The sequence below is a fragment of the Phacochoerus africanus genome, chromosome 7 (assembly GCF_016906955.1).
Source record: "Phacochoerus africanus isolate WHEZ1 chromosome 7, ROS_Pafr_v1, whole genome shotgun sequence".
Lineage (NCBI taxonomy): Eukaryota > Metazoa > Chordata > Mammalia > Artiodactyla > Suidae > Phacochoerus > Phacochoerus africanus.
In genome coordinates this window covers 60,525,941-60,770,533 of record NC_062550.1, presented here as the reverse complement: position 1 = coordinate 60,770,533, position 244,593 = coordinate 60,525,941, and the positions used below count along the sequence as shown (strand labels likewise).

General features: G+C 38.1%; 1 protein-coding gene across 3 annotated transcripts; it reads right to left on the bottom strand.

Annotated features, from left to right (window-relative positions):
• Window positions 1–10,827: 10,827 nt before the first annotated feature.
• EPS8 (epidermal growth factor receptor pathway substrate 8) lies at window positions 10,828–198,271 on the bottom strand. Of its 3 annotated transcripts, none has more exons than XM_047787478.1 (21): window positions 198,156–198,271; window positions 82,310–82,389; window positions 79,714–79,787; window positions 68,955–69,022; window positions 67,671–67,832; window positions 64,036–64,185; window positions 61,270–61,352; window positions 60,587–60,723; window positions 57,134–57,207; window positions 55,686–55,812; window positions 53,393–53,481; window positions 52,948–53,022; window positions 46,668–46,816; window positions 43,229–43,412; window positions 37,741–37,874; window positions 33,301–33,400; window positions 32,318–32,461; window positions 22,091–22,313; window positions 15,145–15,325; window positions 13,795–13,924; window positions 10,828–12,085 (listed from the first exon to the last, which is right to left on the bottom strand). In XM_047787478.1, the coding sequence occupies exons 2-21, from the start codon at window positions 82,366–82,368 to the stop codon at window positions 11,972–11,974; spliced, it is 2,457 nt and encodes an 818-aa protein (XP_047643434.1). In that variant the 5' UTR covers window positions 82,369–82,389; window positions 198,156–198,271; the 3' UTR covers window positions 10,828–11,971. The 3 variants fall into 3 exon arrangements, with proteins under 3 accessions (XP_047643434.1, XP_047643433.1, XP_047643435.1); XM_047787477.1 differs by lacking the exon at window positions 198,156–198,271 and adding an exon at window positions 116,413–116,490; XM_047787479.1 differs by lacking the exon at window positions 198,156–198,271 and adding an exon at window positions 116,417–116,482.
• Window positions 198,272–244,593: the final 46,322 nt, after the last annotated feature.

The following is a 244,593-nucleotide window of genomic DNA, read 5'->3' as shown; positions in this document are numbered from 1 at the left end:
GTATCCGTGAGGATGCAGACTCAATCCCTGGCCTCGCTCTGTGGGTTAAGGATCCTGTGTTGCTGTGGCTGTGGTGCAGGCTGGCAGCTGCAGCTCCGGTTGGACCCTTAGCCTGGGGACTTCCATATGCCGTGGGTGCGACATAAATAAATAAATGTCTATGGATATATTTTACTCCTCTCCAGAAGTGGTTTTCCTCCAAGTTAGATCTCTCCTTTTTTTTTTTTTTTGTTGTTGTTGTTGTTGTTGTTGTCCCTTTACCAACCCCATAACAAGACGATTGCTTAGGAAGCCCGCTCAAATTTTTGAACTATATGCAAAGCTCTGAAAGTGAGTCCTGGGTTCCAATGATAAACAGGCCCCAGAGTGGTCCCATGTCAGTGAAAGCTCATACGGATGGGGGCCCTTGAGACTTGGTCTGTGAGGAGAAGCTGAGACTGGGTGTCATGGTGAGTCTAGAGCAGTGGAGAGGAGTTCAAAGCCAGCTGACACAGCGTGCTTTTGTTCAGTTCTACGGACTCCAAAAAGTCCAAAAGGGCTGTTTCAAGTGGGAAAGGTTAACTGCAACCACAACTGCTTGTACAAACACAAACAACAGAATGGTCTTGGAGGATTCTTTCATGTTCAAAACCAACTAATCACATCCTCCCTTAACGTGTGAACTTGAGAAGCAGGACAGCACAGAACCCAGCAGTATAGCAGATGGAAGGGTTTAGACCAAGAGACTGTGGATGGGAGAGAGACTCGAGCGAAGACTCTGCACCTGACTGTGATTCAGTGTTCTCATCTGTGAAATGGACGCAGTGATGGGAGCTTTCTCACGGGGTTTCAGGAAAGTAATGAAGATAATGTATAAGGGGCTAATAACAGTACCTGGAATAATTTAGTATATTACATGGCTCTCCAGGACAAGAAAACCTCCCATCATCTTCGAAGCCCATCTTAGAATTCTGGAATACATTTCACACGAGCATCTGAAGCTGGTGCCTGCACTGGGCTGGCTCCGTTTCTCTAGGGTGACAGCTGAACACTCTCTCCCACCCCACCCCCCAATAGTCAAGGATCTTGGGATAGAAAAGAGGTGCAGTCTGTGACCCAAGGAGGACCTTCATGTCATTGGCACATGGTGCCAAAGCAGGTGCTGATCCTCCAGATAAGAGTCCTGGACGGCCCACACCTGGCTTTCAACTTGGATTTTCCACTATCGAGTGCATCAGCAATGTGTCCAGGGAACCAAAGCCACACTAGCAGGTTTCCCAGCAAAGTGATGCCAGGGCCTGGTCCACCTTCAGTGACAATGTCTTGCAACAGTGCAGGCCATCTGTGCACATTTGTGGCAATAAAACTCTGTCTCAAAAGCTGGCTAACTTCTTCTAGAACAAAAAAGCCAATGTGTCCAAACGGTAATATGTACGACCCGTAATATGTAAGTACACCTGGGTAGAGTCAAGAGTAGAGGCTTGAAGTGAGCAGGTGATGCTTGTGAACCAGCTGCCTTGTTCATGAGTGGGAATAGGATGAGCTTCCTCCACAGGCTTGCGCTGAGGGCTCCTAGGTATGATGCCTGGTGGTTTGGGGCTGCAAAGTGTCATGCGTGAAAGAGTTACAGTCTTTTGAGTCACAGCAGCCTGTGCTCTGATGCCCAGCAGCCTTGGGAAGTCACCTACTATCTCTGAGCCTCAGCACACCCACGAAAGCCAAAGCACTACTTTGTGGAGCTGCGGTAAAACTCAGAGCTGGTTGTGTACAGCACTAGCTGAGGGCCTGGCAGAGTCAGCATGGAATAGATGCTTACTTCTTCCCCAGCTCTCGATCTCTCTCTCTGCATATTTGGACCACCAAACCCTCCTACTATCCCAGTACCCAGACAGGTGCCAAGTGAGCATGTCCAGCTGATTCCTCGACCACCCTGGGCACGCTGACCAGGAGACTGAATCCACCAGGCCTGCTCCCCACAGCATTGTAACAACCCTCTGTGCTAAGTGTGTGAGAGAGCTCTGCACACATGTTGTGGGAACTCAGTCTGACAAATGCTAAAGAAGTGGGGAGCATCCAGGCAAACCCAGAGAGATGTTTTAATTTACGTGAGGTAAAGAAGTGGGGAGCATCCAGGCAAACCCAGAGAGATGTTTTAATTTACTGTGCATTCACTGGGGCATAAAATAGCAATAGTTGTTCCATTTTTTATCCACAGCAGATAAAAGTTCTCAGGCCAGGGATCAAACTCACATCATAGCAGTGACCTGCACCACAGCAGGGCCAGTGCCAGATCCTTAACCCACTGAGCCACCAGGGAACTCCTCTTTTTTTTTTTTCCAAGACAAATGAAATGCTTTACCCAAAGTCTACATTCTTCCCTCACAAAGACTAGTTTTAAAGAAGAGGCACTAAACTAACTTTCCTGTTAGTTCCTAGTAAACTGTGTCCTGTATCCTGTGAGGCTGCAGGATACTGGGTGGCTACATGTTACTAATGTGCTAGACCTTCTTGCCACACTAAGTGCTACATTTTGTAAGCCAGACAGCAGGTCATGGCAGTTGAGAGAGCCTTCATGGAGGAGGGATTCTAAGGGACCCTCGGGGACCCTCCCCAGAGTATTGGCTTCTTCAGCATGTTTTCTGTCCTCAACCTGCAAACAGAAAGGAACAAAGAGGCCAGGATTTCCAATGAAGCTCCAGGCCTCCTCTTTGCAGCTTCAATGAGAGAAACTGCTTTTTTCTATTTTATATGGTGTGATCCTATATAAAACTTCACGTTTTAAAAAAATGCGTTTTTTCTGCTTAAAAAAATTATTGGAGTTCCTGTTGTGGTGCAGAAGAAAGAAATATGACTAGTATCCAGGGGGATGCAGGTTCAATTCCTGGCTTTGCTCAGTGGGTCGAGGATCCGGCATTTCCATGAGATGTGTTATAGGTTGCAGATGTGGTTCAGATCCTGCATTGCTGTGGCTATGGAGTAAGATGGCAGCTACAGCTTTGATTCAACCCCTAGCCTGGGAACTTCCATATGCTGCGGGTGCAGCCCTAAAAAGCAAAAAGCAAAAAAAAAATCTCATATCCTGATCTGTGATATCTGAGAGAAAAGAAGATTAGCAAGCTGTACAGAAGTCACAGAGAGTTGGTTCACATAGTAAGTCGTTCCACTTACTGTGTGACAAGCTGCTTAACTTTTATCTGAGTTTCAATTTCCTCATCTGTAAAGTGATACATGACAAAGTTTTCAGCACATGTGAGTTCAGTTCATTTTTTTTTCTTTTATCTTTTCTTTCTATGGCTGCACCTGCAGCATATGGAAGTTCCTGGGCTAGGGGTCGAATTGGAACTGCAGCTGCCCACCTACACCACAGCCACACCAACACAGGATCTGAGCCACATTTGTGACCTACACTGCAGCTTGTGGCAATGCTGGATCCTTAACCCACTGAGTGAGGCCAGGGATTGAACCTGCGTCCTCACGGACATTATGTTGGGTTCTTATGTTGGGTTCATTATGTGGTTCCACTGAACCACAACGGGAACTTCCCCTGTTTTCCTTTCTTTAAAAATAGATGGGAGGGAAGAAAGCCTTACTGTATGATTCCAACTCAGAGTAAGAAACCATAAAATAGGACTGTGTGTATGTGTGTGTGTGTGTGTGTCTGTGTTTTATTCCCATATTTTCCATCACTGAAAGAGATTGTGTATTCATTTGGGGAGATAACAGGAATGATTGAAGCTGCAGAAATTATATACGACTCCATAGCCATACTTGAGTGACAAGACTGACTGCTTCAGGATTGTCCCAGGTAGGGCAGACCAGAAAAGCAGCAGGAATTGGGCCAAGTGCCTGGGACCTCAGTCAGGAAGGAAAGAGCCCAAGCGACCAGCTTGGACCAGGACCATCTGGGCCCGGCAGGAGCCCTGGTTCACTGCCCACTTCATCCCAGCACCAAACTAAATGCAATATGCCTAAGGCTCATCAGGAAGCATCTTAGCTGTTAAAATATCCCCATTGATACAGAAATCAAGATTCAGGACCTCACTTCCCTTGGAACACCTGATAAATGCATCTGACCCCAATTCAGTTTAGAGTTAAAAAGTAGATGGTTCTCAGTAATCACTTTTATCTTAGAGTTTTACTAGCTTTTTATTTGATAGCCTTTCATTCACAAACATGATGTGATAAATCTGAACATTTGGGTACTCGAAAATATTTTTTTTCCTTGGTTACTACGGACACCTCGATCCAAAAACTAAGGATTTCTCATAAAACTGAGCTCAGAGCACTGGCTTCTTCAGCTTCTTTTCCAACCAAAACTTGCAAACAGAAAGGAACAAAGAAGCCAGGAAAGGAGGTTGTGAGGTGGTGTGGGCGTAGGTCCTAGAGGGGCCTGGGGAAAAGAAGGGATTAAGGAACCAAGATGGTGGAAAGACAATGGGTTTGGTTGGTGGGGGAAAGATGGGGGTACAAACTAAAATTCCTGTCTGCCACCTAGAATTCCTGGAAACAGAACCCTTCTCTGGAAATTGCCTACAGCAACGGCAGCTTTTTGAGCATGTTATATTTTGTTTTAAATAAGGAAAAGAAGATCCATGGGAAGGATGGTAGGATGGTAACTATCTTCCCCTCCTGATTCATTCCCAGGGGCCCTTTGCACAATCCTACACAGATCTCTGAGTGGAAGCTCAAAAGCTATGCCTTTTGGGAAAAAACAAAAAAACAAAAAAACCCTAAATGTCAGAAGTATAAAATCACAGCCTCTTGGAAGTCAGCACTGCAGTTTTAGGGTGTAATTTTGCCCCAGGAGACCAATAAGACTATCACCAGGGATAAATACAGCAAGCTGCAAACAGTTCTTTAGATTATAGGCTCCCCTAATGGCAGAGGCTATATCCAGGATTCTCTTTAAATATTCAATTCTTAAAGAAGACACCTACAAAATGTTTACTTTTCTTACTTGGAAGCAACCAATCTTTACTTTTAAAAAATCCCTTTAGTGAGTCTGCACAACTTTCTGACATTGTTCCACCCTCTGTATATGAGCATTGAGAAGTGCGAGAGAAGAACAGCCTAGGAGCATCTCCATCTAGCAGCAATTTTTTTTTCTTTCTTGGTGACCCGGCAGCATATGAAGTTCTCAGGCTAGAGATGAGATCCAAGCCACAGGTGCAACCTATGCCACATTTGCAGCAATGCCAGATCCTTAACCCATTGTGCTAAGCTGGGAATCGAACCTGTGTCCTGGAGCTCCAGAGACACTGCTGATCCCATTGTGTCATAACAGGAACTCCAGCAATTTTTAATTTTAGAAAGCAAGTGAATCTGAAACTTTCTTATAAATTTTCCTAGAGAAAAGTAGGAGAGGAAGAGTTTTAAGTGACTAGAGCCTCTCTCACATTAGCTTCTCATGATCCTGTGCCTCTTGAAGGCAGGGGAGAGAAAGAGACAAAATTTACTAGTTATCTTTTATAAGCAGTACAAGAGTACAATCCTTGGGATAAGGAAATTCACTGGTTCTTGACGTGAGGATAATTCCCCAAAGGTAGTGTAGCCATTAGGATCCAAAAAGGGCGAGTTAGTCCTGCTGAGCTGAGGAGGAAAAGATAAGAGTTCAGGGCACAGGAAGTGGCTGGAAATTCTGAAAAGGAGCACCATAGTAGAAGCATTTTTGCAGAGAGCAGCTGCAGAAATCTGTAAGTGAATCTACCCAGCTCATATAGGGCAGCATCACCCAGTGCTTACTAGGGTGGCTGCTGCAAGGTTAAGAGTGGAATAGGGCTATCGGAGGTCACTGTGCTGGGAAATATTAAAGGGTCAGCCCAGCAAAAGTGAAGAGACCTGTTTCATAACTTTTAAGACCTGGGGTATCCAGTTGAGATACAAAATAACCTGGGAATTCATCCAAAAAAAGGGGGCATGTCTAGTAAGGACTCCACTACTTGACTACTCTTGATAGGTACAGACAAAGCCTGAAATCAAGTCCTGACAAGATTTGCAGAGGATGGTTTATAGATTGAATCTCATCACATTAGAAGGAAGATCTTGGAAAACACACTGAATGTGCCATAATTCATCCTGGCAAAGCATAAAACAAACAAAAGCTACATAAGTTCAAAGTGACCAGCCAATACAGAATTGCCTGCTAGAACAAGAATAAACATTCTTCCAAGGAAGACAACATATTCTAAAATATCTAAAACATTGTCTATAATATCAAGAGTATATAATAAATAATTACTACACATGTAAATAGGACCTATAGTGGGGGAGGAAAAAGGCAGTCAATAGAAACTGAACCTAGATGGCCCAAATGTTGTATTTAGCAGATAAAGAAGTCTTTATGTGTTATGGAAATAAAAGAAAGTTGCTCAAAGAATTTAAGGGAAAAATTATTTTAATGAGGGAACAGACAGTCTCAGTAGAGAAATGCAAGCTATATAAAACAACTAAATGTAAATTCTAGAACTGATAAAATGTAGTAACTAAAAAGAAAAATTATTTGGATTGACTCAACACATATTGGAAGACAGGTCATAAAGAAAGAGTTGGTGAACCCAAATACCTATTGACAGAAAATTTCCAATCTTGAAAATAGGGAAAAAGGATTTTAAAAATATTAACAGAGATTTAGGGACTGTTGGGGTAGTATCAAGTGGCCTAACATATAGGTAATAGAAGAATAAGGAAAAGAAAAGAAAAAAGGAGAAAAAATATTGTAAGGAATAAGGGCTTCTCATCATGGAAAAACACTGACTTAAAAAATCCAGAAACTCATTGAACCCACATAGAATAAACACCAAGAGAACTACCTTTATCCACTTTACAGTCAAGCTGCTGAAGATGAAAGATATAGAAAAGAATCCTAAAGGCAGCTAAAGGGCAAAATAAGAATGATGACTTATTTATCATCAGGAACTATCAATGGAATGACACTTTTAGTTCTAGAATAAAAAGTGGAAACCCATACTTATATATATAGTAAAAAAAATATATACTTTAAAAAGCAAGGTGACTCCAAAAACCAGGATGGAGTCAGAGAGACTGAACTTACTTTCTAGCCTGAAACAATTTAAACACACACACACACATATATATATGTATACAGAAATACACATATACATGAACAGTTTTCAAAATATTAAACATTGGACAATGAAAGATGAAAAAAAAAAGTGGAAAAGTTCCCATGGTGGCTCAGTAGGTCAAGGACCCAATTTTGACTCTGTGAGGATGTGGGTTTGATTCCTGGCCTCGCTCAGTGGGTTAAGATTCTGGCATTGCCACAAGCTGCAGTACAGATTGTAGATGTGACTTGGATCTGGTGCGGCTGTGGCTGTGGCTGTGGCATAGGCCTGCAGCTGCAGTTGCAATTTGACCCTAGCCCAGGAAATTCCATATGCTACAGGTGCAGTTGTAAAAAGAAAAAAAAATGTGGAAAACTCTACAACTGCTCCAGTTTTCCAAGTGATTGCTTTCAAGCTTCAGTGCAGGGAGAGGAAACTCATGTGGAGTTCAGAAGATTCCTTGAACTGAGGGGACAAAGCTTGAAATGTGGCAAGGGCAAGGGAACTAAAATTCAAGCACAGAGTAATAGAGAGGAGAAGGTTGCATGAAGAGCGAGCTCTGGAGATATGCAGAGGGTCTCCACTGAGACCTACACTGAAGATGGATCACTGCATGCATATGAGAAAACTGCTCAAGCCTGAGGAAAGAACCACTCGAAAGGAATGGGGAAATATTTCTCAAGGCTCCCACAGAATGATGAATAGTCCTTATTACTACCTGCTATGGTGGAAAACATAATTCATGGAATAATAGGATGAGGATTCAGAAGAGATTTGCCTTAATAGTGAGATAATTAAAATACTGCTTTTGTTCCACCTAACAAAGCTTAAAGACAAGATCAGAAAGGATCAAACACTTACCAAGCAACTTAACAGCATCCCCAAACAAAGCACAATAATATTCATAGGTATACAAAAGTACCCAGCACCTAGCAGGTAAAATTCACAATATTTGGCATTATATTTGAATTTACATTAGAAATGAAAGATATAGGAAATAATCTTGAAAGTATCCAGAGCTATTAAAATTACCAAACATTCAAAGAAGCAAGAAAAAAGACCAATAATATGGAAAAATCAATCATAACCAATCTAAAGTTATAAAGATAAAATTAATAAACAGGAACATTAAGACATATTTTACTGTCTTCCACATGATTTATAAAGTTGAAGAAATATTGAGCAAGTTAAGTGGAGACACAGAAGCTAATTTTTTTTAAGGTAAAACTTTTAAAGATGAAAACTCTAATATCTGGAATGAAAAATACAAAGAGCAAAATAAAAGCAGATTAGAAACTGCAGAAGAAAAGATTAGTGAACTTGAAGATTGAAATAGAAACTATCCAGAATGAAACAGAGAAAAAAGTCTGATTAAAAACGTGACAGAGTATCAGAGACTTTCAGGAAACTTCAAATAGCTTAGAGAATGTGAAATTAAGAGTCTCCTAAGGAAAGAAGGCAGGAGGGACAGGGGGGAAAAAAGGAATGATGATTGAAACTTTACCAAATTTAATAAAAACTATAATCCCACAGTTCCCAAGATCTCAATGAACATCAAGAATAAGAAACAAGAAGTGAACTAGGCAAAGGCTACACCATCAGCTTAATGCTAGTAATGAGATCTCCACTTTGGCAGCAGCAGTTGATTCCAGTAGCAATAGATGATTCTAGTTTCTGGTTTTTTCCCCTCCTCCATTTTCAGAACCAACATTACTGCACCCCCTCAGAGACAGTGGCATAAACTGTCCAGAGTTTTCTCTCTTTACAAGGGTCTCAGTTCCATATCTACAGGGGATCTCTCCTCTGTGCTCTTTGAGGCATCAGCACCAACACTAGACAGAACCTCTTATTCAAGGGTCTGTGTCCAAGTTCCCAGGGTCTTTCTCCAGGCTTCTAAATGCTGATACACCCAATCCCTTCCTTGTGCAACCCTGGCCCAAGGGGCAGGGACTGCTTCCTATTATTACCACTTCTGGGATGTTGCAATATTTTCTTTTTTTCCTGCTAAACCAGTTCCTTAGGTTAAATATTGTTTAAGTAACAGAGAAGGATGTTTCTATCTAGGGTGAAAGTATAAACCTTTTAAAATCATTTTATAGAGCTTCAAAGATGTATAGAAGAGAATGAATATAAGCTAAATAGCCAGAATTGAAACAGGTTGGTTATTGGGCTGTTCTCTCAGTTTCCAGTCTACCCCTTTAGTCTCATCTTTGTGATGTGGGGCTTTGCCAGGTGGGTGACCAATAGATTCTGTCCAAAAAAAAAAAAATGTGCTAAAGGGACAAAGGAAGCTAGAGGGGGAACAAGGGATTGGCTTCCTTCTGTTTTACTTTCTATTCCTATCAACATCACCCTAATAATAATTCTTTGCTACTATTAATCAAGTAGCAATTGATTCCCAGTAGTTTCCAGTGGTCCCCACACTCCCAGAAGGTAGTACCTCTCTCTCAAGCTTTTAAATTCCATTAATCTGGACTCTCTGTCTCCACATCTCTGAGAGAGGTAACTACTTTCTGCAAATACTGCCTCTGTGATTATTTTCCTTTGGGATTTTTAAAAAAATTTTTATTTTTCTAAATTTATTTATTTATTTTAGGGCTGCACCCATGGCACATGGAAGTTCCCAGGCTAGGCGTTGAATCAGAGCTGAAGCTGCCAGCCTACGCCACAGCCACAGCAAAGTGGGATCCGAGTCCTGTCTTCAGTCTATACTACAGCTCACTGCAACACCAGATCCCCAACCCACTGGGCACTGAGTGAGGCCAGGAACTGAATCTGCATCCTCATGGATACTAGTTGGAATTGTTTCTGCTGCACCACAATGGGAACCCCCTCTTTGGAATTTTATGGCACAAAGACAGACATATAAATGGTACCAATTATTTTAATATCTGATATGCTACATTACACACATGTGATTTTAACTTTTCTATCTTAACTTCTTTTGTCTTATCTCTACATTTTCAGAGATTTTCTATCAGTGTGTCTAAATGTGTATCAGTGTTTAGGAAATGGGAAAGATTAACAATGATTCTTTATTAATCTCATGTTTGCTTCACTTTGCTGGATGGGCCACATTATGGAGAGGCTGAGACATGGAAGACAAAAGACTCCTGTATTCCTCATGATTTGGAGAAAATTAGCCCCTGATAAACTAGGCCTCCTCATCTATAAAATACAATTCACAGATTTATTGTAGATACTTAACAAAGCATTTATGTGGATGCATTTCGCAATCACAAGTGCTGAATATACGTTTTTTTTTCTTTTTTTCTTTTTTAGGGCTGTACCAGCAGCATATGGAAGTTTCCCCACTAGGGGTCGAATCAGAGCTGCATTTGCCAGCCTACACCACAGCTACAGCAACTCGAGATCTAAGCCAAGTCTTTGACCTATACCGCAGCTTGTGGCAATGCTGGATCCTTAACCCACTGAGCAAGGCCAAAGATAGAACCCGCATCCTCATGGATACTAGTTGGGTTCATTACCACTGAGCCACAATGGAAACACCCTGTATAAGTTTTTTTTTTTTTTTTTTTTTATTACTGGGACCAACTGTGACTAGATGGTGGAAGAAAAGATGATGAAATAAGAGAGGGAGAAAGAAGAGAAACAATGAAGGAATGTACTCCAAAGTGGTTTCTACCCACTCAGAACTCCACAGGAGATCAGGGGAAAAAAAAAAAAAAAAAGGAGTAGGCCTCTGTTTTTCATATTCCATTCAACACTGATCTCCAGTCTCCACGCCAAAGGTCCCTGTTGCCAATGAGACAGGAGTCATTTATTAACATACAGCAAATACTGTTTATTGCAGACTTTCCAGCTGACTCATGTGAAAAAGGCACTATGAAAATTAATGAATCTAGATAATCTCTCTAAATGGAATTATGTTAAAATATACAACATTCTTACATAACATCTGTTTTATATATGTGAAATAATATAACATTTAATGACAAAAATCATGTTTCCAAAAATAACATTTGTTGAAGGTTAAGTCTTCTTGCTTTTCTCTACCTAGAATCTTTCACAGGATTAAAATATGTGTAAAATTACTTCTTATTACCAGAAAAACTTGACACAGATAAACACATACAATGGCCCCAATTTGCTTGTAACTACTTATAGCAATATTCAGCATTGAGGCCTTCTTTAAGCAAAATACTGTAACACACACCAATGCAGGCTATTTCCTGTGACAGATTTTAAATGTGTATGACCTCTTTTACACTTGTGCTTTCTCATATATAAGAACACAGTACAGATAAGCAGAATATAAACTAAATCAAAATACAAGCTATACAAGGAATTGTGATTAACAGAGCCATGACCAATAAAATATCCTGGGAATGCTCCATAGGTTTCTATCTGCATGTCCAAGACCTTATTGTATTTTACAGCTCATTAAATGTTTTAAATTTTTTAAACTGTTGGCATTAAGAACTTAAATAAATCTAAATATTCTACCATTATGTCAAAGAAGAAACCTAAGTAAGCAGAGGCTAGACTAAAGTAAGCTATATCCTGAATGACACACACCACAGTCACAGGCAGAACTGAAATTGTTTAGATTTTGAATCATGGGTAACCTCTCTGTTTTGTTGCAATAAATAAATTCACCACTGTCAAAAAAAAAAGAGTCTGCTTATGCCTTGAGGTGGGGATGAAATAATTAATCCAAAAAAAGAAACCTCCCCTTGGTGAAGTACGCAAAATATTTCCCAAGGTCAAAAATTCTGTTAAAAATTTTTTAGTTTGAAAAAAAATAATGGGCCAGAGGCAAGTCCTCTGCTTGCTTAATGTTTGCATTGTTTCTTTATGGCGATAAATTATGTATACCAAGAAATAAGAATCTGACATTCCCTTCATGGCTTCTTAAAACAAAGCACGCTGGAATAATGCCAAGAATAATGGAGTTTAAAAACAAATTAGTGACTGCTTCCCTCATCGAAAGATTCCACTCCTGAATCACTAGCGGCAGCACTGATTTTTTCCTGTCGTCTTCGCATGATTTCTTGCAACTCAGAACTGCCGTTGTTATCCTGAAAAACAAACATGGGGCAGACAAGATGGTTACTGGTTTGTGAGGCTGCAAATCATGTAATGAAATGGCTCAGGCTAAAAGTCCATGTTTTTCTTCTCATGTTTCTGGGGGAAAACTGGAGGCTGCCTTCATATAAGTGATGATTCTGGACTTTACTCACATCGCATTAATAATTTTTTTCATTTATAGTGTCTTAAGGCAACTCATTCATCATGCCTCTCACTTGAACATGTTAAAGATAAATCAATAATGCATGTGGAATGCTCTAGATTCCCTGGGAGAAAGAAGAGATTGAACGATAAGCACAAAAAGATGGTAAATTATCAAAGAAATGCTCTGTAGGTCAAGCATGATACTCATCTGCCTTTAAGGGACTCTAAATCAGACCCAAAGGCTAGGCTAAGAATATACTGAGTTTTCTCATATCAAAGGGTTCTGACCCTCTGACATCATGTTGGCTTTTCTCCTTTCCAAACCCTGCCTACAATCCCTATGCATCTTCTGTAATCCTCTCATCTATGGAAGTCTTGAACGAGATGCAAGAGAAGGGCATGACGGGAAGGTGGCTGGGGAAGAGGAAAACTCTCGAGTAGTCAGTCTCTGCCTCAATACACATCCAGGAGGATCCAGAGGAACAGGAGCAAGAGCCCAGGAGGATGTGGGCAGTGAGGGCAAATGACAGCACTAAGAAGTCTGGAATTCAGAAATGTTAGGAATATGGAACTTTCTATCATAACCCTTAAAGAGTAATTTATTCATTCTCAATAAAATTAAAATGTATAATGGTAATTAAAATGTATAATGGTAATAAAACTGCCTCAGAAAAGATATAATCCTGATTCATATTCAATATACAGAAAGCCTGATGTAGCATCAACCAAGATCCATGTTGTAGAAAAAAATTCCAAGGGAAATGTGATTTCTCCTGACTGGGAATTGTTGTACAGTTATGTAACTGTTGAATTTATACAATATACCTGCTAAGGATAATTATGCATTGATTTCATGTCAAAGCCTATATCCTTTCATTTGAGCCCAAGTTTAATTTTCATGAAAGCTATTAAGAGCTTCAAGATGTAACAGTTAGAAACTACTATCCTTATATAGCCCATTTTAAGTAGAGTAGCATATTGGAAGCGTCAGTGTATCCAATCTAGAAAACATTTACTCTTCTGCTTTCATAGAAACTGCTATAGGGAAACAATTACTCTTCAGGACTCTCTATTTTCAATGATCCCTACCTAATATTTTCCCTCTGATTATTTATATGTTTAAGTAGGCTTCAGGCACACAGACACAGTTTTAATACTTTATAATCTCTAGCCTACTAGAATCTCTAGAGTAAACACTAAGGACAGGCCTCTTAAATCATTACTCACCCAAAGTGAAGGAGTAGATAAAATTCCTACAGAAACAGTTAGTGTATATAAAATGAGAACATTAGGCTTTTCATTAGATGTCCAAAAGTATTTGAAGCTCAAGCTTCATGTTACATGAGCACTTAACAACAAATTAGTCTCCCTGACAATGGTCACTGATGGTCTCCAGTGACAGATTGCTAGAGCCAAATCAAGTTTAATTCAGCTCTGTATGAAAGGCAAAGAGAGTGACCAATATGGACATAAATATTGTTTCCAGTGTTTTCAAACTATAGCCCACATGCTTGACTAAAGCAGAAAAATACCATCTTAGGTTGATGAGTCGTACCTCTAATGCGGCTTTCTGTACAGTGATTTGGCTAAAGACTCTGGCCCCTTCAGGGCAGACTGTTCTTAGTTCATCTTTATTGAGAGAGAAAAGTTGTGCACCATTTAATACTCCAAGACTATTGACGGTCCTGAAAATAATAAAAGAAGGAAATAGAGCATTAAAAATACTGTCTGAAAAAAAAAAAGAAAAGAAAAATTGCTGGTCTCGCTACCACCTCTCTTCTTTAAGTGTTCCATACACTGGAACTCATAAAATGGTATTAGGATGCTCAGGGCAATGACAAGGAACTGTCATAACGATGACCCTGAGGCTATATAAGATCACTGATTATGAAGTATCAAAAAAAGAGCCAACTGAGTTTAGTATTCTTATTGTGTAGCACCAGTTCCTTTAAAATTGGTGTTTCTGCAGTTCCCTTCAGGGCTCAGTGGTTAACAAACCCAACTAGATTCATGCAGGTTTGACCCCTGGCCTCACTCAGTGGGTTAAGGATCCTGTGTTGCCGTGAACTGTGGTGTAGGTCACAGACACGGCTCAAATCCCATATTGCTGTGGCTATGATGTAGGCCAGCAGCTGTAGCTCCGATTTGACCCTTAGCCTGGGAACCTCCATATGCCGTGAGTTTGGCCCTAAAAAGCAAAAAAATAAAAAATAAAATAAAATTGGTGTTTCATATAAGGAACAGATAACTTTCTAGTAGCCAGGCAATTGACTAACTAGTGTACCTCATTTTTTTCAGTCACATTGGGTAAATGGGTTTATAATGTGTCAAGTTCTCTTGGATATGTATTAGTCAAATAGTTCAAACACACATATTCAAATATGTGTATCAAATACACACAAAATATTTACAAATTTTTAATGACAGAAAAACAGAAACTTCATCATGGGTTTACTAAAGGAAATGTCCTATTAGATTATCACCTACAATAAGTGATGTAATTTATTTTTGTCTGCCTGGAATCTGTATGCTGCAGCAGAAGGAAAGACTATATGTCCTCTGTGGTCTGGGAAGTCTAGGTAAGACCAGAGTCCTACCCTGTATGACCTTCAGAGGGAGAAAGACATCTACCAGCCTCAAAACCACCAGGAGACTGCTTAAGGGACCAACGATGAAAAAACACCACCACCTAGAAGATGGGGTGCCATTAAATGATAGTTATTTCTGTTTCCTCTAATTCTTTTTTTTTTAAACTATAAATGGCTATATAGTCATTTTCTGAGCATGGAAACAGATGCAGTTTGGGCTCCCCATTCTATGAGTCCCTTGTGACCTCTTAGTGATCAAATTGAAAACAGTTCATGTTTCATACACACAACAGCAAAGGATCCCCAGGGAGACTTACACAGGGTTGAACCCCTTTGACTGCAACCAAGTCTTCACATCCTCTGGGGTGGAATCGTAAGTGATATTGACAACTGGCACATTCTGCCGTGGCACGTGGAACTTCTTCTGGGCGGCACTCCGACCAATGGTCAGTCTGTGAATGAGCTCATCCTGAACTTCCTCCATCTGAGATTTCCTACCTGGATACCAACAAAGAGTGGGTTATTTCTGAAAGCCCCTAACAAGTGTCACTCTCTCTAGGACCCCAATGCCAAGAATCCTTTGACCCCAACAGGATTTATGATCTAGAATTCCCACCATCTTTCCTTTCATCCGCACCAAGTGTAAATTCCTCAATTAATTATTAAAATCACTCCCTATCTCTTCTCTCTTCATTGTATTCATTTGGCAAAATCTCAACCTTTGTTAAATCTAACTTTCCGCCTATTCTGTGCTACACCTGCACACCGATTACAAAACAACAATGCTGAATGATCTCATGTTAAATTCATGATCATGAACCAATCATGAACCAGCACTAGGCTGTCAATGCTCCTTGATAACCATACTCCATTTCCTGAGTAAGTCAGTGGTTTTCAAGTGGGGGAAATTTTGACCCCAGGGGACATCTGGCAATGGCTAGAGACACTTTCAGATCTTGCAAATGGGGAACAGGGGAAAGGAAGCTACCATCATGAAAAACATTTTGCACGGCACACAGGTCAGTCTCCTCCAACAGAGAATCGTCCAGCCTCAAAGGTCAACAGGGCTTTCTAACCCTAACCCTAACCCTAACCCTAACCCTAACCCTGCCCCAGACCATAAAATTGCTCCCCTTAGACGTATTTCCTATCTTCTTCCCCTGGGAACCTCCAACACTCAGAGCCCAGTCCTTACCCTGAGCCGATGATTTAACTTTTACAATTTTTGAGTGAAATAAGGAACTTAAAAGAAAACCTAAGTTCCCCTAGCAGCCCTTTCACCTACCAGCCCTTTCCTTGTGCATTGTCTGCCTCCCTTCCTTTTAACATTACCGATGAACTGTTTCCACGCTCCTCAAGCCAACCCTTGATCCCATGTCCTCATTTAAATACTCTGACAGTAATTTCTCCCTACTTCTCCTATGTTATCAATTTTCCTCTTTTTCTCCCTCTTTTCTTTTTTTTAAAATTGAAGTATAGCTGATTTACAATATTGTGTGAGTGATTCAGTTATATATACACATACATATACCTTCCTTTCCTTAGATTCTTTTCCATTATAAGTTATTACAGGATATTAAGTATAGTTCCCTCTGCTAAATGTAAGTCTTTGTTGTTTATCTATTTTTTCTTTTCCTTTGTTATAAATTTTATGGGAGTACAGCTGACTTACAAAGTCATGTTAGTTTCAGGTGTACAGCCAAATCAGTTATACATAGACATACGGCCATTCCTTTTCAGATTGTTTTCCCATATAAGTTACCAGACAGTATTGAATAGATTACCCCGTGATATACAGTAGGTCCTTGTTATCAATTTTCCTCTTTTACTGAATCATCTCATCAGCATACAAACATGCTATTTCTTGTTACTTCTCTTGCTTGTAAGTAAACTCTCGTCTTAATTTCATGCCCCTTCCCAGCTACCACCCATTTCTCCCTTCCCCTTTCATCAAAACTCCATGAAAAGCTGTCTATATTAGTTGATTCCAATTCCCATCCTCCAGTTTCCTCTTAAATTCATTGCAATTAGGCTTTCGGCCCCATCCCTTCACTCCCTATTGCTAAAATCCAATGGTTGATTCCCAGTCATTTCCTCTTTGAATCAATCAGTAACATTTGAAGAAGCTGAAATACTTTCTTCTTGTGGCCTTCAGGACACCACTCTGATTTTCCTCTTGTCTCACCAGTCTCTCCTCAGCATCCTTTTCTCAGAATCTTCTCATTTCCCCAACTCTCCAGGGCATAGTCCTTGGATCTCTTTTCTGCACACATTCCATCAATGACAATTGTGCCTAGTCTCACGGCTTTAAATGTCAGGGTTTTTTTTGGGGGGGGGGGGGCTGCACCCACAGCATATGGAAGTTCCCAGACCAGGGATTGAATCTGAGCCACAGTTGCAACCTATGACACAACTGTGGCAACAGTGGATCCTTAACACTGTGCCAGGCTGGGGATCAAACCTGTCTCACAGCAGCGACCCAAGCCACTATAGAGACAACATCAGAAACTTAACCCAGTGCATCACTGTGGGAAACCCTTAAATGCTATTTAAAAGCTGATAACCACCCAAATGATTTTGCCAGTCCAGACTTGCCCTCAAAACTCTAGAGCCAGGTGTGCCAACCATCTACTTGACATGTTCATTGGGATGTCTACCACTTCCCTCAAACATAATACGTCAAATGAATTACTAATCTTCTGATCTGGATCTGAATTAGTTCAGATTACTCATCTTCTTCCTGAAGTTTGCTTTTATGCTAGACTTTTCAACAAGTTGGTAATTCTGTTTTTCCAGTTCCTCCAGCAAAATGCCATGGAGTTACACCTGATTCTCTTTTGCCCTAGATTACGTGCAATCCATCAGCAAATCCTGTTGGTCCTGCCATTAAAATAGACCACACAGCCAACCACTTCACTCCATTTTTTTTCTGTTTCCATCTTGGTCTGAGCTACCAGTCTGTTCACAGGTCTTTCTGCTTCTAATTTCCACCACCCCATGCTTTGCTCCTCATTCTTTTCTCAGCTAAATTAATCCTTTTCAAATATGAGTCTCTCTCACACACACACGTACACACATGCACAAACATAGAAATATTATTTGTATATCACCTTCAAGGATTAAGTACAAAGAACTGATATAGTAATCCAATTAACTAACTTGGCAAGTGACAATGACCTGGTCACTAAGGGAGCTTTTGTGACCATTGTTCTGATTTTTTTTTTTTTTTTAGGGAGAATGTTTTAGCAAGTGTTTGGTGTCCCAGGGAAATAAGTGAAAGTGTGAAATAAACAGATTGTGTCATTTCAGTCTAATTTTTTTTTTAATGCCCCAAGTATTCAGGATACCTTTTGAAGAAGAAGTCAAAAGAAAGAGAAATAGGAGAAAAGAAGGAAAGGAAGGAGGGGGGGGTGAAGGGTGAGAGGGACTATTATTGATTGTTATATTTAAGAAATACATGACAAGCATTTCATCAGTTAACGCTTAAATCACTGTGATTTAGTCATACTGCCATACAGTCCAGGAAGACATCTCAAAGAAATACAAAAGCATCACCACACTAAAAGGTTTACTGTCTTATCTGCGGACATAGCCACTGCAGGATCATCTCTAGTGCACAATATAACCTCTTTCCAGGGAATATAAAAACCACCTCTAATGTGTTCCTGCTTTGGTTTCCATTTGCAAGGTTCTAGCACACAACACACCAGACTAACTTTATGCCTCTTTCTAAAACAAGACTTCTGATTCCAAAAGATTAAACTCAGACAAAAGGACTAGCATTTCAGAGGAAATGGAAGAAATGCACAACAACTAAAGCACTGCTATCTTCAAAAGTGGTGAGAACTTTTTGAATCCTGTGACAAGAAAAATTGAATAGTTTCCATGATACAGGGCTCCCGGCAGCTAATTTGAATCAGTGCAAGTTACACTTCAGAAGAGGAGGCTGGCCCTTGATACTTGCTACATTTTTAAAAACAGGCCTGTGGACTTCTTTTCCTTCTTTATGGCTGCTGGGTAGCATTTTTCTGGGTGAGTATGATTTACTGCTCCTTGAATTTTATTCTTATCAGATGTCTAGGCCATAAGCAGATAATGTAGGTAGCATAAAAGGTATCTTTTGAAAGAAACCTGGCTACCAAAAAAGAAGCATGTCTATTTGGTTCTAAAAGACCATTGAGAAGCCCTAACATTCATTCAAAAGAAATGCTATCCAAAAAGATACTTGAGAAAAAACTATCAAGAAAATGGTTATTTTATGGGAGTCCCCACAGCGCTGCAGCAGAAATGAATCCAACTGGGAACCATGAGGTTGTGGGTTCGATCCCTGGCCTCGCTCAGCAGGTCCAGGATCTGGCGTTGCCATGGCCTGTGGTGTAGGTCACAGATGTGGCTCAGATCTGGCGTTGCTGTGGCTGTGGCATAGGCCGGCAGCTGCAGCTCCAATTAGCCCCCTAGCCTGGGAACCTCCCTATGCTGTGGGTGCGGCCCTAAAAAGACAAAAAGACAAAAAAAAAATAAAATAAAATAGTTGTTTTATAAAAAGAATTCTCCTTATTTTTAATGCTAAACTACACTTTTGGCCCGTCTTTAAAAGGAACACTATATAAATACATGCAAAATTTTATTATTTTAAGGAAACAAGTACACGTGTTAATTTTGGGAGAGAGGTTTATGTTTTACATACCAATGTCATTCTTTTACTTATGAAAAACAGACTTGAAACGAATGAGTCACAATTATCAGGAGAGTTCTCTATCTTTAAAGCATTCTAACCATGCTTCTTTCCCATTAGGTTATTCTTAGTTTCTTAGACTAGGACACAGAACAAACTGTCCCAGCACACAGACTGTTCCAAAATTGGGCCTGGATGCCTTTGACCCTGATCCTAGGCCTGGAAAAAGAGCACCACAGTGTCAAAGATTACCATGCTGACGTATCAAAGGAGGGAGATGTTATAAACTTGCGATAAGAATGAAGAAAGCCTCTGAGAGGAAACTTTCCCTTAGGGACATCAATAAAAACATTTATAGTTTTCTCATCTCAAAACTATGTCTTTAGTGTCCGAAAAAAAAAAAGCATCCTTTTAAAAAACATAAGCAAAAATATTTTAAAATTTGATAGCAAATTATATTTATACACACAGACACACAAACACACACACAGCTGTTTTGCTGCCCAGAAAGAGTGAATCATTTTTCTATTAGTTCTTTGGTAAGATTAACATATAGATAAGGTGGTTAGAAATGGCTACATCTCAGTTGAGGAAGCAATGTCTAAAAATAGTTTGTGCTTATGGCGTTTAACCAGAATTTCCAGAACAATTAAAGAGTAATAATTTGTGTCTTCTTTTTTTTAAAAAAATGTATCCAGAATGACCGCAAGTGAACAGATGAGGCTATGATCTACTGAGATAAGAAAAACAATAGGGTAAAAATGGGAGTGAATGATTCAAAAATTTGATTTTGAACTTGAATCTCAAACATCCAATCTCCGCTATAAAGTTAATAGTTCAAAACATGTATCTGGATGTCAGATATAAGATTTGATATGAAGACAAATTTATGAGTCATTCCTTTTCCAATAGTAGAGACTGTATTGAAAGAAGTGAAAACAGAGTGATCATCTACAGTAAAGGCATGTTTATAAGCAAAGAACCCAGAACTGAGCCTGGAAGAGGCTATTTGAGAGAATGAAAGATGTCCTTTACACACACACAGACACACACAAATACACAGATACACACAGACACACACACACACACACACACACACACACACATACCCTTTATATGCTTTTATCATATTGAGGAAGTATTTTCCCAGCCCTAGTTTTCCAAGAATTTTTATATTTCAAGTATAGATAAAGCAATTTTATAATACTTATAAACACAATCTGAAGATTGAACAGACAAGCCACATACTATAAGATGAAACAAAATAAAAATTATCTTAGAATTATCTTCAGTTTTCCAATTATTTACACTGGTATTCCCAAGTAATAACAAGGAAAATCTAAAGTTGGCCAAAGTATCTTTTAGTATTTAAATCTAGTTTTCATAGAAACCATTCATATGGGAGTTCCCGCTGTGGCACAGAGGGAAGGAATCCGACTAGTATCCATGAGGATGTGGGTTTGATCCTTGGCTTCACTCAGTGGGTCAGGGATCTGGTGTTGCCTTGGGCTAAGGTGTAGGTGCTGATCTTGCATTGCTGTGCTGTGGCTTAGGCCAGCAGCTATAACTCTATGTGACCCCTAGCTCTCCATATGCCACAGGTGCAGCCCTAAAAAGCAAAAAAGAAAGAAAGAAAGAGAGAGAGAGAGAGAGAGAGAAAGCAAGCAAGCAAGCAAGCAAGCATTCACGTGAAAAATAAAATCTAAATTTATAAGAATTGAAGTTGAAATCTAAATCTGAATTTGGAGGGCAAATTTGAAACTGCTATTGGCAGGTTGATTATATTAAGCTACTGTGATTGTGCATATATGTGTGTCTATACATACACATTATGTATATGAGGTAGAGAAGCAAAAAAACTATGATGGTAATACTGATGATGATAACAGCAAAAATTTACTAACTGCTTATAATGTGTAACATCAATTGGGATTTTTGAGCCTCAGTATCACTGACATTTTGGGTTAGGTTGTGTGTGGTGGGAGAGGAGCTGGCCTATTCATCTTAGGATGTTAACTACATCCCTAACTTCTACCTATTAGATGCCAGCCACATCCACCCAATTTTGACCAAAATATGAATCCAGGACAAATACCAAATGTCCTGGGGAAAAATAACCTCTGGCTGAGAAGGACTGCTTTGAATGCTTTATATATGCATTATTTCATTAAATCTTCAAAATTATCCTATGAAGCAAATATCATTATTACTGTTAAGATATTAAAATATAGAGAGGATTATTAAATTGTTGAAGGTCTCATGGCCAGCAAGTGATGTTTCACTATACAAACTCACTCTACAAGCATGTCTGCCTTCAGAGTCTATATTCAACCACCACAACATACTGGAGTATGTGTAGAAATACACACATTAGAGAGCAGAGAGATTTCGTGTTTCTCAGAATTACTTGGAGGATGAGAAACTAGGTGAAAATCTTTGCAATCTATAAGCACCATGCAAGTATAAAGACCTGTTATTTATATTTGATAATATTTGTTATCAAGCAGAACCAATGATAAATAATTTTAACTTAATGTTTTTAATTCACAGGAAAAACTGTAATTTTTTTGCCTCCCTGGGAGACTTACGGTCCACAGGGATTTGTTTCTGCCGCTGGCTGTCTCGCACAATACTGCCACCACTGTCACTGGAGCTGCTGTTCTGACGGGTTACATTTGCCGGGACCTTTGACACAGGAACAGGTGCTGGAGCAGAAGGTGGAAGGGGGACAGGAACAGGAGCTGGTGTTGGAGGAGGTGATGGAGCAGAGGGAATATCAGTTGGTCTTGGACCATACTCCATCCTTTGTTTCTACAAAAAGACCAGAAATGATTTCAAAATGGTGAAAATATAAACCTAGACTAGGAAAACAAATTATACTTTGATAGGACATTGCTGGCTATTTATTTGCAAACTTACCTGCAAATCTATAGCAAATTCATGTGTGTGTTTGTGTGTGTGTGCATACATACAACCCTCCAATCCTACATGGTATAATAATTATTAAAACTTATTTTTTAAATATTCCACATATGTGTTCAAAATCAAAATGTAAATTAAGGAATCAAAAGGATACACCAACAACAAACAGCAGTACTAATAATGCTCAAGAAAATTAATAATAAGTAAATGTCAAGAAAATTAAATTTGAACTCGGAATCACACAAGGTCAGAGTAGGTCAAAATATTTCTGATTATGTTATAATTTCTGTTAATAATAGCTTCTAACTACACTGGAAATCTAAAAGTCAACAACAATAAAACATTACTTACTCACTTTAAATCCATGTTACTTTCACAAGTACTTAATTCTGCTATTTCCAAGTAATTTAAGAAGGGAGACAATATTCTAGTAGATAAAATGACTATGCTTTAAAATAAATAAGCAATTTTTTTAAAGTGTTAATTTTTTCAAGTCATAACCCTTTCTGCAATCATCTGAGAGCGGATTTATTAAATTCAGAAATTTTCCTTGTTGAATTAGGAATATGGTGATAGTAATTGTATGGTCTCTAAATGTTTATGATAACATCTCAAAAGCATATTACTAGAAAAAAGTCCATGTGGGGATTTGTATCTTTTTTATTTTATTTCCTCTGTTTTGCCTTTCTAGGGCTGCAGGTGCAGCATACGGAAGTTCCCACCCCAGGGGTCAAACTGGAACTGTAGCCATGGGCCTACACCACAGCCACACCAACACCAGACAGATCCGAACTGTGCCTATGACCTGCACCACAGCTTGTGGCAACGCTGGTTCCTTAACCCACTGAGCAAAGCCAGGGATCGAACCTGAGTCCTCAGGGATACTAGTCGGGTTTATTACTGCTGAGCCACGAACGGAACCCCCTGGATTTGTATTTTTAAAAGGTAGATGTGACCATGCTGTACAGTAAAATAATAATAATAATAATGTATTGGGGAAATAAAAATAAATAAATAAATGTTTCATCACTGTAAAAATAAATAAAAAGGTGGATGTTATAGAATATATAATAGCTCTCAATAATTTTTAAATCGTGATCTAGGCTATTATAAAACAGTATTTGTATATATTCCCTATTAAACTACACACAATAGTTATAACTTTAAACAAAATAACATTACTAGATAACTGAATTCAAGTAAGTTCCAAATTCTCAAAAGGCAACATTTTTGGACAGAATCAGATATACAGAACAATGACTTATGATTTAGGTGAAGTTTTGATACTGCATTGGCAGAAGTTTAATTACTCTAAAATTCAGGATTGGCACATGAAATGCAAAAAGCAGGCCTTTTGGTAATCTGGTTCTTTGGTTAGAACACTATTTACTTTTAATTTCTAAATTGGCCCAAATATAAGGTGATATTTATTTTTAAAAGAGGCCTTCCCAATTTCCACAGAGATCAAAGACATAAAAATACACACCACACACACATCATTTTTTTAATTCTCACTTAAAAATCAACACACCACCCTCCTAGGCACCTTCACAGAAAATGAACAAAAACCTGTGGAAACCAGTGGGGGCAGCAGCTCTGCTTCTCTGCTGTCTCTTTAAAAGTTGCCACTCACCAGCCAATGGGGTGGGGAAGGTGGGAGTGTATGAAGCCAGGATGGGAGGAGAACTGAAAGAAGCGTTTGTTATGCTGCTATTTCTTGGAGGGGGATGGAAGGGAAAAGGAGGGAGGGAGGAGGAAGGGAAGGAGTCAGGGTTAAATTCACAGAGCAAGCCACGGAATTACATGGGAGAGAAACAGACATTGCTGACCCCTCAGCATTCAAGGCCTGGCAACGTTTCTAATTTTTCAATGAAAGAGTGTATTATATTATTATCATCCACAAAACAATGTTCCTATATTTGGGCCAATAAAATACTTCAAGCAATCAAAATACAGCAAACATCACCGAAATATAATACTTAGCACACACCAAAGTCATCTGATTAGTGTATATGCAATATTCCCTTGACAAGAATGTCCTCTACACATCATTTCTTGAAGGGTTGGTGAATTCTCACATTAGGATTTCAAAAGTGTCAGCGTTTAAATGATCACTTTTAGAGCTTAAACAAGCCCCCAAATGCTATTGATACTGAATTCCATGTTAAAATTCACATTTTCTGCTTTCAGAAAAACAAGAACAGCTAGTATTTTGCATCCATCACATAATACTGTGAAAAACTAAATACCTATTGTCACAATCAAGCCTGCAGACAGGCTCACCAAATCTTCTGTGCCTAATTTCCTTCATCTGTCATTGCTATATAATGCAATGTTATCAGAATCACAGGCTTAAATACATATATAAAATATATATATATAATATAAATAAAACCCATATGAATATTTTTTATAAATTCTGCCATAAATTTTATTTACTTGCATATTTTCCCCTTTTCCTGGGGCTCCTTCCTGCCTCATTCTTCCAACCCCTGGAACGAAAAAGGGGCAAGGTACCTTCCTCAAATCATTATAACCTCTTCTGAAATGGAAACCAAGGCCGCTTTTCCATGAAAACTGATAAGTTGTCCTCTGTGTGGAGGAAACAGGATCAATACTGACACTTGAAACCACTTTTCATCATGCCTCTCTATCTTCTCCACCCCCTTGACTTACCATCCAATTACTGCTCTCCCCTTCACTATTACTCTTGTTTACTTTTGGTCACTATGTCTCTTGGTTACCTTTGCTTGACCCCTGAACTTATGCCAAGTCTTGGAGAGCAGAAATCTACCCTGAACTTTCTTCTCTTGAACCAAGGCTGCTGAATCTCCAAATCCAGAAAGAACTCGTGACCAACTATTCCCAGTTTGCCTGGAACTCTCCCAGTGTTAGCACTGGAAGTCCCACATCCCTACCAACCCCTCAGGTGTGGGCAACCTGGGATGATGGGTCATCCTCGTGTGAACTTACTTTGGTCCCATCACTGTCACTTCCTAACCCTTGCCTTTTGGCTCCCACACATTTATTTGAAGTTCTGTTTAAAACAAAAAATTTCTCTTTGTCGTGTCCTCTTTCTCTGGTAGAAGTCAGAATTACTAGAGCTGAAGGAAAATGTACTTTTCTATTCATAATTAAACCCAAATGAGTCACTTTTCTTAACTACTAAGACTGAGTAGAAATTCTCAAGGATTAAAGAAAGTCATCTAGAGATAAGCTCCTGATTCAAGCAAGCTACTGCTTCAGAGGGGAAATTATGCAAGCAACCCCAACAAAGCCAGTAAAATTGAACTGTGCTTAAAAATGTAACCTACACATTTTTTTTTCTCCTCTAAATTTAGTCTCTTTGGAATTCTGCAGTGAAAACTAGGCACAGCTGGAACATTTGGAGGGTGTTAAGTCCAGAGATTGAATCCAAAAAATTACATTAAAAAGAAGTGCCTTGAGGAAACAAATGTGGGTTACCTCTGACAGCTCGCCCAGTAATTGCTATTAGGAAAATGGAGCAAATCACATCAAATGAGAAAATTTAACACAGGAGATGGAACTAAAATAATATCAATTATACTTCACATCGAATGTCAGAAAACGTGAGCCAATCAGTTTTTTGATAGTAAAATTACCTGCCTACAAATCAACCAGGGAAGGTGCTTGTAAACATATAATTCATTCCCACCACTATCTAGCCATGGGAAACTGTAGAGAGTGTTTCAATAATTATTTGTGCATCCAAGTATTGTGTTCTAAAATATTTAGATGAAGGTTCATCTTATAGGTTAAGAAGAATACAATTTGAATACATTAATGTAAGATAAATTCTTCTTATAAGTTGATTTACAAAAGGAAGTATATATCATGTGTTTTAGTGAGCTTTAGTTGAACTTGTATGCAGTTAAACAGAAAATTTTATAATTCTGTATATATGCATGTTGGGCAGTAGTTTATATATATATAATATATGGAGAGAGAGAGAATAGGTATTACTAAAATTATTACAAGAAATATTTGAGAAAATGTCAACATGTGAAACAGAATAAAAAGTAATCATCCCTGGAGTTCCCGTCGTGGTGCAGTGGAAACAAATCTGACTAGTATCCATGAGGATGCAGGTTCAATCCCTGGCCTCGCTCAGTGGATTGAGGATCTGGCATTGCCGTGAGCTGCAGTGTAGGTTGCAGATGTGGCTTGGATCCAGCATTGCTGTGGCTGTGGCGTAGGGCAGCAGCTGTAAGCTCCAATTCGACCCCTAGCCTGGGAACTTCCATGTGCCACAAGTGCGCCCCTCAGCCCACTCCCCAAAAATGTAACCATCACTGTCTAAAGACCATGTCTCTAATTAATAGTTGAATAGAGAGCTCTGAGATTAATTTTTTTTAAAATTTAAGAACTGAATATTATCAGGAAGTTAGTCTGCTGGAATGAATGTAAAGAAATGTTGAGTAAAATGGTGACTCTCTGTCCAGCAGTTAACTGAGTATCTGGATTGAGCTTGAAAAATAAAGTGTTCATAACACCAGCTGAAATTAGAAGTGCTAGTAGTGTAGTATTCACCTGTAGAAAATATTTTCAGTTTTTTTTTTTTGTCTTTTTGCTATTTCTTTGGGCCGCTCCCGCAGCATATGGAGGTTCCCAGGCTAGGGATCGAATCGGAGCAGTAGCCACCGGCCTATGCCAGAGCCACAGCAACGCGGGATCTGAGCTGCGTCTGCGACCTACACCACAGCTCACGGCAACGCCGGATCCTTTAACCCACTGAGCAAGGGCAGGGGATGAACCCGCAACCTCATGGTTCTTAGTCGGATTCGTTAACCACTGGGCCACGACGGGGACTCCTATTTCCAGTTTTAATTTAGGACTACCTGAACATGTACATAGACAACAAAATGGTATATCTAGACTGGATTATGGAGTTCATGAAACTTGGTCCCTTCTATTTTACAGCTTAGCAAGTTGGAACAGAGAAAAATAAGCTATTTTCTTTAAGGTCATACAGCTGGCCAGTGGCAAAGCCAGGACTAGAATCCTTTCCCAGCAGGACCTAGGTTGGGGCTGTTTCCACAACATCATAATATCTCTTGCTAGAAAACAGAGCATATGAGAAATTTTCTGTTGAATTTATAAGATCCCAATGACCAGACATTCACAATTATTTGCATTTTGTTAGAGTAAAAATATCTGTAATAATAAGCACATAGACTTAAGAATTATAATAAATAGGGCATTCCCATTGTGGATCAGTGGTAATGACTCCAACTAGTAACCATGAGGATGTGGGTTCTATCCCTGGCCTCACTCAGTGGATTTTGGATTCAGCATTGCTGTGAGCTGCAGTGTAGGTTACAGATGTAGCTTGGATCTGGCATTGATGTGGCTACGGCGTAGGCTGGCAGCTGTAGCTCCAATTTGACCTCTAGCCTAGGAACTTCCATATGCCATGGGTGCAGCCCTAAAAGACAAAAAAAAAAAAAATTATAAAAAATAAAAGAGTTCTTTAGTCAAGACTCTGAGGATACTGGAAATAATGGGGGGTGGGGTTGGCTCCTGCTCTTGGCGTGGGACCTGAGGATCCGTATCAGCAAATGGGCCATCCTGGTAGATGAAGAGTCAAAGTGCTAGAGGTCAGGGGATGGAGTCAAAAGACATTATCAGGAAACGTGATGTGGCGAGTAGATTCCAGGTGAGGAGGAAAGAAACACCTGGATGTCCATTTGCTGCCCCAGAAAAGTACTCGAAAGCCCTGGAATGCTCTACGACAGAATTTTCATCAAAAGATACATCATTTATTTTCATTTCTCCAGCCTCTCTCATAAACATTTACTTCCTTGTCCCTGTGGTTTCAGCCAACCCTTTTTTATGTTCCACATCTTTCATAAATTCTTTATTACCTCCCTCCTCTTTGTTTTTAAAACTTTGCTGAAGCCATGGGGGAAAATACATTTGGTGGGAATGGCTGTCTTTACTGAGCTGTTAAAAATCACTCCAAATGTGTGGATATTAAACAGCCTGAACTCGCAGGGACATCAGGTAGCAATTCAACACCTTTTTGCAGCTGATGCCAGGTATGAATATCCCTGCTGTCAGCACAGAATCTCTAACCCAAGTGTGTGAACCTCAGGCAAGGGCTGCTCTCGTGCCCTTCACCCTGGAATGGCCCTTTTTTATATACACTTATTTACAGGAAACCTAAGCGCATGAAAAGGATAGTTCTAATAATTCTATGCCTTTTCAAAATATTTGGTGACTTGTGGATGCCACGTGGAAATAGTTTATATCTAATTCCCTTATGCCCACCATTGAAAAAAATGTCTCCTTTCTAAGGGAATTACATAGTTTGGATTATTTTCCTAGATGATTTTTAAAATGGAGAGAATGAATGAAATCCAAGGAATGGATGTGTCAAGCAAAAAATCCAATTCCAAGGGTGGTGACTGATCAGATCAACAGAGTACAATGCATGGTAAACCTATTCTGGGAAAATGTCACCTTAAGCATTTACACAGTGAAAAACTACAGGTCTACACAAAATGGGATATTAATCTTTTCTAAGCACTTTTCTTCCTGAGAGTCAAGTATATCAGATCATAGGTTCTGAGTCAGAGTCCTGAGGCCCCATCCTCGCTGCTGCGTAACTGTGGGCAAGTTACTTCTCTATATCTAAGTTCCCTCATCTATAAAATGTACTTCCTTCACAAGGCTGTGATAGGTATTAACTGTACCAGTATTTGTGATGTTTTTAAAGGGTCTGGCAGACAGCCTGAGCATCTTTCTGTAGTATGGTACAGAGATCTAAAATGTCTTTGTAAGAAGTTTCTTTAAACTTCAAAATGTTGATATCAGAATTCCCACTGTGGCTCAATGTAAATGAATCTGACTAGCATCCATGAGTACACAGGTTTGATCCCCGGCCTTGCTCTGTGGGTTAAGGATCCAGTGTTGCTATGAGCTGTAGTGTAGGTTGCAGATGCGCCTCGGATCCTGCGTTGCTGTGGCTGTGGTGTAGGCTGGCAGCTATAGATCTGATTGGACCCCTAGCCTGCGAACCTCCATATGCTGCAGGTGCGGCCCTAAAAGGACAAAGAAGACAAAAAATAAATAAATAAAATAAAATGTTAATATCATTGGATGGCTGAACAGGGGAAAAGTGTCAGCCATTTCCAAAGAGAGAGAGGGTGACTGCTCCTGATACACAAGCACAAAGGGAGGAGCAAGACCAGGGCGGATGGCCTGGAAATTTCACTCGGGGCAGCAGGCTTTTATGGACGATCTGCTCAGTGCTAGGATTTCTGTCTTTCCTCTCATCAAGTGTGAGAGGTTTTCAATAAATATTTGTGGGTGTGAATGAATGAAAAGATGAATAAGACATAGAATTGCTTTTGATATGTTGGTCACCTGGTGGAGTTCTGTAAGTTAAGGGTGTTAGGGTGACTGGAATCTACAGAAATACGGTGGTATCTTTATTGTTATCCTGAAATAAGCTGCAGGATTTTTCTTTAGATGGTGTATTTTAGGTTAAAGTGTCCGGTAACACTGTTGTAGAGATATAAAATAACTGGCATATATTTCTGAGAATGTTTTTCTTTTCTATCTTACTCTAGTCTTTTTTTTTCCTGTGTGTGTTATAAATGCTTTGAGAATAGGAATCCTTTCGAAGTCCTAGTTATGCCAGATAGCAACCTGTCAAGCTTGCTTATTAAAATTTTACAAGATTTTGGTGTTCTGTTGGGCTCAGGCCGTTTTTCAGGAGGTGTTAAAAAATAGGTTGCTTTTAACATCTTTAAAAAGTCCTGTTCAACCTAAACACATATACACACACACACGTAAGCAGGCACACACACAGAGAGAGCTTCTATACACAGTTCTATGTGCATCACTGCGTTCTGAGCCACATCCAGAAAATTTCAGTAGACAGTCAGATAGTGTTGAAAAGTTTAAAAGGAAACACTCCAAACAAGCAACCCCCACAAGTTTCTATTTACATAAAGTAGCCAAACTAACTCATGAAACTTGTGAGTGCTTAAAACATTTCTTGGTTTGGCCAACGTTGACAAAAATACAAGGTTAGGCTCTGTTCGAGAAAGGAGAAATAGATTTTATGTTCTCAAGTTGAACTCTACCTATGGTACATATTAATAGCTTTGGCTCAGTTTTAGACAGAAGCAATCTTTAAACAGAAAAGTCAACTTATGGCCCAAGCCAGGAATCCATGTTGAAGAAAAAGACAAGACTGAACAGTAAGCAGGAAAAGGTAAGAGAGGTCACACTCCCTAGGAAATCTCAGGTGGGGGAAAAATACTTAGTATTTACAGTAGTATTTGCAAGTTTTATTTATCATATTTCATTGGGGTTTATCCATTCCTAGCAACCATGCACATAAGTGAAAACAAACTTGGCTGAGTGTTTCTAGCACTTTACACATAAACTTTAGGCTTTTGCACACATAGTGCAACTAGTGATGTCCTTTGCAAATAATGTTTCTTACTGTTTATCCAGAGTTAAATATTAAAAACAGTCCATAGAGCTCAAAGGGTATACACCTGGTCAAAACCTCTCTGAGAAAGAACATGAAGAACTTGCATTTATAAACCAAAGAGAAGCCTCTATTACATCAGGTAACCACATCACAAAATCAGAAAAGTAAGAACTTTTAGAAAAGAAAAAGATGTTGAAACTAAGTTAGAAAATTCATTTCAAAAATCCATGGGTAGTGGAGTAGACAGTACCTTGAATAACTCAAACTCCTTCTTTGGCATCAATAGCTAATGACAAATGATGAACATAAAATAAGTACATAATATATGTGCATATCAAGCCAGCCCAAACATAAGTATAGCAGACAGAATTCCCATTGTCATTGCTTTCAGTTATCAAGATATATAAACTGTACATCAATTCTTTATTTTAGACGTTGTCTTGATTCTTGGATTCTAATAAGGCCAAAGGTCTCTCTGGATACATGCAGGTCCTACACTAGGCTTGTACGCCACAAGAAGCCAGAAGTACTTACATGAATGGTCATGACAGCATATAACCACATTTCTATGTTTAGACAATGTGTATTTTCCTAAGTCTTGACACAGTGCTAGCTATTGCACTGCACATTCTATATAGTTTCAGCTTCTACTCAAGTTTGTGCCATTATAAGGGGGTCATATGTGATCCTTTGCTCAAGATTCTCAATTTTCCTGGGTGTATGAAAAAGTAGCCACCCCAGGCTGAGAGGCTATGCATGGGATAGTCCATCCAGGTCTGACTCTAGAGATCCTGCCACAGGTCAGACAGCACATAGTGGCTGCCATAGTCTTGTGTGATTTCCACACCTGAAGAAAGGTAATGGCACTGAAAAATAGGATGGAGGGCCTACCATGTGATGGTAGTTTTAAAAAAGGGATTAAGATTCGAGAGTTGGAAAGCTGAAAGCAAACAGGCTATAGTCGTCTATAAAGAGAATGAGAGCAAGAATCTTCAATCTTGAAGATGAAGCAAGAGTCTTCACCTTATGGTGAAGATAAGCTGGTAGACACTCCAACCACTGTCTCAGTGCCATCTTCTACTAGGACCCTTGGATAGGTGGGCTCTGAGTAAGTGTGGAAAGGCTATTTAAGTACTATTTCTCCAAACATCAGAAATATTACAAGGTAGGAAAAAAATTGCATTCAGAGAAACAGTCACTGACATACATATTTTGAGCAATTTCCTGAAGAAGTTAATCAAAAAACATAATTCTTCCCTATGTCTCTGGTCACTGTTCCCCGATAGCTCTGGGAAAAATTACATAAACTATACAACCAATTAAGTCTCAAATGACTAATACATAAAAGGTGTTTAAGTCCTGTCTAGAAATGATGAATATGAAAATCGGTAAATGTTTAATTTTGCTCAAAAATTGTAATTACCTGTATGGTATGTGTGTAAGGTGGATCAGCACGCCCTAATCCAGATTCTGGGGGTCTCACAATATCCAAAATGTTATTTGGCACAAATCCAGAGTCTCCACTTGCATTTCGAACTTTCCACCATTGCTTCCTATCATCAAGAATCTGTTATCAGAGAAGAAAGTAAAGGTGTCATTTCTATACCAAAACCAATCTATGAAGGAAGTTCAATTTTTAGTTTTGGATCAAGAAAATATTTTCACTTTTAATAGGCTGACTCAGCATCAACATACTGTGGGATAAATGATTCTCAGGAATTACATTAAGCATTACAATTATTAGTCTAGAACAGGTATGGCCTCACTCTACCCAAGGTCGGTGTTACCTCCCAAGAATGCTTAGCTATTTGCAGTATCTGAAGGACTTAAGATGAGTCACTTGGAAAAGATCTATTGTCTCCACCCTTAGAATAGAGATAAAAAGTATAAAAAGTAGTTTTTTCACAAAAACTATGTGACTATGCCATATCATATTTTAAAGAAGGTGAAATCTCAGTTATAACCAAAAAAAGAGACTGAGTTATAGATTATTCCACAAACCATCAGCATAGTCACTGCTGCGTACATTTGTGCAAGGGTACTAGGATAGGACGAAAGACATGTTTTCTCTCATTAAAATATTATGGTGCATCTACATCTGAAGTGATAACCAGCCTTGATGCCAGGGTGAATTCTTCGATGAAGAAAGGCCAGAAGAAGGATGAGGGCAAAGTAAGGCAAGAAATCCAATCCCATACCCCCAACAAACAAAAAAGAGGTAAAGCAGTTACCCCTCCTAAGCAGATACAGAATCTATAATATGCTGTCTCCTTGGTCAAATAAAGTAATACTGAAGAAAAATTTCTTGACCTCAGCATTTCTTTGAAGACGATTTAGATATATACCAGAAGAGGAATACAATAAATCCATTTCATTAAGAGAATAAAAAAGATAAAATTCCATTACCTCTAAAATATCATCCTTCTGAACTGAGAGCTCACTGCTGTTCCTTGCCACAAAGTCATACTTGGATTTGGCATATTTCTTGGGTTGTAGATCATAATTTCTACAAAAAAAAAAAAAAAGATTCTCACTCTGCTAGCTTTTTCTAAAGGCTTGAAAACAGAAGTGAAACACAAAGGCAAGCCAATTCCTACCAGAAACTGTTCAAATTATTTAGAGAGTGGTATAGTTTTAATATATTTTGTAAAATACATGAAGGAAAAGAAACTTTGGGGATTTTACCACTAAAATGAACAAACTATGGCTAGGACAAAAAGAAATAATGCAAAACCACAAAGCTAGTTAGTGCTAAGCCAAATCTAGAATGCAAATTTATGAATTCCTTCTCCATTAAACCCAATATCCAAAATACTAGATGTGGCTTTGTTATCTAGCATTTCTACCAGGACAGAACCAGGATAATGATCAATGTTAACATTTTTCATAAAATTAAAGGAATCTGAAGATACTAGGTACTAGGTGAAGATGAAGGTACAGATTAAGCACAAGACCAATGATACTTCTTAATAAATTTGTTAATTATTTTTAAGAGTAAGAGCAGGTCTGTATTTTTTTAAAAGGAAAATTATCCTAAAAAACCAAATACTTCTTTTAATCATTAAGTGACTACTAATAGATTTAACAACAAATTTTAAAATTCCTTTTTATATATAATAAAACCTGATATATCAATATATTAGTATTTTCATTTCAATAATAAAAGAAGCTTTTTAAAATATTAATTTTAAGTCCCTAATCTTTTCTTCCATTTACATTCCCACATTTCCTCATATATCTCTGTAAGAGAAACGTCAGAAAGGAACTAGGAGTTCCCATCGTAGCTCAGTGAAAACAAATCTGACTAGCATCCGTGAGAATACAGGTTTGAAACCTGGCCTTGCTCAGTGAGTTAAGGATCCACCATTGCCGTGAGGTCTCAGACATGACTCGGATCTGGCATTGCTGGGCTGTGGCATAGGCCAGCAGCTGCATTTCTGATTTGACCCCTGGCCTGGCAACATCCATATGCCCGTGGGTGTGGCCCTAAAAAGACTAAAAAAGAAAGGAACTAAAGATGGGTGGTCATCCTTCCCTATCAAGTGGCCATTCTATTTGCTGCCCACCAAGGTCCACTGGAACAATGAGTCACAGCGGAGCCTGCAAGACAGCTCTGGACACAATGTATCCTGTCATCAGAGGTAATATGCTACCTCTTAGATACTAGCTCCAGAAGAGAAACAGGAACAAATGAAAATCATAACCTGTAAGCATACTGACAACTTTTCATATATTGAGAAACCTTAGTTTCACTTAACAAAGTGAAATGATGGCAAAATAATTATTATTTATTATTAATAATAATAAAGTTTAAACTGTTCCATGGATTTCCCAACCCATCTCTAGTTCATACAATCATATTCTATTAAAATTTCATTTGAAGGGGATAAAAGTGTTTCAATCACTCTAAAAGTGAGCAAAACAGAAGTAACTCCAGTGTTCTTTCTCTCCTCCCTCATGTCCTTCTCTTCTATGATCTGGAAAATAATCGCTGCTAATTAATAGAGAGTTGAGTGTACTATATAACAAAGTGATAAGTAGCTCTCTGCCACAGTGTATATGAATTGATGGGTTGATTAAATGTTTGCTGCTGTTTTCTCTGAAGTCTTTGCTATCTTGCATGTCTCAGAAGTGACTGCCCAGCATGTACTTATACTTTAGAACTGATGAATCTGCATGGTTTATTTTGTCTCTCTAGATTAAATGTGGATATAATACTGACCATAGTTATCAACCTGAAAATCACACTTTGTAATTTTTCGGAGCTACCAAAGTTTCTTAAGAGATCTAGAATGTGTCAAAATGTCTGGTCTCTGTTTCTGATGTGGAAGAAGAGAGACATCCACCCCATATAGTCATGGAGACAGCAATGATCTGAGACTTTTCTGAAACACAAATTGCTTTTGAAGAGCAATTGACTATAATCCCTCAAAGGTGAGGGCTCTAAATGCAGCAAGTGGTCTCCCTAATGACACTGTGATTTCACTGAAGAATGAATATACTTCATATGGTATTTAGTGCACTCCTGGCATGTAACAGACTTTAAGATTAATAATAATTATTTTAAAAACCAATTCCAAACCTCTGTATTCCACATTAGACCAGAACTTTCAGATAGCTTTTGCAATAATGGGACAAATTTTCTTGGTAACATCAATGATCCAAGTGTCCAGCAACCATTCAGCTCCTATTATAAGAGCCCAGCTGAGAGATGGACCCACAAAGATGGCTGAGATACAGAATTTATCTACCACCTAACATATTTGAAAAAATTCTTTCCCTGGCTAAATATCAACAGTCCTAAGAGCTATATACTTGAATATCCCTTCATGAAATTTCTTTCACTATATTCCATTTAAATTTCTTATTTATCAAAGGTTACTAAAATAAACCTTACAAAATTCACCACAGTGTTCTCTGAATTAGGAAAAACACATAATATCTTTAAAAATAAAGTCTCTTACATGATCCTCACACTGTACGTAACATTCCATGAGACAAATATTTCTGAGGAAGAGCCAGAAATCTCAAAGATAAATTTGAAATTCAATCACAGTATCAACCTATAATTTAAAAATCTTCATTCTTATCCTCACTCTTGATTTCTCAATTTTGTATCTTATTTCATTACTTATTTTTAAATGTTACATTATTTTAACAGCATATAATTTAAGTGAGCTGCCTAAATCCATTTTTGAGGTAGATGGGGTACAGAGATACAATTAAATTAATACATGAAAGGTGAATGTCTCCTTGATCTATAAAGGTCAAGGTAAACTTTTAAAAGACTTTGTGGTAAGCTGTACAAAATAAACAGCAAAGGTTTTTCCTATCAGTAACACTATAACCTTACAGATTCCCAAGTGAAGAACAAAGAAGTTGTGATGCTAAAATGTTGCATACACTATCACATAACTATTCAGTCATTCAAAACATCAAACAAACACATCTACAAACACTTCTTGAGTGGCCACAATGTGCCAGATGTGATCTTAACATGAAACATGAAAAACATTTTCTAGTATCCATAGGTGCTATAACTCTGAACCCACATGACACATGTACTCAAATGGTTTTCCAGTCACTTAGCCATGAAAAACCATCCCAATTTACAGTGGTTTTGGAACAAAAAGAAAAGGTAAGAATTACTATCCTGAAATAATTTGTAGAATATTGACATCTGAGACAGAAAAAAAGGGTAAAGAAAATACTAGGATAAGGGATGAGATCCTCAGAAAAATTTCACTGAAATAATTTTTAAACTTCAAAACTGTTTTTCACCTGTATCTATTAAAAAACTGAATCTATAATTAAAACTTGTTTCATATGTTGGCATTTTCAAAATGTATTATTCATTACTGACTTTTCTTTGTACTCAATTGAGTATGTTACTGGTGTCCTTAGAATAATAACTATATCATTTCGACATCATTTTGCTTAAGTGTTACTTCTGTCATCATTCCTGACAAAAAACAAAAATTTTAAATCCCATCTTCTCTAGATTTTATTTTTAGAAAGAATATACCGAGAAGAAACAAAGGGCATGAGACACTCATACTAAGAGAGGATCTGAGGTAGGAAAGTATTAGGACAAACTCTCTGCCCCACTTCATCTCCCATATTCTCGTTACCAATATTTCACCTTCTTTTCTTTCTCTTATGAATATGGCTTGGCATCTATGTAAGCCTTCTATGAAGTTTATACTGGAAACAAGACTGAAAAATGAACCTATTTCAATTCCTTTATTTCTTCCCCATCTCAATTCTCCATTTTTGCCTAGATTGAATTTTTAAGAGAGAAAATATGGGAAACTAAATGAAATGTAAAACTGGAAAGTGAAAATAAAATATAATAAGATGAAATGGCAAAAATAGCAAATAAGACATTGATTCTATTAAATTCTCAGTTTATATATAGTTTAAGTACTTCTATCTAAGGGAAAAATTGATTTGTTTTTGTTGGGGGATATAAAGATGGAAACTATTTCCTTTAAAAGTTATAGAGCTGGGAAGATCCTCAGAGACCATGTGGTACAAAGTAGTGGAGCGTTTCAAAACAATTCTTCTTAATTCAGAGCTTTGGTCAGAAGCATCTTATAAAAAAGAGAAAGTCATCCAACAGCATTTGCACTGTTAGAATTAGAGACCGGCGGTCCTCCACTAGAAACAGACTAGAGACCCCATTCATCGAAGCCAGCTTTATAAAGGAACAACTGAAACTTTATCAAACTATTAACAGATGAAAAGCTTAAAGAGGTAGTGAACAATACAGACACTGGAACTTCTATCTGCACTAAACAGAGACAAGTATCCACAGCTCTCTAAATGATGCCCATTAAATGTTACCTATCTACATGGCGATGAGGAGTTGGCTTAAAAGCAACAGCGGCTTCCCCTTGGTCCAGATGGTGCCCTCTTCCATAAACGTTATTGAATGCTGCATACCCATCAGCTGGGGAATACTCTGACCCACTGGAATGCTGAAAGACAGAGAAGAAAAGATTAAGGAATCGCCAATACCATCTGAATGAGCACTAATGTTAGTCCATAGGAACCCTCCACTATATTGGGATGTTTCATTTTCAAGTGATTGACCATTATATGTGAATCAATCATAAAATGGGGGGGGTGATATGTTTTTGTCAAAGACCTACTTATGACAAGAAATGTGATTAGTGCAAAGACTAAACCTTAATTCTGGAAATAATTAGGTATAAAAGCAACACATTCTTGCCTTGGGGAACTTCAGGAATGGGTGATTTTGATATTAGGCAGAGTCTAACAGCTTGTATACAATAAAACTGGCTTAAAAATAATAACAATAAAACCCTTAACCTTTGCTTTCTATGTTTAAGAAATTTATTTTACTACCATCCTAGCAAAATAAATACTATCACGTGAAAATCATCTGACCTCAATGCATTAAAATTATACCATTCTCTCATTGATTGCATTTGTTAAATGTACAGAAATACTATTTTTTTATTGCAGTTCTATTATCAGATTTGCTGTTATGGGAAACACAGAAAGGCAAAAAACACATTGATCTTGACAGTCAACAGTCCAGAATAAGACAATTCTGGAGGCATTTTTTTTTGCAGTGAACACCATGTAGCCATGAGACTCCCAGGCTACCAAGAGGGAGAACCCAGTTCTATGGGTCCCCCTGAGCAGCATGGCTTTAAAGCTATGGGGCAGAACCAAAGAAACAACCCCAAAAATTCATATAAGGATTTTGTGTTGTTCCTTCTTGTAAAATGATATATGGTGGATGCACAACAGACCCTAAAGAGTTGGAATTCCTTGGCTATTTCAATTGTTTATGGATTCACTGGGACGAATACCTGGAATTGGAAATGTTTTTAAAAAGTTCTGAACACATGTTTACTATAGTTAATTCTAATGACAAACTTGGTAGGAGTAGGGCTGAGTTTATCCACAGAGTAGGTGAGGTGTCTCCAGTGGACCACTTTTATGTTAAAATACTCACATTATATTACTTCTGTGGAATATATATCGGGATACTGCACTAACACACAAATACAGATAAACAATCTTTACCATTTAAATACCTTAGCTTACACCATCAACAAAATGAAAAGGCAGTCTATGGAATGGGAGAAAGTATACATCTGATCATATATTTGATAAGGGGTTAATATCCAAAATATATAAAGAACTTGTACAACTCAATAGCAGAAGGCAAACAATCGAATTAAGAAATGGGCAGACAAACTGACTAGACATTTTCCCAAGGAAAACACACAAATGGTCAACAGGTACATGTGAAGGTACATTACATCACTAATCATCAGGTAAATTCAAATGAAAACTACACTGAGATATCACTTCACACCTTTTAATAACTATTGTCAAAAAGACAAGAGATAACAAGCATTGCTAAGGACATGGAGAAAAGGGACCTCTTGTGCCTAGATGGTGGAAATGTAAATTGGTGCTATGGAAAACAGTATGGGAGTTTCTCAAAAAATTAAAAATATAACTACCATATGATTCAGCAGTCCCACTACTGAATATAATACTGAAGAAAATGAAATTAAGATCTCAAAGAGAATTTTTGAACCCCAAGGTTCACTGCAGCATTATTCACAACAGCCAAGATTTGGAGACACCTCAAGTGCCCATCATGGATGAGTGGATAAGGAAGATGTAGTATGTATGCATATACAATGGAATATTATTCAGCCACGAGAAGGAAGAAAATCCTGCCATTTGTGATAACATGGATGGACCCTGAGGACATGACGCTAAGTGAAATAAGCCAGACAGAGAAAGAAAAACATCTAGTGGTATTACTTATATGTAGAATGAAAAAAAAAAAAAAAGTCAAACTCACAGAAACAGTGAATAGAAAAGTGGTTGCCAGGGGCTGGGGTGGAAAGTAAGGAGAGGTAAAAGAATACAGACTTTCAGCTCTAAATGAATAATATCTTAGGATCTAATAAAAAACATGGTGACTATAGTTGATTACATTGTTTAGTATAACTAACATTTGGTAAGAAAGTAGAACTTCAATGTTCTCAACAACAGATAAGTATGTGAGGTAATGGAGAGATGAGGGAATCCTTTCACAATGTAGACATGTATCAAATCACTACAATATACACTTGAAATAGCTGACATTTTTGTTTGTCAAGTACACTTCCAGAAAGCTGGAATTAAAAATGAAATAAAGAATAGCGAGTTCCTGTTGTGGCTCAGTGGTAACGAACCCAACGAACATCCATGAGGATGCGGGTTCGGCTCCTGGCCTCATTCATTGGGATAAGAATCCCGAGTTGCTGTGAGCGGTGTGTAGGTCAAAGACAGGGCTCAGATTGGGTGTTGTTGAGGCTTTGCTGTAGGCCAGCAGCTGTAGCTCTGATACGACCCCTAGCCTAGGAAGTTCCATATGCCATGGGTGAGGCTCTAAAAAAGATAAAGAAAAAAAGCATAAATGGCTTAATTAATTCAGTGTATCACAATGGAATACTACTCAGCCATAAAAAAGAATGACATAATGCCATTTGCAGCAACATGGATGGAACTAGAGAATCTCATACTGAGTGAAATGAGCCAGAAAGACAAAGACAAATACCATATGATATCACTTATAACTGGAATCTAATATCCAGCACAAATGAACATCTCCTTAGAAAAGAAAATCATGGACTTGGAGAAGAGACTTGTGGCTGCCTGATGGGAGGGGGAGGGAGTGGGAGGGATCGGGAGCTTGGGCTTATCAGACACAACTTACAAGGAGATCCTGCTGAATAGCATTGAGAACTTTGTCTAGATACTCATGTTGCAACAGAAGAAAGGGTGGGGGAAAAATGCAATTGTAATGTATACATGTAAGGATAACCTGACCCCCTTGCTGTACAGTGGGAAAAAATTAAAAAAAAAAAAATTCAGTGTATCATTTCCTTAGGAGAGGGCAGAGGCACTAGATGATTAAGCTCTTTTTAATTAAACACTGTTATAAAGGGAGGAGTGCAGGAAATGGTAGAATGACCTCCACCTTCTGCCTAGCAATGAACGAAATAGGGAGGGAGAGGGTGAAATCACTAGGTGCTGAGAGGGACTGGGAACCTTAGAAGGGAGGAAAGAAATGAAGACAGATGACTAACTGATGACTACCCAACCTTGCTCAGGGTGGCTGCTGGTTCCGAGGAAGGGAAGAAGTTGAGAAGTGCCACCCATGTTTGTCATTCCTTGTCACCTAAGCCTTTCGATTCGAAAGAGAACCACCAGATCCTGAATCACCCAAGTCTTGTTCTGAATGCATTTACCGTAGTTGCAATAAAGTATAATAAAATCTCTCTTCTGGAGATGATTGCATTTTATGCATTTTAAATCACTATAACTTTGACCTCTTTTCCAACAAAATCTTAAGGCATAAAACCCCCTAGAACTGCCAGCAGGTGCTTTTCATTTCATTTTTTTTCAAACCTCTGAATAAGTGTGTCGGCCATAAAATGGAAAACAGTCTCCAACAGGAAAATGATAACTCATTACAAGGAAGAGTTCTCAATAATTCTTCTTTTAAAGTTACTTATTCACTGAGAGTAGATAAACTTTTACATTGGAAGCCAGAACTCATTACTCTCTATTTAAATACACAACTTGAAAAAGAACTCACAAAAGCGAATTTCTGAGGCACATATTATAAAGTAGATATATTGTCTTATTTAAGATATGAGGACTGTAAGTAAGAAATTTCTATGATTTGAAAACACTGTTGTCACCATAGCAACAGCAAGAGTATCATAATTTCATGTATGATTACATTTTTCCCTCTAGGAAAGTTGCCCTTTACAAGGAAAGAAAATCCAGTGTGATGAGGTCTGGACTATAAAATACAGCTCAGGAAGTATGTCTGCTAACCAGCGCCCAGAGCAGTGGGGCCAGCTTAATCATTCAATTAGAGGGAAGGGCAGTTATGGAATCCATCTCTACCATTACATGCAACCAGAGGAAAAAACAATTACAGAAGGAAAACATTACTTTCAGAGGAGTATATTTGCTTCACTTTTATTTATTTTTTAACTTGGACTTCTTTTGTTATGTTTTGTTTTTCTCTTTTTAAGGCCACACCTGAGGCACATGAAAGTTCCCAGGCTAGGGGCTGCAGCTGCAAGCCTACACCACAGCCACAAATAGATCTGAGCATCTGCAACCTACACCACAGTTTGTAGCAATGCCAGATCCTTGACCCACTGACCAAGGCCGGGGATCGAACCCACATCCTCACAAACCTTATGTCGGGTTCTTATACCACTGAGCCATAAGAGGAATTCTTGCTTTACTTTTAAGATTTCGGAATTTAACCCATCTTCTACACCACTCTGGTTACTGTCCAAAGAAACAATTTTAAGAAATTTAATTTATAGAAATGTTTCTCCCTAAAAGAGAATATCTACTCTGGTTTGCTAATTCATTACTTGATATCATATTTGTCACACTGTAAATACCCCTAGTGATATGAGAAAATTAGTCTAAGGAGTTAAATAAAGGAAATGAACAGGACTTCAAGGAGGATCTAGTTATTGTTTTCTGTTTTTTGTTTCTTTTTTTCAAACTAGACCTCGTGTGTCTAAATCCTCAGGTTCTGATCATTCTACTGTTTGGTTCAGCTTTAAGCAGTGTTTAATTTTCTTTTCTGTCAGAACACGAGTCACAAAAAATCATTTTTAAGGAATGTGAAGAGATAACACGCAATTGCAATACCTCAACTTGCTCCTCCAAAAGTTTATGCAGTAAAGCTTACTAAATATACGTAAAAGATACATTTTATGATCCGTTCTCGGTATAATAGCATTATAAATAATCATTTGTACCTGGGACTAGAATCTAGAAGAAGCTCTGGCTTTCTAGCCAGGCTGACAGGACTTTGGAGGCTTAGAATGAGGCAAAAGAATGGAAGGGAGGGAGGCAGAAGGAAGGAAGGAAGGAAGGAGGCATTCAGGAAAAAGCTGCTTGGAACCAGCTTAAAGGACCTGGGTTCAGGGAAGTGTCTCGAGGGTCTGATGATGGGATTAGAAAACAGAATATGCCAACCAGCAATGGGGCAATTTCCTGACGAGGAGAGAAAGTACACAGACAAAGAAACAGGGTCACAGGGCTGGAGAGCACTGGCACAAGGGGCAGGGAGGAGAGCTGGCAGGCTGTGGGGTGTGACTTGGGCTGGGGTTGGGCTTCCCAGGGAGACAGAGCAGTGACTGATTGATTCGAGAACCATCTTTGGATCTATAAAGGGAGAAATCCCAATCTCAATGACAAGAGAAGACACAGATTCTTGCACTTCCTTCCAAAAATGATATTGAAAAACTACCTCTGTGGATAATCTTTTTGTTTCCTGCTTGCGAAGATGTTCTGCTGCATTTGCCACAGGCTCCGTCAGTGGATAGAGGTCTGGCTCCACTGCTGTTCCCATGAAGTTCAGCAGCGGAGGCTCCCACCCACTGCGGAACCGTGGGACGTAGGGTGGGATAAACTGCTCTTTTGGCCACTCTGTTCTGCAGAAGAACATGAAGACAACGAACAATACAATTAGGAAGCATCCCCATGCTTAAAAAAGTATCTTCAGAAAGGCTGGCCACAAAAAAAAAAAAAAAAAAGAAAGAAAGAAAGAAAAGAAAAAAGAAGAGAAAACAAATAACAATTCATACTTAACCTGCTCTCTTTCTACCCAGAAAGAGAAAATAAACAGGATGAGGCTAGTGTTTAATGTTCACGAAATGAAAGGAAGATTGAATTCTGCTTCATAATCTACTTTCCCTACATTGCCTCAATTTTCCATGAAGTCACCTTTTTAACATGAATATAGGTTTTCAGAAATTTGGGAAATGAATGTGAAGCTGAAAGTGTCATATGTACTTAAGACATAAGCTTCTTTTTGTTAAGATTCTTTTTCTATTATAGTTGGTTTACAATGTTCTGGCAATTTCTGCTGTACAATAAAGTGACCCAGTCATACACACACACACACACACACACACACACACACACACACACACTCTGTCTCTCTAAGGATCTAAAGTAATTTCTGATTTTCATCTTTCCCTTTATTGCCCTCCCATCATTATGTAGCCTCCTGATACTAGACATATTTTTCAAAGGAAAAACAGCTGACAATATTCTTAAGGCTTATGATTTTTTGAGTTATGAAGTCCTCTAAAATGAAGCAGATTACCAATTTTATAAATTAATAGTATCAGCTATATTTTCATCAGTAAAATCTATTTAGAACTAATCTGTAATGTAATCATGACCCTTTCATTACTTAATAACTTTGGGACTTACTTCTACAAACTCCTAATCACTCATGAACTGCAAAAATAACTAGGAGAGACATTATTAAATTTTGCTAAAATATGTTGTTTCATCTTTCACACACGATTTAATTATTCAGGTTATATTTCAACTATGATGAAATGAGTCATTATTCAGATGATTATGTACCCCTATGATTCTTTTTTATATTTATGAGTTTTTAAATTGGCATATTCATTTTCTAATCCTCTCAGATAATCAGGTTCTGAAATGACCACTTTCTCACACCAATGGCTAACAATACGATTTCCTTTTAATGTAGTATTTCTAATGGTAATTAATTTTCTCATTTTGAGGCAGGTGTCAAGACAAAGAAATTAAAAAGCATGAACTATTTTAGTACTATGAGGTCTGATAGATTTAATAAGATTTATAGGAAAAAAATGAAAAGATCCCACACTAGGCTTATCATAAAATCAAAACCTATATAAATCTAATAGATTTTAAAATCTATTTAACAAGTTTTTGTTAATTTTTTAATTTACTTTTTTATGGCCTATGAAAGGTGTTAGGCCAGAGATCGACTTCGAGCCACAGCTGCAACCTACACCACAGCTTCAGCAATGTAGGATCCTTAATCCACTGTGTCAGGCTGTGGATCTGGCCCTCGTAGCTGCAGTCAGATCCTTAACCCACTGCTCCACAGAGGGAACTCCTATTTTAACCAGTTTTTACAGAGTATGATATATAAATAGTATGATACAGTATGTTATACTAATGTATAAATAATATAAATAAATTTAGATAACATTTTCAATATGAAATAAATAACTGCAATGCTTTTAAAGAATTTCCTGCTTGATAAACTATTCCAGCTGTAAACCATATCCCAACACAAACAGTTGCCAAAGTCTAGAATATAAGTGGGAATGGTTTACATGTGTTTCAATAGAAAAAGAGGAGGACAGAAATATGAACGGGTCCATTACTTTCAGGCTAGCCTAAAAGCATTAGGAAGACAAACTTTTGAGTGACCATACTTAATGATTTACTCTATGCAGTGAGAGGAAAAGATGTGGATAGAAGAGGAAAGCAGAGATTATTTAATCACACATGATGAAATGAGAGATATTTTTAGAACTTGCTTGGCTCAGCATACTTGAATCCTGCAATTGTGAACACTTTGTTTTCCACAGTCACCTTCCTGACAAGATACAATTCTTAAAATTATCCCCTCCTCTTTTCCATTCCTGTTACTACATTCTAGTTCCAGAAAACCCTGATGAATAAGGAACCTCTACTATTGTACTATCATCCCGAGGGGCCTCCTTGCATCCTGTTGCTTTTGTCCATGTCCTCACTAAACTCAACGACTAAGTTGATCATTCTAAAGTGTGGGTGTGTCACACCCCTATTCACAAAGTTCCTGGTCCTTTGCAGCCTGTGGCTCCTTAGCATGGCACTGGGAGCCTTTGGACCCAGCCCTGCTTCTCTCCGTGTGCCTCATTCATCACGTTCCTCTACTCCCCATTTTCCACAACCACCCACTAACTACCCACAGTCCATACTCCATTCTCTTGACTTCTGGCTTCATGCCTTCCTTCACTTGTGCTTCTCTCTCTTACTGGGAAGTCCCTTCCTCTGCAATGTATTTGTGGAAATCCTGTTCATCCTGCTGAAAGGCAGCTAAGCAAAATAATTATAAACATCTATAATTGTGATGCTTATAATTTGAACCCAGCATGCCTGGGTTCAAATCCCAGCTCTGTCCCTTACAAGTTGTATGGCTTTGGGCAAAATACTTAACCTCTCTTTCCCTCAGTTTCCTCACCTATAAGATAGAAATAACAATACCTAGGTAAAGTGCATGAAAAAGTGCCTAGCAAGCACTGTAAGTTTATACACCTATACCTACCAGTATTATTATCCTTTGATTTGAAATGCCAGCTCTTCTTTGAAAACTAACTGCCTTCCTCACCAAACCCGCTTCCTAATGGCTCCATCTTGCCAAGCGACAGCAGTTTTTTCTGAGTCACTCCTGATACCTTACATTGCACACTTCTAACTTCTCCACTAGACTTTTGGCTTTTTTTTTTTTTTCCTTTTTATGTCTGTACCCATGGCATATGTTAAGTTTCCAGGCTAAGTGTTGAATCTGAGCTGCAGCTGAGGCCTACACCACAGCCACAGCAACACAGGATCCAAGCTATACCTGCGACCTATGCCATAGCTTACGGCAACGCTGGATCCTTAACCCTCTGGACGGGGACAGGGATCCAACCTACATCCTCACAGAGACAATGTCTGGGCCTTAACTCTCTGAGCCACAACGGGAATTCCAGGACTTTCAGCTTTTTAAGGGGTTAGCTTTTTCATCTACCATACCTACTCCTTTATATATCGAAGGTTAAATAAATATCTCCCTAGATTCATGTACCAAACCAAGAACAACACTTCAAGTATTACAGGTATTGAATGCTAAACTCATGTGTGTTTACCTGGGTTTCATCCAAGAGTCGCCCAGTGACATCCACAGCTGCCTTTCATCAGCATTGACAGTGTAATTTAAGAAATCAATTGTGTCCTTAGTCAGCAGGGGGCTGAGTACTGAACTGGCTAATTCAGGACCTCCTGTTGCCTGCACCACCTGGAATGGCAACACATCATTTTTTAGCAAGAAGATGATGATGATTTGTACATTTTCAAAATGTGTAGACAAAAAAAACGCATGACAAAAATAGTTTTTATATATTCAAATAAAATCTTTTTTTTTTTTTCTTGCTTTTTAGGACCACACATGCAGCATATAGAAGTTCCCAGGCTAGGGGTCCAATCAGAACTGTAGCCGCTGGCCTACGCCACAGCCACAACAATGCAGGATCCGAGCCACATCTGAGCAACACCACAGCTCACGGCAATGCTGGATCCTTAACCCACTGGGTGAGGCCAGGGATCAAACCTGCATCCTCAGGGATATTAGTTGGATTCATTAGTAATGAGCCACGATGGAAACTCCCAAATTAAATCCTGATCCAGATCAATTTGTCCAGTCCAGTGGTGTCTAACAATCTCAGATGAAAAGTTAAGAGTTTAACAACTTTCACAGAAATTGTCTATTGGCTGCCTTTGACTGTACTTTCCCTGGAAAATGATAATGACTATCCAGAGAATTCTAAGTCAGGTGGTTTAACTATCTCTGTCTTTTAAAAATTGTATGTATCTCTGCTGGAAAATCTATTATGCCAAACTTGAAAAATATGGCTAGAAACAAATAATTCAGGGAGAAACAAGGCTCAAGTTAACAGTCGATGGCTGTGCCTATAAAAAAATATTAAAAAATAAGAGGGAATTCCCATTGTGGCGCAGCGGAAACAATCCGACTAGGAACCATGAGGTTGTAGGTTCAATCCCTGGCCTCACTCAGTGGGTTAAGGATCCAGCATTGCCGTGAGCTGTGGTATAGGTCACAGATGCAGCTAGGATCTGGCATTACGATTAGACCCCTAGCCTGGGAACCTCCATATGCCGTGGGTGCGGCCCTAAAAAGACAAAAGACAAAAGACAAAAAAAAAAAAAGTTGAGAGAAGGATGAGAACTGGTCCTCTGATTCCATGGTATTTCTTCTCAGAATGTAACTCTAGGAAATTTCCCTAATTTAAAATGTAATGATTAGCAAAAACAAACAGGTGCGACTCTCTGACAAACAAAATGATAAGCAGATGTCTGAAACCTGCTCTAATTTTACCTCTCAGGGGCTATCTCCTAGCTTAAAGAAAGGTAATCTCCTAGAGCAGAAAACAGAGCCCTTTTATAAAAATCTCACCTTCCCAGAGATAGAGCACAAGAATAAAGGGATTTTTTTTGGAATGGCTCCAGACCAAGAGTCAACTTCTCTTCAGTCACCCAGGTGTTCTGAGCCTGCTGCGCTGTTTTGTGCCTTTGCATATGCTGCTGCCCACCCTCCCCGGGGGGCCCTCATCATCACTGCAGAACTCTCCTTGGGTACCACCTCTTCTGAAAAGCCCTTCCTAGGCCCACAGCATGATGCACCTTGGGGTCCTCAAGCATGCATATCAGTTACACATTCCATTGTACTCGGCCCTTAATTTTCGGTTCTCCTCCCTCACAGACTTGGATCAAAACTTATCTGACTCTGAACCACAGAAGATAGAGTGTTAAGGGAATGAATGAGAATAAATGAAAGAAGAGATGAAGGACAAGGGAGGTGGGCAGACTCTCATATGAGAACAAAATCTACCCTGACAGCCTAGCACAGTGATTTTATTTTTACTTCCAAGCCTTTAAGCTCTAGCAATAAATAGGTAGGAGTGACTAAGAGGGAAAAGTAGGGGAATAAAGAAATACTAAAATCTTTGGCTTAATACTGGGAAGAGGGAATGTAATGACAGAAGGGTAAATAAAAGGCTATGTGCCATAGTTCCCTCTGAAGAATATGAGCAGGCACGTGTACACATGCGTACACCATGGGCACAAGTGCATGTAGATGCTGAGGGTAAACTCACAAAGTTTAAAGCCACTAAATTTTGTTTGGCCACTGGCAGGTCCTAAATCAATGTTCCTTTTCATCTCTCTTGTCCAAGTAAAATATCTGTGACTCTGCAGGCAGAACATTAAATGGAGCAATAGAAGTATTGTATTTGGGAGACCACTATTAAGGAGTCATTTTGGAGAAAATTAAATATAAACTTGGAAGTTCCCACCGTGGCTCAGCAAGTTACAAACCCAACTAGTATCCATGAGGATGTAGGTTCGATCCCTGGCCTCACTCAGTGGGTTAAGGATCTGGCATTGCCCCAACCTGTGGTGTAGGTCACAGATATGGCTATGATCCTGCACTGCTGTGGCTGTGGCATAGGGCAGCAGCTACAGCTCTGATTTGACCCCTAGCCTGAGAACCTCCATATGCCGCAGGTGCGCCCCCCCCAAAAAAGGCAAGAAAATAAAAATAAAAATAAAAACAAACCAGTGTTTTCAGATACACAGCCTGATCACAAAGACTAATTTTCGTATGTGAGGGAAACCAGTCTCATTATTTTAAAAGTTCTACTCTGTGTATTGTCTAGATATCTTACGATCTGTGAAAAGATGGGGAAAGAATGACAGGAGGTGGCAAAAACTGCTCTATAAACAATACCTCCTAACACTCAAACTAAGACAGTATCAAATGTGTTAAAGTATAAAGAATAAAAACTTAGTTGATGTGCTAGTTTCGGTTTCTTTGCATAAGGATGGCCTCGATCTAACTTTTTAAAAAGTTTAAAAAGCAAGACTTATTCAACAATAACTAGACAAGTAGAAATCAGATGCTCTGTTTATAGCAACACCATACAGAAGCATCCATCAATTATTGATACAGACTCGGACTCTTCCTCTTCTAATCTCATTGCCCAGGTCTGACATTTGTGCTGATAATGTTACTTACTTTCCTATGTTTGTAAAGCAATATTCATTTCATATTCAATATTCATTTCATATTCTACTTCAAGTCTTGTCTAGTTACCCTCCGGGAAAGAAGGATAAGACTTCTCCCTTTTTGTTACTTGGATTCTGTCATTTTTTTTCTGATAGTCAAGCAAAACCTATGAGAAATGCCTGCATTTGCTCCATTCTTGTTAAAGATTAAAGAACTTCAATGACCATGGTCTTCACATGCTCTAATCAAATTAGTGGAATTTATCTGCTTCGTAGTTACCATTCTTACTCTTAAAAAAAAAAATCAGAGAAATAATACACATAGAAATCACACCCTACTAACAGTTTTCATTACTGTTATTATTATTCAATAAAGCTTTCATTTGCTCTTTTGACAGATGAAGCAATCTAAACCACTCCACACACCCCTATCTTAGCCCTTAAAATGGGAAACTCTGTCCTGCTGGAAGCATTTAAAGGAAAGAGATTCTGGAGTTCCCATTGTGGCTCAGCAGTTAACAAACCCGAGAACCCGACTAGCATCCATGAGAACGCGGGTTCGATCCCTAGCCTCGCTCAGTGGGTTAAGGATCTGGCGTTGCTGTGAGCTGTGGTGTAGGTCACAGATGTGGCTTGGATCCTGCATTGCTGTGGCTGTGGTGTAGGCTGGTGGCTACAGCTCCAATTCAACCCCTAGCCTGGGAACCTCCATATGCCGTGGGTGTGGCCCTAAAAAGACAAAAAAATGAAAATTAAAAAATAAATAAATAAAAGAGATTCAGCCTTCTTTCTAACTCCTCTCTCACTTGCCCTTCCCACACCAGGAGGAATGACCTATCACATTTTTGGTCTTGTGGATTTGTAGAAAAGGGGGATGTGTAGCCCAGTGTCTTCTAGGATTTGTCTGCGTGTAAGGACAACAATGATTGCACCTGCTTTCTGTTGCCATGTTTTTCCCAAACTCCAGCACTTTTCTTTGTGCACTCAAATATTATTCCAGAAAATTTTTCCAGCTGTCTTATAGGACAGGATGGTGGCACAAATCAGCTTGGAAAAATCGCTATTACACTGTTTGCAAATGTAAGAAATAAAAAATGGGAAGGAAATTATATTACTATGCCTATTTCATTCAGTGTATAAGGAAAGAGCATATCTGGATACTGAAAATCTAGAAAATGAAGATGTGTATCTTGGATCCTGGCCTTTGACTCAAGTGGTGTAACTTTCTGATGGATAAACTTATAGAAACATCTGCCTTCTTCACAAAAGGAATTGTTCCCAAAACACCATTTTGTTAGCTTCAAAAATTATACCTTATGTAAAAATACACATATACAAGAAGGGAGTTTTCTAGGGGGAAAACTGTACTATGTATATATCACTATTCCTAGTATATAGTGGGCATGCCAAAGCCTGCTAATTGTCCACTAGTGTCCATTCTCTTCTTTCTTCTAGAAAGAGAAGTCCTTACATTGTAGATGGACATATAGCCACTCCATTGGCGACAACGTGCCTTTGGTGTTAGGTATGGCCAGGTGAGGAAGTTCAAGCCAACTATTCGATGGCAGAAATGGTCTGTTTGAGTCCCCTCTTTGAAGACAAAGCTTTCTCTGCCTTTGTACAGCTGTTACAAAGACATGGAGGTAAGTCAACTTCCACCATTGAAATGCCTGACAGAGTATCTCAACTGTTCCTCTTAGAAACACTTTCTTCACTTGGCGCCCAGAAAACCTACCACAATATTCCTGTTTTTCTTCCCTGACTTACTGCTTCTCACTCTCTTCTTCTGGCTCTTCCCATCACTAAATCTACCTAAGGTTCAACTGGCGTGCTGGTCCTTCTTTATTTATAATCACTCCCTTGGTGATATCACCCAATTTCATGGTTTCCATATGCAGAGGATCCTCAAATGTCTATCTGTAGGCTTGACTCCTCTGCCAAACTCCAAATTCATACATTCAATCAACTACCAATTCAAATTTCTCCATCTGGATACAACTCAATTTTGACATCGCCTAAAGTGAACCCCTCCTCTTCTGTCAAAAACCTGTTTTACCCGCTGTTTCCCCATCTTAGTTAATTAGTCTATCCTTCTAGTCTCAGGCCAAAACTTTGGAGACATCTTGGCCTCTTACACATCCAATCTACCAGCAATTCTTACTATCTGTTTAATAACCAGAGTCAGACTAGTTCTCATCACCTCCAATGTTACCTGGTCCCAACGCCATAATCTTGAATCTGAATTATTTCAGTAACTACTTCAGTCTCTTCTTCCCTCAAATGTCTAAACATTGCAGCCAGAGCAATCTTTCTGTTAAAAGCCCTCCAAGAGTGTCAAAGGTTTCATAACCATCTATAAGGACCAACAAGACACGTCCTCCTTTTATTTTGCTGACCTCATCTCCTTCTCTGTGAGATCTTCCCCCTCATTCTACTCAAGTCATAATACCTTTTTATTCCAAGAACATGATTTGCATGTTACCATCTCAGGCCATCTACATTAGCTGTTCTCTGTCTAGAAGCTTCTTTCTTTAGAAATCCACATAAGTCATTCCTCGTTTATTTGCTCATATGGTACCTTCTCAGTGAGTCGCTCCATTAACCAACCCTATCCTAAAAGTGTAATACTCTACAACACATACACACACACACCCACTTGGAGCAGTCCCTGTTCACTTTCCCTGCTATATTTTTCCACATAGCAGTTCTTTTAGGTGAACCATATTATTTATACATTTATCTAGGTTATTGGCTGCCCCTCCACACTCCAACATAAGTTCTAAGGGCATAAAAATTTATGTCTTTTGTTCTTGATGAACTGCTAACAATGCCAAGCATGTAGCAGGCTCTCAATATTTTTTGAATAAATAAATGAACAAGTGATTGAATCAGTGACAGCTCAGGAGATGGAAGAACACCTCACTGAAAAAAACTGGGGTCTCTGAATAACTTCATGGAACAAAGCCATCCATCCAACTCTGGACTCCTCATGCCTAGCCTACTTTGTGAGAAAGAGAAAATGTTCTATATTGTTCAAGCCATTTATATTATATACTAGTATATATGAAACACTAGTATCTAATAAATCTTTATTTCTTTTCATTTCCCTAGCTCTATCAGTGACATCAGTTTCCTCAGCTATAAAATAAGGTGTTTGGACTAGAGGATTCTTAAGGTTCTTTAGACTCTCAAATTTCACATCCTCAAAGTTCATAAGAGATGGTAAAAGAAATAGTATCCAAGCAAGGCAACAAAGAAAAACTGTCCAGATAATCTAGACAGACACTTGGGGCTGAAAAAAAAAAATACTAGGAATGTTTATTTTCAAAATTAACAAAACCTTACCATATTTAATGGAGTAAACAAAAAATGAACCAAATCTGCAGCACTAGGATTTTGGATGTGCGACTTCAATTTCGCCTGTAACATGAAGAAAACAGACAAACATGTTACTATGATATAATGGAGCAAAAGTCAGACATTCAAAACGGTTCAACTTGGACTCAGAGGAGAAGGTTTTTGCTACTAGTTTCACTTCTAGTATCTTAATTAGCATGTGTGAATTAGATTAGGAAAATTCTGTTTTAAAGTATTGGAGTCGTTCTTTTTTGATCAAGTCTCTTAGTTATATAGGTTTTACACTCTGCTGTTTTAGTTAAAAGGCCAATCAAAATACACATACAAAAAAAACCTCCAATAACAAGTTTATCTCTTAATTGAATCAGGAGCAGCCTGGCTAAACTTTGATCTTTTCCATTTGTTTAATTCTATATAAATAAATTTCACTTACCAGAAGGTTAAATCCATGTTTAAATTTCTGCAAACAGTCAACAAATGAATCAGGAGGTGGGGGTTTTGCCCGCAGGGTTAAAACACCCTCTAAAGGAATAAATGGGAGGAAGGGAAGATGAGAGCAAAGTTCTAAAAAACCCTATTCAATAAAAAAATTTAAAAAAACACACATTTATGTTTTGACAGTTTGATGATCACATCAGATATCATGCTACCTGGTTACTCTACCATCTCATAATCTGACTAGAACAAATTAAGATAATCCAACATTTGAAATCTACCCTTAGGCACTACCAGATTATCCATCAATTCCATAAATTTATAGCTCTTCTATGTGCCAATCATCGTGCTTATCACTATGAAGCCTACAAAAATGTGTATGTTAGAAGCCCTGATCTTAAGGGTCTTAAAATCTAATAGAAGACATGAACTAGGTAAGTCTCAGAGACATGTCAACTGAGTGCTACTGAAGGAGACTACACTTGGTTGGGAGATGGGGAAATGTATATTTAAAGACATTTCCAAAAGTAGCTTTTAAGATGGGATTTGAAACGTCTGTTCCAGGGCAATTTAGTAAGGAAAACATCATGGTTGGATCAAAAACAGCATACGCAAAAACATGGAAAAGGGAAACTGCATGTACGTGAAACAATAAACACCAAAGCAAAGAAACGTGAGAACGGAAAAGTAGGCCAAGGTCAGACTGTGAATGACCTTGAGAGCCAGGGTGAGGGGTCAGGCTCACACCAGTAGGACATGGGCTTAACATGCTTTTCAGCAGAAGAATGAAATGACTGCCTTAGAGCTTTAAGAAGACTATTTTCACAGGATGGAAGACAGGAGGCTTGATTGCTGGCTTAGGAAGCTGGGTAAAAAATAAGATAGCTTGAAGCAATTGCTGGTGAAAATGAAAAGAGGAAAAACTGGGTATAAGAGACACTGAACGCAAACTACTGCTTTTGGAATGGATTAACGATGAGATCCTGCTGTGTAGCACTGAGAACTATGTGTAGATACTTACAACAGAGCATGACAATGGGAGAAAAAACTATGTATACATGTGTGTGTAACTGGGTCCCTATGCTGTACAGTGTGGGAAAAAAATGTGTTGGGGAAATAACAATTAAAAAAAATAAAATTAAAAAAAAGAGACACAAACTAAAATCGATGTTGGTTGTAAGTTAGAGAATGGAGTCATAGAAATATCTGTGGTTTTTGAATCTGGCTGACCAAGTAGATAGTATACCTTCTGTAAAGAGTACAGCAGGAGAAGTGGTTTGAGACATCAGAAAGGAGTAACACTTAATTTCAAACTACATGGAGGTGAGGTGTACGCACATATATGCTTCTAGAAGACAACTATAGGTCATATGATTTGATGTAGACAGAGCTAGAGACTGATTTGAAGTCATGTGTAATGAAAGGGACATTTACTATTTCTTTATATATTTCAATCTATACCATTTTACACCATAACTATAATTTTATACATCTTGAGACCATTTTATTTATTTATTTATTTTGTCTTTTTATGGCCACATTCGTGGCATGTGGAGGTTCTCAGGCTAGGGGTCTAATCAGAGCTATAGACGTCAGCCTACGCCAGAGCCACAGTGACATGGGATCTGAGCCTCATCTGCGACCTACACCACAGCTCCTGGCAACATCAGATCCTTAACCCACTGAGCAAGGCCAGGGATCAAACCCACCATCTCCTGGTTCCTAGTCGGATTGGCTAACAACTGAGCCACGACGGGAACTCCTTGAGACCATTTTAAATAGCTGACCTACAGCATACTTAAAAACTGCTTGTAGGTGACCAGAATGTCCTCTTTGGAATTCTGTGATAAGAAATTAAAATCCACTGACATTTTAAACTATTTTAATGAGAAAAGTCAGTCTTTTTATTTAGCAAAATAATGAGGTCTTCTATTTACAACAAAATTGGTTCACATATGGGAAGAATGGCGCTATGACTTTCTTTAACAGACCTTAGTCCTACAATGACTGCTGAAAACAATGAGCAATTGGTCACTACTGAATCTGAGTCTCTCTGTAATATAGGTAAAATGTCCTTGAGTCTTTCTTTACTGTAGCCAACTTAGGACCAGATGGACTCTTCTCCTGGCTCATCTTAGTCTCTGTCTACTTTCCTAGAGGTATCTCAGAGCCAGAAAAATGACCTTGGTCTCCACTCCATGGAGCCCTGTTGAACAGCTCTGAAGGGCAGAAACTCTGCCTCACCTGGGCATTCTGAATGGTCTTTGGAAATTTAAGAAAATCCAACTTACCTCCTGGTCCTTTCTTTTTACCCTTCTTAGCTTTCTTCCTTTTAGAAAGCTCAGAAAATGCTTCAGCCGCTTTTTGGAGTTTTGTGATAAAAAATTCAATGTCATCCAAAATGTGGTTTAAAATTTGCTGGAATTAGAAATTACAGAATAAAATGCAGAGCAGAAGAAAACTACTTCTGCCTCAGCTGTACACCATAAAGGAAAATCGGAAAGTGAAAAAAAAGGCAGAGAAATGAACACCTTCCCAAGGGGAAATTTCAAGTTTATCATTAATTCTAAGAAGAAATATTGAACTAAATTTATCTATGGCTAAAGTCTACCATTTACATTTTTCTTTAGCTTAATTTTGTTCTATTTTCAATACCATAGAGTATTGACAATATCTATTCATATTAGTGATTATTTTAAATCACTCTAATTTTCTCATTGAGTTGTCCCACATAAAGTCAGGGGGGAAATTCTGAAAAACAGTTTGTTAGAACAGCACTGAGCATTTCTGTTCTTCTAATAAATGTCCCAATAAAGTACAGACAATATTATTTTGTGGAATTAAAGGGCTATAGAATATTGTGATAACCTTATAAACACATAGATAATCTTCAATAATAGGCATTACTAAAAATTTCTACAGAGTAAAATAGAATTAATGATGCACTATGCTGTCAAGGATCAGAGGATCAACTTTGATTATATTATACTATGTATCATATTATATTATACACAGTATATTATACATACTATAGTCTTAGCTGACTTTCTCTTCTATGTGTAAAACGACATTCTCTTAATTAAAGACTGAAAACAGGATAAACAAATTTTTAAGTATTAAACTTTTAACAAGTAATACAGTGATGTAAATTAAATTCCAAATTTCGCATTCATCTAAGTATTTGTTTCCAAATAAGCTGAGAACATGAGTATGGTACCAAAAGTAATTAGACTGACATCATATTTTATAATTATGTCACAGGGCATTGTTATTCTGTATGGAAATTACTTATGAAGAAACAAAAATAAATACTGCCTTGTCCTCTACAAAGCATTAAAATGTACTTTTCTACCCTTTGAAAATGCCACATAACTTTTACCTTTCAGGCATTATAAACTATTTTAAAATAAATGCCAGGAAGAAACATGAAAAAGGTATTTTATTTATGGATTGCAAACCATGAGAAAAGAAAAATCCCTCAAATCTGATATTCAGCTTAAATTCCTTTGCAAACCAGTTAAAAGTCTACTTCTATCACAGTTTTGTCTACTGACTAAATATTGGCATAAAGGTAAAATAGTTAAGAAGAAAAATAATTCAAAGGACATAACTACTGCTGGAAAGAAAAAAATACAATTTGTACGAAACGTCTTTATTTAAATGAGCTTCATTTTCCCTGTTAATATTTTTTCCTATTTAAATAAAAAGCCAGTGATGCAAAGATGACTATTTCACTTACCACATCTCTGTCAATGCGGGCTGCCATCATCTCAGGTGTTTCTTCCTGCTCATAATAATGCCTCTGTTTCTCAACTAAAGAAAAGACAATTATACACCTTTCAACCTGTTGCTTAAGTGATACCAATACAGATAATTAAACATGAAAACTGACTAGAAAAGAGCATCATCTGCAAAAGGAAACACTTCCACTGGATATAAAATCAAAGCTGTGCTCATCATCTCTGACATGCACCCTCGCCACCACACTTGGCAGAGCTGAAATACCGGCCCTACACTTGTATGGTATTGATTTACCGTGTAATTTCCCCTCTCTTCTCTCTCTTCCTGATGTCAGCTGCCTGCAGAGCCAACTAACTTAATACCCTTTAATTCCTACACAAGAAAAAATTTTAAACCCACATTAAGCACTTACTTCTTAAAAGAGGCGAAGTTCTAATGAAACAAAGCTCCTAATTTTTACACCTTCGAACTTCTTGCTAACAGTAAAGCTTTGGGGATTCTGATAGTGAAGTGCTTCTAAAATTCTAATTGTGGGAGTACCCTTTATGGTACAGCGGAAATTATTCCGACTAGTATATATGAGGATGCAGGTTCGATCCCTGGCCTCACTCAGTGGCTCGGGGATCTGGCATTGCTGTGAGCTGTGGTGTAGGCTGCAGATGCTGCTTGGATCCCACGTTTCTGTGGCTGTGGTGTAGGCCTGCAGCTGTAGCTCCTATTTGACCCCTAGCCTGGGAACCTCCATATGCCGAGAGTGTGGCCCTAAAAAGTTTAAAAAAAAAAATCCAGTTGTGATTAAGCTTAAAACCCTTAATGTTGGGCTCATGATAATTTGAAGCCATATGCTTTAAAAGTAGAAATACCTAAATGCATCTGCAAATTAAGAACAAAAGTCTCAAGATACTACGTTAGCTCAGTTGGCTAAGGCATGATGTTAATCAGGATCATTATCATGAATTCCTACCTGGTACAAATCAGTTAACACTTTCACTAAACACAGATACTCATGCAAAGATGTCACAGCAGATGCATGAAAAGAAGAATGGATGGATGGATCAGGAGAACTGTGATCACCACTAATGGAGACACAACTCATGACACATCATCATGACTCATGATGTTCAATACAGAGAACTACAAAAAAACATTGAAAATGGCTATGCCTAAGCTTACCCATAAATGCAATACTTGCCAAAAAAAAAAAAAAAGAAGCAATCACTGAGTCTGAATGAAACTTAATCAGCGAAATTTCTACACGTGAAATCTTGCCAGTTAGCTCTACTTTACATGTGGTTGGAGGCTGTCTTGGTTATAGTGTACTACAGAGAGCAGTAAGACAGCTATAAGGAAGGAACTCCAGCAGGTCCCAAAATATCATTTGGAGGGCAAGGTGAGACAGATGTGGTATTTCGCAGCAGTTTTCGTCACTACCAGGAACACCACTGCCAATGTCACTGTTCTGCAGGTCACTTCTGGAGTCAGGGGTAAGAGTCAAAAAGCCAAAGAAGGAGCTACCCAGTTCTGCATCAGCCAGCGCCTTCAGAGGGACCAGAGAGAACCTCTCCCATTGGCTTTCCAACTACAAACTGACCTGAATCCAGACAGAAGGTCACATACTATGTGGTGTTCTGTCTGACCTAGTAGTAGACCAAAAGTTCTGAAAACCTTATCTACTGTAGGTTAAATAGATTGGTATATTTTAGACAAAAATCTAATGAGGGCTCAGAACCTCCTGAGACTGAATTTTTTTTTCTTTGTTGTAAGTTATATTTGGTTTTACAGATGGTTTAGAGGTCTATTCAGAATGTCTGTTAACTTAAGACATCTGCTATCTTAAGTTCAAGGAAGGCCATTTTGACTCCTCTCCAAATAAAACCCACATCCCTCCCACCAAAATACTAACAACAGCAGAAGTACTGTAAGTACACAAGAAGTAGGAAGCACTATAAACTCCCACTTAGTTTTTTAAACACAAAATTTTAAATACGAAGTGGATCTATAGAAATGTATATAATTACTCCAAACAGAAACAGTTATAACGTTAAAGTAGTAATTCTGTTACTTTATTTTTGAAAAATGGATGCTTCAAAGATTTCTTTGTTTCATCTGTTTGGTAGCTGGGCTTACACGTAAACATCTGCAAATAACTTTTAGGATTGAAAGGCAATGGAAAGAAACTGATAAAGTCAAACTCAAATCTGGCAAAAATGAATGTATACTACACTGTTTCAGGTACTGTTGTAGATATGATTTGCTTTCGGATTCACAGCAACAGACATTATTATCCCCATTCTGCAAGTAAGGCGGAAGCACAGAGATAACCCCAAGGTCACACCAGTGGATTCCATTCTTGCTCCAGAGCCCAAATTTTGACTCTCCAGACTCAAGGTACAGTCCAGTATCACTCATTTTGACAATCGAGTTCTGCTGGTTAACTACACTGCTAGATATCCTCATGAATAAAACCAATTATTAGATAAAAGATAAGTGACGTAAGAAGGCTCGTTGAACTAGGATCACAACTTATTCACCCTTAAAATTAAGAGACTAGACCAAACATATTTTGAGTCATTTTCCAGTTATAAAAATTTCAGACTAAGTAAAACATGCTGACATACAAAAATTACACCATGTTCTTTGCTATAATTGAATACTTGTCTGATGGTATAGACATAGGGCCCCCTGGACAAGTTTACTCGATGGTGAATGCATTTTACCTCTTTTCCACTGCCTTACCACTGTCCTGACACCCTGCCCATGTGACCACAAGCAGTATGTCCAAAGAGGACATTGGTAAGATAATAATAATAATAGAATTTGTAGTATTATCTTTATTTTTTGTCACTTTATTTATTATTATTATTATTATTATTTGTCTTTTTCTAGGGCCATATCCACAGCATATGGAGGTTCCCAGGCTAGGGGTCTAATCGGAGCTGAAGCTGATGGCCTAGGCCAGAGCCACAGCAATGCCAGATCCAAGCCACATCTGCAACCTACACCACAGCTCACGGTGACACCAGATCCTTAACCTACTGAGCAAGGCCAGGGATTGAACCTGCAACCTCATGGTTCCTTGTTGGATTTGTTAACCACTGAGCCATGACGGGAACTCCTGTAGTATAATTTAAAAAAAAAAAAATGATAGTCTCCAATTTGGTATATATTCTATCACCATCCTTCTAATTGTTAGTTGAGTTAAATTTCCTCTCTTAGACTGCTTTCAAAAGAAATGTCTCTGCTCCTAACACCATGTTTATCAAATGACTGCTCTGAACTCTCAGAGACAATAACATGACAGTGTAAAATTAACTTTTCTTTACCTAAAATTTACTTTTACAAAACTAACCTTAAGCTCAGCTTGGAAATCAGAAACAGAATTTGAAAGCTAGACGTACGCCACAACCTCAAAGGAAATGTTCAGTAAGTACCAATTCCTAGAAATACTCACAGTCCCCTTGGTCAGCTGCCAGTGCAGACCAGGCTGCCACCCGACTTCGAACATCCACTTGGGTCACAGTCCCAGGGGGCACAGGGGCGGGGGCTCTGGGTGGAGGTGGTATGCCAGGGTCTGCTTTGGAAATCATCCTAAAAAAGGTGAAAACAAACTGAATTTTTACCATCCTTGTTTCTCTTAACACATCAATTCTCTCAATTTTATGGTATTAGTTCTTCAACCTCAGGAAGAACTATGTCAAGGGGTAGAAAAAAACAAGAATTTCTTAACCACTCCATAATAAAAGCATGTAAAATATTAAAACATAGACCATTGGCAATTCAGCTAAAAACAGGTCACCTGTGATTTGCAATGGCTGTTAACCAACTAGTATCCTAATATCTATTTGTATTCCCTTAGGCCACCTTCTCTTAAAATGCCACTCATCATTCATGCGTTTCTATGACAACACAAGTGAGAAGAGCCATATCCGAGAAAGACTAGAATCACATGGAGAGAAAAGATACACACACATGTACTGACAAACTTGGGAAAGCAAATGAGCTGAGATTACAGGTTGTAACCTGCAAAATATAACAATAATACACCTTCACTGAAAATATATTTTTAATCTTTAGAGGAGAAAATGGCTTAAAAACCAACCAATTCTAGCCCTTAATTTCTTTTAATGTTTTTACCTCAGGACATCAGGCCGCCGCTTCTGTTTGCCTCCTTTACTGTCGCTGATTGCACTTTCAATATCTTCACTAATTAGGTTTGCCTGCAATGAAAGACAAGTTACCTAGGAGGTTATGGATTTTTTTTTTTTGTCATGATATATAGGTTAAAACAGAAAAAAGGTTTATGTTCCTTGTCTGAATCAATAAACGTCTTGATGTAAAAGAAAAGTGTTGAGTTTTGTTTTTTTTAATCTATTTTTAAAACATTACTCTTGCAGTTTTTTTAAGTGAACTTTGTAATAACAGGATTGGAAAACTGAAGGAATTTTCAAAGATTATTTAATACAGATTCTTTTAATTTAAAAAAAAAAGCTATACTTGCATGAAGGCAAAGAGAAAAAGGGATCTGCAAGTGCTGAAAGTATAATCACATGCTAAAAATGTAACTGGGTTAATACCTCTGCTTGAGAAGCCATGAAGGAATCAGAAGTACCTGCACATGGAGTGGCATTGTTCCTCCCTTGCTCATCCTTGTCATCCACTGGGCACCCACAAACCCAGGGGAACACGTCACCCACTTCCAGCTGCCCACCTCTCACTTGAAGACAAACCCCCACCATCATGGGAGGAATCCCAACACTCAAATGGTAGCTTTTCTGAAAACCCCTTTATTTTATCATTTCAGGTTAATAAAAATTAACTTGCAGAATTCCCTTGTGGTGCAGGAGTTAAGGATCAGCCTTGTCACTGAAGTGGCTTAGGTCACTGCTGTGGCATGGGTTTGATCCCTGGCCCAGGAATTTTCAAAGGCTTCAGGCAAGGCCCAAAAAAAAAAAAAATTAACTTTCTCTGATACTTTTGCAACAAGAACATTTGATTTGGTTTTTTTGGGAATCAATGTGAGATGAGCAGCTAAGAAGTTTGTGTAGTTTGCTTCTGAAGTTTATTTATAGCCAGTGATTATTACTGTATATCAGATTCTTGCTGGGATGTATTTATCTTCTATTTTTGTGCCTGCTTGTTCTCTGTAATCATGTATGTTTTTCTCAAAAAAAATTATATATATACATATATACTCTTTAACCATAAGCACAAGTAATCATAAAATTTTAGAACTGAGAGGACACTTAATGATCATCTAATCTGTTCTTGTTTTAATTAATGAAACTGTGGAATATTTATACGACAACTTGGCCTAGATCACATGGCTAGGTAAATGAAAGTACAAATGTATCCTAGTCCAGCTTCACTTCCATAACAACATCCTAGTTTCGGGAAGAATTACAAACATCATGTCAAAGGTTTTCTATTCTGTGGGAGAACAAAAGTGAAGATGCCTAGGAATCCTGAATTTCCTATGTGGGGGGCCCGGGTGGCTATAATTTAAGAAAAAATTGACCACAGAGTGGGCAGGAGCATTGCGTAAAGTCCCATGATAAAGAAACTTTAAAACTCAAAAGCAATGTTGCAAGATGGTCCATGTAAAAGAAACTACATACATTTTCAGAGCTAAATATTCACCTTAATACTTCCTGATTTAATAAATCTAACTTTGTAAAACTCTTAATACACTTTATGACTTTCAAAAGGCACTACAGGAGTTCCGGATGTAGCTCAGCAGAAACAGAACCCGACTATCCATGAGGATGCAGGTTTGATCCTTAGCCTTGCTCAGTGGGTTAAGGAACCAGCGTTGCCACAAGCTATGGTGTAGGTCGCAGACGCAGTTCAGATCTGGAATTGCTGTGGCTGTGGCACAGGCCAGCAGCTGCAGCTCCGATTAGACCCTAGTCTAGAAACTTCTATATGCTGCACCTGTGCCCCCCCCAAAAGGCACTACATAAAAGTCTGATGAATATTACATCAACAGGTTATCTACTGCTATGTTCTTTTCAAGTAAGATTTTTAGAATGTCATTTATTATATAAACTGAAATAAAAATTATAAAACACACTATTTACAGTCAATCTTAATTTATCAATCATATTCTAATGGCAAAGAATTACAGGAAAGATTAAGTGACACTTTATGTTCATCCCCAAGCCTTTCCTTACAAAATAAAAACTGCGTTTTTTATAAGACATGATCACAGTGATAAATCACTGCTTTGGCAAAGAGCCAATCGATTCAACCAAAAATGATTTCCCTTTTAGAGGAATCAACTCACGAAATAAAGATATTTAAGATTGAAGATAAATTCTAATGTCCAATAAAGCATCACGAATTATAATCATTTGAAAATTACAGTGTACTTTGAAATACAAATCTTCAGGATATGGCATATTATTACTGGTAATTAAATTGCACTCAACTATTTTCACATTATCACCTGGGGATTACATATCTTAAGCAATTATTCAAGTCACAAAATTAAGCAGTGACCCTTAAATTGATATCATGGAAAATGTCTAAGTGTTTCATCGTAATAATCCAAGCTCTGTGATCAGTGCAGAATAAAACAGGGTGGCATGATTATTTATTGTTTATGAAGCATGATTTTTGAAGACAATCTTTAATTATGTCTAAGTCCCTCAATGAAAAACTTAATACATTATCCACACCTTTTCACATAAAAAGAATGCATCTTATATTTTAAAATACTAGTCTACCTCCTCTTTATTTACTTAGCCTAGAAACACTAAGGATGACAGCGAGGTATTTGTTTCCCTCACAAAATCTTAAGAAACTACAAACCTAGTACCTACCAGTCATATGGTTGAAGTAGATAATCAAAAGCTGCCAGAATAACTACTTAAAGGGAAAGAAAAGTCACAATTCTTTTACCTTAATCTCATCACACTGGAAAAGATGAAGATCTGGCTTGTTCTGAGTTGGCTCTTTGCACACCAGGGCAAGGATTGAATCATAGTTACAGCAGTGCATCACAGCTTGGCAGTGCTGGATTGTGTTTAAAGGAAAATTCTCCAGTTCATTCTATAAAGTAAAAAAGGACTTGCCTTATTTTTCATTGTATATATAAAATCTATCCCACAAAGAGCTCTGGGCATTGTACCAATAACTTTTAAAGTGTGCAAATCACATTGAAAATGAATATCAATAAAATACAGTAAATAAATATGGAGGATGAATAGGTACAAGGAGGAAGCAAAGACACAAACCTGGGCTAACTGGTGGCTGGGAGAAAGAGAAACAAAAATGGAGATATTTAACAAAGGGATGTGGTTATGCTCTTAATAAACAGAAGAAACACTGAACTTAGCATTACTAATTTCCTAAGATTATGGGGTAGAGATGATGCCTTTAGAGCAAAAGAAGCAAAATGTCCACCAACAAAGGAATGGATAAGGAAGATGTGGAATATATACAATGGAATATTACTCAGCCATAAAAGAATGAAATAATGCCATTTGTAGCAACATGGGTGGACCTAGAGATTATCATACTAAGTGAAGTAAACCAGACAAATATCATATGACATCATTTATATGTAGAATCTAAAAAAATGATACAAATGAACTTACGTAGAAAACGGAAACAGACTCACAGACTTTGAAAACAAACCTATGGTTACCAAAGGGGAAGGGCTGGGGAGAAGGGAGGATTGGAAGCTTGGGATGGCACACGCACGCTACGGTATATGGAATGGATGGTCAATGGGGTCCTGCTGTATAGCACAGGGAACTCTACTCAAGATTCAGTGATAACCTATATGGGAATGGATAGGTATATACGCATAATTGAATCACTTTACGGCAGAAATTAAGACAACTTTGTATCAACTATAGTTTAATGAAAAAATTTTTAAAAAGAGCAAAATAGGTAAACTGAGGCTTCTTTCCAAAATTATTCACCATCTTACCTGGTATTCTTTTCCCTGTGGCTATGTAGCCTAGGACTTTTTTTCACTTTATTATAGAGTCATATGCTTAGTTTCTACCTTCAGTTAATCACAAACATTAGGCTAAGAATAATACATCATTTGTATACTTTTTATTTCAGTGAATCTCTCAAGTGAAAAAATTCATTATATAAAATTTTCTAAAGGATGCCCACTCTCATGACTTTTATTAAACACAGTATGGGAAGTCCTAGCTACAGCAATAAGACAAACAAAAGAAATAAAAGGTATCCAAATTGGAAGAGAAGAGGTAAAATTGTCACTGTATGCAGATGACATGATACTACATAGAAAACCCTAAGGACTCAACCCAAAAAGTACTCAAACTGATCAACGAATTCAGCAAAGTAGCTGGATACAAGATTAACATTCAGAAATCAGTCGCATTTCTGTATACTAACAATGAAATTCTTCAAAATGATTAAGATACTTGGTTTATGAAAGTGAATACTCTTGGAGTTCCCTTCGTGGCTCAGAGGTTAATGAACCCGACTAGTACCATGAGGATGCAGGTTCGATCCCTGGCCTCGCCCAGTGGGTTAAGGACCTGGTGTTGGCGAGATGTGGTATAGGATGTGGCTCAGATCCCATGCTGCTATGGCTGTGGCACAGCAGTTGTAGCTCCAATTGGACCCCTAGCCTGGGAAATTCCATATGCCTCATGTGTGGCCCTAAAAAACAAAACAAAACAAAAAAACAAAAAAAGAGAAAGTGAATACTCTCTAACCTATAAAGGGTCATGTAAATAAGATACAGATAGATTACATAGTTACTTCTTAAACAAAGGAAATTTCTGTTCATAATAATAAAGAATTCTTTATTTAATGAGATATATTTAAGGTGCTTATCCTAATACTAATGGCTTTGTACAAATAGCAAGGGGTGTCATGATGTAATTGATGGGAGAAAATATAGATTCTTTTAAAGTAAACAAAATACAATATCCTTGAAACTGGGGCATAAAAAACAATAACTTTTATTACATATAGCATATAAATATATATGTGTGTCTATATGTGTGTATATATATGTTAATTCTAAGTCCTGATTCCCTGGGACCCAACACTGTAAGTTAATTCTAAGTCCTGATTCCCTGGGACCCAACAAAGATAATTTAAAAGTGCAGGTCCCCTATACACAGAAATTGGCATGATACTGTAAATCAACTATATTTTAATTAAAAATTTTTTAAATGCAGCTTCTATTAACATAGAATATAATTTCTGAGCCATATCAGAGAGATAATAAATTTTCTTTCTTTGCAAAAGTCAAATCTCCCTTCTCTATAATTTCCTGAAACTATGGGCATTAGAGAAACTCTCAGTTGCTATCCTCTCACAGAATACAATGAATGAGACAAAAGAAAGGGGAAATTTTACTCCGACTCCTATCAGAATACTTTAATATGACAACAGCTGTTTTCTATCTTAGCAACTCAAAGGCTTATGAGATGATGGGGCTCAGAAAAGTCATCTTTTAAGACTTCTAGCATCTTACCTGCCGGTGGCTTGAGAAAGAAAGGTGCCCGGTGTTGGCCTGGTGGAAAGTTAATGCACATACAGACCCCTTCATCCCAGTTCAGTCACTGGGATTCAGATTCTATCACTCGGATATGGTTTGCCCTAGCTTATAATTCAAGCATGTCATAAAGAATAGTGCCCCACTGGGGCCTTATTTTAGCACTATGTATTTTTTCCCTCACTTCTTCCATCTCATCATGTAGTATTTTTTTTAAAAATCACATCCTTCTATCTCTAGTTTATAAAAACATGATTTTGCATGCATAAAGCATATACAGTATGTTGTTTTTTCCTTCAAAATCACAGACAAGAATATTTTACTTTGTTAAATTTTCACCCATTGGGAGCTCCCTTCATGGCTCAGCAGTTAACGAATCCAACTGGGATCCATGAGGATGAGGGTTCAATCCCTGGCCTTGTTCAGTGGGTTAAGGATCTGGCATTGCCATGAGCTGTGGTGTAGGTTGCAGATGTGGCTCGGATCTGGCGTTGCTGTGGCTGTGGCATAGGCTGGCAGCTACATCTCTGATTTAACCCCTAGCCTGGGAACCTCCATATGCCACAGGTGAGGCCCTAAAAAGCAAAAAAAAGAACAAAAAAATTCACCCGTTTTCAAAAAATCTGACCTAACTGTAAACATAGGCATTTGCAGAACTTTCTTGAAAATAAAACCGTACAAATATTTTTATTATTTTTTAAATAGTTATTTCCCCAATACAATTTTTTTTCCTACTGTACAGCATGGTGACCCAGTTACACATCATGTACACATTCTATTTTCGCCCATTATCATGCTCCATCATAAGTGACTAGACACAGTTCCCAGTGCTACAAAGCAGGATCTCATTGCTAATCCATTCCAACGGCAATAGTTGTATCTATTAACCCTAAGCTCCCCAACCACCCCACTCCCTCCCCCTCCCCCTTGGCAACCACAAGTCTATTCTGCAAGTCCATGATTTTCTTTTCTGTGGAAAGGTACATTTGTGTCTTATATTAGATTCCACACATACGTGATAGCATAATTTTTTCAAACTTGCCTTTGATTCTAAATCAATCAGGCTCACAGCTCGCTCGTCCACTTGAATAATCATATCTTGAGTCCATACTTTGCCCTTGGCGTCAAGCAATTTCAGCTTCCTTATTCCATCATCAACAGTTATCATAGCATCTTTCCGATCCAGAACAAAGGTGGTCAAGTGCTTGGGATTGGCGAAAAGAAAAAATATTCATAACATACACAGTCTCTCAGGAAACATTTTCCTCAAAACAGCCAAGTTAACCTAACTGAAGTCAGCTAATAGAGAGGGGAGAGACAAATACAAGGTGCTCTAGAACCTTGTGGTTTTCTTACTGGGATGATAACATTAAACAATGCCTGGAATCATAAAATACCTAAATCTATTTAATACTGAGCCCTCTGGAACTACATCAACATGACAAAAAACCAAACTCTAAACAGCTTAAATAACATTCCCTTTAATCCATTTCATTCCATTTTGGTTATTTAAAGGCTAAACAATAGAAGGCAATCGACATGGCAGCTTGAAAACTACAGACATTGCTAATTGAGAGCAGCAACAGCAATTCCAGTTTGTAACAACTGTCAGACTTTTCACTCTACTGAATCAAAACTGGTTAAATTTAATTAAGCATGCTTGAGGAGGTAGAAAACTGAAAATAAGAACAATTTTAAAACTACTCCCTACTTAAATATTTTCTATTGTAAGCAAAGGTCACCTAAATCGACTCCAATTAAGAGCAAATATCAGAAGAGAGAGCAATAGAGGAAAAGCCTCTGTCCTGTTGTTAACCAAAATAAGGCTAACAATGATAAATGAGTGGTTTGATTTATTCTCTATCAAAAGATTGATACTTTTACGCTTAACATCTATTTTTATTTTTAAAAAATTTATTTATTTATTTATTTATTTTTGGCTTTTTTGCTTTCTAGGGCTGTGCCCGAGGCATATGGAGGTTCCCAGGCTAGGGGTCCAATCAGAGCTATAGCCGCTGGCCTACGCCACAGGCCACAGCAACACAGGATCCGAGCTGTGTCTTCGACCTACACCACAGCTCAAGGCAACACTATATCCTTAACCCACTGAGCGAGGCCAGAGATTGAACCCGCAGCCCCACTTATTAGTCAGATTCATTTCCGCTGAGCCACAACAGGAACTCCGCATAAAAAAGATTTAAAAGAAAAAGGTCAGCACAGCTTACAACACCATAGAAATGAACCAAAACATAATTTTGATTTTACTACCAATTTTTATGTCCCTCAAACATCACTGTAAATTTGAGCAAACATCAAAGCATCTTACTTCAACACGGTACTGGGATATATCTGACACACTGCTGACACTGTCCCGTGCATAATTCTTCCTCTGTTCTGAAAAAGAAGTTTAAAAAGCCATTATTTACCCACTACTAGGCTGAAGTTCATACACCAGTGTTCTGTGCCATCTCTAAAACTAGTCTATCTCATATATAAGTACAGTAGCCAAGTCACCATTGCATGATGTATCTGAGAATACTCATTATTCATATTAAATGAAAAAGCCATGAGAAAGCTGAAATGATATGTGAGAATACTGTGACCCAAAATAAATGTTTAGAATCCCAAAGATTAAGATGATGATTAACGTCAGAAAGAAATTTGTCTAAAGATTTTATTAATCAGGAGTTCCCATCGTGGCACAGTGGTTAACGAATCCGACTAGGAACCATGAGGTTGAGGGTTCGATCCCCGCCCTCGCTCAGTGGGTTAACGATCCGGCGTTGCCGTGAGCTGTGGTGTAGGTTGCAGACGCGGCTCGGATCCCACGTTGCTGTGGCTCTGGCATAGGCTGGTGGCTACAGCTCCAATTCGACCCCTAGCCTGGGAACCTCCACATGCCGTGGGAGCGGCCCAAGAAATAGCAAAAAGACAAAAAAAAAAAAAAAGATTTTATTAATCAGGTACCTCTCGTTTGGCAAAAAAAAAAAAAAGTAAAAACTGGCTAATAAATTTCATCTTTTTAATGCACTGAAAACCAAATGGAACTGTGGAATCTGTCACAGATACTGTATATGAGTTAGACTACGTTATTAAAGTAATAGACACTGCGAGGAACATCTTTCACCACATCCACACTATGGAGAATGTTAGAGAAGATTCAAACTCATTGCCATTAAACTTTAACAACTTTCACACTTCTATGGAACACACACATGTGATACTCAGAATTGCAGATATTAGCTGTTAGAAAAAAATAAGAAAGTTAGGTAGAAAGTCACTGCATCAAACTGTTTAAAAAGCAAAAAGCAACCTTGTTCTTCTTTTGTAAAATGCTGCAAAACCAAAATAAAATATGAAATACGTGAAGGTAATAATATTTGAGATCTGTTACATTTGTAAATTTGTAGGTGCCCTATTTTTTTTCTAAAGCAGAATGCTATGGTGAAAAGAACTCTGAGACCCAGAAGGGCTTTGATTCTAGCTTTGGCTCTGTCACTAAGTAGGGTACTGAATTTTGCAAACTCTGGGTCTCAGTACCCTTATTGTAAGATAAAAGGGTTAAATACATCAAACTTCAAGAGTCCTACAGTACTAAAATTCTCTGTCTCAGTATCTCTCTGTGTGTCTCTGCCTCTGTCTCTCTGTCTCTCTTGCATGCACACTTTAGTTTTCCAAATAACCGACTTTTTGCCTAATGCAAACCTATTTCTTTAAGGTAACAGAGAAACTTTTAGATCTTCCTATGACAACAGAAGTTGAAAAGCTCTGCTGAACATAAAAGCAAAACAAGGACAAATATAAAAAGCACACATACAAACTCAGAATGTTAACACAGAATTTTTTAAAATTTTGACAAAATTTTGTTTCACGATATCTATGAAAGTTGTGATCTTTTTATTTACATTTATCTTAAAGCTTCAGAGAAAATATAAATATGCCTGATATTACATCACTCTGATATTATTCCAGTATATTCTATTTTTGCTTTTGCAGCATTAAAGTTACTTAATAAAAACAGACACACTACAGAGTTCAGTATCTGCTACCTTTCTTTTTTTGTTTCGATGATGATCTGAAGAAGTATGATCCATCTGGTCCTACCAAGACAATGTGATCAAAAAGAAATATCTAGTTTCACCTTAAATTTTCTACTCTAATATGACAAAACATAAACCTTAATTTACTTTTAAAAAGTGAACAAGCATATTTTTTTCTGATTATTAGCTGAAGATCAGTCAATGTGAGATACCAACAAATGGATAATTAGTCTTGGAAAAACCATTATAACTTTTAAAATATAAGACATAACTCAGGGACATCCTTGAGAAAAGCACTTTTAGAACTAATCAATATTTCAGAATCACTGGTTCATTATACTCTAACATAATTTTCCAGGGATGACTCGGAACATGAGGGTAGTTCTGTTTCCTTTGGTCTGGCCTGAAGATAGTAAAAGAAATGACAGTGGTTGCCATGGTTTCCAGTTCTGACATGATAACGACAGGATGCTCAAATGCTTGACTGAATCTTTCAGATAACTGATTGGCAAACGCTGTTGAGGGTCAAGAATATTGTATGTTTTGTAATTAAATATTCTCATCATGAATTAGTAAGGCTTTGTTTCCCTAAATTTCCTAACACATTTCCTAAGTTTCTCAACCCCACAGAAATATAATTTACAGAAGTAGAAAAACACTATTTGATAGTATTCATAAACAGTATGATGTCCACTGATTACTCTGTTTGCCTAAAAGATAGGCTACCATTTCTAATGCTCCAAATTAAGAATCCATTTCAGGAATTCCTAAGCTCTTTCTCTCTGATGTTACACAATGAATGAGATGTATGGGTTACGAAAACTTGCCTTTTAAAGATATCAAAAATACAGGAGTTCCCATGGTGGCTCAGTGGTTAAGGAACCTGACTAGCATCCATGAAGACATAGGTTCTATCCCTGGCCTCGATCAGGGGGGCAAGGATCCAGTGTTGCCGTGAGCTGTAGTGCAGGTCGCAGACGCGGCCGGATCTGGGCTTTGCTGTGACCCTAGTATAGGCCAGAGGCTACAGCTCTGATTGGACCCCTAGCCTGGGAACTTTTTATGCTGCAGGTGCTGCCCTAAAAAGACAAAAGACGAAAAAAAAATCTGAAAAATATAAAAATGCCATAAAATAAATAAACTAATAGTTCCAGTGATTTAAGTCAATGACTAAATAAAGATTAATATTAACATTGTAATAGGAAATTTTGAAAGAGGACTCCTCAAAAGACATGTATAGTACATTTATTTTTTAAGAAAATCATATGTACTGTCAAGTACACCTGTAAATAGTAGTTATGCTCCTAAGCCTAAAAAATCTCACCAAAGCCTTTAAATATGTGAAAAGCCTAAATAAAATAGTCTCCATGATATTTAAGATAAAGTCTCTCCTGACCTTCACCACTTTCTTGAACAATGAAAACCTTTCTACAACCTTCGCCACACATTAGAATGCACTATAAAAATGACTGCCCTTCCCCCCCCCCCGCCACACATTTTAATGTAATTGGTCTAGGATGCAGTCTGGGCATTGGGATTTGTAAAAGCTCCCCAGGCAAATCTAATGTGCAGCCAAGGCTGGAAACTACTGTTCCAAAATCTCTGCAAATGCCAACTCACTTACCACATCTTATCTCTTTAAATTGAAATTTTCTTCTTTCCAGATTAAGAGGGTAAATCATGGTCAAAGAGTCTGTCTCTCTCAGTCAATTAGAGCTAGGAACAAACTTTATGTGACTGTAGTACCACTGATTGTATTTCCCTGTTTTTCTTAGTAACTTTCATCCCATGGATCAGAACCATACAAACCCAAAGAGACAGATTTAGGTGAATTCAGTAGCCAAAGATGAAAATCCTTTACACATCATTTTAGCATTACGAATTGATATGCTGCTGCAAAAACTGATATTTTACTTCTTGATCAGGAACATAAACTTAGGTTGCAAATGAACTTTGGGTGGTTATGATATATCAGTGTAAGTTCATCAACTGTAACAGAAGTGGTGGGGGCTGTTGATAGCGGAGGAGGCTAGGCTGTGGGGCTATATGGGAAATCTTTGTACCTTCTCCTCAGTTTTGCTGTGTGCTAAAACCGATCCCCTGAAAAGTCTCAAATTTTTAAAATTAGGTTCCATTTAACTCTCCAAGGAGTCCAGTGACAACTATAACAACATGCAAGTCTCAGTATTTAAACCTAATTCCTGTTTGCCTATATTGCCACTTATGCATAAGAGAACAAACTTTGAAACAGCTAATATTCAGAAAATTGTTATTTTTTTCTTTCTCTGAAAACAAAGCATTGCTTAGAAAGTTAAGGATTTGGTTACTTTAAAAATGTGGAGTTGCTATTGTGGCTCAGTGGGTTAAGAACCCAACACAGTGTCCGTGAGGATGCAGGTTTGAACCCAGGCCTTGCTCAGCAAGCGGCAGTGTAGGTTGTAGATACAGCTTGGATCCAGTCTTGCTGTGGCTGTGGTGTAGGCTGGCAGATGCAGCTCCAGTTCAACCCCTAGCCTGGGAACTTCCATATGCCACAGGTGTGGTCCTAAAAAGAAAGAAAGAAAAAAAAAAGTAACATAAAAGCAGCTGCCAGGTATTCCTCTCTCTAAATAAAACAATGGGCTACAGTTCAGATTACTGCACACTTAAAAAAACTTTCAACCACAGTAAAAGACAATTCTTTTCCCACTATTTTAGTGTATAATTTCCATGGAGGAGAGGTGGATTAGTGGGAATTAGTGAGAAGCACTGAGTAATAATTACAAGCTCTCATTTTCTAGGTAACTATAATCACAGATTGACAAATCAGTATCTGAACAAGATAACTTTCTAAAAACAAGTCATTTTTACAAAGCTATATTATTTAAGAATCACTTTTCCTGGCTAACCCAATAATCCATTAAAATAGTTTATCCCCTGAGAAGAAAAGCAGCTACAAAACTTTCAGATCAGGTGGGAAAATCGCCAAGCTGTCTTTTTGAGGACATGCACTGACACACTCTATGAAGCTAAATTTTGAGTCTTAACATCGCCCAACCTCCTGATAATATATAATTGTGGGGCTTTTACTTCTTAAGAATTTCAAAAAATGTTGGACTTCCCATTGTGGCTCAGTGGGTTACGAACCCAACTAGTATCCATGAGGATGCATGTTCTATCCCTGGCCTCGTTCAGTGGGTTAGGGACCAGGCATTGCCTTGAGCTGTGGTGTAGATCACAGATGCAACTTGGATCCCACATTGCTGTGGCAGTGGCATAGGCCAGTTGCTGAACCTCCAATTCAACCCCTAGCCTGGGAACTGGCATATATCACAGGTGTGGCCATAAAAAAAAAAAAAAAAAAGAATACCAAAAAATTTTTTTCTTAAACTGTTTAATTTTTTCCAAGTAAATTATACCTTGTAAATAATGAGGATGGAGATAAGAGAAGTGGGTTTTTTAACCCTTCATGCCCCCTGAATTTGTAAGAGCTTGCCTGAGCTTCCAATTCTGACAATTAAACAGAGAAACTAGTCCCAAACCAAGATGAGGAGACTAAAAGGGACAGAAAGAAAAAGAAAGATAAGTAAAAAAAAGAAAGGAAAATATGTGGGGTATATATCTATTAAGAAAAGTGCTATACTTAGGAATATTGCTCTGGGAAAGCTGAGTCGGGCACCATGTAAAAATACAGGCAAGTTTAGAGTCAAGTTAATTGTACAGAAGTGGACTATACAGATTATAGATTACTTAAAGTCACTTCTTAGCAGTACCTCCCCAAGAAAAAAGAAAAGCAAGGAAAACACAAATGTATTTTCCTACTAGTGCACATCACAAAAATGTCCAAACTCAAGGTCAAGTGAGACTTGAGTGTGTGCCTGTCTTCCCTATTTATCCTTTACTATTTGGCCTCCCAGCAGTACTAAAAATGTTGGGAATGACAACCTATATGGGTGACTTGGTGAAACTTGTGTTTTTCTGGATAGGGTAACTTTAAACAGATGATTATTTATGGTAAATGATCATGTTCCAAATATATCAATATCAAATTTAAAGGTAAGCTACCTTCCTAGGAAGTTCAGCTATTCAGAACACAACAAAGAACCCCTGCTTAAATAAAATAAGCCCTCTGAGTAGGAGATGGAGCTGTCACATTTCATTAGATAGGCTCTGATGGAAAGTACCCTCTATTCCCCACCCAGAACCTCATTACTAACAAGCCCATCCAGATCAGAAGCAATGCTAGAAACAGGCAGGTTAACAACAGGGAAAGTTTATAAGGGGTTATTAAAATCACTTGCGACTCAGCCACATGGGGAAACAAACAAACAAACAAAAACAAACTAGCCTCAACTATCCCAAAGGGGAAAGGTTCTCAATGATTTGGTGTAAAGGTAGGGAATGCAGCCTGTGAACCCATCACAGTACACAAGCTAGTGTGCGCACTGGGTCTCTGAGTCCTGGATGAGAGCTTACAGGAGCCACGCCCCCACAGAAGGAAGTGTTTAATGTTTTTTACAAGTATTTCCCTTACAATCAATTTCAAAGCTCAAAGACTTTGACAAGCAGACTAGCCAGAAAAAAATCAAATAAAACTGTCAAGTCCCTGTTAACAGCAGCCAAATGAAATGTTACTGTCATGAGATCAGAAAAGAAAGGCACTGTAGAAGACAGAAATTAATATTCAGTTCCTACTTATACTCCCAAGGACTTCAGTGACACACAGCCTCTCACATACTGGCTTTGAAATTTCTTATAAAATAATAAAGAAAAGACAATATAGGGTTATTAAAACTGCAGCATATTTTAACCACGTTCCTTGAGCAAATGAACAGATATCCAAAGGAAGCACATTTACTGTCATAATTGTATAGTTCACTTTTACAGGATTTATTTTATTTTATTTTATTTTATTGTCTTTACTAGGGCTGCACCCGTGGCATATGGAGGTTCCCAGGCTAGGGGTCTAATCGGAGCTGTAGCTGCCAGCCTACACCACAGCCACAGCAACGCAGGATCCGAGCCGCGTCTGCAACCTACACCACAGCTCACGGCAAAGCCGGATCCTTAACCCACTGAGCAAGGCCAGGGATTGAACACACAACCTCATGGTTCCTAGTCGGATTCGTTAACCACTGCGCCATGATGGGAACTCCAACAGGATTTATTTAAAAAATAGTTCTAGTAATATCTGGAACATAAGCTTAAAAAATATATGCTGAAGATTACCAGTTGATCCTGCCAAAGTATTACTCACTTGATTAATCATTTAGAGGTAACATGAAAATATTAAATTTGAGGGCCTTGATAAATCTCAGGACCCAGGACAAAAAGTGACTCTCTTACACCTTTCCTCACTGCCATGATAGCCTCATTACTTCTATTTTCTTATATAAACTTATCACAAAATTCTTATCATTTCTTTTTTATAGTTGAGGAACCTGGGGCCAATAGAAGAAATCATTTGCTCAAAAGGGAATCCCTTCCGTAGAAGTTCTGTGATTCAGCCACAGATCACTTGGCTTCCAAAACCCATGCACTACCTCTCTGAGCATGATGCTGAAACAGTCTGGATGGTACATTACGGTGTCAAGTGGAAAGGCGTTCTCATAAAAAAGCCCAAGCTGCATGAAACTCCTGATGCAATATCTAGCTGGTGGTTGGTATATTAAAAACAGTGGGCATGACTGCAAAACTTCTAATCCAGTAGACTAGATAATACCCTCATATCCCAAAGAAGTCCACGTACCACCCATGAAAACAAAGGAATTCTGGAAAGATTTATTCAACTGGTTTAGTCATGGTGAAAGGAGAACTCTTAAAGAAGATGCATACATTGTAACAAAATAAATATTTCAAATCTCTCCTTTACCAACTTTCTAGTTACAAAAGGAAAGTTAAAACTATGCAGATTGGGGGAGTTCCCATCATGGCTCAGAGGCAACAAACCTGACTAGTATCCATGAGGGTGCAGGTTTGATCCCTGGCCCCACTCAGTGGGTTAAGGATCCGGGTTGCCATGAGCTATGGTGTAGGTCACAGACATGGCTCAGATACTGCATTTTGGCTGTGGAATAGGCCAGTAGGTACATCTCTGATTCGACCCCTAGCCTGGGAACTTCCATATGCCACAGGTGTAGCCCTAAAAAAAAAAAAAAAATTAAGGCTAAATAAATAAACTATGCCAATTGGGAAGCTAAACACTCCCAGTATTAACTAAATGGAGTTAAAACTTGAACTAGAATGGATTTATTCCAAAGGTTTATTCAAAACCTGAATGTATTTCTCCACTGTCATCCATCTATCTAATCATTCATTCCATGGACATTTACTGGGAGCCCTAAAGAGAAAGCATGTGTGTGTGTGTGTGTGTGTGTGTGTGTGTGTGTGTGTGTGTGTACAGTGTTTTAGGAGGGAGGGGTGAATATTAGATACAAGGAGGAAGGAAACATTATCTGTGACTTCAAGGAACTTAAAACCCTCAGACTTGTCAGCCCAACACACTGCTGAGTCTCTCTTCTCTATAAATCCTCTTGGATTTGCCCCTTTCAACCCTTCTATATATATCCTCTGTTTTACCTACACATCGTTCATTTTTGTCATACTACACAAGATTTACTGTTATATTTTCTTACAGTCAAGATTTTTAAAGTTATGTGACTTTGTCAAGTTAACCTCACTTTAAAAAGGAGCCTCAGCTTGCTTTATATGTAAAAAGGGGGAAATAAAAATTTACTGCTTAAAACCTAAAGATTCAATTCTTCGATCTATGACTTTATGAAATTGCCCCTAACACAAAATAAATATTAAAATATGCAGGTGAGTCCTATTTTTTAAATTCCTTATTCCTTTGTTAGCTCTCTGAAAATAGACTTTTGGATCCATGGTATTTGTGAGATGATTAATCCTCTTTCTCCTTAACGAAATCTTTGGGCTATTATTTAGAGCTGACTTACCCAAATTATTTAGGTCTCTGATTCACTCCTTTCATCCATAATCATCAAATTCATCCTCAACTACTATCAGAGTGACCCAAGACAAATATGACCTATTATTCACCTGATTAAAACAGTTTAATGGACAGTTGTTCCCTGCAAAGAAGGTCCAAATGCTTTTCATATGCTTTTTCCTAATGTGGTCTATGTTTATTTTTCCAATCGTATTTCCTGATGCACCGCCTTGAACCCTCCAGTGAAATGCAACTATCTGTAATCTCGTTGACTCATCATATTCATTCTACAAGTATTTACTGAGCATAAGTTATATATTAGTCACTATGCTAAGTTTAGGGAATCTGTGGCCCATCTTCACAGAGCTTACAGAAGGGTTCATACAGCTGCTTATAACCTTCCAGCACCTGCCCCCCCCCCCCGCCAAATGCCTAGAGATTTTTAGAGTTGAATCTCTCTACGAAAGCACTTAAAAAGGGTTCATATAACTGTTTTCAGCACCTTCCAGTGCTCCACCCCCACCCCCAGCAAATGCCTAGAGAACTTCAGAGTTGAACCTCTCTATGAAATCCCTCCTGCCTATCTCCCCAGCCGACTTAGAAGCGCTGACCTTACCCCCACCATCACCATCTGAGCTAATTCAGCACTTTATCACAACTCATGCACCAGTCTACCTCACCAAGACAGTGCACAAGCAATGACCATTTCTTATTCATCTCTGAAATGAATGAAGGACTGAGAAATAAAGACTCTGAAGATCATGGCCCAGCACACGGAAGCACTTAATAAGTATCCGTCTAGAAATAAAAGACCAAAGGAATTGACCATTTTATTTGGGGATGGGGGGAATATCCCTTTTCAGTTTCTTCAAGTCATTTTCTAGAGCGAAAGTCCCTTAAAGTCAAGGACCACATATTACTGTTCTGGGCACAAACTAATCACACAACAAGTATTTATTGAATATATTCTCTAGATCTGCAACACACATTGACTGGGCCACGGTAAGAATGTCACAATATTGTTCTCAAGAGAATTGAAACCAATGCTAATCAGATTGCAAGGCCACAAAAAAATGTATCCAGGTATGGCATAAAATCCATTTTATGAACATACAATTTGAGTCTGAAAGTCTAGTCACTGGATATATAAGCAGAAACAGAATCATGAAACCTCAGAATGAGTCATTCTTACCACAGCCAAGATGTTGTATATCTTGATGACGTAAAAAGAAAAGAATTCCAAATTTATGCTATTGGTTCCTATGGTAGATAATTACAACAACAACAAATATATACAGTGTTTTTTGCTTTCCAGGCACTGTTCTAAGCATTTTATATGTACTAACTCATTAAATTCTCACATCAACCCTATGAGATATCCCCATTATACAGATAAACAAAATGAGGGACAGAAAGGTAATTTGCTCAAGATCATTGGACTAATAAATGGTAGAACTGGATTTGAACCCAGAATGTCCAGTTCCAGAGTCTTTGCTCTTAACCACAACATTAGTCTCATTCTTTATTGCTATAAAATAATAAAAGGCCATACAGACACTGTGAAAGCAAATGCCTTCCTAAACATAATGTAGGATATTTCAGAGCTCTTAACTTCTTTGAAATACTGACTTCTATTTTATACCTGAAGCTTAAAAAATATTATTTATAAGTGAGACAATAGAGGGAAGAAAATGAAAGTTAAGAGAGATCAGAAAGAAATTGTATAAGGGCTGCTGATCATACTACAATACTACCCAACAGTTTCAAGAGCTATAAGGAAGAACTCCTGTCAACTGTCAGTTCATAATCAACTCAATCAGTCATGAAGAACAACAAAACATATCTTATATAATTAGATGGGAAAATCCACCTACGATACTTTTTAGAAAGTACTGAATCCATTTGACCTGTAGTTTTAAATTGTACGACAGCCAGCAGAGGTCATGGCTTTGGTAATGTCCGCAAAAAAATTCTTTTTAAAATAATCCTTATCTATCAATCACTACTTCATTCCCAATACTATAAACAAGGTGTGGATTCAAACTATGATTTTGAAATTGTAATTTGTAAAAAACGGTTAGAAATAGAATTATACACCATCAAATACACAAACATACCATAGAGGGCCTTTGCACTTGTTCTTGAATTGTGTTCTCTGTTCATGGAAAAGGTAGGTGATGATCCGTAGCCACTGTAATAAAAAAAATTATTGGGCTGAGTTAAAGTCCAAAGTATTCAATAAACAGTCAAAACTACAAATAAAAATTCCAGTGGACTACAATAGCCATGTGCTTGTCAAAAAACACACTGAGTTTATATTAACTGGGTCTGTCAAAAAGAGCCAGATACAAATCTGGTCAAGAAATGGGATTTTGGATACTGATTCAATGTGGACTGAGGTTGGTACAAGTAACAGCCTTCTCTTAAACACCAAGTCAGAACCATAGCCAAGGAGATCCAAAAAGTTTGAAGCCACTTTAGAATATATGTTTGTCATATTAAATTCAGTTGTGAGCAGTGATACAATTATAAAAAGCTCTCAACGATTCAAACTATAAAAGATACTATTTTCACAAATATTTAAAATGCAGTTAATGAAAATAACACTCTATCACTAAATTTGACCAGCTTTACCCTACTTCTAGCTTCCTGTTACTGATAACGTTATGTGAAGTTAATATATTGTTTCACTTCTAAAAATTTACTTAGTAAACATGTACTAAGTCCTAAAATCTAAAAGGAAGAAAGGAACGGTAAGGGGGAGGGGTATTTTTCATAAAATAAGTAAAATAATTACGATAGAATGTGATATCTGGGTAAAGCTAATAGATATAACATCAAAAAAAGGACTAATTTTTTACAAGGATGCTTAAGAAGACTTCATTGCCAACCTGGCATTTAAGTAGAATCTAAAAGAAAGGAAAGCAGCACTAAAGGCAGGTGGAGAATGAAGTGAGGAATAAGCATGAGGAATTGGCTCCAGAACTAGCTTGGTGTGTAAGTGAAAAAGCATCTAATGGGATGTGCTCAGAAGAGATGAATGGCTTGAGAAGCAGGAAGGCAAAGAGAGGGCTTAAGAATTAAATTTCTATTCTCCAGATACAGTAAATATTTTTATACAGGGAAGTAACATGATCCAAATAACTTTCTAAGGAAGATAATCCAGAGACTAATGGAAAGGTAAACAGATGGAAAGGTACTGCAATAACTCAGGTAGGAGGAAGTTCCCATGTGGCTTAGAGGGGTGACGAACCCAACTAGTATCTATGAGGATACGGGTTCAATCCCTGGCCTCACTCAGTGGGTTCAGGATCAGGCATTGTCACGAGCAGTGGTGTAGGTGACAGATGCGGTTTGGATCCCATGCTGCTGTGGCTGTGTTTTAGGCCAGCAGCTGCAGCTCCAACTTGACTCCTCACCTGGGAACTTCCATATGCCGCAGATGCGGCCCTAAAAAAAGACAAAAAAAAAAGACAATTTGGGTGGGAGATAAAGGCCACAAATAAAGCTAGAAGAGAAAGGATAGGATAGAAACAAGAATTCCTTAATGAATAAATTATTATAAATTCATGATTAAAAGAATATATTTTGTAAGAAAAAGGAAAAAAAATTGAGGGTATGGGAAAACTCTCTGGCTTGGATAAACTGATGGGTTAAGAAAGATGACACTTGATATACTCCCCTGGTGTTTCTTACTGAGCAACACTAAAGGGATCTGCAACAGTCTTCGTAAAGAGAAAAGGTGAAGAAACATGAACAACCTGGTTCTGAAAAGCGCAAATAACCTGGTAGTGAAAAACAGTGAACTCTAAGCCATAATGGCCAATATAAAAGAAGAACAATATTAATATTAACCACAAATAGAAGGCAGTACCACTTAAGTCAGGGTAGTGATTTCAAATTATAACTTATACATACTATTATGCATAAAATAAATAACCAACAAAGACTTACTGCTGAATAGCACAGGGAAATATATTCAGTATTTTATAATAACCTATAAGGGAAAAGAATCTAAAAAGAATATATATTATTTTATAGATAGAGAGGTAGGTAGATAGATAGATAGAACTGATTCACTGTACTGTATACCTGAAACTAACACAACATTGTAAATCAACTATATTTCAATTAAAAATATGCTTGGGGGAAGAAAAGGACTGGTTCAAAATATTTGATTCTGAATATTAAAGTGAATAAAAATGATCCAAGTGTTAAAAAAAATTAAGTGTGGATCCATAGGGACTGGTCTTTTTTGTTGTTTTACTCAGTGGTAAATATCTTGAGAGAGTGGACTAGATGTCATTTACCTCTCCTCAAATCGGATAGAAGGTGCCAGAGAAAGAGAGCTACTCAACTATGGAAAGCAATACTACATAAAATACCAAATAACAAAAATAGAATGCCCCAGAGAAAGTGAAAACTCTTTAGTAAAGTATACATTCAACTATGGAAAGCAATACTACATAAAATACCTGAACAATGTATCTTCTATTAGATCCCTATCATTGGGGTTGATATTACTTATCCATCTTTTCCTTATGAGACATAGCAAACTTTTAATGATAACATATCTTAGTGTTAACAAAGAAATTATATACTGATGAATGAACTACATAAGGAAATGAAACTAATCTTTTCATTCAAAATAGAAAACAATTAAAACCACCAAATCAAGACCAAAAAAGTAACAAATTAAAGTTTCCAACTTACTTCATTTGAGATGGATACATTCCAAAACCACTGGGATGATTAGAAATATGACCATTCATTGTGACTTTAATGTTTATGTTCTGAAAAAAGAAAGGTACATAGATTGAAGACAATAAAAAGTTTGAGACATCTCAGTTTTAAACTTATTCATTCACCCCTTGCTGTACAGTGGGAAAATAAAAAAAAAATAAATTAAAAAAAGTTATTCATTCAATAAAATACGTGTCACTTCCAGAATGACGCTAGAAATATAAAGATCTCCACCCTCAAAATGCTCAGGCTCTGGAAGTACAGATGGACATGGAAGCAAAGATCAAGCTGGCATTTTAACATTAATACCCTAAAATTGTAAGAAAATTTAGGTGAGTAAAAGCAAAAATTTTAATGTAGACCATATCCCAGTTTTATTATAAAAAATTTTTAAAAAGGCAAAGAAAATAGAAGTATAAACAATTACTGGGTGACTGGCAGGTGTCAAGAATGAAGATGGACTGCCAAGGGGATCAAAAGAAACTTAGTCCTAAAAACATACACTAAGTGAAAAAAATATAAAATTTTAAATTATTGTTACTATTACAAAGGGAAAATTACAAAGGGTCATATAGTGGGCATACAATCTAGGAACTTAACTCAGATTGGGAAGACATACAAAACCTTCATAAAGAAATAATATTCAAGACCTAATAACTTCCAATAAATTCTTTCTCATTCTTCACATCTCAGTTCAATCACCCTGTCCTCAGGGAAAGCATTCATTGACCTCCTTGAACCAGATAAAAAGCCTACTCTCGGATACTCTTAGCACTGTACACAATTTTTCAAAGTATTTACCACAGTTGTAATTTCTCATTGGTTTAAATTAATTACCGACTTTTCACTAAACTTTAAGCTCCAAAAAGCAGAGACTTGTGTGATAACTGCTGTTTCTGAGGCAGTAAGAATAGTACCAGGCACAGACTACATGTTCACTAAATATTAATTCAAAGAAAGGAAAAAAGGAGGGAAGTCCTTGTCCCACTCTTCAAAGAGTTTATTGTATTCTTAAGGAAATAAAATGAATTCCCTATGAAACACACAGTAAATAAGTCCCGATGCATGTGGCTCTATTTTAAATCTACTAGAGGTTCTGGGATTAGAAAAGCAAGGCAACTGCCCATAATTTTTGGAAGGGCTGGTAATTGACCTATTTCTTAAAGAATGGATAGGATTTATAAAGGTCCTCAAAACACTCAAAGTTTAATTCAAGTTTTCCTGATAGTCTTGTCCATATTTATTCATAGCTTAGAAGCAAATTTCTACCTTAAGGAACAAAGAAATATTGACCTCTACCCTAAATAAGTATTGCATTTATAAAATTACATGTATACTACATTATTGTTTCAGTTTTGTTATTAATGATGTTTATTTTCTTTCTTCAATTTATACTTAGATACAATCAGTGGTGCACAGGTAAACCAATTCTCTGGGGAAAAATAAAAAACCCTGATTTGTAGTACTTTCTGATTTCCATGGTATAAATATCCCTACCATGGCCCTTTTCAAGACAGCAGTAGTTTAACAGGCATTTACAAAATCCTAGCTATTTCACAATTTGCTCTCATTAGCCTATAAGATCCAGAAAGAGCACATCACTGCGATAACATTATAGATCTAGAGCTAAGGTTAGAACACAGGCTTTCACAGAAGCCTGGAACTCTAACTAACATTTCTGGCACTAACTAGCCTAAGCAAGTCAATTAAGTCTCTGTCTCAATTTTCTCACCAGTAAAATAGAGGTAATTCTTGGTCCTTCTAGCTCACAGTGCTAGTGAAAGATCAAATGAGATAGATGTACAACTTTCTTCTAAAGTTTAAAAAAAAAAAGTGCTCTTTTAAAACAAGTTGGTTCATTCAGCACATAAATTAATACCCCCAGGGTTTGTACTGATTTTGATCTGGTTTGCATTTTAAAACCACAGCAGGTGGTTTTAGTGAAAAGCGATAGCCACAGTGTCTCATCTTATTCATGTTTAATTCTTCCTGACAGACAAACAAATGTGTGGTTTGTGTTGTTTTAAAACAGTGATCTGTCAGAATAAGAGACATTAGAAAAGGAAATAGAAAATGTTGATTTGCTAAACTGCATTTTAAATATAGAAACTTTCCTCTTTGGCAACTATAGTGTCACTTGTCACAGATGCTCATGTAGCAATGTGGAGGCTTTCAGATATTTAAACACAGCAGTACAGGGCACATTTTGCAAAGGACACAATTACAAATGTTTGTCTCCTTTAGGCTTTTAAAAAAGACATAGACATATCCAACTTATACCTATGTGGAATATATATATTTATATATATTCACACACATATATAATATAGAAGAACCATCAACTCTTTTTTTTTCCCCCCACTTTGCAGGGCCACACTCGCAGCATGGGCTAGGGCTCAAATCAGAACTGCAGCTACCAGCCTACGATGCAGCCACAGCAACTTGGGATCAGAGCCGCATCTGTAACCTACACCACAGTTCAAGGCAACCCCAGATCCTTAACCCACTAGTGAGGCTAGGGATCGAACCCACATCTTCATGGACAGTAGTCAGATTCGTGTCTGCTACACCACAACAGGAACTCCCAGAACCATCAACTCTTACTGAGAATTTCAGTGTTTTTATTTACTCTTAAACAAAACAACTTAAAAACTGAGACAAAGTTTATCACTTTTAAGGACTCACACATTTAGTTAACTCTATTACATTAACTGCTTAATTCTACTAAAAGTATACACCAAAATCTTCATAGCTTCCAGCAAATTTGAAATAAGAGCATCAATTTCCTTATGAAAACAAATTTTCAAGCCATAGCTACATATGTAATTTCCTCATTTTCTACAGAAAATAACTCCTTAGCAATTTCAAAAATAAAGATAAATTTAATATCTAAATTAAGCATACCAAAAATGTTAAACATTAAAATTTTCAAAGAAAAGTAAATAGAATATATGAAATCTTTGTAAGCAGAAATAAATGAGGCTACAATAAGGCCAAACCAGCAAGTTGAATTTGTATTAGAAAGTTTAAGATCTCAAATATAATAAATAACAATTTATATTCATTTTTCTTTTAACTCTTGCTTGCATATATGAATTTTCAAATTGATGAAGAGTTTGTAGTTATTCAATGTTAGAATACCACCTACAAAATCTAGCTACTACACCACCAGCAGCCCTCTCTGTATAATAAGCTGTCCCTGAAATGACTTGTGCTCTCTGAAAAATGTCAGATTTTTTTGTTTATTTAAGTTTTTGTTTAGCCTATTTGGGTGTGACAGAGCACCAACCTTGAAGCATCTGTATTTCAATATCCATTTAATTTAATTCATGTCTCTCAGTGTAAGTTATAACCAGGATGGGGGGGTTGATTACCATAATTATTTAGAGCTTTAACTAAAAGGCCATTGAAATTTAACTTCTACAAATACTTTGTGACATTGTCCACCAGTAATTGTTAACTTATTAAAAGACAAAAAAAAAATTACTTCAGACCTTCTAAACCATCTTGTCTCCTTCTATATCTTCTAGATCAACTACTTAATATATCTCACCAGTACTGTTGTCTATAGTGATGTCACCATCTATTTCACTACGTCATTTGGTCTAATATTTAGTAATAAAGAATTTTTGTGTGTGAATAAACTTGGGAAACTAATAACACTAAACTAATATAATAGTAGTGATTATGACGATGATAACCCCACTGAGCCACAACGGGAACTCCTATATCCAATTTTCTTTTCAATAAATTACACTGCTTGTTTGTCCCATTGTATAGCTGCGAAAAGTTTTCAGTTCGTTTCACTCTGTTTCAATGATATTCTTTATTTTTGTCAAAAAATTTTCCTAGAATGAGATACTAATGCTAGTTTTTTTGAGTCACACCTGCAGCATATGGAAGTTCCTGGGACAGGGACTGAATCCGAGCCCTGGCTGAGACCTACACCACAGCCATGGCAACCCCAGACCCATTAACCCACTGTGCTGGGCAGGAAATTAAACCCACATCTCCTCAGCAACCTGAGCCACTGCAGTCGGATTCTTAACCCACTGTGCCACAGTGGGAACTCCTAAAAAACACTGATTTGGGAAAAGAAGAAGACTCATTTTATGGAATAGTGACAGTTTTGTGGAATGGCTTTATTGCTTTATAAACATACTATTCACTGAAGAACGTGGGGAAAAAAGTCATCAGGTCTAGAAACGTCACATACTAAAAACTACTTTTAATTATAATATTGAAAATGCATCAGTTAAGCTAAATCTAGCTTTGAGTAACAACAATTTTCCACTGGTTAAATATCTATTTATTTGTCTACTTTCTTGGTTTAATTTTTTAAATCATAGTTGAGACAGTTTCTAAATATCAAAGAAGGTCTTTTGAGTGCTTCATCTCCATGTAAATAGATTGTGATTCCTATAAATTTACCTGAATCATTTGCATTTCTTTCATTATAATTAAGTATATATTAAAGGGGGGAGGAGAAAGTAAGCCTCCAATGTAGCTGGACTCTTCCAACAAAAATAAAAATATGACAGAAAAGGGAATGAAATTCAGAGAGAGAAGAAACTGTCTCAACCTCTCACTATTACCAGGTTCCCTACCCCAGGGAACCATACCCTGGTCAGGTGTGGGGAAGAGATGGTGGTTGGATCAGATTTTGAGTGATTTCTTCACAAGGATGCCACTAAATTTCACAAGTGATATGAGGAATCTTAGCTAAAATCTCCATATATTTACTTACATATAAGTTTTCCTTTTTTACATATACCTTCCCTATCCAGGCTTGATAAAACCTTTTATCAAAATGTCTGTCTCTCTGATTGTATTTTTTCCATGATTAACAGTGCATTTATAGACAGACTTATATAATGGCAGCTACAATATACTGACTTTTAAAGGGCATATACTTTATTAGTGGAAGTTTTTCACTCAAAAGTACCCTGTGATAACAACTGATCAGCTAGAGTAGTTTCAGATGCCTCCTTACCACCGCCACCCTTGAAAGAGACTATCATTCACTACATTGCATGCACTTGAGGTCTAATTAAACTGCAGCTAAATTCTGGGTTTTTTAATTTTTTGTAGTGAAATTTTTAATTTCTGAATTATTTTAGAGTTACAGAAAAGTTGTGAGGACAGCACAGAAAATTCATGTATACCCCATTCCCTTACTGTTTTTTATTTTGTTTTGTTTTGCTTTTTAGGGCTGCACTTGCAGCATATGGAAGTTCCCAGGCTAGGGGTCGAACCAGAGCTGCAGCTGCCAGCCTACACCACAGCCACTGCAATGGTAGATTAATGCCACAGCTTGTAGCAATGCCAGATCCTTAACCCACTGAGCAAGGCCCAGGGATCGAATACATATCCTCATGGATACTAGTCAGGTTCTTAATCTGCTGAGCTACAGCAGAAACTCCTCCCTTACTGTTAATATCTGACATACATAATATGGTATATTTATCACAATTAATGAACAGATATCAATATTTCATGTTTTTTATTCGTTTGTTTGTTTTTGCTTTTGGGGCCACACTTGTGGCATATGGAAGTTCCCATGCTAGGGGTCAAATCAGAGCTGCAGCCACCGGCCTGCACCACAGTCACAGCAACGCAGGATTCAAGCTTCATCTGTGACCTACACCACAGCTCACAGCAACGCCAGATCCTTAACCCACTGAGCAAGGCCAGGGATCTAATCTGTACCCTCATGGATTCTCATCAGAGTCGTTTCCACTGCGCCATGAAGGGAACTCCTATACATTTTATTTTGGATATTTTTATTGAAGTATAGTTTTATTTTATTGAAGTGTAGTTGATTCACAATGTTGTGTTAGTTTTAGGGGCACAGCAAACTGGTTCATATATCTATAGGTAGGTAGATAGGCAGTATTATTTTTCAGGTTATTTTCCCTCATAGGTTATTACAAAATATTGAATACAGTTCTCTGTGCTATAAGCAGGTCCTTGTTCATTATTTTATTATTAACTGAAGTCACTACTTTATTCAGAGTTCCTTGGGGGTTTTTTAGTACTGTTTTCTTTCTTTTCTAGGAGTTTATCCACAATACCACATTACATTTAGTCCTTACGTCTCATTAGGCTCCTCTAGGCAATGACCCTTTCTTACACTTTCCTTGATTTGATGACTGAAAGGGCTGCCACGATAAAGTATCACAAACCACAGAAGTTTCTTCTCTCATAGTTCTGGAGGCTGGATGTCTGAGATCTAGGTGTCAGCAGAGCTCAGTTCTCTGTGAAAGTTATAAGGGAGGAAGCCTTCCTTGCCTTCTCTAGCTTCTGGTGGTTGCTGTAATCACTGTCTTTCCTGGGCTCATAGATGCATCGCTCCAATCTCTGCCTCTGTCTTTATGTGGCCTCCTTAGATGTCTGTCTGGGTCCACATTTCCTTCTTGGTACAGTGACATCAGTCAGTGGATTAGTGTCCACCCCAATCCTCACTGTAACTTGGCTCATCTAAGTGAGGTCACGTTCATAGGGACACAGAGATAGGACGTGAACATACCTTTGGGGGAGACACAATTCAGCCTGTGTCTGTTTTCTGAGGCATGCTGTATTTTGATACCCTGTAGGATGGCCCTCCTTCAGGGTTTGTCTGATGTTTTTCTCATGATTAGAATGGAGTTAGAGGAGATCCCTCATGGATCAGCGGGTTAAGCATCTGGCATTACTACTACAGTGGCTCAGGTTGCTCCTGTGGTACAGGTTTGATTCCTGGCCTGGGAACTTCAACATGCTGCGGGTGTGGCCAAAAATAAAAAATAAAAAAAGGAATGGAGTTATAGGTTTTGGAAAGGAAGACCCTAAAGATGTGTGTGATTCTCCTCACAGCAAACCAAGAATGCCTGCTATTAGCATGGCTTCACATCGTTTACACTTGACCTGGGGCCTTGACTAAGGCAGCATTTGGTCAGTGTCCTCACTCTAAAGTGACTTCCTTCACCACCACTACACAGGTCTCTTGGGAAGGAGGTCATCATATGCAGCCCACACTTAAGGTGGAGAGTTACACACAAATTATTTGGAATTCTTCTATGTGGGAGATTTGCATATTCACCATCATTTATTTATGTATTCTGGTTTTTTATATTGAACTGAAAAGATGGAAAAACAAAAAAGGTTCAGGAGCTCCCGTCATGGCTCAGTGGTTAACAAACCCGACTAGCATCCATGAGGACACAGGTTTGATCACTGGCCTTGCTCAGTGGGTTAAGGATCTGGCATTGCCATGAGCTGTGGTGCAGGTCACAGATGAGGCTCGGATCCTGTGTTGCTGTGGCTGTAATGAGCGGCTACAGCTCCGATTCGACCCCTAGCCTGGGAACCTCCATATGCTGCGGGTGAGGTCCTAAAAAGAAAAAAAGACAAAAAAAGAAGATTCAGATTCACCAAAAAGAAACTCCTAATGATTCACTCCCTGTAAGACTCCTATTTCAGGTGGTTCAGACAAGATTTGAGGTAAGTTTCTGTTGTGTACTGGGTATAGAATAGTGAAAAAGGAAGAAAGGAAAGGAGAAAGGGAGAGAGGGAGGTAGGAAGGAAGGCAGGGAAAGAAAAGGAAAGAGAAAGTAAGGCAGGGAGGGGGAGAGGAAGGAAGGAAAGGAGAAAGCTAAGTGAAATCAGGGCAGGAGAGAGAATCCAGCCTTTAACAAAAAACTCTGGCAGTCACCACCAAGAGATGATCAGAATTTTAAAAAGTAAACATTATCTGAGAAGTTCAAACCTTCCCAGAAGCCAACAGCTGTTTCAGAAGATTCTCAGAAGAGGTAGGAGACTATTCACTGTGGGCATTTTCTCTCAAGGTGAAAATAAGGGCATAACTTTTTCTATCAATCCCTTTCTTGACTGAGCAGAATTCAGGGAAGAACATTTTAGAAAAAGAAAGAGAAAACCGTCTCACCTACCGCACCCCACCTCCTGGAAACGTTTTTCCAAATCTCTACTTTTTGTAAATCAGTCTTGATTGTTAATATTCACTGATATTCTATGAACCTTACTGGAGGCTTCCCAATATTAAACTTTGTGCCATTGACTAAGGCAAAACAAAAGCCACTGAGGAAATGAGGATCTCATATACTGTTATTGCTAGATGTCCTTTTTCCATAGTAGTGTCATATGCCGAATTAGTACAGGTCAACTTATTTTACAAAGGTAAACAGAGTTATTCAGGCCTGACGTAACCCCACTGGGTGGAGAAACAGAAACATATGTTCTAAAATTATCTTTAATGAAATTGAAACTCCTGAATTCAAATTTCATTTTGATGTATTGAATGGCCTCTAAAAATAGTAAATCATACAACCTTACAGGTAGAGTGAGAAGAGTTCTAACCCACGATGAGCTGTAACATTTTAATATTTAACTACCCTGTTGCCAGATGACTACCTTCCTCTGCATTACCTAGAGCAGAGGATGTTCAACAATAAACAAAACCCAGCAGATGATTCACTCTGAATTTTCAGTGCAGCTCCTTAAGAGGATCAATGGTTTACAAACTGTGCAACGTATTTTTAGAAATGGTTACAACCCACAAAGTGGGAAATGTCACCTTTAAGCAGCCGTTGTGCTGAGTGCATCCCATTTTCCTCCAAATTAATGCATCTCCCAAAGGTTATTATAAGTGAAAATGTTTAACTGTTAAATGATATAAGACTTTTATAAGCATTACGATTCTGTTCAAATGAAGGTTACATAAAGCTTTCTAATGTATTACAACACACCTGCTTACATCACCCCTGAACTGCTTCTCAGACATGTTATAAAAAGATGCTGCTTCTTATCTCAACTTCACTTCTCTCTGTCTGCCATACAACTCAAACATTGATTATTTTGATATGAAGACATAGAGGTATAGCTTATCAAAGATGATTCATTATTTCAGTTTGTTTGATCTGTTTTACAAATCCAAATGCCAGCATAATGGTTATATGGGGCAGGTATTTCCCTCTAACAGAATACCTTGTATACTGCTTTAGGTATCAGAGTGTATCAAGTTTAAGGTACATAAACTTACAAGCCCAGGGAAAGTTGATGGCTAGACAGATGCAGTAAAACTCCTCAATCATTCTTAACTGCTTCTTATTCCTGTGATTCAATAGAGCTTAACATTTTGTTGCCAAAGAAAAAAATTCACTCCTTTCAAAATACTATTTTCATTTATCTTCAGAAATAGAGACAGTCCTAATACACTGTTGGAAAGTGATGCTACAAAGAATAGTCAAAACAAAACAAAAAATATCAATTCCAGTGATCATCCATGTTTGGCTGAATACAGAAATAACTTACTGTCAAAAGGCAGAAACCAAAACACTGGCACCCTGTCCAAATCAAAGAAGACCTGGGACGAACAAAGCCTTCCTTGAAAACTTGCCCATCTTAGATAGAAATTTTAGGAAAAAAGAAAGAAAAAGGCATATTTAGGAAATGAGCACATTACAGGCAATGTAAGGACAGTATAGTATAAAGTTCAAGGGAAGCTGGGTTAGGGGTGGGTCTACAGTATAAAAATCTCCTGCCAAGAAGGACTGAATCAAAGAAGGCAAGAGGAAGACCTTTAGAAATGCACAGTACAGTGGGGGAGAAAGGCAGCGGATGGATCATTTATTGTACTATTCAGCAAGGAGAAAGGCAGAGGCAAGGTGGGCAGCTCCTGCTGGGAAGGGAAGGGCATTCAGTTCCTAAAAGCTTTCGTTCAAGTCATGATGCGTGAGCAGGGTAAACCAGAAGAGAAGAGACAAGAGATGGCTTTGTATGTATATGTAGGAAACTACAGCAGAAAGTTACTGAAGGGTAACCTAGGGGATAAAGCTGGCGCTACAATGAGAAAGCACATCCCAGAAGGCAAAGTTCCATTTATATCAAATTTAATTAGATCAAACTTTAGTGCATTGTGTCTGTGTAATCAAAGTTCTCATTATGCTAGGGTTGCATTACCTTTTTTTTGTACAATCTTTGCCTTCTACAGAGTTAATAATTATCTTACCCTCTACCATGAGTTTTCTTAGGCTCTTTTATTAATTTCACCCCTTTACTCTCCAACAGCAGCTGTCTCCTTTCAATCCATTTAAACACCATGTATTCTATGATTTTTATCTTTCTTCGGGCATCTCTCTCAGATCTCTGTATATTCCTGTCATGATCTGAACCCCTGCCTCTCTAAGCCTCCTGCACGGCTTTCATCCTGGTACCCAAATTCAACATTATCCTGTTCATTACCTTCATCTTTCCCCTGTCTTAGATCCTTTTTGCCTGGATCTTAAATCTCCCTCTTTCTTACTTTTACTTTTTTTTATCGTGGAAAAGCACATACTTGCAGAACTTCCTAAGACTATAAGAAAAGTAATTTTTGAAGTTTTATATGACTGAAAACATGTTTGTTCTAACTTTGCAGATCATCAATAGTTTGTCTTGGTTTCAAATTCTATATTGAAAATTATTTTTTCCCCGTAATTTTGAAGGCATTGTTCTTCTGTTTTCAGAGTTGTTGCTGAGATGACAGGTGCCATTCTGTTTCTCGGTATTTTATAAGGACCTCTCTTTTTTTTCTGCAGTTCTAGAGTTGTTGGATCTTCAATTTTCTTCCCCGATGTTTCTAAATTTCATGAATACTTCAGTGTAGGTGTTTTTAAATTTTTTAGTATAATAGAAACTCAACAGGCCTCTTCAGATTTGGAAATCATTGTCCTTAAATTCCAGGAAATTTTCTGGAGGCTTTTGGTTTGTTTTTGGTGTTTTTTTTTTTTTTTTATAGTTTTTCACTACATTTCTTTAACTTTGCTTTTTCTAAAAAAAACAAATATTCAGAATAGGATCTCTTGGACTGTCTAATTTTCTTGTCTTTTCTCTTGTTTTCCATTTCCTGTTCTTTTTGTTCTACTTTTTGAGTGGCTTCCTCAACTTTATCTTCAAAATACTTTTTACAATTTTTTTCATATCTTCTATCAATTTTCCATTCCCAGAAGTATGTTTTTATGCCTGAAATGTTTCTTTTCTTACAGCACTTGTTCTTATTTTCTAATTACAATGTATTCCTCAATATTTCTGAGACTATTAAGGATAATATTTTAAAATTTCTTCTCCCTTCATTGTCTCTATTTCTTTCAATGTCCTTGTTTTCTCAAGGTTTGTTTTGTTTTCTGGATTTCTTAAAATGTCCAGGTGATTCTTGGTCACACCTCAACTTGAAGATGGAGCACTAAAAAGCTAATGAGAAACTCTGTGTTGATGGGTGGGACTTGGCAACAGGTGGGCTTCCCTACAGAGCAATATGGCTGGGCTGTTCCATTTGGAGACCCCCAACCATCAGTATCTACATGTCTTCTGCACAGACAGATTCTTCAAAGAAGCACCTTCCAATTTCATACCTGGAGAATATGCATCTGACTGCCAAAAGTTGGCGACGAGTAGAAGGAGGGACATTGAGGTGTCTCACTGCTTACTAAGTATTTCATTTAATCCTTCACCCTCCAGATGTATCTCTGGTGTCTCCCACTCAAGTGTTCTCTACTCACATTCTCCACAGAATAAACTTCCAGCCTAGCTGGAGAGTGGGGAGGAACCTGGAATATAAGTTCTCCTTAAGAGCACACTGCCACCTCATCCTCCTGTTTTCAGCTTCATCCTCATTGTGGACCCTCATGTCTCTCCTTTGCAGCTTGGATTTCAGAGTCTCAGGATTCATAGGTTGGTTACAATCATCCCTGGACTTTCCAGAATCCCTTGGTCTCGCTGAGTTTCTGCATTTTTTAAATCCCTTCACTGTCATTTTTTTTGGGGGGGTAGTGAAATAAATGTATGCTTCCTTTTCTAACACATATTCACTGTCTAAATATTGACAAATATTTGTTAATGAAAAACTCAGAAGAAAAATTCAAGTCACCTCTAATATGAACTTGAGAGGTTACAGTGGCTATGAAATATGAGCACAAGTTTATACTAAAAATAAAAGTGCCATAAGAGCCAGAGTGAAAACACAAAAAATGAAGGAGAATGACTTTAAATAAAGTCAGCTGATATTTTGGTAGTGTACATTTAACTACCTGTTATTTTTATAACAACAAATGCTATTTTCAAATCCCCAGAAAGAGGCAACATTATAATGTGTAAAAGTGAGGCAATGTCTCTAGTTAAATCAGGCACCACTGTTTATGAAAAATGCTTTAACTATTTTTTCAGAAATTAAAGTTTTGCATGAACAACAGAGTTAGTTTCCTAAATGAAACATGAAATTCATCCTTAGGTAACTAAACACTAATATATTCATTTTAATTAAACAGATTTTAAAATATTTTTTCCAAAGAGAAGCCCTTTTTAATAAAGATAGCTGAGAATAAATTCCTTGTGAGCTACCCCAAAACAAAAGTCAGAGGTATCCATGCCTTAGTTTTAAAACTTAAGTTGCCAATAAAAATAGTGTGAACCTTTCTTTTCTTAAGAGGTTAGATATTTACATAGTCACAAAAATTAAAGGAAGAAAAAAATTAAGTCTTGTAAATAAATTTCTTAAATTAAGGCTATGAAATTTCATATTTAAAAGATGGTAAATATAAGCTTTGATTGTGGCTAGCACTACCTTTGAAAAATATCTGCCAAATTATAACTATGGAAGGTTTCAAAAATAGCAGTAAAGTTCCTAACCAACTCAGAATTATCCATGAACTGAGGTAAATTTAGACATCTCTCTGTTCACTATTGTAAAAAAACATAATGTTCATTTATTAAGAATTTTAGAGTGTCAGTCACTGTCCCAAGCACTGTTTGTGCATTCTCTTACTTCTTACCACATTGTGAGATTATAAGAGCTTGTTATCCTCATTTTAATGAGGAATCTGGGACTCAACAAAAGTCACATAAAGGTAATTTGGCCATGACATCTATGGACCACAGCTAAGATTTGACCTCTAGCAGTGCTTTTAACCACTGTTGTATACTTTCCCTTAACCAATGATAAATCCAGCATTTTGAAATTGGCTGGGGCTATGTCAACACTGAAGAATTAAAAGCCAAAACGACCTTTGTAAATGATTACTCAAACAAGATTCATCCAGTGTTAATTGGCATGAGCCAATATCAGTACTCATTCATTCATTCATTTGTTCACTTGTTCACAAGTTTTTACTATATAACCATTACATGCTTATCAGTGCTCTAGATAAGCACAGTCAAATACAACTTACGGTATTGAAGAAGAAATATGATACCATCACTGTTCGATACAATACTTGAGCATAAGTGTTGAATAGCTGAAGTGTGGCTAGTGCCACCGAAGAACTGAAATTTCAACTTTACTAAACTTAAATGTACATTTAAATGCAAATAGCTACACATGGCCAATGGCTAGCATACTAGATGGACAGCTCTAGACCCTGAATGCAGAGTTAACAAAATAGGCATGATTCCTATCTTCATGGTACTTACAATCTAATGGGGGAGCTGGCATGAAATAAATAAAATAATAAATATAACATTACAATTTCTGCTAATTGCTTAGAAGAAAAAGAATTAGAAAAGAAATAGAAAAGTATCTCTAAGGATATAAAGTCAGACTGCATTAAACCTAGAAAAGAACTGAAAAGTATGGGACTGAAAGATTCATTCCGAAAATGTTATTTCGGGATTTTCTCACTTAAAATCTGGGATAATTAGCATTACAACAAAGAATTTATGCATTTTTTTTCAAGCGCTTTCAATGTTTCAGGACTGACGCACAGAAACAGTACCCTGTTGGCAAATTCATGCAAAAATAATTCTGAATGAGAATGTTGTTTTTATAATCCTATTCCAGGTAACAATCTGAATTCAAACAAAAGAAAAGAAAAGAAAAAGGGGAAGAAGAATCCCAAAGCCTAAAGCAGTAAAATCTATAAAATGCTAACTTTAGGTGCTTCAAGTTTAAGAACCTGGCAAGTGAGAGAGGAACAACTGAACTACTGTTCCCATTTGAGTAGAAATAGGACTTTTTTACAGCAATATGTCCACTTTTGGAGCAGTGTCAATTTGTAAACCAAAAAAGAAATTTTTCCAGGAATTACATTCTTGGGTTTGAGCACCTGGAATTCAAACACAGCAAACAGAACTCTCTGTAGTGAATTAATAAGTGAAAAAACAGGTGCCTGGGTCAGTCAGGGAAGGGAGAATCACCCCAAACCTTCATGATCCTGGATCATATTGTGTGCATTTTTGTTTGGAAAGGTAAGATAGATCTGTTGGGTAAGCAGGCTATTTGAGGTCTGAAGGAAGAGGAAATTTGAAGAGGGAATTATCACAAGGGCTGGTAATGCCACATTTGCATCTCTTTCTTTCCTTTTCCAAGTTCCCAACTCTAAGCAACTGGGAAAATGGCCCATAGACTGAGGAAGGCAGAGCAGACCAGGAGAAGCATGATTTGATTTAATAAAAATGTTCTGTTCATAACAATGTATTTTAATATTTCTAAAGAACAAGTTTATTTTCATATTTCTAAATAGACTCTCAAGTTAATTTCCAAGCTCTTTAGTAAATAAACTAGGTACCATTTAGCTAGCATGATCACTGTCCCCTATTGTAAGCAAAGCGATTTCGTAAAATCGATGCACTAAGAGAACTAAACTACTACTATGAATGCTAGTAGTAGTGACAGGAGGAGGAGGAGAAGGAAAAGGAGCAGCTGTAGCAGCCAACAGTGAGACAGCACTATGTGTCAGGCACAACTCTAAGTGCTTTACATGTATTTATTTTCTTTTAACTGTCACATCAAACTCAAGAGGCAGAAACTATTATGATGCTCACAGTGTAATGAGTTGAGCTAGGTACAGAGTTTAATAACATGACAATGTCAAAGAGCTAATAAGTAGTTATATGTGGAATCTTAAAAAAAAAAAAAAGATACAAATGAACTTACTTACAAAATAGAAATAGATTCACAGACATGGAAAATAATCTTATGGTTACCAAAGGGGAAAAGAGAGGGAGGGATAAATTAGGAATTTGTGATTTATATATATATATATATATATATATATATATTACTATATAAAATAGATAAACAACGAGAACCTACTGTATAGCACAGGGAAGTATATGCAATGTCTCGTAATAACCTATAATGGAGAAGAATCTGTAAAAGAATATATATAACATGTGTATATTATATACATATTCTGAATCCCTTTGCTGTACACCAGAAACATCATAAATCAATTATACCCCAAGCTAAAAAAAAAATCTTTTGCCTTTTTGTCTTTTAGGGCTGCACCCGCAGCATATGGAGGTTCCCAGGCTAGGGGTCGAATTAGAGCTGCAGCTGCCGGCCTAAGCCACAGTCGAAGCAATGCAGGATCTGAGCCTCATCTGCGACCTACACTGCAGCTCATGGCAATGCCAGATCCTCAACCCACTGAACAAGGCCAGGGATCAAAGGATGCTAGTCAGGTTCGTTAACTGCTGAGCCACAATGGGAACTCCTAAAAAATTTTTAAAAAGCCCAAATAAGTATAGAGTAAAATCCAACCATTAGTCACAGGGGAAATATTGGTTAGACAGTTGATTTTTACCGAAAATCACATTCCATCTAAGTAGAACTAATGCGATTTTTTGCTTTTGCTATAAATTAATTACAAATCAGAGTGCATACATTTGTATAGAAAAGAATTAACAGTCTAGTTTACTTATAAAGAAGACAGAAAAGGACTGGAATCTGAATATTTATGAAATAAAGGCAGGAGATAATTGGGACTATTAGAAATAGTATCAAGACAAAGGCAAAGATGTATCAGGATAAAAATAATGGGTCACAAAGTTCTAAAAGGGCATGACATCATCCCAACTTTTGTTCAGCAAAGTCCACGTCTGTTACAGGGTATTTCTCTATGTGAACACATTTCCAACTGTATAACTGCAATCAATGAAACTAGAATTGACTTTAATATCCAACTTCGAGGCAACATATGTATGTTTTTACAAACATGGGGGCATATGAATTACTATGAAAGAGAGATATTAAAAAGTACCCCCAAAAGCATTATGGAACTGTAGAGCTATTCCATTTTATCTCTATTAAACAAAATGAGCGCTCACCCATGCTGAGGTGAGGGCAGGAAGTGGGCAGCTGGCTCTTCTTGCTCTGCCATGATGACTGTGTCTTAAGGGACCTGGTGTTTACAGAGGGTGTAACCCTCTGTGTAAACTAGTACATGTGCTCACCTACACACTCACCTTGTCTTACTGAATTGAAAGTCAAGCCACTTAAATGGTTGTGCAGTTTATTATCGGTTTATTTCTTGTTTGAATGCTTTTCTGATTAAGAATATTCCTCAGAATTAGGAACTTGGGACAAAGAAGGAAAAGATTAGGTGGGGTATCTAAAGAATACCGCCTACTGTAAATCAACTATCATAGAAAAAAATAAAAATCTTAAAAAAGGAAAAAAACAAAACAAAACAAAATGATACAGAATGGGCCCTTTTCCTCCAACTTCTTTGGAAAACATATTCTCTCAGAAACTTCAACAAATCAACTTAAAAACATGTGCTGCTTTTTCTAACATAATCTTATTTAGTTTTACTGAATTTGATGGGAAAAGAGTTAGTAGTTCCCTCAAGCTGCTATGTGTCAACAGAGCTTAAAACTCAGCAATCTCTTCTAACAGTTTCAGTACATTAAACTCCAAGGGAGATACGTAATTATTTCTAATAGCATATACTTGTTTTATCAGTTAAATTATTAGTAAATTAGTAATTAGTAAATTATTTCTAATAACATATACTTGGTTTTATCAGTTAAATAGGTTTTAAACTCCATGTATTTGTGCTACGTAAGTAGCAAAAAATCTACCAATGATGAGTGTCAGGATTTTAAATGATCTCTTGGTGTTTTGATGATCCAAATTGGAATCATTTTAGAAGCTTCTGAAGATACAATCTGAACCAATCTAACACCACTGCCTTTTAAAACTTAATTTTTAAAAAAAATTACACTGCCTAAATCCAATCAAAAGAGCACCATCATTCTCCCAGATGACATCCAATTCTAATGCATAACATAGTACTCTTTTGTGATTTGGCCCTTTATCTCCATAAGGCCTGCTCTGCCTTTCTGCTCCTCCCCAGCTCCCTCCCGGCACCCCCACCCCTCAGCATGTTCACATAGGAAGCTATGCACCAGCTATACTGCCCTATTTTTCAGACTTCTGCCTTCAAATTACATACTCTATCGGGAATAATCTGTCACTCCAAAACTTCCCCGCCACCTTTACCCAGCCAGTTCCAATTCAAATTTAGTCTTGTGAGGCTCTCCCTGGTTTCTCTAAAGCAGGCTGGATGCCTCTCTCCTGTGTTCCCACAAGGGTTGAGTCCAACACTGAGAAACACTTATCGCACAGCATTAAAACTTCTTATTTTCTTGTTTGTACTCAAGACTGTAAATTCCTCAAGGGCAGGGGCTAAATGGTTTTCTTGAATACCAAGTGCTAAGCATAGCTCCTAACATGTAGTCAGTTCTAAAGAAATGCTTATTCAATGAATGAAAAACTTAGGCTCATAATTATTTTTTTACTTGACCAAATGAAGATGTTCATTTCAAACCTTCTTATTAAGAAGAGTGAAGCAATGCTCTAAAAGCACGAACACTTTAGTAGGAAATATTTTAACTAAGTTAAAGAGTTACAAACAGAAAACATCTAGGTAGCATCGCAGGCTTCTAACAAGAGGTACTCAAGGAAGAAGGTGGGCAGTGTCAACACTCCCAAATCCCACTAAGACACTGTCATCCATCTTCCTACCGTCCCATTCTGCCCTCTCTTATTACCAGCCACCTTCCTTATCTTCCCCAAATAGAGGGGGAAAATACACCTTCATGTAAACATATCTTCTCACTTCTCCAATTCCATCCCCTCTCTGATGGTAAGCCTCAGTCCTACCAGAGTCCAACCATTCTTTCTGTGAGAGGAAATATGGCTCCTGGACTTCCCACTGGAACATCCTAGATATCAGCTTTATTTAGACTCGTCCTAAGATCAGGAAGAACCCTGAACACTGAAGTTCCTTGCTATTCTTTGCTTTGCTAATAATATTCCTAACTCTCATGCTCTTGGTCATGTCACTTAAACTCACAGGTTCCCAATTAGTAACTTATTAAGCTGGAAACTAGGGCATCTCCAAGAGCTCTCTGCAGGTACAAGGTCTGGTGCATTAGCCCAGTGAAAGCCTAGCACATGACAAAGGCTAGCACATGAGCTCAGTGACCTGCTTCCTGCCATAAAATCTACCTACACAGACCATCTGACAGGACAGAGAAGAGGAGAAGAGCATCCTGTTTTCTCCTTGGTGAGAGTAGTCGTTACATAAGTAACTTTGAGGACTGGCTAACCTCCATCCTCATAAACTCCAAGCCTGCCTATGAAGAAAGTAGGTGACATGGGGATTTTGCCCATTTCTTTTTTACAATTCAACTGCTAAGAAGCCCTGGGAATAGCACACGGCAGCACACAGTAGCTTATAACTAGTTAGCTGGAAAGGATAAAATGAATTTCCCTGCTCTTCTAAGAACTGATCTCTTTCATTCCAGGATGGCAAAACAATTTTTTTTTTCTTTTTGGAAACAAGTCTTTGAATTTTATGAGACATAACACTTGGTGTTTACAAGAATTAATCTCAACTGCCACTTTTGTCACCTCAGCAAGGGCGAGTTTTGCCAAGACCCACGTGGCTGCTTCCCTGCCATGAGGGAAATAGGATGAAATTGAGTGGCATGCTCTTGTAATAACTGTGTGTGCCAAGATGGAAAATCAAAGACTCCAAGTGATCAAGGCTCAAATGCTCCAACAGTTTTACCCACAACAATCTCTCTAGGCTTCCACATTCTCACAAGCGCTGCCACCTATACACCTTCACTAGCACCACATGCTCTTTGGTGTATTTCTTGCACTGGCTCACCCGTGGGCCTCCTACTACTTTATACCAACCATCTAGCAATTGCTCAATTCCTCAATTCCTACTCCTTTCTTATAGTCTTCCCTGAACAACTCAACATTAGCAACAGCTAGTGATTTATCATGTTTAATACTGTTTTAGTGCAGCTATGAAGAACTTCTCTGATTTATTCCTTGGTAAATATGACACTGCTCTGGGGGGGGGGGGGTGGCAAACTCATACAGTCTTTGGCAAAATAATTCCAGTATTAAACTTGTACTCTGGAGAGTTTATATATGTGTGCTAAAAGAAAACGCCTAGCATTTTAGTGACCAGAGTGGAGATTATTACCAATATAAATTTCCTCTAAGAATGACATAAATAACCCCTGTCTGAATGCAAAATAGAAACTGATTTAGAAGTACAGAATTGATCTAAAAAGTTTTCAATGAATTTGTTTGGCATAATTTCTACAGCCACAATCAGATAAGACCCATGGTGCTGATTGAGTGGAAATATCAGTGAAAGCACTGTTGTTGCTGTGGTCATGTATAAATGATGATTTTAAAACTGATCTGAAAAGCAGAAGTTCTGGTAAAAGTACGCCTATTTATATCAAGGAGGTTCAGAACTGACTCAGAGGAAAAAGCATTATCCTCTGACTCACCAAGACCACTTCCTGAAACACCCAATGTTTTTCTTGGAAGGAAGTATATACAAGTGCTATTTCTTTTAAACACTGATTAGACAAAATTGAAGTCTAACACAGAACAGACGAAAGACTTATATTTTCCAAAGCCAACCAGGTTTCAAAGTAGAGACCATTCCATAAACATATATTATCTGGTCATGAAAGGAAGCCTTTAAATACAGTCAAAAATGGATAATCCAAGTTATATTATAATGAATAAACCACAAATTACCTACACGTAAACCTATCTTTTCACAATATAATGAGGAAGAAATAACTTTATAATTTTAGTCCACAAAATTAACTACTGTCTTTGACTTCAAAACCACCACATTTTTTTTCAAAGTAATTATTTCCTCTTCTCTGAATCACCCACGTGGCCAATATTTAATGGTAATTTACAAAAATAATAAATAACACTTATTAAATGCTTATATGCACCATACGCTGTTATACATTCTTGGCATGCATTACTTTATTTCATAACTGCCACTCCTCTTAGAGGTAGGTACTATTATTATCTCTGTTCTACAGATGAAGAACTGAGGCAGAGAACAGTAAAGTATTTTGCCTAATATCACATAGTGAGTACATGGTAAAGCCCCAAATCCAGGCAGATCAATGTAAGAGCCCAAACTCCCAGTTTCTACGCTATGTCTGTTGGGCGAACCCCCTGTCCATTACAATGCTTGTTAAAACTTAAAAACACTTAAGCACGCACAGATACACAACTCATACATATAATTACAAACATACACATACATATAAGCATTTCACATTTACGTAATCTACACCGAATTTATGTACGCCCTTCTTTATATGGGGGGAGGGGGGGAACGCACCTGTGGCATATGGCAGTTCCCGGGCTAGGGGTCAAATCTGAGTCGCGCCTGCAAACTATGCCACAGCTGCGGCAATGCCAGATTCTTAACCCACTGCACTGGGCCAGGGATCAGACTCGTACCATCACAGAGACAATGCCAGATCCTTAACCCACTGCACCACGGCAGGAACTCCTATGTATGCCCTTCTAAGTAACCATTATATCAATAGGATTTGGGTACAAATAATACCAAGTCCTTATTTATTTATTTGCTTATTTATTTATTTTATTTTATTTTGTCCTTTTAGGGCCACACCCACGACACATGCAAGTTCCCAGGTTAGGGGTCGAATTGGAGCTGTAAGCCACTGGCCTACACCACAACCACAGCAATGCAGGATCTGAGCTGCATCTGCGACCTATACCACACGTCATGGCAATGCAAGATCCTTAACCCAGGGATCAAACCCCCATCCTCATGGCAACACACTAGCCAGGTTCATTACTGCTGACCCAAGACGGGAACTCTCCCAAGTCTTTAATCTAGAAAAACAATTACTTCGATAAGCTTTGAAACATTCCACTGTCCAGATACATTTATGTCGGTCTCACTTGTTTTTTAGTTCTAAATCTTTGGAAATATCTCACAGAACTACGAAAACACCAAAATGATACTGCCCTGAACACAGCCCTTGGGGGAGAAATACACAACATTTCCTTTTTCAAAATAACAAGCAATTAAAATGAATCTTGCTGTTTGTTTCCTCTTGAGTAATCTAGACTGGAAAGAGCTCAAATACCTGACTCTCTCCGTGTTTTGCTCTCAGTAGAAAAATCACCCTTTAACATGCCACATCAGCTAATAAGTGTTCGCTCATATTTATAACTGATTCATAGAAACTAGCTTAAATATTAAATGGCTGCATTTTCCTCATTCTAAACATCTGAAAAAGAAATTCTTCATTAGCTAAGAGGCAGAATAAGCCCTTTGAAACATCATGCCACTCTGACCTTCGGATGACTAAGAAGCAGTATAAGTAGGGGAAATTTATCCCAGAAGGGTGAAGCCCTTAAACCAACAGCCTCAGAAATATATTTCGTGTTAATACCACTTAGGAGGTGCGCTTCAGCAGAGGCGCTCTTGGAAGCCTGCCTCGTGTGATTTGTGGGCCAAGACAGACTCCTCCTGCTTCCTTAACTTAAACCATTTACCCAAGAGACTCAATGAATGACATTCCTACCGCTGGAAATTAACTGATTCTTTTGGCTTAAGCATTTTCATCCCTAGGAACCACGCTTTAACTGCAAACATTTCTGGGAATAATAATGTATTATGTCATTAACACTGAAGTGTAACTTATCAGATACGCTCTCCTAAGACAGGAGAAACCCAGGGTCATGTGAGCAGTCCCAAGGAAGCCAGAGCACCCAGAAATATAAGAAATCTGCACAAAAATGGAGTGGTAGCAAACTAGTGAAGAAAAAAATTTGCCTGCTGGATACTTTGTCTATGATAAGATATAGTCAGTTATTAATAATTGCTGAAATTATGAGAGGAATTCCAGCTTACGCATGGAATGATTATTTATTAGAGGCAGACATTCTACCTAATGGGCAAAATCAAATAAGAAATTCACTCAGTTTTTTTTGTCTACACCTACCAGGAGCTGTGCTTCGCACAAGGGCCTAGAATAAACACCACGGTTTCTTTCCTTCAGGAGGCCTCAGTTGAGCAAGAGAGAGACGCAAAGAGATGATTATGACGCAACTCAGAAAAGGCTACTGTCATGGTACAAACAATGAATGCACTATGAAACCACCTACCTAGGGAAGCTGTCAGTAGGTTTCACCTGGGAGGAGACAGTAGGACCAAGTGTGGAAAGACACAGAGGAGTGTGTCAATGAGTATGTGGACGGGTAGGAGAGGACATTCCAGGCACATGCAAAGCACAGTACAAGTAAGGATGTGCGTGGGTTTTAGGGACAAGTGAGATATTCAGTGTGGAACCAATACAGGGCATATAAAAAGGTGATGTGGCAGAGAAGCACCTGACACCAGAATGTGAAGGAAACTGTGGATCATGTCAAGGAATGTGGACTTAATCTTTATGGAATCAGTAAACCAATGGAGGGAGTAATAGTCATATTGCTAATTTTAATAAAATAACTATGGGGACATTCCAGAGGGCAGACTAGATTAAGACGCAAAGTTAACTACTTTGGAATCTTCCCAATTGTATTCTGCTCTACATATTTTTTTGGAAAAATTAATATTCACCTATGTCATTCCCATCATTTCTTCAAACTTCTGAATTTCCAAGGAGAAGTAGGAAGACAGTTTAACTAATTTAAAATGTGTCTACCAACAACCTATAAGGACACAGCTCACATATCCTAGAGTTATTAGTTACATAAGAAACCCAAGGAAGCTATCTAATTCATCCTGTGTTAGACAAGTTCATTTTCAAAATCCAGAGACTTAAGAGAATTGAAGATAGGTCTTTAATTGCTTTTCATTTAAAACATTCTTTAATGGTGTGGCTGCTATGGAAAACGGCATGGCAGTTCCTCAAAGAATTGCACATAAAATTACCATGAAATTGGGTATTTCAGAAATTCGGGGTGTATACCCAGAACTGAAAGCAGGAACACCTATACCAATAATAACATTATTTACCAGAGCCAAAATGTGGAAGCAACCCAAGTGTACATGGGCAGATGAATGGATAAGCAAAATGTGGTCTATACATACAGTGGAATATTATTCAGCCTTTAAAAGGAGGGAAATTTTGGAGTTCCCGTCATGGATCAGTGGTTAACAAATCAGACTAGGAACCATGAGGTTGCGGGTTTGATCGCTGGCCTTGCTCAGGGGGTTAAGGATCTGGCATTGCCATGAGCTGTGGTGTAGGTTGCAGATGCAGCTCGGATCTAGCATTGCTGTGGCTCTGGCATAGGCCGGCGGCTACAGCCCCGATTCGACCCCTAGCCTGGGACCCTTCATCTGCTGCAGGAGCAACCCAAGAAATGGCAAAAAGACCAAAAAGTAAATAAATAAATCAAAGGAGGGAAATTCTGATATATGCTACATTGTGGATGAAGTGTGAAGCCATTATTTATGCTAGTGACAAAAGATCAAGTACTGTGTGATTCTACCTAGACCAGATCCCGAGAGTAGTCAAGTTCATGGAGATAAAAAGGAGAATGGAGGTTTCCAGGGGCTGGCAGGTGAGGGGTGCAGGAAGGTGAGGAGTAGTTATCATCTAATGAGTTCGGAGTTTCTGTTTGTGAAGACGTAAAAGTTCTCAAGACGGACATCGGTGGCAGTCACACAACAATGTGAATATACTGATTGCCACTGAATTTACACTAAAGATGATTTAAAGGGTTAATTTTATGCTATATACATTTTGCCACAATAATTTTTTAAAAAGTAACTGAGGAATGAATAAACCACTGAACATCTGTGAGCCCATCAAGTGAGGATGCCTGGCCTATAAGGCTAGATCTTCCTGCAGCTGCCTCTGTAAGGAGGATGTACTTCTTTTTACTTTTTAAATGAGCTTCTAAATAATATAATATGGATACAAACTTTGAGGAAAATATCCACTGAAGAAAATAAGACACATCAGTATTCCTAAGAGGGTACATAAATAATTATATATATATAATTTCAAACTTTGAGGAAAACATTCACTGAGTAAAATAATACACTTCAGTATTCCTAAGGGGGTATATAAATATATATATATAATTACATTATATATATTGAATATACACATATTCAGTAAAATGGCTTCAGAAGTCAAACTTTTAAAGTGATAAGATTTAGATTTTGCTTTTATAATTAATTAGTCCAGTATTAAGTTCAATACCAAATATCAAAAGGATTATAAAATATTAATGAAAATTAGGAAACATTTAAAAAGCATAAGAAACATGTCCATAATTGTAAGAAAGTTATTATTAACCTGATGTCTTATGGCAAATCAATCGTTAACTGCACAAGTTAGTTCCTGGAAAAAAGCCAAGTCACAATGAGGCTACCTAACTCAGGAATTTGAAGACTTAAGAAAGAATCTTTAAAAATAAAAAACCAACACTGTAAATCAACTACAATTTAAAAAATAATAAATTAAAAATAAAATAAAATAAACAACCAGAGATTTCCATATGCTGCTACCACCAGTCCTCCTCCCAATAAACCTTTGAAAAACTTATATTATCTTCACGGGGCAAGGGGATGTCTTTCTTCCTCGCCTACAACTCTTAGCAAGTTGTGTTTTTTTTTTGTTTTTTTTTTTTTTGTCTTTTTGTCTTTTTGCCATTTCTTGGGCCGCTCTCGCAGCATATGGAGGTTCCCAGGCTAGGGGTCTAATTGGAGCTGTAGCTGCCAGCCTACGCCAGAGGCACAGCAGTGCAGATCCGAGCCGTGTCTGCAACCTACACCACAGCTCACGGCAATACCGGATCCTTAACCCACTGAACAAGGCCAGGGATCGAACCCAAAAACTCATGGTTCTCAGTCGGATTCGTTAACCACTGAACCACGATGGGAACTCCTTAGCAAGTTTTTAACTCATCTGCCAGCCAGTATTTCTCTTTTTGTAAGAAAACAGACTTTGGACATCCAGTAAGAAATTCCTCAACTTTCACATTAAACCCCCACAGTCTGATACCATCACCGAAAGTTCACTGAAGTTTAAGCTTAAAGAAAGAGCACAAAAATTCATTATTGGATTCTTGTATAATCAGCTGTACATGTTTTGTTTTTGCCACTTATGGCTACTTTTTCTCTCAAAAGCTAACATGTCAGAATAACCCTGAAGTGTTTTCTTTCCTTCTGTCTCCAATTCCTAGTCTCCTTTTCACCTAAAGTCACCCTCTCTTTCCTTAATTATTTTAAACCCCTATTTCACCTCCATTTTACAATAAACATCATATAAAACGCCCCTTCCATGTCTACTACAACTCTGTTCCACCCACTTGGGAAATAAGGAACCATCTCCCCTTCTCTTTGCACTTTAATTCCTCAACGCACCCAACTTGTAAGTGAAAGGATCGCAAGTTAGAAGTTCAGATTTGATTTTAAAAAAATAAGCTCCACAAACAGGAAGTATTTAAGTATTTAACTTATTCATTAAACCCCTCAGCCTGATTACCATATGTTACTTGGTCCCCGTGATTCCCCCAGAGAGCCTGGGATCTAGCGTTCTCACAGGGGAACACACTCCCCCTTGGCTGGCTATTTTGAGTAAAATAGCTGAGTATCTTCATTCTATCTCAGCTTTCGTTCTGGCACTGCAATAAAGCAAATTCATTTTTCCTTCTTGGGCTGAAGCAGTCTGCATTCCCTTTTCCTGTCTTTACTGTGCAGACTTTCTCCAGGTCAAGCTCCAGATACTCTGACAGCAGTTAAGAAGGTTTGGGAAAGCTGGGCTGCCAGTGGCCTAGAGTAACCTGGGATTACAAACGGTCTGAGAATTTGATCTAATGAGGTGACCTTCAGAGAGGAGGGTAGTAGTCTTCCACCAGGCAACCCCCTTACAATTACCACCATAAATTTCCCAGTGAAATGTCCATTCATTCTTTGTCCACTGAGTGAATCTTGCTGAGAGCTTACTGTGTGCCAGTAGGTATGTTTGAGGCTGGAGACAGGATGATGAGCAGGTATAATTTCTGTTCTCAGAGTGGTTAGGAGATACAATGGCCTTCTTTTTCTTTTTCTTTTTTTTCTGGCCACGCCCATGGCATGTAGAGGTTCCCCGGCCCGGGGATCAAACCCATGCCACAGCAGCAACCCCGGCCACTGCAGTAACCACACCAGGTCTTTAACCCACTGCACCACAAGGGAACTCCTACAATGGCCTTCCTTGATAGTCCCTTAAATATACTAAACTCTTTCCATCCTCAAGGCCTATCATGATCTGGAATAATTATTCTCCTTGTCTTTGTCTGCCTAACTCCTGTATCTCAGCTTAAAAGACTCTTCTTGGGAAGTATTCCTCTGTCCTCCCCCTTACCTCCCCCATCTATATTGGATTCCTCGTTACATGTTTTCACTGAACCCCAAAATGTTCTTCAGAAAATCTTACCATTAGTCATATGGGATGGTATTTGTTTAATAACAGGTTTTTCAAAAATAAACTGCTACCTGGTATATTTTTTATTGAAGCAGAACAGATTTTTCTATTTTGTACACTTTACATCAGAAATATTTTGTCTCATCTTTCTTTTAGGTGAATTTTAAGTTTTTAATATGAGACTTGAATTTTTTGTTCTTCACAATTTCTCTATAAATCTTTATATAATTTATCCAAAAAAATCTTCCTTCAAATGCAATTTTTATCATAAAATTACACAATTCTCTAATCTGTTCTATTTTGTGTATGTACAACTTCTACGGTTTTTTAAAATATTTTATATACTAGTTAAAATTACTACAAATGTCCATACCTGATATCTAGATATTTTCAAGCCAGACTTTGATTAAACTATACTAAATACATTCTTATCTGGAGAAACCCAGACAAATATGAATCCCACTACTTAATAAAGGTGGAGGTTTACTTAGCCCCTAGCTTCCTCATTTGTAAAGTAGTTATGAAATCTTTCAAGGGCATGAGAAATAAATGAAGTATACAAAGTATACAAATGTGAAGTATACAAAGTCCCTAGAAAAATACCATACTAAATAAATATCCATTGCTTCCTACATGGGGGGGGGGGAGTGGTAAAAAGGTACATATTTGAAAATGTAGTTTTCTATGAAATACAATAATAATTTCCACTACCTAATCCGATTTCCTGTAAGAAAACAAGTCTAATTTTTTCTGCTCCATGGGCTATACTTCAAGGCAGAGGTTTGCAAACTTTCTGTAAAGATCCAGGTTGTAAATATTTGGGGTTTAGGGGCCACATACGGTCTCTGTCAATATTCTTCATTTTTGTTTTTATTCTTAACAACCTACAAAGTATGTAAAAACCACTCTTCGGCTCATAGAAAATAAAGACTGGGCACCGTCTTCTACCCCCATGCTTTGAAGTTCACAGATGCTCATCCATTCCTTATCCAATTACCCGTATAATACTAGGCTCTTAACACTCAACTGAAAAATTACTCTCTTCTATGATTGAAACCTTCACTTTAACAAACACTAATTAACATAGCTACCTTGAGAAAAAGAGACATATCACGTGTTATAAAAGAAGTGTTTTCAATAAAGCCTTTTGAAGCTTTCCTCTATTGTCACTTCTCTCTTTCCTCTGTTTTTTTCTAAACGTACTACTAATCCAGATTTACAGTATAACCAGTTTATACTCATGACCTCAGATTTCTCTCACCATAATCCTGAGTTGGAACTGGTATTGGCTTGAGGTCCTTGATGAGACTCTGATTAGGCTTCTCATACCGTAGAGTTAGAGGCCCTCATTCTCCATTAGGCTCTGTCCTTTTAATTCTGATATACCTTTTTTTTTTTGTCTTTTTGCTATTTCTTGGGCCGCTCCCGCGGCATATGGAGGTTCCCAGGCTAGGGGTCGAATCGGAGCTGTAGCCACCAGCCTACGCCAGAGCCACAGCAACGTGGGATCCGAGCCGCGTCTGCGACCTACACCACAGCTCACGGCAACGCCGGATCGTTAACCCACTGAGCAAGGGCAGGGATCGAACCCACAACCTCATGGTTCCTAGTCGGATTTGTTAACCACTGCGCCACGACGGGAACTCCTAATTCTGATATACTATTATAAAGTCACTTCTCCACCCCCAACTTCCAAAACAATCATTTCTTCTTTTCCTTAGTTCAGCTCTCCTGATCCATAACTGTCCAGTTTTCCCCCCTTGTCACATATAATCCCAATGGAAAAAATTCTGAATTAGGTGTTAGTTACAGTTAATTTCTCTTAACGATTCTGCCTCGGACGATCTGTGCATTTCTTAGCTTGAGTATTTTTGTTTCTCCATCCATCATAGGGGTCAAAACAGTCTGTGATACCAATCAGATGCAGTTAAGGGCAGAGGAAATAACATATATGGAAGTGATTTATTTATAATCTACAAAGTACTCTAGGAAACCACTGAGAGCTCTGGTTCAGAAGTCAGATGTGATTCAAGATCTGGCTCTGCCATGTATGTTTATGAGTTATCAACCTTGGGCAAGTTAATTAACCCCTCTCAGCCTCGTTTTCCTCATCTGTAAAATAAAGACAGTAATAACATCTACTTTATAGGGTTTTGTGAGGATTACATGGCCTAATCCATGCTAGGTACTCACCATAGTGCCAGGCACATAGTAAAGACTCACAAAATGTTAAACATAACTACTAATAATGGGTAAGCCAGCGAGGGCACTGGCCTTTTATGTTAACTTCTCAGTCTCTACTGCTTCTGAGCAGATCTTTTTATTTCCACGGGGAAATTTATGCCCTTTTTCTACAACACTGGTTAAACAAGTTCTCTGGCATTTTTCTCTGCTGCACTGTGTTCCTCTTACAGGGATCATTTAATATCTCTCATCCTTCAAAAGAGGGGAGAGGGAGGGCAGAAATGAAGGAAAGAAAAAGAGAGAGAGAGAGAACTGAGAACCGTCACTTCACACCCACGTCAGCAGGTTATCAGTTAGTAAGGTCAGTTCTGTTATGATGCGAAGTATACATTCCTGAAAATCACGATGCTATGCAGAATCATGTCATGAAAACCACAGGACTTAGGGGGAACATGGCCATTAGTGACATACGAAAAAGAAAAGAACCAGATCAAGACCCTAGCACAGTTTTTCATATGTTAAGTAGCTCTAAAAGATAAATAAAAAACTGTAATAAATACAGGGCCTTACCTTGCAAAAGACCTGAAGTTTGCTTGTGGAAGTGGGTGTCCAAGGGTGGCAGCTTACAAGTTACTGTGCAATGGTAGAAGAAGGGTTATCTGAATTGGAGGGATAGCTATGAAAGGAGATATGGGCGGCTGTGGCTCATGACAGGTGGTGAAGTCAGGAAGCGGGAAGACCTCTGAGGTGTGTGCATGTGCGTGTTGTCTATCCCTATGTGGCTCAGCTCAGCTAGGTCAAGTGTCCTGTGTCCACCTACTGTTTCTCAGATAAAATGACACACGACAAGTGTGAAATTTACCTTGCACTCAACTTGTTCTCTACTATCAATAATGTGGGGATAAATTCTCATTTTCAAAAGAAGCATGATAGCAGAACTGACTGGATGTATGCCCAAATGGTGAACTCCCTAAACACATTCTCTGACTCAGAATTGCAGTCACTAGTTTAAAGTCTGTGTTATCGTTTAATCTCCCATCAGCCCAAAGCATTTACCCAGAAGGAGCTGTTCTCTCCTTGTCAGTATGGCACTACCACATATGATCTAAAGCCTTTAGTTTTGTTTTGTTTTGTTTTTTTGCTTTTTAAGGCCTCACCCGCGCACGCGCAGCATATGGAGGTTCAGGCCAGGGGTCAAATCAGAGCTACAATGCCAGCCTACACCACAGCCACAGCCACGCAGGATCCCAGCTGCGTCTGCGACCTACACCACAGCTCGTGGCAATGCCAGATCTTTAACCTACTGAGCGAGGCTAGGAATCAAACCCACAACCTCAACCTCATGGTTCCAGTCGGATTCATTTCTGCTGCTCCACTACGGGAACTCCCTGATCTAAAACATTTCTTAACTGCATCTTGATTGTTTGCTCAGCATTCTCTGATGGGCTGAGCTCTGATTCATACAGACACACCATACTTGTTTAGATTTCTACTTGATGCCCTGTCCCCAGACGTTCATTCCAAGGGAGGAGGAAATGCCTGGTAGTCAATACACACTGCCATGGTATTTCATTCATTCAGTACGTTTTTAATAAGCATCTACAAAATACATGGAAACAAAGGAGATATAAGATGAAACCACATGCAACCTATCATAGTAAGAGATCGTTTGAACTCAGTGGATCATTTAAAGTCAACGTTATATAGGAGGGGTAAAATATTATAACACAGATAGAACATGAAGCACCTTAAAGAAATATAAAATTCCAAAACCCATTACTTTCCATGTTGGAAGAGGGGACCAGGAGAAATATCATGGGCATGATTAGCAGACCTTAAGGAAGAGATAAATTTTGAATAAGAGGGAGAGGCTTCCTTTATTTTATTTTATTTTTTTCTTTTTAATTGTTATGTCCCCAATTCAATTTTTTTCTACTGTACAGCATGGTGACCCAGTTACACATACACGTACACATTCTACAGAAATAAAAACAAAAATAAACACAATGGGACCTAACCAAACTGACAAGCTTTTGCACAGCAAAGGAAACCAAAAAGAAAACAAAAAGACAACTTACAGAATGGGAGAAAATAGTTTCAAATGGTGCAACTGACAAGGGCTTAATCTCTAGAATATACAAGCAATTTATACAACTCAACACAAAAAAGCCAACAACCCAATTGAAAAATGGGCAAAAGACCTGAATAGCATTTCTCCAAGGACGATGTACAGATGGCCAACAAGCACATGAAAAAATGCTCAACATCACTGATTATTAGAGAAATACAAATCAAAACTACCACAAGATACCACCTCACACCAGTCAGAATGGCCATCATTAATAACTCCACAAATAACAAATGCTGGAGGGGGTGTGTAAAAAAGGGAACTCTCCTGCACTGTTGGTGGGAATTTAAGTTGGTACAACCACTATGGAGAACAGTATGGAGGTACCTTAGAAATCTATACATAGAACTACCATATGACCCAGCAATCCCACTCTTAGGCAAATATCTGGACAAAACTTCCCTTAAAAAAGACACATGCACCCGCATATTCATTGCAGCACTATTCACAACAGCCAAGACATAGAAACAACCCAAAGGTCCATTGACAGATGACTGGATTAGGAAGATGTTGGAGAGACTTTCTAATTGTGGCATGAATGAAGAAAAAGGCAGGAAACAGGTGTAAATCATCAAGATCAAGACGTGTGGGCCATAAATAGAGATGCATGACTACAAGTGATAAGTTAGGATCAGACTTTGAATTGGATAGTATAGGAGATGGAAGAGCCACTGACGATTTTTAACTAGAAGATATAACATCAGCTGTGAATGGGCAAAAGGAAGCCTGGCGGGCTTTGAATAAGTTGAGAGACTTCATTCAGCCTCTTTGGATGCCAAGCAGGAACGGCAGGAGGGCTGCCCCCAGCTACAATCCCAGGCTTTGTGTCCAGGATTGATATTCACGGCTCTACTTAATGGATACTAACTGTGTCATTTGGTCTGGCAAACTGAATTAAAAAGTGGAAAAAAAGAAAATTACCTACAAAAGGAGGGAAAAGGTTTTTTTAAAGGAAACAAAGAATACAATGCAATCTGATAGCAATAATGATAACCTTGTCAGATCTGACCATTAGGATCATATAATTCAGGAAGTTAAATAATATGGTTCTGAATTACATCTAAAAATTTGACACAATGTATTTTAATACTCAAGAAACTGTCTGCCAATGTTCCTAAAATCAGGACAAATGTTCATGCGAGATTTACAGCAAGCTTAAAAAATATATATGCATTTCAGCTTAGATTTTATATTCCCAAGTATAAAGAGACCATATTTTACAAGTTGCTTTAACATTTTAGAAAATATATTGAGAATTAAAACTACCACAAGTTTCTTCTAATCAAATTCCCAAACCTCGTGAATATATTCTGTATACAAATCCAGTGTATTTTAATTAAAATAAGAAGTACAATTTTTCATATGGCCGATAAGTCTATTTTAAGTGTTTCCATGTCGAATTAAACAGTTAAAAACATACAGAAACCTCAACTCTTAAAAAAACCCTCAATTCTTAAAAAAAATTTAAGAATACTTAATTACTTAATTAAATCAGAACTATCCTATAGAGTAACTGATCAAAAGAAGATACGATAATTTACTTCTACGATGGAACTAAGCTATTATTTAAAAAATCTAAAATATAATGAGCTGACTTGAAGTCTCCTTAAATTCCAAGGTAGTTCCCTTAAGCAAACTTCATACCTACCCTGATGAATTAAATGACACATGATTTAACTGAAAAATAAACTAAAAAGGCGACCTCTCTACACAATTTATTTCAGAATTATTTAGATAGAAAATGAGTCTAAACATTTTACCCTCTCCAAAGTCATTTCCTCTTATAAGCAATTTACTTAAACTAAAGAGACTGTTTCCAAGTTGAGCTGCTGAAAAACAGAAACCTCCTTTAAGAGACTCTAGGAACAGGAATATCCTTCTTAAGGTGAGAATAGGTGTGTCAAAAGACAAAATATTTTACATACCGTTGCCATAGCATGTTATGAGATTTATACTACATATGATACTGACATTTGCCTTGGAATTTTGGCCTGCAAAGCTGACCAAAGATTAGCAGCAAGAGTAAAAATAAATCAGGTCATAAATATCTCAAGGAACCTCACCTTTTTATGCCGACAAAAAGCTGCCTAGGATGAGTAGTTAAAACTTGTGTGAACTGATAACACTCCTTTACAGTGTAGAAAGTCTCAATAAATAATAGGCACATAACAGGAAAATCAACATATCCAAGAATCCATTCCCCAAAGGATCAATACAGCTAGAACCATGGCATCTGAACTCAAGAACACATTACATTTTCCAGCACCAAAACAGTGATGTAACCAGTTATTTACTTTTGTTATCTCTACATTGTGATACACTATTATTAACTCTTTTTTAATACTATAACTCTTAGCCTTGCACTTAATTATTAGTAAGAGAACAAAAAGGTTCCTCCTGAATTTTTAAATGTAGCAAATCAATAAGAGCTACAAAAATAGTAGATCTTTGTGATAATGTATTAAGAACTATATATTTGCCAAGTTCAAATTTTATATTGAAAACACCATAAGTATAAAATTATGGTGTGCTATGAGTTTTAAGAAAAATTATGGATTTTTTGAAAGAGGTGTTCTTTAAAAACATCAATTAATTGACTATCTAAAACACTTACAAGTTCCATTAATATACATAAGTTTAAAAAAAAAAACTTTAAATACACATATTCACTATTTTTTGGTCCTAAGCAAAATGTTTACACAGAAATTTGGCAGTATTAAGCCTGCAGACTCAAAGCCAATAACAGCCTAAAAAAGCTCAACTTTAATAAGCACATTTTCATAGTACAACTAACATTGTATAACAATCCAAAGCAGTTTATATTTAAAGGATAATCACAGCATTTTACATATCAGATTAATCTAAAAGTAATTTTAAGAAAACTTGATATATCACATCTGTGCTTTCCCAACTGTTAATAGTCAACAGATTCCTTCTTAGCTATAATTTGGCAGGGGAGTGGGGGGTGTTTAGTCTCTTAAACACCGTGACCTAGGGGAAGGAAATCCTGTAAATCCCTATCTCCATCAGCAAGAGGTCAGGAGGTGGGAGGCAGGATCCTGTAGCACCTGGAGTACCAGTTTCACCAAGTTCAGGATCCACTTGGAATACCAAACAGGAATTTCCAATATTGTCAAAGGGCTTACTGGGACTAAAAGTATTAGCACAGGTTTCAAGATCTACAAATATCCTCCATGATAATTACGTCTTTGAGAGCCCTCCTCAGCAAAGGAAACATTCACAAACTCAAACTTACCTACCCACACAATCCAGGCAAAGCTCCTCGGAACGATCCTCAGGGCAATACTGAGAGGACATGCCTCTCAGGTCACTCCTGGTGCCAAGTGACCTTTGGCACATCAACATCAGAAAGGGTGGGGCTCAAAGCTCAGTTTCAGCATTGTGCTACACTGAACAAAGTTTCTCTGATTTCTCCAGGGCGTTAACCAAGACTTCCTCTTCTTGTTAAGCAAGTAAACCCAGCCACTACTATATTTCCATCTCTTTCCTAAAGTGGTAATATAAAGCTCGAATGGTACAAATACTAATGGCGAATACCGATGGGGAAATTACTATGTGCCCTAAATTTAATACCGTACAGATGGGTTATTATTACTCTCATTTTCAAGAGGTGATATCTAAGGAATAGAGGTTAATAAATAACTTCTGGGAATTCCAGGTATAGCAATAGGGTCTATTGAGCTAATGTATTATATGGTACGTTCATCTACCATAAATACAAAGAGAAGGAGTCCCCCTTGTGGCTCAGTGGTTAATGAACCCGACTAGGAACCATGAGGTTGAGGGTTCGATCCCTGGCCTTGCTCAGTGGATTAAGGATCCGGCGTTGCCATGAGCTGTGGTGTAGGTTGCAGACGCGGATGGGATCCTGCATTGCTGTGGCTCTGGCGTAGGCCAGCAGCTACAGCTCCAATTAGACCCCTAGCCTGGGAACTTCCATATGCCTCAGGAGCGGCCCTAGAAAAGGCAAAAAGACAAAAATAAAAAAATATAAAAATAAACACAAACACAAAGAAAGATGAAAAGAACAAGAAACTTTTAAAAGCAAATACACAGTTTCACTTGCAATAAAGAGACACTCCCCTGGTGCCAGACCAAAGCTAGGGCAGATGGCCAAAGTGATAGTAAGCAAAGACTGCCCAGTGTGGCCATCGGAAAGAGTCACTGTAGTTTCTTTAGCACTTAGGTCCAACTGAAATTGGTACGGAGATGTCCCCTGAAGGAATGAGATTGGAAGAAAGTTCTCTCCCAAGAGAACAGAGTTAGGCTAGATTTCTGGCCCTGCTTTTCTTCAACATAGGAAACAACCTGCCCAACCATATGTTGCAGCCCTGATGCCCTTGTAGGGACAGAAAAAGAGGTCTTGGGCACACAAGATATAACGTTGGTACTGAGGTCCTTCCATAAAACCAGAGCTGCCATTATCAAAAGGCTGCGATCACAGTTTAAAAAAACTGGTGAGGGCAGCAGGACAAATCCACTCATTGTCTTAGTAAGACTTCAGTGCAGCTTGTCACCGAGAATCTGGGTGAGAGGGCAGAGGAAATGCTTACAACCAGAAATTAAAACCCTAAGCCTGTGTCACAGCAGTTCTGAAGTCTGAATCTTACTTGAATGAGAATCTCCAAGCTAATAAAAAATTGGTTCCTGGGCTTTGTGATAGCCTTGGAGTATCTGAAATCAACAAACATAAAACCACTTTAAAATCATACTCCATAAACAAGGCCACAATGGCTTCTATAAGCTAGAGAAACAAAAGAAAAAAAAATCCTCACTGAAAAGGAGCTTATAATTTAGAAATTCCAAAATATGTGAGAAAATTATGTTCTGTGATTGAGCATTAATACATCAAACAGAAAATTTAGCACTCAACTAATGTTTTAATATGAAGATGCCAAAAAAGCATAATTATTAGGTGATGGGGAAAGAAAAGAGCCTAAAAATAGAGAACTGAAAAAACAGGTAGATTTTACAACAACCAAACAGAATTTATATCCAGAGATATGCACATTTCTCTGCGTAGAATTTCCCCAATTTTGTCAGAATTCTGTAACTTAGAAAGGGAAGAACATCCCTATAAATAGAATTTTTAAAACTTGTCTAGAAAAGCACTCCTCAATGCCAGAACTCAATTATCTGGCAGCACCTTTTCACACCAGCTTTCCTTCTCTACCATTTCGGAAGTTCTGACCACCCTGCCCTACAATTCCTCGTACCTAGAAATTCTAACCCCCAAGCCATTCTGAAACTTCTGGCACTCCTGCAAACAAGATGGGATAGAAGCTGTGATGTGCCACCTGGATCCCCTTTCACCACTGAAGGATATATTCCCCAGTTGCTGTAGTGCTGCCAGAGTACAGGACTTGGCTATCAGCTCTCTTAAGAAGGGCCTTGGCAGGAGTTCCCATTGTTGCTCAGTGGAAATGAATCTGACTACCATCCATGAGGATGCAGGTTCAATCCCTGGCCTCGCTCAGTAGGTTAAGGATCCAGTGTTGCCATGAGCTATGGGGTAGTTCGCAGACACGGCTTGGATCCGGTGTGGCTGTGGCACAGCATAGAAGATTCGACCCCTAGCCTGGGAATCTCCATACGCCATGGATGTGGCCCTAAAAAAAAAAAAAAAAAAAAAGAATGGCCTTGGCTAAAGAGTCTTCTCAAGCAAGTGCCTGCTCCCCTCCCCCAGCAGCCCATATCTGAAGACTGGATGACATGGGGCATAGAGGGCTTGTCCCCCTCTCTCCAACTGGGGACCAGGGCGAGAGCACCATCCCAGTCTCAGAGCCTCTACCAGGTCAGATCATCAGTGAGACTACAGGGCAGCCTAACCTCCCCTCTGCCCGATGCTGGTTTCTTCCTTCCATTATCTAAGAAACTTCCAGGACACTCATTTCCAACTCAGAGTCGGCATCCTGGAGAACATCAGGGGGGAAAAAAAAAAAAAAAAAAGGTGGGTAGGGTATGGAACAGTACTATCAAGGAAGCAAAAGGAAAAATAAAGGCTTGAAACCAGTGAGGAGAACAGCAGAAAGTACTAATATCATCTCTTTCTTTTATAGGAGAAGAGAAAGACTTTTTCAAAATTAACAATATAATCACAAAAATTCCAGCACCACATTTTAGTGTATCTCTACACTTGAGAGTCGAAAGGGATTCTACAGGGTACTCCAATTCTAGGCCCTGTCATTTTGAAGACAAAACTCTTAGGCTCATAGGTCTGCCAAATGCCAAAACTGTTGATGCTTAGAAACAACCCCATTTATTCTTTTAAGACAGTCACTTCCCTCACAACAACTTAACAGATATATTTAAGATCCTGCTACATCAAAGTTACCAGTAGTGGTGTGTGTGTGCTCAATTTCTACCTTCCTTTAAATCTTGGGAAAATGTGCAGCAACCAAATCTGTCATGTTCCAGATATATGACATTTCTCATGGCTACTTCCGGTGAGCTGCCCTATCTTAGCAAGGGGAGAGAAAAGACAAATCCCTATGAGCCTTGCTTAGATTTGCCCCATGTCCCCAGTAATAGAATTCTGATACACCTTTTAGTTCTGAATCATTGGTAAAGATGCTAATGGTAGCTGGGTTTTTTTTTTTTTTTTTTTTTTTCTGGCCGCCCTGAGGCATATGGAGTCCCTGGGCCAGAGACCAGATCTGAGCCGCAGTTGTGACCTGTGCCACAGGTGTGGCAACACGGGATCCCTTAACTCACTGTGCCAGGCCAAGGATCTGCATTCTGGCGCTCCAGAGACACCACCAATCCCGTTGTGCCACAGTGTGAACAACTAGTGGTAGTTTTATAAAAGGTTAATCTGGTACAGGCTGGTATATAACTAATCATTACACAGAATACTAATAAAAAACTGCACGGCCTAAAACAATATTCATATGCACCCTCAGAATGCCAGTGACATGGGACAAATCTAAACAAGACTCATGGGTATTTGTTGATTCCCTTACCCTTCTAATATAGGGAAGAACTCATAAGAAATATTACCTATTTGGAATGTGACAGATTTGATTGCTGTGTATTTTTCCATGACTACTGAAGGAACCTGGAAATTGCACCCGTCCGAGCGCGCACACACCCCCACACAGACACACACACACACCTTCTACTGGTAACCTTGTCCTACATTCCACACTTTGTAACCACAAATATAGAGGCAGACAAAATAATCTGTAGCAAAACCTATCAAATTAAGTCCACTGGATCTAAAAAGACAAGAAGTCATTTACAGAAATTGTTAGGACAGCCAAGCAGAATGGAGCGGCACTGTCACAATCCATTCATCCGGGAAATCTAAGCAGAACTTCGCCCTCAGTTCCTGTACATGTCAACCTCAGTTCCTCAATCTGTCTTTCATTCCTTCCTCTCCTAAGAATCACAGTCTGCTGGGTCTTCTCTAAGCCAACCCTTCTTCTCCTTCTAACTTTAAAACCTTTTTTTAATGGGAGCAAGGAACTAAGGTGCTACAAATATGAGAGAATCCTAAAGAGGTTTCTAAATTCGAAAGTGCATGCGGTCAAATCTCAATTACATACATGCAAGTTAAGTGGGCTGAATTCAAACTGGAAGAATCACCAACCAAATACTTTAATAACTCATCCGGGAAAGGAATGAGAGTGCAATATAATTCATACTTGGGGAGAATCCTGTCAAACTGTTAACATTTTATAGGCATAGAAAAGGGCATGTTAATGAGAGGAGGAACCAATCTACTCATATAAAAAAAAGATTAAATGAGTCACTATGGGTTTGGAGTTATTGTTTCAACACAGAATCTAGATTAAAGATTAAAAAAAAAAAACATAAAAACAGGAGATCCCGTTGTGGTGCAACAGAAACGAATCTGACTAGGAACCAGGAGGTTGCAGGTTCGATCCCTGGCCTCGCTCAGTGCGTTAAGGATCCGGAATTGCTGTGAGCTGTGGTGTAGGTCGCAGACGTGGCTCGGATGGCTCTGGCATAGCCCAGCAGCTGTAGCTCCAATTAGACCCCTAGCCTGAGAACTTCCATTCGCTGAGGGTGTGGCCCTAAACAAACAAACAAACGTTAGGAAAATATTGATTTGAGAAGAATGAACTCGTTATTACTGTAAAACAATGTCATGACATATAAGCGAACAAAATGGTAGTTTAGCCTTTAAATTGGCAAAGTTTAGGTATATACTAGGGGACCATCACACAAACTTATTAGATTATGGATTTTAAATGTTTTCAACCTAGGAATCACTATAGAGTTCCAATAAGTCATCCCCTTATCTGGCAATTTCAATCAAAAGCCAACAAAATTTTGGAGAAAAAAAGAAAGGTGAAAACAAAAAAGTGATTTCTTATTTCTATTCATGTCCTATAACCAAAGAGAAGTTGGAAAATGTAAAGACCTCAGCACTGGGAAACTGAATACTTGTGTTTGTGCCCCAAGTCTGCGGCTGAATAGCTCTGTACCTGGGCAAGTAACTTAGCCTCCCTCAGTCTCCATTTCCTCACCTGTGAAAGGAGATCATTAAGACCAATCTGTAAACTCTCATTCAGATCCATTCTAGAACATTTACCCAATTCGAATTTTAAGACAGAATTCAACTTAATTAGATGTGGGCTAAAACATAGCAATTGGCAGTTTTAGTTCTACTCAACATTAAAGTAATTCATTTTTAGGAAAAAATTGAAATTATTAAATGGTCAGAAATCCTAATGATAAATGAGGAAAAATTATTAGTTGCCATGAGGACATCCGTAAATTCACCTCAGAAATTATGAAGAAACACTTGTCATAGAAACTCCAATTTCTGCTAGAAAATTCCCATTTAAATGCAGACGCCACTGAAACACAATAGGGACAAAGAATTTCTGAGAGGCAGGGAAAATGGAAGCTTTGGGCATGCAGTACCAATATTTCCCATCATTAAGATCTCACTTGGAGCTTCCGCATTTCACCTGACTCAGATGGCACTGGCATTCTACATAATTGCCTTGGCGCACGCATATCAAAAGAATGGACAGGATGTTCCTTGTGAAACAGCATTTTTACACATAACGTGACTTCCCCCCCAAACCTGTGCTTTCCACAAAAACAAAACAAAACAAAACAAAACAAAAAACCCTCTATAAAAATGATAAAACTATTTTAGCCTATCCAAATCATGGATGCTTCAAGATTCTCAAGTGCCAATTTGGAAAGAAAAAGACATTTAATACAAGAGTACCAATCCTTCCCAGATTATTTTTTACCTTAACTCTATAATATAATCAGGAAATCATCACACTAGTTAGATAATATGACCTAACCGCTCCTCACTACAATCACGTGCTTTACATTGAGAAGAAGTGAGGGAGGAAAAAAAAGGAGGGGAGCAAATCAGAAAATATGGAAAATGAACTGTGAATGCTGACAAAGTATTAGCTTACGAGAAAATAAGGAGGAACGCCCAAGTTTCGTTTCAAAGCGTGTGCCCTCTGAAATACTGCAAAGAACTGTCCTATATACACATTAACAAGCTAACACTGGGCAAGCAGCTTTGAAAAATTAAATCAGGCAGCATTACAATAAACACAATGAAATGCCTGTTTTCAGAGCACCAGTTTAGAAAAAGCTGTGTAAACAGCTGTTAGAATGATATAGCTTATGTCATCCTTTGAAAATAAAACCTGCAATTAAATTTGCACATCAAATGATCTTTGAAGCTTGTATGTTACCAATAAATAGGGGTGGCAGGAGAGGCTTAAATCAGACAAGCCTTGCCAGTGGCACAGAAAAGGGCAATCATAAAGAAAAGCCATTGCAGCAACACTTCTACAGATTTGAAGCTGACTGCCCCAGTGATGCACCGGTATTAAACTGTGAGGCTGTATCAGTTTCAAAAGTGATTTAACTGCTTGGAATATCACTGGACTAGAGTGTGCCAAAGCAGCAGAATTTAGTTATGGCCTTTGGCTGAAAAGCATTAATACATTGAAGGTTTGCCCTGGTTAGGCAAAATATTAAGGTTCACTTTCAAGTTTATTTTCAGTCGATAAAATGTCGATTATCCAAATCAATATTTAATGTTTACCTAATTTGCAGTTTCAAGACCTTTTAATGACAACCCTAACACTAGTCTCTAATTCCTTTGTATTTCTGACATGGGGCTATGGAAAATAGATTAAATAAACCCAGGTCAAGCGTAGCATGGTTGTGGTCAAAATAATAACAAATTTGAAACCTAAAACCTTAATGTTTTCTCCTGGCTCTACAATTTAGTATTGCCTGACTTTAAACAAATTGTTAATATAGCCAATAGAATATAGTTGTAAAGAACTTGACTTTGTGTGCAAAACAGGTTTAAATATGAGCACTGTTACTCATAGTTGTATGACTTTGCCCCAGTTACTCCACTAAACTCTTCGCTTATCTATGTAGTGAAAATAATAGAATCTTCCTCATTGAGGCTGAATGAAATAATACATGTAAAGAGCACAGAATAGTGCCTGAAGAACTGTCAGGAATAAAGGGTAGCTTAAAAAAACCACTACTTCTCTGAGTTTTCTTTACCTTTTAAGAAATCTGCCTCAAAAATCAAGATGTCAAATCTTAGAATAATTTCCTGTGCTTCACACTGTCTTTTATCAGGTCACAGATGACTAAAGAAAGGTGATTCTTACATTAAAAGAGCTAAATTTTGTCCACAGCTGTAACCTTCTGTATTTGCCTTCAAAATCTGTTTTCACTTTGGTTAAACAGATAAGTCTTATTTCATAATGATCTGGGATCCTATTTAGTCAAGTGTCCAAACTGGTATTTTTGACAAAAATCCCATAGTCTTTTAGACCTCGAACTAATTTTGAGGTTTCTCTAGGGGCCCCTGGAAAAATATCAAAGGGATTTGTCTCTCATCTTATAAAAGAGAGATGTTAAAATAATTAGGTTTATTTGGTATGTTAAATTACATAGAAAGAATTGTCAAATAAGGAGTGATGAGAAACTCTTGCAGGTAATATGTGAATGGAATATCTTATTAGTATAACTATTCCAGAAATTGTATGAAGTTCATAGAAATGTCTTAGTACTTGTCCATAATTTGTTCAAGAATTTACAACATTATAAATCAGCTATAATAAAAAAATTTTTTAAAGAATAAAATTGTTGTATGCCATGGAAATAACTTTCCTTACCTAATGAACTCTCATCAGAATTTATTGCAATTGCTTAAGTCTTTCATCATTCACAGACAGTTATTGTTTTGCTCTGGTTCTTCCCTGAAAGTTTTTACAATCAGCTACTGCGACAAAGCTCCATGATAGCATCAAGTGAACAACTGAGGCCAGGCCACTGGAGTGCCTAAGAATTTCCAGAACTAATGAAGAAGGTGGTGGAGTCATAGAATGGCTAACCAAAGATCAAGCAGAACTTGGGACTGAATAAACTGATGTAGATGATTATAATTTTTATGACTTTTGTATGAAGATTGCTGGTTCTTTAATGTTATGTTTTCCAGATTTAAGTAAATCTTTTTTCTCTTTTCTCTTAAACTACCCATGATTTACAGCAATCCGGTAAATTATACCTTTGTAAACAGAAATGAAGTATTTATCTCTTCTCCCCACCTGATCCATCCAGAATTTGAAAACTGAGCGTTCTTATTTTCATAGCAATATAGGTATTTGCATAAGTTCAATAAGCATCTGTTCTCCTAGTAACAGGACACAATGGTAAACATTAGTTATATTAGCAAGGCTTTCACTGGAATGTCATATCTTAGAATGACATGCACAGAATAAGATATGACCAGACAGCTTTAAGGAACTGAGGCTGAATTTAAGAAGCCAATATGTATAAAGCTACCCTTTAAAAAACAGCCTGGTACCTTGTGAATAGGGTACTTACTTAACAGGTTAGTAAGGAAAGCCACTTCCTAGCAGCCCTAGGAATTTCAGGGTATTTTGGGGACCTTGAGAAGGGACGCATTCACCCGAGTCTATACGTATTGCAGGCAAAAGCTGATGATGAGTCATTGGCTTCGTTTCTTAATCTTAAGAAGCTTTGTCCATGGGCATGCAGTGGCTTGATGTGGGACCTCAGTTCTCAGACCAGGGATTGAACTTGGGCAACAGCAGTGAAAGCACAAAATCCTAACCATTAGACCACCAGGGAACTCCCCTTAGGAAGATTTTAAAAGACCAATCTGATGTTTTATTTTGTTTTGCTTTTTTTTTGGCTGTGTCCACAGCATGCAGAAATTCCTGGGTCAGGGATCAAACCCGAGCCACAGCAGTGATGACACTGGATCCTTAACCCGCTGTGCCACTGGGGAACTTCTTAAAGCCCAATCTGAGATTCCTTATTAGAAGTGAGTCCAGCAAAGTAGACTTAAAAAGAGCATATGGTCAATCACTACTCTTGCTGGACTGATATAAATAAGCAGGCCAATTTTAATGAGACTAGACTTATTTTGCAAACAAATTAGTCTTACTTAGAATATCTTTGATGGAAATGGAAGTGTCTATAGAAACAAAAATTATGTTTCAATGGAAAAGTATAGCACACCTCTGTGGGTATTAAATTCTTGTCCTGTTCATTGTCTTTGAGGTTTTGTTATCCGTCTGTAGACTGGACCGGATCCTGAATTCTTCAAGGCTCCTCCAATATCTAGATCCAACTCTCCAAATTAATGTTTCCATTCTTCTCTCCCTCTTCTGACTTGGAATCACTAAAAATTAAAACTGCCTCTTTCCCAAAGCCCTGCAAGCTGAAACTGGGCAACCTGACGCAAACTTCAGAGAAATCACCACAACTCATGCACAGCCTTCCTGGCTGTGGCCAGGTGGACCCCAAACATCACCAGAGACTAACCACAAAGCAGTGAGATTGCCCCTGTCTGCTCTCACTCCATCTGAGGAGTGAGTCCAACATCTAGAAATATTTTCAGCTAATTGACCTCTGGACTTAAAAACTAAGTTCACAGTTTGTTCTAACCATTAACCTGTTTTTTCTTTTGTCGCCATAGAAATGTCCAGGACTGGGAGACTGTTTCCGTGGGTTACTGGACAATCTACACTATCTCAGTGCTAGGTTATGAAAGATCTTGGGGAAGTTTCAGAATGAATGACAAGGTTCAGGACACACTACCCAAAGATATGGCACCTTGGCATACTGAAGATCTAAGGTGAAGGAGTCTGAGAAAACAGCAGAAGCACGAAGGTCACTCCAACCTTCCCCAAACTTTCTCACCTGACAAAGGTCCTAAAACCCTCATGTGAGGTACAGCCCTTCCTATACCCTGAGCAAAGGAGCTTCCTTGAGGACAAAGGAATGCTGAGAAGAATCGGAACACACAGGCCTTGCTACATGTCCCCTCGTTTCCTACACTTTATCATATTTTCCTCCACGACTGTCCATGCTTCATCATACTCAGTATAGAAACACTCAGGTCTAAAGGTTTCTTCATTTCCTATGAAGGCTGCCATGTCACATAAAACTTTTACTTAATAAACATGGACTGGAGATCCCACTGTGGTGCAACAGGATCAGCAGTATCTCTGGAGCACTGGGATGCCAGTTCAGTCCCTGGCCCAGCACATTGGCTTAAGGATCCAGCGCTGCCACAGCTGCCTAGGTCAGAACTGCGGCTCAGATCTGATCTCTGGCCTGGGAAGTCCACATGTCCCAGGGTGGCCAAAAAAGAAAAAAATTGTGTACACATTTCTCCTATTAATCTTTTTTCAGTTTAATGTGCAGATCCAGCCAGGGGCCCCAAGAGGGGTAAAGAAAATATCTTCCTCCTCTATGTCCACAGACATTATACTTAGCACTCTTACCAATAGCTTAGTTTATTAGGGTTTTGTTTTTTTCCTGTTCTCCCAAAACACTGCGTATCATTTTTTGTTTGTTTTGGGGGTTTTTTGTTTGTTTCTGTTTTTGTTTGCTTTCTAGGGCTGCACCTTCGGCATATGGAAGTTCCCGGGCTAGGGGTTGAATCTGAATTGCAGCTGCCAGCCTACCCCACAGCCTCAGCAACTCGGGATCCGAGCCACAACCCCGCTGAGCCACAGTGGGAACTCCAGCATATCACTTGTTTTAAAAATCTATTCCAATTTAACTGAGTCACTTTACTGTACAGCAGAAACTGACAGAACATTGTAAATCAACTATAATAAAAAATATTTTTAACTCAAAAAAAAAAAAGTACAGGCCCTTGAGAGCGTACATCTTATCTGAAGAGTGGTAGGAATAACCTTTTCCATTGGCACATTAATAATTAAACTTATGCTAAAGAAGGCAAAAATTAAAAAATTTTAAAAATCTATTCCAATTTGACAGAGGAAAATTTTTTCACCCTTCTTAGTTTAGCAGTGATATTGATTTCTCTTTAAAACCATTTCCACATAACTTCTTAAAATTTTCTTGATCATTTTAGACCTATAGGATTCATCTTGTAGATTATTAGCATGGATTTTTTATTGTGTATGCATAAGGCATAAACAGGCATTAAGATTTTTCCTCTAGACCAACATAAGCATACAGCTTAAATATGTTTTCAATGTCAAGCTCTAACTTAAAAATTATAACGTAAACCCTATTCTATATCTATACCTTTTTTAAAAAGGTAGATTAAATCTTTCTGTATTCTCAATAATATCAGACATTACCCCTAAATTAAAAAGCTGCATCTGTTTCTTTTTATAAATCTGATGCATGCGGTAATCCTTTCTTTACACCTGCCTAGATTATTCTAATTATATTTCATTCAAAACCTAGAAGTGCCTTTTTTGACCAACTCCCAAGTTAAGGTCATTTTGTACTTCAGAGGATAAAGCTAACACATTAACCTAATGCTATCTCTCTCATCCCAAAGAGGGCACACCTCAATTTTCATTGAGAAAACAATTAAATTTCAATATACCAATACGCTGACTGTGCTGGTATGAAAGCCTCACTTTATTTATGTGAAGGTGCCTGAGGTCATTATTTCTTATTGATTTGGGGCATCATGGTATTCATTGACATAACAGAAAACTTTTAGGCTTCCACCCCCCCCTCCCCTTTTTACAGCCACACCTGCAGCATATGAAAGTTCCCAGGCTAGGGGGTCAAATCGCAGCTGCAGCTGCTGGTCTACACCACAGCCTCGGCAACACTGGATCTGAGCCACATCCACGACCTACACCATAGCTTGTGCCAACAATGGATCCTTAACCCACCAAGCAAGGCTGGGGACTGAACTGTCATCCTCATGGAGACTAGTTGGGTTCTTAACATGCTGAGCCACAGTGGAAACTCCACTTTGGGAACTTGATGTCAAAATCCAATCCTCATCTCAGCGTCCCTGGATAAACTGTATGTTTTACATACATGGTATGTTTCAAATACCACCCAAAAGTTTCCCTTAATTGACTTCAACATTCTAGAGAAGACTATGATTCAGAAAGAATAAGGTGGATTTTCTAAATATGAATTTAATTTTATCATGTGTTTTCTGTCTTTAAATATAAAAATTCATTCACATCAGGTATAATTCTATTTTAAAGTTTTGCTGCTATGGCATAATAAGTATCTATTATAGAGTTGCTTATGCAGATTTTTAAGTAGGTTTTTACACGGATCTTTTAGAAGGACACATACGTAATGTATAACTTCCACACCAACTCTCTTGGCATTGCTCCATTTTGTTAGGGAGCCTGTTTACAGACATCTCAGGATCTGCAAGTAATGGATCCTGCTTTATTTGTGAAAGCTACATGTTCAAGGTCCCAATCCCAATTAAAATAGTATAAAATGCATGAAAATAATGATACTTTTTTATGTCATGTTGGTTCATTTAACAACGACATAAAATTCAATACCTACAAAAGACCGCTCATTCCCTAGGCATCCTGATGGGAACACTTTTTTTTTTTAATCCACTTTGTACACTTCAGAGCAAAGAGTATTCTGCAGGCCATTAGGACACCATGAGCCCTCAGATCCATGCCAATCAGGATAAGCCAGAAAGATCTGATACTCACCTGCTAGCTCTCTAAGCCAGTTTCCTATTCATTTGTGGGGGCTGTCAGTTACTACAGCAGCAACACACTTTATCTCACACCACTAACTTTGCATTGCCTGAAGTCACTCTCAGATAGAGTGTATGTATGCACAATATGTAGCCTATGCAGTACTTACACTTCCTTTATTCTTCTTAATTCCCATACTTTTGTTACCCTATCAAAAATTATACAATCGGGTTACACCAATGACTCTTAGTCATACAATGACTCACCCACTACTCAGTACTGACCTTGAACATGAGGCCCGTGGAAATCTCATTACAACAGCCCTGATTCATCACCAAAGAACAGAAAGATAGATGAGGGAAAATATATGAATTAGGTAAAAGTATGAATTTTAAAAATTCATAAGCTCTGTCAATAAACAAGTATTTAGTACACATTTATTAGGTGTGTGTTGAAATTAAGCCTTTGTTGAAATTTTTCTCATGCAAGTATGCTGATTGGCTCATAAATAAGATGAAGCATTGGCCCTTTGGGTTACCCTATATTACAGATAGAGATACACACACTAAAAGCATACAAGTAGCATAGATACATACATGAACATTAAACACAGCATAAATCTAATAAAATCATACTTAAGTACAACTAAAGGATCCAAGGACTTTAATATGATGGCTAGGAAGGAATGAGTCATAAAAACTGAATAAACAGACAAAAAGGTTTTGGGAAGCATACTGCCACTTCTCTTCCAGGAAGGTTAGAAAGGCTTTGCGGGGAGCTAATAGCTGAACATGGTTTCACAACAGAAACTAAAGCGCCTGATAGAACAAGCAGGATTAAGTGTTTCTTTCCAATGAAAGACAAGCTGAGGAACAAGAAACACACAGAAAACCAGCAAGAAGCAAGATGGATAATTATTGTCAAGGAGGACAGCGTGATGTGATCTGGGGAGGAGGCTGAGAATTTCATGTTTATCTGCAGGGTATAAAATTCAGTCCCTGTGGTTGGCAGAGAAGAAAAATCACAATCACCTTGCGAATGCTGCAGGCTTCTCCAGGTGATTCAAATATGTGCCAAAGTCCAAGTAAGAAAACTAGACCCACTAAGTTCTGTAGCAATAAATCCCAGGTGGATTTATGAAAAATCATCAAAAGGGAAAGGCCAGGTTTTGTCAAAAGCTTGGATGTCTATGGAACAATGGCAGAGTTAAGATATATATACAGAATGCTTTCTTATTAGAGATATTCGTGACACTGTGGGCATTCCCCAAATTAGTGAGATGGCAATAAGAGGCAGGTTTTGAAGTGACAATCTATAGCTGTTTCTTTCTTATTCACTCATTCATTCATTTAGTGTAAGTTGGTAATGAGTTTCCTGACTTCCTTTGCCTCCTGAAAGAATGAATAAAGATTTACTGACTGCCTATTATGAAGCATGTACTGTACTAGGTATAAATGAAATCATACAGTCATTTTAGAAGCAGAACGATTATTATGAGTTTTCTTAATGAAGTAGAAGTAAAAGACAGGATAATCTCTTCGCTTTGGAAAACCATTTTGATTATTACTGAGAGTTACGAGTTAGAGAAGACGTAGCATAACTAGAACTGAACTAAATGAAGCTTTATTGCATATGACTCCTTAGATTTAAATTATTAACTAGATCAGAATGATTATAATTCAGTAAGTGGTATTTTCCCAGGGTTTGAAATTCACTAGCTCTTTTAAATCATCATTCTACTCAGGAAATTGTATTAGCTTGTTATAGTTAAATCTGAGTTATACAGAAGTAACTACAGTTTCACTGTTTAAATTTCTCACAAGGCCTGTGGCATCTGGGGTTCTGATTATTTTCCTGGCTGACTTAATTTCTAAACATCTAGGACTATACAGAGCTGGCTTTGCCGCAATCCCAAATAAGAAGTTCTCATTATATCCAGTCTGATCATTTGGCATACAGTATATATCTCCAAATCTATAACTCATTTTATTACCCCAATTTCATTGTTTTGCTTGTGTTTACCCCTCCTCATTCCTGTGAACATTTTAAACTGAAAAACCTTAACATTTATTTTTTAAATTATAGTTGATTTATAATGTTGTGCCAATTTCTGCTGTAAAACAAAGTGACTCAGTCATACAAATATATATGTTCATTTTGTTATGTTATCTTCCATCATGGTATATCCCAGGAAATTGGATACAGTTCCCTGTGCTACACAGTAGGACCACTCTTAATGTAATAGTTTGCATCTTCCAACCCCAAATTCCCAGTCCTTCCCATTCCATCCCCCTCCCCCTTGGCAGTCACAAGTCTGTTTTCCATCTATGAGTCTGTTTCTATTTTGTAGAAATATAAGTGATACCATATGGTATATGCCTTTTTCTTCCTTCCTTCCTTCACTTAGTATGATAATCTCTAGTTGCATCCATGTTGCTACAAATGGCATTATTTCATTCTTTTTTATGGCTGAGTAGTATTCCATTGTATATATGTACAATGTTTCTTTTAATGTTTGTAGATAACAGACAGGTTTAAGGTGGTTTTTTGTTTGTTTTCTTTTTTGGCCACACCTGTGGCATTCAGAAGTTCCCGGGCCAGGGATCAAACCGAGCCACAGTTACTGCCACACCAGATCTTTAACCCACTGAGCCACCATGGGAATGCCAGGTTTAAGGTTAAGGCAACTAACCCATTGCCTCAGCTTACATAAAACAGTAAGGCAAAGTACCTGAAATGGTGACTTATTAAAATCAAGAATGGGTAAGTCTAGTTTCCTTTATTATGTTTTATTACGTTTTGTCAGTTTTCCTCTCTCTTCCCCATAATGCTTCAGCAAATGACGATAAATTTATAACTGCAGTACAGGATAATGATTCCCCACCAGTACTAATTGCAAAGAGAAGGGTTAAAGCTGTGTGAAAGGCGTAAGCTCCTGCCAGTTAACGCTGAAAAGAAATAATCAACAGATTAAAAGCATTGATGCAGCTAATTCTACTAAATCACTAGTTTTGCATTCTAACTACTTGCTTTTTTAATGATGGAAATTTAACTGTTGCCCGAAGTGTGGGCAACTGGTGGTAAAAAAGAAAAAAGAAAAAAAAACACACACACACACACAGGTGACCCAACCTGGAAGAATCATGCCAACCATAAAACTAAGCAGACTATTCATCACCATGGTAACAGCTCTTAAAACAGACACAGAAGCCAATTCATGGATTCCATTTTCAAACCAGGAAGTGATTTGGGAGTGTATACATGTATATAATTTACACAGTGTCCTGTGCCAAACTAATAACAGTCCAAGAGATGAAGCTTAAAGAAACTACAGCAGTGGTCTCTTTAGTAACTTTTGATGCCCCATGCAGGGAAAGGTGATCTGTTTCTCTTGACAAGGAACCTTAGAGGATGTTACAAAAACACAGCAAAAATAATTAGGAACATTCCCCCAGGTGCTGAGTCATTAATTGAATTTGAAAGGTCAGGTATTACTCCTAACACCACTGTATCTACTTAAGGAGAGCATATACCTTTTATGTAAAAATAAAGTCTGCATATACCTTTTGTGTAAAAATAAAGTCCAAAGTTTATGCTTTGGGACTTACTTTGAATACAAAAGAACATAACCTATCGAAGATTTTGAATAAGCTTAACTTAAAATGTTTTTTCTTTCCAGAGATACTATTTCCATAAATATTCAAAGTATCATATATTTTGATATCAAGCTTTGGGAGCAAAATATCCAAACCAATAAAAATGTGTTAAAATACAATTAAAAAAATAAAAAGATAAGACACAAACTGGAAACTTTAGAAATCACATTTCTTTGAATATTTCCTTCAAGGTAAGAATACTTGCGACAAGTCCCCATGTTTGTTGTAGTTGTGGTTCTGTCTCAGAAAGTTTTTATTTCTCCTTTATTTTTAAAGGATAATTTTGCTGGATGTAGAATTCTCTGTTGGTGATTCTGGTTGGTTTTTCCCACACTTTAAGTATTTCACTCCACAATCTCTTCTTGCCTATTTATTTCTGGAGAAAAGACCACTGTATTTCTCTGTGAAGTAAGATGACTTGTGTACTGTTAACCAGAGTAAGAATAAAAGCACAGTCTTTCCCTTTAGCATGTGATATCACACTGCCTATTTATTTTAACCAATACATATTCTATGCACTGAGGTAGGTACTAGAAGACAATCTGAAAAATAAGGATTCAATAAGATATATGGGAACTAGGTTATTCAGGTCTGCAAGGAGCTTAGAAACTAAGGGGCTTTGAGATAGATCATTCTAATTTGTAAATGAAACTATTAACTTTTTGAGGACAGGGACCTTACCTCTTCTTGGACCTACTACTACTCAACCTTCTCGGCACTTGCTTCCTGTGTTATAAGGAGAATTACGAACCTGAAAATCAGGCACCCTACAGACGTATATCAGTTTCAGTTGGTCACTGACTGCTGTTCATCAACACTTTATTTCTTTTTGGTTCCACAACATATTCCCCACAATAACCATGTTGTCAAGTTATAATATAGCTCCTCTTTTCCTTTACCCTCCTCAGAAAAGAACTGCACTTCCCCTATAACTTAAAAAAAAAAAAAAAAAAAAACAGAAGTGAGCTGGATGACCTCCTTTATCTACATGGAAGTAAGAAAATCTCCGAGAGTACCAAAGATCTAGTATATGTTAAATACTGCTTTAAAAATGGATTCACAAATGACAAGCTTCCACATGACACTTAAAATACTTCATTTCAGAAACACATCTCAGGCAAAAACTGCAGGTAATAATATATCTTGTAATACTGTCCTAAAGGCATGCCTTTATATGACATGGAAATAAATCCTTTTTGGATAGAAAAATCAAAATGTTCAGGGCAACTGTTACCCGAGTTTCACTGACTGGATCAAATTCCGTAAACAGAATACTTGTCCCCTTGGAAATATTTACTGGTTTCAAAGTATTTTCGAGAATTACATTCAGAGTTTAAAATTTTTAAAAAAGCTTTTTACCATTTTAAATGTTTCACTCGGGCTTTTTCACCTCATGTGAACTTTACACTAAAGATTCAGAGCTAGAGTATTTTCTGACTAGAAATATCTTTTTCCAGTATTCTTGCATAAAAAGACTTCATTCAATTTGACGTATCAGTGGTTTCAATCATCCCCAGACTGACAGCAAGAAGTTTCTCGTTGTGCTGTTATCTAACCCCTACAGCTTGTACATTCACACTCTGAACTGAGACACAAAAAAAGTAAAGTCTGTTTGCAGGCAAAAGGAAGCTAATGATTCATCACTATGTATCTCTCTGCTTTTTAAAATTTGACTTCGAGGTAGAATTTTTTCATCACACCCACAAACTAGAACCACTTTGAAAAGGCAGATTTTTTTTTTAAAGTGGTCATTACTTTTTCGAGTGTTGCTTTTGCACAGGTAAATGGTTTAAATAAATGTCTACATATAAGAATACTTAAGTCCTTATTTCTGAAATTAAACTGTGTATTTCATAAAACTCTAACACTATTGCCAGAAACAGTTCATTGGTGACCAATTAACCCATTTCCATAAGTCTGTGGTAACCTCAGTACGTTCACCTATCTGTAAGCTTGGACTTTCTCATCCTAACAAAGATGAACAGAGCAACAAAGAACCCAAGCTGCACACAAGTCTCAGGGTGATCGATGGAAACAAGAGCCCTTTATCAAGGCTGTGTTCTGTTTTGAGCTCATAGGTACAGAACTTCCTCTGGGCTTTACCACAGAATCATGACAGTGATGACAATAAAGAGGAGGCAATAATTACCAAAGCACAAATTTGTGCTCTGCACTGTACTAGCCACTCTCTAAATGCTATCTCATTGAATCCCAACATTTTATATAGTTAACAATAACCCATTTTATAAGCATGAAGGTTGAGCTCAGAGCCAATATATGCCAAAAATTTTACAAGTACTAGATGGTGAAGATTATGAACCCAGACCTTTCTGCTACATCCTATACCACCTAAATTTTTTTTTTTTTTTTTAGTTTTTAGGGCCGCACCCACAGCATATGGAGGGTCCCAGGCTAGGGGTCTAATCGGAGCTGTAGCCACCGGCCTACACCAGAGCCACAGCAACACCAGATCCGAGCCACGTCTGCTACCTACACCACAGCTCATGGCAACGCCCGATCCTTAACCCACTGAGCGAGGCCAGGGATCAAACCCACAACCTCAGGGTTCCTAGTCGATTTGTTTCCGCTGAGCCATGATGGGAACTCCCCCTTTTTTTTCCCCTAATTTTTTTTAAAGCAATTGGTAAAATCCCCCTAAAACTATGTTTCTTTGGACTAGTCCATTATTTGGGGGGAAACTAAGGAAACTAAATAAGCCAAATGTTTACTAAGTAAGAAACCAACATTTGTTTTAAAGATACAAAAGAATATGACTTGCCATTGTATAAAGAGAACAAAAGTAGTGGCCAGATGACTCAGCCAAGCAATAAATTAAAGGTTGAAGTGGCTGCAGAAGAATTGAGAGTGCAGCGCTCGCTCTGAAGATTAAAGGATAGGTCACTAGTCACTGTGAAAGGGCCAGAACACAGCAGCCCCCTCCGTCACTTCACAGGGAGCTGAATAAGAAGTAAATTGTGCAAGAAAAACGTAACATTTTCCTCTACACTGAGACACCGATGGTCAGCAACTGCAACATTAGACAAAGATGACCAAATCATCCAGATGCCGAGTAATGACCACTACCTAGAATGGAATAAAACCTACACAACAGGGTTCATGAAGAGAGGAAGACAGCCATTTCACTGCCACTTGACTAGGATTTCTCCTCCAAGACAGAGGAAAAATACTCTCAAAACAGTTTCTGGAAAGAAATGTAATGATCGCATTTACTTAAATGGTATCCTGGCACTTTTTAAAAACCTGGGTATACATTTTGAGAGACCAAGAACAAGAGGATATTGAAAAAAAATTCAGCCCAGAGACAGACCCTGGCATGTACTTGTGGGTGGAACAATGAGAGAAATAAAGGAAGTTAATAGGAAAACCAGGGAGGTCCCATTGTGGCGCAGCAGAAACAAATCTGATTGGTATCTATGAAGACTCTGGTTCGATCCCTGCCCTCGCTCAGTGGGTTAAAGATCCGGCATTGCCGAGAGCTGTGGTGCAGGTCACAGACATGGCTTGGATCCCGTGTTGCTGTGGCTGCGGCTTAGCCCGGCATCTGCAGCTCTGATTCAACTGCTAGAATGCGGAAAAATTAAAAATGATAGGGGATAATGAAAAAGAAAAAGTGACAACACAGAAAACGGGAATAGAAAGAAGAAAGAAAGAAAGAAAGAAAGAAAGAAAGAAAGAAAGAAAGAGAAAGAAAGAAAGAAAGGAAAGAAAAAGAAAGAAAAGAAAAGAAAAAGAAAAGAAAACCAAACAAAAAAACTCACAGAATTAGAAGAAACACCTACGTTTACTAAGCTTCAGACCACATATAGCAAGGCATCCAGGTGTATGTGGTGAATGGTGGAAACTCTAGAGAAGGGAAAAATCAGAACCAGTTGGTTTTTTTTTTTTTTCCCCTCGACAAGAATGTAAAATTCTGAATGTAAGATACTACAGATAATGTAAACAAGTTTTTAAGGGGAAATATATTTTTATTAATTCATAGATTAATAATTCCTCCTAGTATGTCCTAGTAAGGAAATTTGTTGTTCTAAAAATTCCAGTGCTTTCAAGACCATCTAATTGGTTTTGTTTTGTGTTCTTTTTTTCTAGCACTTCTAGCTCCTCTTACTTTCCTCTTCTCCTTTTGCCAGTTTTTTTCAGAAAATACATAAGATGGCCCTGCCTTACTACATTTACCACTGTTCCAGCAGGATTAGGCTACAATCACATTCAAAATGTTCATACTTAAAAAAAGATCCTTTCCAGGTAAACCATTAATTTCCACTTTATTCAGCTGTGACAGTTCACAATATTATATAATAATACTTATATCTTATATAGTTTTACTAAAACACCTTTATATCCATGATCTCAATTCATTCTCCAACTTGTAATCCCAAAGGTACCAGAGCCAATAGTCATATCACTCCCATTTTGAAGTCAGCAAACAAGAGTTCCTGCTGTGGCACAGAGGTTTAATGATCCAGTGTGTCTCTACTGAGGTGCTGGTTCGATCCCCAGCCCAGTGCAGTGAGTTAAGGATCCAAAGTTGCTGCAGCTCTGGCACAGGTCACAGCTGTGGCTCAGACTGGATCCCTGACCCAGGAATTTCCATATGCTACAGGTGCAGCCAAAAAATAAAAATAAAATAGGCAAACAGACACAAAGAATTTAACATCAAGGGCACCTGCAACAGTGCTGGGTGATGGGGGAGCTCCAGACAGCCTGAGGCTCTCACCACTGCTCCACACTATCAGCATTTCATGGATAACTAATATGTTTCTGAGGACATGCAAATGACAAAATTTCCTAAGAAAGAGAAGACTACTTTCCATATACGAATTTATCTACAATGAACTCACCACAAAAATGAAAACATGCTCCAATTCTTATGTTTCCAGATCAGTCAAATAAGAGCTATATTAAAGATGACCTTCACGTAAAAGTAAATAAATAAAAGTAAAATATCACTCATTTGAAGCACAGCATGCAAGAGTTGCCTTTGCCTAATAAGTACACTTTGTTCTCTTTTACTTACACTTTGTGTTCTCTTTTTATCTAGATTCAAAATTATATGTGTAGAAAAGATAAAGAGGAAAGAGACCATGAAGAATCACATACTGTGAGGCACATGAACATGCTATCTGATTTCATCCTTGCAGTACACTGGGAAGTATTAAACAAAGATGCTGAGACTTAAATGAGGAATCTACATCTAACCCCAAATGCCCCAAAGGTACTTTATTTTGCATCTTTGTAATAGTTTCTAGCATTTTACAAATTGTAAGTAGAATAGGCATATTTAATTATTTCCTATATGTAGTTGGACTTGTATATTCAACTCAAGACCTACAAATAAGCATATAACCACAAATTATTTTTAATCTGAGGAATTTAGTACATCAAAAAATGGTACCTCAAGTATTATAATAGACCTCAAGTATTATAATAGAAGTACTTTCAGGAACAATTTAAAATTTAACTGCGTGTTCCCATAAGAAAAAAAAAGCTTTGACTAGATAATAACACTAATGTGTTAACTAGAAGATATTTGTTTCAATTCCTTATTGAAAATGTTGTTTTGTTTGTAAGTTAAGGTTGATCTCTTTATTAAGTAGCTTTAGTACATTGAAAACAGCAATTTCTTGGAGTTCCCGTCATGGCGCAGCAGAAATGAATCCAAATCCCACTAGGAACCATGAGGTTGCGGGTTCAATCCCAGGCCTTGCTCAGTGGGTTAAGGATCCTGCGTTGCCGTGAGCTATGGTGTAGGTTGCAGACACGGCTCGGATCCGGCATTGCTGTGGCTCTGGTGTAGGCTGGAAGCAACAGCTCTGATTAGACCCCTAGCCTGGGAACCTCCACATGCCACGAGCACAGCCCTAAGAGGACAAAAGACAAAAGACAGGAAAAAACAAAACAAAACAAAACAAAAAAAAATGCAATTTCTTTCTTTGAAACTGGAAAAGTAACGACTGTTTAAAATATAAGCAAATTGCCATACTAGATTTTTTTACTTCTAAAACTTTTTGTTCACTTCAGCTAGCAGCAGGAAGACACATGATGAGTTAGAGTGGAAGCATAAAGTTTGGCTCAGATTCTTCGAGTTTGGATAATGCATTTGTAATTTAAATTACCATGTTATGAATCCTGTTGTGAGAAACAGCTGGACTCAAAAAGGTGAAAAGAACAAAGACTGTGAAATTCAATTTTGGTTCTACAGCTTAGTAATATTAAGTAATTTCAAGCATGTTCAAATTCTTTCATCTGTAAAGTAAGGAAATTCATTTCTTCTATATAATGTTATGTATATGGATTTGAATTATATACACAATATAGTCAATATATTTTAATTTTTACATATGCAGAAATGTATTTATTCTTATTAATATTCAATATAAAGTAGCCAATATTCTAATTGTTAACTTCTAGTAATTATTCTGTTAGTTAATATTATTGTTATATCAGCTAGCACAGTACTTCTCTTTACATGCCAACAATATTTCCCAAGGGTATAAATAATCATTTGGAAAACATCCACTCTAATGGGCTAATAATCCCTTCCAGACCTTGAAGCTATGAGCACCTCTACGTAACCAAGACAATGAGAGTTTGCCTATAACTTCTTTTTATCTAAGTTGTGATGATTTTGAATAAATAAAATGGTTACAAAGTTTAAAGATAGGATGTTTTCAGTTAAACTGCCACAGTAAAATTGCATTTTAAATATGCTTGGTGTTTGAAGGATCAATCTACACTAAAAATGCCAAAATTAATCATTAGACTTGTTGATAATGCTTATACTACAAGAAAATTCTTACTCTTGAAAATAACGTCTTAACAAAGAATGGCCTCCTTCCAACTTGCCGGATGCTCTAGGGTATTCTGCGTGTACCTTAAACCACGGTGTGTTATATCAGTCATTTGTTTACATATTTCTTCCATAGTTGAAATAAGAATTTCCCCAAAAAAAAGATGCAAACATTTTCTTTTTCTTTTTTATCACAAGCACCTGTAATGTATAGTGCCTGGTGGTATCAGGTACTTAAATGTTTTTTTAAAAATTCACCTATAAGTATATATATATACCTTTGCTCCAAGGACTTCTGGATCAAATCATTAAATTCCCACAGTTAAACTCTGTGATGGAGCTGAGTCTACTAAACCAGGGGCCTGGATCTTCAGAGACTTTTGGTTGTGGTCTCATCCTTCCCCCTTAGTCCATGGAGGACACATCTCTTCTAATTTAGCATAGGCTCTTTCCCTGGGTTCCTCTCCCAAGACTAGCCTTCGATCTATGCTATATTAATTCATACTCACTAACACAGCACATACCTCAGTTCATTCGAACTTTACAATAACCTGGAGTAAGTATCAATATTATTCCCATTTTACAGGTCAAGATACTGAGGCTTAGAGGTTCGAAATATGTTCAAAGTCCCAAGGTTACAAAGCAGAGGCAGGACTTGACCCAGATCTCTCTGACTACAGTCCATATTTTCAACCCTGAGTCCTCTGAACAGGCTACTTGTAAACAAAGCCTTTCAAAAAAGGCTCTAAAAGTCCCTTGAGGTCACTTTAGATGTTTTTTTTTTAATGAGCTTTTAAAAAGCCACATTAGCTTCCTTTGGGAATCCTTCATTTTTTCCTCTTATGTTCTCTGACACACAGAGACTCATCGACACAGAGAATACCAACCAAAGGAAGCTCCTCTGAGATGAGGGCAGACAGAATTGAGCAAGGAAATTGCTTAAAGGAAAAAACTGAGCAATCGAGAAATCTTGTGAACAAAAGACTGGGGGGGGGGGGATCAAACTGACAGATGCAGAATCTTATTGCATTAAGGACTAGATCTCTACTAATGACCAAAATTTTCATAGAGCTTAAAAGCTATAGAGAACTTACAAATACTTACGCATTAATTCACAAAATGGGAAAGTCCTCAGGCACAAAGCTACATCCAGAATGTAGGTGTCCTGTAGATTTGACACTAAAGCTTTCATTAGGGCCAGTAGAAATTGTACAGTCTAATGAATAAGACAGTCCCTCCCAAGTTTAAATCTCAGCTATGCCAATTACTGCATAGCTTTGGCAAAAGTACTGATCAACCACTCTAAGCCTTGGTCTCCAGGTATACAAAACAAAAATAATACCTCCCTTATCACCACCCACCAGTCAAAATGGCCATGATTTAAAAGTCTACAAATAATAAATGCTGGAAAGAGTGTGAAGAAAACAGAACCCTCCTATCTTGTTAGTGGGAATTTAAACTGATGCAGCCACTATGGAAAATAGTTTGAAAGTTCCTTAAAAAACTAAAAAATAGAGTTGCCGTATGATCCAGCAATCCCACTCTTGGGCACATATCTGGAAAAGATGAAAATGCTAATTTGAAAAGATACATGCACTTCTATGTTCATAGCAGCAGTATTTATAATAGGCAAGACATGGAAGCAACCTAAATGTCCACTAACAGATGAATGGATAAATTCATCCATTTATGCACACACACAATGGAATATATTCAGGCATAAAAAAAGTGAATGAAATGAGTTTCTATCGTGCCTCAGTGGAAACGAATCTGACCAGTATTCATGAGGACACAGATTCCATCCCTGGCCTCACTCAGTGTGTTAAGGACCCAGTGTTGCTGTGGCTGTAGCACAGGCTGGCAGCTATAGCTCCAATCTGACCCCTAGCCTGAGAACTTCCACATCCCAAGGGTGCATCTCTAAAAAGACCAAAAAAAAAAATGAAATAATGCAATTTGCAGCAACATAGATGGACACAGAGATTATCATACTAAGTGAAGTAAGTCAAACAAAGACAACTACCATATAATATCACTTACACGTGGAATCTAAAATATGGCACAAATGAACTTGTTTACAAAACAGAATCAGACTCACAGACAGAAAACAAACTTATGGCTACCAAAGGGGAAGAGGGGCAAAGGGATAAACTATGAGTTTGGGATCAGCAAATACAAACTACCATATATTGGAGTTCTTGTCATGGCTCAGTGGTTGAGGAATCCAACTAGGAACCATGAGGTTGCAGGTTCGATCCCTGGCCTTGCTCAGTGGGTTGGGGATCCGGCGTTGCCGTGAGCTGTGGTGTGGGCTGCAGACGCGGCTTGGATCATGCGTTGCTGTGGCTCTGGCGTAGGCTGGCAGCTACAGCTCTGATTAGACCCCTAGCCTGGGAACCTCCACGTGCCACAGAAGTGGCCCAAGAAATGGCAAAAAGACAAAAAGAAAAAAAGAAAAAAAAACCTACCATATATAAAATAGATACACAACAAGGAATTACTGTATAACAAGGGAATGACATTCAATATCGTCTAATAAACCACAATGGAAAAGAATATGAAAAAGAATATATATATATATATGTATATATATATATATATATATATATACACACACACACAGATATAATGTATAACTTAATCACTCTGCTGTGTACCAGAAATAACACAACATTGTAAATCAACTATAATTCAGTAAGATGACTTTAAATGATAAAAATAAAAAAGAATTAAGACCTCTTTTGTAGCAAAATAATGACAAAAGAGTTAATGCATCATGGTGTCCAAGAACAATGAGTTGGGCCCATCTGTGTAGACTGGTAAGGATAGGAGAAAGGTAACATTTAAAAAAGAAAAAAAAAGCTGCTTCTAGAGACCCTGAATAATCAAAAGCAGCAGAAGCCAAGAAAATGGACAACGAGGGCAAGCTGTCCTCAGGCTTAGATTCCCAGGTAGAACCGATATGTCTACTGAGGAGACGCCTCCCAAGCATATCTGAAAAAACTGTTTTTCGTGGACAAGCAACCAGAACAGGTACACAAGATCTCACACACAAAAGGGCCAGGATCTTGTTCTGTGGTGATTGTCTTGAAATTCTGACAATTGTATCTTTGAATCTGTGTTTCATACATGAAGTCCAATGGGTCAATGAGGCTTGGCTTAGAACCTTGGATCACATGTAGTCCCACCTCTGAACACCCCCTTACCAGGGCTGGTAGTTGGGTTTGCAGGGAGGCAGGGAGGGAAAGCACTGGCTATCCACATCCTGAGCTGGGGACACCACAGTTTATTAGGTCTATTAGGTAGGTGTCTCATGGGGTTCTCTGGCCCATACCCCCCATCAAGGCACCAAGCAAATCTGGGTGCAACCACTCGGAGGTCAGCCACCTGTAGCGTGGGGTGGTAGCCCAAGAGAAAGAGGGACTGACTTCCCCACCCAAGCTGGACACCCCCCTTTTCGGTTTGCTCTGGGCCATGCAAATTATGTAGCCCTCCCTGTCCTTCACTTTGTGATGGCAACAAAAATCCTACCACCAGGATAGGAGACGTTTGATTAGCACTTATTTTTTAAAATGTAAAAGCTGCTGGGAAACTATTAGCCATTCCCAAACTAGATTAACCAGACTCTTTTCTTTTCTTTTCTTTTCTTTTTCCGGACTGCACTGCGGCATATGGCGGTTCCCAGGCTAGGGGTCAAATCAGAGCTGTAGCTGCTAGCCTTTGCCAGAGCCACAGCAACTCGGGATCCGAGCCACTGAGTCTGCAACCTATACCACAGCTCATAGCAATGCTGGATCCTTAATCCATTGAGCAAGGACAGGGATCAAACCCACGTCCTCATGGATACTGGTCGAGTTGTTAACCACTGAGTCACGAAGGGAACGCCAGCCAGACTGTTTTCTTTACAACACCATACAGAGATCAGTAACAGTAAGATTTAGTAACTAAGGAAAAAAGTTTTCAACTATGGTGGAACTGAGCAAGAATGGAAATAGCACCTGTGAAATAAGAGCTGGTCTCTTCCTGTTTCCCCCCATGAGATACCCTGGGACACCTTCCTCTGCCCCCTTCTTTGTTGTCCTTGGATTTTACTGAACGCAGACAGTTCTAGGTCCAGGGCATGTAAGAATGAACGATGAACATAAGAGTGAAGAAAACAGATCAGTAACAGCAGCTAACATCCGAGAGCTTGTTATGTGTAAGGCTCTTTCTTTTGTTTCTTTTTTTCTTTCCTTTTCTTTTTTCTTTCTAAGGCTGCACTGCAGCATATGGAAGTTCCCAGGATAGGGGTCAAATCTGAGCTGCAGCTGCTGGCCTGCACCACAGCCACAGCAATGCTTGATCCAAGCTGCATGTGCAACCCATACAGCAGCCTGCAGCCACACCAGATCCTGAACCCACTGAGTGAGGCCAGGGATCAAACCCGCATCCTCATGGATACTAGTTGGGTTCTTAACCCACTGAGCCACAGTGGGAACTCCAAGGCTCTTTCTTAAGTCCTCTGCATATTTGATAATTTAATTCTCACAATAAGCCCAAGAAGTAAATAGTAATACTGACCTATCTTAGAGATGAGAAAATTGAAACATTGAGAATTTTAACAACTTGCAGGTACTGGGCAGATAAATGCTAGAACATGGGTTATAGGATCATCTAGGACCAAGAATTTAAGTAAACTGGTTAGTAATGGATAAAGTTAATGAATATGTTGGAAAGCCTTAGAAATCCTTAGAAATACACAAAGAGAAAGTAAACAAAGACACTAGCCTCATCTTTAAAATTTTCATGAACCATATACATAATAGTTCAGGTTCACCACCTCTTAGGAATGTCAACAGCTGTCATACTTGTTTTCACTGATGCACAGAACTTTAAAAACAGCAAATGATGAATGATTAGGGCAAATACATTCCCAAATGAAACTAGTTAAACATTATGAAACTGAATTACAATCAAGACAAAAAATGCTATCACATCATAAAATACCACAAAGCCACTCTAGCAATGGCTAAAGGGTAATACCTTTTTCTGTAACACAGTTTATACATGGAGTTGCACATCCAACTAATACTTTTATTGGGGAAAGAGAAGCAGCATACACTCATACAAGCAGACCAGCAAAGGTCTTATTTGAGGTGAGCCCGCCCACACCAGTCAATTAACCAGATGTTTCATTCAGGGACTCGCCTAACAGATGTTATTTTTTCTTGAAGCAAGAGTCTTCGGGAGATTTTCTGGAATTAAAGTGCCCTCAGTTGCACTGTGTGAAGAGGTTAGTCCTATAACAAATGCTATCCTACTAGTCAGTCCTCATTATCTGCAAAGTATAATTGAACATCTATAATATCAGACCCATATTCTTGTCTGCCTAGGAAAACATTTCTCTGGGATATCCTAAGTTTATACAACATTGAACTTGATCCTCCCCACAAAACAAAGTTATTCTCCAAATTTCCTTACTTACTATAAGGGTACTTCCTTTCTCATCACAAAGCTTGAAACTCTATAGACATTACTGACTCCCCCACTTTTTCACTCAGCATCTCTTCATGATCAAAATAAGCTTAACTACATCTTTCTCTTTCAAATAACTTCCCCATCTAATTATTTTCCTAAGACTGAGCAAATTTATTCTTAAAAAGCACTGCTTAACTATTAGATTAGAATGGATAAGCAATGAGGTTGTACTGTATAGCATGGGGAACTATATCCAGTCTCTCAGGATAGAACATGATGGAAGAGAATATGAGAAAAAGAATGTGTATATATATATATATGCATTACTGGGTCACTATTGCTGTGCAGCAGAAATTGACACAATACTGTAAATCAACTCTACTCTAATAAAAATAAAATTAAAAAACATATCAACATGAAAAAATAAGATAAACCACCAACAAAACCACAGCTTTTACAATTAGCTGTCCTCTGTCCCAGAATCAACAGTGGCAACACATGAGATCACTCAACAGAAGCAACCCAGCCCCAGTCCTTCCACAAACTTGAGTAACTCAACTTGCTCTCCTTACCTGGAAAATGGGATTCTTGGGCTAGAAAAAGTTCTGCAATTTCTTACTTTGAGAACAACCTCTTCTCCCCAAATTCATGGTCTGCCATCATCTCACTGACTAATCAACTGCACCCACAGCTGTCCCCCAAGGCTTACTCTCCAACTCCCAGCTGCTCTCTCCTGCTCCTGAATGTCATCAGTCATTCTAATTCCTTCTTCTACAATGACTTTACCCTCTCTTCTCACCAGTGATGTTCTTGAACAGAAGGGTTACAGGGAATTGTTTTTCTTTTGTCTTTTTCTGACATTTGCAAATTCTCAACAGTCTTGACATATTTTTGCATGTAATAAACAGTCAGAAAAAAATAATAAAATTTCTAAACCCAGAACTACAAAGTAAAATTATTTCAAGACATGAAGCCTAACCTGGTAACCCATAGTAAAGAATCTTCTTTTTCTTCCTAGGTATTTTATTTGATGTATATATTTGGTACTATTAACTCCAGAACTTAACCAACATAAACTGTAGCTCCAACATCAGGACTCATTAACGAATTGATTTTATTTTGGTTCTTCTAAGTGTAGGGTCTAATTTATCAATGCTCAACTGAAATTGTATAGTTGATGTGGTTATGTGGAAGTATTTAATTTTAGAACCTTAACAAACTCACTCCTTGTTTCCCAGAAACTCAAACTATTTTTAACATCCAACCATGTTATTTTATGAGCAGCAAGTTAGTTCCAATAATATTAATTTGGTCATTTGGTAAGTTAAACTATTTCTGTGAACTAACCTAAGAAATCCCAATTATCATCTGTAAGGCTGCACTCGTAAAAAAGTGGCAACCGATGAAATAACAACTTGAGGGGAGCCCCGGACATATTTTCACTTCCCCCAGTGGTCATTCAGCTTCCAGAAAAAAAGGAATCAATGGCCCAGAGACATCATCTAGTTCTCCAGAATCTGTACTGACCTGATTCTGACATAAAACAGGACAAATGTTCGTTTAAAAAAGAAAATAGTGCCAGAGTTCCCGTCGTGGCTCAGTGGAAACACCTCTGACTAGTATCCATGAGGATGCAGATTCCATCCCTGGCCTCGATCAGTGGGTTAAGGATCCGTCGTTGCAGTGAACTGTGATGTAGGTTGCAGATGCAGCTCGGATCCCGTGTTGCTGTGGCTGTGATGTAGGCTGGTGGCAGCGGCTCCCATTCAACTCCTAGCCTGGGAAACTCCATATGCTGTGAGTGTGGCCCTAAAAAAAAAAAAAAAAAAAAGGTAGCGCCTCATGCATACTAAAAAGAGCTGATAATTCGCTATCGAAATGCCTATGCCAAACCCATAGCCATGGGAAAATCCTATAACCTGTCATCCTCAGATTCTCTATAAGTAAAATGGAGATAAGCCTAATACCAGCCTTGTCTGCTATATAAGACCTCTTATACTATTCAAATGATATAGTAATGTAAAAGTATTTTGAAAACCGTAAAATGCCTCACAAATAGAAATTAAGATATTACAAAATTCTTGAGTCAAATGTTCACCATTGTAAGTATTTGTTTATCATCAAATAAATTCACCTAGTAGGAAAACTTAAGTGAGTAGGATTAGTAAGAGAAAAAACATCCTTAATGACATCAATTTTTCAAGATGTCTGGGTTTTTAGACATCTTGCTTTTTTTAGAGTAGGACACACAAAACTCTACACAAACAATTTCAGGCAGTTAAGTGTCTGAACACCTTTCCTAGAAAATCCCCCGAGAAAGAATTCCACAGCTCTCCTGGTGTTTTTCACTCTGCAACTGAACAACTCAAAAAAGGTGTAAACATGTTAAGTTCTCATTTTTTCACTGGATATAAAGAAACTAAAATACAACAGGTTGGTTTAAAATGGAATAACTGCATGTATAATTCTACCCTGTAACACCTTTTATGGCAGGTAAAGATAAAACATCCAAAGTATAATGTACCTAAGCTTTCTCTCTTTCATTCAAACTCTCTCCTTGCCAAGGTGGAAACATCCACTGCCTACACAAAATGTTTTTAAAAAATGCAATCTGGGCTCCAGATTTCCCAAAGGAATACTAACCTTGACACCTGCCAACCCAGAACATTAAGCATATGGTCTTGTCTTTAATCCACACCACAAAATATCAGCATGTTATATACTTGTTAAATGTTAATGTTAAATGCCTGATGGAAGCAAATATTAAGACAACTGATACCAGGGGGAATTGAAGGCCCATTTAACAAACTTTCTCAAACTCCATCCCTGTGTTCTTTTGGAAAAACTGAATGTAAGTCACCTGATGTTATCAGAACACATTTACTACTTGACTACTTAAGGCTATGCCTCAGGCTCTCACTGAAGGACCACATAAAAAGTAAGAACTTAAAAAAATATTTTATTTTGGTTCCCAACACTGCCCAATATGTTATTCAATGTATCTATTAATACAATATCTTCCTATGGCACCTGCTGTCTATGACGTCAGACAGTTCACATATTAAGTTATTGAAACACTTATTTCTTGTCTGTCACCTCCCCTGGTCAGTAAATTCAAGGGCAGAAACTACATCTAATTAAACACTATTTTTCAAATACTGAGTACAGTGCCTGGCACCTAAGGGAGCTCAATAACCATCTGTTGAATGAATAAATCATACACTAACATTTTATTTTCCAGAACATATGTTCAGTCCTAAATAGAAAATCATCTCCTTAAAATAAGAAACCACATCTTCCATTTATTTACATTCTCCACTAATCCTGGAACTTATTTGATTGCAGCAAGGAATTAATAATAAATATTTGATGATCATAACAAGTGTAATAGTGGGTAGACAAATTACCCTCCTTAAAACAACATATAGCATATTGTTTATCATTAAAATCAGATATAACATTACCGTGTTGATATCTCTGTATGTTGAGATTATGGTTACTTTCCTCTTTATCCTCCAGATTTTCCATTTTTGATTAGGAGATTTTAGTTGCGCTCCCACATACTAGTGAACCTAAAAAGAATCCATTTCTTATGTAAACAAAATCTAGACTGACTACAATAATTTACCAAAGAAAAATGAATCTCCTACCATAGTATAAGTACATTTCAGAAACCTCAAGCCTCAAGCCTCCTGCCTTTTGTCAGCTGCATCCATGACTTCAGATGATAACTTTTCTGTTTCCTCCCGCTGAGGAGGACTACCTGGAGCATTGGACACTACCTTTCTGAACCTGCTGGGTTCCTGGATCAAGATAAGGAGAAAGCAGGGAGCCAAGAGTCACAGTGATCTCCCACCCTGTAGAGGATACACCTGCCACTCTGATGCTCGGCATGTTTGCTGAGGCCCTGCCCTAATTCCAACTCCAGTTTTAATTCATACCTGGCAGAAGCAATGCCTGGCTTTATACTCTATCCTATGGCAGACAAACACACACACACACACAAACTCACAGAGGCAAACTCTCCTATCTATACTTGAAATTGTTTATCACAATTAGGAGTAATCTGAACTGACAATCAGAAGTCCAAGCATTCAATGAAGATAAAACCTCAAGATGAATTCCTCTAAGTGTACCTATCAAGATAAGCTCTCCTCTTCAATTTGATCATCCAGTTTATCATCTGTATAGATTTTACCTCCCCAGAGTAGCAGTGTCTGAAGAGTATATCCTTATGGCCTAAAATGGTCCATGTCAGAATCCAGAGATAATGGTGGATGAAGAAGTGAACCTGGCACCTAAAAATACTCACTCTGGTACCCAAATTTAAGGAAGTTCAAGCAGTGAATAACTACTTAACATTACAGAACACTGAAATAGACCAGCAAGAATGGGAACAGGGGATGTCTCCTCACTTTGTTGAGGACTTGAAACCACAGCAATTATTTACATGATGTTGAATAGAAATATACTTTTGGTATTGAAGTGTACAAGATGTTGGCTGTCCATACAAGCCAATTTTAAAAGCATGTTTTAGGAACATATCCACCTATTCAGATACTGGACTTTAACATGAAAAGGAGCATCTTATATAAAAACATCCCTTCTTTTCCTTAATATCAAAGGATTTTCTTCCTGAACCCCTCAGATCAAATAAGAGTACACTTAGGCAATAAACTCTTGTTATCTTAGACAGTAAAAGTAACCAGTAAGATCCAGAACTCTGCTTCTTTCCTTGTCATAAAAAAATACCAAATCCTTGTCTCGGCATTCGAGCTTCTGTATTGTCAGTTTCAGCATTCTAGTGTCAACTACATTCATCGTTATACCTATTCATTCAGCAAAAATATATGGAGCTATGGCAATAAACAAGGCTATAATGATCCTAGTCCTTAAAACCTTACTTCAAGGTACCCTCCAGTCAAACCAGTCAACCCAAACACTCATTCTACAAATACTTACTGGATAGGTTAAATGTTGGGCACATTTTCAGACACTAGCAGTACAGCAGTAAATAAATGGACAAGATTTCCTGCTTTTACAAAGGGCACAACCATGTAAATGCAGAAACATGTACCTGTCCCCTTATACTTTTATGCTACATTCACGTCATTTCCCTTCTCTTCTCTAACCCCCCAGTACTTTCCCTTCCTGTCAGCCCAAGTCCTACCATATCCTACTTACAGATGACATGTTAGATGCTAACTAGACTGCTGGTGAGTAAACGGAGACTCAAACAAGATTTAAATCTGGAGTACGGTGGGGTGAGGTGGGGGGGAGAGTCAGAAAAATTTAGGAAATCAGAGAGAATTAAGGGATTGGGGCAGCTTTTTAAAGCCAAAACAAAGAGTCAATATGGGAAATCAGTGACCAGGTCTAGGGTGCAGTTGAGGCTTTCTACATACAAGCAAGATAGAAACCTAGTTACCAGTCTGAGGCACAAAGTTAATACAAAACCAGCAGCAATGGTGTTTGACATCAGGCAAGAAGCTAATGAATCAGGGCTCTTAAAATTTTCCCAAGGATAAAGCTGTCCCCTCTTGGACTGGACTGAACCTTTAGACAGAGATCAAGTTCTCCCAGCAATAGAATTTTTTAAAATTATCTTTAAAAACTATATTATCTAATGAGGTATTAATATACAGAATACATGAGGAACCCACACCATGCAAGAGCAAAAAATAAATAACCAGATTTTAAAATGAGCATAGGACCTGAATAGACATTTTTCCAAAGAAGACATACAAATGGTCAACAAATACATGAAAAGATGCTCAATATCACTGATATCGAGGAATGTAAATCAAAACAACAGTGAGATATCACCTCACACCAGTTAGCATGGCTACTGTCAAAGAGATAGCAAGTGTTGGTAAAGGGGTAGAGAAAAGATAAGCTTTATACACTGTTGGTAGAAATGTAAATTGGTACAGCCATTCTGGAAAATAGTATGGAGGTTCCTCAAAAAAGTAAAAGTGGAACTACCATACAATCTAGCAATCTCACTGCTGGTTATATAACCAAAAGAAATAAAGTCAGTATCTCAAAGAGATATTTGCACCACCGTGTTCATTGTAGCGTTATCTACAGTAGCCAAGATATGGAAACAATAAGAATGTCCATCAATGGATGAATGAATAAAGATGTGATTTTACACACACATACGCAAACACACACACATTGGAGTATTATTCAACTAGTGAAAAGAAGGAAATCCTTCCATTTGCAACAACATGGATAAACTTGGAGAACACTATGCTAAGTGCACATACGCAAACACACACACACACACACACATTGGAGTATTATTCAACTAGTGAAAAGAAGGAAATCCTTCCATTTGCAACAACATGGATAAACTTGGAGAACACTATGCTAAGTGAAACAAGCCTGATACAGAAAGACAAATACTGTATCATCTCACTTATATATGGAATATATATATCTCTCACTTATATATGGAATCTAACATAGCCAGACACATAGAACCAGCAACTAGAACGGTGAATGCCAAGTACTGGAGGTGAGGACAATAGGGAGACATTGGTCAAAGGGTACAAACTTTCAGATATTAGATGAACACATTCTGGGGATCCAATGTTCAGCATGGTAACTAGAGTTAATAATACTGTACTGTATACACACAGTATACACAAAAAAAGGTAACTGTCAGGTGATGGATATATTAATTAACTTGACTGTGGTAATCATTTCACAACACCTATGTATATCAAACCATCACAGTGTACATTTTGGATACATACAACTTTATTTTTCAATCACATCTCAATAAAACTTGGGAGAAAAAAAAATTAGGAGGCCAGAATCAGGAACATCATTATATTGAATCTCAGATTCTCCCAAAAAAAGCAAAAAAAAAAGTCTATAATTACAAATTCTAAATTACTTTCCCTTTTCTGATATGTTAATAAATAAAGGAGAAATTATACCCTTAACAAAGAATGTTAATAATGTCGATGGTGGTAATGATAAAAGTAATAGAAAAGTTAATTATAGTAACATCAATAACAGTAATGTCATATTTATTGATCACTTAACATCTTAAAAAATACTTTTGAATCTACTATCTCATTTAATTTCATAAAATCCTATGAGGAAGGCAAGAAAATCTTTACTTTTTAATGATATCGACAATATTAGTTGGATCATTTCAATTACATTGCAGTGAAACGGGCATTTGTAAGATAATAATTTATTTATAGCATTGGTATCTTACAGAAATGTGTCTCAGGCTGTAACTGGATCCTCAAGAAATCAGGATACTTCCTTGAGCTGCAAATCCTTTGGCGAACAAGAGACCCTGGCCTGGGCTGACAGGAAAAAGTTTTTCCCCCAATCTACCAAAGTAATTTAGCTTTGTCTGGAAATATCTATGTGTCTCAGAAACATTATCAATAAAGTTCTTGAGCTTTTTTGTTATTTTCAAAAAATTTTTTAAAGCAAAAATTTTTAAAAATGCAATTTTAAAAATGGTGCTAGTAGCTCATCCTAATTATAGAAAGCAAAGATAGTGTTAAAATGTAGGCTTTATAGATATGAAGCTCTGTGAAATGACCAGGTCTTTGTCTCTTTTTCAGAATTCCTTCTTGATTTCCTCATTTGAGAAGTGAAAACAAATCATTAAAGCTATAAATGTGATTACCATTATTCAAATAAGGAACACTGAATACTATAATATAATCTCAGGCACAAAAGCATAAGTACCATCAGGTGCAGTGGATTTATTTCCACTTGAGCAAGACCGTGGTGCTCATTTCTGTCTTACAGATATCATAAATGGCTAAAAGATAAAAGGTACTAAAACTATTTAATTAATACAAATCTCAGAAGAAGTATTTCTAGTGATCAAAATAACTATATATAGTACATGGACTACACGAGTTCAATCCAATTCAAATCTTCCCACTTCCTCTACAATGCTCCCTCCTGAAGTTTTTTAATATTTGAACAGCCTGATGCTACATGAATTTTGACAACCAATGAGAACTTCCATACTACCAATAAAACCATACTGGTGGTACAGCAGTTACACAGTTAAACAAAAGGACATAAATATTAAATAACAGTTAATATTTAATATTACTGTTTCAACAAGGGAACTCCTGCAAGGGAAGAGACAGCTGGTATTTTATCATTGACCTGAGGGGGCTGGGCAAAGTCCAGAACCAATGGTTCACCCACCAGGTTGCCATCGGGCTTAGGACCAGGCAGGACAGCAGAGCTTGGCAAAAGAGCTGCTGTGCTGTGCCTCCAACCAGGCATCAGATTTATCCTAGTGGACACTGTTTGGATACAGAGTTTCACACCATTCTTCTCCTCTATGAATTTTCTCCCTGTGCCAGGAGGATGAGGGGAAGATCCTGTCACTGTAGGGGTTGGCCTGACTTTAATTAAGACACTTGTCCCATTTGGAAAAAGAGAGTTTAAATGACTCCTGTTCTATAAACTCCCAGAGTGTCCAGAACCCAAACTAAAATTGCAGGCAGATGAGGGAAAGGATAAAGTTGGCAGGGATCATAAGCTTGGCTGGAAAGGGAAAAGCAGGAATGGAAATCCTGAATCTCTTTACACCACAGCATTATAAATCTGAAATGCAGGGGGAAAACACTCAAGAAGGATGAGTCACATAATAACATAGTCCTATTTTATTAAGTAGCTGATTTGGGGATATAGCAGTTGGCATGGGTTGGCAATAAAAGAGGACTAAGTGAAAGGTATTCATCTTAAGATCCTGGGCAAACAGAGTTAGCAGCCATGAATGCTAGCAGTGATAGACATCCAAATAGCTCTCAAAACTCATTTCCATGACTGAAAATTATGACTCCTTTCCTGAACACCCAACCCCATGTATTCCCAGCAAACTGTCCATATGATTAAGCTGAAAATGTGAATGAATTATGTGAAACTGCCCACATTCTCTCTCTCTCTCTCTCTCTCTCTCTCTCTCTCTCTCTCTCTCTCTCTCTCACTCACACACACACACACACACACACACACACACACACACACACCCTCTCTCTACACGCAACAATGTTAACTTTATTTTTTCCCTAAGTGTAAAGAGACAGGGATCTAGGCTGGCTGAGCTGTGATGTGACAATGTCGGGTAGTCACTCTGCTCCATGAGCATTTCTGCCACTCAGCCACTTTCTATTCGGCCTCTCCCAGCTCTGGTGGGAAGCAAGCAGTGCTGCTCCCCATCGGAAGCCTAAGCCTTTGGAACTATAATTCTCCTGCTTTACTATCCCTTTGACCCAAATACCATGCTGGCCTGATGTGCCCATAGCCAGAAAGCTATCCAGAGATCAAGTTGGCTTGAACCTAGGGGGTAAAGATGTCAGGATAACAGCTTCAATAGATGCCGCCTATCAAAGGTACCGAGAGATATCACTCAGGTATAGGCACATTCAGAGCCTTTCAAAATCTGCCAGCCAACTCCTTCTGTCTCAAGATTTTGGAAAGCCAGCCCTTCCTTCTTGATCCTTAAAAGTATTTACTTTGGAGTTCCCATCTTGGGTCAGTGGAAATGACTCTGACTAGCATCCAGGAGAACACAAGTTCGATCCATGGCCTTGTTCAGTGGGTTAAGGATCCAGCACTGCCATGAGCTGTGGTGTAGGTCACACACACAGCTCAGATCTGGCATTGCAGTGCGTGTGGTGTAGGCCAGCAGCTGTGGCTCTGATTTGACCCCTAAAAAGCATGAATGAATGAATGAATGAATGAATGAATGAATGAATAAACAAATTTACCTTAAAACCCCCATGAAGCAGTGCTGTCTCAGTCCATGGGTTTCTTGCTCAGCAAATCCTTGAACTAGTCTCTTTCCCAAACAACCAACCCCATGCTTCCTCTCCCTTCCCCTCCTGTCCCATCTGCCAGCATCCACATCTGTGCTAATACTCCCTCCTGGTTCCTCTGATGACTCTCCACTCTGCAGTTTTGCTCCGTTTCTTTCTTTCTTCCTTCCTTTTTTTTCTCTTTCTTTCTTTCGTTCTTTTTTCCCTTCCTTCCTTTCTTTTTTTCAGAGCAGGGGTTGCTATGCCCACAGCATGCAGAAGTTCTCGAGCCAGGGATCAAATCTGCACCACAGCAGTGACCAGAGCCACAGTAGTGACAACACCTGATCTTTAACTTCCTGAGCCACCAGGGAATCCCTCCACTTCTCAAATAGCCCCATATTCTTGCACATTGAAGTCACACTCCCAGAGTTAAACACATAGGCCTTCTGATCCCCATGTGCCTCTCAGACTTTTACACTTTGCAGTATTTTTTTACATTTATTTTGACTGCTCTTTCCCCAGCTAAAGCACCTTTTTCAAATATTGTGATATGATTCTGAAGCAACTGATGTTGTGTTCTGATTTACTTTTCTAAATTGTAGGTTGACCTATTCATTCTCACGTGGAATTTTTCCTGTAACCAAAGTTACATGGAAGAAAATGCTGCTAAATATTCAATCTGAGAGCAAGTAACAGGTGAAACTGTATAGCTTACAGAGAAATTAAATATCATGAACTTGAAGACATTAGCAACGTAGTCTAACTAAAACCATATCGCCACAGAGACAGCAATGAAATGTTCTAAGTAGACATATAAATATATCCTAAGACAAATTAAGCAATAAATAGCAAAAATCAATCCTTAGTGCAGGGCTTACAAGAAGGGCTTTACACCGAGGAAATTCCAACATCACAGATTTGCAATGAGATTTTGCTAAGAAAGTTTTAAATTTTTTACTTTGTTTTCATAACATATAGAGATGGATTAAGCCATTCTTCAGGAGAAGTGTAACCACAAGTGTAATTGTTTGACTATGCAATATATAATTTGGCACATTTAATACTTTCTTTCACATCACTTACTTACTAGAAACTCAGTTATGACTCTAGGATTTTAAAGTGTGGGACATTTCTTATTTGTCTTCAATTATATGTCCATCAAGAACTATAAATAGAATTTGGAACAGAAAAATCCAAATTTGTCATTATCCAACCAAAACTGCACCCCCCTTAAAAGTGCTTCCAGGGAGTTCCATTTGTAGTTCAACGGTTAACAAACCTGACTAGAATCCATGAGGATGTGGGTTTGATCCCTGGCCTCGCTCAGTGGGCTAAGGACTTAGTGTTGCCCTGAGCTGTGGTATAGGTCGCAGATGCGGCTCAGATCCTGCATTGCTGTGGCTGTGGCTTAGGCTGGCAGCTGTAGCTCCGATTTGACCCCTAGCCTGGGAGCTTCCATATGCCACAGGTGCAGCCGTAAAAAGAAAAAAAAAAGGGGGGGTTTCCAATATCCTGTCTCAGAAAAAAATGAGTAAACAACCAGAAGGAAAACTATGGATTCTTATTCACATAACAACTTTTAAATCCCTATATACTTGATTTATGTGTATTCTATTCATAATCAAGTGACAAGAAGCGTAAAAACATTTATCCGTATGGAGCTTAATCAACAACTATTTGGGGCACTATGTTACCATGTTAGATGCTACCATGGTTCTTTAATCCATTGTACCCCATACTTTTTAATATCATATGACACTATGATATCCTTATAGTCTTCAACTCATAAACATTCATTTAGCTCAGTTATGTAGTTATGTACTAGGTTATTAAATAATATGTTTGAGCCAAGATAGAATTATATTTTAAAACATGACTATTTATATATTCAGAAGAAGATACTCAAATCCCTAACATACAAGACTTACAGAAATTTTAATATAAAAGTGCACCTTTAAAAATCTGGTTGTAATTTTAATTCTGGCTGGTAAAAGTATAATTCAGAAAGCAGCACTGACCAGTCTTAGACTATACAGTTGTCATAATGACATCATTTTTAAAGTTTTTTTATTGAAGTATAGTTGATATACCATTTTGTGATACAAAGTGATTCAGTCATACATATACACACATCCATTCTTTTTCAGATTCTTTCCCATCTAGGTTATCACAGAATATGGGGTAGAGTTCCCAGTGCTAAAGAGCAAGTCCCCGTTGGCCAATCATTCTACATACAATAGTGTGCATTTGCTAATCCCAAGCCCCCAGTCCATCCCTCTCCCCAACCTGTCCTTTTTGGCAACCATAAGTTTGTTTTCAAAGAACAGAAACAGACTCGCAGACTTTGAAGACATCATTTTAATCTTTTGGAAAATAAAACCTCGCAATTAAATCATCTTGGAATATCAACTCAGTATCATCACCAAGAAGCAACTCCTCTGAATTCCAGTCTTGTTAGTTTTCATCCACACATGTCAAAGCAGTAAAATCATATCTCAAATATTTCTATGTCCCTAGTTTCCAGGCAGTATCTCTAATGGAAATCTAACAGTACTTATTGAGTGAGGCTGCAAAATGAAAAAAAAAAAACAAGTAAAATGATTTTTAAGATTGCTTCAAATTACTCAATTTACTCAAAATGACGATGAACAATGGAATGGTGTTGACAAGGAACTTGTAAGCTTACTTGTTTTGCAAAATTTAACTTTTATTTCAGTTACTTATTAATTATAAAAGGTAAAAGGTACTTATGATCTAGAGATACAATAGACACCACCTTAGCCAAGTGACCAAATATCATCAATAACATCCAACTGACATTACGTGCCTCATAAGATGACGCAATAGATAGAAAATGCACACCATCACTTGTCAAAACTTTTTAACTCATGCATTACTTATCTATCATTGGGTACACATTCCCCAAAACTTAGCAACTTGAAAGAATAATAACAATTTATTAGCTCTCTCAGTCTCCATGCACCTAGAATTCAGATGGACCACAGCTCCCTACTTCACGATATCTAGGGCCTCAGCTAGAAGACATGAACATCTGAAGACCCATTCACTCACATGTCTGGCCATCAGCTGAGACCTTAGCTAATGCCCTGTGCTGTGTCATATCTTCATAGTGGCTGGGCTTCCTCACAACATAATGGCTGAGTTCTCGGGGGAAGCATCCCAAGAAATAGTAGTGAGCCTTAATTCATACAACATGACCTCCACCTCACTTTGGTGGGCAGCTGTCACAAGTCTTTGCCCACATAGGGGAGGAGCCAAAGACTCCACCTTTCAGTTGTAGAATGTCAGCCACAGAAATTTATTTGTGTGGCTACCTTTAGAAGAACAATCTGCTACAATCCAAATCTAATCACTAGGAAAAACCAAGATGAATTCATAATGTGGAACATTCAACAAGACAATGAACCTGAACTCTTCAAAAAATAAATTTCTTGAAAGGTAACAAGAGATGGGCATGTCCTAGATCTGTCCCATAGAACTCTCTGTGATGATGGAAATATTCTATATTTGTGCTGTCCAACAGAGTAACCACCAGCCACATATGGCTACCAAGTACTTGAAATGTTGCCGGAACTAAATTTTAAATTTATTCAAGTTTAATCTATTTAAATGTAAACAGTCAGATGTGGCTAATGGCTATCATAATGGACAGCACACACACAGATCAGAAAAGCCCTGTCCTCAAGAGATGGGATATAGAATGCAATAAATTTGCCTTGATAGGGAGGTCCCGTTATGGTACAGCGGAAATGAATCCAACTAGGAACCATAAGGTTGTGGGTTCGATCCCTGGCCTCGCTCATTGGGTTAAGGATCCAGCATTGCTGTGAGCTGTGGTATAGGTCACAGACACAGCTCATATCCTGCGGTTCTGTGGCTGTGGTGTAGGCCAGTAGCTGTAGCTCCAATTAGACCACTGCCTTGGGAACCTCACTACGCTTCAGGTGCAGCCCTAAAAAGTAAAAAAAAGAAAAAAAATTATTCTTCTTCAATAAATTATATTTCTTAAACTACATTATTAAAATTAACTTACTGTTCCATATTTCATGACTTGCTATTTTATATCCCCTACTTTTTCACTGGATTGCATAGTAACAGAGTGCTATGATCTACTAAAAGTGTCCCAATAAACATGTTTTGATTAATTAAGTTTAAAAAGAAACTTCTGTTCATTCAATTTGGAAGCAGAATTATTTCTTGCCAAATAAAGTTATATCATGTTTTTAATGTAGCAATTAACTATATTTTCACAATCTCAATCTGATACAACACAGAACTGATTTTTTTCAATAAACATTATAAAGTTCTAGTGTATTTAATATTTGCCAATTAAGAAATATACCAGCATCAACAAATGAAACCTCTATAAACTAAAAGAACTTCTCAGTCTTTTCTAAATTTCAGGAGGGAAAACAGAATTCCAGTTGTGTCTGCACTATAAAATTATGGTCAGCTGTTTCTGACATAGGATTTTTTTTTAAAAAAAAATAGAGAGTTAGGATTTTTTTTAAAGAAGACAGGTCATAATCATACCTGGGTAGAAAGGAAAATGGGTGTGTATGCTAATGATAACAGATAGTGACAGCTGACTGGGTTCGGAGAGTAAACTTTCCCAGTTGGTAAGAAAAACAAGGCAAGGCAGTGAAAGATGGAATATAATATTCAACAACCTAAGGGTGGCACATCTGGATCAATTCCAGACTCAGCGGAGAGACAAGGACGATTAGTGGGAATGGAGAATGCAGGAACAGCCCGATGGCTGCCTTAGGCTCACAACTGTGGATCTCTGGAGAAGAAGCAGGGTCAGCAGTAAGGCAATCTACCATCCTGCACCACAGTGACTCTGCTGGCTTCACAGCAAGGGGCCTCTGTTTCTTCATAGAAAATACTCAGCGACCGTAAACTTGAAACGATAGTTGTCAGGGGAATTATGCTGCTCTTAACTGGATGATAAAACTAGAAGATCAATAAACTCAGCAGGATATATAGGCACATGCCACACAGCAGCCTCTTTTCTCCATCCCATCTCAACCTGGAACCCAATTTTAGTTTTTCCACACCCGTGGTAGAGCTCAGACTTCAAAGTTACAAATTCCAGACTCATTTTCGAACTCAGGAACAAACTGCTCCTGTGCCTCCTCCACTTAATTATGTTCCCACAACTTTTTACTAATATACACAAAAATTTTTTTTATCTCTCAAGTAGATTTCTTGCTACTGTGAAAACAAACCATGTCTTATTCATTTTTTTCATTCACCACATTCACCACAATACTCAACACAGTATTTGTACAAAGCTAGAGTGTAAAAAATATTTGCTCAGGAAAGTTAGAAGCAGCGAGATGAGTGGTCAAGAGTTAATCCATTCAAGTCAAAAAGGTTCAAAGGCAAAAACAAATTAATATCCCTGGCACAACACTGTAAATCAACTATAATCTAATGAAAAAAAATTTTAGAGGTACAACATTGTAAATCAACTATACTCAAATTAAAAAAAAAAAAGAGAGAGAGAGAGAGAGAGAAATATCCCAAGATGGGAGTTCCCTGGTGGTCTAGTGGTTAGAATGCAGTGCTTTCACTGTTTTGGCCCAGGTTCAATCCCTGTCTGGAAACTAAGATCCCACATCAAGCTGCTGTATGCCACATCCAATAATAATAATAACAACCACAACAACAATAATAATAGAGGGTGTTTTCATTAAAATAGAGGGAAAAAAAGAAAGAAATATCTCAAGATAGTAGGAAAGAGGCCAAATATCAGACAAGAGCCATCAGGACCAAGGATTGACTTTATATAAACTGTAAAAGCAGCAAGCCTTTGAAGACTTCTCTCTATTAAGTCTATGACTGCAAGTCATAATGATTATATTTTCTGAGCTTGGTAACCCTACAATTAGATAAAGCAATATTTGAACTTCAGAAGCAAGAATTTAGATTTTATCAATTTATCTCTTTCAATCAATACCCAAGTATGATGACACTAATTCTGAGATGCTAAATCCTAGAGAAAAAAATTCAGTTTGGATAATTTTACTAGGTCGTCTTCCTCTAAGTTCTCATCTTGAGGTATAAGGTCTCATACTTTCTAGGGAATGAGATTCTATTATAAATAACTCAGTGAAAAATAAGTACTATCTACAACCATGATAACTAAGTATCACCAATGCCAAGTACACATCATTCTCTAAAAAGAGGAAACCATTCATCATTCTCCATTAAACTATTTCGTATTCAGAGTTAAAAACATCCTTTTCTAAAAACTGAGGTTAATCCACATTTAGTGATACCTATCAGGTTGTAATTAAGCTTAGGAGCTCTTTAAGTTATGGGGTCACAGCCAGTTTAGAATTCCCAGAGAAATCAGAAAAAAAAGAAGCAAATCCAAATTTTAACATTTTAAAGCTTTTTCAGTTCACAAATCAAAACTCACGTCAACTAGACTTTCCTTAACAAAAGAACCTGTAAAGAATACCTAAGTGAAATAAAGCTTTTCCCCTGAAGATTAATGCCTAGTAATGTACTGCTTCACTTTAAAAGCTATGAGAATACAATAAATTATAAAATACAAGTTAAAGTCTCATCCATAACTACTTCCTGGGTACATGGGTATGACTCTATACTTACACGTATGTCTATATCAGCTGGTGATTTCTACATCCATCTCAAAGAGATGTTAGAGCAGTCAGATGTTAACAAAAATTTGGAGGGGGGAAACTCTTCCTGGGAAAAAGGAGAAAGAAAAAAAAAGAAAGGAGAAAAAAACACAGCCCCAATCCAAAAGAGAGAGAGAATAAAGAATTAGAAAACTGTACCCTTCAAATAGCTTTCAGTAAGGAAAAAAAAGGTTGTTTTTGGTTTTTAATTATTAGAAAAAATATATGAGGCACAAAAACTATTGGGGGCTGGGAAGAAAGAAATAAATGATAGAAGGCCAACAAAAATTAGAGAAATAAATTTCTTCAGAAAGGAAGTGAGGTAGTATTACAAACAAGGGATTTTTGAAATATCTGTAGGGAGTTAAAGGAATTACAAGTCTTCTACAAGGCAAGAGTATTTGGTTTTAGATATACACAGCTACACCTGGAGAAAAGTTTAACAGAGAAATTAATACTCTTCAGTGATTTGTTTCAGTGTTCTAAAAAAGTTTAAGAAAAAAAGAATGTGATGATGCTCTTGGATTGGAAGAATTAATATTATTAAAATCACCATACTATCCAAAGCAATCTACAGATTTAATGCAAACCCTATTGAAATACCCAGGGCATTTTTTCACAGAGCTAAAAAAAATAATCCTAAAATTCATATGGAATCACAAAAGGCTCTAAATAGCCAAAACCTTGAGGAAAAAAAGAACAAAGCTGGAAGTATTCTCCCTAACCTCAGACCACACTACAAAGCTACAATAATCAAAACAGCATGGTACTGCCACAAAAACAGACACATGACTGATGGAACAGAACAGAAAGTCCAGAAATAAACCCACACACTTATGGTCAATTAATCTACAACAAAGGAGACAAAAATATACAATGAAGAAAAGAAAATCTCTTCAATAAGTGGTGCTGGTAAAACTGACCAGCTACATGTAAAAGAAGGAGATTAGAACATTTCCTTACATGGCATACAAAAATAAACTCAAAAAGGATTATAGACCTAAACGTAAGACCCTGAAACAATAAAACCCCTAGACTAGAACATAGGCAGAACACTCTTTGACACAAATCGTAGCAATATTTTTATGGATCCATTTCTTAAGGCAAAAGAAATAAAGGAAAAAATAAACAAAAGGGACATAATTCAACTTAAAAGCTTTTGCAAAGTAAAGGAAATCACTGAAAAAACAAAAAGCCAAGAGAATGAGATAAAATATTTGCAAATGATGTGACAACAAGAGGTTGTCCAAAATATATAAACAGCTTGATCCAATACAATCAAAAAATAGGCAGACCTGATAGACATTTTTCCAAAGAAGACATACAGATGGCCAAGAGGCATATGAAAAGATCTCAGTATCACTAATTAGAGAAAATACAAATCAAAAACATAATGAGGAGTTCCCGTCATTGCACAGCATAAATGAATCTGACTAGGAACCATGAGGTTGCAGGTTCGATCCCTGGCCTCATTCAGTGGGTTAAGGATCCGGCGTTGCTGTGAGCTGTGATGTAGGTCGAAGACACGGCTCGGATCTGGTGCTGCTGTGGCTCTAGCGTAGGTCAGCAGCTACAGCTCCGATTAGGCCCCTAGCCTGGGAACCTCCATATGCCACAGTGCGGCCCTAAAAAGACAAAATAATAATAATAATAATAATGAGAAATCATCTCACATCTGTCAGAATGACTATCATCAAAAAGTCTACAAATAACAAATGTTGTGAGGATGTGGAGAAAAGGGAACTCTTGTACTCCAAGGGTGGGAATGAGAACTGATGCAGTCACTATGGAAAACATTGTGGAGGTTCCTCAAAAAACTAAAAATAGAACTACCATACAATCCAGCAATTCCACTTCTGAGAATGTATCTGAAAAAAATGAAAACACTAATTTGAAAAGATGTATGCACCCCAATGTTTATAGCAGCACTATTAACAATAGTCAAGATATGGAAGCAACCCAAATGTCCACCAACAAACCAATGGATAAAAAAGATGCAATTTATTTATTTACTTACACCACACACACACACACACACACACACACACACACACACACACACAGAGTATTACTCAGCCATAAAAATGAATGAAATTCTGACATTTTCAGCAACATGGAAAGACCTAGAGAATATTATGCTCAGTGAAATAAACCAGAGAAAGACAAATATCATATGATCTCATTATGTAGAATCTAAATAATATAAATAAATATATATAGAAAAAACAAAAACAAGACTAGTAGATATAGAAGACAAACTAGTAGTGACCAGTGAGGAGACAAAGTGGAGAGGGCATGTTAGGGGTAGGGGGTTAAGAGGTACAAACTATTTGATAAACAAGGATACATTGCATACAACAGGGAATAATATCCATCATCTTGGAATAACTTTTAACAAACTATAAGCTATAAAAATATCAAATAATTATGTCATACCTATGACACTAATAATATTGAAAATCAGCTATAATTCAATAAGAAAAAAAAATGTGATGACGACATGAGACCCTTGCCCTAGTTAAAAGCTAAATGAAACATATTCACCCAGGCTTAAACTTAAGAAAAAAAGACTCCTTGGAGTCATGCAGACATATACCCAGCTTGATTCTCTGTAATAGGCAAAATCATTTAATCATTACTACCAAATGGAATTAGTTCCACTCTTTATTCATAACATTTCCCCTAACTTTAAACCTCAGGTCACATTTTAAGTTTTTCAGGTTTATCCTTTTCACAAATTCTACAAACCAATCAAACAGCAATCTCTGGTTTTTAAATACATATACTGATGACAAAATCAACAGTGGCAATGGCAATGATGATGAGAAAAATAATGGAGAAAAATAATGGCAGCAGCCATATTTTGTGTGAAGACCAAGAGATTACATTATTGCTTCTTGTATTCCACGCGAAATATGACAGTGTGTTCATATTTCAAGGAAAACCCTAAAGAATATGGCTTATAATAATGCAGGCTAATGAGAAGTTTACAAAATGGATGGGAATGAGAGAAAAACAGAACCAAGAGAAGTCAGATCTACTACCTTTTCCGCAAATTAATTTTGTAGAAACCAACAAGTTCTACTGAGGTCTGGTGAATACTGCCCAGCAATGATATTTCATGCCAAAAAAAAAATTGTTTCTGCTATAAAATTTACTTTGAAGCTTCCTTTTCTAAAGCCAAAGACTATACAGGATAAAACCATTAAATGGCAGAGAAGAGTGGGTTCCTCTACTAGGGACATCCCACTGAATGGAAGACCAAAAGTTCACAATATACAGTCAGTCTTAGGTCACAAAAAAAGTACTTTATACCAATATGGTTAGCTTCTTCATTCTTCATAACGGTGAATTAAATGCCCTATTTTTAAATACATTTTTTAAAAGTTTTATATTTACCCACCTCCCCCAAACGAAATACTTGTTTCAAACCATGATATGTCTGTTCTCTGCTAAACACAATTGTTCTAATAAGGAACCTGAAAATGTTGGTGGCTGTAGCACTCCTTCCAGGAATACCTGCCAAAATCCCATTGGTTGGTTTCAGGCTGTCTGGAAATCTATTTTCCCAACTAGATTTCCTAAAGTAAAAGCATTTCAAGCGGAAAAAATATATTACAGAATTGTCTTTCCCCAAAGAACAAAAGATGGATTTTTTTTTTTGGCTATTATTTTACAAATAAAGTTTTCCATTCAATTGAGGCTAATAGAAAGGAACAATAAATATCTCAAAAATTAGAATCATGCTACTCTCCCAGTAAAGTTAAGAACAACTGACTTAAAATCAAGGATTTGTAGAATATTAGAATTGGAAGGAGTCTTGGAGATATTCAGTTTGTTGTTTTTTTTTTCAAGTGGTCTGGATTATACAATTAATTGCTGAATAATCTTGGGGAAACAGGGGAAGATGGAATTTTAAGAGGTAACAGCAGCTCCCCAGCAAGTGATATCAAGTTGGGTGTGTTGTATTTACCAACTATTAATTAAAGAATACCATTTTAGAATTTCCCATGGTGGCTCAGCAAAAACAAATCTGAGTGGTATCCATGAGGATTCAGGTTCCATCCCTGGCCTCCCTCAGTGGGTTAAGGATCCAGTGATGCCACGAGCTGTGGTATAGGTTGCAGACACGGCTGACACAGCTCGGATATGGCGTTGCTGCGGCTGTGGTATAGGCCAGAGGCTACAGCTCTGATTTGACTCCTAGCATGGGAACCTCCATATACCGTGGGTGTGGCTCTAAAAAGACAAAAAAAAAAAAAAGAAAAGAATACCATTTACTCTGTCTAGTCACTTATGATGGAATACATAATGTGAGAAAAAAGAATGTATACGTGTATGTGTAACTGGGTCACCATGCTGTACAGTAGAAAAAAAAAACATATATATAAGTAAATGAAAAAAATAAATAGCTTATAAAAAAATAAAATAAAAGTGGGGTTCTTCACAGACAAGGAGAACAGACTTGTGGTTACCAAGAAAGAGGGGAAGAGGGAAAAGAAGAGACTGGGAGTTTGGGGTTAGTAGATGCAAACTACTGCATTTAGAATGAATAAACAATGAGGTCCTACTATATTGCACAAGGAACTATATCTAATCTCCTGGGATAAACCATAAAGGAAAGGAATATTAAAAAAGAATGCATATATGTTTTAACTAAGCCACTCTGCTGTACAACAGAAATTAGTACAACATGATAAATCAACTATACTTAAAAAAAGAAAAAAGTTGGATTCTTGATCATTTAAGCCAAAATATTATCAGAGGAAAAAAGTTTTTTCAATATTAATATTAAGCTAATATAATCTCCTCCCACCATAGTAGTGATTTAGTTATCCATACATGATCACACAGGAAAACACTTTTTTTTTCTCCTAGCCCGTATAGCTGGATGGCTAACAGTAAACAATAGTGACAGCTGTCTCTTAAAGTCTTATTAACTATGACACCAGGGAAAATACGATACAACAGTGAAAAAAAAGACAAAAGGAGAAGGTCTGTCACACTCTGCAGGTTCTCCAGGTTTACAAACCTTTGATTCAGTAAAAAAAAAAAAAAAAAAAATCAATAAGGGACCAATTTCTTAGACACATACTATCTTAATCAGACTATATTTTTAAAGTTCTAATGAAATTAAAATCACCTGAGTATTTAAAATATAAAATAAAAATTAGGTACAACTACAGTTGTTCACAATTGCAGTGGCAAACAGTTCTCTATAAGATATTTAAATTCTTTGTAAAGAGATATCCCATTTATTTTCCATATGCTCCTAAGTAAAACCAAACTCTCTGTCACCCCATAAGAGCTCACTTTATGTTCCATTAATCAAGACTACATGAACAGCTAAGAAAAGGATAAGTGTTCTCTTTCTATAGAATAATGTTGGCAAAATAAATTGGTGTATGCTTATCAAAAAACATGCAAAACAAGAGATATGGTCAGGCACATGTTACAAGTTATTTTTTCCATCATTAACAATTCAAAACAGCAATTCTACTTCTGTCAATTTTATTGACAAACTCTTTCATTGCAGTAAATGCCATACCTGGTGTATACATATAACGGAGAAAGAAATTAAAAATATTTTTCATGGGAGTTTCCATTGTGGCTCAGCAGTAAGAAACTTGACTAGCCTCCATGAGGATGCAGGTTCAATCTCTGGTCTCACTCAGTGGTTTTAGGATTCAGCGTCACAGTGAGCTGTGGTGTAGGTTGCAGACATGACTCAAATTCCACTTTGCTGTGGCTGTGGCATAGGCCAGCAGTTGCAGCTCCAATTCGACCCTAGACCCCTAGCTGGGAACTTCCATAGGCTGTATGTGTGGCCCTAAAAAGCGAAAAATATTTTTTTCATGAAAATACTTCAGAGAATTCTTCAGAATTTTAAGTAAAATACGAAAACCAGCATTATGGTTAGCAATCAACTTTAAAGATTTAAGCAAACATAGTCTAAGACATCACTGAATGAAAAAATTAGACTAAAACACTTCACAGAAATATCTTAAGTATCATATTGGGAAAGCAAAATACTTTAAGACGTTAACACATAAGATGTATTTATAATTTAAAATAGTCTCTATAAAATTATTCCACACATGTCATGAAAATGTTTAAGATTCTGTTGAGTTTCTCCTCAAACAAAGAACATCTCTAAATAGTAACCATATTCTCAGTCTTTGTCTAATGCTAGCATACATCAGAATCTGAGTACAGAGCAAAATAAGCTGAACCCAGTACAAAAATTTCCTGAACATTCTGGCCAAAGCCATGTTTTGTTATTTTTCAAAATTTTTTGCAGTTATACTTATTTCCCTCTCAGCAGCTGAATAATACCCAAAATAGTTCCAGTGCCATAATTACTTGTAATTTTCATATTCTTAATCAGACTTTATTTATTACAAAAATCTGGATTGAGAACCACTTAGTAAATAATACCCTAACAAGCATCAGTGAACCCAATTTACTTTATCAAAGAAAACTGCAAATTAGGGGGAAAAAAAAAACAGGAAAAGAATGGATAGCATTATTTGTACTATTAAAAAGATTCAGAACTACCACAGAGCTTGCTAAAAACACTATGTTAAAAAGATGCCCTTTGTGGCCCTTTTCAGGAGGGTTTGGCTAATAAAAGAATCAGAAAGATCTCATTGTCTCCCTCTTCCATTGGTGTTTTACACAAACCTTGAAAACTGTACCCTAATGGCAGGAATGATTGGAAAAGAAAGTGTGAATCTGACTAGGAACCGGGAGGCTGCAGGTTTGATCCCTGGCCTCACTCAGTGGGATAAGGATCAGGTGTTGCCATGAGCTGTGGTGTAGGTCACAGATGCGGCCCAGATCTGGCATTGCTGTGGCTCTGGCGTAGGCTGGCAACTACAGCTCGGATTAGACCCCTAGCCTGGGAACCTCCATACGCCATGGGTGTGGCCCTCAAAAAAAGACAAAAAGACCAAAGGGAAAAAAAAAAGAAAAAGAAAAGAAAGTGGGAAATCAAGTACTCTCACCTTTGTTCTTTTATTTCAAGAGCTCTATTTCTTCATAGGGTAAGTTATAAAATTTTAACACAATGGTTCACTTATTAAATCTGTGAGATGTTTAAAGGGAATAATCATAGCCCACGTATAAGAAACTGAGAACCTGAAAAACAGGTGTGTCTGCCAGAGATTTTATCCTAAATGACAGAGTACTTTCTAATTGTCTCCATGATTAAACTTTTTCAGAGTATTTCAATGGAGGCTCAGTAAAAACTGTGGCCAGTACTAAAATTTTCCTTTTCAGACTGGGAGTAGAGGTGCTATTGGTACAAAACTCAATGGTGGAATATTCAAGACAGAGATTCACTTCTTTCACCATTTAACACATACATATTAAGCTTTTATCTCACATAAAATCACTGCTCTAGGCCCTGCGGCCAGACAGAGGTAAACAGATATGGAGGCTATGGACTCAGATACAGAGAAGGTAAATACCTGGTGGCAGGTAAGACATATACATATAAATTATAGAACACAAGAGAAGTAAGGCCAATGAGATCTTAAGAAAACCAATTAGGGGTTGCAGTAGTGGGGCAGGGACCAGGCAAAGCAAAGATTATTCCATAACGGCACAGAATATAAATTCACCAAAAGAACAGATTTGCCTCTGAAGATAAGATCAAAAGACATTCCAAGTAAGGAAGGAAAAGAGAGACACTCAGGGTAGAGAAAGAGGAGGGATGGAAGAATTCAGGGGGAAATGTATCATACTTCATTTTAGCTCACTGGTCATTTATAGGAAAGAGAAGTAAGGCTAAAGCAAAAACGCAAAGTAACCAGGTTATGGAGGGCTCAAACTCAATCTTCTGGTGGCAGTTTTTAAAGTACTGGACTGACATACTCTGAGCTCAGCTTTAGCAAAACTGAACTGGAAGTAACAATTAGAATGAACTGAAGGGAGTTCCCATTGTGGCTCAGTGGTAACTGGTATCCATGAGGACGGGGGTTCAATCTCTGGCTCCAGTTCAGAGGGTTAGGAATCCAGCTGTTGCCATGAGCTGTGGTGTAGGTTGCAGACATGGCTTGGATCTCGCATTGCTGTGGCTCTGATGTAGGCGAGCAGCTGCAGCTCCAATTTGACCCCTAGCCTGGGAACCTCCATATGCCGAAGGTACAGCCCTGAAACAACAAAATAAATTAATTAATTTTTTTTTAAAAAAAGAATGAACTGAAGTAGGACTGAAGCAGACGTAGTGCTCATTTAGGAGATAATAGCTTAAGAAAACATTTATGTGGCCCTAAAACAGTGAATGTAGGGTAGTCTGGGCAAAGGCAAGGATTAACTTGAATAGAGTTGGCAGCCAACTGGATATGGCAGGTACAGGAGGAGGGGGTCAAAGACGAGTTTTTTAAATGGGCTAGAAATTCTCCCTGGTATCGAACTATTTCTGAAGCTAACCCATCGTAAGGATTATCTGTGCCAGGATTGAGAACTAATTTTAAAATACAAAAGAAAGAGGGAAAGAAATCTATTTTGTATAATTTAATCATGAACTCACATGAGATCACATAAGGAAGTGATCCCAAATTCCCTTCACTATTTTGTCCTTTTTTTTCCTCTAAACTTTCTGAAATGAATTAGAGAAAACATTACTGTCACATAAAAGTCCTACAACTGACAACGAAAACACAAAACTTAAGGTCATCTGATCATAACTTTCCTTTGGAATTCCAGGCAACAAGCCACTGAACCTAAGAGTAAATAAGCTTTGCCCAAAGGCCAAGTGAGGATTGGAACAAGCACAGGGTTAGCGCTCTGAGTAGAAAAGCTTTGCTCTCTAGAGAGACATGGATTCAGATCCACTTCCTGTCAAAACAAGGGAGCTTGACTTTTGGACATCAACCAAAATGCAAGTCCTAGGCCCAGTACTTTGTCACCAGCAAGAGCAAAACCATCCCATGAAACACAGCTGAGCACCCTTTTGTCCTTCATGCTTTTGACCTTCCTGCTTTAATTACAGAACATTTTACCACCAGTCTCTAATTTCAGCTAAATCACTTTGGAGGATCTGAAAAAGGAATCTATTTATCAGCATAGAGAGACTTTGGAAAATAGATGGGATGCGACAAAAAAAAAAAAATGTACACTGCACAAACTTAAATAGCATGATTTAAGATCAGGATAGCTAAAATGAGGTAAACCAATTTAATCACTTTATCATATAGAAAATAGTATCTTCTTTTGGCAAGAGAAGTTCTACCCCTGAATCAGCAAGAAAAAAAAAAAAAAAAAGCAGGAGACGGAAAGAGATGAAAACACCTCTCCAGGGGAAAAAATTGATTGTTTAAGCACATGGAAGAGCTAAAGAGAATATTATTCAAGAAGTTTCAGCAATATGTTTCTCAAGTTCCCAGATGGGTTTTATGATTCTTGTTTCAATTATAAAAATAGAAAACTAGCCACTTTAACTCTGCTCCACTGAGGATTAAATAAATCTCTGCAAACTCAACTACAAACATAACATTTTTACAATGTTTTTGGGAAATAATTTCAAGCATAAAACTTTTCTTCAAGATTCATTCAGCAACTTTACAGTATCTACCATAAAGCAGACCCTAACTTTGGCAGTGAACAAAAAAGCTTTCTCAAAGTTACTACTCAAAAACTTTTATGTATACAGGAATATACATTATAAATAAACAAGTAATCATAAATGATATAATAGAGCACTCTTTTATCCATTTCACTTTTGCAGCTTTTCCACATGTAGGACTTTTTGAGATAAATCTGAGTATTTCTTGGAGTTCCCGTCGTGGCACAGTGGTTAACGAATCCCACTAGGAACCATGAGTTCCTAGTGGGATTCGATCCCTGCCCTTGCTCAGCAGGTTAACGATCCGGCGTTGCCATGAGCTGTGGTGTAGGTTGCAGACGCGGCTCAGATCCTGCGTTGCTGTGGCTCTGGCGTAGGAGGCTACGGCTCCGATTAGACCCCTAGCCTGGGAATCTCCATATGCCGCAGAAGCGGTCCTAGAAAAGACAAAAAAAAAAAAAAACTGAGTATTTCTTAAGAGAAAATAATTCTTATTTTGATTACTTTTTGTTCCATTTGTATAAAAATTAATATACCTCTATTGCAATGATTTATATATTTGTATAGTATTTTATAAGACATTTCTTTCTCTCGCTTTTTTTTTTTTTTAGGCTCGCGCCTGTGGCACATGGAAGTTCCCAGGCTAGGAGGCGAAAAACTGGAGCTGCAGCTGCTGGCCTATACCACAGCCATGGCAGCACAGGATTCAAGCTGCCTCTGCTACCTACACTGCAGCTCACAGCAACACTGAACCTTTAATCCACTGAGTGAAGCCAGGGATCAAACCCACATCTTCATGGATACTAGTCAGGTTCATTTCCGCTAAACCACAAAGGGAACTCTTAAGATATTTCTTACTGAATCTTTAAAACAATCTTATCAGTGGCTCCATTTGTCAATCTTTCTGCATGGAGAATTGTGAATATAACATAACCATTTCATTTTTTTTTCAGCTTTACTGAAATATAATTGATACATAATATTATGTAAGATTAAGATGTTCAATGTGAAAATTTGATACATGTATATACTGTGAAATGATTACCACAGTACTTTTAGTTAACTCACTAACTCACCATGAACTCATATAACTACCATTTTCTTTTTTATCTTTGTGGTGGGAATATTTAGTATCTACTCTCAGCGAATTTAAAGTATATAATACTGTATTATATGTATAGTCACAATGCTATACATTAGACCCCTACAACTTAGTCTTATTACTGTAAGTCTGTACCCTTTCATCATCTCCCCACTTCCCCCATGCCCTAGCCCCCAGCAACCACCATTCTACTCTTTGTTTCTATGAATTTGACTTTTTTTTTTTTTAACTTTTTAGGGCCACACCTGTGGCATATGGATGTTCCAGGCTAGGGGTCAAATTGGAGCTCCATCTGCCAGCCTCCACCACAGCCACAATGTGACTTTGACTTTTTTAGGTTCAACATGTAAGTGAGATCATATATTACTTGTCTTTGATTTATTTCACTTAACAGAACGCCCTCAATCCACCCATGTTACCACAAATGGTGGCATTTTCTTCTTTCCATTGGCTGAATAATATTCCATTTTATATTTGTACCATTTTTTTAATCCATTCATTCATCCATCAAGGGACACAGGTTGTTTCCATGTCGTAGCTGTTGTGAACAGTGCTGTAATGACCATGGGGATGCAGACATCTCTTTAAGATCCTAATTTCACATCCTTTGGTTAAGATTGTTGGATCGTATGTTAGCTCTGTTTTTAATCTTTTGAGGAATCTCCATATTGTTTCCATAATGGCTGTAACAATTTACATTCCCACCAACAGCACACAGGGTTCCCTTTTTTCTACATCCTCACCAATACTTGTTATCGCTTGCCTTTTTGATGACAACCATGTTAATAAATGTGAGGTAATAACTCACTGTGGTTTGACTGGCACTTCTCTGGTGATGATTAGTGATATTATGCACCTTTTCATGTACCTGTTGTGATTTATGTCTTGGGAAAAATGTCTATTCGGATCCTCTGCCCACTTTGAGTCACACTGCTTGTTTTGCTTCTGCTATTGAGTTCTATGCATTCCTTATATATTTTGAATATTAACATCTTACCGGACATATGGTTTGAAAATATTTTCTCCTACCTCCTAGGCTGCCTTTTAATATTTGTTTCCATTGCTATGCAAAAGCCTTCTAATTTGATACAGTCTCACTTGTTTGGTTTAGTTTTGCTTTCGTTGCTTGTGCTTTTGATGTTCATTTACCAAAAACAAAACAAAACAAAAAAATCACAAGACTAACATCAAGGAGTTTTTCATATTTTATTGTAACATGTTTTACACATTCAGGTCTTCCATTTAAGTCTTTCATCCACTGGGAGTTCCCGTCGTGGCACAGTGGAAACAAATCTGACTAGGAACCATGAGGTTGCAGGTTCAATCCCTGGCCTCGCTCAGTGGGTAAAGGATCCAGCGTTGCTGTGAGCTCTGGTGTAGGTCGAAGACATGGCTTGGATCTGGTGTTGCTGTGGCTCTGATGTAGGCCAGCAGCAACAGCTCCGATTTGACCCTGAGCCTAGGAACTTCCATATGCCGTGAGTATGGCCCTAAAAGGACAAAAGACAAAAAAAAAAGTCTTTCATCCACTTTAATTTTTGTGAGTTGTGTAAGACAGGGACCCAATTCATTCTTTTGCCTGTGGACATGCAATTTTTCCCAACACCATTTATTGAAAATACTATCCTTTCTGTACTCAGTATTCTTGACTCCCTTGTCAAGTGTTAGTTGACTGTATTCACATGAGTTTATTTCTGGGCTCTCAATTCTGTGCCTATTGTCTTCGTACTTGTTTTTATTCCAGAACCATACTTTTTGATTACTGTAACATAATACACAGTTGATCCTTGAACAACATGGGTTTGAACTGCACAGGTCCACTCTTACATTACACAATTTTTTTTGCAATAAATGGATACCACAGTACTAAACAATGTGCAGATGGTCAAAACCATGGATCTGAAACCTCAAATGAGGGTCAACTATAAAATTATACCCAGATTTTTGACTGTGCAGGTGAAAGGTACCCCTAACCCCTGCATTGCATAAGGGTCAATTATAGTTTAAAATTAGTGTGAATTTAGATGCCCAATTTTTTCTCCATATTTGGTGAATTTTCAGCTACTATTTATTTATTTATTTATTTTTGGTCTTTTTGTCTTTTTTTTAGGGCCACATCTGCAGCATATGCAGGTTCCCAGGCTAGGGGGTCTAACTGAGCTGTAGCCACTGGCCTACGCCACAGCCACAGCCACGCCAGATCCAAGCCGCATCTGTGACCTACACCACAGCTCACGTGGCCACTGAGTGAGGCCAGGGATTGAACCTGCCACCTCATGGTTCCTAGTCAGATTCATTTCCGCTGCTCTACAACTGGAACTCCAAGACATTATTTCCTTAGTAAGTTTTCTGCCCCATTCTCCCTTTCTTCTCCCTTTTGGACTTCAATAATATGCAGACTGTTTCTGCAAATAGTATCCCATAGTTCACAGAGGCTTTCTTTACCCTTTGCCATTGTTTTTTCTTTGTACTCCTCTGACTGAATAATTTGAACTGATCTTCTATCTTCTACTTCAAAGATTCTTCCTTCTGCCTGATCCAGTCTGATACTGATGCTCTCTACCGCAATTTTCATTTATCAGATTCTTCAGCTCCAATATTTCTATTTGCTTCTTTTTTGTGATTTCTATCACTTTGTTAAACTTCTCATTTTGTTCATGCATTTTTTTTTTAATTTCATTGAATCAACTTTCTGTGTCTTCTTATAGGGCCCTGAGCTACCTTCCTTAAAATAATTCTTTTAAGTTATTTTCCTGGGAAAATTGCACAAAAATTATTGACAGCCTTCCCTCTGTTTTTCCCTAGGGCAGTACTGAATGCTCAAGTTTGTGGTGTAGTGTGGTCTCTCCCAATTCTAACAGAGTCAGGATGGCTTTCCACTTGGGCTCACTGACATCGGCAAAGTTCACACTCTTTGCTTCGGGGGTGTACACAGGGAGCTGGCCACAGGGTGGAGCAGGGAGCTGTGTGTGAATGAAGCACACATAGCTTTGGGGGGTGCCAGCCACTAACTCGCACACTCTCACTTTGACCTCTGGGGAAAAAAATCATTGACCAAGAAGGTCCCTGTTGGCACTGAGCTGTGCTACCTTGGGGGAGAGATACTGCAGGAAAAATAAAACTTCCTATTACCTTCTTTGATGCATGCAATCTCAGACTTTTTGTTTTTTGTTTTTTCCTCAAAATGGTATTCTAGATTTTTCTGCTGGACTACCAGACTTCCACAAGGGCACTACTGTCCATGGGTGACTGTCAAAATAGGTATTCTTTGTGGGGAGAAAACAATAGAAAACTCTCATTCCACCATGTGATGACATCATTCTTCTGCAGCCCAAGGGACACTCAGCCACTGACACTCTGCTCAGGTTGGGGCACATAATCACTTCTTGGTCTGTAATGAGTTGGGCTCTTCTGCTTGATATATATTAATATATAAAATTCTATAGTATATAATGTGTGTAATATTTTTTCACTTTCTTCCCAGTTACCAGCTTCACATTATTATTTATATATCCTCTCTTGAACCTCATATCATCTTCTATTTTTTTCCTCTTTGCTCTGAGATTAGAAAAAAAAAGCTAAACAAATTTGTTCTATAATTTTAATGAGCAGATTTTAAATAAAAGCCTAAGTATTATCTTGTGACTTGAGTAGGTGGACTATCATTTATATCACTTTAATAATTTTTTATGCTTCCCTCATTCCATGATTTAGTTCCAGCCATGGAGAGCCACCTTAACACTATCTGTATCCCCAGTGCCTGGCACTACATCTAATTATTTTTTTTAATATCACTGATAAATACTTTGAATAAATGAATTTTCAACTTCTTGACCAAATTTAAGAGAGCGTCAGGCTTATGATAGTTCAGTGTTGTGAAGGCTTAGAATACTTAGATTTTAGGACAAACTCTGCAGTAAACTAATTGTGTGACAGGACAAATCCTTTGACATGTCTTGATTTTACTTTCTTCATCAGTAAAATAAGATAGCTAGACTACATAATTTCTAAATTTCTAATATATCTTATATTTTAATATTCTTTATCATGTATTTTCATTACTCATAGGCTACTTTTTCCTAAATAATTCAGACTTCTTAAATAATTAAGGTAATAAATAAGTCATCTCCAGCTAGGTGTTTTGGTTGGGTACTGATCTCTCACTGGCAAATACTACAGGTCTTATTTTTGTTTTCTTTTTTGTTTGTTTTTCTTTTCTTTTTTCTTTTTAAGGTCACACCTGTAGCGTATGGAAGTTCCTAGGCTAGGGGTCAAATTGGAGCTACAACAGCTGTAGGCCTACACCACAGCCACAGCAACACTGGATCAGAGCCTCATCTGCAACCTACACCACAGCTTGTAGCAACGCCAGATCCTTAACACACTAAAAGAGGCCAGGGTTGAACCCTCATCCTCATGGAGACTATGCTAGGTTCTTAACCTGCTGAGCCACAATGGGAACTCCCAGGTCTTTTCTTTGAAAGGAGGGTAAGAGGGCAGTGGCAAGAAGAAAAAGGTTCAATTTAAAATTTTTCCATAGTGGTCTAATCTCAGCACTTTATCTATAAATTACAGGCTCTCTAGCCAGATATAACTTGAACAGTAAACATCACAAGGATAGAAAAGATGGTAACAGCAACATGTCTTGGGGCATCTATGGTGCAACATATGGAAGAATGACAAGAGACAGGGAAACAGAATGATATTATAAATAATCTATTTACAATACGTTTTATCTTCAGAACATTCTGGGAAAGGGAGTAGGTAAAATGGTCAAATAGTGAATAAATGAATCCCACTTAGTTTTTCTATCACTTTGTTTACACGCAGAACAGTGAGTAGAATCTCACTAACACCAAAAAGCACTTTATGCACTTATTCCTTGAATACATATTAAAACAAAAACAGATAACATATTGTGCATCCAGCATCATGCTCAGGCACAAGAAGACAAAGATTATTTCAGCACATCCTCCACCTGCTGTTCAGACAGGTTAGAGAGAAAAACAAGTAAATAAACCATAAAACACAACATAATTATTACTTTAAAGTAAGAATGCGATACCACTTGAGCACAAAGAGAGAGCTTTTTCCCTGGGAAAGTGAATTTTAAGCCAACTCTAAAATGATTCAGACAAGATGATGAGAATGACAGAGATGAAATGGGTAGAGGAAACGGCACATGCAAAGTCACGAAAGAGTGAAGCTAGGCATATTCAGGCAATTATAATTATTACACCATTTGTGGAGCATAAGAGTCAAAGGAGAAGCCCTAGAAGGAAATAGGGGCTGTGTCACAGAGCTTTGGTTGTGTGCCACCATGAGGAAGAACTAGACTTTATAATGAACATACAGAAAAACAACGAAGAATTTTAAGCAACATAAAACTATGATTAGCAGTCAGGACAAAGAGGGGAGTGCTCTGTCACCCATTTTATAATAAGAAACAACAGGATTTTGGTGACTGATCTCTTAAAAGTGGGACAGAGAAATGGTTAAGGCAGAGTAAAGAGTCCAAAAAGATTCAGGACTCCTGATTTACCATTTGGATAACAGTGGCTCCATTTAGGGGAACAGGACATAAGAGAGGGGAGCTGGGTTAGGAATAAGGCAACAATGTATCAGGTGACAAGGGAAGGCCCAGGGACTGGAGCAACATTCAGGAACTGCCAGAACTAAAGGGCTGGAGCTCAGGAGAACAGCATCAGTGAGAGATAAAGAACTGAGAGTCAGTATTCTCACTGAAACAATGTAAGTGATCCAAGTCACCTTGGAAGATAATGAAACATGAAATGAGATGAAGGCTTACAAAAGACTTCCAGAAAAGTCAGAAACTTCTCAACTTGTGAGTGTTCATATTATGAACAGATCAAAAAAAAAACGGCAAGAGGAAGGTCTGGCTCTCCTTGCTACCAACAGATTATGCTAAAACTTACGTGAGAAGATTACCACTTTGGAACAACTTTAGAGGACTATTAAATTTCAAAGAGCAGAGCTTCTGAATTAACATCTAAGTGCAGATGGATAACAAAGGAAACCAGAGAAGAATATCACCATGAGAGTCAAAGGAAGAGAATATTCTTTTAAAAAAAAAAAGTGATCATTACAAACATTTACTTATTCAGCAAACAGAAAATCTACAGAGTACTAGAAACTTTACATGATAAGAAAAATTCAGTTGTGAACAAAACACAATCCGTGTCCTCTAAGAGCTTATAGGTAAATGTTAGGGCAAAACCAGGTATGACGAAAAAAATGTTTTCCTTTTGGTTTGACCTTTAGAAGATTACAAATGACCTAGAGACATGAACTCAGGCACCAGACTACAGTGGGTTGACTAATATAGGAGTGAGAAAGAGGAAACAAGAGGTACAAGTTTGTTCTCAAGAATCTTAGCTGGGAACGAGACAGAGAAATAAGGCAGCAGCAAGAAACCATTAAGAGAATAGTTTCCAGCTACGCATAAAATCAAGAGACACATGAACTCCAAGAGCTTACAATATAAACATTCTGACACAGACACACACATATGAGAGAAGAATAGCATTTTAAACTGACTTCATAATACCTTAAGAGACAGGGGCCTAAATTGTTACAATGACACTCCAATGTTATTAATTTTGATTAAAATCTCTGACTATAATTTGGTCTAAGTCAAGTTGAAAATTAGAAGGCAGTCATGAGGTTAAAGAACCTCAATCATCCTCAGAGGAAGAAGGAAAATGAATGAGATACCTCAATGCAGTTGAGATTAAAGACAAGCATGGGACTGATTACCTGTTAAAGGGAGATGCGTAAAACAGTTTAGAACTGGGTTTATGAGCCTCTTCAAGAGATGCTGGAGAGAGGTAAGGAACTGTTAGGCATGGGAAGAGACATGATAGGGTAGAAGCAAATAAGTATTTAAGCACAAGTACCTGCCAGAAAGGAAAAAAAGAAAAAAAAAAAACAGTGATTTAAATAAGTCTAGCTGATGTAAGTCTGCATTAGTTTTATCACTCCAGCAAATAACCACCATATAAGATATTTCAACATAGCATATGACATGAATTATACATGAGAGAAAAGCAAGTAAAAAGAAAGAAAAAGAAAGAAGTTCCTTTGCACATCTATCGAGTAGATATAGAGGCAAGAGGGCAATTAGAAGTCAGTATTTGGGAGTTCCCCATCATGGCGCAGTGCAAACAAATCCGACTAGGAACCATAAGGTTGTGGGTTGTGTGGCCTCACTCAGTGGGTTAAGGATCTGGCATTGCTGTAAGCTGTGGTGCAGGTTATAGATGTGGCTTGGATCTGGCATTGCTGTGGCTGTGGCATAGGCCAGCAGCTGTAGCATCAATTAGACCCCTAGCCGGGGAACCTCCAGATGCCTGCAGGTGTGGCCCTAAAAAAGCAAAAAAAAAAGTCAGTATACAGCCAAACAAAACTGCCTCAGTATCTAAAACCTTCATTTTTGCAGTAACAACTTACAAAATGTATAACAAAGGCTGGAAACCTTATGTGACTTTAATAAACATAATCGACTGCATGTATTCACAAATATTTGCCTAATAAAAGACAAACAGCCTCATTTTATGTGGATAGTTGAGGAACTGCTACCAGAAATGCATAAACTAATTTACCACAGAAGAAAAACATGGAAATGATTCCACAGACTCTTACCAATACATTCACATTTTACCTTTTCCTTAAAGAAAAAGTCTTCAATATACAGATGGCCAGCAAACACATGAAAAAATGCTCAACATCGCTGATTATAAGAGAAATGCAAATCAAAACTACCATGAGATATCACCTCACACCAGTCAGAATGGCCATCATTAATAAATCCACAAATAACAAGTGCTGGAGGGGCTGTGGAGAAAAGGGAACCCTCCTGCACTGTTGGTGGGAATGTCAACTGGTACAGCCACTATGGAGAACAGTTTGGAGATACCTTAGAAATCTATACATAGAACTTCCATATGACCCCGCAATCCCACTCTTGGGCATCTATCCGGACAAAACTCTACTTAAAAGAGACACGTGCACCCGCATGTTCATTGCAGCACTATTCACAATAGCCAGGACATGGAAACAACCCAAATGTCCATCGACAGATGATTGGATTCGGAAGAGGTGGTATATATACACAATGGAATACTACTCAGCCATAAAAAAGAATGACATAATGCCATTTGCAGCAACATGGATGGAGCTAGAGACTCTCATACTGAGTGAAATGAGCCAGAAAGACAAAGACAAATACCATATGATATCACTCATAACTGGAATCTAATATACAGCACAAAGGAACATCTCCTCAGAAAAGAAAATCATGGACTTGGAGAAGAGACTTGTGGCTGCCTGATGGGAGGGGGAGGGAGTGGGAGGGATCGGGAGTTTGGGCTTATCAGACACAACTTACAATAGATTTACAAGGAGATCCTGCTGAATAGCATTGAGAACTTTGTCTAGATACTCATGTTGCAACAGAAGAAAGGGTGGGGGAAAAATGTAATTGTAATGTATACATGTAAGGATAACCTGACCCCCTTGCTGTACAGTGGGAAAATAAAAATAAATAAATAAATAAATAAATAAATAAATAAATAAATATCTCAGAACTAAAGATGGAGGAAAAAAAAAGTCTTCAAAAATAACTAACTTATAACATGCCATCAATAAAAAAAAAATAAGTAAGCTCCTCTTGTAATGACTGGTTAACATATAATAATAACCAAAGTGAGGAAATAATGAATTTTTCTTTTAGAACAAAAGTGCTTCTAAGTTATGGATTTGGCAAAAGTGCAGAGATGGATTAATACATCTACCTCTCCTACCTTCTCTCCCCAACTCCCTAATGTGTATGCAAGCCTACAGTTATACAAGCTAACAACATACTGCTATAGCTCTCCAGTAGGTGGACACAGCTTGGAAAATAAGGTCACATGGCTGCCATGGGGACTCTGTCTGGCCAGTTTGTATGACGTCCTCCTCCTTTCTGTGATCCTGACATATTCCGCCCAGTAGGGAAGATAAGGGAGAGGTTAACAGGGCTTTCCATGACAGCTTCAAAAATAGATGGTCCAAATCACTAAGAACATAGGAATACGCAGGCATTCTTATCCTTCATACAGTCATCACAGTAATCAATGGTTTGAGAACTATTTATTCAGAACTTTCTTTGTGCACAGAAATTATTTTTTAAAAGTCCAGTGTCGACCATGTCCCAACCCCATACATGCTGACCTACAATTTAAAAGCAGTTCTGGCCCTGTTCCCAACAAGCTCTTTGTAATGCAAATAAAGAAGTTTTTTGAAATAGATAGTTATGAATCTTTCATTCATAGTAGCTAATGAGAAACACATGAGCCAAACACATTGTAGGGATCATTTCAGCAGTGTGTAATTTGAGAGGTGTGCTAGGAAGTGCTGGGCTCTGCTAGAGGAGGAGGGGTCCCCATCTTTCTTTCTTGCCAGTAAAATGCAAAGGCAGTGTTGCTTCAGATGATAGTCTTAAATTTACCCACATTCCAAATTCAGAGTAAGAGACATTTCCCCATCTCTAAAGATTACCACTTTACAGCCAGCCTGAGGTCTTTAGTATGATTTCATTTTATGAATAATGGCTTCTTCATTGCTAAACGTTCCAAAGGAAAAAAAATACCAAATAGTGTCTATAAAACTAATGCAAACCATATTTGTCTGATCTGATCTTAAACTGACCTTAATAGTTGAAAATCTTTTAAAGGGAGTACTGGTATACCATAATTTTTCTCAAAGTTGTTCATAAATAACAAATGTTCTTTTGTGGGATGAGCATAAAATTATACAGAATTGGAAATGGACTTACTTCATATATTCACAATATCGGTATGCATTGAAAAATATAATACTGGAGTTCCCGTCGTGGAGCAATGGTTAACAAATCCGACTAGGAACCATGAGGTTGTGGGTTGGGTCCCTGCCCTTGCTCAGTGGGTTAACGATCCAGCGTTGCCGTGAACTGTGCTATAGGTTGCAGATGCGGCTCGGATCCCGCATTGCTGTGGCTCTGGCGTAGGCCAGTGGCTATGGCTCCGATTCGACCCCTAGCCCGGGAACCTCCATATGCCGCAGAGGCGGCCCAAGAAATAGCAAAAAGACCAAAAAAATAAAATAAAATAAAGAAAAATATAATACAAAAATGTTGAATATCTTTACTCTCTTAGAAATTAAAGAGAGAGAAGAAAAGAGAGAAAGAGGTAGGAAGGGAGGGAGGATGACACCAGAAAGGTTATTCTTTATTTTCCACATTTTCAACCATTTACTTGAATTTGATGCTTATTCTAGGTTTTCTTTTTACAGCTGCATATGTGGCATATGGAAGTTTCAGGGCCAAGGGTTGAGTTAGAATTGCAGCTGCCAGCCTACACCAACAGCCAGCAACACTTGTGGCAATGCTGGATCCTTAACCCACTGAGCGAGGCCAGGGATCGAACCCACATCCTCTTGGATACTAGTTGGGTAGTATCTAGGTTTTTTTACACTTCTTTTCATTTAGGTTTCTGACATTGTACACAGCAACCTTACTGTCCTATTAAATACAGAATCTTTATTATTTAGTAATACAGGCACTTATTTAATATTTCTTTACTGATAGGGAAGTTGCACTAACTGAAACAAAATTATTTTCCATTAAAAAAATCATTTTCTATTAAACAAAGCTGTATATGTCCAGAACTCTTCTTACATCAAAAAATAAGATTGGGTTGACTTAAGCCAATGGGCTTTTTTTTTTTTTAATCAATCATTAATTGTTCCTTTTTTTAATAATTTTTATTTTTTCCATTATAGTTGGTTTACAGTGTTATGTCAATTTATACTGTGCATCAAAGTGACCCAGTCACACATATATTTATACATTCTTTTTTTCACATTATCCTCCATCATGTTCCATCACAAGTGACTAGATAGTTCCCTGTGCTATATAGCAGCCAAGAGGCTAATGGTTTAGCCAAATCCCTAATCTCGCACAGCTATCTCATAAATGCACATCACAAAAGGATCACTGGAGAAAGTCAAAATGAATCAAACAAGATCTATCACCACTATAATGAACAAAACTCACCCTCACATACAACAGACAGCTCAGTACTTACTTTATTGTATTCAACATGAATTTGTGATTATATCCCTCTTCTATAATTTTCCTTTTAAAAGATATGTTACCTGAGTATTATCCTTCCCAGGATTGATATGGTTGACAGCATTAACAAAGACTTGATAAGAGTAAGGGAAAAATAGGAAGCTAAGGTGATCAGAACTAGAAGCTTCCAAAGTTCTTATAGGAGAAGAGAAAACTACATCTAAATTAGTTTTTCTTTCTTTCCTTTTTTTTTTTTTTTTTTTTTTTTTGCTTCTAAGGGCCACACCTGCAGCATATGAAGGTTCCCAGGCTAGGGGTCAAATCAGAGCTGTAGCTGCTGGCCTACACCACAGCTCACAGCAATGCTGGATCCTTAACCCATTGAACAAGGCCAGGGATCAAACCTGCATCCTCATGGATGCTAGTCAGATTTGTTAACCGCTGAGCCACAATGGGAATTTGTTTCTTTTGCCTTTAAAATTAAGATGGCCAACAAGCACATGAAAAAATGCTCAACATCACTGATTATTAGAGAAATGCAAATCAAAACTACCACGAGATACCACCTCACACCGGTCAGAATGGCCATCATTAATAACTCCACAAATAACAAGTGCAGGAGGGGGTGTGGAAAAAAGGGAACCCTCCTGCACTGTTGGTGGGAATGTAAGCTGGTACAACCACCATGGAGAACAGTATGGAGGTACCTCAGAAATCTACACATAGAACTTCCATATGACCCCGCAATCCCACTCTTGGGCATATATCCCGACAAAACTTTCCTTAAAAAAGACACATGCACCAGCATGTTCATCACAGCACTATTCACAATGGCCAAGACATGGAATCAACCCAAAGGTCCATTGACAGACTATTGGATTAGGTAGGTGTGGTATATATACACTATGGAATACTACTCAGCCATTAAAAAACAACAAAATAATGCCATTTGCAGCAACATGGATGGAACTAGAGAATCTCATACTGAGTGAAGTAAGTCAGAAAGAGAAAGACAAATACCATATGATATCACATACTTGGAATCTAACATATGGCAGAAATGAACCTTTCCACAGAAAAGAAAATCATGGACTTGGAGAATAGACTTGTGGTTGCCAAGGGGGTGGGGGTGGGAGGGAGTGGAATGGATGGGGAGCTTGGGGTTAACAGATACAAAATATTGCCTTTGGAATGGATTAGCAATGAGATCCTGCTGTGCAGCACTGGGAACTATGTCTAGTCACTTATGATGGAGCCTGATAATGTAAGAAAAAAGAATGTACACATGTATGTGCAACTGGGTCACCATACTGTACAGTAGAAAATTGACCGAACACTGTAAACCAGCTATAATGGAAAATAATTAAAATCATTATGTAAAAAAATTAATTAAATTAAATTAAATTAATTAAGCTCTCAAATAAACCCCTTGCAAAATTCTATACACTTCTGTCTTCCTTTGGAAGAAAGAAAAACCCAGTGGGTTTAGATCAGTTACCCCATCTTAAAGCTTCCCCCCAAATCTGTATTTGCTCTCTCAGAATCACAAAACTAAATCAGCCTCCATGGATAGCAAGGATTTGTTACATCAAATATCCAAAATCCAATTAATACCCACTTTAGCCTAATAAAATCAATATTAGCTAGAAAGGTCTGGCTGTTGAATTTGAAAGGACAGGACTAGTTTGAAACCCAAAGACTTTTATTTTATGTTTACTTATTGAATAAATATTCCATATGTACTTTATCAAATAATACACTGTTCTTTACAGTATATATAATCAAAGTTCCCCATAAGTAGCTCACAAACAGCACAATGATAGTAAAAATAGCCTATAGGTTCTTGGGAAATTTCAGCATTTCTACTTTCATTACTGTCAAACTATTTCTATTATCTATCAGATGCTAGCACCACTAGTTTTCCCAATTATTTTACCACTTAATCCATTAGTTTGGAATCTTTTACTTTGATCATATAAATGTCTTTGAGAACCATAATATAATGTAATTGGTAGGCACTGGGTTAAATTATCCCATATTCTACTCTGTAGTACAGTGATGACTCACAAAGTCATACTTCGAACAGCCCATTAACTGTCTGGCAGAGAGAAAAAGTGGAAATAATTCTACGTAACAGATAGAGGTAAGGTGTGGAAGGGGAGGCTTTGGAGGTTAAGATGAGGAAACTTTTATTCCTGTTTGAAAACCTTTTACAAGACTATAGACTATTTATTCCATATAAATTTTTTTACATTATACAAATTCAGCTGACATATATTTGAATTCAAGTTCTAAAACTCCCTACAGTGTGAGGGGCTACCACAAAATAAAATGATTTTTTAAAAAGTCAGTAGCATATATTCTAATGTACCAAGAAAACTCTGGTGGATCTTTTCTAATTAGTATAAAAACTGAATGGTGTTAGCGGGCATTCCAGTCACTGTGGATGTATTTAGTCTGGACAAGACTTTATTATCTTCACAATGAGACTTTACTAGTTCCAAAATAATGTACTTATTACCCAAATAAGATGAAGGTGAAGGCTTCAATCACTTCTTTGTTTCTAATTCTCCCTGCGGCAGCCTAAACTTAACCTCCACTGTCACAACCACCATGAATGTCTCTTTTATTCAGATCTTACTCTCTGTGGCTGAGATCGCACCAGGCAGTGAGAAAGCATTCAAATAGTAACTGGAAAGATAGCAAAGTTATGAAAAATGCATTTTTCAACTAACATCATCTGGGTGCTGAAAAAAAGCTGTCAGACACTGGGGCTGCAAGATGTAGAGCAGGAAGGAGGGAAACAGGATGGAGAAGAGATGTCAAGGGAAAACTCACAAGGTCATTTATCTGCTTCAAGATTTGTACATGACTCTTTTCTTCGTGAGACCATGGAAAGCAGCAAGTCTTAAGATTATGCTGAAAAACATGAAATACGGCCAAGTACATGGACGCTGTAGTAAAGGGTGCTGAAACTTTGTTTCAGAGAGTTGGATAAGAAATACATGAAATACATGAAAAAGTAAAATAGCATAAAAAGAAAAGACGGTACTTTAAAACCCTTAACTTATTCTGCAATTCCACAGAGAAACAAATACACTAAAGTACAAAAAAAGAGAAAGAACTGATTACTCCTAAATTTAAATGAAGTTACAAATGTTTTGACATTATTCTTTACACATTATTGTTCAGGTTTGGTTATCGTGATCATTCATTTAAATATAGAAGAGCCAAGACTTTAAGCCAATCTGTGAACTCATGCATATTAAAATCTTTGGAGGGCTATTTTCCTAAATAATTAAAAACACCCTCTTTAATATACATCCTTCAGGCATACTATTAATTCCACACCTTTACATGCATGAGTATCATGTGAATAATGCTACAAGATTTGGCCCAAGGACTAGATTTTTATCACAGAAAGAATTCCATCGCTTTTCAATTATTCAGAGTCTAACAAGACCCAAGAAAGAGTAAATAAAAGAACTACCAACAAAATTAATGTTCTCTCTTGACTAAAAGGATCCTGAGATGTAAAAAATATATAACCAGACTTAAAGTACACAAACTAAACCGAATTTGCATCCTAAGTTCTGATAATGTAAACACACCAAAATAATAACGAAAAATCAACCTAAAGATACAGTTTCTATCTTTAGATCAATATTTCTAAATTAAACACTAATATTTTTTAAACCCCGATATACAGTTGGTTATAAAACAAGTAAAAATTTAAAAAACATACTGGAAAAAGAAACTGGAGATTACACACACACACAAACAATATAAACATGCTTATTTGGGGAAAAAATCTTTATAGCTATAATAATGTTTCAATTTCTTCTATATGTGAAAGTTAAATGTATCTTCTCTATCATCAAAAGACTATCTTTCTTCAAATTTAAGTCAACATACTTAAAACCATCTTATTAAAGGTTCATGTCAAAGATTACCGTTAATTTTAAAGGTCAAATTGTAGAAAATTAAATCATGTTCAATGTCTTCTCAAAAGTGAAAAATTTCATCCATATTTTTTTACAGCTGTGTTTGACTGCTTATAATTTTTAAACATGTATTTTCTAATAAAAATATTAGAAACAACTACAATATTACAAAACATTACAAATGTTATAATCTGCAGAAAACTCAGACTGTTTAATGATCACAAACATTTTATTTCAGACACTGGAAACATTCTGTTTTTATATTAAATAGATAAATATATCAATAATACACATATATTTCTAGAATAATGTGTAATATTCTAATGGTGATAGAGAAGTAATACTCTAATGGTGCTAATAAAAGATTTTCTAAATAAAATGAAATTCATCTCAATAGTCTTCGATAGAGGCCTTTAAAAATATCTTTTTCCTTCTATTTAAATATAAACTCTTCCCTCTACTGATCTTCATTTTTCCCTGTATTTTCTTTTTTTCTTCCCTGATATTAAAAACACAATTTTCAACTACAGAACTCTGACCCCTTATCAAGCACACGATTCATTCACTTAATAAATTACTTTAGCACATTGCTAAGTACTATGCTTCAGTTTCTGGTAAGAAACTGTTCATGGGTCTTAAGAATTCTGGACTGACTCAAACAGGACTAGACCCTGCCTTTGCAGGATATTAGATTCTTATGTTGCTATGCTACTAAGTTTAAGAATGGTTTGAGACAGGATCTCTGATTTCACCCAAAACACACAAGTGCGCCTTCTTAATAAAATCACTTGAATGTCACAGGACTGAAAAAGAACACAAGAATTTATCTGCCACATAAAGGACTACATTCAGAAAGTCATATGATTAGAAGGGATTCATGCAATTCTTAAAAACAGGTCTGGAGCCTTCACTGTCTCCTACTCCAATGTAATGAGTACTCCATTGTTTTGCTGGTTACAAAAATGAAAAATAACTGGTTATGAAATGCTTTCTAATAATCCCAGACGCACCATCTGTGAGAACCTGCAGAATTCCTCACCACTCCTGTCCTGCCCACACACTCTGCACACATCACAGGTATTCATCTTTCTGCCTGGAACACCCTAGAGCCCCATCTCAGGCTCTCACTCTTGACCTCAAAAATTAATCCTATTAAAGTCAAATGTCAGAGCCCCCCAATAAAGATTTTTCTGACTCCCTCAACCACAGTGAGCCTCTCCCTTCTCCTATGTACTAAGAAAGAAATATAAATAAATATTTCCTTCTTTGGTTCACTTAAACCACCTCCAGCAACTGTGTCAAGTAGATATTACTACCATTTCCGTTTCTTAGATAAGAAAACTAAGGCAGATAAGGTCTCCCTGATTTCAAAGTCCATCACTTATTTGTTTGTTTAATGTACACTCCATGCAGCTCCATGCTTTGCTGAAACAGTTGCTTGGTTGCCTCTTTTCTCTGGGTTCCCCTGATGACAGAAGGCAGAGATCTTGTCTTTTTCATCCCTCTATTTCCAGTGTCTGGCACAGAACAGATACTCAACAAATGCTCAATAAATGATGAATGAATAAATAAATGAAAAGTAATCATGCTCAACTTCCTCTGTGCAGAAAAACACTTCCCCTTCTAAACATTCTAAATACACTTTGTAGGAATTAGGAAAGTGGTGATTTCACCCAGCAAACATGTTGTGAGTGCATATTACATGCGATGTACGGTGATTAAAGATAACTTAGACTCCGTTGCCTGTCCTCAAGAAACTTACAATTCAGAGGGGAAAATAAGCTCCTGCTATCACTTCTTTTTCTATTTTTCCTAATCCCCCACAATTTCCTCTCTTTAAAGAAACCCTATCCTTTATAAACTTGTTTCAACACCTCATACCTCTGGGTTAGTGGGATGCTGATGGGTCAAAAGAAAAAAAGTTAAAAGAATCTCCACTGATCTAAAAAAACACAACCCTCTGAGCCATTTTCATTGAGATCAGGAGTGTACAGTGCTAAAGAAAATAAAATCATTTCCTTGCTCTTTTTTTCTTTTATGAGAGACAGCATAGCAAAGCGAAAAAGAACATGGGCTTTGGAGTCAGAAAGATCAGGATTTCCATCCCAACTCTGTTCCCTTCTCCCCATGTGGACCATAGACAAGTCACTTCATCTAGCTGAGCCTACTTCTTTCCTATAATATGGAAATAACGAGACCTGCCTTAAAGAACTCTTGTAAGAGTTAAAAGAAATAAGGTATGTTATGCCTGCCACACCAAAGATGCTAGTTTTATAACGTCTGATCTCTCCAGATGTTTCTTTTTTTCTTTTTTTTTTTCTTTTCTTCTTAGGGCAAAGGTGTGACACATGGAAGTTCCCAGGCTAGGGGTTAAATTGGAGCTGTAGCTGCTGGCCTACACCCCAGCCACAGTAACGCGGGATCTGAGCCACATCTACAACCTACACTACAGCTCACAGCAATGCCGGATCCTTAACCCACTGATCAAGGCCAGAAATCAAACCTGCATCCTCATGGACAGTCAGGTTAATTACCACTGAGCTAAGAGGGGAACTTCTCCAGCTTTTTCTTGATGGGTATTGGTTTTAACTTTATATAACAATACTTCTGGCCCCAACGTCAATAACACAAAGTGTTGACCAAAAGAAAGGTACCTGAAAAAAGCCACTTGACAAAAGGCAAAAGGAGGGGCATATAATAAGATTCAAAACCATACAGTTAACTTTGCTTCTAGATGGTGCATACATCATCTGACTCTTCCTGGCATACACCCAGCTAATCCCTTATTTCATACTTTTTTGTGAAAAATAAAACTTACTAATTATCCATATGATTTGCTCTAAAAGAACTGATATAAGTTACTCTGTAGTAACAATTCTATTTTCCACAAAGAAGAAGCTCTGAGTTAGTGAGGAAGAGGGAAATGAAGTATATACGATGTCCAGAAATCAATCTCAGCATACACTCTATGCAGCATTACATTTTGGTTTCCAAGTTATTTATCAACTGATTCTTTTAAGCATTTTGCAAAACATGTGAAAAAAATCAAATAAAAACACTTCCCTTTCCATTCTAAACCTAACTTAAAATCCACTTGAAATAAACCAATGGGACCTAATCAAACTTATAAGCTTTTGCACAGCAAAGGAAACCGTTAAAAAAAAATACAACTTATGGAATGAGAGAAAATAGGAAAATAGTTGTAAATGATGTAACCAACAAGGGCTTAATCTCCAAAATACACAAACAACTCTTACAACTCAACAGCAAAAAAAACAAACAACCCAATTGAAAAATGGGCAGATGACCTGAATAGACATTTCTCCAAAGAAGACATACAGATGGCCAACAGGCACATGGAAAAATGCTCTACATCAGTAATTATTAGAAAAATGCAAATCAAAACTACAATGAGGTACTACCTCACACTGGTCCGAATGGCCATCATTAATAGGTCTGCAAGTAACAAATGCTGGAGAGGGTGTGGAGAAAAGGAAACCCTCCTGTACTGTTGGTAGGAATGTAAACTGGTACAACCATGGAAAAAGTATGGAGGTACCTCAGAAAACCAAATACAGAACTACCATATCATCCAGAAATCCCACTCCTGGGCATATATTGACAAAACTTTCATTGAAAAAGATACATGCACCCCTATATTCACTGCAGCACTATTCACAATAGCCAAGACATGGAAACAACCTAAATGTCCATTGACAGAATAATGGATTAAGAAGATGTGATAAATATACACAATGGAATACTACTCAGCCACAAAAAAGAACAAAATATTGCCATTTACAGCAACATGATTAGAACTAGAGATTCTCATACTAAGTGAAGTAAGTCAGAAAGAGAAAGATAAATACCATATGATATCACTTATATCTGGAATCTAATATATGACACAAATGAACCTGTCTACAGAAAAGAAACAAACTCATGGACATGGAGAACAGACTTGTGGTTGCCAGTGGGAGGGGGAGGGAGTGGGACAGACTGGAAGTTTGGGGTTGGTAGATGAAAACTATCACATGTGAAGTGAATAGGCAACGAGATCCAGCTGTGTAGCACAGGGAATTGTATCCAGTCACTTGTGATGGAACATGATGGAGGATACTGTGAGAAAAAGAATGTATGTATATATGTTAACTGGAACACTTTTCTGTACAGCAGAAGTTGAGAGAACACTGTAAATCAACTATAATAAAAATTTTTAATTAAAAATTAAATTAAATAAGTAAATAAATAAATAAATAAATAATAAAAAAATAAATAAAAATCCACTTGACCTAAAAAAAAAAAATCAAATTTACTTGCTACTGGTATAACTGGAAGTCCATAGACAAAAAAGTGAATCTAGATACGGACCTTATACTTTTCACAAATATTACATCAAAATGGATCATAGATCTAAATGTAAAATGTAAACTATAAAACTTCTGCCAGCTGGGTGGGGAGCAGAACAGGATAAAATTTAGGTGGTCTTGAGTTTGGCAATGAGTTTTTAAATACAACACCAAAAGTTTATCCATGAAACTGTTAAGCTGGCCTTTATTAAAATGAAAAGCATTTGCTCTGTAAAGACATTGTTAAGAGAATAAAAAGGAGTTTTCAATGCAGCACAGCAGGTTAAGGCTCGGCATTGTCTCTGCAGCAACACAAGTTCAATCCCTGGACTGGCACAGTGGGTTAAGGATCTGGCACTGCTGCAGCTATGACACAGGTCACAGCTGTGGCCTGAATTTGATCTCTGGCACAGGAACTTCCATGTACTGTGGGTGCACCCCTTCCCCCCCAAAAAAGAGAAGAGTTTAAATTAAAAAGAGAGAACAAAAAGACAAGCCAGATTAGACAAATACTATTTACAAAACAAATATCTGATAAAGTGCTTGTAACAAGAAGATATAAAGAATTGATAAAACTCGGAATTCCCGTGGTGGCGCAGTGGTTAACGAATGCGACTAGGAACCATGAGGTTGCGGGTTGGGTCCCTGCCCTTGCTCAGTGGGTTAACGATCCGGCGTTGCCGTGAGCTGTGGTGTAGGTTGCAGACGCGGCTGGGATCCCGCCGCAGCATTGCTGTGGCTCTGGCGTAGGCCAGTGGCTACAGCTCCGATTCGACCCCTAGCCTGGGAACCTCCATATGCCGCGGGAGCAGCCCAAGAAATAGCAACCACAACAACAATAACAACAACAAAAAAATAAATAAATAAAAAATAAAAAATAAATAAATAAAGAATTGATAAAACTCAACATAAAGAAAACAGACAACCCTATTAAACATAGGCAAAGCTCAGAAGAGACATCTTACCAAAGAAATACAGGTGGAAAATAGCATGTGAAAAGATGCTTAACATTAAATGTCATTAAAGGAAGTTCCCTTCATGGCTCAGTGGTTAACAAACCTGACTAGGATCCATGAAGATGAATGTTCGATTGCTGGATGTTCGATCACTGGCCTTGCTCAGTGGGTTAAGGATCTAGCATTGCCACGAACTGTGGCATAGGTCGGCAGCTGTAGCTCTGATTAGACCCCTGGCCTGGGAACTTCCATATGCCTCAGGTGTGACCCTAAAAAGCAGAAAGAAAAAGAAAAAAAAAGTTACTAGAAAATGGCAAATTAAAGCAATGAAATATCACTATACACTTATTAGGATGGCTAATATACAAAAAATTGACAATATCAAATGCTGACAAGGATTAGGAGCAACAGGGGCTTGCATTCACTGCTATTGGGAATGCAAAATGGTACAGCCACTCTGGAAAACAGAACTGGCAATGAGTTAGAAAGCTAACCAGAATTTTATTATATGACCCAACAATCACATTCTTAGGTATTTACCCAACTTATTTTAAAACATGCCCACACAGGAGTTCCCGTCGTGGCGCAGTGGTTAACAAATCCGACTAGGAACCGTGAGGTTGCAGGTTTGGTCCCTGGCCTTGCTCAGTGGGTTAAGGATCCGGCGTTGCCCTGAGCTGTGGTGTAGGTTGCAGACGCGGCTCGGATCTCACGTTGCTGTGGCTCTGGCGTAGGCTGGTGGCTACAGCTCCGATTCGACCCCTAGCCTGGGAACCTCCATATACCGCGGGAGCAGCCCAAGAAATAGCAAAAAGACAAAAAAAAAGATAAAACATGCCCACACAAAAATGTACTTGTGAATACTCACAGCAGCCTTATTCATAGTCGCCAAAAATCAGAAGATAACCTTTAATTGATGAATATATACATAAAATGCGATATATCCATAAAATGCAATGTTACTACATGACAGAAATAAAAGAGCTATCAAATCACAAGAAAACATGAATCGACCTTAAATTCACATTGCTAAGCGAAAGAAGTCTATCTGACAAGGCTATATGGTTCTAATTATATGACGTCCAGAAAAGTCAAAACTATACAGACAGTAAGAAAAAAAAAAAAAAAAAACGGTTGCCAGGAGGAGGGGATTAAGAACAAGATTTGTATCTACCTATATAATAAATGTGTACAACAACCTCACTAAAGAGGATAGAAAGAAAAGGACAGGAATCTGTAAAACTAGGTGGAATCTATAAAAGGAACTGCATATAAAAACTGTACCCTAGTTGATAAAGCTGTTTCCCCCTCTTTGTAAAAGGAGCACAGGTTAACAATTTGGATATCATGATACACTTATAATGGATTTGAACAAATAAGTAAATGGATAGCAGATGGTGGAAGCCAGGTTTCCTCTCCCTATTAGAATGAGTATACAGAAAAGCAAGGAGAGAAATCCAGAATGAAATAGGTGGTAATGGATTAGGTAGAGTAAGAGACATCCATATGAACTCATATTTAGCTTAAAATAGATACACATGATACACATGGTTACATCAAGAAACATGTACAGTTAAGTGTATATACAGAGGTTTGTATATACACACATGTTACTTCCTACTGTCAGATGAGAGCGCCTAGAAGTAATGACACCCCAGTAGCAACAAGAAAACCTAGAACCATGGGAGCTCCCATCATGGCACAGCAGAAACGAATCCATCTAGGAACCATGAGGTTGCAGGTTCAATCCCTGGCCTCATTCAGTGGATTAAGGATCTGGCGTTGCTGTGAGCTGTGGCATGGGTCACAGACATGGCTCGGATCTGGCATTACTGTGGCTGTGGCGTAGGCCGGCTACAGCTCTGATTACATCCTAGACTGGGAACCTCCATATGCCATGAGTGCAGCCCTGTTAAAAAAAAAAAAAAAAAAAAACCCTAGAACCCAGATCTTGGCTTTTAAAACTATTTCCCAAGAAAGTGAATCAGATTCTTTCTGGGTGATTCTAGGGCTGGGGCAGGAAATGGAAATATTTAAGATATTCCTGGAGCATCTTTTAATGCTATAAAGTAAGGAAGTGATTTTTTTAAAAGTTCACAGTAATTGAGATATGTCAAAGGAGCACAGGAACCAGCTAAAAGAGCTCCCAATGGCCAAAGCTGAAACAATTTGAAGAACATAATAACCCAAAGTATAAATATAACCAATGTGAGCAAATGACTGAATAAAGTAATATATGGGGAAAGAGACAAATCTGCCATGGAGAGGAAATCCAAAAAATTTATATAAATACCCCACACTCAAAAAAAAAGAAGCATATTCTCCACTCCTCAAGCAATGGGCTGGATGCAGTGACTTCCTTCTAGGAAACAGCAAGGAAGGAAAACAAGTAAACTGTCAGTGCAGAAAACTAAGAAACACTACCTCAACCAGGTTCATCAAGATCAGTATCAACAGAGTATATCATGTTAATAGTACATACCTTTTATACTATGTGATAAAAATACATGTGAGAATTACCTGATGGCTCAGTGGGTTAAGGATTCAGCATTGCCACTCCTGTGGCTCAGGGAGCTGCTATGCCATGGGTTTAATCCCTGGCCCAGGGACTTTTGTGTGCCACGGGCATAGCCAATAACATCAAATAGCACATTACCTTTGTGGTCTTCCTCCTCCAAACCCAAAACCTCAGTCTGATCAGGAGAAAAATATTAGACTATTTCCAATAGGGGACATTCTACAAAATACCTGTACTCTTCAAAATTATGAAAGCCATCAAGGAGTCTAACAAACTGCCACAGCAAAAAGGAGCTTAAGGAGCCGTGACAACTAAGTGCAATGTGGCACACTAGATGGCAAATTGTGGAATGGAACATTAGATAATAACTAAGGAAATCTAAATAAACTATGAACTTGAGTCGATAATAATGTACCAATACTGGCTCATTAACTAACAAATATTAATCTAAGATAGTAATCAGAGGTGAAACTGAGTATGGGGGCATATGATAAGTCCCTTTACTACCTTTATACTTTTTCTATAAATCTAAAACTGATCTAAAAAATAATTTTTAAAAAAATCCCATTTAAGACTGAATCTAGAAAACGTTGGAGAGGCTGTAGTGAAGCATGGAAGACCGTCACACCTTCCCCGGATATACTAAACCTAAAATGTTTACAACTATTCTGCTACAGAACTTAAGAAAATATTTCCAATCACTAACAGCTGCAAACAATTTCAAGCAGTAATTCCTAACAAAGATGTACTATAAGTGATGTACTTTAACTAAAATTCCACTTTTTCCCTTTAAATACCATTGCAGATGTCTTAAAGTTTGTAACCTATCATTAACTGATGTTGTTTTGTGATGATCCAAAAAACTACCCAATATGTTTAATACAACTCAGAAAAGCTAACTTAGATTTTATATAAATCAAGTCAGTGCTAAAATATTCATCCAACAATACTTCGAGCATCTAAAGAGAGACCTGGAAAAAGACTGTCAACTTTTATTCCATATTCTGTATTTTAAACCATGGTTCGAGTGAGCTGGTGCAGAATTAAAATAGGTAAATGAAGAAGAGAAGAGTCTGGAGGAGAAGAAGAATAAAAATAGTGGATGAACTGTGTGTAATACAGTGTAAGAAAAAGAAAAGACTAGGATTTGAAATGTATCAGATAAAAGCACTGAAAGCAAAGAGTAGGAAGCCTATGTCAAAGCATGAAAAAAGTAAAGGACTGATATTTGAAAAGTATTAGCATAGCTAAAAAGTTGAAAGCAGGAAGAGCAAGAGGTAAAAACAAGACAAAAATCTTTACATCTGATCAGAAACAAGGTGTTCTGAATTCAACATTAGATTCCTGATAAGGAACAAATAAAAATAAATCATTTTGAAGAAACTTCTCCCTAAATATCACTTAAAGTATTCCTACAGTATTTTTTAAAAGGCTGAAAATTACTACATTTTCAATATATACTATATATTCAGTGACACTGAAAAGTGAAAGGAAAAAAAAGACTACAAAGAGAATCTATCAAATATTGTGCACAGTGATTATCCCACAACAGTGAACTAAAAGCAAATTATGTTTCCCTTTCTTTTTTTCTTCTGTGAAGTGAATGGCTTGTGGAATTTTAAAAAGTCTTAATCTCTGAATTTTGCACTAAAGGCATCCTATAAAACGTTCGTACATCTGTGAGACATTCTACCCTACCCTTTACATGGCAAGTCTACAAAGTGCATTATTTTTCAAAATGGTAAGTAAAAATGTGATCCCATGACTTAAAATTTTCCACACCAGCAACTTAACTATAGTAGTATGTCCAGAAAACTCCAATTACAAATATAAAATTTATACTAGGTGAGAAAGGATGGCATTGACTTTCATTTTCAATGACCACATGATCCAAGGTACACATTCCAAAACCTAGGTCGCTGGAGAAAAATGGTATCCTTTCAAGGAAAATAAATTAGATGCAATACACCATACAGTTACTTTGTCATATGTACATAAAGAAGCCTTCTGGGAACCCTAATTTTTCTATCTCTCCCCCCCCCCAAATAACAAAGCCAAGATCAAACTTTTCACATGCATCTGAAACCAAGTTTTATCTGAACTCTGAAGATATCTGTTCCTCTTATCTGAGGCGAGAACTGAAACCTTAAAAAGAAAAGCAATAACACATTTCATTGAAATACGTTTTGTAAAGGTGGATTCCAATTCCTAATGCTCTACCATTCTTGACACCTATGGACTTCAAATCCTGATACCTAATACAGCATCCTACCCTCAGAGAGTCCAGCAGTGGAATGTGTTCTACGGGGAAAGGATCTGAGAAAAAATGCAAAGGGAGAGAACAATCCCTGCAAAGATTCTGCATACAAGTAGTCCTTGAAAGGAAAGTACAAAGCAAGAGCGAGCAGGGTCTTGGAAATCCTCTGCAAAGGCATTCATTGACAAAGACTCCAGAAGGGCCGTCTCCCCAAAAGTAAAATGGGGAGTGGAGTGAAACCAGCTAAGAAAGGACAATCAACAGGAATTAGGAGTGACAACTATGCACAAACAGCAAGGTCTCTTGAATTTAAGGGGGGTATGCGATAGTGGGACTTCGCCGAAAAGTATCCATTGAAAAAGAGCCCCTCTTTGGGGGGGACTGCAGCCCTCTAAACCCCACGTCTAAGACAAACCAGGAGAAGAATACTCGTTCTGGAGTAGCTCCACGGAACAGAGAAGCGCAGGTGTATCTGCGGAAGCTCAGGTTACCGGGAAATAAGACAAGGACACTGTGCATCTCCTCTGCTCACCCCTGCCGGAGCCCCGGGCGCGGAGAGCTAGCGGCCGAGGGTCGGCACGGGCTCCGGACGTTCCAGGACCCGCGCGCGGACACGCTCCGGCAGCAGCGCCCTCGCACACCTGGTTGCCGACACCAGTTGAAAGCAGTCAAAGTGAATGAAGGCGGACGAGGTGCCTGGCACCGCTCCACCCCGGCACACAAAGGCGGATTTTGAAAATCGAGGGAAGAGTCCGAGACGACGGACCCCAGCGAGCGCCTTTCTCCGAGGGGCTCTTACCTCGGATCCGCCCTCGGGGCCGCAGCTTCCCCGAAGGCGCTTCGAGCCCACACCCAGCGGGAGGCGGCCGGGAGAAAGCCCTCGAGCCGGACCGCGCCCTCCCAATCCACCGCGAGCCGCCCGGCCGCCCTCGGCGCCGGCCGAGGAGAAGCGATTTCTGGGGCGAGCTCAGCGCCGGCCTCGCGCTCGGCGAGACCGCCTCGCCCTCCGCCGCTGGGGAAGTCTGGAGCCGTCTGCCCGCTAGCCCGCTCGCCCGAGCCGGCCGCGCGCCGCGCATGCCCAGTACCCCCTCAGGGAGCGAGCCAGCGAGCGCGCGCCGCGCGGCCGGGGGCCCGCTCCACTCTCCGGGTCTTGGCAGCAGCCGAAGTGCGGAGTATCTGGTCGACCCCGGCGCAGGAGGTGAACTGGCCCGCGGGGCCGGTGGGCGGGAGAGGAGCAGGAGGAGAGAAGGCAGGGCAGCGCGCCGAGTTATCAAGGCCTCGATCAAAGTCAGACCGACGTACTGAGCCGCCGACGAGTTTCCAGAAGTGCCCTAGCAGGACCGACGAGCAGCTGGGAGATTGCCGGGAGGGGAAAGCGCTAGGAGAGTTTTGCCCTGGGCAAGAGTTGATGCCTTGGGCGGAGAGGTCGCTCTAGTCCCAGCGGCCAGGGTTCTGGTGTACATTACGTGGCCACTAACCTACCGGCAGTAAACCTGCTGCAGCCAAAGACCCACTAGCCTGCGGCTTTCTCCTAGGACCCTCCCTCCTATTTTTCCCCTGTTATGTTTCCTTTTTCTTTCTTTTGTTTTCTTTTCTTTCTTTCTTTCTTTCTTTCTTTCTTTCTTTCTTTCTTTCTTTCTTTCTTTCTTTTTAATCTCTTCAACTCATGCCGTAAACTGGTGGCACCCAAGGGCCTCCATTCGGTCCCCGGGAGTCTCCAAAACCGCGGGTCCTGGAAGCAGCAAGCCCAGACCCGCTTCGCACGCCTGCCTTGGATCCTATTTTTCTGGTAGCTCCTGCCAGGAACCCGTTGTGGTTTGAAGTAGTGGAGGCTTCTTTCACATAATGCCTCTTGTGACCGACCTAAACCAACCCTCAAAACCTTCTCCTCCGCCTGTAGCGCCCGGAACCACTAAGTGAGAAGTCCTTGGGTCTGTGAACACTCTGTTCGCTTCTTGAAACACCACGTTTGTTATAGCTATGTTCCCCTTCTTTCTAACTTCTTAAAGGTCACTTGACTCCCAGAAATCAACAAAAGACTACAAAATACACTTGGTTAAAATAGATTGGACCAGCTTGTTTTGTGAAGCAAGGGAGACTCGCAGTCAGGGGAAAAAGATACTTCAGACCAAAGCAGGAAATAAAACCATTACACTAAAAGTTGGAATAGACCATAAATCCAGTCGGCTATCTTAGGTAGAAATCCTCTCTCCAATATTTCCGCTACACTATCATCCACTTAAACTTTTGCATTGTTGAGAATCTCTATTTTTATCAACATTATGTATAATTATGATTATTTATTATTTTGCTATGCCAGAAACTAAGCAGTTGGTTTTCTTTTTTGCTTTTTCTTCTTTTTAGGGCTGCACCTGCGGCATATAGAAGTACCAGGCCAGGGGCTGAATCCAAGCTGCAGCGGCTGGCCTACACCACAGCCACAGCAACACTGGATCCAAGCCACATCTGCTAACTATACTACAGCTTGCAGCAATGCCGAAACTTAACCCACTGAGGCCAGAGATCAAACCCACATCTTCGTGATACTAGCCGTGTTCTTAATCTGCCGAGCCATGCCGAACTTCTAGGCAATTTTTAGATTTTTTTCCTAATCTTTAAAATGAGATAGGCTTTATTATATCAATTTAGCAGGAAAATGGAGCTCAGAAGTTTCATTCCTTTTGCCAAAGCCAATGCTGTTGCTAGAATTAAAATCTAAAATCTGCATTGTTTGATTTGTGAACATCAAATCAAACTTCCCTTAACTTACCAGCTGGTTCTGCCTCTAAGAGCCACACAAAATTAGTCTCATTTCTTACAGATACTGCAAGTCTTGAAACATGTGAACCAAACTATTAAGTAACTAGTGGATCATCTCACATTTTCCTCTTCTTCAAAATCTCTAGATACTTCCACTTCCCTTAAAATGGAATGGTGCCTTTCACTTCTTTAAAAAGGAATGGTGAGCCTCCATAACCACACTTCATACCCTGCTTTGAATATGCTTTGATTTTTTTTTTCATTTTTTCTCAAGTTGTGCACTCAAAAGAGAACACAACATTCAAATGCAATGGGCTGAGATCTGAGTCACAGTGATCAGCAGCCCCTTCGATCCAAGCTTACCTCACAATAGGCATTCCCAAAGTTATCGCTAATAATAACATCTTAAAATCTGAAATTATGTGCTCAAAGATGAAATTTATTAAGGATTAAAGGTAAAAAATTAGGTTTAAACAAAATTATTTTTAATGTTTTTTTGAAAATTTTATTGAACTAGAGTTGACTTACAAAGTTGTATTAATTTTAGCAAAGTAAATCAGTTATATATAAATATATACATCCATTTCTTTTCAGATTCTTTTACCATATAAGTTATTGCACAGTACTAAGTAAATTTCCCCGTGCCAAACAGTAGATCCTTGTTACTCACATATTTTGATATAGCAGTGTGTATATATCAAGCCCAACCCCCTAATTTATCCCTCCCCCTCTTGTTTCCCCTTTGGTAAACATAGGTTAGGTTTCAATAGCTTTGAGTCTGTTTCTGTTTTCAGTTCTAGCGTATAATTTTTATTAGATTACACAAATTAATGATATCATATGATATTTGTTTTTCTCTGTCTGACTTATTTCACTTAGCATGATCATCTCTAAGTCCGTTAATGTTGTTACAAATGGTATTGCTCCATGCTGTTTATGGCTGAGTAATATCCCATTGTGTGTATGTATTCATCCAGTTCTCTGTTGATGAACATTTAGGTTGCTCCCATGTCTTAGCTATTGTAAATAGTATGCAGTGAACACTGGGGTGCACTTATCTTTTCAAATTACAGTTTTTGCCTAATAGATGCCTGGAGTAGGATTCCTGGCTCATGTGGTAGTTCTATATTTACTTTTTTAAGGAACTTCCATGCTTGGGCAAAAAGCATTTTTTTTAAAAAAGCAATGAGTTTTTAAAAGAATTTCATAAGAGTGAAGTGATCATTCATTCAACCCTTTCTTTTGGAGTCAAATAATAATTAAGTTGAATCCAAAATTACAACTGAGATAAGAGAATAAATTACGGGAGACCAGTGAAAGAAGGAAAATTGAGAAGAGAAAAAAAAAAAAACACATGAGATACATAGAAAAATCAATGAAAACCTAAGAAAAAGGAGAAAACTAAAAACAGAGAACCATGGAGTTTCCACTGTGGCTCAGTGGAAACTAGTTAAAAACCCAACTAGTATCCATAAGGATGCGGTTTGATCCCTGGCCTCGCTCAGTGGGTAAAGAATCCAGCATTGCCTCAAGCTGCATCAGGGTTGTAGATGTAGCTCTGATCCTGCATTGCTGTGGCTGTGACATCGGATGGCATTTATAGCTCTGATTTGACCCCTAGCCCAGGAACTTCCATATGTGGCCCTAAGGAGAAAAAAACAAACAAACAGAGAACCCTGAGAGCTCCTTCAGGCAAGAAGCTCTTCATCTTATACACCATACTTGCATGGCTGTACATGGTTGGCAAGCATGTTTATTTAAGTTTCAGAGAGAAAGGTGAGTTACAACAGCTGAAGAGTTCTCCACCTGGATCCTGCATAAAAAACACACTTTGATATGCATTGCTTGACTCTCAGGAAGTAAAAGAAATCACTAAGAGTTCAAGACAAAAATGACACAAAACAAAACAAAATCACTGAAACAGGCTGGGTGAGCAGTAATCTTTTAAAGAAACCTTAAACCAAAGGAAAACGCATCTTTAAACTCCCACTCGTTAAATCACCTCCCTGCAGGGGAATCAGAGTGGCCTCAGGTCCTCTGGCTCCCTGGATCCTAAGAGAAGCATATACATATCCTCTCTGGAGAAAGATAACTCAAGTCAGTGTCCCAGAATTCACCACAAATTAACATTAACCAAGTAGGAATTCATAGTCAAAGATCTTAAAACATGTAAGATCTCAATCATCATGAGTGAGAGTCAGAAGAATAAATAAACATATTTAGGTTTATGAGGCCAAAAAACTATGATCTAGCTGTTTCAAGATTTTTTTTTCTTTTGTCTTTTGGGACTGCACCTGTGACATATGGAAGTTCCCAGGCTAGGGATTGAACCAGAGCTATAGCCGCCAGCCAATGCCACAGCCACAGCAACGCCAGATCTGAGCTGTGTCTTCGACCTACACCACAGCTCACCACAATGCGGGATCCTTTAACCCACTCATAGAGGCCAGGGATTAAACCCACATCCTCAAGGATACTAGTTGGGTTCATTACTGCTAAACCACAATGGGAACTCAAAGAATTTTTGTTGTTGTTTTTTTCATTTTTGCTTTTTAGTATCGCACCCGCAACATATGGAATTTCCCAGGCCAAGGGTGGAATCAGAGCTGCAGCTGCTGGCCTATGCCATAGCCATAGCAACATGGGATCCAAGCTGCATCTTCAACCTACACCACAGCTCATGCCAATGCTGGATGGATCCTTAACCCACTGAACAAGATCAGGGATCACACCTGCATCTGCATGGATACTAGTTGGGCTCGTTATGGCTGACCACAATGGGAACTTCCCCAAGAATTTTTTAAATTATAAACAAAAAACTATCTAAAATGACTAGGCAATCAGTAAAAAAAAAAAAAAAAATCCACCAAAATTTCTGGAAAGGAAATATATAACTTGAAACTTGAAACTCAATGGGTTAGATATGCTGAAAAGAAAATATGTAAACTACATATAAAGAAAATATCCAGAATAAAGCATAGAGAGGGAACAAGAAAATAGCAAGGCTAAGAGATACAGAAGATAGAATGTGAAGATTTAGCATTTATCTAATCAGAATCCCAGAATGAGACACCAAAAAGAGTAGATTAGAGGCAAAAGGTGAAGAGACTGTTATACTCTCTTAGATTAGATATCAGTTATACTCTATAGGTGATGATGCTTCAAGATTAGTAGAAGACAGAGTTCCCATCACGGCTCAGTGGAAACTAATCCAACTAGGAACCATGAGGTTGTAGGTTCCATCCCTGGCCTCATTCAGTGGGTTGAGGATCCAGCGTTGACATGAGCTGTGGTGTAGGTCCCACACAGATTCCGCATTGCTGTGGCTCCAGTTGGACCCATAGCCTGGGAACCTCCATATGCTGAGAGTGCAGCCCTAAAAGGATAAAGGACAAAAAAAAAAAATAGAAGACAGGAATCCACAAGGAGAGGAAGTGATGGCCTATACATGTATCAAGTAGAATAACTGAGAAGAAAACCAAATAGAAAAAGTACAACATATACATACATCAAATAATATACATGAAAAGAAAACCAAACTAAGCTACACTGGAATATAATTGCAAAACACTGGAGGAAAAAGCCATATTAAAAGCATTGAGAGGAGAGTTCCCATTCTGGCACAGCAGAAAGGAATCTAACTAGTAGTGTCAGATGCAGTTCGATTTCTGGCCTTGCTCAATGGGTTGAGGATCTGGCTTTGTCCTGGGTGTGGTGTAGGTTGCAGACAAGGCTGGAATCCCAAGTTGCTGTGGCTATGGCATGGGCTGGCAGCTGTAGCTCCAATTTCGACCCTGGCCTGGGAATGTCCATATGCTGCAGGTAGGGCCCTAAAAAGCAAAACAAAAACAGCATTGAGAGGAGTTCCTGTGTGGCACAGTGGGTTAAGGACCCACATTGTCATGGCAGTAGTTCAGGATGTTGCTGTAGCAAAGGTTTGATCCTTCCACATGCCCAGGGGTGGTGGGGGGTGGGGGGAGTCCTAAAATCATTGAGAGACAGAAAAGAAGTAGAAAAACAAGTTGACCAAAGAATTTTCAACAGTAATAATTGCAGCCATAAGACACTGGAAAATAACTGTCAGCTTTTAATTTTGTGTCCAGAAAAATTATATTTCCAGCACACAAAGGAAATTAGATGATTTTAGATAAATAAAAGCTTTCCTTTTTACCATTTTCACTAGATGAACTTGTAAAGCACACTTTTGGATGAAGGAAATGACCGAGTTAAAAATACTGATATGCAAGGAAAAAATAGTGAGCAAACAAATTGATAAACATTTGGGGTAATTTAAAAAAAAAAGTCTGTAAATAATAATAATGAGGAGGAGGATGTCGAATTTGTGGAATTAAAAAATAATTAAAATATTAGGCAATAATATTAAGTCAGATGGAGGATGATCCGAGCTAAACTGTTCTGAGGTCCTCATATTGTTTTGAGACGGTTAAAAATATTAATTTAAAATGTGCTTTAAAAAGGATCCAAGATAAAATTTCAAGAGAAACTACCTATATAATATTTACAATGTTGAAATGCTTTATTTTTTTTTTCTTTTTACAGTTGCACCTGTAGCATATGTAAGTTCCCAGGTTAGTGGTCAAATTAGAGCTGCAGCTGCAGCTGCCAGCCTATGCCACAGCCACAGCAACACTGGATCTGGGCCATATCTGCAACTTATGCCTCAGCATTCAGCAACACCAGATCCTTAACCCACTGAGGCCAGGAATCAAACCCACATCCACAGGGACACTATGTCAGGTTCTTAACCCGCTGAGCCACAATTGGAATTCCTTTCTATATATTAACTTATTTACATTCTCACAACAATATTTGACAGTCTCAGGGGGAAAAATAAGACACAGAAGCATGAGCCATAAGTTATCCAACTAATATGTGATGAAGTTGGGATCTGAACCCCAACAGTCTGTCTCCAGAGAACATAGCTTTGATGGTTTTGCTCTACACTATCTTAAATACTCTGAAAGAACATATGTGAATAGATATTCCAAACCAGTCAAGGATGGGAAAGGCAATAAGAAATAAACAAACACAACAGTGTATCCACCTCTCTACCCTCTGCAATTTTAAAAATACAAGGATAAGTGTAGAAAAAGGGGGTCGACTAGAAGATATAAAGTAAAGACTGAAGGGAAAAACATTCAAATAAGTAACAAATCACAACATAAATGGATTAAACTCTACAACTAAAAGAAAGAGTTAAACTAGTTTTTAAAGACATAGCTATATGCTACTTACAAGCAAAAGGATATATCATGTATATAATAATCAAAAGAAGACTGGCATAGCTACATTAATATCACACACAGTGGATTTAGGACAAAAAAGCATTGCTGGGAATAGAAAGGGAACCATGCAATGATAAAATCTATAAGGAGAAATTGATAAATCCACCATTATGGTGGGGATATTTCAACATCCTCTCATCTATTGATATTATTGATAACTCCATGTATATGGATAGATATAAGTATATTATACTGTTGTACAACATTTTTTTGTCCTTTTTTTTCCCATACCCACAGCATATGGAAGTTCCCAGGCTAGGGGTTGAATCGGTGCTGCAGCTGCCAGCCCACACCACAGCCACAGCCACAGCCACATGGGACCTGAGCTGCATCTGTGACCTAGACCACAGCTCATGGCAATACTGGATCCTTAACCCACTGATCAAGGCCAGGAATCAAACCGTCATCCTCATGTATACTAGTTGGGTTTGTTACCACTGAACCATATGGGAATTCCCAGATATACAACGTTTAAAGATTACAATGTTGACATACAACAATAAGAGAATACACGTTCTCATCAAACCTGTAAGAAATATTTATATAAGTTTACCAATGTGCCTTAATATATTTCAGAGGATTTGGATTATTTAGACCAAGGGTTGAAAAACTTCTTCCGTAAAGGGCCAGATAGTAAATGCCTTAGTTTCGCAGGTCCATGGTCTCTACTGCAACTACTGAAGTTTGCCCCTGTAGCTTGAAATCAGCCATTTTTTCCTCCTGCAGGAATAAGGATAGTAATTAATAAAATGCCCATAGCCCCGTTTCAGTAAAACTTTATTTAGGCACTCAGAACTTTACATAATTACTATCCTTACAACCCACAGCATGGGAGAAAATCTTTGCAAACAATGCAAAAGACAAGGGCCTAATCTCCAAAATATACAAACAACTCTTACAACTCAACAACAAAAAAACAAACAACCCAATTGAAAAATGGGCAGAAGACCTAAATGGACATTTCTCCAAAGAAGACATACAGATGGCCAATAGGCACATGGAAAAATGCTCAATGTCAATAATTATTAGAGAAATGCAAATCAAAACTACAATGAGGTGGACCACTTCACACTGGTCAAACAGCCATCATTAACAAGTCTACAAATATTAAATGCTGGAGAGGCTGCAGAGAAAAGGAAACCCTCCTGTACTGTTGGTGGGAATGTAAATTGGTACAACCACTATGGAAAACAGTATGGAGGTACCTCAGAAAACTAAACATAGAACTATCATATGATCCAGCAATCCCACTCCTGGGCATATATCTGGACAAAATATTCATTAAAAAAGATACATGCACCCTTATGTTCATCGCAGTACTATTCACAACAGCCAAGACATGGAAACAACCTAAAAGGCCATTGACGGAATAATGGATTAAGAAGATGTGGTACATATATACAATGGAATACTACTCAGCCATAAAAAAGACAAAATAAATGCCATTTGCAGCAACATGGATGCAACTAGAGATTCTCATACTAAATGAAGTAAGTCAGGAAGAGAAAGACAAATACCATATGGTATCACTAAGGTGTGGAATCTAAAATGATCCTATCTACAAAACAGACAGATTGTGGCCATGGGCCATGGACAGCAGACTTGTTGCCAGGGTAGACGTCAGTGGGAGTGGGATGGACAGGGAATCTGGGGTTGGTGGATGCAAACTGTTTCATTTGGAATGGATGAGCAATGGAACCCTACTGTACAGCACAGGGAACTGTGTATGACTGGGTCACTTTGCTGTACAACAGAAACTGAAGAAACATTGTAAATCAAATACACTTTAATTTAAAATTTTAAAAATAAAAAAAATTTAAATAATTATATCTTTGCTCCTGCTGGGTGAAAGATTGTTGAATTGCATACAGCAGGGAGGACTTTAATGCAAAGAGATGGCTATAGCTATGGAAGTGCTGGAAAAGATGAGATGGAATGCTTGAGGAGGGCCCAAGCAATTGTTACCATAATTTGTGGTGAAAGCAGTCCAGTTACTTGGACACAGGTCATCAGAATACCTCACTGCCTATTATCCTTGACCTTTGAATATCTGATGAGCTCTGTAGATAAGACACTCTTTTCCAAGCAGGACCACAGAGATTCTGTGCCTAGTTTTAAAAACGAAAGTTTATTTCACAACAAGGTTTATTTCCTCCAGAAATTCTAATGCCTCTGCACAACCCAGCAAAGTGAATTTCTCAAATCTGAGAGTTAATGATTCCTTTACTAGTAACACCTGAATGTTCTTTAAAAAGCAGAAGAGACGTCACTTGTTTTTATCTTTTTAAAATAACTATACTGTTCATTCCAGAGAACTGGAAATTTGACCTTAGAAAACAGCAATTAGGAGTTCCCAATGTGGTGGAGTGGAAACAAATCCTACTAGTATCCATGAGGATATGGGTTCGATCTCTGGCCTCACTCAGTGGGTGGGGGATCTGGTGATCTGTGGTATAGATCACAGACAAGGCTTGGATCCCTCACTGCTGTGGCTGTGGCATAGGCTGGTAGCTGTAACTCCAATTCGACCCCTAGCCTGGGAACTTCCGCATGCCATGAGTACAGCCCTAAAAAGCAAAAAAGAAAGAAAGAAAACAACAGTTATCTCACTATTTACAGTTTTTTCTAATCAAGTCAAAGCTTTTTATTTTTCTACTTGTGCCTAACCAGGAAAGCCGATGAGACTTAAAGGAAGAAAATAAAATAACCATGGGAAAAAGTAAACCTTCAAATAATTATTTAAAATTGCAGTATAGACATAAAATGGAATTCTATCTCATGATTAAAAAGAATGAGGTAGTTATATTAATTACTACCTTGGATGAACATTAAGATATACAGTTGTAAGATGGTGGGAGGGGAAGAGGTGGGTTGCAATATGCTATGTAATATGAATGAATTTATGTAAAAAAACGAATAACAGCTACAGAAATAAAAACAAATATTTTAACAGTATCTTTATATAGAGAGAGTTGACAGAGTAGCCAAGAGTAACTTTCACTATTTCAGTCAATATAGTTCTATAATATTTGAATTTTTAACTACGGACCTGTATTATTTTCTGGCAAAGAAAATTTAACGTAGTAATATTTCATTATCTATTGTGAATCATGTTTCTGAATTCTTTATTCCATCTGGAACCCAGCTAGATTTTAAAAATTTCCATCCCTGATGTCTTAAGTTGCATTTTCATATCTTTTAAGTTCCTGAGCTAGAATAACTGTCAGCCTATTTAACAATCCCCAAACACAGACTGTTTCTTTAGGTTGCTCCCAATTTTTTTCTTAGTATATCTATTTTTAAAAAATTTTTATCATAGTTGATTTACAATGTTCTGTCAATTTCTGCTGTACAGCAAAGTGACCCAGTTATACATATATACATTCCTTTTTTCACAATGTCTTCCATCATGTTCCATCACAAGTGATTAGATATAGTCCTCAAATTTTTTTCTTCATTGGCAGTAGAATCCTCTGGGGGTGAGAGTGGGAGGGTGGGGGGAATAAAACAAAAGGGAACTCCTATTACAAATTTGGAAGGTCTTTAAAAGCAAATTCACTTCTCTCATTAACTTTCTCACTCCAATATCCCTGGTACTCAAAAAAACCCCAAGTAGGCTCGTGTCACCTCAGATCATATTTGCTACCAAACAAGCACAGATCAGTTCAGGCTCTGTCACCAAATGAAATTTGAAAAAAACAAATGGACCAAAATACAACCATTCAAAAAATTTAGAGGCTTCTAGAAGTTCCCTTTGTGGCTCAGTGGTAAGGAACCCAACTAGCATCCATAAGGACGTGGGTTCAATCTCTGGCCTCTCTCAGAGGGTTAAGGATCCAGCATCGCCCTGAGCTACGGTGTCGTTCGCAGATGAGCCTTGGATCCCGCGTGTGCTGTGGCTGTGATGTAGGCCAGCAGCTGCAGCTCAGATTCAACCCCTAGCCTGGGAACTTCCCTACACCGTGGGTCCGGCCCTAAAAAGCAAACAAACAAAAAGACAAAACAAAAAAAAAACACATGAGGCTTTTGACTTGATGTTGCAGATACAGTATTGTGCCCCTGTATGGTGGTGCCACAAGCGGTTAACTGCATTTTTTGCCCTGCATTTGAGATTCTACCTATATTACCATCATTTTGAGGGTTTGATTCCTGCTTCTGTAAGTCTTTCTGCCTTCTATGTGCAGCTGAACAGTCTTCTATCATTTTGTTGCTGTGACTTCTTCTACCACCTTTCTTTCCTCATAATTTATTACTTGTAATCGGTTGTGACCTAAAAATATATAACCAAGTTATAATAACCATGTATGAAATTAGAGTAAGAAGATTTTACATAAGAAGCCCAAGAGTTATTTTATAAGATACATGAACTTTGTTCACATTCTTGACAACTATATCAACAACTTAGAGGCTTTTTGTTTGCTAATGATTGTCACCTGTATTTATAATTTTTGGGATTATTATCCTTGAAAAAATAACTCTAACTTCCTGCTCTAAAAAAAAAAGAGAGAGATAAAATGTCTCATTTTATAAATGTCACCTACTTTCAGAAACTGACACCCTGTGAAAGCATGTTATTCTAATATATGCATAAATGCCCTTTTGGTAATATGAAAATAAGCTAAGGGCTAAAGTTTATTTGTTCTTGCACAAAAAAATAGGTTATGACAGTAAATATTAAAGTATTTATAAAATCTTAAAGTACAATCTCAGGATAACTTTTCTAAATAATCATAGTCAGTTGTCTGCATTTTTCTTCTTTCCTCAATGCGCAAGTCCTTCCATATTCTGACTCCACCCTGTATGTTTATCTTCAATTATTAGTGGTCCTGGGGTAAGCTTGCCACAGCTCCAATATGTAGAGTCTTTCCATGGCTTTGCCCACATAATCCACACTTATCACTGCAACACGAAGAAACCTGGGGATGAGTGGAGAGTCATGACTGGAATTAAATGCAGGAACGTCCGTGATCTAAGGTTCCAGGAAGAAGTAGCCAAAGCTGCTGAAAGATCAATACCAGGTGCTAAGAGAGTGATGTGATGAAAGAAAAATATCAAAACCAGGAACCCACAGACACAATCAGATGACTCAAGCATAAGAAAGCATCCAAGGGCCTCTGATTCATCCATTCAGCAAAGGTTCAATTACCTGCCAAGCACAGGGATGGGCCCTGGGGATACAAAATGGAGTACAAAGTGGTCCCCACTCTAGAGAGTGTGCAGCACTAGCAATTAAACATAGATAAACATTGACAACCATATGCCACATCACAACAACACCCTGTAATACCAAGCACTATCTGAGCCCAGAGAAATGGATGCCCGACTCTGCTGTGCATAATCAGGCTGGCATCACAGAGAGTAGCTCTACTGCCTTTCACTGACTGCCTTCCAACTTCCTCACTGTTCCTCGAGCACGCTGGCCGGCTTCCACCACAGCCCTAGCACTCACCATTCCCAGCCCTGAACACACTTCTTCCAGACTTTAACACAGCTCACTCTCCCACTTCATTCAGCTCTCAGCTCAATCCTACCTCGGAGTTCCCATCTTGGCGCAGTGGTTAACGAATCCGACTAGGAACCATGAGGTTGTGGGTTCGGTCCCTGCCCTTGCTCAGTGGGTTGACGATCCTGTGTTGCCATGAGCTGTGGTGTAGGTTGCAGACGCAGCTCGGGTCCCGCGTTGCTGTGGCTCTGGCGTAGGCTGGCAGCTACAGCTCCGATTCAACCCCTAACCTGGGAACCTCCATATGCCGAGGGAGCGGCCCAAGAAATAGCAAAAAGACAAAAAAAAAATCCTACCTCATCAGAAGAGATTTTTCTGACCAATCATCCTATTTAAAGTTGTACTAAAATTCTTGTCATGGCTCAGTGGTAACGAACCCAACTAGCATCCATGAGGATGCAGGTTCGATCCCTGGCCTCACTCAGTGGGTTAAGGATCTAGCTTGGCTGTCAGCTGTGGTGGACACCAGTAGCTGTAGCTCTGATTCAATGCCTAGACTGGGAACTTCCATAAGCCTCAGGTGAGGCCCTAAAAAGGAAAGAAGGAAAGAAAGAAAGAAAGTTGTACCCCCACAGCACACATTCTCTCTCCCTTCTCTCCTCTTTCCCTATTGCCTTACTATGCCTTTTTTTTCTCAGCACTTACCACAATATGCAATCATTTTGTTAAATTATGTATTAACTATTTCCCTCATATAAATTCTGTGAGAGCAGAGATTTACCAGTTGTATTTATTGTTCTATCCCTAATGCAGAGGAGAGTTGAATGAATGAATGAATGAATGAGAAATTTGAGCTGAGTTATGAAGAACATGTAGCAGTTTGTCTAAGGAACAAGAGCGGGTGGGGGCAGAGGGCAGAGAGGGCACAGAAGGCGTAGAGGCACAAGGACGAGAAAAAGGAGACAAAGTACCTTTGAAGGAATTTAGAGGGAAATAAAATGATCTGTGTTTGACATACAGTGGGTTTGGTTTTGTTTTTCGGTGGGTTTTTTGTTTGTTTGTTTTGTTTTTTAGGGTCGCACCTGCAGCATATGGAGGTTCCCAGGCTAGAGGTCTAATCGGTGCTACAGCTGCCGGCCTAGACCACAACCACAGCAACGTCAGATCCGAGCCCCATCTGCGACCAACACCACAGCTCACAGCAATTCCAGATCCTTAATCCACTGAGCGAGGCCGGGGATCGAACCTACAACCTCTTGGTTCCTAGTCGGATTCGTTTCCGATGTGCCACAATAGGAACTCCTTTTTTTGTTTGTTTTTTTGTTACAGTGGGTTTTCATTCAACATTAAGTCAGTAAGTGAGAGAGCAAGTGAATAATCAAATGAGTGAACACATAATTGAACTAATGATCAGGTTTTGTCCTAGAAAATGTGTGGCCATAGACTGGTGGAACAGAAGATAGGAAGTAGAGATAATTTAGAAGGCTGGTCTTCTACAAAGAGGAAAACAATGAAATCCTGAAGTAAGAAATTGGTAATAGAGAAGAGAGACCATACCTAAGAAGCAAGTAGAATTGTGACATAACTGAATGTGGGGAAAGTAGATGAAGGAAGAGGATTCTGATGTAAGGGTCTGGATGGTGGTGGTACCACTGACTAGATGGTAAAACCAGGATTAGTGAAAGGAGCCTACACTGGACATCTTGGGATTGAAGAATCTCTGTAATAGGTGGAGACAACTAACATGCAGTTGGAAGTCTTGACCTAGGAACAAAGGCAAGACAGAAGACAAGTTTGGACTGGCATCCATGCCTTTATCTTCAGGAAAATATATTAGAATAAGAAGACAAAATTCAAGGATTTTTTTTTTCTTTTTAGGGCCGTACCTGTGGCATATGGAAGTTCCCAGGCTAGGGGTCAAATAGGAGCTGCAGCTGCCAACCACACCACAGCCACAGCAATGCCAGATCTGAGCCATGTCTCTGACCTACATCACAGCTCATGTCAATGCCAGATCCTTAACCCATTGAGCAAGGCCAGGGATCAAACCTAAATCCCCATGGATACTAGTTGGGTTGGCAACCTGCTGAGCTACAACGGGAACCCCAAGGATAATTTAAGACCAAGAGGCAGAGAGAAGCAAAAGAATCTCCATGGAAAACTGAGAAGCCAAAAAAAAAAAAAAGAAGAAGAAGAAGAAAGAAAACCAAGAAGCAGCTATAAGGGTGGTAAGAGGAACACCAGGAGTATGAGCCCTTGAGAACAAGCACGTGCTATGTGCCCACAACTGTAGACCCTGTGGCCTGGTACAATTTAACTGCTTGTTAAAAAAAAAAAAGAAGAAGAAGAAGATGGAAAAAGGGAGGGATGGAAAGATACTTGGAAGGAGACTTGGTTAACACAGTAACACTTATGAAGACAAGAAAGATGATGAGGAGTTCCTGTAGTGGCTCAGTGGGTTAAGAAGCTGACCCTGTTTCCATGAGGATGCAGCTTCCATCCCTCAGTGGGTTAAGGATCCAACGTTGCGTCAAGCTGCAGCATAGGCTGCAGATGAGGCTCAGTTCTGGTGTTGCCTGGGCTGTGGTGTAGGCTGACAGCTGAAGCTCCCATTTGACCCCTGACCTGGGAACTCCCATATGCTGCACGTGAGGTCATAAAAAGAAAAAAAAGAGAGAGAAAGAAAGAAAGATAACAATAGCTAAGAACTCAAATTATTATATTAAAGGATTATAACATGCCAGAATCCATTTTAAGCCATTTACATGGGTTGACTCACTCCATTCTCATGACAACCTTGATGATGAGGGGGGCGGGGGGATCTCCACTTTATAGATGAGAAAACAAGGCACAGAGAGGTGAACTTGTCCAGGATTATACAGGAAATGAATGACAGCCCCACAATTTCAAGTCCAGCCAGCTTTCTCTGAAGCCCACACTGGCACAGACCGAAGAGTGAGCTTTGTAAGGGGCCTTAAGTGAGGATGATTTCAGTGAAGGGGCAGCTCTGCAGAGGGGAAAGGAAGGTGAAGAAGTTGAGAGAACAAATGCAGATGGCTATTGCAAGTTTAGCTGGGAAGAAAAGGGACGGACTAGTAGCTAGAAAGGAATGCAGGAGGGGCAGAAGTTGCTTTGTTGTTTGTAATGAGCAAGTCTGGAGTGTGTGGACTCAATATATCGTGTTTACATCACACCCCAGAATTGCTGAAAGAAAAATGAGGGGGTTGGATGAAAAGACAGGCAGGTTACTTCCAGTTCTGATTCTGCTATTCCACAGCTTTGAAATTCTTTCTCAGTGCAGCCAGCTGGAAGATTTCACTCGATAATGTCAGTTGGAAAATCATTTAATACACTTTTAAAGAGGTATTTAAATAAAAACCTAGGGACCTGTTTATTTGAGTTTCCTTGTGATTCATGAGCTTTTCATCTTTTCCCATCCTGGTCAGAGACACTTCTTATCCTTTTGATAAACCTAAACTTTCTCCTGTCTTTAGATTTGGCCTAATGACATATTTTTGCTTTTTCTGAGGTTAGGAAAGAAGGAGCCAAGGTCATCTGGGCTCATATCCTTTTTCTCCATCGCCTTTTCCCTTTTGTACTCTACTCCTCCTTCCACAAGAAAAATTAACTAAAGTGTAGGCAGTTATAGAAAAGCCATAGTGTTTCTCTCACCATTTGTCCTAAACTATGTAATCATTAGTGTTGTTTCCTGCAATTCTCTCTCTGCTAAATATCCCTTGAAACACTTTTCTTTTCTCCCAATTTTCTGTCTTTCTCTTGGGCTGAACTTCTCCTTCTCTCCTCCTCTTTTGAGCAATTGGAGTGGGGATACACACACCCCAGAACCTACACTAGGACCCTCCTTTTCCCTCTGTTCTCACCTCACAGAACCCTTTCTCAGCACACATCCTTCAATGACACCTATTCCTCTCTTTTTCATATTTTTGCACTTTTTTTTTAAATCTCCAGCTGTTCCTTTTCCCATCCACACAATGTCAGTTTTCAATTATCTACTAGTAGGGTTATAAGATGGGGGAAAGATTGGCCATGGAAAATATAAAACTCATTTTTTTTCTGCCTTTGGGATGTGTTTTCACACTTACCAAAATTGGTATATACCCAGTTTGGGAAAATCCCAGCCCTTCCAACAAAGTAAAGCTATACTTGGATGACTGTCTCAAAAGGAATTAGAAAGCTATCCACTTAGCTAATCTTTGCTCTTTGCTCATTTCTATTCTGGGCACCCCTCCAGATAATGGGTGAATAGCCTTTATCCTTTAGACAAATGCAAATAATCTTCACAGAAAGATCTTTATTTTCCTCTCTATAGCATGATATCCTTCTAGCTCTCCATTCCCTGAAGCAAGGTGATAATTAAAGTGCTTCAGGTTCAAAGGTGGTCTCTCTAAAATTACTGATGAGCTAGCTTCAGACAGGAAGGAGAGTAAACAGAGATGGAGGTGATATCATAGGTTAAACAGGTTACAATGTTAATAAGATGTTGAAAGTAAGATGTGTCTGCCTCGTATCAATAATTGTCTTTATTCACATTTCCCTGACACATGTGAGTCCAAATCCTTTCTTTCATAATAGTCTGTTTTGGCAGGCTTATGCATCAAGCAAAGATGAACAGAGAGCAAATAAAGAATCTTTGTCAGTACTATAGCCCATCCCATGATAGCACCTCATTATAAAGAGACCCAAAACATTTTGTGACAGAAGGCTAATTTTCTCTAGAAACAGCAGAAATCTCCATATCTCTGAAGCCAAATAATGATGTGCACCCTTTATCTTTACAGGCTGTACTTTGAAACTATAAAATATTTTTAAAATACTCAGCAGTGATCTGGGGCAACTCAAGTACTTCTCTCTTTATACGTAAGCAAATTTTTCAAATATTGACAACCCTGATGGTTCCAAACCAATTTACTCAGCTTAATCAAGCAAGGGTTCCTTCACCTTACTCATGGTAAGAATTATTCTCACATTAGTTTATACAATAAAAAATAAGTAATTTTTTCATTTTATTTTTCCTTATTTCTACTTTCTCTTGATTAAAATAAAGCTAAAACTGAATTTTTTGGTTGTTTTTGTTTTCTTTTGTTTTATTTTATTTTGTTGGCCGCACCCACGGCATGCAGAAGTTCTCAGGCCGGGGAATGAATTCCAGCCATAGACTCGACCTATGCCACAGCTGTGGTGATGCTAGATTTTTAACCCCCTGTGTTGGGCTGGGGATGGGAACCCATGCTTCAGCAGCCACGGAAGCCACCTCAGAGATAATACTGGATCCTTAACCTGCTGTACCACATGGGAACTTCAAAACTGAACTGTTAAACTAGGAACATGCTGCATTGGCTAAAAATACAAAACTTTTTAGCGCAAAACAATTAATTGGTAAATGGCCAATGCAAACGCTTTTTGTCTACTAAACTTTTATATCTATTTTTACAAAGGCTAAAAATGCCTGGAACACATGATATATGGCATCTACTAGTGAGAATTCATCTGCATATGAGAATGTAAGATTCATTTGTAGAAGGAAAATTTTTCCCCAAGTGAGTTTTTGAATTTCCTATATTCCTGGGGCACAATGATTGTTTCTGGCTTTTTGACAAGACTCATCTCCTAGAGCTTCTGATACTCTTTCCTAATGTCAGTGGGAAGAAGCTTCCTTTCACTTTTTCCGGGAGGAAAGGCCAGAAGGACTCTCAGGCCACTATTCTCTCTCATGACCTCCTATCCTTCCCGACTTTTAGCTCCCAGGGGTCCTGCCAAAGATTTCCCATTGGTTTTAATCCAACTTTTTAAACTGAAGGCATGAAGAAGCAACTTAGATTTATATAGCTTTTTTTCTCTTGTTTTATAAAACATGAGATTAAAAGGGTATCTAAAATACTGACTTCCAAACACCTAAACTGCCTTGGCCATGCTTTTATTGGCAGAGTCTTAAGAGAGCACTGTAGTCCCAAGACCCTTTAAGCGGTGGAACTTATTTTTGAAATGGATTTTGGACCATATGCAACACATATAAGAAAGTTGTCTTTTCCAGCCACAGTGGAAAACATCTGTTTTGCTGATGGATTTGACTCTACTCGCCAGAATAACCTCCGTAATGTTTTGAAAGCTCTAAACAACTAAACCTTTAGGATCTGCAATGGCTCAAAAATTGATTTACTAAGAAAACATGTAGGCTTGTGACATAAATGAAAATAAAAATATTTCTCTTAACAAATCCGTAATACCAAAATATTTTAGATACGGCCTCAGATTAATGGTATTTTATAGGTTTTTTTTTTCCTTTTTAAGATATGCATACAGACATGTATATACATAGTCTCTTGGAAGGGAGTAGTGCAGTGTGAATAGAAAATTATGTCCACTTTTCTGAATGCAACTAGTGCTACTACTAGACTATTAATGCTCCTTTGTCAATTCCCCAGATTTCAGTAAATTATATTCTAGTGAGATATATGCATGTCCAGTTTATATCTTATCTTATTGGATCTGATTTTTAAAAAAAAAAACTTCTAAATAGCATAAAAAGTATTTTATATTATCTATTGTTTAGCCTTCTTCAGTTTCTTTCCTGGCTATTTCTTCTTAGCCTCCAGCTGCTGCTTTGTTATTGTTTGTTTAATAGTTACATAATTTAAAGAGACTACTTTTATTTCCTTATTTTAGGATCAATTGCCAAAGTACTGTGTTATTTCTTTTTTCCTATTTTCATTACACCTATTGACTTCCCTCTGTGTTGTTTTTCCTAACCCCGTTTGGATCTAAATCCTCTATGTCTTCCTTCCACTGATGTGTTCTAATCAACTTTTCCGCTTCCTTCTTTACAAAATCCTCCAGGAGACCACACTCTCATGACCACTACAATCAAGAAATGTAAATGCTTTAAATGGAAATTCTAAATAAATCTATTGTGTATTAATATTTAGTATGAATTTTTTCATAAATATTTGTCAACTTTTTTTTTTTGTCTTTTTGCTATTTCTTTGGGCCGCTCCCGCGGCATATGGAGGTTCCCAGGCTAGGGGTCTAATCGGAGCTGTAGCCACCGGCCTATGCCAGAGCCACAGCAACGCAGGATCCAAGCCACGTCTGCAACCTACACCACAGTTCACGGCAACGCCGGATCATTAACCCACTGAGCAAGGGCAGGGACCGAACCTGCAACCTCATGGTTCCTAGTCGGATTCGTTAACCACTGCGCCACGACGGGAACTCCTGTCAACTATTTATATGTTTCTCTTTTCTTTTTTAAGGCCACGCTTGCAGCATATGGAAGTTCCCAGGCTGGGGGTCAAATGGGAGCTGCAGCCGCAGGCCTGTGCCACGGCCACAGCAACACGGGATCCAAGCTGCATCTGCAACCTATGCCACAGCTTGTGGCAATACTGGATCCTTAACCAAGTGAGTGAGACCAGGGATCAAACACACATCCTCATGGATACTAGCTGGGTTCTTAACCTGCTGAACCACAGTGGGAACTCCATATAATTTTCTTTATTTCATATTATGCATAAGTTTCTAAACAGAAAGAATCTATACTTCAAGTATTCTTTTAGATGCTAAAGTTGGTCAGGCATTTCTAGTAACCTCACTTCTTCTCATTCACCCCTGAGAATGTCGGCTTCCTCTTGCCCACCCAGTGCCTAAAGCAGAATAGCTGGTAGGCACTCAACTAGCATTTGTTGGATAAATCTAACATTCACTAGAGAAGTGTGGTGGATGGGTATTAAGTCTCAGGCACTATGCCAAGTAATTTTACAAACATACACAAACTCAGACACATGCACATGCACATACTCACACACATACCTACACACACCATATAAATTCCATGTAACCTGCTCAAGAACTCAAGTATTATTATCCCCACTTCACAACTGAGGAAGCAGAAACTCAGAGAGGGAGGGAACTAATCTATCCAAATTTACACAGGTAGAAAGTTGCAAATAATTTAGCTCCAAAGAAAGCTCTTTGAATAAAATGAAAGATAAACATGACCCATACAAATTCCTTTCTTTCCCATTTCCCTCTCTTGTGGCTGGTCCTAAAGAAAACTTTAAAAGTAGACTTGATGTTCAGTTCTTCTTTCCTTTCTCCTCAAGACCTTATTTTTGGTGCCCAAATCCTTTGCCTTATCCATCTCAACCAACCTCAAAAGCTTCTCCTGTGAGAAGGAGAAGCTTCTCTCATCCAGGACCTGTAAGCCTTGATCTGTATACCAGCTATCCCCAGCCATACTAAAGTCCAATTTCCTTTCATCAAATCTTGCACTTTATTGCTTCATTATACTAGAGATTTTGAAGTTGAAAACTTGCTTATGGCATGAACCTGGTTGTCCATCTCTGATCAAACTTCATTGGACTAGGCTGACCTGTACTCTATTTCCTAAGAAGTTCCTAGTTGAGACACATAAATGACTTTAAATTTTCTTTTGTATCTTCCATCTTGAAATCAAAACTATAATTATATTCAATGGTCCAAAAAATGTAAATAAAAATAAAACTGCCAGAAAATGTATTAATTATTGTGTTATTCTGTTAAATTACACACACACATATTTGAAAGAACAGTCCTCCTTGGAAATTATGATGCCTGATTTTTGCACATGTATGTAACTTAAGTACATTGGCTTAATCATTAATTCATTCAACAAATAGTTACTGGGTGTCTACTGGATATAAGGCAATTGGCAGTACAAAGAGAGATTATAATCCAGTAATCAATATAGAGTTCCTGTTGTGGCTCAGCAGGTTAAGAAGCCAGCATAGTCCCTGTGAAGACGCAGGTTCCATCTCTGGCCTCATTAAGTGAATTAAGGAACTGGCATTGCTACAACCTGCAGCATAGGTTGTAGATACTCGGCTCTGGCATTGCTGTGGTGTGGTGTAGGCCTGCAATTGCAGCTCCTATTCGACCCTAGCCTGGGCACTTTCATATGCCACTAATGCAGCCGTTAAAGGGGGGAAAAAAATATATATATATATATACACGTGTGTGTGTGTGTGTGTGTGTGTATAATATCATCACAAATGGTTCAAATTCAAAGCATATATTATTGTCAAAAATTATAAAAGGACAAAATATTTTGAGATTTCAGAGTGAGGAAGGATTACGAATAGCTGGTGCAAATCATTGGCAATTTTGACATATTCATCTTTATATTTTACCTTGTATTTTATTTATAGGAATAACAAAGTTTTTAAACACAAGCTATTTTTCAGACACTATTTAGGCTGTTTACAGCACTACTGAATCTATTAGGATTGCCTTGTCTGTAAGTTTTAAAATCCCCTATTACAATTTGCCTAAACAGTAGTGAAACATTTGGTTATCTCACTCAAAAAGAAGCCCAAAGGTAGGCAGCACAAGGATAGAGGAAGGGTTTCAATAATATCATAAAAGGCATGAGCTCTTTCCATCTTTACCCTCTGCAAACTTTATGACTGCAAGATAAAGGACTTTTGGAGTTCCTGTTGTGGCTCAGCAGGTTATGAGCCTCACATAGTGTCCATGAAAATGCAAGTACCAACCCTGGTCTTGCTCAGTGAGTTAAAGATCCAATATTGCCACAAGCTGAGGTGTAGGTCTCAGACGTGGCTTAAATCCCATGTTGCTGTGGCTGTAGTGTAGGCAGGCAGCTGCAGCTCAGATTCAACCTCTGGCCCAGGAACTGCTGCAGGTGTGGCCGTAAAAAGAAAAAAAAGAAAAGACAGAGGATTTTCTTTAGCACCATGTGGTCACACAAAAACTTTAAAAGCAGTAAGAGAGGAGGTATTCTCCTTAAGTGCCTCTGTTATAGGGAAGGAAATCTCTTCTAAACATCTCGAGCTGCCTTCCTCTGTCTTCTTGGCCAGACTTGGCTCACATGTCCTTCCCTAGAGCAATCAATGATAAAGAGGAATAGGATTGTCACGATATAGTAATGACTACATCTGCTGTCTCCTCCACCATCTCTCAAGCCCTCAATTTAAAAAAGCAATAGGTTTGCACTGATAATACAATTTTTAAATTACTGCTTTAATAGAATTATTATAATAGTTTTCTATTTGTCGACCACGACTATAGTCCAGTCCATCAAAGGTACATTAGTCTTATTTTAGTAGCCAAGGAAAAGAAAGTCTTTTTAGATGGAAATAGTGATTCCATGAGGTAAAGTTGTATTTAATTTCTTTGTCATTTGGCCCAATCTGTGACCCTAAAATTTTTCTGAGTGTGTTCCAACCAGGAACTTAAGAATGAAAAAACTTGGCCCATGTAAGACCATTACTATAGTGTCAGAGAAAAGTACATAGCCAATGGAATTACGTTAATATAGCTAGCATATTTGAAACACTGTACTTTCCAGTGTTTTACTCTGAATTCAGTGTTTTAATTTCTCACACCTATCATATTTAGCCAGACGAGTGTCCAAAAAATGTTGCTATCTTTAATCTTCATAGACTGGAAAGAGGATTTGGTTCTATTTTCAAGGTTCATTCCCATAGAAATTCTCTTTTTATATTTAAAAAAAATTTTTTTGGCCACACCCATAGCATGTGGAAGTTCCAGGGCCATGGATCAAACCCAACCCACAGCGATGACAATGGTGAATCCTTAAGCAGTAGGCCACCAAGGAACTCCCAAACCCTTTTGTTAGATTCCACATATAAGTACTATCATATGATATTTGTCTTTTCCTGTCTGGCTTACTTCACTTGGTATGAAAATCTCTAGTTGCATCCACATTGCTGCAAATGGCATTATGTTATTCTTTTTATGACTGAGTAATATTCTACTCTGTGTGTGTGTGTGCATCTCATATCTTCTTCATTCATCTGTCAATGGACATTTAGGTTGCTTCCATGTCTTGACTTTTGTCAAGTCAAGCTGCAATGAACACAGGGGTGCATGTATCTTTTGTTTGTTTGTTTGTTTGTTTGTTTTTGTTGTTGTTGTTGCTATTTCTTGGGCCGCTCCCGCGGCATATGGAGGTTCCCAGGCTAGGGGTTGAATCGGAGCTGTAGCCACCGGCCTACGCCAGAGCCACAGCAACGCGGGATCCGAGCCGCGTCTGCAACCTACACCACAGCTCAGGGCAACGCCGGATCGTTAACCCACTGAGCAAGGCCAGGGAGCGAACCCGCAACCTCATGGTTCCTAGTCGGATTCGTTAACCACTGCGCCACGACGGGAACTCCACATGTATCTTTTTAAATTATGGTTTTCTCCTGATAGATGCTCAAGAATGGGATTATAAGATCATATGGTAGTTCTATTTTCTATTTTTAGAGTTTTTTTTTTCTTGGAACTTCCATACTGTCCTCCATAGTGGCTGCACCAATTTATATTCCTACTAACAATGTAGGAGAGTTCCTTTTTCTACATACCATCTCTAGCATTTTTTATTTGTAGATTTTTTTTTCTTTCTTTTTTTTTTTTTTAGGGCTACACCCATAGCATATGGAGATTCCCAGGCTAGGGGTCAAATCAGAGCTGTAGCACTGGCCTACACCACAGTCACAGCAAAGCCAAATCAGAGCTGTCTGCCACCTACACCATAACTCACACCAATGCGGGATCCTTAATCCAATGAGCGAGGCCAGGTATCAAACCCGCAACCTCATTGTTCCTAGTCCGATTAGTTTCCGCTGTGCCATGACAGTAACTCCTATTTGTAGATTTTTTTGATGATAGCCATTTGGACTGGTGTGAAGTGATACCTCACTGTAGTGTTTGCATTTCTTTGATAATTAGCAATGTTGAGCATTTTTTCGTGTGTCTGTTGGCCATCTTTCTGGCTTCTTTGGAGAAATATCTATTTAGTATCTCATTTTTTGATTGGTTTGTTTGCGCTGTATGAGTTGTTTGTGTATTTTGGAAATCAATCCCTTGTTGGTCACATTGTTTGCAAATATTATTATCCCATTCTGTAGGTTGTCCTTTTATTTTGTTTATGATAAACATTGTTAAATTGTACTTTGAAATGTAGTTTTAAGAAAGTGAACTAGAACAGGAAATTTTTCTATGTGGAGTTAAATGGAACTTGGCAAGTAACTTTTGATATCTTCTAAACAAATCAAAATTATTATATACTGAGAGAATAGTGGCACAATAAGGTAGTTTTCAATGAACTTTTTTATGAGGATGATGTGCTTGGGTTTTGTAGAAATTGAAAGGTTTCATAATACAGTAAATGACAAATCTTATGGGTTTTTTTTCTATTTATCATTTTGCGGCTATAGAGAAAGATACCATTTTATTCCTGTGATTTGTGAGAAAACTCTCTGTTCTCTAGTTTTACAGGCATCGTTAATACTGTTTGTCACTTATTGTTCAACAACAATGTGCAAGGTTAGGCATGAGCAGTCAAAGCAATAGCATGAGAGAATAAAAAATAAGTAGGTATTTGCACTGGCAGTGTCTTTCCTTCCCAGGATAAGGTACTCAGAGCTTCTAATGTTATTAGTAGGAGGACCACTTCCTCCTTGCAAGTCCCCCCCCCCACCCACCTTTCCTTTTTTAGCCATACCCAGAGCATACAGAAGTTCTTTGGGCCAGGGATCAAATCTGAGCCTTATCTACAACCTATGCCATAGCTGCAGCAATAACAGATCCTTAACCTGCTGAGCCACAGCAGGGACTCCCCTCCTTGAAAGTTTTGATGATACTGCTATTTTTCCCCACAGGTTTTATTTTACCTATCCAATAGCTTCTTCATAGTCTTCAACATTCCATGTCCTCTTTCTACCTGGAGACTGTCATGTCTGCAGAATGTTGCTCCTGGTCCCCTTCTATTAGAATACTTCCTTTCCTGATCACAACTCCTAATATTCTGACTTCTAGCCCAAACTTCTCTACTGAGTTCCACACCTTGTAGGTCCAGCATTTCCATCTGATGGATGTCATCCTTCTTCCTAAATTATTGCTCCCCTTTACCCACATCCACTAGGTCAATAAGTCTTGTCAATTTCTCCTTAAAACACACTCATATTTGCCAGATCCCTCACATCCCATTACCATAACATCTTTCAGGGCTTCATTTCTTTCCTATCATTACAAAGATCTCCTTACAGGTCAAATTACCTCCAGTTTCATTCCAAACCACCCTGAAAACTGCTGCCAGAATGACAGTCCTCAAAATTCAACTAAGATCATGTGACTGTCACTCTTAAGACATTTTCCTTCATTACATATAGAGATAAGTCCAGTCTGTCATCAAACATAATAATCCCTCCATGATATGGCCCTTGCCTTCCTCTCTATTATCTTCTTTCTCCATTGATTCCCCAAATTATACATAGTTTCCTGAAAGAGCCACAATATTTTGTCATGCCTCCATACCTTCATACACACACGTGCACGTGCACACACACACATCCTTCTAAATGGAATTTCTCCCCTTTCTTTGTGTTATAGAGAGCATCTCTCTTTGCCAAGAGCTTGTGTAAACATAAGCTTCTCTATGAAGCTTTCCCTCAGCCCTCCTTCTCTGATGCAGGTGGCTTATTGATAAATGTATTGTGATACAAATTTTTCCCAAACCAAAACATAACTTCCACAATTGCACTTACAAGATTGTATTTCTATTATCTTCGGCATGACCATCTTCTACAGAAAAGCATGAGTTCTTTTTTTTGTTTGTTTGTTTGTTTTTGCTATTTCTTTGGGCCGCTTCCGCGGCATATGGAGGTTCCCAGGCTAGGGAGGGGTCGAATCGGAGCTGTAGCTGCTGGCCCACGCCAGAGCCACAGCAACATGGGATCCGAGCAGCGTCTGCAACCTACAATGGGAACTCCAAAAGCAAGAGTTCTTTGAGAAAAGGAACCACGGCTTATCACTGATAGCATCTGGTTACAGAACCCTCCACAAAACCTACCAATGAAGTTGCGTAGTACGAATGAAAGAAAAATGTGAGGAGTTCCCGTCGTGGCGCAGTGGTTAACGAATCCCACTAGGAACCATGAGGTTGTGGGTTCGGTCCCTGCCCTTGCTCAGTGGGTTAACGATCCGGCGTTGCCGTGAGCTGTGGTGTAGGTTGCAGACGCGGCTCGGATGCCGCATTGCTGTGGCTCTGGCGTAGGCCGGTGGCTACAGCTCCGATTCAACCCCTAGCCTGGGAACCTCCATATGCCGCGGGAGCGGCCCAAGAAAGAGCAACAACAACAACAAAAAAAAAAGAAAAAAAAAAGAAAAATATGAGGATAATAATGCTCGGAATCCCCTGGTGGCTCAGCATGTTAAGGACATGGCATTGTCACTGCTGTGGCTCAGGTTTGATCCCTCACCCCAGAACTTTTGCATGCTGCAGGTGCGCCCCCAAAAAAGATAACTACACTAAATATAGGAATATAGGATGTTTATTAATTTCTGAAATTGTGTTAAGAGAGAGTAAGAACTACATGCTACTTTGAGGAAGAAAGAGCTTAAAACTAAATACTCAGAAGAAGCAACACTTTGAAATCCAGTCACAATTTAAAAAAATTCAGTCTGTCAGGTTTAAACAAGTAGTATCAGATGCTTTCCTATGTAATAATTAAAGCCAGAAGTTTTCAGAAACCATGATTAGAAAAAAGCAAGTAAAAATAATTAACATTGCAAACAATTATAGAGACAGGAGATAACTGAAAATTATTTGCTACTGTACAATTTTTTTATATTAGGAAAGTAATAATGCAGAACAATGTGAAACACAAAATAATCAGTAGAAAGGGGAGAAACAAAATTATAAATAACAGCAACAATAATAATAATTGCTATTACTTACTGATTCTTACATGTCAGCACTGTGCTCGAACTCTATATGTATTCTGCCATTCTATCCTCACGACAATCTTAAATATAGGTATTATTACTTATGCCATTTTACAGATGAAGATCCTGTGTCCTAAGGGAGTTAATTAAATTACCAAAGTCGCATAGTCTAGTAAGTGACAGAATGAGGTCTTAAAGTCTGACTTGGAAACCCAAGTTCTTATCTACTACATTAAAACAGAAATAACTCTTTAACCACGTTGGAGCATGTTTAGTGAGGAGAAATGAAGAATCACACCAGAATCAAACTCCATTTTAATTGTAGTAGTTGATGAAACTAAATTGTGATCACACTCTTGGGATCATGAAAGTGACAGCCGGAAACGGTATTTTCCCTGAAGGGGATACATTCTCCATGTCAATCATCTATTCACTAAGGAAACCCCGCGTCCATAACTGAGAATCAGACAGCTAGTGACAGCTAGAGATGCCTGTATCTTGGGCTAGAAAGTGGTTGATCTTTGCCTCTCAGTAAAGGAGATATGAAATGGTTTTCATGGAAATCGATGACCTGCCCCTGACACCTAGATTTAGTCGAAGTGTTTGTTTGTTGGAGAAGGGGAACAAGAACTGGGATTTGTGCAGAGGTTCTGCTTAATTCTCAAAGGTACAAAGGCAGAGAACAGAAGGCAGTGGTGCCCAGCAAGGCAGATATCTCATGAGGGCTGGTGGCATCAGAAGTAACTTTGTGGATACAAAATAGAGAAACCTGGGGTAAACAAATGAATGAATAAATGGTGTACCAAGAGCAGTGGCTGCCATACAGACAGTGCCATACAAATGTTTGTCATTATGATAGATAGGATTTGACCATTGAAAGTAAATATGACCTTATTTATAGTCATAGGCTGTTGAGGCCTAGACCTCTAAATCACAACACTCATATTAATACCCTGCTTTAAGATCTTTAGTACCTCCATACTGTCTTCAAAAGGGAGCTCAAATTCCTTAGCATGGCACAAGCAAGGCTACTCCTGAAAGGCCCAATGCTAATGTCCTCTCCTACCAGCCTTCTGCCACGACACATAGGCCCTCAAGTTCAAATACATTGAATTATGAGCACTGTTCTCCAAATGCACTATTCTCTCTTTTGCATTAGGACGCATTAGGATACTGTCTCTGTGTGTAATTTACTTCCCTAAACTCTGCAATGATTCTGTCTATGAAATTTATTCTTTGGGGCCCCGGCTCAAGAGTCACCTTTTCCAAGTTGCCTTTCAGAACTAGAATTCAGCTTAGGTACCCTCTCCTTCCCCTTAAAACCCTGTGGAGACTTATATGTCAGACCTTATCACTCTGCATTGTTACTATATGTTTACTTATCTGCTTCCTTTTTTACACCAGGTACTCCTAGAATGCCTGGCCAATGGTAGATGGATTAATATTGGTTGAGTGAATGAACAGCGAATAATCCTCTTGGTCATGCAAAGTCACTGCTCTAGTCCTGGGAGATTTGCATGTGCCCTTTCTTTTGTGAGTCATGTAGGCTGGAGGCTAGTTCTTCCTTTAATTTGCAAATAGGTCTGACCAAAATTAAAATTAGTGAGGAGGGCAGAAAAGGACTTACAAAGAAAAATTTGATATTTTTTCCCTTCCTCAGTTACACTCATTGAAGTTATTACTAATGTTTCCATGTATTACATGAATTAAATTGATACTTAGAACATATCCAAATGCATAAATTCAGATATTTATTGCTTTCAATATAGTTGCTAAAGGAGGGATATCTTTTTTTTTTTTGTCTTTTTGTCTTTTGTCTGTTGTTGTTGTTGTTGCTATTTCTTGGGCCGCTCCCTGGGCATATGGAGGTTCCCAGGCCAGGGGTTGAATCGGAGCTGTAGCCACCGGCCTACGCCAGAGCCACAGCAACATGGGATCCGAGCCGCGTCTGCAACCTACACCACAGCTCATGGCAACGCCGGATCATTAACCCACTGAGCAAGGGCAGGGACCGAACCCGCAACCTCATGGTTCCTAGTGGGATTCGTTAACCACTGCGCCACGACGGGAACTCCATGGAGGGATATCTTTTTTTTAATGTGCTAAGTAGATATTCTCACTATGAATACTTCTTCTATTCTCTTTCCTCACTGAAAACCAAAAAAACAAACAAAACCCCTTTCCCCTAAAATAAGGTGCAGCATTCAAAATGAATGAGAGTACCTCGGGACATAAAGATTGGATTGATTCTTCTAATTCATAGCCACTATGACTTCATAGCTCTTTGTAAATAGGTCTTTCACCATCCTTTCATTCTCTGGCACTGTTATCCAATTCATGGAGTAGAAGAATGCACTAATCTGAACCTTGACCTAATAATCAAATTTCATCAAACTTTTTTTTTTTTTTTTTGCTTTTTAGGGCCACACCTGCAGCATATGGAAGTCAGGCTAGGGGTCCAATCAGAGCTACAATTGCCAGCCTACACCACAGCCCACAACCACAGCAACATGGGATCCAAGCCAAGTCTGTGACCTATACCACAGCTCATGGCAATGCAGAATCCTTAACCCACTGAGTGAGGTCAGGGATCCAACCCATATCCTCATGGATACTAGTCAGGTTCGTAACCCACTGAGCCACAGTGGGAACCCCAGAGATCAGTCCTTGCTTTTTAACTTAATATTTTTATGAAACACACTGTTTTTGCCAGAAGTTTCTGTTCCAGATTTTATGATCTATTTTAAATGATCAAGGAAGTGCACCCACGAGCCTCTCTATCTCACTTCATTCCAATTTGATTTTGCTACTATTTGATTGCATGAAAATGAACACGGAGAATGAGTCTTAATGATACTGACACACTTACACACCCTTTCTTTCTTATTGTGAAATAAAAGTTCCATGTTTTCTTTAAGTACATTAACACCCTACTCACAGCTTTTCTTTCCTACCACCGATCGAATGTTGTTCGTGCTTCTAATTCTGGGTGGTTTTGCCCCAAATATGTATTTGAAAAAAACATTTAAAACATTTTATTTCACAACTCACTCAAATCAATGTTAACAGGCTCTATATGCCAATTAGAACACTCACATATGACTCGTGAGAATGTGTAATGACATAGCTGTTTTGAAAAAGTTTGGCAGGTCCTCAAAATGTTACATATACATAGTCTTAACATATGACCTAGCTATTCCACTGCTAGGTAATGTGAACATGTGTCCACAAAGGAACTTGTACACAAATGTTAATAGCAGCATAATTTATAATGGCCCCAAAGTGGAAACAATCCAAATGTCCATCAACCAATGAATGGATAAACAAAATATGATATATCCCAACAAAGGAATATTATTTGACCATAAAAAGGAATGTTGTAGTGTTCACTTTGTGATGCAGCAGGTTAAGAATCTGATGTTGTCACTGCAACAGCTCAGGTTTTTGCTTTGGTGAGGGTTTGATATATGGCCCGGGAACTTTGCCTGGCTTGGGCGCAGCTGAAAAAAAAAAGAAAAGAAAGAAAGAAATGTAGTACTAATATAAGCTCTAACATGGATGAACCTTGAAAACATTACACTAAGTGAAAGAAGCTAATCACAAAAAGATTACATGTTATATAATTCCATTTATATGAAACATCCAGAATAGGCCAAACTATAGAGACAGAAAAAAGATAAACGCTTGCCTAGGGCTGTGGAGGGTGTGGGGGAAATGTGGAGTGACTACGGTTTCTTTTTGGAGTGATAAAAATGTTCTAAAATTGATTATGGTAATAATTGCACAACTGTGAATATACTAAAACTACTGAATTGCACAATTTAAATTGGTGAATATATATGGTATGTGAATTATATTTCAGTAAAACTGTTGGAAATATATAGAACGAAAAAACCCAAGATATTACATACAGAATATATAGTAGACATCTATTAACATATCTCCAAGATTTTTTTAATGTGGGTTTTTTTTACTTGCCATTTTTGTACCAAATTATTTAAGAAGCAAAAGGCTACAAAATAAATTGAAATCCTTGGTCTTTACGTTTCCCACCTTGCCTAGAAATAACCATTGTCATAAAGTCGATGAGCACCATTCTTGTGCATATTTTGATCATTACTATTTATATATATTTCTGTAAACAAAATATGCATCTGTTTTGAATGTTTTTGACATTTTACATAAATGATATAATAAAAAATAGCTTTCAAAACTTGCTTTTTCCACTTTTTAAATATGTCCAGGAAACACATGTAGGCTGACTTCATCCACTTAAATTCTGTGTAGTACTCTACTATGTTAAAATATCACAATTATTTATCCACTGTTCTAAAGATGAAAATTCAAGTTGTTTCCAAACATCTATTGCTACTAACAACACTGGAAAAAGCATTCCTTGAACATGTTCCCATGCGTATGTTTACCAGTGTTTATCTAGAGGTACATACTTGAAGTTGAAAGTTTCTGAGTTAGAGGCTATGATCAGTTTAAATAAAGTATAAGATCATTTCCAAGCATTTGTACCAATTTACATCCTTGCTGAAGTTTTGAAGATGCTATTTCCTCCCACGCCAGCCATCACTTGGTGTTGTTAATCACTTCAAATTTTTGCCAGTGTGATGGTGGTGAAATAATCTCTTACTGTATTTTATTTCACATTCTTGAATTCAGGTGTGATTGAGCATCATTGTGTTTATTGTCTTTGGGGTATTGTTCCTTTAATATTTTTTCCCTATAGATTGCTTATTTTCCATTGTTTTCCAGGAACTCTTTATGTATTCTGGGTTGTAACCCTCTATTTGTTTGTATATGTATTTCCTAAACATTTTTCCCAGTTTTGGTTTGCTTTTTAAGTTTTTAAATAATGTCTTTGTCAGACTCAGGTTTTCAACTTTTACATCATTAAATTTAACAATTTAGTCTAATGGCTGGTGTTTTTAGTGTCATTGACAAATTCTGCTACATTATTTTCCTAAATATTTTAAGGTTTCACTTGTCATATGCGGATCTTAACTCAGTTGAATGTATTTTTTGTATTTTGTGAAGTAGATAAATACTTTTCTCTTTTTCCTTAAATGGCCACTTATCCCAGAACTCTTTTCTCAACTGTTACACATTAAGTTCCTTATATAGATTTTTGTCTGTTTCTGGGTTATTGATTCTTCCCTTTGGTCTCTTTTTGTGTCAATATGATGCTGTTTTAATTACTACACCATGTAAGTCTTGCTACCTTGCTAATTTTTTTGGTACTCTATCAGCAATGTCTTGGCCAATTATAGAATACACTTGTGAAGCAAAATACTTAAGGAAATAAATTTCTCAAAATGATACGATGTTGGCATTGATTTTGGAATGTTATTTGTGATAATTCACAGTGGTACCTGTTAGTGATATATCCAACTACCTGAAAATATTTTGAATCATGGCCAGCTGCTAAGATATTGGCTTACAAAGGAAATTGCCTCTGGGTATTGAATACTGTACCTACTATGTAGAAGGATCTTCATCTGAAGTTGTGTAGAACTCCATTAAAACATTGGTGCTTTGAGAAAGCCTTATTTTCAGTTTTTATAATACAAAACTATGTGTATGTGGAAAAATTAAAGGCAAAAATAACTAAATTCTAAAATAGTAAGACGTTAATTGTAATATGACTTTCTATGATGCATTCAAAATTCCATATACATCTCATCTATAAGTGTTCATGGTAAAAAATATTGAATATGCTGAAGTAGGAGTTCCCGTCATGGCGCAGTAGTTAATGAATCCGACTAGGAACCATGAGGTTGCGGGTTCGGTCCCTGCCCTTGCTCAGTGGGTTAACGATCCGGCGTTGCCATGAGCTGTGGTGTAGGTTGCAGACGAGGCTCGGATCCCGCGTTGCTGTGGCTCTGGCGTAGGCCGGTGGCTACAGCTCTGATTCAACCCCTAGCCTGGGAACCTCCATATGCCGCGGGAGCGGCCCTAGAAAAGGCAAAAAGACAAAAAAAAAAAAAAAAGAATATGCTGAAAGTATACAAATAGGAAAATTAAAAACACAGAAAAAGTCTTACCATAGTAGCAACTAGCACTAGTTGAACAGCAACTTTTCTAACACTGTGTTCTTGATAACTCCCTATTGGGAAATTTCTTCTGAATAGAGCATATTAAAATCCATCTCCATGGATCTATGTATATGTATAACTGATTTACTTTGCTGTACACCTGAAACTAACACAACTTTGTAAGTCAATTATATCCCAATAAAATTGTTAAAAATTTTTAAAAGTGAAAAAATAAATAAAATGCAAATTTAAAAAATAAAAGTCAATATTTCTTAAGATTATTTGCCCACATATCAGTTTCCCTCTCAGCATTCTTATTGTTATCATTGGTATCATTGTCTTTACAGTGTCCTAGGTTCAAAACCATGGAATTATCTTTGATTTGTTTTACCTTCATGTACTCAGTCTATGGTAGACAGAATAATGGCACCCCCACCACCAACCCCAACAGATGTCCATGTCCCATGGCGAGGGGAAATTAGGGTTGAGAATGGAATTACCATTGATAATCAGCAGTCTGTAAAATAAGGAGATTACCCTGGTTTGTAGGGGTGGGCCCAGTGTAATTACAAGAATCCTTTAAGTATGGAAGATGAAGAGAGAAGAGTCGGTGTTAGATTGATGCAGCTTCAGACTCAACAGGCCATTTCTGGCTTGGAGGCTAGAAAGGAGCCATAAGCCAAGAAAGGCAGGCAACATCTGGAAGCTGGAAAAGATAAGGAAACAGATCCTCCCTTGGAGCCACCAGAAGGAATGCAGCCCCACCAACACCTTGATTTTAGTCCAGTGGAACCCATTTCAAACTTCTGTGCTTCCAGAATGGTAAAATGATACATTTGTGTTGTTCTAAACCATCAAGCCTGTAACGACTTGTTAGAGCAGCAAAAGGAAATGAATACACTGTCCAATCACCAACCACGTCTTCACTGGTTCTTACTTTACACTTCCTCTCAGATGTCTTCTTCATCTCAGTTTCAAATGGCAGTATCTAATTCAGGCCTTCATTGGTCAGCTCTGGATGTTGCAAGAGATTCCTAACTATGATACTGCAGAGATAGTTCTAAATTGTGAGTAAGGATGCTTGGGCTATTAATTAGCTTGTGACCTGAGGAAACCCTTGCACCAAACTTTCTCACCCTCCACCCAACACACACACACACACAAACACACGCACATGCACACACATACATTATCCTTACTCTGAAAAGGAGTAAGTTGACTAAGATGATTAATTCATCTATTTCTAGACTGTGTAAGAGCCACTGTAGAGTCCGTTTACCCCTTACCTCCTCACTTCTCAATCTCTCCTGTACATCAGTCCAGAATTCTTTAAACCTACTTGGTACAAACTACACACACATGTACAAACTGGCATTGACTTTTCATTGCTTATAGATTAAACAAGACCCTATTAGAAATCCTTTACATCTACACTGCCCCATATCTCTCCAACATTTTTTTCTCTCCCAGAGTACTCTATCCTACCCATTTCAGCAAAACAGGTCTACCCATTCATTCCTCAAACATAGCCCACTGAGGCTCTTCCTCCTTCCTGAAGTATCCATCTCACATATTCTAATTATCTATAGAGTTCCATTCTTTCTGTAAGAGGCTTAGCAATTACTACACTCCACAATTACTGCCACAATTGCCACACACCCCCATTGCTGTGTTTCTCAAATTACATTATGAGAGGAATGTATAAATGTTCCAAATTTTCTAACTTGGCACTTAGGGTTGAGGATGGTAAAGGGATGAGAAAAGAAGGATAAAGAAAATGAGTAACTAGTTCAAAGGGGTAAAGCTTTGCTTTTCAAGTCTCTGGAGAGAGGGTAAGGAAACAAATGCAGTCACAACAAATTTGGCACTTTCTTGCTTTAGCAGTTCTCCCTTTATGGATATGTCTTGTCTCTCAAGGTACAAGCCCTTAATGACAGGGTCATTTCTCATATTTTTTCTATCCCTATGATTTATAAAATGTTTCCTGACTTAGCAACAAAAGTTAATTATTTGTTTGCTCAGTTATAATACATAGTAATGCTACAAACATTCCAAATCCAGTTTTAGTTTCCACAGTTCATAACGGATACAAAATAGAGAGGATTGAATCTATGAGTTCATCCATCAAGTATTTATGAAAAGCCTGCTTGAACTCAGTATATATAGCCAAATAACATCCAGTGCTCTGGAATATGTAGACCCTCAATCTCCCTCATTTCTTAGTCTCCAAAGCTCACGTTTCTAGCAGCACTTTTTGGTATGTGTCAAACATGATTCATAGTTCTCGGATCCCTCTTGAGTTTCTCTGGATTCTGGGAGGGAGTTTCTCCTACACGTGGTCCAAAGTGTACTTTACTGCCACCTGTACAATCACACAGATCCAAGAGGTGGCTCATCCCCACCTGTGCCGTACCACCACCAAAAAAGAGCAAATTCTTAAGACACTGGGAATCCGTGGAAGGTAGTATACAAATTACTTCCCATTCACCACTTTATGAAACATTTTTAAATTTCCTTGATTTAGTTAACTCATAATAGTACATATCCAGATTCTTTGCTTGAAATTCTGTGTCCAAACCATCTATTCAGCCAATATTTGCAATTCTGACTACAGCATCCTCTCCATGGGGGCTTTCTAACTTTGCCATTCTATTCTGAAACCAGGATTTCTGCCTGATTAACCTTCATTCTCATACTCCATGATGCTAACAGCCGAGTTGCCATGATGGAGGTGAGCTCTCGGCTCAAGCCTGGGGTTATGATTTTAACCCAAAGTGAACTTGAGAACTTGGTCTGGAACCTCAGACACCATGTCAGTACAGATCCATCACTGAGAGTCTAAGGCGATAACATTTAGGAGTTGTTACATACGTCTAGACATTTGTTTCTAATGGTTGTTCTTTCTCTATAGCCTCTTTTCTTTCAGCTTTCTCTTTCCTTTTTTTCTCACACACTTAAACTCATTTCCACATACATATTGTACCAACTGTCAGTAGCATACAAATGCTTCCTTCTTTGGCTTGTCAGTGACATAAATTTTCTCTAGCATAACCTGACAAGGGCATTGTATTTAAAATGTCATTTCCTTCTCTCATTTAGTCATAGACTTTAAGTCTCTTTCAAATATTCTGTCTCTTTCTCATACAAATTCCTTTCCCTATACAACATTTTTTTTTGCCTTCCCACAGAGAACACATATTTCTAAATGACATAATAAAGCTGGTAAGGAAATCACTGCTTCAGCTTTCTAAAACCATGATAACACCCTGGACCTAATATACCATGAATTAGCTATTTTAGTCATATATATGTGTGGATACATAGATATGCTTGCAATGCATGACTGCCTTTAAATCATGAGTCATGTACAAAGTCACACATAAGTTAACTGTTGCTGGTTTGTTTAAATACAATACAGATCTACTCACATAGCTACAGTCTCTTACACTTCTATTTTTTTTCCAATTTTTCTCCTTTTCTTCTCCTTTTTAACTATGTTTGTCACCACCAGGACTATGATATACTGATGAGTAACCTGGCTATTGTACCCAACAATATCTGGAACAGTGTTCAGGTGAGGTACTTTGCCAGAATAAACACCACTGGACATCAGATGATAGGGACAAATATTTATTTTTTTATCATACCATCTTATTTGAAGATACAGAATAAACCTAATATGGGCATCTTTAAGTCACTCTTTCTTCTAAGAGCCCACACTTTTTTTTTTGGTCTTTTTAGGCTTGCACCTGTGGCATATGGAGGTTCCCAGGTTAGGTGGTCTAATCAGAGCTGTAGCTGCCAGCCTGTACCACAGCCACAGCGATGTGGGATCTGAGCTGTGTCTGCGACCTACACCACAGCTCATGGCAACGCCGGATCCTTAACCCACTGAGCAAGGCCAGGGATCAAACCTCCATCCTCATGGATACTAGTTAGATTTGTTTCCGCTGAGCCACAATGGGGACTCCAGAACCCACACTTCTTTTCTTTTCTACCACTCAGCACTGTTGCCCTACCTTAGAATACCGTGGCTCTATCATGAGAAAGCAGAGGTGAATTTATGGTTCCTAATATGCTTTCATGGAAGTAGACTTGGGTGTTCCAGCTTCTTAGGAGCAGAGCAGCTATAAGGCAAACAAATCTTTCTCTTTCTAACACTGGTCACCACTCAGTGCAAAATTTCAGTGCACAATCATGCAAGAAAGAACCAGAGCTCAGGATAGGAGGAAATAAAGGGATAAAGTAGACAGACATCCCTGTCCTATTACAAATATATAACAGCTAGCTGGACATAGCAGACAAAGTGGCCCAAAGTCTTGAAGCCCAGCTCAGGGTGACCCAGGCTAAATAATGGCCCGAAAAGAATACTGATTGACTTGAGTCTTCAGGCCTAAATGGCACAATTGATTTAGGCCAGAGAGATACCCTGAATGGATAGGGAAGCTTTGAGGAAATTGCCTGGAAATGTCTTGAGGAACTCTGTGTGGCTCCTGGGAGATAGGCAAAATATGACTCATGCATTAGACTTAACAAGGAAGATGGAAAGAGCAATGGAAGATGGAGCAATGGTGAGTATAAAAACTGAAAAGGGGGAAAAAACTAGTGTGAGCTTCAAGTAATATCATCAGTAATTCAGAAGAAATAAAACAGCCAAGGATGAAATCCCTTAAACTAGTAAGAAACCAGATTATATTTTAATCATAGAATATAAGCTCTGCAAGGGCAAGGATCTAGGGATTTGGTGGGGAAGGCAATCTGCTAATGGGCCCTAAGAGTTCCTGCATAGTCTTCCTAAGGATGCCAAGAATCAAATCCTTCACTGGTCTTTACCCAGGCCATTTTTCAGGGTTATATTTGTCCAAGCAACTTCAGAGAGAAGAGGTAACATCTCCTCCCAGACAAAGAACAGGCTTGTTCACTCAGAAAGTGATAGATTTTCCAAGCACTGTGTTCTTCTCCTGTGATGCAGCCCAATGCACATGGAGGCATCCACATAGGCCTGCCTGTGTCATTGTGTGGACAGTGGGGATTATGAGAAACTGGCACAAGCAAACATAAAGTTCATGCTGCCCACTGTGGCATGAGTAGTAAAGTTCTTCACTTCTGACCCAAGAATCTAGTGTCCCTTGCCAGCATCTGTAATGCAATAACAGACTAGTTTACTAGCTTAAAAGAAGAGTAAAATTCCAGAGCCCTCCTCAGCTCTATTTCCAGCACCAAGAATAGTACCTAGTAAACCAAAGGTCATTTAATTTGATAAATGAGTCCCTTACTTAATGAATATTTGAATTTGCTTTATCTTACTATTAACCTCATTTATGAGCACTAAATTAGTCAAAATATTCTTGTGAAATCACATAGTATATTATTTATTCCTGATTAAAAGATTATGCTGGGGGAGTTCTCGCTGTGGTTCAATGGGTTAAGAACCCAACAGGGTGTCCATGAGGATATGGGTTTGATCCCTGGCCTCACTCAGTGAGTTAAGGGTATGGCATTGCCACAAGCTGTGGTGTAGGTCGCAGATGCTGGTCACATCTGGTGTTGCTGTGATTGTGGCATAGGCTGGCAGCTGCAGCTCCAATTCAACCCCTGGCCTGGGAATTTCCATATGCTGCAGGTGTGGTCCTAAAAAGAAAAAAAAATCAGATTATGCTAGGTATTTACTGCTCAAATTCAAATAAAATGGAGTTAGTGAGATTTCCATGAAGAAATAATGCTAGGAAGTTCCCTGTGGCATAGTGGATTAAGGATCTGGCATTGGCGTACCTGTGGTGTAGTCGCAATTGCAGCACAGGTTCGATCCCTAGCCTGGGAAATTCCACATGCCATGGGTGTGCCCCCCCTCAAAAAAATAAAAATAAAGGAAAGAAAGAAATGTCACTGATACTTTCTAAATATTTGCCAAATCGTGTACTAATCAGTTACAATAGACACTTGAGAAAAAGCATCAAAATCTTAATTATAGTACATATATTTTAAACTCATGTGTCTAATATTTTCAAATGCATTTATGAAAATAGTGAATACCAATTCATAAAGAAATGAACAAAGACTGCTCATCATTAAATTTACCCAGACCAGAAATCCAGATCAGGAAGCCCTGAAAAAATTAACAACTTAATTTTCCCCTTCACTCTAAGGAAGACACTGGTCTCAGATCCTCTGAATCTACTGACATTAAGACCTTGTGGATAATTCTCTCACTTTTCTATATCTATAATTGATTTATCAATAAAGTAAACAGCCACTGATTAATGATGCCTTTCAACAGACTCTTTATCCAATTATATACTAAAAAATAAAAGTCTGGACTTGAACCGATATTTGCAAGACATGTGTGGTGTGCCAGTCTCCAATATGTACTTTCACATACACAGTGGAGCATAATCTCTGGGCAACACCGGGCCAGTGTCAGATCTCTATAACTGGCTCATTGTATTTTTTCTGAATATGTTGCAATCCTTTTTGCATGTAGGCACCACACCTTTCTAAATACTTGGTCATTTATGGGAAAGGCAACTTTCTTTTCCTGGTGAGAGGTTATAGAATCTGTTCTGGCTGAAATGGAGAACTTCCTTTTTATTTCAAACAATGTGAAAATGTAAACTGACGGGAGCGGCCAAGTAACACTGGATCAAAACATCAGTGAGCAAAACCGGTCACTGATGTTTAATTATATTCTGTAAATACGGTGATTGCCTTGCAATGACCTTAATGAATAATCCTCTCTAGATGTCTAAAACTGTATGGAAGATGAATAGTACTTTACTACAAAGAGAGTAAAATGGGATCGTGTAGGCAACCTAATTACACTTTTTACCACCACTCTTCAATCTCCCAACAATTCACTCCCAAAGGATTCTGAAGCCTTAGGATTTGGACTATGATGGCCATTAAAATCTCATGTTTATAAATGAAGGTCAAATAAAACGTTTAAGTTATTTGGATCATCACATTTAGTGGGGAAAAAAAAAAACAATACCCTTTGAAGAAAAATAATGTAACTGTGTGAATTTTCCTAGGAGGTGTTGCATCAAACACTAGAAGACTTGCTAAAATGTATGTGTATTTTTATGTCAGCATATAACAAGTATGGCAGACATTACTGAAGATTTGCCTCACTTTGGCACTGAAGTAGAATTTTCGAAGATGATCAATGATCACATTACAGGCAAATAAAGTAGTCTTTTGTCTTTATTTTTAAAGCATTTTTTATCATTGTTAATCACTCCAACTTTCTTGCATATTCTTGTTTCTCCCATTTAATATATCTATAATCATCCCCTCACTACTCTGTTGCCAGCACTGGAGGACTGAAGATCCTTAAAGGCAGAAACTATCTTATTCCATTAAGTATATTTCTATCATTGTACCTACCTAAGTGCTTGGAACATCCCACAGGATTAGTAACTGATGGTTGGATAAATAAATTTGTATCCCCCCCCCCAATGAATTATCAACTTAGAGCTCTTTATCTCTACACACACTTCCTAGGCTTTTACCAAAGCCTAGGAAAGCAACCAAGTACTATCTGTCCATCCAACCATTCCCTCTAGATCTTGAGTCTTTCTACTCCAACGGATTGCTTGATATTTCCCTCTGAATGCCATGCAAGTCTGAACATCTCAACTTAAAATTAAATTTATAGTCGTTTCCACAAATTCAACTCATCTTTAGAACTACCATTCAAGAGAGATTCATTGGCATCCCTATGTAAAAAGCACTTCATGAGACAATGCAGGTGAGATGAATAAGAACAACCCACAGGTAAACATCTTTAGAATTTTCTAGATATAGTGTGTCATCTGCAAATAATGATAGTTTTACTTCTTCCTTTCCAGTTTAGGTTCCTTTTATTTCTTTTTCTTCTCTGACTGCTGTGGCTAGGACTTCCAAAACTGTGTTGAATAGTAGCAGCAAGAGCAGACATCCTTGTCTTGTTCCTGATCTCCTCAGGAATTCTTTCAGTTTTCACCATTGAGAATGTTGTTAGCCCCACAGAATGCGAGAAAATGTTTGCAAGTGCATCGACTGGCAAGGGATTAATCTCCAAAATTTATAAACACCTCCTGCAGCTCAATACCAGAAAAACAAACAAATCCATCAAAAAATGGGAAGAAGATCTAAACAGACAATTCTCCAAAGAAGACATACAGATGGCCAAAAGACACGTGAAAAAAATGTTAAACATCACTCATTATTAGAGAAGTGCAAATCAAAACCACAGTGAGGTACCACCTTACACTGGCCTGAATGGCCATCATTAAAAGGTCTACAAACAATAAATGTTAAAAAGGGTGTGGAGAAAAGGGATCCCTATTACACTGTTGGTGGGAATGTAAATTGGTGAGGCCACTGTGGAAAACAGTACAGAGACTTCTCAGAAAACTAAAAATAGAATTACCATTTGATCCAACAATCCCACTCCTGGGCATCTATCCAGAGAAAACCATGACTTGAAAAAACACATGTACTCCAATGTCCACTGCAGCACTATATACAATAGCTAAGACATGGAAACAACCTAAATGTCCATCAACAGAAGAGTGGATATAGAAGACGTAGTACATATATACAATGGAATATTACTCAGCCATTAAAGGAAGAAATAATGGCATTTGCAGCAACATGGATGGGCCTAAAAATTATCATGCTAAATGAAGTTAGGCAGACAGTGAGACATCGACATTATATGCTATCATTTAACATGTGGAATCTTTAAAAAGGACACAATGAACTTCTTTGCAGAACAGATACTGATTCACAGACTTTGAAAAACTTATGGTTTCCACCATTAAAAAAAAAAAAGACAACTTACAGAATAGGAGAAAATAGTATCAAACGATGCAACTAGTTTCAACTAACAAGGGCTCAGTCTCTAAAATATACAAACTCATACAACTCAACAGCAAAAAAGCCAACAACCCAATTGAAAAATGGGCATTCCTGAATAGACATTTCTCCAAAGAAGATATACAGACAGCCAACAAACACATGAAAAAATGCTCTACATCACTGATTATTAGAGAAATGCAAATCAAAACTACACCAGTCAGAATGGCCATCATTAATAAGTCCTCTAGTAACAAATACTGGGGAGGGTGTGGAGAAAACTGAACTCTCTTGCACTGTTGGTGGGAATGTAAATTGGTGCAACACTATGGAAAACAGTATGGAGGTACCTTAGAAAACTACATATCGAACTACCATATGACCCAGCAATTCCACTCTTAGGCATACATACGGACAAAACTTTCCTTGAAACAGACACATGCACCTATGTGTTCACTTCAGCACTATTCAAAATAGCTAAAACATGGAAACAACCTAAAAGTCCATCAAGAGATGAGTGGATTAAGAAGATGTGGTATATATACACAATGGAATACTACTCAGCCATAAAAAAAAAACATAATGCCATTTGCAACATGGATGGAACTAGAGACTCTCATACTAGGTGGAGTAAATCAGAAAGAGAAAGACAAATACCATATGATATCACTTACATCTGGAAATCTAATATATGGCACAAATGAACCTTTCCACAGAAAAGAAAAATCATGGATATGGAGAACAGACTTGTGGTTGCCAAGGGGGAGGAGGAGGAAGGAGTGAGATGGACTGGGAATTTGGGGTTAATAGCTGCAAATTATTACCTTTGGAATGGATAAGCAATGAGATCCTGCTGTAGAGTACTGGGAACTATATCTAGTTATGATAGAGCACTGTAATGTGAGATAAAAGAATGCATATATGTATGTGTGACTGGGTCACCTTGCTGTATAGTAGAACATTGATAGAACACTGTAAACAAGCTATAATAGAAAAAAATTAAAATCATTAAAATAAGAAAAAGAAAAACTTACAGTTTCCAAATTAGACAGGTTGGGGGGTGGGGGGATGCACTGGGGGTTTGGGATGGAAATGCTATAAAATTGGGTTGTGGTGATCATTGTACAACTATAAATGTAATAAAGTTCATTGAATAATAAAAAAAGAATAAGCCACAGGGTCTGCCCTCAAGAAGCTTACAGGCTGGTAAGATGACCACTTTCATGATACGGAGTACAGTGTGATGAGTTCAACAAGAGAACAAACTAAAAACTGAAAATTCTGGATCTACTCACAAACACCAACTCTTTGGAAAGAACATTTCATCAAAAGCTAGATACAAACTTAAAAAAAAAATCTCCAAAGTCCTGGATCATCCACTGATTCTTTAAATTACCTCAATGCCCTACTTGTATCCAAAAGTTTGAAGCAATGAGGTCCTACTGCATAGTGTAGGGAACTATCTCCTATCACTTATGATGGAACACAATGGAAGATATTATGAGAAAAAGAATGTGCATATGTGTGTGTGTGTGTGTGTGTGTGTGTATAACTGGGTCACTTTGCTGTATAGCAGAAATTGACAGAACATTGTAAATCAACTATAATAAATTTTTAAAAATTGGCTATGATTCTTGAATCCTGACCTGTCTTCTCACTTGCTCCACATTCTTAGCTTGAACATGCTGAGGGTGGTGTGTGTACCTTCCCAACCCTTAAACCCCTGCTTTCCCTCCTTGCTGTCTGGGAACTGGCATCCCAGCTCTCATCCATTTGGCCTTCTGTGCTCTTATCTTCCCTCAGGTTGCTTCTAATCTGTAAGATGAATGCTAAGAGGAAGTAAAATACCATATTTCAGGAAATGCTTCAGGAAAGAATTAGCATTTGACTTGAATATTAAAGGATGGGGCTTGATTTTAATAGGAAAGCTAATCAAAGTAGGTGGACTAATATGAGCAAAGACACCAGAGAAAATCTCAGAGTGTATTCCAAAGAGAGTGGATAGGATAATTTGGTATGCTGGGGCCACTTTGGTTCCAAGTTGCTTACTTACTCCTCTACTCACAAAGCAGGACCATTTGGCCAATATTATCTTCATGTTCAAGGACTAACTTTGATATCAGGGGAAAGGAGTAATATCATGCCAGAAAAGGGGGAGTGTAAAGATGGGAAAAGGAGTAAATATGCATATAAAATAAGGCAGGAAGTAAAGCTTGAGAGAGTAGCAGAGCTGCACAAAGGCAATTTGAGCGTGTTGGAGGTGGTGGTATCTGTCATGATTCCCCATTTATCAGCAGGAGGCCAGACAATCAAAGAGCTATGAGTAACAGAGCAGCAGAAGAGTACATACTCTAAAGAGTCTCTGGATGGAGGGGTTCCCATCGTGGCTCAGCGGGTTAAGAATCCAACTAGTATCCATGAGGATGTAGGTTTGATCCTTGGTCTCATTCAGGGGGTTAAAGGATCCAGCATTGCTGTGAGCTGCATTGGGTGTATGTTGAAGATATGGCTCAGATCTGGTGATGCCCATGGCTCTGGTGTAGACCAGCAGCTGCAGCTCTAATTAGACCCCTAACCTGGGAACTTCCATATGCATCTCTAAAAAGGAAGAAAAAGTCTCGGTATGGGTACCGACCAAGCAAAAGCTATCCTATCCTCCTAGCTACAGAGTTCCTTTCCCTTCCCAGACAGTACCAGAACTCCCCATACTGACCCAGGGGCACATCTGATGGCAGCTAAAGCAATGCTGTTCTGTATGATAAATGCCTTTATCTCTTCATCTCCAGTCTCTGATACTGTTGCTGCCACCAGCTTCATTTCTTCTCCTCGATCTCTCCTTCCACTGAGGCTGCTGATGCCGTGCCCACCATACCCAAGCTGTACCCAAGGTGACTTGCTCTGAGTTACATGGTCTTTTGCTACAGCCTGGACCCTGAGCTGTATCAATGCATTGTATGTTACCGAGATGAAGAGACAGGGAGAAGCAATATTCTAGCATACAAGAGGGAAAAATGAAATGGTTCTTAGGTAAGGTAGAATTTGTCTTGAGCTTTGCAAAATAGAGAAAGGGGGATTTTGAAAGGCAATGAAGATAAAGGAGAGCTTTCTGAGTTTGAATAAAAACGTCAACCATGAAATTACAAAGTGTGTTTGGGAGTCACATCATATGTTTGGCAGGTGATAGAGTCCATATAAGAAACTAGTGACATTCTAAGAAACTAGTGACATTCTGGGTTTGTTTGTTTGTTTGTTTGTTTTTTGTCTTGGAACTAAATTCTTTTTTTCTTTTTATGGCTGTACCTATGGCATATGGAAATTCCCAGGCCAGGGATCAAATCAGAGCTCTATTTGCCAGCCACTCCACAGCCACAGCAACACCAGATTCAAGCCACATCTGTGACCTATGCCACATCCTTAACCCACTGAGTGAGGCCAGGGATCAAACCCACATCCTCACAGACACTATTTCGGGTTCTTAATCTCAGAGCCACAATAGGAACTCCTAAATATTTTTTAAAATTTCGTGACAGAAGGGGAGGATTAATGTATACAATAGCTTTTTATGAAGCTAGAATACTTTTTCTTTCCTTCTCTGTTGAAGAGAGTTGAGAGTTGTCTTCAACATAAGTTGAGAATTTCTTCTTTACATAGTCTTCACACAGAGAAAGGAAAGCGCATGTTTAACTAGAATAAGCAGAGTGAAGACACTTATCACAGTCGTCCAAGATTCCACAAGCATTGTTAGTACATCTACTTTGGGGGCCAGTGGGGTCGTCTTTAGTAGGATCACAGCCAGTCCACACAAGACAGTTGTATGAATGAAAAAAATACACCCCTTGATCTAGCAGATATATTCTCATGTAGGCATGTAGATTGGCAAGCAAGTAAGGGCTGAAACAAGCACCAAGCAGATGCCCTTGGGTGATGCACAACCTCTGCTAAAAGCCCAGGCAACCCTCAGGTTCTGGCTATGTTTCAAGTGAATTTGGCATACTCCATCCCTCTTTCCTGCTTGACTTAAAAATGGGTAGACACTTCAAGTGACAATTAGTCTATTTTTTCTGGCATAAGATATAAGCCTGGATTACCCATCCCCAT

Excerpts from the sequence above, each read along its gene's own strand:
- EPS8 (XM_047787478.1), bottom strand. The coding sequence starts at position 82,368 with ATGAATGGTCATATTTCTAATCATCCCAGTGGTTTTGGAATGTATCCA. Across the intron at positions 69,023-79,713 it reads AAGTGCAAAGGCCCTCTATG|AACAGAGGAAGAATTATGCA; the intron begins GTATGTTTGTGT and ends CTTCTTTTTCAG. Across the intron at positions 12,086-13,794 it reads TACAGAAAGCCGCATTAGAG|GATAACAACGGCAGTTCTGA; the intron begins GTACGACTCATC and ends TTTGTTTTTCAG.